This window comes from Chiloscyllium plagiosum, unplaced genomic scaffold (genome assembly GCF_037043375.1).
Source record: "Chiloscyllium plagiosum isolate Xiang-an unplaced genomic scaffold, Cpla_swu_hap1 HiC_scaffold_26, whole genome shotgun sequence".
Lineage (NCBI taxonomy): Eukaryota > Metazoa > Chordata > Chondrichthyes > Orectolobiformes > Hemiscylliidae > Chiloscyllium > Chiloscyllium plagiosum.
The window spans coordinates 6,159,749-6,436,498 of record NW_028270164.1 but is presented as its reverse complement, the minus strand read 5'-3'; the positions used below and the strand labels follow the sequence as shown (position 1 = coordinate 6,436,498).

The window sequence follows — 276,750 nt, the reverse complement described above, 5'->3', positions numbered from 1 at the left end:
GCTGGTGGATTTGGAAGCCTCCTGACCTATATTGCTCATGGAGCCTCTGCCTAGTTAGATTAGATTCCCTACAGTATGGGAACAGGCCCTTCGGTCCAACAAATCCACACTGACCCTCTGAAGAGCAACCCACCTAGACTCCATTCCCCCACCGGACATTTACCCCAACTAATGCACCTAACACTATGGGCAATTCATCCTAACCTGCACGTCTTTGGAGTGTGGGAGGAAATCAGAGCACCCAAAGGAAACTCACGCAGACACAGGGAGAATGTGTAAACTCCACACAGACAGTCGCCTGAGGCAGGTCCCTGGCGCTGTGAGGCAGCAGAGCTATCCACAAAGCCGCCGTGCTGCCCACAGGGTTCAAGGGGAAAATGTAGTAGCTGAGCCTTGTCACCAAAGTCGGGAATGCCAGAATCAAAAAGTAATGAGTTTTATTGATTCTTAATAGTCAATAATACCGAAACGAGTACACAGACACCCATACTTGACCTCTAACTATAGCTGCCCCTTCCCACACCATCACTGTGGGGCTGTGGTAACTATTTTCAGTTGTCAGCTGTGACTTCATGGTAATGTCTCTCAGCTCTGCATTACTTCAAGAGATTCAAGCATAAAAACTAGGCTGACACTCCTAAGAGAGTGCTACACTGTTAGATATGCCATTGTTTTGACAAGGCACTAGACCTACATTAAACTGGGCTGCATGATAGTACAGTGGCTAGCACAGTACCAGGAACATGGGTTCGATTCCACTGTCTATGTGGAGTTTTCACATTCTCCCCTTGACTGCATGGGTTTCCTCCGGGTGCTCTGGTTTCCTCCCACAGTCCAAAGATGCGAAGGTTAGGTGGATTGGCCATGGGAATTGCAAGGATAGGGTAGGAGGGTGGGTCTGGGTGGGATGCTGTTCAGAGGGTTGGTGTGGACTTGATGGGCCGAATTGCCTGCTTACAAACTGTTGGGATTCTATGAAGATATTGTCTATATCTCAAAAGTACTGCATTGAATCTCAAGTGATTTGGGATATCCTGAGGCTGTGGGTCATGTGACGGAAGTACAAGTGTTTCTTTGTACTGGCATTCTGACACGGGAGTGCCGCCAAAATCAAATACAAGTGTGTATCTGTGTGTGTGATACAGAGACCGAGAGGATTTGGCTGCGTGTGTTATTGGGTGAGGATTGAGTCTTCTGCCTGATGTAGTTTGTATCTCTCAGTGTGTGCCTGAATTGCTCTCACTGATCCCGAGCCAAGGAATGCTTGGTCTTGACTCCTGGCATTTGCCAACCTGGCTGTGACCTCTGAAGTGTTGTCATGCACATGGGGAGTGCAGGAGGATGATTTAAATAGTGCTTCTGTGAGATGCAGCAGGAGCACTGTACACTCCTTGTTCCCCTTCCAGCATATGGCGACAATGTGGGTGAAATGCCACCCACTATACTGGACACCATTAGAATCATAAAACAGCCATAGCGCCAACTAATTTCCAGGCTCCACAAATAAGAAGGTAGCTGCATTCCTGAATATGAATCATATGTACAAAGGAGGCCATTCAGCCCTGTTCTACCATTTCCTGATGCACAGTGATAGTAGTATGTTCCATTCACAAGATACATGACAGTCCTTTGGCCTCACCTCCAAACCCACAACCCCTACCACCCAGAGAAACAAGGTGAATGATGGTGAATACTATCACTTGCAACTTACACATCATTCTTGATTTGCAACAGTGTAAATGCTTATTCATTTTTTTTTAAAGAATCCCTACAGTGTGGAAACAGGCCCTTTGGCCCAACAAGTCCATACCAACCCTCTAAAGAGTAACGCACCCAGACCCATTTCCGCTACCCTACATTTACCTCTGACTAATGCACCTAACCTATACATCTCTAAACACTATGGGCAATTTAGCATAGAGTCATAGAGATGTACAGCATGGAAACAGACCCTTCGGTCCAACTAGTCCATGCCAACCAGATATCCCAACCCAATCTAGTCCTACCTGCCAGCACCTGGCCCACATCCCTCCAAACCCTTCCTATTCATATACCCATCCAAATGCCTCTTAAATGTTGCAATTGAACCTGTCTCCACCACTTTCTCTGGCAGCTCATTCCATACACGTACCACCCTCTGCATGAAAAAGTTGTCCCGTAGATCTCTTTTATATCTTTCCCCTTTCACCCTAAACCTATGCCCTCTAGTTCTGGACTCCCCCACCCGAAGGAAAAGACTTTGCCTATTTACCCAATCCATGCCCCTCGTAATTTTGTAAACCTCTATAAGGTCACCCCTCAGCCTCCGACGCTCCAGGGAAAACAGCCCCAGCCTGTTCAGCCTCTCCCTATAGTTCAAATCCTCCAACCCTGGCAACATCCTTGTAAATCTTTTCTGAACCCTCTCAAGTTTCACAACATCTTTCCGATAGGAAGGAGACCAGAATTGCACACAATATTCCAACAGTGGTCTAACTAATGTCCTGTACAGCCGCAACATGACCTCCCATGACCAATTCACCTGACCTGCACACCTTTAGATTGTGGGAGGTAACCAGAGCACCCAGAGGAAACCCACACAGACACAGGGAGATTGTGCAAACTCCACACAGACAGATGCCCAAGGCTAGAATCGAACCCAGGTCCTGGTGCTGTAAGGCAGCAGTGCGAACCACTGAGCCACCATGCCATTGCTGTGTCACAGCCTGAAACTCCCTCCCTAATAGCCATAGGACATCCCTACACGACATGTAATAGTTCTTGAGGCCAACTAGGGATAGCCAAGAAATGCTGGCCTGAACAGTGATGCCCACATCCATTTTGAAAGTGCCTGACTACTATTGGAACTATCAAACTATACCTTCATGTCCAAATTGCCAATCCATCCAAACTGTACATCTTTTGACTGTGAGAGGAAACCAGAAGAAACCCGCACAGACACGGGGTGGATGTGCAAGCTCCACACACAGTTGCCCAAGGCTGGAATCGAACCCAGGTCTCTGGTGCTGTGAGGCAGCAGTGCTAACCACTGAGAGGCAGTAGTGTTAAGTATTGAGCCACCATGCCACCCCATTTCTGCCTGGCACAAATCTATCGATCTAACTTTGAAATATATTATTGAACACCTCCCATCCAGCCTCAACAGCTTTTTCGGGGACAGGAACTCCAGATTATCACTGACTTGGTGGGTCAAGACCCAAAAGGAAGATGAAGAAGCCTTGAGGTCTCTTGTGGTGCAGTGGTAGTATCCCTACCTCTAGACCAGGAACTTGGGTTCAAGAGTTCTGAGGCAGGGTCACTCCACCTTAACTGTGAACTCTAGCCTCTCTCCACAGATGCTGCCAGACCTGCTGAGCTTTTCCAGCAATTTCTGTGTCTGTCTCTGATTTGCAGCATCCGCATTTCTTTTGGTTTTTATTGACTGGGGTTCAATGCCCACCTTTTCCAGAGGTGTGTCATTTTTAACTTTGTCCACCTCAGTCCAACATCGGCACCGCCACATTGTGGAAACAGATTGATTGGAAAGTATCTGGGCGGCACGTTGCCACAGTGGTTAGCACTGCTGCATCACAGCGCCAGGGACCCGGGTTCAATTCCCGCCTCAGGCGACTGGCTGTGTGGAGTTTGCACGTTCTCCCCGTGTCTGCGTGGGTTTCCTCCGGGTGCTTCGGTTTCCTCCCACAGTCCAAAGATGTGCAGGGTCAGGTGAATTGGCCATACTAAATTGCCCGTAGTGTTAGGTAAGGGGTAAATGTAGGAGTATGGGTGGGTTGCGCTTCGGTGGGGCAGTGTGGACTTGTTGGGCCGAAGGGCCTGTTTCCACACTGTAAATAATCTAATCTAATCTAATCTGTGAAGAGGACCAGCAGAAAGGTAACTGTCTGGGGACTGGACCTAAAACTGTAGAATGTATTTGATAACGATCAGAGAGAATAGGATTACTGCCAGGAATAGGAGGAAATGATGGGAAATGGACGTAGGTATAAGCTTCTGGTCAGTGCTGAAAGTGGGGTAATGTGATAGCTAATCGAGCAAACACTTACACTGTACAGGCTCGACCAGACATCACTGAATCTCTGAAAGCCAACCTTCTCACTAACATTCCAGCCCTCCCCTCCGCTTCTTTTATCCAGCTTGAAGACATTCAGAATAGAGAAGGGAAGCTTTCTCCTCCTCATGGACACGTGTAGTGTGTTCAATTATTTCGGTGTTAGATTTTTAACCGTCTAACTTTTCTTTTTGCTCTGTTGAGCCTCCTGCAGTTAAAATAAAAAGGATCATGGAGCACAGCCTGCGCCGTTTGAAGCTGGAGTTGGTGAGATGTGTTTTATTTCATTTCATTTCGAGCTCTGTGTGTGTGTGTGTTTTGTAATAGTGGGTGAAGTTATCAACCGATGGCACTGAGCCCCTATTTTACTCCCGAATATGTGGTTATTCACGTCCCCCGCGCCGCCTCCCGAAATGGAGTTATTTAGGAGCGAGAGAGTTGCGCTTCCGTAATGTGTGTGTTTTGTTGATGTGGCGGACGGGATATTGATACGACACTTTCTCTCTCTCCACCACCCCCCCCCCCCCCCCTGCCCCCGTCCTCCCCACCCCCCCCGCCCCCGTCCTCCCCACCCCCCCCGCCCCCGTCCTCCCCTTCTCTTTCTCTTCCCCGTTCTCATTCCCCTCTCTCTCCCCTGTCCACCTTCTTCTCCCCCTCTCCGTCCTGTCCTTCCCCTCACTCCCCTGTCTCCCCCCTTTCTCTCCCCATGTCCTCTCCCCGTCCTCCCCTCTCCCCCTCACTCCCCTGTCCTCCCCTTTCTCTCCCCATGTCCTCTCCCCGTCCTCCCCTCTCCCCCTCACTCCCCTGTCCTCCCCTTTCTCTCCCCATGTCCTCTCCCCGTTCTCTCCTCTCCCTCTCACTCCACTCTCCCCTTTCTCTTCCCATGTCCTCTCCCCCGTCCCCCGTCCTCCCCTCTCTCCCTCTTTCCCCCGTTCTCCCCTCTCCCCCTCTCTCCCCTCTCCTCCCCTCTCCCCTCTCCTCCCCTCCTCTTCCCTGTCCTCCCCCTCTCTTCCTTATCGTCCCCTCCTCCCCCTCTCTTCCCTGTCCTCCCCCTCTCCCCCATTCCCCCCCTCCTCCACCCTCCCTTTGCTTCTCTCCCTCCCTCTCCCCCTCACCCCCTTCCCCACCCCACTCCCCCTCCCCCCTCTCTTCCCCCGTCCTCCCCTTCTCTCTCTCTCCCCATCCTCCCCCTCCCTCTCCCCCTCACTCCCCTGTCCTTCCCCCTCTTTGCCTCTCCCCCCCTTCTCCTGTGACCTCCCTTCTCTCTCCCCTCCCCCCCACCCCACCCCACCCCCACCCCCACCGTCCTCCTCATCCCCCTTCCCCCTGCATCCTCCAGTCTCCCCGTCCTTCCCCCATCCCGTCCTCCTCCCAATGTACCCCACTCCCCTCCCATCCTCTCCCGTCCTCCACTTTCTCTCTCTGTACTCTTGTCTCCCCTGTCCTGCCCCTGTCTCTCCTCCCCATCCTCCCCTGCCTCATCCACTCCCATCCTCTCCCCTCTCTCCCACCCTCCATTCTATCCCCTCTCATAAGAGTTTTTAGGACCACACCCAAAAAACACAGAGGGCCACTCGAGGATAATGAATACTGCTCAGTTCGACAGCCTGACCAGACTCTCTTCAGTTGCAAATAATCCTAAGATTTGGAAGATCGGGGTCCCTACATTACAACAGCATAAATCTTTTTTTTGAAAAGGCAAAGGATTCCAAAATTATTACCAGTGCGGTAGAAACTGTGCCAAATTTTATTTCAGGGAAATTAAGCTGCCCTCTTGAAAGTGATTTTTTTTGTAACGAGAAAGCATTGGCGTGTAAACATTTTCAGCTCCCTGTCTCATCTGTTTTCATTCCCAGCTGCTGACTTTGAATGGCACTGTGTTCAAATGGAACAAGAGAAAAAAGCACACAGACAGGCACAGAGACAATTAAGCTAGCAAACCGTCTTCGAGTTTAAACAAGAAAAAAGTTCATATCCAACCCAGTGATTGTTTTTTCTCTCTCATGTTTAGTTCTGCAGTTATGGTAACCAGACAAAATATACCAGCACAGTCCTTCAGACTTATCAGGAGCAGTCAAAGCTTTTGGGAAATTTTAATAAGCATTTATTTTGGATTGATATAGACTCCAACCGGCCTCAGTGAAATATTAATGCTTATTAGAACCTTGTCAGTTGTCTTAGTGTTCTGGGTTTAAAAAGCAGACAGAGCACACTTTGAGCTGCTGATTAACTGGATCAGCCGTGTGTCAATGATTCAGAATTTGGCCACTCTTTGATGGCCTTGTATTTGTCACCAGATTCCTTGTCAATCAGCAGTCCCTTGATTAATAAAACGCAGCTCTTTTTACTTGGTCCCACTGTGGGATGGGACTCTGCTTGTATAAGACAAAAATGATGTCTCAGACCAGATATGTTGTCAATTCCACCAGAGATTAAGACTATAATGTTACTGTTTATATTTAATAAAAAAATTCTTTAGTTCTGGATTTGTTGAATTGTAAAGTGAATCTGTGGACAGGGATAATCAAACTTGTGCTGGTGAGGCTAGTGTGTGAGACTGGATTACTGAGAGGAACAGCAAGTGCTGGGAGATATATAGGTGGCAATGCATTTCAGAGAGATATATTTAAACTATTACTTATAATGGGGTTCAATTGTAATTTTTTTACTTAATTTGGGGTGGCACTGTGGCTCAGGGGTTAGTACTGCTACCTCATAACACCTGGGTTCAATTCCAGCTTTGGGTAACTGTCTCTGTGGAATTTGTATATTCACCCTGTATTTGTATATTCACCCTGTGTATGTGTGGGTTTCCTCCAACAATCCAAACACCGGCAGGTCAGGTGAACTGGCTATGCTAAACATTGCCTATAGTGTTCAGGGATGTGTAGGTTAGGTGCATGAGTCAGGGGTAAATATAGGTAGGAGAATGGGTCTGGGTGGGTTACTCTTTGGAAAGTCAGTGTGGACTTGTGGGGCGAAAGGGCCTGTTTCCACACTGTAGGGATTCTATGATATTTTGCTTTTATTCTGAAATGTTGCTGGAGTGAATGCATTGATCGGATTTATGATACAGCCAGAGATATTTTTCATCTGAGGATTTCCATCAGATTTTGGGGGATTTCTATAGGGATGGTGAGGTGGGAACACTTGCAGCTTTAACTTGACAGTTCACTCTCAATGAACCCACTTGAGATGGATCTGAAGCAGAATCAGATTGCAAACAAAGCAACTGCTTTCCCAGAAAAGAACCCAAAATGACTCACTTTCCCTCCCTCAGTATCTTGACAGCTTAAATGCTTTGGAAAGTCTTATATCGTTGGGAAACTGTTTTCATGTATAGAAACATGTCTTAACTTAATATTCAGTGATGTCAGTGCTTTGCACAAATTGTCTCCTGCACAAGGGAGAATTTACTTTTGTTTCAATTTAGGGTTTTATTGGTTTTGTTTAGACAGATCAAAAATGATTTTTTTAAAGTAAATACTTGAGGAAAGGAAAGAGAGGGAAAATGCTGAAAAGTGGTGAGCAAGCTGTTCTCTGTAAATGATGAATAGCTTATTAGTAGATGGGGATGACAATGAGATGCTTTCAATGTTTACTGGTAATGCAATGCCACCGTGCTAATGGTGTAAAATGTCCATTGACAGCAATCTATGAAGGAAGCTGGAGACGGACTGCAGGACCAGATGAATTGTATGATGGGTGCACTCCAGGAGCTGAAACTTCTCCAAGTGCAGACAGCTTTGGAGCAGTTGGAGATCTCAGGGTTCCAGGGCCAAGCCTCATCCATCACTCAGTGTCAGCCGTGGCTGAGAAACGGGAAGAGCAGCGAGAGCTGGCCAGGCACCAGGCTGGAAACAGACAGCTGCAAACCTAGTGGCAGCAAATTCCACACACCAAGTCCTGCAACTTTTCCAGGCCAGGCAGAGAAACCTCTGGGCTCACACCTAAGAGAATATCTGAAGGACACTCCTTGTGAGGAGATGCAGCCTTCGGAGCTGTTATCCAGGTCTCTTGATCCTCTCAATACTCTGTCACCAGTTTCATCTCGACATCTTGACAAGCAGACCCAGGCAGCTGCCTCTGCAAAGGTACATCAGCCCCCCACGCCGAGCAAGTTGGGCAAGAAGACGATGCAAGATTGCAATGCCTCCAATGACTGGACCTCCTCTCTGCTCTCCCAAAGTAGAAACAGGCAGCCCCTCATTCTGGGTGATAACATCTTCGCGGACTTGGTGGGCAATTGGTTGGACTTGCCTGAGTTGGAAAAGAAGCCCCCTCCAGCAACTGAGGATGGAAGATCTGGACATGACCATGGCCCCTTGCTCAGCAGATCTCAAGAATTCCAGAAGAAATTGAACCTGACGGCCAACATCTTCAAGAAGCTGCTGAGAAGTGTTCGGCCTGACAAAGGCAAGCTGGTGAAGGAGAAATGCAGCAAGGTACCGATGGGTAATCCTGGAGATGCTGTAGCCAAGCGATCCAGCAAGGCATCCAAGCAGAAGGTCACTTTTTACTTTGAACTGCGGGGAAACAACAGTCAGAACAAGAAAGTGCAGGATGACTGTGGAACCTTACTGGATAAAAAGGATCTCAGATCCAACAGCTGTGCAAATAAACTGATCCAGTCAGTAACAGAGAAACAGTCCCCATTTGACTATAACTCTGTAGTTTGGGTCTGATTTAAAATATGAAAACCCTTGAAAGAAAAATTAATTGCACTTAATTTCATTTATATCCTACAGTGGTCCCAAAGACAATGGGATCAATATTGTTTACAGTAGTGTTTTTTTCCAAACACTTTCTTTTTGAATATTTGATTGCGAAACATGTCAAGATTATTTAAAAGGACATCGTCAGACAGAACATCTTCAAATTATTTTTATCCCTCGGTTTGCCATATTTCACATTGAGACAAACCTGCGTGGAACTATGTCTCTTTGCAAATTGCTTACGAGGTTACCACAATCCAATAGATCGACTCCTCTCATCTGCTCTCTGTCATTAGTAAGTGAGGTCATTCCTCGTTAATACACTCCCTGTGTTCCCTTGCTCACCTTCTGAAACAGCTGGCTTTGTCTTTAGACCTGAGCATTGAAGCCCTCTAGTTCATCTATTTTGTTCTTCACATACAGGGTTTCACTGAACTTGATATTTGATCCCAGGATTGGCCATTTGCTGTATCCTGATTGCTACTTGGCATAAGTGATGAATCATGAGAGTCATGACAATGTACCACAGACTGATGTTTCCCTTCCCAGAATGCCTCACCTCCAAGTTCCCCTGTGAGCCACTCACCATCCTGACTTAGAAATAATAGCGCTGTTCTTTCAGTGTCACTGGGTCAAAATCCTGGAACCCCCTTCCTCAGGGTCTACCTACACATGGACTGCAGTGGTTCAAGAAGGCAGCTCACCCCCATCTTCTCAAGGAGCATCTAGCGACTGGCAAAAAATACTGGCCCAGCCAGCGACACCCACAACCTATGATGTTATTTCTAAAAACCCAAGACCAGCTGAATCCAGACTAAACTGGAAAATGAGATCTTCCTGTACTGTAGTTCTCAATGTCACAAAGAGCAGTATATTTAATGATGGATTTGAATATGAGATCTTTGCCTCTGTATCTCTGGTGTTATTATTTTCCTGTGTTTAAGGAGGCCATCTCCTTTTTTAGCCTTCTTAGTAAGTTCAAATGGACAAATTCTTCATGCCTGTAAGGATGATAGGATAGATTCACCAAATGAGTGTGAATTTCCTGTGGTCTGTGAACGAGTGAGATGAAGCATAAAAACTTTGTTTGAGTTTAGAATCTGATTTGCTTGTTAGTATTTGGGAGGATGTTGTAGAATAGGGAGATACTGTTCACTGCCTAATGAAGAAGTTTGAGTTGAGTGTGGGAACATAGAGCTAAGAGACTTAATAAATAATGGCAGTATCCACATTGAAACGAGGCTGGCTGATTTTTAAAACCTTCCAGGTAAAAACAGTGACTGCAGATGCTGGAAACCAGATTCTGGAATCGTGGTGCTGGAAGAGTACAGCAGTTCAGGCAGCATCCAATACTCCTTGGATGCTGCCTGAACTGCTGTGCTCTTCCAGCACCACTAATCCAGAATTTAAAATCTTCCATCTGAGTCTTTTCTCAAGGATAATGTGAGTCTTTGCTGACTGAGATTATTTTTAAAATTGTTTAATTTCTGGCGCTCGGCAATTTTTGGCTCCCAACCCAGCAATACCTTGATTTTCTTTTTAAATTTGAAATTCTCATCCTGATATTCAGTGAATATGGGAGAGGGAGTAGTCTATTTCATCCTTCAAGCCTAATCAATCCAATCCAGCTGATCTGATTGTAGTCCTTGGCTTCATTTTCCTGTCCACCTTCCATAACTCTTAACTTCCTGGACAAACAAAAATCAATCAGACTCAACCTTGAATGAATTTAAAGATCCAACCTCTACTAATTTCTAGGGTAAAGGGTTCCGCACTGAGAGAAAAAAATTCAGATCTCTCGATTGACTCTCATTTACCAATCTCTGCAATTTCTTCAAGGGCATGTCTTCAGCTGCTTTGATCTAAACTCTGTAATTTCTTCCCTATTCCTTTGCTATTTTAAGGCAGTCGTTTCTGATCAAGCCTTTCGATTCTTGCCCCAATATATCCTTCTATGGCTCCGTGTCAATTTTTGGCTGATTGGGTTTCATTGCAGGGTCAAAGGCAAGATAATGTTGTTTTGTTGGAAACTCAGAAGAGACGATCGCTGATAGTCTTGTCCTGTTCCCCCTGACCTTGCAAACTGCTCTGTGATTGAAACGGCAGTACACAAAAATCTACTAAAATCAATCTGAAGACTATAAATAAATCACAAAACTCACAGTCTGGGAGATGAAGCTGACTCTGAAATTCTTTCTATAGCTAAAATATCACTGGCCAAAAATGTCTCTTAGAGAACATGAAGGAGAGTTTGAGGAGAGAAAGATCTTGCAGTTATACAAGACAAATGCAGAAAAGGTTTAATGATGTTGAAAACTTTGGGATGGTTTCGATAAGGCAATACTAATTCCATTATTACTGTCAGCAACCCAAAGAGAAAGTAGTTTTCAAAGTGAACTTGTTGTATGTTTGAAAATAAAAGCTGCAGTACCAAAGAATGGAATAGTGGGCCTAATTGGGTAGCTCTATCAAAGAGCTATCATAGGCATGATCAGCTGAATGGCCTCCACACATGTCTGCTGTTTTGGCAGCATCATTTATCATTGGTCAATTGCACAGAAAATAGACTTCAAATTTTCCAATATATGTAATTAGGACATAAAGTAAGAACAATTCTCCGCCTGATACACCAATGTCCTTTAGGGAAGAAAATGTGCCATCCCCACCTGGTCTGGCCTACATGTGACTCCAGACCCACAGCGATGTAGTTGACTCTTAACTGCCCTCTGGGCAATTATGGAGAGGCAACAAATGCTGGCCTAACCTACAATGCTTAAATTCCACAAATGAATAAAAAAAATGAAAAAGTCACAAAGGGTATGAAATGGGTACGTGTATGGAATGAACTGCCAGAGGATGTGGTGGAGGCTGGTACAATTACAACATTTAAAAGGCATCTGGATGGGTATATCAATAGGAAGGGTTTAGAGGGATATGGGCCAAGTGCTGGCAGGTAGGACTAGATTAGATTGGGATATCTGGTTGGCATGGACGAGTTGGACCAAGGGTCTGTTTCCATGTTGTATATCTCTATGACTATGTGATGGGGCAGTAATGTGGTGGGGAAGGGCAGGGAGACTGTCACCATGATCCACAATAATCAATACCTGAACTGCCTGGATAACACAGCTTTGTTTTCTTTGGCCTACGTTTGTTTACTATAATTTAAATAGACCTGGAGTTTTAGAAAGAGTCATTCTAAGCATCTCTACCTCTATGGTTGACTCCTCAATCAGAACACCAACTTGAGAGGAATGCAAGTCAGTGGAATTATAGATTGAAAGTGTGTATGAGGTCAGTGTTGCCAACACTGGTTGGGTAGGTCTCTGGAGGTTTCATCACATGACCACCGGGCTCAATGCATGTCCCACCATTGGTCCATCCCCAAAGTGACCCTACCTTTCCACAGCCAATTGGAAAGCGAATAAAGTCTTTACTAACCCTGTTGGTTTAAGAATGAGAGAAGATTACAGCTCTGAAGGACGCCATTCAGCCTATTGTGTCTACCCTGTTAAAGATGATTCTCCTCGATCTTTCTCAGCCTGGAAGGCTTTATTTTGCACCTTTCCCTCCAACAGTGAAGCAGTCTTTGTTTTTCTAGCTGCGGTATGTTTATTGCTGCCTTCTCAAGGGCAATTAGGGATAGCCAATAAATGCTGGTCTTCCTTACAATATCCCCCATCACATGAGCAAACATGGAAAAACAAATCCTGTACAATGTTAGCAGGGAAAAAAAACCATAATTTTGTCTAATGCTTTTTCTCCCAGAGCTGCTTGCAGCTGTGTACTGAAGATTAACCTTTCAGCTTCCCAGAGGATTGGTAACTCTATATGATGCACACAGTATGGTCTACAAGGCTCCATTAATGTGGAAGCTTTGGTTTCTTGGCAGTATAAACCTTTGTGGCACTAACAGAAAACTGAAAAGTAAGTGCTAGTTGCCTAAAGCAGTGTTACACTTGGCGAAGTCAGGGCAAAATCGAGATTCCAACAGCCTGTCTCTATATATTATATCAGCCCCTAGAGCACAGCTGTTGAAATAATTCAAGCTATTGGTAAACTGAATCCCTCACATGTTCACCAGCTGGCTCTTATCTTCAAAACAATGTTAAGAGTGTGTGACTAAATCTGAAACCGTAGGGCAGAGAGTGAGAATGAACTTACGCATGAATGTACAAAATAAGATCAGAAGTCCTTTCAGGCCTTACTCTGCCCTTCAATAAGATCATGGCTGATCTGTTTGTGTTTCAAATTCCTTACTTTCATTTACTCCCCAGTAACGTTTGACTCTGTTACCTAATGAGAATCTACCTCTGCCTTAAAATATTCAATGACTTCACCTCCACCACTGAAACAGAGTTCAAAGCTCACACAACCCTCAGAGAGGAGATGCCTGATGAAGGGCTCCTGCCCGATAGATCGATTTTCCTGCTTCTCGGATGCTGCCTGACCTGCTGTGCTTTTCCAGCACCACTCTAATCTTGCCTCAAAGAGGAGAGATTGATCCTCCTCTCTGTCCTGAAAGAGTGACCCCTTATTTCAAAACAGTGGGCGGCACGGTGGCACTGCAGCTGCACAGCGCTAGAGACCCGGGTTCAATTCCCGCCTCAGGCGACTCTCTGTGTGGAGTTTGCACATTCTCCCCATGTCTGCGTGGGTTTCCTCCGGGTGCTCCGGTTTCCTCCCACAGTCCAAACAAAAATGTGCAGGTTAGGTGAATTGGCCAAGTTAAATTGCCCATAGTGTTAGGTGAAAGGGTAAATGTAGAGGAATGGGTTCTGGGTGGGTTGCGCTTCGGCGGGTTGGTGTGGACTTGTTGAGCCGAAGGGCCTGTTTCCACACTGTAAGTAATCTAATAGTGCCCCTTAGTTTTCACAGAATCTCTACAGTATGGAAGCAGGCCATTCGACCCATTGAGTCCACACCAACCCTCCGAAGAGCATTCCATTCAGACCCACCCCCGTTTACTCTAACCTTGCATTTCCTATGGCTAATCCACTTAGCCTGCACATCTTTAGATTATAGGAGCAAACTGGAATACCTGGAGGAAATCCACGTAGACACATGGAGAATGTGCAAACTCCATACAGTCACCTGAGGCTGGAATCGAGCCTGGGTCCCTGGTGCTGTGAGGCAGCTGTGCTAACCACTGAGCCACCACACCCTGCCCTCTCTCACCCCCGTTCTGGACTGACGCACAAGAGGAAACATCACTTCTACATCCACTGTGCCAGGATCATTCAGGATCTGAGACACTTCAATCAGGTCATCCATCTTCTAAAGTCCAATGGAAACAAACCCAGTGGAGAAAGTGAGGTCTGCAGATGCTGGAGATCAAAGTTGAAACTTTATTGCTGGAACAGCACAGCAGGTCAGGCAGCATCCAGGGAACAGGAGATTCGACGTTTCGGGCACAGGCCCTTCTTCAGGAATGACTTCTTCATTCCTGAAGAAGGGCCTGTGCCCGAAACGTCGAATCTCCTGTTCCCTGGATGCTGCCTGACCTGCTGTGCTGTTCCAGCAATAAAGTTTCAAACAAACCCAGTGCCCAGCCTATCCTCATAAGGCAGCCCGGTATCAATCCTCTGGTATCAATCTAGGACACATTGTCTGAACAGCTAAACATACTGTGATAGGACATAGTCCTGGTCTTGCATTTCCGAATGTCCGTACAGTGTGTCCCTCCCTCTTCCAACTTAATTGTAAAGATTTTTTGAAGAAAACGCTATTTCGTTAACACTTCCTCCCATGAATTCGTTTCTCCTGGGTTTCGCTCACAACACCATTTCGGAGATGGCTGCTGTAAGTGATAGACTGCATGGCTATTGCCTTTTGTGATCCTGGGTATGCCGGAGATCGCAGCCTGAGGAAATCCTGCCCCACCAACCTGCCACATGAAATGAATTCTCAATGCTTAGGCCCCTCGATAATGAGAGACTTAAGAGGGTTGGGGAAGGAGGAGGAGGCAAGGTGGGAGGGGAGAGTGGTCAACTCTCTCTGTATTTTCCCACAAAATGAGCCCCCTCCAACACCCAGGATGTCATTAAAATGCTACCTTATGAAATGCATGAGAAAAAAGCTGAAGGATACATTGTATTAGTAAGGAAGCACATTAAGGCAATAGACAATTCTTTCTTTTAGAGTCAGAAAGTCATGGGTTCAAAATGCTTCAGTCATTGAAGTGCTTTTTGAAGTGTTTTGCACTGGGAGGAAAATTTCCTACTCAGCCAAATCCCAGAAACAGCAATCCGATAATGATCAGGGTGTTTCTCGGTAATGTTGGTTAGGGGATAAATATTAGCCAGTAGACCAATAAGAACTGTTCTACTCTTCAAAAGAGGGCCCTGAGACTTTTGGACCGTCTGAGAGGGCGCACTCAGTTTAAATTCTTGTTGGAAAAGCATCATTCCCTCAGTACTCCCACTGGGAGTCTCAGCCTGGATTATATGATCAAATCTCTAGATTGGGACTTAAACCCATGACCTTCAGATGCAGAGGTGAGTGTACAATCATCTAATATTCAAAGTATTATCTGTTGATAATCAGCATTAGGGAGTAGGTTTCCTGCACAATGACAGTATATAAAATTTTAGCAAGCCAGTTGTCAGGGGGTTGGTTAGCTTAGTTGATGGGACAGCTGGTTAGTGATACAAACAGCCTGGGTTCAATTCCTGCACTGGCAGAGGTCACTGCGAAGGGCTCTGTCTTTCAGTTGTCTCTTCATCTAAAGGTATAGTGACATCCAGGTTAAACCACCACCAGACATCTCTCACTCTGGGACTACAGTGACTTTAACCTTAAATCTGTTGTGGGAAATAAACTATGCCTTTCCCATGCTAGACTCTGCAGTTTCGAGGGTAAGTCAATCAGGCGACTGCCTGATTACTCCACAAGCCTCTCCTATTCCAGAGACACAGCTGTCCTCTCGGCTCACATTCCATTTTTGAAGAAGCTTGAGCAGAAAAGCCGAGCAGGATCATCCCGTGGGAACACAATCTCTCGGAGCAGGCATACTAACAGCTGGCTGACGCAAGCTTCATTTTGCAAAAGGTCCTGCATCTCCTCACTGCCCCAGTGAATACTCTATCCATCATGCACCACACGGAAAATCCGATTATCCGAGAGTTATTGGTCTGATACATTCAAATTGACTGTTGTACTTCTTAGGTTACAATTTAATTGCCTTTAAAACGCTTCGGGAAATTCAGAGGCACTATGTAAATGCAAGTCTGTCTGTCCTTTCTGACTTGAAAGGAAGTAACCATTCTGAAGTTCAGAAGAAGGGTCACTCACCCAACCATTAACTCTGATTTCTCTCCAGAAAAGATGCCAGACCTACCAGATTCTCCAACAATTTCTGTTTTTGTTTCAGATTTCCAGCATCTGCATTTCTTTTGTTTTTGTTAGGAGGTAACCAGATAGATTTTTGAACAGTTAAGGAATTAAGGGTTATGGTCAGTGGTTGGGTAAGTGGAGCTGAGTCTATGAACAGATCAGCCATGATCCTATTGAATAGTGGAGCGGGCTCGAGGGGCCAGACGGCCTACACCTGCTCCTGGTTCTTTTGTTAATTGTCTGGGAATGAAAAGTGATTAGGAATTCATGCCAATTTTAATCAAATTAATAAATGTTGGAGCATTGAATGGACTTTTATTATGTATGACTGAGAACAGGAGGCAGGTCAAGATAGTAAGGACGAGCAGGATTTTGGGGAGACCTGGAAGAGTTGGAGATGTCTTTCTTCAGAGAAGGAGGGAACGTGCAGGAATCTACACCAGCTTATGTTTTCCTCCACCCACTACTGAGGGAGTGTTGCACTGTCGGAGGGTCAGTGCTGAGGGAGTATTGCACTGTCGGAGGGTCAGTGCTGCGGGAGTGTTGTACTGCCGTAGGGTCAGTGCTGAGGGAGTGCAGCCCTGTTGGAGGGTCAGTGCTGAGGGAGCACCGCACTGTCAGACAGTCAATACTCAGGGAGTGCCGCACTGTCAGAGGATCAGTGCTGAGGGAGTGCTGCACTGTCAAAGGGTCAGTACTCAGGGAGCGCCGCACTGTCAGAGGATCAGTGCTGAGGGAGTGCTGCACTGTCAGAGGGTCAGTACTCAGGGAGTGCCGCACTGTCAGAAGGTCAGTGCTGAGGGAGTGCTGCACTGTCGGTGAGTCAGCAACTGTCAGAGGTTAAAAATCACACAACACCAGGTTACAGCCCAACAGGTTTAATTGGAAGCACACTAGCGTTTGGAGAGACGCTTCTTCATCAGGAGACGATCACTTGAAGAAGGAGTGGCGCTCCGAAAGCTAGTGTGCTTCCAATTAAATCTGTTGGACTATAACCTGGTGTTGTGTGATTTTTAACATTGGAAACAAGGTCCAACACTGGCATCTCCAAATCATAACTGTCAGAGGGTCAGTGCTGTGGGAGTGCTGCACTGTGAGAAGGTCAGTGCTGAGGGAGTGCTGCACTGTCACAGGGTCAGTACGAAGGGAATGCTGCACTGTCAGGGGGTCAGTATTGAGCGAGATTTGCGCTGTCAGGGAGTCAATACTGAGTGAGCACCGCACTGTCAGGGGGTCAGTACTGTGGGAGTGCTGCACTGTCGTTGGGTCAGTGCTGTGGGAGTGCTGCACTGTCACGGGGTCAGTACTGAGGGAGTGCTGCACTGTCGTTGGGTCAGTGCTGTGGGAGTGCTGCACTGTCGAAGGGTCAGTACTGAGGGAGTGCTGCACTGTCAGTGGATCAGTAATGATGGAGTGCTGCACTGTCACAGTGTCCGTACTGAGGGAGTGCTGCACTGTCAGAGGGTCAGTACTGAGGCAGTGTTGCACTGTCGAAGGATCAGTACTGAGGGAGTGCCGCACTGTGAGGGGGTCAGTGCTGAGCAAGTGCTGCACTGTCGTTGGGTCAGTGCTGTGGGAGTGCTGCACTGTTGAAGCGTCAGTACTGAGGGAGTGCTGCACTGTCAGGTGGTCAGTACTGAGGGAGTGCTGCACTGTCAGGGGGTCAGTACTGAGGGAGCGCTGCACTGTCAGAGGGTCAGTACTGAGGGAGTGCTGCACTGTCAGGGGATCAGTACTGAGGGAATGCTGCACTGTCAGGTGGTCAGTATTGTGGGAGTGCTGCACTGTCAGGTGGTCAGTACATAGGGAATGCTGCACTGTCGGAGGGTCAGTACTGAGGGAGTGCTGTACTATCAGGGGGTCAGTGTTGAGGGAGTGTTGCACTGTCTAAGGATCAGTACTGAGGGACTGCTGCACTGTCACGGGGTCAGTACTGAGGGAGTGCCGCACTGTCAGAGAGTGAGTACTGAGGGAGTACTGCATTGTCAGAGGGTCAGCGCTGAGGGAGTGCTGCACTGTTGCAGGCTCAGTACTGAGGGATTGCTGCACTGTCACAGGGTCAGTGCTGAGGGAGTGCTGCACTGTCGAAGGTTCAGTACTGAAGGAGTGCTGCACTGTGAGTGGGTCAGTACTGAGGGAGCGCTGCACTGTCAGAGGGTCAGTACTGAGGGAGTGCTGCACTGTCAGGGGGTCAGTACTGAGAGGGTGCTGCACTGTCAGGGGGTCAGTGCTGAGGGAGTACTGCACTCTCAGGGAGTCAGTACTGTGGGAGTGCAGCACTGTCGTTGGGTCAGTGGTGTGGGAGTGCTGCACTGTAGAAGGGGCAGTACTGAGGGTGTGCTGCACTGTGAGGGGGTCAGTACTGAGGGTGTGCTGCACTGTCACGGGGTCAGTACGGAGGGAGTGCTGCACTGTTGTTAGGTCAGTGCTGTGGGAGTGCTGCACTATCAGGGGGTCAGTGCTGAGGGACTGCTGCACGAAAAGGGGGTCAGTACATAGGGAATGCTGCACTGTCGGAGGGTCAGTGCTGAGGGAGTGCTGCGCTGTCAGGGTGTCAGTGCTGAGGGAGTGCTGCACTATCAGGGAGTCAGTACAGAGGGAGTGCTGCACTGTCGAAGGGTCGGTACTGAGGCAGTGCTGCACTGTCAGGGGGTCAGTGCTGAGGGAGTGCTGCACTATCAGGGGGTCAGTACTGAGGGAGTGCCGCAGTGTCGTTGGGTGAGTGCTGTGGGAGGGCTGCACTGTCAAAGGATCAGTACTGAGGGCGTGCTGCACTGTGAGGGGGTCAGTACTGTGGGAGCGCTGCACTGTCAGAGGGTCAGTACTGAGGGAGTGCTGCACTGTCGGAGGGTCAGTAATGAGGGAGAGCTGCACTGTCGTAGGGTCAGTACTGAGGGAGTGCTGCACTGTCACGGGGTCAGTACTGAGGGAGTGCTGCACTGTCGTTGGGTCAGTGCTGTGGGACTGCTACACTGTCGAGTGTTGTGGGACCAGTGCTGTGGGACTGCTACACTGTTGGGTCAGTACTGAGGGACTGCTACACTGCACTCCCTCAGTACTGACCTCCTCATAGTGCAGCACTCCCTCAGTACTGACGCTTCGACAGTGCAGCACTCCCACAGCACTGACCCAACGACAGTGCAGCACTCCCTCAGTACTGACCCCGTGACAGTGCTGCACTCCCTCAGTACTGACCTCCTCAGAGTGCAGCACTCCCTCAGTGCTGAGGGAGTGCTGCACTATCAGGGAGTCAGTACTGAGGGAGTGCCGCAGTGTCGTTGGGTGAGTGCTGTGGGAGTGCTGCACTGTCAAAGGATCAGTACTGAGGGAGTGCTGCACTGTGAGGGGGTCAGTACTGAGGGAGCGCTGCACTGTCAGAGGGTCAGTTCTGAGGGAGTGCTGCACTGTCAGGGGGTCAGTGCTGAGGGAGTACTGCACTCTCAGGGAGTCAGTACTGTGGAAGTGCTGCACTGTCAGGGGGTCAGTACATAGGGAATGCTGCACTGTCGGAGGGTCAGTACTGAGGGAGTGCTGCACTATCAGGGGGTCAGTGTTGAGGGAGTGCTGCACTATCAGGGGGTCAGTACTGAGGGAGTGCCGCAGTGTCGTTGGGTGAGTGCTGTGGGAGGGCTGCACTGTCAAAGGATCAGTACTGAGGGCGTGCTGCACTGTGAGGGGGTCAGTACTGTGGGAGCGCTGCACTGTCAGAGGGTCAGTACTGAGGGAGTGCTGCACTGTCGGAGGGTCAGTAATGAGGGAGAGCTGCACTGTCGTAGGGTCAGTACTGAGGGAGTGCTGCACTGTCACGGGGTCAGTACTGAGGGAGTGCTGCACTGTCGTTGGGTCAGTGCTGTGGGACTGCTACACTGTCGAGTGTTGTGGGACCAGTGCTGTGGGACTGCTACACTGTTGGGTCAGTACTGAGGGACTGCTACACTGCACTCCCTCAGTACTGACCTCCTCATAGTGCAGCACTCCCTCAGTACTGACGCTTCGACAGTGCAGCACTCCCACAGCACTGACCCAACGACAGTGCAGCACTCCCTCAGTACTGACCCCGTGACAGTGCTGCACTCCCTCAGTACTGACCTCCTCAGAGTGCAGCACTCCCTCAGTGCTGAGGGAGTGCTGCACTATCAGGGAGTCAGTACTGAGGGAGTGCCGCAGTGTCGTTGGGTGAGTGCTGTGGGAGTGCTGCACTGTCAAAGGATCAGTACTGAGGGAGTGCTGCACTGTGAGGGGGTCAGTACTGAGGGAGCGCTGCACTGTCAGAGGGTCGGTTCTGAGGGAGTGCTGCACTGTCAGGGGGTCAGTACTGAGAGGGTGCTGCACTGTCAGGGGGTCAGTGCTGAGGGAGTACTGCACTCTCAGGGAGTCAGTACTGTGGAAGTGCTGCACTGTCAGGGGGTCAGTACATAGGGAATGCTGCACTGTCGGAGGGTCAGTACTGAGGGAGTGCTGCACTATCAGGGGGTCAGTGTTGAGGGAGTGCTGCACTGTAGAAGGGGCAGTACTGAGGGATTGCTGCACTGTCAGAGGGTCAGTACTGAGGGAGTGCTGCACTGTTGCAGGCTCAGTACTGAGGGATTGCTGCACTGTCACAGGGTCAGTGCTGAGGGAGTGCTGCACTGTCGAAGGTTCAGTACTGAAGGAGTGCTGCACTGTGAGTGGGTCAGTACTGAGGGAGCGCTGCACTGTCAGAGGGTCAGTACTGAGGGAGTGCTGCACTGTCAGGGGGTCAGTACTGAGAGGGTGCTGCACTGTCAGGGGGTCATTGCTGAGGGAGTACTGCACTCTCAGGGAGTCAGTACTGTGGGAGTGCAGCACTGTCGTTGGGTCAGTGGTGTGGGAGTGCTGCACTGTAGAAGGGGCAGTACTGAGGGTGTGCTGCACTGTGAGAGGGTCAGTACTGAGGGTGTGCTGCACTGTCACGGGGTCAGTACTGAGGGAGTGCTGCACTGTTGTTGGGTCAGTGCTGTGGGAGTGCTGCACTATCAGGGGGTCAGTGCTGAGGGACTGCTGCACGAAAAGGGGGTCAGTACATAGGGAATGCTGCACTGTCAGAGGGTCAGTGCTGAGGGAGTGCTGCGCTGTCAGGGTGTCAGTGCTGAGGGAGTGCTGCACTATCAGGGAGTCAGTACAGAGGGAGTGCTGCACTGTCGAAGGGTCGGTACTGAGGCAGTGCTGCACTGTCAGGGGGTCAGTATTCAGGAAGAGCTGCACTGTCGAAGGGTCAGTACTGTGGGAGTGCTGCACTGTCCAAGGGTCACTACTGAGGGAGTGCTGCACTGTCGAAGGGTCAGTACTGAGGGAGTGCTGCACTGTCAGGGGGACAGTACTGAGGGAGCGCTGCACTGTCGGAGAGTCAGTACTGAGGGAGCGCCGCAGTGTCGTTGGGTGAGTGCTGTGGGAGTGCTGCTCTGTCGAAGGATCAGTACTGAGGGAGTGCTGCACTGTGAGGGGGTCAGTACTGTGGGAGCGCTGCACTGTCAGAGGGTCAGTACTGAGGGAGTGCTGCACTGTCGGAGGGTCAGTACTGAGGGAGTGCTGCACTGTCAGGGGATCAGTACTGAGGGAATGCTGCACTGTCAGGGGGTCAGTATTGTGGGAGTGCTGCACTGTCAGGGGGTCAGTACATAGGGAATACTGCACTGTCGGAGGGTCAGTACTGAGGGAGTGCTGCACTATCAGGGGGTCAGTGTTGAGGGAGTGCTGCACTGTCTAAGGATCAGTACTGAGGGACTGCTGCACTGTCACGGGGTCAGTACTGAGGGAGTGCCGCACTGTCAGAGAGTGAGTACTGAGGGAGTACTGCATCGTCAGAGGGTCAGCGCTGAGGGAGTGCTGCACTGTTGGAGGCTCAGTACTGAGGGATTGCTGCACTGGCACAGGGTCATTGCTGAGGGAGTGCTGCACTGTCGAAGGTTCAGTACTGAAGGAGTGCTGCACTGTAAGTGGGTCAGTACTGAGGGAGCACTGCACTGTCAGAGGGTCAGTACTGAGGGAGTGCTGCACTGTCAGGGGGTCAGAACTGAGAGGGTGCTGCACTGTCAGGGGGTCATTGCTGAGGGAGTACTGCACTCTCAGGGAGTCAGTACTGTGGGAGTGCTGCACTGTCGTTGGGTCAGTGGTGTGGGAGTGCTGCACTGTAGAAGGGGCAGTACTGAGGGTGTGCTGCACTGTGAGGGGGTCAGTACTGAGGGTGTGCTGCACTGTCACGGGGTCAGTACTGAGGGAGTGCTGCACTGTTGTTGGGTCAGTGCTGTGGGAGTGCTGCACTATCAGGGGGTCAGTGCTGAGGGACTGCTGCACTGTCAGGGGGTCAGTACTGAGGGAGCGCTGCACTGTCAGGGTGTCAGTGCTGAGGGAGTGCTGCACTATCAGGGAGTCAGTACAGAGGGAGTGCTGCACTGTCGAAGGGTCGGTACTGAGGCAGTGCTGCATTGTCAGGGGGTCAGTGCTGAGGGAGTGCTGCACTATCAGGGAGTCAGTACTGAGGGAGTGCCGCAGTGTCGTTGGGTGAGTGCTGTGGGAGTGCTGCACTGTCGAAGGATCAGTACTGAGGGAGTGCTGCACTGTGAGGGGGTCAGTACTGTGGGAGCGCGGCACTGTCAGAGGGTCAGTACTGAGGGAGTGCTGCACTGTCGGAGGGTCAGTAATGAGGGAGAGCTGCACTGTCGTAGGGTCAGTACTGAGGGAGTGCTGCACTGTCACGGGGTCAGTACTGAGGGAGTGCTGCATTGTCGTTGGGTCAGTGCTGTGGGACTGCTACACTGTCGAAGGTTCAGTACTGAGGGAGTGCTGCACTCTGAGGAGGTCAGTACAGAGGGAGTGCAGAACTGTCACGGGGTCAGTACTGAGGGAGTGCTGCACTGTCGTTGGGTCAGTGCTGTGGGAGTTCTGCACTGTCAAAGCGTCAGTACTGAGGGAGTGCTGCACTATGAGGGGGTCAGCACTGAGGGAGTGCTGCACTGTCACAGGATCCGTACTGAGGGAGTGCTGCACTGTCAGAGCGTCCGTACTGAGGGAGTGCTGCACTGTCAGGGGTCAGTATTAAGGAAGAGCTGCACTGTCAGAGGGTCAGTACTGTGGGAGTGCTGCACTGTCCAAGGGTCACTACTGAGGGAGTGCTGCACTGTCGAAGGGTCAGTACTGAGGGAGTGCTGCACTGTCAGGGGGTCAGTACTGAGGGAGCGCTGCACTGTCGGAGGGTCAGTAATGAGGGAGAGCTGCACTGTCGGAGGGTCAGTAATGAGGGAGAGCTGCACTGTCGGAGGGTCAGTACTGTGGGAGTGCTGCACTGTGAGAGGGTCAGTACTGAGGGAGTGCTGCACTGTCGTTGGGTCAGTACTGATGGAGTGCTGCACTGTGAGGGGGTCAGTACTGAGGGGGTGCTGCACTGTCAGAGGGTCAGTACTGAGGGAGTGCTGCACTGTCGGAGGGTCAGTACTGAGGGAGTGTTGCACTGTCAGGGGGTCAGTACTGAGGGAGCGCTGCACTGTCAGAGGGTCAGTACTGAGGGAGTGCTGCACTGTCGGAGGGTCAGGACTGAGGGAGAGCTGCACTGTCAGAGGGTCAGTCCTGAGGGAGTGCTGCACTGTGAGGGGGTCCGTACTGAGGGAGTGCTGCACTCTCAAGGAGTCAGCACTGAGGGAGTGCTGCACTGTTGGGCGGTCAGTGCTGAGGGAGTGCTACACTGTCAAAGGGTCAGTACTGATGGGAGTGCTGCACTGTGAGGGTGTCAGTACTGAGGGAGAGCTGCACTGTCAGAGGGTCAGTACTGAGGGAGTGCTGCATTGTCGGAGGGTCAGTAATGAGGGAGAGCTGCACTGTCGGAGCGTCAGTACTGAGGGAGTGCTGCACTGTCAGGTGGTCAGTACTGAGGGAGTGCTGCACTGTCGTTGGGTCAGTGCTGTGGGAGTGCTGCACTGTCGAAGGGTCAGTACTGAGGGAGTGCTGCACTGTCACGGGGTCAGTACTGAGGGAGTGCTGCACTGTCGGAGGGTCAGGACTGAGGGAGTGCTGCACTGTCGTTCGGTCAGTGCTGTGGGAGTGCTGCACTGTCGAAGGGTCAGTGCTGTGGGAGTGCTGCACTGTGAGGGGGTCAGTACTGAGGGAGTGCTGCACTGTCAGGTGGTCAGTACTGAGGGAGTGCTGCACTGTCAGGGGGACAGTACTGAGGGAGTGCTGCACTGTCAGAGAGTCAGTACTGATGGATTGCTGCATTGTCAAGGGGTCAGTACTGAGGGAGTGCTGAACTGTTAGGTGGTCAGTACTGAGGGAGTGCTGCACTGTCATGGGGTCAGGACTGAGGGAGTGCTGCACTGTCGAAGGGTCAGTACTGAGGGTGTGCTGCACTGTCACAGGGTCAATACTGAGCGAGTGCTGCACTGTCAGAGGGTACGTACTGAGTGAGCACCGCAGTGTCAGGAGGTCAGGACTGAGGGCTTGTTGCATTGTCGAAGGATCAGTACTGAGGGAGTGCTGCACTGTCAGAGGATCAGGACTGTGGGAGAGCTGCACTGTCAGGGGGTCAGTACTGAGTGAGCGCTGCACTGTCAGAGGGTCAGTACTGAGGGAGTGCTGCACTGTCGGAGGATCAGTACTGAGGGAGTGCCGCACTGTCATAGAGTCAGGACTGAGAGAGTGCTGCACTGTCGGAGGCTCAGTGCTGAGGGAATGCTGCACTGTCAGGGGGTCAGCACTGAGGGAGTGCTGCACTGTCAGGGGATCAGTACTGAGCGGGTGCTGCACTGTCAGAGCATCAGTACTGAGGGAGTGCTGCGCTCTCAAGGGGTCAGCACTGAGAGAGTGCTGCACTGTCAGGGTGTCAGTACTGAGGGAGTGCTGCACTGTCAGGGGGTCAGTACTGAGGGAGTGCTGCACTGTCTGGGGGTCAGCACTGAGCGAGTGCTGCACTGTCCGGGTGTCAGTACTGAGGGAGTGCTGCACTGTCGGAGGGTCAGTACTGAGGGAGTGCTGCATTGTCGGAGGGTCAGTAATGAGGGAGAGCTGCACTGTTGGAGTGTCAGTACTGAGGGAGTGCTGCACTGTGAGGGGATCAGTACTGAGGGTGTGCTGCACTGTCACGGGGTCAGTACTAAGGGAGTGCTGCACTGTCGGAGGGTCAGGACTGAGGGAGAGCTGCACTGTCAGAGGGTCAGTACTGAGGGAGTGCTGCACTGTCACAGTGTCAGTACTGAGGGAGTGCTGCACTGTGAGGGGATCAGTACTGAGGGTGTGCTGCACTGTCGTTGGGTCAGTGCTGTTGGAGTGCTGCACTGTCGAAGGGTCAGTACTGAGGGCGTGCTGCTCTGTGAGGGGGTCAGTACTGAGGGTGTACTGCACTGTCACGGGGACAGTACTGAGGGAGTGCTGCACTGTGAGGGGGTCAGTACTGAGGGAGCTCTGCACTGTCAGAGGGTCAGTACTGAGGGAGCGCTGCACTGTGAGTGGGTCAGTACTGATGGGGTGCTGTACTGTCCAAGGGTCAGTACTGAGGGAGTGCTGCACTATCATGGGTCAGTGCTGTGGGAGTGCTGCACTGTCATTGGGTCAGTGCTGAGGGAGTGCTGCACTGTCACGGGGTCAGTACTGAGGCAGTGATGCACTGTCGTTGGGTCAGTACTGTGGGAGTGCTGCACTGTCGTTGGGTCAGTGCTGTGGGAGTGCTGCACTGTCAGGGTGTCAGTACTGAGGGAGTGCTGCACTGTCAGGGGGTCCGTGCTGAAGAGTGCTGCACGATCAGGGGGTCAGTGCTGAGGGAGAGCTGCACTATCAGGGAGTCAGTACAGAGGGAGTGCTGCACTGTCGAAGGGTCGGTACTGAGGGAGTGCTGCACTGTCAGGGGGTCAGTGCTGAGGGAGTGCTGCACTATCAGGGAGTCAGTACTGAGGGAGTGCTGCACTGTCGTTGGGTTAGTGCTGTGGGAGTGCTGCACTGTCGTTGGGTTTGTGCTGTGGGAGTGCTGCACTGTCGGAGGGTCAGTACTGAGGGAGTGCTGCACTGTCACGGGGTCAGTACTGAGGCAGTGCTGCACTGTCGTTGGGTCAGTACTGTGGGAGTGCTGCACTGTCGTTGGGTCAGTACTGTGGGAGTGCTGCACTGTCAGGGGGTCCGTGCTGAAGAGTGCTGCACAATCAGGGGGTCAGTGCTGAAGGAGTTCTGCACTGTCAGGGGGTCAGTGCTGAGGGAGAGCTGCACTATCAGGGAGTCAGTACAGAGGGTGTGCTGCACTGTCGAAGGGTCGGTACTGAGGGAGTGCTGCACTGTCAGGGGGTCAGTGCTGAGGGAGTGCTGCACTATCAGGGAGTCAGTACTGAGGGAGTGCTGCACTGTCGTTGGGTTAGTGCTGTGGGAGTGCTGCACTGTCGTTGGGTTTGTGCTGTGGGAGTGCTGCACTGTCGGAGGGTCAGTACTGAGGGAGTGCTGCACTGTGAGGGGGTCAGTACTGAGGGAGCTCTGCACTGTCAAAGGGTCAGTACTGAGGGAGTGCTGCATTGTCGGAGGGTCAGTACTGAGGGAGTGCGGCACTCTGAGGGGGTCAGTACTGAGGGAGTGCTGCACTGTCACGGGGTCAGTACTGAGCGAGTGCTGCACTGTCGTTGGCTCAGTGCTGTACTGAGGGAGTGCTGCACTGTCAGAGGGTCAGAACTGAGGGAGTGCTGCACTGTCCAAAGGTCAGTACTGAGGGAGTGCTGCACTGTCAGGGGATCAGTACTGAGGGAGTGCTGCACTGTGAGGGGGTCAGTACTGAGGGAGCGCTGCACTGTCAGAGGGTCAGTACTGAGAGAGTGCGGCACTGTCGGAGGGTCAGTAATGAGGGAGAGCTGCACTTTCGAAGGGTCAGTACTGAGGGAGTGCTGCACTGTGAGGGGGTCAGTACTGAGGGAGCGCTGAACTGTCAGAGGGTCAGTACTGTGGGAGTGCAGCACTGTTGGAGGGTCAGTACTGAGGGAGTGCTGCACTGTCAGGGGGTCAGTGCTGAGGGAGTGCTGCACTGTCAAAGGGTCAATACTGAGGGAGTGCAGCACTGTTATGGGGTCAGTGCTGAGGGAGTGCTGCACTATCAGGGAGTCAGTACTGAGGGAGTGCTGCACTGTCGTTGGGTCAGTGCTAAGGGAGTGCTGCACTGTCAGGGGATCAGTACTGAGGGGGTGCTGCACTGTCAGGGGGTCAGTACAGAGGGAGTGCTCTGCTCTCAGGGGGTCAGTACTGAGGGGGTGCTGCACTGTCAGTGTGTCAGTACTGAGGGAGTGCTGCACTGTCAGGGGGTCAGTACTGAGGGAGTCCTGCACTGTCTGGGGGTCAGGGCTGAGGGAGTGCTGCACTGTCGAAGGGTCAGTACTTATGGGAATGCTGCACTGTGAGGGGGTCAGTACTGAGGGAGCGCTGCACTGTCAGAGGGTCAGTACTGAGGGAGTGCTGCATTGTCGGAGGGTCAGTAGTGAGGGAGAGCTGCACTATCGGAGGGTCAGTACTGAGGGAGTGCTGCACTGTCACGGGGTCTGTACTGGGGGAGTGCTGCACTGTTGTTGGGTCAGTGCTGTGGGAGTGCTGCACTGTCGAAGGGTCAGTACTGAGGGAGCGCTGCACTGTCTGGGGGTCAGTACTGATGGAGTGCTGCACTGTCAGGTGGTCAGTACTGAGGGAGTGCTGCACTGTCAGGGGGTCAGTACTGAGGGAGTGCTGCACATTCAGAGAGTCAGTACTGAGGGAGTGCTGCATTGTCAGGGGGTCAGCACTGAGGGAGGGCTGCACTGTCAGGGGGTCAGTGCTGAGGGAGTGCTGCACTCTCAGGGGGTCAGCACTGAGAGAGTGCTGCACTGTCAGGGTGTCAGTACTGATGGAGCGCTGCACTGTCAGGGGGTCAGCACTGAGGGAGTGCTGCACTGTCAGGGGGTCAGTGCTGAGGGAGTACTGCACTCTCAGGGAGTCAGTACTGAGGGAGTGCTGCACTGTCGGGGGGTCAGTGCTGAGGGAGTGCTGCACAGTCAGAGGGTCAGTACTGAGGGAGTGCTAAACTGTCACGGGGTCAGTACTGAGGGAGTGCTGCACTGTCGTTGTGTCACTGCTGTGGGAGTGCTGCACTGTCGAAGGGTCAGTGCTGAGGGAGTGCTGCACTGTGAGGGGGTCAGTGCTGAGGGTGTGCTGCACTGTCACGGGGTCAGTACTGAGGGAGTGCTGCACTGTCGTTGGGTCAGTGCTGTGGGAATGTTACACTGTCGTTGGGTCAGTGCTGTGGGAGTGCTGCACTGTCACGGGGTCAGTACTGAGGGAGTGCTGCACTGTCGTTGGGTCAGTGCTAAGGGAGTGCTGGACTGTCAAAGGGTCAATACTGAGGTACTGCAGCACTGTTATGGGGTCAGTACAGAGGGAGTGCTGCACTGTCAGAGAGTCAGTACAGAGGGAGTGCTGCATTGTCAAGGGGTCAGCACTGAGGGAGTGCTGAACTGTGGGGGGGTCAGTACTGAGGGATTGCTGCACTGTCAGGGGGTCAGTGCTGAGGGAGTGCTGCACTGTCAGGGGGTCAGTGCTGATGAGTGCTGCACTATCAGGGGGTCAGTGCTGAGGGAGTAGTGCACTGTCAGGGGGTCAGTGCTGAGGGAGAGCTGCACTATCAGGGAGTCAGCACAGAGGGCGTGCTGCACTGTCGAAGGGTCGGTACTGAGGGAGTGCTGCACTGTCAGGGGGTCAGTGCTGAGGGAGTGCTGCACTATCAGGGAGTCAGTACTGAGGGAGTGCTGCACTGTCGTTGGGTCAGTGCTAAGGGAGTGCTGCACTGTCAGGGGAGCAGTACTGAGGGAGTGCTGCACTGTCAGGGGGTCAGGACTGAGGGAGTGCTGCGCTCTCAGGGGGTCAGTACTGAGGGAGTGCTGCACTGTCAGGGTGTCAGTACTGAGGGAGTGCTGCGCTGTCAGAGGGTCAGTACTGTGGGAGTGCTGCACTGTCCAAGGGTCACTACTGAGGGAGTGCTGCACTGTCGAAGAGTCAGTACTGAGGGAGTGCTGCACTGTCAGGTGGTCAGTACTGAGGGAGCGCTGCACTGTCGGAGGGTCAGTAATGAGGGAGAGCTGCACTGTCGGAGGGTCAGTAATGAGGGAGAGCTGCACTGTCGGAGGGTCAGTACTGTGGGAGTGCTGCACTGTGAGGGGGTCAGTACTGAGGGAGTGCTGCACTGTCGTTGGGTCAGAACTGAGGGAGTGCTGCACTGTGAGGGGGTCAGTACTGAGGGAGTGCTGCACTGTCGGAGGGTCAGTACTGAGGGAGTGTTGCACTGTCAGGGGGTCAGTACTGAGGGAGCGCTGCACTGTCAGAGGGTCAGTACTGAGGGAGTGCTGCACTGTCGGAGGGTCAGGACTGAGGGAGAGCTGCACTGTAAGAGGGTCAGTCCTGAGGGAGTGCTGCACTGTGAGGGGGTCCGTACTGAGGGAGTGCTGCACTCTCAGGGAGTCAGTACTGAGGGAGTGCTGCACTGTTGGGGGGTCATTGCTGAGGGAGTGCTACACTGTCAAAGGGTCAGTACTGATGGGAGTGCTGCACTGTGAGGGTGTCAGTACTGAGGGAGAGCTGCACTGTCAGAGGGTCAGTACTGAGGGAGTGCTGCATTGTCGGAGGGTCAGTAATGAGGGAGAGCTGCACTGTCGGAGCGTCAGTACTGAGGGAGTGCTGCACTGTCAGGTGGTCAGTACTGAGGGAGTGCTGCACTGTCGTTGGGTCAGTGCTGTGGGAGTGCTACACTGTCGAAGGGTCAGTACTGAGGGAGTGCTGCACTGTCACGGGGTCAGTACTGAGGGAGTGCCGCACTGTCATAGAGTCAGTACTGAGAGAGTGCTGCACTGTCGGAGGCTCAGTGCTGAGGGAATGCTGCACTGTCAGGGGGTCAGCACTGAGGGAGTGCTGCACTGTCAGGGGATCAGTACTGAGCAGGTGCTGCACTGTCAGAGCATCAGTACTGAGGGAGTGCTGCGCTCTCAAGGGGTCAGCACTGAGAGAGTGCTGCGCTGTCAGGGTGTCAGTACTGAGGGAGTGCTGCACTGTCAGGGGGTCAGTCCTGAGGGAGTGCTGCACTGTCCGGGTGTCAGTACTGAGGGAGTGCTGCACTGTCGGAGGGTCAGTACTGAGGGAGTGCTGCATTATCGGGGGGTCAGTAATGAGGGAGAGCTGCACTGTTGGAGTGTCAGTACTGAGGGTGTGCTGCACTGTCAGGGGGTCAGTGCTGAGGGAGTACTGCACTCTCAGGGAGTCAGTACTGAGGGAGTGCTGCACTGTCGGGGGGTCAGTGCTGAGGGAGTGCTGCACAGTCAGAGGGTCAGTACTGAGGGAGTGCTAAACTGTCACGGGGTCAGTACTGAGGGAGTGCTGCACTGTCGTTGTGTCACTGCTGTGGGAGTGCTGCACTGTCGAAGGGTCAGTGCTGAGGGAGTGCTGCACTGTGAGGGGGTCAGTGCTGAGGGTGTGCTGCACTGTCACAGGGTCAGTACTGAGGGAGTGCTGCACTGTCGTTGGGTCAGTGCTGTGGGAGTGCTACACTGTCGTTGGGTCAGTGCTGTGGGAGTGCTGCACTGTCACGGGGTCAGTACTGAGGGAGTGCTGCACTGTCGTTGGGTCAGTGCTAAGGGAGTGCTGGACTGTCAGAGAGTCAGTACAGAGGGAGTGCTGCATTGTCAAGGGGTCAGCACTGAGGGAGTGCTGCACTGTCAGGGGGTCAGTGCTGAGGGAGTGCTGCACTATCAGGGTGTCAGTACTGAGAGAGTGCTGCACTGTCGTTGGGTCAGTGCTAAGGGAGTGCTGCACTGTCAGGGGAGCAGTACTGAGGGAGTGCTGCACTGTCAGGGGGTCAGGACTGAGGTAGTGCTGCGCTCTCAGGGGGTCAGTACTGAGGGAGTGCTGCACTGTCAGGGTGTCAGTACTGAGGGAGTGCTGCACTATCAGGGAATCAGCACAGAGGGCGTGCTGCACTGTCGAAGGGTCGGTACTGATGGCGTGCTGCACTGTCAGGGGGTCAGTGCTGAGGGAGTGCTGCACTATCAGGGTGTCAGTACTGAGAGAGTGCTGCACTGTCGTTGGGTCAGTGCTAAGGGAGTGCTGCACTGTCAGGGGAGCAGTACTGAGGGAGTGCTGCACTGTCAGGGGGTCAGGACTGAGGTAGTGCTGCGCTCTCAGGGGGTCAGTACTGAGGGAGTGCTGCACTGTCAGGGTGTCAGTACTGAGGGAGTGCTGCACTGTCAGAGGGTCAGTACTGTGGGAGTGCTGCACTGTCCAAGGGTCACTACTGAGGGAGTGCTGCACTGTCGAAGAGTCAGTACTGAGGGAGTGCTGCACTGTCAGGTGGTCAGTACTGAGGGAGCGCTGCACTGTCGGAGGGTCAGTAATGAGGGAGAGCTGCACTGTCGGAGGGTCAGTAATGAGGGAGAGCTGCACTTTCGGAGGGTCAGTACTGTGGGAGTGCTGCACTGTGAGGGGGTCAGTACTGAGGGAGTGCTGCACTGTCAGAGGGTCAGTACTGAGGGAGTGCTGCACTGTCGGAGGGTCAGTACTGAGGGAGTGTTGCACTGTCAGGGGGTCAGTACTGAGGGAGTGCTGCACTGTCAGAGGGTCAGTACTGAGGGAGTGCTGCACTGTCGGAGGGTCAGGACTGAGGGAGAGCTGCACTGTCAGAGGGTCAGTCCTGAGGGAGTGCTGCACTGTGCGGGGGTCAGTACTGAGGGAGTGCTGCACTCTCAGGGAGTCAGTACTGAGGGAGTGCAGCACTGTTGGGGGGTCAGTTCTGAGGGAGTGCTACACTGTCAAAGGGTCAGTACTGATGGGAGTGCTGCACTGTGAGGGTGTCAGTACTGAGGGAGAGCTGCACTGTCAGAGGGTCAGTACTGAGGGAGTGCTGCATTGTCGGAGGGTCAGTAATGAGGGAGAGCTGCACTGTCGGAGCGTCAGTACTGAGGGAGTGCTGCACTGTCAGGTGGTCAGTACTGAGGGAGTGCTGCACTGTCGTTGGGTCAGTGCTGTGGGAGTGCTGCACTGTCGAAGGGTCAGTACTGAGGGAGTGCTGCACTGTCACGGGGTCAGTACTGAGGGAGTGCTGCACTGTCGTAGGGTCAGGACTGAGAGAGTGCTGCACTGTCACGGGGTCAGTACTGAGGGAGTGCAGCACTGTCGTTCGGCCAGTGCTGTGGGAGTGCTGCACTGTCGAAGGGTCAGTGCTGTGGGAGTGCTGCACTGTGAGGGGGTCTGTACTGAGGGAGTGCTGCACTGTCAGGTGGTCAGTACTGAGGGAGTGCTGCACTGTCAGAGAGTCAGTACTGAGGGATTGCTGCATTGTCAAGGGGTCAGTACTTAGGGAGTGCTGAACTGTTAGGTGGTCAGTACTGAAGGAGTGCTGCACTGTCACGGGGTCAGGACTGAGGGAGTGCTGCACTGTCGAAGGGTCAGTACTGAGGGTGTGCTGCACTGTCACAGGGTCAGTACTGAGCGAGTGCTGCACTGTCAGAGGGTACGTACTGAGTGAGCACCGCACTGTCAGGGGGTCAGTACTGAGGGCTTGTTGCATTGTCGAAGGATCAGTACTGAGGGAGTGCTGCACTGTCAGGGGATCAGTACTCTGGGAGAGCTGCACTGTCAGGGGGTCAGTACTGAGTGAGCGCTGCACTGTCAGAGGGTCAGTACTGAGGGAGTGCTGCACTGTCGGAGGATCAGTACTGAGGGAGTGCCGCACTGTCATAGAGTCAGTACTGAGAGAGTGCTGCACTGTCGGAGGCTCAGTGCTGAGGGAATGCTGCACTGTCAGGGGGTCAGCACTGAGGGAGTGCTGCACTGTCAGGGGATCAGTGCTGCGGGAGAGCTGCACTATCAGGGAGTCAGTACAGAGGGAGTGCTGCACTGTCACGGGGTCAGTACTAAGGGAGTGCTGCACTGTCGGAGGGTCAGGACTGAGGGAGAGCTGCACTGTCAGAGGGTCAGTACTGAGGGAGTGCTGCACTGTCACAGTGTCAGTACTGAGGGAGTGCTGCACTGTGAGGGGATCAGTACTGAGGGTGTGCTGCACTGTCACGGGGTCAGTACTAAGGGAGTGCTGCACTGTCAGGGGGTCAGTGCTGAGGGAGTGCTGCACTCTCAGGGAGTCAGTACTGAGGGAGTGTTGCACTGTCGGGGGGTCAGCTGAGGTAGTGCTGCACTGTCAGAGGGTCAGTACTGAGGGAGTGCTAAACTGTCACGGGGTCAGTACTGAGGGAGTGCTGCACTGTCGTTGGGTCAGTGCTGTTGGAGTGCTGCACTGTCGAAGGGTCAGTACTGAGGGCGTGCTGCACTGTGAGGGGGTCAGTACTGAGGGTGTGCAGCACTGTCACGGAGACAGTACTGAGGGAGTGCTGCACTGTGAGGGGGTCAGTACTGAGGCAGTGCTGCACTGTCAGAGGGTCAGTACTGAGGGAGTGCTGCACTGTGAGTGGGTCAGTACTGATGGCGTGCTGTACTGTCCAAGGGTCAGTACTGAGGGAGTGCTGCACTGTCATTGGGTCAGTGCTGTGGGAGTGCTGCACTGTGAGGGGGTCAGTACTGAGGGAGTGCTGCACTGTCACGGGGTCAGTACTGAGGCAGTGCTGCACTGTCGTTGGGTCAGTACTGTGGGAGTGCTGCACTGTCGCTGGGTCAGTGCTGTGGGAGTGCTGCACTGTCAGGGGGTCCGTGCTGAAGAGTGCTGCACGATCAGGGGGTCAGTGCTGAAGGAGTTCTGCACTGTCAGGGGGTCAGTGCTGAGGGAGAGCTGCACTATCAGGGAGTTAGTACAGAGGGAGTGCTGCACTGTCACGGGGTCAGTACTAAGGGAGTGCTGCACTGTCGGAGGGTCAGGACTGAGGGAGAGCTGCACTGTCAGAGGGTCAGTACTGAGGGAGTGCTGCACTGTCACAGTGTCAGTACTGAGGGAGTGCTGCACTGTGAGGGGATCAGTACTGAGGGTGTGCTGCACTGTCACGGGGTCAGTACTAAGAGAGTGCTGCACTGTCAGGGGGTCAGTGCTGAGGGAGTGCTGCACTCTCAGGGAGTCAGTACTGAGGGAGTGTTGCACTGTCGGGGGGTCAGCTGAAGTAGTGCTGCACTGTCAGAGGGTCAGTACTGAGGGAGTGCTGCACTGTCGTTGGGTCAGTACTGAGGGAGTGCTGCACTGTCGTTGGGTCAGTGCTGTTGGAGTGCTGCACTGTCGAAGGGTCAGTACTGAGGGCGTGCTGCACTGTGAGGGGGTCAGTACTGAGGGTGTGCTGCACTGTCACGGGGACAGTACTGAGGGAGTGCTGCACTGTGAGGGGGTCAGTACTGAGGCAGTGCTGCACTGTCAGAGGGTCAGTACTGAGGGAGTGCTGCACTGTGAGTGGGTCAGTACTGATGGCATGCTGTACTGTCCAAGGGTCAGTACTGAGGGAGTGCTGCACTGTCATTGGGTCAGTGCTGTGGGAGTGCTGCACTGTGAGGGGGTCAGTACTGAGGGAGTGCTGCACTGTCACGGGGTCAGTACTGAGGCAGTGCTGCACTGTCGTTGGGTCAGTACTGTGGGAGTGCTGCACTGTCGCTGGGTCAGTCCTGTGGGAGTGCTGCACTCTCAGGGGGTCCGTGCTGAAGAGTGCTGCACGATCAGGGGGTCAGTGCTGAAGGAGTTCTGCACTGTCAGGGGGTCAGTGCTGAGGGAGAGCTGCACTATCAGGGAGTCAGTACAGAGGGAGTGCTGCACTGTCGAAGGGTCGGTACTGAGGGAGTGCTGCACTGTCAGGGGGTCAGTGCTGAGGGAGTGCTGCACTATCAGGGAGTCAGTACTGAGGGAGTGCTGCATTGTCGTTGGGTTTGTGCTGTGGGAGTGCTGCACTGTCGTTGGGTTTGTGCTGTGGGAGTGCTGCACTGTCGGAGGGTCAGTACTGAGGGAGTGCTGCACTGTGAGGGGGTCAGTACTGAGGGAGTGCTGCACTGTCACGGGGTCAGTACTGAGGGAGTGCTGCATTGTCGGAGGGTCAGTACTGAGGGAGTGCGGCACTCTGAGGGGGTCAGTACTGAGGGAGTGCTGCACTGTCACGGGGTCAGTACTGAGCGAGTGCTGCACTGTCGTTGGCTCAGTGCTGTACTGAGGGAGTGCTGCACTGTCAGAGGGTCAGAACTGAGGGAGTGCTGCACTGTCCAAAGGTCAGTACTGAGGGAGTGCTGCACTGTCAGGGGATCAGTACTGAGGGAGTGCTGCACTGTGAGGGGGTCAGTACTGAGGGAGTGCTGCACTGTGAGGGGGTCAGTACTGAGGGAGCGCTGCACTGTCAGAGGGTCAATACTGAGGGAGTGCTGCACTGTCGGAGGGTCAGTAATGAGGGAGAGCTCCACTGTCGAAGGGTCAGTACTGAAGGAGTGCTGCACTGTGAGGGGGTCAGTACTGAGGGAGCGCTGAACTGTCAGAGGGTCAGTACTGAGGGAGTGCTGCACTGTCAGGGGGTCAGTGCTGAGGGAGTGCTGCACTGTCAAAGGGTCAATACTGAGGGAGTGCTGCACTGTCAGAGAGTCAGTACAGAGGGAGTGCTGCATTGTCAAGGGGTCAGCACTGAGGGAGTGCTGAACTGTGAGGGGGTCAGTACTGAGGGATTGCTGCACTGTCAGGGGATCAGTACTGAGGGGGTGCTGCACTGTCAGGGGGTCAGTACAGAGGGAGTGCTGCACTGTCAGGGGGTCAGTACTGAGGGGGTCCTGCACTGTCTGGGGGTCAGGGCTGAGGGAGTGCTGCACTGTCGAAGGGTCAGTACTTATTGGAATGCTGCACTGTGAGGGGGTCAGTACTGAGGGAGCGCTGCACGATCAGAGGGTCAGTACTGAGGGAGTGCTGCATTGTCGGAGGGTCAGTAATGAGGGAGTGCTGCATTGTCACGGGGTCAGTACTGGGGGAGTGCTGCACTGTTGTTGGGTCAGTGCTGTGGGAGTGCTGTACTGTCGAAGGGTCAGTACTGAGGGAGCGCTGCACTGTCTGGGGGTCAGTACTGATGGAGTGCTGCACTGTCAGGTGGTCAGTACTGAGGTAGTGCTGCACTGTCAGGGGGTCAGTACTGAGGGAGTGCTGCACATTCAGAGAGTCAGTACTGAGGGAGTGCTGCATTGTCAGGGGGTCAGCACTGAGGGAGGGCTGCACTGTCAGGGGGTCAGTGCTGAGGGAGTGCTGCACTCTCAGGGGGTCAGCACTGAGAGAGTGCTGCACTGTCAGAGTGTCACTACTGATGGAGCGCTGCACTGTCAGGGGGTCAGCACTGAGGGAGTGCTGCACTGTCAGGGGGTCAGTGCTGAGGGAGTACTGCACTCTCAGGGGGTCAGCACTGAGAGAGTGCTGCACTGTCAGAGTGTCACTACTGATGGAGCGCTGCACTGTCAGGGGGTCAGCACTGAGGGAGTGCTGCACTGTCAGGGGGTCAGCACTGAGGGAGTGCTGCACTGTCGGGGGGTCAGTGCTGAGGGAGTGCTGCACAGTCAGAGGGTCAGTACTGAGGGAGTGCTAAACTGTCACGGGGTCAGTACTGAGGGAGTGCTGCACTGTCGTTGTGTCACTACTGTGGGAGTGCTGCACTGTCGAAGGGTCAGTGCTGAGGGAGTGCTGCACTGTGAGTGGGTCAGTACTGATGGCATGCTGTACTGTCCAAGGGTCAGTACTGAGGGAGTGCTGCACTGTCATTGGGTCAGTGCTGTGGGAGTGCTGCACTGTGAGGGGGTCAGTACTGAGGGAGTGCTGCACTGTCACGGGGTCAGTACTGAGGCAGTGCTGCACTGTCGTTGGGTCAGTATTGTGGGAGTGCTGCACTGTCGCTGGGTCAGTCCTATGGGAGTGCTGCACTGTCAGAGGGTCAGTACTGAGGGAGTGCTGCACTGTGAGTGGGTCAGTACTGATGGCATGCTGTACTGTCCAAGGGTCAGTACTGAGGGAGTGCTGCACTGTCATTGGGTCAGTGCTGTGGGAGTGCTGCACTGTGAGGGGGTCAGTACTGAGGGAGTGCTGCACTGTCACGGGGTCAGTACTGAGGCAGTGCTGCACTGTCGTTGGGTCAGTACTGTGGGAGTGCTGCACTGTCGCTGGGTCAGTCCTGTGGGAGTGCTGCACTGTCAGGGGGTCCGTGCTGAAGAGTGCTGCATGATCAGGGGGTCAGTGCTGAAGGAGTTCTGCACTGTCAGGGGGTCAGTGCTGAGGGAGAGCTGCACTATCAGGGAGTCAGTACAGAGGGAGTGCTGCACTGTCGAAGGGTCGGTACTGAGGGAGTGCTGCACTGTCAGGGGGTCAGTGCTGAGGGAGTGCTGCACTATCAGGGAGTCAGTACTGAGGGAGTGCTGCATTGTCGTTGGGTTGTGCTGTGGGAGTGCTGCACTGTCGTTGGGTTTGTGCTGTGGGAGTGCTGCACTGTCGGAGGGTCAGTACTGAGGGAGTGCTGCACTGTGAGGGGGTCAGTACTGAGGGAGTGCTGCACTGTCACGGGGTCAGTACTGAGGTGTGCTGCATTGTCGGAGGGTCAGTACTGAGGGAGTGCGGCACTCTGAGGGGGTCAGTACTGAGGGAGTGCTGCACTGTCACGCGGTCAGTACTGAGCGAGTGCTGCACTGTCGTTGGCTCAGTGCTGTACTGAGGGAGTGCTGCACTGTCAGAGGGTCAGAACTGAGGGAGTGCTGCACTGTCCAAAGGTCAGTACTGAGGGAGTGCTGCACTGTCAGGGGATCAGTACTGAGGGAGTGCTGCACTGTGAGGGGGTCAGTACTGAGGGAGCGCTGCACTGTCAGAGGGTCAATACTGAGAGAGTGCGGCACTGTCGGAGGGTCAGTAATGAGGGAGAGCTGCACTGTCGAAGGGTCAGTACTGAAGGAGTGCTGCACTGTGAGGGGGTCAGTACTGAGGGAGCGCTGAACTGTCAGAGGGTCAGTACTGAGGGAGTGCTGCACTGTCAGGGGGTCAGTGCTGAGGGAGTGCTGCACTGTCAAAGGGTCAATACTGAGGGAGTGCTGCACTGTCAGAGAGTCAGTACAGAGAGAGTGCTGCATTGTCAAGGGGTCAGCACTGAGGGAGTGCTGAACTGTGAGGGGGTCAGTACTGAGGGATTGCTGCACTGTCAGGGGATCAGTACTGAGGGGGTGCTGCACTGTCAGGGGGTCAGTACAGAGGGAGTGCTCCGCTCTCAGGGGGTCAGTACTGAGAGGGTGCTGCACTGTCAGTGTGTCAGTACTGAGGGAGTGCTGCACTGTCAGGGGGTCAGTACTGAGGGAGTCCTGCACTGTCTGGGGGTCAGGGCTGAGGGAGTGCTGCACTGTCGAAGGGTCAGTACTTATGGGAATGCTGCATTGTCAAGGGGTCAGTACTGAGGGAGCGCTGCACGATCAGAGGGTCAGTACTGAGGGAGTGCTGCATTGTCGGAGGGTCAGTAATGAGGGAGAGCTGCACTATTGGAGGGTCAGTACTGAGGGAGTGCTGCATTGTCACGGGGTCAGTACTGGGGGAGTGCTGCACTGTTGTTGGGTCAGTGCTGTGGGAGTGCTGCACTGTCGAAGGGTCAGTACTGAGGGAGCGCTGCACTGTCTGGGGGTCAGTACTGATGGAGTGCTGCACTGTCAGGTGGTCAGTACTGAGGGAGTGCTGCACTGTCAGGGGGTCAGTACTGAGGGAGTGCTGCACATTCAGAGAGTCAGTACTGAGGGAGTGCTGCATTGTCAGGGGGTCAGCACTGAGGGAGGGCTGCACTGTCAGGGGGTCAGTGCTGAGGGAGTGCTGCACTCTCAGGGGGTCAGCACTGAGAGAGTGCTGCACTGTCAGAGTGTCAGTACTGAGGGAGTGCTAAACTGTCACGGGGTCAGAACTGAGGGAGTGCTGCACTGTCGTTGTGTCACTACTGTGGGAGTGCTGCACTGTCGAAGGGTCAGTGCTGAGGGAGTGCTGCACTGTGAGGGGGTCAGTACTGAGGGTGTGCTGCACTGTCACGGGGTCAGTACTGAGGGAGTGCTGCACTGTCGTTGGGTCAGTGCTGTGGGAGTGCTACACTGTCGTTGGGTCAGTGCTGTGGGAGTGCTGCACTGTCACGGGGTCAGTACTGAAGGAGTGCTGCACTGTCGTTGGGTCAGTGCTAAGGGAGTGCTGGACTGTCAAAGGGTCAATACTGAGGGACTGCAGCACTGTTATGGGGTCAGTACAGAGGGAGTGCTGCACTGTCAGAGAGTCAGTACAGATGGAGTGCTGCATTGTCAAGTGGTCAGCACTGAGGGAGTGCTCAACTGTGAGGGGGTCAGTACTGAGGGATTGCTGCATTGTCACAGGGTCAGTACTGAGGGAGTGCTGCACTGTCAGGGGGTCAGTGCTGAAGAGTGCTGCACTGTCAGAGGGTCGGTACTGAGGGAGTGCTGCACTGTCAGGGGGTCAGTGCTGAGGGAGTGCTGCACTATCAGGGAGTCAGTACTGAGGGAGTGCTGCACTGTCGTTGGGTCAGTGCTAAGGGAGTGCTGCACTGTCAGGGGAGCAGTACTGAGGGAGTGCTGCACTGTCAGGAGGTCAGGACTGAGGGAGTGCTGCGCGCTCAGGGGGTCAGTACTGAGGGAGTGCTGCACTGTCGTTGTGTCTGTGCTGTGGGAGTGCTGCACTGTTGTTGGGTCAGTGCTGTGGGAGTGCTGCACTGTCGTTGGGTCAGTGCTGTGGCAGTGCTGCACTGTTGGAATGTCAGTGCTGAGGGAGTGCTACACTGTGAGGGGGTCAGTACTGAGGGTGTGCTGCACTGTCACGGGGTCAGTACTGAGGGAGTGCTGCACTGTCGTTGGGTCAGTGCTGTTGGAGTGCTGCACTGTCGTTGGGTCAGTGCTGTGGGAGTGCTGCACTGTCACGGGGTCAGTATTGAGGGAGTGCTGCACTGTCATTGGGTCAGTGCTAAGGGAGTGCTGCACTGTCGGAGGGTCAGTACTGAGGGAGTGCTGCACTGTCAGGGGTTCAGTGCTGAGGGAGTGCTGGACTGTCACGGGGTCAGTACTGAGGGAGTGCTGCACTGTCGTTGGGTCAGTGCTGTGGGAGTGCTACACTGTCGTTGGGTCAGTGCTGTGGGAGTGCTGCACTGTCACGGGGTCAGTACTGAGGGAGTGCTGCACTGTCGTTGGGTCAGTGCTAAGGGAGTGCTGGACTGTCAAAGGATCAATACTGAGGTACTGCAGCACTGTTATGGGGTCAGTACAGAGGGAGTGCTGCACTGTCAGAGAGTCAGTACAGAGGGAGTGCTGCATTGTCAAGGGGTCAGCACTGAGGGAGTGCTGAACTGTGAGGGGGTCAGTACTGAGGGATTGCTGCACTGTCAGGGGGTCAGTGCTGAGGGAGTGCTGCACTGTCAGGGGGTCAGTGCTGAAGACTGCTGCACTATCAGGGGGTCAGTGCTGAGGGAGTAGTGCACTGTCAGGGGGTCAGTGCTGAGGGAGAGCTGCACTATCAGGGAGTCAGCACAGAGGGCGTGCTGCACTGTCAAAGGGTCGGTACTGAGGGGGTGCTGCACTGTCAGGGGGTCAGTGCTGAGGGAGTGCTGCACTATCAGGGGAGCAGTACTGAGGGAGTGCTGCACTATCAGGGCGTCAGGACTGAGGGAGTGCTGCACTGTGAGGGGGTCAGTACTGAGGGTGTGCTGCACTGTCACGGGGTCAGTACTGAGGGAGTGCTGCACTGTCGTTGTGTCAGTGCTGTGGGAGTGCTGCACTGTTGTTGGGTCAGTGCTGTGGGAGTGCTGCACTGTCGTTGGGTCATTGCTGTGGCAGTGCTGCACTGTCGGAATGTCAGTGCTGAGGGAGTGCTGCACTGTGAGGGGGTCAGTACTGAGGGTGTGCTGCACTGTCATGGGGTCAGTACTGAGGGAGTGCTGCACTTTCGTTGGGTCAGTGCTGTGGGAGTGCTGCACTGTCGTTGGGTCAGTGCTGTGGGAGTGCTGCACTGTCACGGGGTCAGTACTGAGGGAGTGCTGCACTGTCGTTGGGTCAGTGCTAAGGGAGTGCTGCACTGTCGGAGGGTCAGTACTGAGGGAGTGCTGCACTGTCAGGGGGTCAGTGCTGAGGGAGTGCTGGACTGTCAAAGTGTCAATACTGAGGGACTGCAGCACTGTTATGGGGTCAGTACATAGGGAGTGCTGCACTGTCAGAAAGTCAGTACAGAGGGAGTGCTGCATTGTCAAGGGGTCAGCACTGAGGGAGTGCTGAACTGTGAGGGGGTCAGTACTGAGGGATTGCTGCACTGTCACAGGGTCAGTACTGAGGGAGTGCTGCACTGTCAGGGGGTCAGTGCTGAAGAGTGCTGCACTGTCAGAGGGTCGGTACTGAGGGAGTGCTGCACTGTCAGGGGGTCAGTGCTGAGGGAGTGCTGCACTATCAGGGAGTCAGTACTGAGGGAGTGCTGCACTGTCGTTGGGTCAGTGCTAAGGGAGTGCTGCACTGTCAGGGGAGCAGTACTGAGGGAGTGCTGCACTGTCAGGAGGTCAGGACTGAGGGAGTGCTGCGCGCTCAGGGGGTCAGTACTGAGGGAGTGCTGCACTGTCGTTGTGTCTGTGCTGTGGGAGTGCTGCACTGTTGTTGGGTCAGTGCTGTGGGAGTGCTGCACTGTCGTTGGGTCAGTGCTGTGGCAGTGCTGCACTGTTGGAATGTCAGTGCTGAGGGAGTGCTACACTGTGAGGGGGTCAGTACTGAGGGTGTGCTGCACTGTCACGGGGTCAGTACTGAGGGAGTGCTGCACTGTCGTTGGGTCAGTGCTGTTGGAGTGCTGCACTGTCGTTGGGTCAGTGCTGTGGGAGTGCTGCACTGTCACGGGGTCAGTATTGAGGGAGTGCTGCACTGTCATTGGGTCAGTGCTAAGGGAGTGCTGCACTGTCGGAGGGTCAGTACTGAGGGAGTGCTGCACTGTCAGGGGTTCAGTGCTGAGGGAGTGCTGGACTGTCACGGGGTCAGTACTGAGGGAGTGCTGCACTGTCGTTGGGTCAGTGCTGTGGGAGTGCTACACTGTCGTTGGGTCAGTGCTGTGGGAGTGCTGCACTGTCACGGGGTCAGTACTGAGGGAGTGCTGCACTGTCGTTGGGTCAGTGCTAAGGGAGTGCTGGACTGTCAAAGGATCAATACTGAGGTACTGCAGCACTGTTATGGGGTCAGTACAGAGGGAGTGCTGCACTGTCAGAGAGTCAGTACAGAGGGAGTGCTGCATTGTCAAGGGGTCAGCACTGAGGGAGTGCTGAACTGTGAGGGGGTCAGTACTGAGGGATTGCTGCACTGTCAGGGGGTCAGTGCTGAGGGAGTGCTGCACTGTCAGGGGGTCAGTGCTGAAGACTGCTGCACTATCAGGGGGTCAGTGCTGAGGGAGTAGTGCACTGTCAGGGGGTCAGTGCTGAGGGAGAGCTGCACTATCAGGGAGTCAGCACAGAGGGCGTGCTGCACTGTCAAAGGGTCGGTACTGAGGGGGTGCTGCACTGTCAGGGGGTCAGTGCTGAGGGAGTGCTGCACTATCAGGGGAGCAGTACTGAGGGAGTGCTGCACTATCAGGGCGTCAGGACTGAGGGAGTGCTGCACTGTGAGGGGGTCAGTACTGAGGGTGTGCTGCACTGTCACGGGGTCAGTACTGAGGGAGTGCTGCACTGTCGTTGTGTCAGTGCTGTGGGAGTGCTGCACTGTTGTTGGGTCAGTGCTGTGGGAGTGCTGCACTGTCGTTGGGTCATTGCTGTGGCAGTGCTGCACTGTCGGAATGTCAGTGCTGAGGGAGTGCTGCACTGTGAGGGGGTCAGTACTGAGGGTGTGCTGCACTGTCATGGGGTCAGTACTGAGGGAGTGCTGCACTTTCGTTGGGTCAGTGCTGTGGGAGTGCTGCACTGTCGTTGGGTCAGTGCTGTGGGAGTGCTGCACTGTCACGGGGTCAGTACTGAGGGAGTGCTGCACTGTCGTTGGGTCAGTGCTAAGGGAGTGCTGCACTGTCGGAGGGTCAGTACTGAGGGAGTGCTGCACTGTCAGGGGGTCAGTGCTGAGGGAGTGCTGGACTGTCAAAGTGTCAATACTGAGGGACTGCAGCACTGTTATGGGGTCAGTACATAGGGAGTGCTGCACTGTCAGAAAGTCAGTACAGAGGGAGTGCTGCATTGTCAAGGGGTCAGCACTGAGGGAGTGCTGAACTGTGAGGGGGTCAGTACTGAGGGATTGCTGCACTGTCACAGGGTCAGTACTGAGGGAGTGCTGCACTGTCAGGGGGTCAGTGCTGAAGAGTGCTGCACTATCAGGGGGTCAGTGCTGAGGGAGTAGTGCACTGTCAGGAGGTCAGTGCTGAGGGAGAGCTGCACTATCAGGGAGTCAGCACAGAGGGCGTGCTGCACTGTCAAAGGGTCGGTACTGAGGGAGTGTTGCACTATCAGGGAGTCAGTACTGAGGGAGTGCTGCACTGTCGTTGGGTCAGTGCTAAGGGAGTGCTGCACTGTCAGGGGAGCAGTACTGAGGGAGTTCTGCACTGTCAGGGGGTCAGGACTGAGGGAGTGCTGCGCTCTCAGGGGGTCAATACTGAGGGAGTGCTGCACTGTCAGGGTGTCAGTACTGAGGCAGTGCTGCACTCTGAGGGGGTCAGTACTGAGGGTGTGCTGCACTATCACGGGGTCAGTACTGAGGGAGTGCTGCACTGTCGTTGTGTCAGTGCTGTGGGAGTGCTGCACTGTCGTTGGGTCAGTGCTGTGGGAGTGCTGCACTGTCGTTGGGTCAGTGCTGTGGCAGTGCTGCACTGTCGGAGTGTTCTTACTGAGGGAGTGCTGCACTGTCACGGGGTCAGTACTGAGGGAGTGCTGCACTGTCGTGGGTCAGTGCTGTGGGAGTGCTGCACTGTCGATGGGTCAGTCCTGAGGGAGTGCTGCCCTGTGAGGGGGTCAGTACTGAGGGTGTGCTGAACTGTCACGGGTCAGCCCTGAGGGAGTGCTGCAGTGTGGTTGGGTCAGTGCTGTGGGACTGCTGCACTGTCAAGGGGTCAGTGCTGAAGAGTGCTGCACTATCAGGGGGTCAGTGCTGAGGGAGAGCTGCACTATCAGGGAGTCAGTACAGAGGGAGTGCTGCACTGTCGAAGGGTCAGTACTGAGGGAGTGCTGCACTGTCAGGGGGTCAGTGCTGAGGGAGTGCTGCATGATCAGGGAGTCAGTACTGAGGGAGTGCTGCACTGTCGTTGGGTTAGTGCTGTGGGATTGCTGCACTGTTGTTGGGTTAGTGCTGTGGGAGTGCTGGACTGTCGGAGGGTCAGTACTGAGGGAGTGCTGAACTGTGAGGGGGTCAGTACTGAGGGATTGCTGCACTGTCAGGGGATCAGTACTGAGGGAGTGCTGCACTGTCATTGGGTCAGTGCTGTGGGAGTGCTGCACTGTGAGGGGGTCAGTAATGAGGGAGTGCTGCACTGTCACGGGGTCAGTACTGAGGCAGTGCTGCACTGTCGTTGGGTCAGTGCTGTGGGAGTGCTGCACTGTCAGGGGGTCCGTGCTGAAGAGTGCTGCACGATCAGGGGGTCAGAGCTGAAGGAGTTCTGCGCTGTCAGGGGGTCAGTGCTGAGGGAGAGCTGCACTATCAGGGAGTCAGTACTGAGGGAGTGCTGCACTCTCGTTGGGTTTGTGCTGTGGGAGTGCTGCACTGTCGTTGGGTTTGTGCTGTGGGAGTGCTGCACTGTCGGAGGGTCAGTACTGAGGGAGTGCTGCACTGTGAGGGGGTCAGTACTGAGGGAGCTCTGCACTGTCAGAGGGTCAGTACTGAGGGAGTGCTGCATTGTCGGAGGGTCAGTACTGAGGGATTGCGGCATTCTGAGGGGGTCAGTACTGAGGGAGTGCTGCACTGTCACGCGGTCAGTACTGAGCGAGTGCTGCACTGTCGTTGGCTCAGTGCTGTACTGAGGGAGTGCTGCACTGTCAGAGGGTCAGAACTGAGGGAGTGCTGCGCTGTCCAAAGGTCAGTACTGAGGGAATGCTGCACTGTCAGGTGATCAGTACTGAGGGAGTGATGCACTGTGAGGGGGTCAGTACTAAGGGAGCGCTGCACTGTCGGAGGGTCAGTAATGAGGGAGAGCTGCACTGTCGAAGGGTCAGTACTGAGGGAGCGCTGCACTGTCAGTGTGTCAGTACTGAGTGAGTGCTGCACTGTCAGGGGGTCAGTACTGAGGGAGTGCGGCCCTGTCGAAGGGTCAGTACTTATGGGAATGCTGCACTGTGAGGGGGTCAGTACTGAGGGAGCGCTGCACTGTCAGAGGGTCAGTACTGAGGGAGTGCTGCATTGTCGGAGGGTCAGTAATGAGGGAGAGCTGCACTATCGGAGGGTCAGTACTGAGGGAGTGCTGCACTGTCACGGGGTCAGTACTGGGGGAGTGCTGCACTGTTGTTGGGTCAGTGCGGTGGGAGTGCTGCACTGTCGAAGGGTCAGTACTGAGGGAGCGCTGCACTGTCTGGGGGTCAGTACTGATGGAGTGCTGCACTGTCAGGTGGTCAGTACTGAGGGAGTGCTGCACTGTCAGGGGGTCAGTACTGAGGGAGTGCTGCACATTCAGAGAGTCAGTACTGAGGGAGTGCTGCATTGTCAGGGGGTCAGCACTGAGGGAGGGCTGCACTGTCAGGGGGTCAGTGCTGAGGGAGTGCTGCACTCTCAGGGGGTCAGCACTGAGAGAGTGCTGCACTGTCAAGGTGTCAGTACTGATGGAGCACTGCACTGTCAGGGGGTCAGCACTGAGGGAGTGCTGCACTGTCAGGGGGTCAGTGCTGAGGGAGTACTGCACTCTCAGGGAGTCAGTACTGAGGGAGTGCTGCACTGTCGGGGGGTCAGTGCTGAGGGAGTGCTGCACAGTCAGAGGGTCAGTACTGAGGGCGTGCTAAACTGTCACGGGGTCAGTACTGAGGGAGTGCTGCACTGTCGTTGTGTCACTGCTGTGGGAGTGCTGCACTGTCGAAGGGTCAGTGCTGAGGGAGTGCTGCACTGTGAGGGGGTCAGTGCTGAGGGTGTGCTGCACTGTCACGGGGTCAGTACTGAGGGAGTGCTGCACTGTCGTTGGGTCAGTGCTGTGGGAGTGCTACACTGTCGTTGGGTCATTGCTGTGGGAGAACTGCACTGTCGTTGGGTCAGTGCTAAGAGAGTGCTGGACTGTCAAAGGGTCAATACTGAGGTACTGCAGCACTGTTATGGGGTCAGTACAGAGGGAGTGCTGCACTGTCAGAGAGTCAGTACAGAGGGAGTGCTGCATTGTCAAGGGGTCAGCACTGAGGGAGTGCTGCACTGTCACAGGGTCAGTACTGAGGGAGTGCTGCACTGTCAGGGGGGTCAGTGCTGAAGAGTGCTGCACTATCAGGGGGTCAGTGCTGAGGGAGTAGTGCACTGTCAGGGGGTCAGTGCTGAGGGAGTGCTGCACTATCAGGGAGTCAGTACTGAGGGAGTGCTGCACTGTCGTTGGGTCAGTGCTAAGGGAGTGCTGCACTGTCAGGGGAGCAGTACTGAGGGAGTGCTGCACTGTGAGGGGGTCAGTACTGAGGGAGCGCTGCACTGTCAGAGGGTCAGTACTGAGGGAGTGCTGCATTGTCGGAGGGTCAGTAATGAGGGAGAGCTGCACTATCGGAGGGTCAGTACTGAGGGAGTGCTGCACTGTCACGGGGTCAGTACTGGGGGAGTGCTGCACTGTTGTTGGGTCAGTGCGGTGGGAGTGCTGCACTGTCGAAGGGTCAGTACTGAGGGAGCGCTGCACTGTCTGGGGGTCAGTACTGATGGAGTGCTGCACTGTCAGGTGGTTAGTACTGAGGGAGTGCTGCACTGTCAGGGGGTCAGTACTGAGGGAGTGCTGCACATTCAGAGAGTCAGTACTGAGGGAGTGCTGCATTGTCAGGGGGTCAGCACTGAGGGAGGGCTGCACTGTCAGGGTGTCAGTACTGATGGAGCGCTGCACTGTCAGGGGGTCAGCACTGAGGGAGTGCTGCACTGTCAGGGGGTCAGTGCTGAGGGAGTACTGCACTCTCAGGGAGTCAGTACTGAGGGAGTGCTGCACTGTCGGGGGGTCAGTGCTGAGGGAGTGCTGCACAGTCAGAGGGTCAGTACTGAGGGCGTGCTAAACTGTCACGGGGTCAGTACTGAGGGAGTGCTGCACTGTCGTTGTGTCACTGCTGTGGGAGTGCTGCACTGTCGAAGGGTCAGTGCTGAGGGAGTGCTGCACTGTGAGGGGGTCAGTGCTGAGGGTGTGCTGCACTGTCACGGGGTCAGTACTGAGGGAGTGCTGCACTGTCGTTGGGTCAGTGCTGTGGGAGTGCTACACTGTCGTTGGGTCATTGCTGTGGGAGAACTGCACTGTCGTTGGGTCAGTGCTAAGAGAGTGCTGGACTGTCAAAGGGTCAATACTGAGGTACTGCAGCACTGTTATGGGGTCAGTACAGAGGGAGTGCTGCACTGTCAGAGAGTCAGTACAGAGGGAGTGCTGCATTGTCAAGGGGTCAGCACTGAGGGAGTGCTGCACTGTCACAGGGTCAGTACTGAGGGAGTGCTGCACTGTCAGGGGGGTCAGTGCTGAAGAGTGCTGCACTATCAGGGGGTCAGTGCTGAGGGAGTAGTGCACTGTCAGGGGGTCAGTGCTGAGGGAGTGCTGCACTATCAGGGAGTCAGTACTGAGGGAGTGCTGCACTGTCGTTGGGTCAGTGCTAAGGGAGTGCTGCACTGTCAGGGGAGCAGTACTGAGGGAGTGCTGCACTGTGAGGGGGTCAGTACTGAGGGAGCGCTGCACTGTCAGAGGGTCAGTACTGAGGGAGTGCTGCATTGTCGGAGGGTCAGTAATGAGGGAGAGCTGCACTATCGGAGGGTCAGTACTGAGGGAGTGCTGCACTGTCACGGGGTCAGTACTGGGGGAGTGCTGCACTGTTGTTGGGTCAGTGCGGTGGGAGTGCTGCACTGTCGAAGGGTCAGTACTGAGGGAGCGCTGCACTGTCTGGGGGTCAGTACTGATGGAGTGCTGCACTGTCAGGTGGTTAGTACTGAGGGAGTGCTGCACTGTCAGGGGGTCAGTACTGAGGGAGTGCTGCACATTCAGAGAGTCAGTACTGAGGGAGTGCTGCATTGTCAGGGGGTCAGCACTGAGGGAGGGCTGCACTGTCAGGGTGTCAGTACTGATGGAGCGCTGCACTGTCAGGGGGTCAGCACTGAGGGAGTGCTGCACTGTCAGGGGGTCAGTGCTGAGGGAGTACTGCACTCTCAGGGAGTCAGTACTGAGGGAGTGCTGCACTGTCGGGGGGTCAGTGCTGAGGGAGTGCTGCACAGTCAGAGGGTCAGTACTGAGGGCGTGCTAAACTGTCACGGGGTCAGTACTGAGGGAGTGCTGCACTGTCGTTGTGTCACTGCTGTGGGAGTGCTGCACTGTCGAAGGGTCAGTGCTGAGGGAGTGCTGCACTGTGAGGGGGTCAGTGCTGAGGGTGTGCTGCACTGTCACGGGGTCAGTACTGAGGGAGTGCTGCACTGTCGTTGGGTCAGTGCTGTGGGAGTGCTACACTGTCGTTGGGTCATTGCTGTGGGAGAACTGCACTGTCGTTGGGTCAGTGCTAAGAGAGTGCTGGACTGTCAAAGGGTCAATACTGAGGTACTGCAGCACTGTTATGGGGTCAGTACAGAGGGAGTGCTGCACTGTCAGAGAGTCAGTACAGAGGGAGTGCTGCATTGTCAAGGGGTCAGCACTGAGGGAGTGCTGCACTGTCACAGGGTCAGTACTGAGGGAGTGCTGCACTGTCAGGGGGGTCAGTGCTGAAGAGTGCTGCACTATCAGGGGGTCAGTGCTGAGGGAGTAGTGCACTGTCAGGGGGTCAGTGCTGAGGGAGTGCTGCACTATCAGGGAGTCAGTACTGAGGGAGTGCTGCACTGTCGTTGGGTCAGTGCTAAGGGAGTGCTGCACTGTCAGGGGAGCAGTACTGAGGGAGTGCTGCACTGTCAGGGGGTCAGGACTGAGGGAGTGCTGCGCTCTCAGGGGGTCAGTACTGAGGGAGTGCTGCACTGTCAGGGTGTCAGTACTGAGGGAGTGCTGCACTGTCCGGGTGTTAGTACTGAGGGAGTGCTGCACTGTCACGGGGTCAGTACTGAGGGAGTGCTGCACTGTCGTTGTGTCAGTGCTGTGGGAGTGCTGCACTGTCGTTGGGTCAGTGCTTTGGGAGTGCTGCACTGTCGTTGGGTCAGTGCTGTGGCAGTGCTGCACTGTCGGAATGTCTCTGCTGAGGGAGTGCTGCACTGTGAGGGGGTCAGTACTGAGGGTGTGCTGCACTGTCGTTGGGTCAGTGCTGTGGGAGTGCTACACTGTCGTTGGGTCATTGCTGTGGGAGTGCTGCACTGTCACGGGGTCAGTACTGAAGGAGTGCTGCACTGTCGTTGGGTCAGTGCTAAGGGAGTGCTGCACTGTCGGAGGGTCAGTACTGAGGGAGTGCTGCACTGTCAGGGGGTCAGTGCTGAGGGAGTGCTGGACTGTCAAAGGGTCAATACTGAGGGACTGCAGCACTGTTATGGGGTCAGTACTGAGGGAGTGCTGCACTGTCAGAGAGTCAGTACAGAGGGAGTGCTGCATTGTCAAGGGGTCAGCACTGAGGGAGTGCTGAACTGTGAGGGGGTCAGTACTGAGGGATTGCTGCACTGTCACAGGGTCAGTACTGAGGGAGTGCTGCACTGTCAGGGGGTCAGTGCTGAAGAGTGTTGCACTATCAGGGGGTCAGTGCTGAGGGAGTAGTGCACTGTCAGGAGGTCAGTGCTGAGGGAGAGCTGCACTATCAGGGAGTCAGCACAGAGGGTGTGCTGCACTGTCGAAGGGTCGGTACTGAGGGAGTGCTGCACTGTCAGGGGGTCAGTGCTGAGGGAGTGCTGCACTGTCGTTGGGTCAGTGCTAAGGGAGTGCTGCACTGTCAGGGGAGCAGTACTGAGGGAGTGCTGCACTGTCAGGGGGTCAGGACTGAGGGAGTGCTGCACTGTGAGGGGGTCAGTACTGAGGGAGTGCTGCACTGTCGTTGTGTCAGTGCTGTGGGAGTGCTGCACTGTCGTTGGGTCAGTGCTGTGGGAGTGCTGCACTGTCGTTGGGTCAGTGCTGTGGCAGTGCTGCACTGTCGGAGGTTCAGTACTGAGGGAGTGCTGCACTGTCACGGGGTCAGTACTGAGGGAGTGCTACACTGTCGTTGGGTCAGTGCTGTTGGAGTGCTGCACTGTCGATGGGTCAGTACTGAGGGAGTGCTGCACTGTGAGGGGGTCAGTACTGAGGGTGTGCTGCACTGTCACGGGGACAGTACTGAGGGAGTGCTGCACTGTCGTTGGGTCAGTGCTGTGGGAGTGCTACACTGTCGTTGGGTCAGTGCTGTGGGAGTGCTGCACTGTCACGGGGTCAGTACTGAAGGAGTGCTGCACTGTCGTTGGGTCAGTGCTAAGGGAGTGCTGCACTGTCGGAGGGTCAGTACTGAGGGAGTACTGCACTGTGAGGGGGTCAGTACTGAGGGTGTGCTGCACTGTCACGGGGTCAGCACTGAGGGAGTGCTGCACTTTCGTTGGGTCAGTACTGAGGGAGTGCTGCACTGTCGTTGGGTCAGTGCTGTGGGAGTGCTGCACTGTCAGGGGGTCAGTGCTGAAGAGTGCTGCACTCTCAGGGGGTCAGCACTGAGGGAGTTGTGCTCTGTCAGGGTGTCAGTACTGATGGAACGCTGCACTGTCAGGGGGTCAGCACTGAGGGAGTGCTGCACTGTCAGGGGGTCAGTGCTGAGGGAGTACTGCACTCTCAGGGAGTCAGTACTGAGGGAGTGCTGCACTGTCGTTGGGTCAGTGCTGTGGGAGTGCTACACTGTCGTTGGGTCAGTGCTGTGGGAGTGCTGCACTGTCGTTGGGTCAGTGCTAAGGGAGTGCTGGACTGTCAAAGGGTCAATACTAAGGGACTGCAGCACTGTTATGGGGTCAGTACAGAGGGAGTGCTGCACTGTCAGAGAGTCAGTACAGAGGGAGTGTTGCATTGTGAAGGGGTCAGCACTGAGGGAGTGCTGCACTGTCACAGGGTCAGTATTGAGGGAGTGCTGCACTGTCAGGGGGTCAGTGCTGAAGAGTGCTGCACTATCAGGGGGTCAGTGCTAAGGGAGTAGTGCACTGTCAAGGGGTCAGTGCTGAGGGAGAGCTGCACTATTAGGGAGACAGCACAGAGGGCGTGCTGCACTGTCGAAGGGTCGGTACTGAGGGAGTGCTGCACTGTCAGGGGGTCAGTGCTGAGGGAGTGCTGCACTATCAGGGAGTCAGTACTGAGGGAGTGCTGCACTGTCGTTGGGTCAGTGCTAAGGGAGTGCTGCACTGTCAGGGGAGCAGTACTGAGGGAGTGCTGCACTGTCTGGGGGTCAGGACTGAGGGAGTGCTGCGCTCTCAGGGGGTCAGTACTGAGGGAGTGCTGCACTGTCAGGGTGTCAGTACTGAGGGAGTACTGCACTGTCAGGGTGTTAGTACTGAGGGAGTGCTGCACTGTCACGGGGTCAGTACTGAGGGAGTGCTGCACTGTCGTTGTGTCAGTGCTGTGGGAGTGCTGCACTGTCGTTGGGTCAGTGCTGTGGGAGTGCTGCACTGTCGTTGGGTCAGTGCTGTGGCAGTGCTGCACTGTCGGAATGTCAGTGCTGAGGGAGTGCTGCACTGTGAGGGGGTCAGTACTGAGGGTGTGCTGCACTGTCACGGGGTCAGTACTGAGGGAGTGCTGCACTGTCGTTGGGTCAGTGCTGTGGGAGTGCTACACTGTCGTTGGGTCAGTGCTGTGGGAGTGCTGCACTGTCACGGGGTCAGTACTGAGGGAGTGTGCACTGTCGTTGGGTCAGTGCTAAGGGAGTGCTGCACTGTCGGAGGGTCAGTACAGAGGAGTGCTGCACTGTCAGGGGGTCAGTGCTGAGGGAGTGCTGGACTGTCAAAGGGTCAATACTGAGGGACTGCAGCACTTTTATGGGGTCAGTACAGAGGGAGTGCTGCACTGTCAGAGAGTCAGTACAGACGGAGTGCTGCATTGTCAAGGGGTCAGCACTGAGGGAGTGCTGAACTGTGAGGGGGTCAGTACTGAGGGATTGCTGCACTGTCACAGGGTCAGTACTGAGGGAGTGCTGCACTGTCAGGGGTCAGTGCTGAAGAGTGCTGCACTATCAGGGGGTCAGTGCTGAGGGAGTAGTGCACTGTCAGGAGGTCAGTGCTGAGGGAGAGCTGCACTATCAGGGAGTCAGCACAGAGGGTGTGCTGCACTGTCGAAGGGTCGGTACTGAGGGAGTGCTGCACTGTCAGGGGGTCAGTGCTGAGGGAGTGCTGCACTATCAGGGAGTCAGTACTGAGGGAGTGCTGCACTGTCGTTGGGTCAGTGCTAAGGGAGTGCTGCACTGTCAGGGGAGCAGTACTGAGGGAGTGCTGCACTGTCAGGGTGTCAGTACTGAGGGAGTGCTGCACTGTGAGGGGGTCAGTACTGAGGGAGTGCTGCACTGTCGTTGTGTCAGTGCTGTGGGAGTGCTGCACTGTCGTTGGGTCAGTGCTGTGGGAGTGCTGCACTGTCGTTGGGTCAGTGCTGTGGCAGTGCTGCACTGTCGGAGGTTCAGTACTGAGGCAGTGCTGCACTGTCACGGGGTCAGTACTGAGGGAGTGCTGCACTGTCGTTGGGTCAGTGCTGTGGGAGTGCTGCACTGTCGATGGGTCAGTACTGAGGGAGTGCTGTACTGTGAGGGGGTCAGTGCTGAAGAGTGCTGCACTATCAGGGGGTCAGTGCTGAAGAGTGCTGCACTATCAGGGGGTCAGTGCTGAGGGAGAGCTGCACTATCAGGGAGTCAGTACTGAGGGAGTGCTGCACTATCGTTGGGTCAGTGCTAAGGGAGTGCTGCACTGTCAGGGGGTCAGGGCTGAGGGAGTGCTGCACTGTTGAAGGGTCAGTACTGATGGGAGTGCTGCACTGTGAGGGTGTCAGTACTGAGGGAGAGCTGCACTGTCAGAGGGTCAGTACTGAGGGAGTGCTGCATTGTCGGAGGGTCAGTAATGAGGGAGAGCTGCACTATCGTAGGGTCAGTACTGAGGGAGTGCTGCACTGTCAGGGGGTCAGTGCTGAGGGAGAGCTGCACTATCTGGGAGTCAGTACTGAGGGAGTGCTGCACTGTCGTTGGGTCAGTGCTAAGGGAGTCCTGCACTGTCAGGGGGTCAGGGCTGAGGGAGTGCTGCACTGTCAAAGGGTCAATACTGAGGGACTGCAGCACTGTTATGGGGTCAGTACAGAGAGAGTGCTGCACTGTCAGAGAGAGAGTACAGAGGGAGTGCTGCATTGTCAAGGGGTCAGCACTGAGGGTGTGCTGAACTGTGAGGGGGTCAGTACTGAGGGATTGCTGCACTGTCACAGGGTCAGTACTGAGGGAGTGCTGCACTTTCAGGGGGTCAGTGCTGAAGAGTGCTGCACTATCAGGGGGTCAGTGCTGAGGGAGTTGTGCTCTGTCAGGGTGTCAGTGCTGAGGGAGAGCTGCACTATCAGGAGTCAGTACTGAGGGCGTGCTGCACTGTCGTTGGGTCAGTGCTAAAGGAGTGCTGCACTGTCAGGGAAGCAGTACTGAGGGAGTGCTGCACTGTCGGGGGGTCAGGACTGAGGGAGTGCTGCGCTCTCAGGGGGTCAGTACTGAGGGAGTGTTGCACTGTCAGGGTGTCAGTACTGAGGGAGTGCTGCACTGTCTGGGTGTCAGGGCTGAGGGAGTGCTGCACTGTTGAAGGGTCAGTACTGATGGGAGTGCTGCACTGTGAGGGTGTCAGTACTGAGGGAGAGCTGCACTGTCAGAGGGTCAGTACTGAGGGAGTGCTGCATTGTCGGAGGGTCAGTAATGAGGGAGAGCTGCACTATCGTAGGGTCAGTACTGAGGGAGTGCTGCACTGTCACGGGGTCAGTACTGGGGGAGTGCTGCACTGTCGTTGGGTCAGTGCTAAGGGTGTGCAGCACTGTGAGGGGATCAGTACTGAGGGTGTGCTGCACTGTCACGGGGTCAGTACTGAGGGAGTGCTGCACTGTCGTTGGGTCAGTGCTGTGGGAGTGCTGCACTGTGGTTGGGTCAGTGCTGTGGGAGTGCTGCACTGTCAGGGGGTCAGTGCTGAGGGAGTGCTGCACTGTCGGAGGGTCAGTACTGAGGGAATGCTGCACTGTCGTTGGGTTAGTACTGTGGGACTGCTGCACTGTCAGGGGGTGAGCGCTGGCGGAGTGCTGCACTGTCGGAGGGTCAGTGCTAAGGGAGTGCTGCACTGTGAGGGGGTCAGTACTGAGGGAGTGCTGCACTGTCAGGTGGTCAGTACTGAGGGAGCGCTGCACTGTGGTTGGGTCAGTACTGAGGGAGTGCTGCTATTTCGGAGGGTCAGGACTGAGGGAGAGCTGCACTGTTGGAGGGTCAGTACTGAGGGAGTGCTGCACTGATATGGGGTCAGTACTGAGGGAGTGCAGCACTCTCGTTGGGTCAGTCCAGTGGGAGTGCTGCACTTTCGAAGGATCAGTACTGAGGGAGTGCTGCACTGTGAGGGGGTCAGTACTGAGGGAGTGCTGCACTGTCAGGTGGTCAGTACTGAGGGAGTGCTGCACTGTCAGGGGGTCAGTACTGAGGGAGTGCTGCACTGTCAGGTGGTCAGTACTGAGGGAGCGCTGCACTGTGGTTGGGTCAGTACTGAGGGAGTGCTGCTATTTCGGAGGGTCAGGACTGAGGGAGAGCTGCACTGTTGGAGGGTCAGTACTGAGGGAGTGCAGCACTCTCGTTGGGTCAGTCCAGTGGGAGTGCTGCACTTTCGAAGGGTCAGTACTGAGGGAGTGCTGAACAGTGAGGGGGTCAGTACTGAGGGATTGCTGCACTGTCACAGGGTCAGTACTGAGGGAGTGCTGCACTGTCAGGGGTCAGTGCTGAAGAGTGCTGCACTATCAGGGGGTCAGTGCTGAGGGAGTAGTGCACTGTCAAGGGGTCAGTGCTGAGGGAGAGCTGCACTATCAGGGAGACAGCACAGAGGGCGTGCTGCACTGTCGAAGGGTCGGTACTGAGGGAGTGCTGCACTGTCAGGGGGTCAGTGCTGAGGGAGTGCTGCACTATCAGGGAGTCAGTACTGAGGGAGTGCTGCACTGTCGTTGGGTCAGTGCTAAGGGAGTGCTGCACTGTCAGGGGAGCAGTACTGAGGGAGTGCTGCACTGTCGGGGTCAGTACTGAGGGAGTGCTGCGTTCTCAGGGGGTCAGTACTGAGGGAGTGCTGCACTGTCAGGGTGTCAGTACTGAGGGAGTACTGCACTGTCAGGGTGTTAGTACTGAGGGAGTGCTGCACTGTCACGGGGTCAGTACTGAGGGAGTGCTGCACTGTCGTTGTGTCAGTGCTGTGGGAGTGCTGCACTGTCGTTGGGTCAGTGCTGTGGGAGTGCTGCACTGTCGGAATGTCAGTGCTGAGGGAGTGCTGCACTGTGAGGGGGTCAGTACTGAGGGTGTGCTGCACTGTCACGGGGTCAGTACTGAGGGAGTGCTGCACTGTCGTTGGGTCAGTGCTGTGGGAGTGCTACACTGTCGTTGGGTCAGTGCTGTGGGAGTGCTGCACTGTCACGGGGTCAGTACTGAGGGAGTGTGCACTGTCGTTGGGTCAGTGCTAAGGGAGTGCTGCACTGTCGGAGGGTCAGTACAGAGGAGTGCTGCACTGTCAGGGGGTCAGTGCTGAGGGAGTGCTGGACTGTCAAAGGGTCAATACTGAGGGACTGCAGCACTTTTATGGGGTCAGTACAGAGGGAGTGCTGCACTGTCAGAGAGTCAGTACAGACGGAGTGCTGCATTGTCAAGGGGTCAGCACTGAGGGAGTGCTGAACTGTGAGGGGGTCAGTACTGAGGGATTGCTGCACTGTCACAGGGTCAGTACTGAGGGAGTGCTGCACTGTCAGGGGTCAGTGCTGAAGAGTGCTGCACTATCAGGGGGTCAGTGCTGAGGGAGTAGTGCACTGTCAGGAGGTCAGTGCTGAGGGAGAGCTGCACTATCAGGGAGTCAGCACAGAGGGTGTGCTGCACTGTCGAAGGGTCGGTACTGAGGGAGTGCTGCACTGTCAGGGGGTCAGTGCTGAGGGAGTGCTGCACTATCAGGGAGTCAGTACTGAGGGAGTGCTGCACTGTCGTTGGGTCAGTGCTAAGGGAGTGCTGCACTGTCAGGGGAGCAGTACTGAGGGAGTGCTGCACTGTCAGGGTGTCAGTACTGAGGGAGTGCTGCACTGTGAGGGGGTCAGTACTGAGGGAGTGCTGCACTGTCGTTGTGTCAGTGCTGTGGGAGTGCTGCACTGTCGTTGGGTCAGTGCTGTGGGAGTGCTGCACTGTCGTTGGGTCAGTGCTGTGGCAGTGCTGCACTGTCGGAGGTTCAGTACTGAGGCAGTGCTGCACTGTCACGGGGTCAGTACTGAGGGAGTGCTGCACTGTCGTTGGGTCAGTGCTGTGGGAGTGCTGCACTGTCGATGGGTCAGTACTGAGGGAGTGCTGTACTGTGAGGGGGTCAGTGCTGAAGAGTGCTGCACTATCAGGGGGTCAGTGCTGAAGAGTGCTGCACTATCAGGGGGTCAGTGCTGAGGGAGAGCTGCACTATCAGGGAGTCAGTACTGAGGGAGTGCTGCACTATCGTTGGGTCAGTGCTAAGGGAGTGCTGCACTGTCAGGGGGTCAGGGCTGAGGGAGTGCTGCACTGTTGAAGGGTCAGTACTGATGGGAGTGCTGCACTGTGAGGGTGTCAGTACTGAGGGAGAGCTGCACTGTCAGAGGGTCAGTACTGAGGGAGTGCTGCATTGTCGGAGGGTCAGTAATGAGGGAGAGCTGCACTATCGTAGGGTCAGTACTGAGGGAGTGCTGCACTGTCAGGGGGTCAGTGCTGAGGGAGAGCTGCACTATCTGGGAGTCAGTACTGAGGGAGTGCTGCACTGTCGTTGGGTCAGTGCTAAGGGAGTCCTGCACTGTCAGGGGGTCAGGGCTGAGGGAGTGCTGCACTGTCAAAGGGTCAATACTGAGGGACTGCAGCACTGTTATGGGGTCAGTACAGAGAGAGTGCTGCACTGTCAGAGAGAGAGTACAGAGGGAGTGCTGCATTGTCAAGGGGTCAGCACTGAGGGTGTGCTGAACTGTGAGGGGGTCAGTACTGAGGGATTGCTGCACTGTCACAGGGTCAGTACTGAGGGAGTGCTGCACTTTCAGGGGGTCAGTGCTGAAGAGTGCTGCACTATCAGGGGGTCAGTGCTGAGGGAGTTGTGCTCTGTCAGGGTGTCAGTGCTGAGGGAGAGCTGCACTATCAGGAGTCAGTACTGAGGGCGTGCTGCACTGTCGTTGGGTCAGTGCTAAAGGAGTGCTGCACTGTCAGGGAAGCAGTACTGAGGGAGTGCTGCACTGTCGGGGGGTCAGGACTGAGGGAGTGCTGCGCTCTCAGGGGGTCAGTACTGAGGGAGTGTTGCACTGTCAGGGTGTCAGTACTGAGGGAGTGCTGCACTGTCTGGGTGTCAGGGCTGAGGGAGTGCTGCACTGTTGAAGGGTCAGTACTGATGGGAGTGCTGCACTGTGAGGGTGTCAGTACTGAGGGAGAGCTGCACTGTCAGAGGGTCAGTACTGAGGGAGTGCTGCATTGTCGGAGGGTCAGTAATGAGGGAGAGCTGCACTATCGTAGGGTCAGTACTGAGGGAGTGCTGCACTGTCACGGGGTCAGTACTGGGGGAGTGCTGCACTGTCGTTGGGTCAGTGCTAAGGGTGTGCAGCACTGTGAGGGGATCAGTACTGAGGGTGTGCTGCACTGTCACGGGGTCAGTACTGAGGGAGTGCTGCACTGTCGTTGGGTCAGTGCTGTGGGAGTGCTGCACTGTGGTTGGGTCAGTGCTGTGGGAGTGCTGCACTGTCAGGGGGTCAGTGCTGAGGGAGTGCTGCACTGTCGGAGGGTCAGTACTGAGGGAATGCTGCACTGTCGTTGGGTTAGTACTGTGGGACTGCTGCACTGTCAGGGGGTGAGCGCTGGCGGAGTGCTGCACTGTCGGAGGGTCAGTGCTAAGGGAGTGCTGCACTGTGAGGGGGTCAGTACTGAGGGAGTGCTGCACTGTCAGGTGGTCAGTACTGAGGGAGCGCTGCACTGTGGTTGGGTCAGTACTGAGGGAGTGCTGCTATTTCGGAGGGTCAGGACTGAGGGAGAGCTGCACTGTTGGAGGGTCAGTACTGAGGGAGTGCTGCACTGATATGGGGTCAGTACTGAGGGAGTGCAGCACTCTCGTTGGGTCAGTCCAGTGGGAGTGCTGCACTTTCGAAGGATCAGTACTGAGGGAGTGCTGCACTGTGAGGGGGTCAGTACTGAGGGAGTGCTGCACTGTCAGGTGGTCAGTACTGAGGGAGTGCTGCACTGTCAGGGGGTCAGTACTGAGGGAGTGCTGCACTGTCAGGTGGTCAGTACTGAGGGAGCGCTGCACTGTGGTTGGGTCAGAACTGAGGGAGTGCTGCTATTTCGGAGGGTCAGGACTGAGGGAGAGCTGCACTGTTGGAGGGTCAGTACTGAGGGAGTGCAGCACTCTCGTTGGGTCAGTCCAGTGGGAATGCTGCACTTTCGAAGGGTCAGTACTGAGGGAGTGCTGCACTGTGAGGGGGTCAGTACTGAGGGAGTGCTGCACTGTCAGGTGGTCAGTACTGAGGGAGTGCTGCACTGTCAGGGGGTCAGTACTGAGGAAGTGCTGCACTGTCAGAGGGTCAGTACTGAGGGAGTGCTGCACTGTCATGCGGTCAGTACTGAGGGAGTGCTGCATTGTAGGAGGGTCAGTACTGAGGGAGTGCTGCACTGTCAGGAGGTCAGTAATGAGGGAGCGCTGCACTGTCAGAGGGTCAGTACTGAGGGAGTGTTGCACTGTCATGGGGTCAGTACTGAGGGAGTGCTGCATTGTTGGAGGGTCAGTACTGAGGGAGCGCTGCACTGTCAGAGGGTCAGTACTGAGGGAGTGCTGCACTGTTGTTGGGTCAGTGCTGTGGGAGTGCTGCACTGTAGAAGCGTCAGTACTGAGGGAGTGCTGCACTGTGAGGGGGTCAGTACTGAGGGAGTGCTGCACTGTCACAGGGTCCGTACTGAGGGAGTGCTGCACTGTCAGTGGGTCCGTATTGAGGGATTGCTGCACTGTCAGGGGGTCAGTACTGAGGGAGCGCTGCACTGTCAGAGGGTCAGTATTGTGGGAGTGCTGCACTGTCCAAGGGTCAGTACTGAGGGAGTGCTGCACTGTCAGGGGATCAGTACTGAGGGAGTGCTGCACTGTCAGGGGGTCAGTACTGAGGGAGCGCTGCATTGTCAGTGGGTCAGTACTGAGGGAGTGTTGCACTGTCGGAGGGTGAGTAATGAGGGAGAGCTGCACGTCGCAGGGTCAGTACTGAGGGAGTGCTGCACTGTCAGGAGATCAGTACTGAGGGAGTGCTGCACTGTCGGGGTCAGTACTGAGAGAGTGCTGCACTGTGAGGGGGTCAGTAAAGAGGGAGTTCTGCACTGTCAGGCGATCAGTACTGACGGAATGCTGCACTGTCGTTGGGTCAGTGCTGAGGGAATGCTGCACTGTCGAAGGGTCAGTACTGAGGGAGTGATGCACTGTCAGGGGGTCAGTACTGAGAGTCTGCTGCACTGTCAGGGCACCAGTACTGAGAGAGTGCTGCACTGTCAGGGGCTCAGCGCTGAGGGAGTGCTGCACTGTCGGAGGGTCAGTGCTAAGGGAGTGCTGCACTGTCAGAGAGTCGGTTCTGAGGGAGTGCTGCACTGTCAAAGGGTCAGCACTGAGGGAGTCCTGCATTGTCGGAGGGTCAGTAATGAGGGAGAGCTGCACTATCGGAGGGTCAGTACTGAGGGAGTGCTGCACTGTCACGGGGTCAGTACTGGGGGAGTGCTGCACTGACGTTGTGTCAGTGCTGTGGGAGTGCTGCACTGTCGTTGGGTCAGTGCTGTGGGAGTGCTGCACTGTCGTTGGGTCAGTGCTGTGGCAGTGCTGCACTGTCGGAATGTCTGTGCTGAGGGAGTGCTGCACTGTGAGGGGGTCAGTACTGAGGGTGTGCTGCACTGTCGTTGGGCCAGTGCTGTGGGAGTGCTACACTGTCGTTGGGTCATTGCTGTGGGAGTGCTGCACTGTCACGGGGTCAGTACTGAAGGAGTGCTGCACTGTCGTTGGGTCAGTGCTAAGGGAGTGCTGCACTGTCCGAGGGTCAGTCCTGAGGGAGTGCTGCACTGTCAGGGGGTCAGTGCTGAGGGAGTGCTGGACTGTCAAAGGGTCAATACTGAGGGACTGCAGCACTGTTATGGGGTCAGTACAGAGGGAGTGCTGCACTGTCAGAGAGTCAGTACAGAGGGAGTGCTGCATTGTCAAGGGGTCAGCACTGAGGGAGTGCTGAACTGTGAGGGGGTCAGTACTGAGGGATTGCTGCACTGTCACAGGGTCAGTACTGAGGGAGTGTTGCACTATCAGGGGGTCAGTGCTGAGGGAGTAGTGCACTGTCAGGAGGTCAGTGCTGAGGGAGAGGTGCACTATCAGGGAGTCAGCACAGAGGGTGTGCTGCACTGTCGAAGGGTCAGTACTGAGGGAGTGCTGCACTGTCAGGGGGTCAGTGCTGAGGGAGTGCTGCACTGTCAGGGGAGCAGTACTGAGGGAGTGCTGCACTGTCAGGGGGTCAGGACTGAGGGAGTGCTGCACTGTGAGGGGGTCAGTACTGAGGGAGTGCTGCACTGTCGTTCTGTCAGTGCTGTGGGAGTGCTGCACTGTCGTTGGGTCAGTGCTGTGGGAGTGCTGCACTGTCGTTGGGTCAGTGCTGTGGGAGTGCTGCACTGTCGTTGGGTCAGTACTGAGGCAGTGCTGCACTGTCACGGGGTCAGTACTGAGGGAGTGCTACACTGTCGTTGGGTCAGTGCTGTTGGAGTGCTGCACTGTCGATGGGTCAGTACTGAGGGAGTGCTGTACTGTGAGGGGGTCAGTACTGAGGGTGTGCTGCGCTGTCACGGGGTCAGCACTGAGGGAGTGCTGCACTTTCGTTGGGTCAGTACTGTGGGAGTGCTGCACTGTCGTTGGGTCAGTGCTGTGGGAGTGCTGCACTGTCAGGGGGTCAGTGCTGAAGAGTGCTGCACTATCAGGGGGTCAGTGCTGAGGGAGAGCTGCACTATCAGGGAGCCATGTGCTGAGGGAGTGCTGCACTATCGTTGGGTCACTGCTAAGGGAGTGCTGCACTGTCAGGGGGTCAGGGCTGAGGGAGTGCTGCACTGTTGAAGGGTCAGTACTGATGGGAGTGCTGCACTGTGAGGGTGTCAGTACTGAGGGAGAGCTGCACTGTCAGAGGGTCAGTACTGAGGGAGTGCTGCATTGTCGGAGGGTCAGTAATGAGGGAGAGCTGCACTATCGTAGGGTCAGTACTGAGGGAGTGCTGCATTGTCAGGGGGTCAGTGCTGAGGGAGAGCTGCACTATCTGGGAGTCAGTACTGAGGGAGTGCTGCACTGTCGTTGGGTCAGTGCTAAGGGAGTCCTGCACTGTCAGGGGGTCAGGGCTGAGGGAGTGCTGGACTGTCAAAGGGTCAATACTGAGGGACTGCAGCACTGTTATGGGGTCAGTAAAGAGAGAGTGCTGCACTGTCAGAGAGAGAGTACAGAGGGAGTGCTGCATTGTCAAGGGGTCAGCACTGAGGGTGTGCTGAACTGTGAGGGGGTCAGTACTGAGGGATTGCTGCACTGTCACAGTGTCAGTACTGAGGGAGTGCTGCACTTTCAGGGGGTCAGTGCTGAAGAGTGCTGCACTATCAGGGGGTCAGTGCTGAGGGAGTTGTGCTCTGTCAGGGTGTCAGTGCTGAGGGAGAGCTGCACTATCAGGAGTCAGTACTGAGGGTGTGCTGCACTGTCGTTGGGTCAGTGCTAAAGGAGTGCTGCACTGTCAGGGGAGCAGTACTGAGGGAGTGCTGCACTGTCGGGGGGTCAGGACTGAGGGAGTGCTGCGCTCTCAGGGGGTCAGTACTGAGGGAGTGTTGCACTGTCAGGGTGTCAGTACTGAGGGAGTGCTGCACTGTCTGGGTGTCAGGGCTGAGGGAGTGCTGCACTGTTGAAGGGTCAGTACTGATGGGAGTGCTGCACTGTGAGGGTGTCAGTACTGAGGGAGAGCTGCACTGTCAGAGGGTCAGTACTGAGGGATTGCTGCATTGTCGGAGGGTCAGTAATGAGGGAGAGCTGCACTATCGTAGGGTCAGTACTGAGGGAGTGCTGCACTGTCACGGGGTCAGTACTGGGGGAGTGCTGCACTGTCGTTGGGTCAGTGCTGAGGGAGTGCAGCACTGTGAGGGGATCAGCACTGAGGGTGTGCTGCACTGTCACGGGGTCAGTACTGAGGGAGTGCTGCACTGTCGTTGGGTCAGTGCTGTGGGAGTGCTGCACTGTGGTTGGGTCAGTGCTGTGGGAGTGCTGCACTGTCAGGGGGTCAGTGCTGAAGAGTGCTGCACTATCAGGGGGTCAGTGCTGAGGGAGTGCTGCACTGTCGGAGGGTCAGTACTGAGGGAATGCTGCACTGTCGTTGGGTTAGTACTGTGGGACTGCTGCACTGTCAGGGGGTGAGCGCTGGCGGAGTGCTGCACTGTCGGAGGGTCAGTGCTAAGGGAGTGCTGCACTGTCACGGGGTCAGTACTGAGGGAGTGCTGCACTGTCGAAGGGACAGTACTGAGGGAGTGCTGCACTGTGAGGGGGTCAGTACTGAGGGAGTGCTGCACTGATATGGGGTCAGTACTGAGGGAGTGCAGCACTCTCGTTGGGTCAGTCCAGTGGGAGTGCTGCACTTTCGAAGGGTCAGTACTGAGGGAGTGCTGCACTGTGAGGGGGTCAGTACTGAGGGAGTGCTACACTGTCAGGTGGTCAGTACTGAGGGAGTGCTGCACTGTCAGGGGGTCAGTACTGAGGGAGTGCTGCACTGTCAGACGGTCAGTCCTGAGGGAGTGCGGCACTGTCGGAGTGTGAGGGCTGAGGGAATGCTGCACTGTCGGAGAAGCAGTACTGAGGGAGTGCTGCACTGACAGAAGTTCAGTACCGAGGGAATGCTGCACTGTCAAAGGGTCAGTACTGAGGGAGTGCTGCACTGTGAGGGGATCAGTACTGAGGGAATGCTGCACTGTCTTTGGGTCAGTTCTGAGGGAGTGCTGCACTGTCGAAGGGTCAGTACTGAGGGAGTGGTGCACTGTCAGGGGGTCAGTACTGAGGGTGTGCTGCACTGTCAGGGCATCAGTACTGAGGAAGTGCTGCACTGTCAGAGGGTCAGTACTGAGGGAGTGCTGCACTGTCATGCGGTCAGTACTGAGGGAGTGCTGCATTGTAGGAGGGTCAGTACTGAGGGAGTGCTGCACTGTCAGGAGGTCAGTACTGAGGGAGCGCTGCACTGTCAGAGGGTCAGTACTGAGGGAGTGTTGCACTGTCATGGGGTCAGTACTGAGGGAGTGCTGCATTGTTGGAGGGTCAGTACTGAGGGAGCGCTGCACTGTCAGAGGGTCAGTACTGAGGGAGTGCTGCACTGTTGTTGGGTCAGTGCTGTGGGAGTGCTGCAATGTAGAAGCGTCAGTACTGAGGGAGTGCTGCACTGTGAGGGGGTCAGTACTGAGGGAGTGCTGCACTGTCACAGGGTCCGTACTGAGGGAGTGCTGCACTGTCAGTGGGTCCGTATTGAGGGATTGCTGCACTGTCAGGGGGTCAGTACTGAGGGAGTGCTGCACTGTCAGAGGGTCAGTATTGTGGGAGTGCTGCACTGTCCAAGGGTCAGTACTGAGGGAGTGCTGCACTGTCAGGGGATCAGTACTGAGGGAGTGCTGCACTGTCAGGGGGTCAGTACTGAGGGAGCGCTGCATTGTCAGTGGGTCAGTACTGAGGGAGTGTTGCACTGTCGGAGGGTGAGTAATGAGGGAGAGCTGCACGTCGGAGGGTCAGTACTGAGGGAGTGCTGCACTGTCAGGAGATCAGTACTGAGGGAGTGCTGCACTGTCGGGGTCAGTACTGAGAGAGTGCTGCACTGTGAGGGGGTCAGTAAAGAGGGAGTTCTGCACTGTCAGGCGATCAGTACTGAGGGAATGCTGCACTGTCGTTGGGTCAGTGCTGAGGGAATGCTGCACTGTCGAAGGGTCAGTACTGAGGGAGTGATGCACTGTCAGGGGGTCAGTACTGAGGGTCTGCTGCACTGTCAGGGCACCAGTACTGAGAGAGTGCTGCACTGTCAGGGGCTCAGCGCTGAGGGAGTGCTGCACCGTCGGAGGGTCAGTGCTAAGGGAGTGCTGCACTGTCAGAGGGTCGGTTCTGAGGGAGTGCTGCACTGTCAAAGGGTCAGCACTGAGGGAGTCCTGCATTGTCGGAGGGTCAGTAATGAGGGAGAGCTGCACTATCGGAGGGTCAGTACTGAGGGAGTGCTGCACTGTCACGGGGTCAGTACTGGGGGAGTGCTGCACTGACGTTGGGTCAGTGCTGTGGGAGTGCTGCACTGTCGAAGGGTCAATACTGAGGGAGTGCAGCACTGTGAGGGGGTCAGTACTGAGGGTGTGCTGCACTGTCACAGGGTCAGTACTGAGGGAGTGCTGCACTGGTCAGAGAGTCAGAAAAGAGGGAGTGCTGCATTGTCAAGGGGTCAGCACTGAGGGAGTGCTGAACTGTGAGGGGGTCAGTACTGAGGGATTGCTGCACTGTCACAGGGTCAGTACTAAGGGAGTGCTGCACTGTCAGGGGGTCAGCACTGAGGGAGTGCTGCACTGTCAGGGGAGCAGTACTGAGGGAGTGCTGCACTGTGAGGGGGTCAGTACTGAGGGAGTGCTGCACTGTCAGGTGGTCAGTACTGAGGGAGCGCTGCACTGTCAGGACAGCAGTACTGTCGGAGGGTCAGTGCTAAGGGAGTGCTGCACTGTCAGGTGGTCAGTACTGAGGGAGTGCTGCACTGTCAGGGGGTCAGTACTGAGGAAGTGCTGCACTGTCAGAGGGTCAGTACTGAGGGAGTGCTGCACTGTCATGCGGTCAGTACTGAGGGAGTGCTGCATTGTAGGAGGGTCAGTACTGAGGGAGTGCTGCACTGTCAGGAGGTCAGTAATGAGGGAGCGCTGCACTGTCAGAGGGTCAGTACTGAGGGAGTGTTGCACTGTCATGGGGTCAGTACTGAGGGAGTGCTGCATTGTTGGAGGGTCAGTACTGAGGGAGCGCTGCACTGTCAGAGGGTCAGTACTGAGGGAGTGCTGCACTGTTGTTGGGTCAGTGCTGTGGGAGTGCTGCACTGTAGAAGCGTCAGTACTGAGGGAGTGCTGCACTGTGAGGGGGTCAGTACTGAGGGAGTGCTGCACTGTCACAGGGTCCGTACTGAGGGAGTGCTGCACTGTCAGTGGGTCCGTATTGAGGGATTGCTGCACTGTCAGGGGGTCAGTACTGAGGGAGCGCTGCACTGTCAGAGGGTCAGTATTGTGGGAGTGCTGCACTGTCCAAGGGTCAGTACTGAGGGAGTGCTGCACTGTCAGGGGATCAGTACTGAGGGAGTGCTGCACTGTCAGGGGGTCAGTACTGAGGGAGCGCTGCATTGTCAGTGGGTCAGTACTGAGGGAGTGTTGCACTGTCGGAGGGTGAGTAATGAGGGAGAGCTGCACGTCGGAGGGTCAGTACTGAGGGAGTGCTGCACTGTCAGGAGATCAGTACTGAGGGAGTGCTGCACTGTCGGGGTCAGTACTGAGAGAGTGCTGCACTGTGAGGGGGTCAGTAAAGAGGGAGTTCTGCACTGTCAGGCGATCAGTACTGACGGAATGCTGCACTGTCGTTGGGTCAGTGCTGAGGGAATGCTGCACTGTCGAAGGGTCAGTACTGAGGGAGTGATGCACTGTCAGGGGGTCAGTACTGAGGGTCTGCTGCACTGTCAGGGCACCAGTACTGAGAGAGTGCTGCACTGTCAGGGGCTCAGCGCTGAGGGAGTGCTGCACTGTCGGAGAGTCAGTGCTAAGGGAGTGCTGCACTGTCAGAGAGTCGGTTCTGAGGGAGTGCTGCACTGTCAAAGGGTCAGCACTGAGGGAGTCCTGCATTGTCGGAGGGTCAGTAATGAGGGAGAGCTGCACTATCGGAGGGTCAGTACTGAGGGAGTGCTGCACTGTCACGGGGTCAGTACTGGGGGAGTGCTGCACTGACGTTGTGTCAGTGCTGTGGGAGTGCTGCACTGTCGTTGGGTCAGTGCTGTGGGAGTGCTGCACTGTCGTTGGGTCAGTGCTGTGGCAGTGCTGCACTGTCGGAATGTCTGTGCTGAGGGAGTGCTGCACTGTGAGGGGGTCAGTACTGAGGGTGTGCTGCACTGTCGTTGGGCCAGTGCTGTGGGAGTGCTACACTGTCGTTGGGTCATTGCTGTGGGAGTGCTGCACTGTCACGGGGTCAGTACTGAAGGAGTGCTGCACTGTCGTTGGGTCAGTGCTAAGGGAGTGCTGCACTGTCCGAGGGTCAGTCCTGAGGGAGTGCTGCACTGTCAGGGGGTCAGTGCTGAGGGAGTGCTGGACTGTCAAAGGGTCAATACTGAGGGACTGCAGCACTGTTATGGGGTCAGTACAGAGGGAGTGCTGCACTGTCAGAGAGTCAGTACAGAGGGAGTGCTGCATTGTCAAGGGGTCAGCACTGAGGGAGTGCTGAACTGTGAGGGGGTCAGTACTGAGGGATTGCTGCACTGTCACAGGGTCAGTACTGAGGGAGTGTTGCACTATCAGGGGGTCAGTGCTGAGGGAGTAGTGCACTGTCAGGAGGTCAGTGCTGAGGGAGAGGTGCACTATCAGGGAGTCAGCACAGAGGGTGTGCTGCACTGTCGAAGGGTCAGTACTGAGGGAGTGCTGCACTGTCAGGGGGTCAGTGCTGAGGGAGTGCTGCACTGTCAGGGGAGCAGTACTGAGGGAGTGCTGCACTGTCAGGGGGTCAGGACTGAGGGAGTGCTGCACTGTGAGGGGGTCAGTACTGAGGGAGTGCTGCACTGTCGTTCTGTCAGTGCTGTGGGAGTGCTGCACTGTCGTTGGGTCAGTGCTGTGGGAGTGCTGCACTGTCGTTGGGTCAGTGCTGTGGGAGTGCTGCACTGTCGTTGGGTCAGTACTGAGGCAGTGCTGCACTGTCACGGGGTCAGTACTGAGGGAGTGCTACACTGTCGTTGGGTCAGTGCTGTTGGAGTGCTGCACTGTCGATGGGTCAGTACTGAGGGAGTGCTGTACTGTGAGGGGGTCAGTACTGAGGGTGTGCTGCGCTGTCACGGGGTCAGCACTGAGGGAGTGCTGCACTTTCGTTGGGTCAGTACTGTGGGAGTGCTGCACTGTCGTTGGGTCAGTGCTGTGGGAGTGCTGCACTGTCAGGGGGTCAGTGCTGAAGAGTGCTGCACTATCAGGGGGTCAGTGCTGAGGGAGAGCTGCACTATCAGGGAGCCATGTGCTGAGGGAGTGCTGCACTATCGTTGGGTCACTGCTAAGGGAGTGCTGCACTGTCAGGGGGTCAGGGCTGAGGGAGTGCTGCACTGTTGAAGGGTCAGTACTGATGGGAGTGCTGCACTGTGAGGGTGTCAGTACTGAGGGAGAGCTGCACTGTCAGAGGGTCAGTACTGAGGGAGTGCTGCATTGTCGGAGGGTCAGTAATGAGGGAGAGCTGCACTATCGTAGGGTCAGTACTGAGGGAGTGCTGCATTGTCAGGGGGTCAGTGCTGAGGGAGAGCTGCACTATCTGGGAGTCAGTACTGAGGGAGTGCTGCACTGTCGTTGGGTCAGTGCTAAGGGAGTCCTGCACTGTCAGGGGGTCAGGGCTGAGGGAGTGCTGGACTGTCAAAGGGTCAATACTGAGGGACTGCAGCACTGTTATGGGGTCAGTAAAGAGAGAGTGCTGCACTGTCAGAGAGAGAGTACAGAGGGAGTGCTGCATTGTCAAGGGGTCAGCACTGAGGGTGTGCTGAACTGTGAGGGGGTCAGTACTGAGGGATTGCTGCACTGTCACAGTGTCAGTACTGAGGGAGTGCTGCACTTTCAGGGGGTCAGTGCTGAAGAGTGCTGCACTATCAGGGGGTCAGTGCTGAGGGAGTTGTGCTCTGTCAGGGTGTCAGTGCTGAGGGAGAGCTGCACTATCAGGAGTCAGTACTGAGGGTGTGCTGCACTGTCGTTGGGTCAGTGCTAAAGGAGTGCTGCACTGTCAGGGGAGCAGTACTGAGGGAGTGCTGCACTGTCGGGGGGTCAGGACTGAGGGAGTGCTGCGCTCTCAGGGGGTCAGTACTGAGGGAGTGTTGCACTGTCAGGGTGTCAGTACTGAGGGAGTGCTGCACTGTCTGGGTGTCAGGGCTGAGGGAGTGCTGCACTGTTGAAGGGTCAGTACTGATGGGAGTGCTGCACTGTGAGGGTGTCAGTACTGAGGGAGAGCTGCACTGTCAGAGGGTCAGTACTGAGGGATTGCTGCATTGTCGGAGGGTCAGTAATGAGGGAGAGCTGCACTATCGTAGGGTCAGTACTGAGGGAGTGCTGCACTGTCACGGGGTCAGTACTGGGGGAGTGCTGCACTGTCGTTGGGTCAGTGCTGAGGGAGTGCAGCACTGTGAGGGGATCAGCACTGAGGGTGTGCTGCACTGTCACGGGGTCAGTACTGAGGGAGTGCTGCACTGTCGTTGGGTCAGTGCTGTGGGAGTGCTGCACTGTGGTTGGGTCAGTGCTGTGGGAGTGCTGCACTGTCAGGGGGTCAGTGCTGAAGAGTGCTGCACTATCAGGGGGTCAGTGCTGAGGGAGTGCTGCACTGTCGGAGGGTCAGTACTGAGGGAATGCTGCACTGTCGTTGGGTTAGTACTGTGGGACTGCTGCACTGTCAGGGGGTGAGCGCTGGCGGAGTGCTGCACTGTCGGAGGGTCAGTGCTAAGGGAGTGCTGCACTGTCACGGGGTCAGTACTGAGGGAGTGCTGCACTGTCGAAGGGACAGTACTGAGGGAGTGCTGCACTGTGAGGGGGTCAGTACTGAGGGAGTGCTGCACTGATATGGGGTCAGTACTGAGGGAGTGCAGCACTCTCGTTGGGTCAGTCCAGTGGGAGTGCTGCACTTTCGAAGGGTCAGTACTGAGGGAGTGCTGCACTGTGAGGGGGTCAGTACTGAGGGAGTGCTACACTGTCAGGTGGTCAGTACTGAGGGAGTGCTGCACTGTCAGGGGGTCAGTACTGAGGGAGTGCTGCACTGTCAGACGGTCAGTCCTGAGGGAGTGCGGCACTGTCGGAGTGTGAGGGCTGAGGGAATGCTGCACTGTCGGAGAAGCAGTACTGAGGGAGTGCTGCACTGACAGAAGTTCAGTACCGAGGGAATGCTGCACTGTCAAAGGGTCAGTACTGAGGGAGTGCTGCACTGTGAGGGGATCAGTACTGAGGGAATGCTGCACTGTCTTTGGGTCAGTTCTGAGGGAGTGCTGCACTGTCGAAGGGTCAGTACTGAGGGAGTGGTGCACTGTCAGGGGGTCAGTACTGAGGGTGTGCTGCACTGTCAGGGCATCAGTACTGAGGAAGTGCTGCACTGTCAGAGGGTCAGTACTGAGGGAGTGCTGCACTGTCATGCGGTCAGTACTGAGGGAGTGCTGCATTGTAGGAGGGTCAGTACTGAGGGAGTGCTGCACTGTCAGGAGGTCAGTACTGAGGGAGCGCTGCACTGTCAGAGGGTCAGTACTGAGGGAGTGTTGCACTGTCATGGGGTCAGTACTGAGGGAGTGCTGCATTGTTGGAGGGTCAGTACTGAGGGAGTGCTGCACTGTCAGAGGGTCAGTACTGAGGGAGTGCTGCACTGTTGTTGGGTCAGTGCTGTGGGAGTGCTGCAATGTAGAAGCGTCAGTACTGAGGGAGTGCTGCACTGTGAGGGGGTCAGTACTGAGGGAGTGCTGCACTGTCACAGGGTCCGTACTGAGGGAGTGCTGCACTGTCAGTGGGTCCGTATTGAGGGATTGCTGCACTGTCAGGGGGTCAGTACTGAGGGAGCGCTGCACTGTCAGAGGGTCAGTATTGTGGGAGTGCTGCACTGTCCAAGGGTCAGTACTGAGGGAGTGCTGCACTGTCAGGGGATCAGTACTGAGGGAGTGCTGCACTGTCAGGGGGTCAGTACTGAGGGAGCGCTGCATTGTCAGTGGGTCAGTACTGAGGGAGTGTTGCACTGTCGGAGGGTGAGTAATGAGGGAGAGCTGCACGTCGGAGGGTCAGTACTGAGGGAGTGCTGCACTGTCAGGAGATCAGTACTGAGGGAGTGCTGCACTGTCGGGGTCAGTACTGAGAGAGTGCTGCACTGTGAGGGGGTCAGTAAAGAGGGAGTTCTGCACTGTCAGGCGATCAGTACTGACGGAATGCTGCACTGTCGTTGGGTCAGTGCTGAGGGAATGCTGCACTGTCGAAGGGTCAGTACTGAGGGAGTGATGCACTGTCAGGGGGTCAGTACTGAGGGTCTGCTGCACTGTCAGGGCACCAGTACTGAGAGAGTGCTGCACTGTCAGGGGCTCAGCGCTGAGGGAGTGCTGCACTGTCGGAGGGTCAGTGCTAAGGGAGTGCTGCACTGTCAGAGGGTCGGTTCTGAGGGTGTGCTGCACTGTCAAAGGGTCAGCACTGAGGGAGTCCTGCATTGTCGGAGGGTCAGTAATGAGGGAGAGCTGCACTATCGGAGGGTCAGTACTGAGGGAGTGCTGCACTGTCACGGGGTCAGTACTGGGGGAGTGCTGCACTGACGTTGGGTCAGTGCTGTGGGAGTGCTGCACTGTCGAAGGGTCAATACTGAGGGAGTGCAGCACTGTGAGGGGGTCAGTACTGAGGGTGTGCTGCACTGTCACGGGGTCAGTACTGAGGGAGTGCTGCACTGGTCAGAGAGTCAGAAAAGAGGGAGTGCTGCATTGTCAAGGGGTCAGCACTGAGGGAGTGCTGAACTGTGAGGGGGTCAGTACTGAGGGATTGCTGCACTGTCACAGGGTCAGTACTAAGGGAGTGCTGCACTGTCAGGGGGTCAGCACTGAGGGAGTGCTGCACTGTCAGGGGAGCAGTACTGAGGGAGTGCTGCACTGTGAGGGGGTCAGTACTGAGGGAGTGCTGCACTGTCAGGTGGTCAGTACTGAGGGAGCGCTGCACTGTCAGGACAGCAGTACTGTCGGAGGGTCAGTGCTAAGGGAGTGCTGCACTTTCACGGGGTCAGTACTGAGGGAGTGCTGCACTGTCAGTGGGTCAGTGCTGAGGGAGTGCTACTCTGTCAAGACGCAGTTCTTCGGGATGGCTGCACTGTCAGGAGGTCAGTGCTAAGAGCGTGCTGCACTGTCAGAGGGTCAGTACTGAGGGAGTGCAGCACTGTCATGCGGTCAGTACTGAGGGAGTGCTGCACTGTTAGGAGGTCAGTACTGAGGGAGTGTTGCACTGTCATGGGGTCAGTACTGAGGGAGTGCTGCATTGTTGGAGGGTCAGTACTGAGGGAGCGCTGCACTGTCAGAGGGTCAGTACTGAGGGAGTGCTGCACTGTTGTTGGGTCAGTGCTGTGGGAGTGCTGCACTGTAGAAGCGTCAGTACTGAGGGAGTGCTGCACTGTGAGGGGGTCAGTACTGAGGAGTGCTGCACTGTCACAGGGTCCTTACTGAGGGAGTGCTGCACTGTCAGAGGGTCAGTACTGAGGGAGCGCTGCACTGTCAGGGGGTCAGTACTGAGGGAGCGCTGCACTGTCAGAGGGTCAGTACTGTGGGAGTGCCGCACTGTCCAAGGGTCAGTACTGAGGGAGTGCTGCACTGTCACGGGATCAGTACTGAGGGAGTGCTGCACTGTCAGGGGGTCAGTACTGAGGGAGCGCTGCACTGTCAGTGGGTCAGTACTGAGGGAGTGTTGCACTGTCGGAGGGTCAGTACTGAGGGAGTGGTTGTCGTTCTGACAGACGTTAACCCCATCTGTCCTCTCAAGTGGATATAAAATCCAAGGTGACTATTTTGAGGAAGATAAGCTGAGTCATCATTTCAGGTCAATAACTGTTGTGAAGAAAGGCCATTGACCTGAAACTTTAACACTGTTTGTCTTCACGGATGCTGCCTGATGTATTAGTTTTTCCAGTCTGTTTATTTTAGTCTTGTTTCAAATTTGTAGCATCTAACTTTTTTTTAGAGGAAGAATTCTCCCTTGGTGTCCAGGTAAATATTTATCCCTCAACCAAATTAACTTGAAAAACATTTGTCTGTTCATTTTGGTTGCTGTTGACGGGATCTTGCTGTGCATAAATTGGTTACATTTCACTGCAACAGTGGCCACTGTTTCAAACGTCCACTTCATTGGCTTTGAAACGCTTTGAGACGTCCTTCGGATATGAAACATGCCATATCAATGTAAGTTATTTTTCCTCCTTGAAGGTGGAATTGGAGGTAGACGATGAGGTTCCTGAGTGTAAATTTGGGTCTGATTTTCTGCAAGTCCTAGCAGAAAAATGTTCAAATCCTTACCCAATTTCCTGGTGCCGGGTTACAGAATGGTGGAAGATGGTCGTTTGATGCCTCTGCCTCTGGATAAAATGACATAAAGAGAGGCAACAACTTCTGCAAAGGATTCCTGTAAATTTTGTCCAGCTGATTTTATTAGTGATACCACATTCCATTCACCCATGACTCCCAGTTAACAATATTCTCATCCCTATGTTCAAATCTCTCCATTGCCTCACCTGTTTGTGCGAGGTGCTTCGACCCCAACAACCCTTTGAGATCTCTGCTCTGAATTTGGCCACTTGAGCATCCCTGATGTTATTCCCTCCACATCTACTCTCCATGCCTTCAGTTGTGAGCACCATTCACTCTAGAATTCCCTCCCTCTCCTGTTTCCTAATTCTGCCACCGTCTCCTCTAAGATCCTTCTTCAAACTTGTTTTTGATCAAACCTTTTTGGTTATCTGTCCCTAATACTCTTTATGGAGCTTGATGTCAATTTTATTCATTCTTGGGACAGGGGCGTCGCTGGCTGGGTCAGCATTTATTGCCCGTCCCTAATTGCCCCTTGAGAAGGTGATGGTGAGCTGCGTTCTGGAACTGCTGCAGTCCATGTACTGTTGGTGGACCCACAATGCCATTAGGGAGGGAGATCCAGGATCGTGACCCTAAGCAACAGCAATAGATTTCCAAGTCAGGATGAGGTGGGCTTGGAGGGTGACCTTGCATGAGGCAGTGTACACGTGTGTCTGTGTTTGTGTTTGATAATGTGGTTATGAAGAGTCCTGGGATGCTTTACTGCATTAAAGGCAATATAAATACAAGTTTTTGTTGTAGTGACTAATCTCCAGTGCCATGCAAATCAGGAGTATTGCACATTGTGATGGTACGGTGGGTCAGTGGCTAGCACTGCTGCCTCACAATGCCAGGCACCCGGGTTCGGTTCCACCCTTAGGCAACTGTGGGTTTCCTCTGGGTACTCAGGTTTCCTCCCACAGCCCAAAGATGTGCAGGTTCGGGTGGATTGGCCATGGGAAACTGCCTAAGGAATCCAAGAATGTGCAGGCCAGGCTGTTTAGACATGGAAAATGCAGGGTTACAGAGATGAGTCTAGGTGGGATGTTCTTTGGAGGGCCAGTGTGGACTCAATGGGCCGAATGGCCTGCTTCCACACTTGGGATTCTCCTAGTTGGTCATAGATTGGAGCAGGAGAAAGTGAGGACTGCAGATGCTGGAGAGTCAGAATCAGACAGTGTGGCACTGGAAAAGCACAGCAGGTCAGGCAGCATCCGAGGAGCAGGAGAATCGACGTTTCAGGCATTCCTGATGAAGAGCTCATGCTCAAAATATCATCTCTCCTGCTCCTCGGATGCTGCCTGACCGGCTGTGCTTTTCCAGCACCACACTTTATGACATAGATTGGACCAGTTGAGTCCGTTCTCCTTGGAGGTGAGATGGCTCAGAGGAGATCTGATGGAGACATTGAAAACCATGAGGGGCGTGGACGGGATAGAGAGGGAAAAACTGTTCCCACTCATGAAAGGATCAAGAATGAGAGGGCACAGACTTACAAAAAAGATGCAAAAGCAACACATGCAAAAGCTTTTTCATGTAGTGACTGTTCAGGGTCTGGAATGCATAGCTTGTGAATGTGGAGGGAGCTGCTCAATGCATTCAAAAAGAAGTTAGACTCTTACTTGGAGATACAGTCGACCGAATAGCCTCCCTCTGTGTTGTCTTAACTCCATGATTCAGTGTTCTGCAGGGGATTAGTGTTTCCAGGCTTGGGGTGGGAAAAGGCTTGAGAGGTTATCAGATTGTGACCAGTATCACAGAGTGGTTACTGAGCAGAAGGAGACCTTTTGGCCCATCATGTCTGCACCCTCTCTCTGATCACATTAGCTTAGTGTCATTGACCTGCCATTCCTCCATAAGTCTGCACATCATTTCTGTTTAATTAACTATCCAATGCCCCTCTTGAATGCCTCAATTGAACCTGCTACCACCACTTTTCCAGGCAGTGCATTCCAGACCTTAGCTGCTCGCTGAATGACAATTTGTCTTGCTTTGCGGTCACCTCTTTTCTAATACATTTTATAACAGCATCCTCTGCTCTTCGATCCTCTGACAAAAACGGCAGCATTTTCCAATAGTGGACAGTGACAAACAGGAAAGGACTAACTCATCCTGACTGTTTACACAAAGTATGACAGCTAAAGGCCTTTTGTTCTTCTGTCCTCAGTCTCCTGTGATCTCCTACTTAGGCAACAAATAACATCCAGAGGTAAATTCAAATCCGCGAATGTGGCCATTGAAGAAAAAATGGATTCAAATATAATTCGCACACTGCAGTGTGACCACCGCAATGAGATGTACAAGAGACTAAATTAGCCCCAGATCTTGGCTTCAATCCAGAATCAATTCACTGGGAAAAAAATCTGATACTGCAAAACCCTTTTTAAACTCTGGAGTTCCTGCCTTTCTTGATGATCTCAGCCCTGTGTGAGAAACAGGAGACGGAATTTTTAAAACAACAGCTCACAGCTGTGAAGTCTTCTTGAGAGAAAAAGTTTTTTTTATATATCTATCAGACGGTTGCATTGATCTCAACATGGAATAATGCATATTTATCAGAAACTTGCAACGTGAGCCTTTGCTGTGTGTCCAGAGCAGATCTTTTGAGTTTTTGCCTCAGTGACTGCAGGAAGCTAATATAATCAGCAGTACTTTGTTACAAAGGAGAGATGGAGCTTTTTATGTTCCCTGTCTGATAATTCAATGCTGTCAGAGCCCAGTCATTAAGCACCCAATTAATATTACACTGACACCATAGTAATTATTTGCTTTTAATGGAATGAGTGGCAGAATCAGAAGGGGGTTCCCCAAGAGGGGAGTAACCAGGACAATGTCAATGTAAGGGGGACAGACAGACAGCTGATTAACTGAGCTATACGTCAAGCTGTGTTAAGGCACTGAGCTTTGAACCCGTGGATCTCAAATTATTACAACAAAAGCAGTAACATTTATTTTCTCAACTGCCTGGATGCACACAGATACAGGCAAAGACACTGACACAGACACAGACACCCACAGACTGGGGCACAGACAGATCAACAGATAGATACACATACAGACTCATACACAGATAAATGCACAGACACATACATACAGACCCACACACACAGAAAGACACACAGAGACATAGCAAGGTACAAACGCATACACAACCATGCACAAACAGACACACATAGATACAAACATAAGCAAGTAGAAACACTAACACAGACACAGAGTAATTTCAGATGTGATTCCTAGTAAGTCCAAATTTCTATTTACAGGTTTGAATCTTGGGATTGCTACCAATGCTTTAGGAATATAGGAACAGGAGTAGGCCAGTCAGCCCATTGAACTTAATTTGCCATTCAATTAGATTGTGTCTGAACATCTACATCAACATCACTTTCCTGTTCTATTTCCTTATTCCTCAATGTCATTAGTCTCCAAAACACTAATGATCTCAGTCTTGAACATACTCACCGACTGAGCTTTCACAATCCTCTGGGATACAGAGTACCAAAGATTCACAACTCTCTACGTGAGGAAATTCCTCCTCATCCCAGCCTTGAATATTGACCCCATATTCTGAGACTGTGTCTCCTAATTTGAAACTCCCCCAGCCAAGGGAAATCTCTCCACCTATCCAGGCACACCCTGTAAGGATTTTCAAACTTACAGTGAGAGCTCCTCTCATTTTTTGAAACCGCAGAGTCTCCTCAATCCCTTCTCCTTCCCGATGAAGGGCTTAAGCCCGAAACATCGATTCTCTTGCTCCTCGGATGCTGCCTGACCTGCTGTGCTTTTCCAGCTCCACACTCTCTTGACTCTGATCTCCAGCATCTGCAGTCCTCACCTTTTCCCTTCCATAAGACGATCCCACAATCCCAAGGATGAGTCAGGTAAACCTATTTTGCATTAGGTCTATGGGGGGGTGGGGGTGGTGTTGTGGAGGGGCTGAAGGTGGGGGTACTTTCTTAAACAAGGAAAGCAAAACTATACATGATACTCTAGATACAATCTCACCAAGGCTCTATACTACTGCAGCGAGCCAGCTTTACTTCTGTACTCAATTCCCTACGTGATTAACACCAACATACCATTGTCTGTGTGTCTGTATGTGTGTGTGTGTGTGTCTGTATGTGTGTGTGTGTGTGTGTGTCCGTGTGTGTTTGTGTCTGTATGTGAGTATATGAGAGTGTGTGTACATGTGTGTAAAACACAAAAGATACCAGTGGGGGTATTGTGTGGACACAATGAACAAAAGTTGCCCACTCTTCGGTGCCAGCTCGCCTTCACCAACCCCCTCGCCATTCTGAGTCCTCCATGGACCTCACTGACACAGACATCACCAATTTGCCAGGTACTGCACTGGCCCAAATCCTCACAACGGGTCTGTTTCAGGCCCATCTCACCGAAGCAGCCACTGCTGGTGCTGTTACATCTCACACTGGGCCTAAACTCACTGCCACTGCCGCTTCCATTGATCTGCACCTGATGCAGACACCGCCAAGAACCCAAACTCACCTCAACAGCAGCCATGAGTCTGCACTGGGCCTATTCGAACCTATTCAGATCCGTGCTGGGCTTACTCAGGTCTGTGCTCAGTCCACTTGGGTCTGTGCTGAGCTTAGTCAGGTCTGCACTGGGCCTAGTCAGGTCCATGCACAGCCCACTTGGGTCCACGCTGAGGCCACTTGGTTTCGTGTTGGGCTTACTCGAGTAAGGGACTACGCGGGTCCATTCTGGATATACTCAGGTCCGTGCTGGGCCCACTTTGGTCCTTGCTGGGCCTATTCAGGTCTGTGCTGGGGTTTCTCTGGTCTGTGCTGTGCTTATTTGGGTCCATGCTTAGCTCACTCAGGTTCATGCTGAGCCCACTCAGGTTTGTGAAGGGCCTTCTCAGGTCCTTGCCGGGCCCACTCGTGTCTGTGCTGGGCCTACTTGCATCCATGCGGGGCCTACTCGAGTCTGCACTGGGCCCACTCAAGTCCATACTGGACCCACTCAGATCCATGCTGGGCCTACTCTGGTCTGTGATGGGCCTACTCATGACTGTGCTGGGCTAACTTCGGTCTGTGCTGGGCCTACTCGAGCCTGCACTGGGCTTACTCAGATCCATGCTGGACCCACTCAGGTCCATACTGGGCCTACTCTGGTCCGTGCTGGGCCTATTCAGGTCTGTGATGTACCCACTCAAGTCCATGCTGGGCCTACTCAGGTCCGTGCTGGGCCGACTTGAGTCTGCACTGAACCTAATCTGATCCGTGCTGGACATACTCAGATCTGTGCTGGGCCCACTCGAGTCCACGCTGGGCCACTCAGGTCCGTGCTGGGCCTAATCTGGTCTGTGTTGGGCCTATTCTGGTCCATACTAGGCCTATTTGGATCTGTGCTGTGCCTATTCAGGTTCACACTGGGTCTACTCTGGTTCATGCTGGGCCTAATCAGGTCTGTGCTGTGCCCACTCTAGTCTGTGCTGGGCCTACTAAGGTCCGAGCTGGGCCTACTCTGGTCCGTGCTGGGCCTATTCAGGTCTGTGCTGTACCCACTCAAGTCCATGCTGGGCCTACTCAGGTCCGTGCTGGGCCGACTTGAGTCTGCACTGAACCTAATCTGATCTGATCCGTGCTGGACGTACTCAGGCCTGTGCTGGGCCCATTCGAGTCCATGTTGGGCCACTCAGGTCCGTGCTGGGCTAAATCTGGTCTGTGTTGGGCCTATTCTGGTCCATGCTAGGCCTACTTGGATCCGTGCTGTGCCTATTCAGGTTCACACTGGGCCTACTCTGGTTCATGATGGGCCTAATCAGGTCTGTGCTGTGCCCACTCTAGTCTGTGCTGGGCCTACTAAGGTCCGAGCTGGGCCTACTCTGGTCCATGCTAGGCCTACTTGGATCTGTGCTGGACCCACTCGCATCTGTACTGGGCCCACTCAGGTCCATGCTAGGCCTAAATAGGTCTGTGCTGGGCCTACTCAGGTCTGTGCTGGGCCCACTAAAGTCCATGCTGGGCTTACCTAAGTCCATGGGTGTTAGCAGGATGGCTGATTCTCAACAAACTCTAAGACCCTAGTAAAGCTGGGAGATCCAATCTGCATCTCTGTGTTCTCTCTCTCTCTTCCTTATCGTTAGCCAATGAGGGGAGTCCTCAGAGACACGGTGATTATGTAAGGACTTGGTCAACAATCTCTGTCGAGAATCAGCCTTGGGAGTGATTTCTCTGCAGTTCAATAGCCTCTTGGCACTCTCTGTCTAGGCTTGTTCTTGAAGAATGAGGAACTCAGCTGAGGAGCAGTCAGTGCAACAGGACTGAGCCATCCTTCCCCCTGGCACTGGTGAGGGTATTGAGGAGAGGAATTGGAAATGGAACGGGGAGAGAGGCAAACACAAAGAGGTCTTCCTTCAGCAGGAGTAGGGAGCAGAGAGAGCTGATGCTGGTGTGCCACATATGTAGCAGGCTGTCAACAGCGGGAGATAAGTTTAATGTGTCGACAGGAGATGGGTACAGCAGCTGCTCACGTTTGGCTCTGTTGATCCCCAAAGCTTTTTCCAGCACAACCATCCTTTTCGGAACAGCAGCTGCGATATAATTGACTCTTTGATATCACTCGGGGCTCGATGCCAGATTTTCCCTGACACGCTGAGGGCTCCGCAATGCTTGCCTTTTAAAACCAGTTCTGAAAATGACTCACTTCCCGTGATCAGAATTGACTTCAATGTTGTATTCCTCCCTGTGGAAGCCGCTACTAATCCCCTCCCCACCCCCCACAAGAAACCTAATAAAACATCTTGTCCGCACAATTTCCATATTACATTTATCAGAGTCGAAATGTGAGGTGCTGGAAAAGCACAGCAGGTTAGGCAGGAAAATCGCACTTCGGGCATAAGCCCTTCAGTGGGAATAATGTTTGTGGACCAAGGGGGCTGAGAGATGAATGGGAGAGGGGTGGGGCTGGGGGAAGGTAGCTGGGAGTGCGATGAAGGTGGGGTGGAAAATGATAGGTCGAACATGAGGGTGGAGCAGATAGGGGTTGGCAGGTAGGACAGTTCAAGAGACCCATGCCAAGTTGGAAGGTTGGAACTGGGATAAGGCGGGGGGAGGGGAAATGAGGAAACTGGTGAAGTTCACTTTGATCCCAGTCCTAAACTTCCAACTCGCTCCACCCTCTTGACCTGTGAATCCTCCTTCCCACCTATCTGCTCCACCCTCCTCTCCGACCTATCACCTTTACCCCCACCTCCATCGGCCTATCGCACTCCCAGCTACCCGGGCCACACCTTCTCCCATTCATCTGTCATACCCCCAGCCCACAAGCCTCAGTCCTGGTGAAGGGCTTATTCTTGAAATGTCGAGTTCCCTGCTCTTCAGTTGCTGCCTGACCTGCTGTGCTTTTCCAGCACCACACACTCAACTCTGATCTCCAACATCTGCATTTTCTCCTTTGTTACATTTATCAGCCCTGGTGTGGACTGCACAGGTAATACACTGAGTTAAGTAGAACTTCTTCAAAAGTCATTCAGAGGATGTTGGCGTCACTGGCTGGGCCAACATTTGTTACACGTCCCTAGTTGCCCCTTGAGAAGGTGGGGATGAGCTGCCTCTTGAGCCTCTGCAGTCCATTTGCTGTAGGTTTACCCACAATGCCTTTAGGGAGGGAATTCCAGGATTCTGACCCAGTGACACTGAAGAAACAACAATATATTTCCAAGTCAGAATGGTGAGTGGCTCGGAGAGGAACTTGCAGGGCTGGTGTTCCCATGTACCTGCTGCCCTTGTCCTTGTAGATGGAAGTGGTCATGGGTTTGGAAGGTGCTTTCTAAGAATCTTTGGTGAATTTCTGCAGTACATCTTGTAGATGGTACATACTGCTACTACAGAGCATTGCTGGTGGAGGGTATGGATCCTTGTGCTGCTTTGACCTTCTTGAGTATTGTTGGACTTGCCCCCATCCAGGCAAAGTTGGGTGTATACCATCACACTCCTGACTTGTGCCTTGTAGATGGTGGACAGGCTTTGGGGAGTCAGGAGGTGAGTTATTCACCACAAGATTCCAAGCCTCTAACTTTTGTTATGTGTTCAGTTTGCTGTCCTAGGATGCTGATTGTGGGTGATTCAATCATGGTGATGCCATTAAATGATTAGGGTTGATCCTTCGATTCTCTCTTGTTCAGGATGGTCATTTCCTGGAACTGGAGTTGAGAATCTTACTTGCCACTTGTCAACCCAAGGCTAGATATTGTCCAGATCTTGCTGCATTTGGGCATCTACAGCGCAGAAACAAGCCATTCTCTGCTATTGTCTTGTACCAGTGTTTATTCTTGACAGGAGCTTCTTCTGACCTTACTCTATCTCACCCACCACTACATCCTCCTCATCACTGCTACCTTCAGCATTTTTGTCCTCCTCTTAAACAGATCATTTTATTGATCTCAATTGTTCAATGCTTCCCATTTTCACCAAAGGAACATGCCACAGCTTATCGGATTTTCCCAAGAACATACAGGTTATGAAGTATACTGAGAGTGTGGTTGCCATTGAAATGCAGAAAGTGGCGCAGCAACTTGCACACAGCGAGTTCCTGCATCAACACAGTGATAATGACCAGACAATCTGTTTATTTTGCTGAGTGATAATAATCCCATGGCAGCTGGGATAACTCTCTTGAACTTCTTCCAGATGTGCAAGGAATATTTTATAAAACCTACCTTTGCAGATGGAGATCATCTTAATATCTCTTCTGAATGGTCACGCTTTCAGCTATGTAGTACTTCACTGGAGTACCAGCCTTTACTTTCGTGTTTAAGTCCAGGAGTAGGAATTGAACTCACAGTCAACAATACTACCAACAGAACCTCAGCCATCATCACTCTCTGGATAAGCTTGTATCTGCAGAATTCTTTAACAGCACCTTCCAAACACATGTCCTCTAAAGTAAAATCACCATAGCTGCACCAGATCACGGGTCTACATTCCCATTGTTGGGAAATGACTGGTGGTATTTAACCTGAGAGTAACCACGTCTCAGACAAGGGGAGAGGCTGAGATAGGGATTCCTTCATGGTACCTCAGCTGGTGTGAGAATTGAACCCACACTGTTGGCATCACGCTGCATTATACACCAGCCATCCAACCAATTAAGCCTAACGTCAGACGATGAAAACACCGCCCCCCTCCACTCACCATCCTGACTTGGAAATATATCGCCATTCCTTCACTGTCACTGGGTCAAAATCATTGAATTCCCTTCCCAAGGACATTGCGGGTCTACCTACAGCACTAACAAAGAGGATTGATGAGGGCACAGCGGTAGGCATGAACTGTATGGACTTCAGTAAGGCGTTCGACAAGGTTCCCCATGGAAGACTGGTGAGCAAGGTTAGATCACATGGAATACAGGGAGAACTAGCCATTTGGATACAGAACTGGCTCAAAGGTAGAAGACAGAGGGTGGTGGTGGAGGGTTGTTTTTCAGACTGGAGGCCTGTGACCAGTGGAGTGCCACAAGGATCGGTGCTGGGTCCTCTACTTTTTGTCATTTACATAAATGATTTGGATGCGAGCATGAGAGGTACAGTTAGTAAGTTTGCAGATGACACCAAAATTGGAGGTGTAGTGGACAGCGAAGAAGGTTACCTCAGATTACAACAGGATCTTGACCAGATGGGCCAATGGGCTGAGAAGTGGCAGATACAGTTTAATTTAGATAAATGCGAGGTGCTGCATTTTGGGAAAGCAAATCTTAGCAGGACTTATACACTTAATGGTAATATCCTAGGGAGTGTTGCTGAACAAAGAGACCTTGGAGTGCTGGTCCTCAGCTCCTTGAAAGTAGAGTTACGGGTAGCTAGGATAGTGAAGAAGGTGTTTGGTATGCTTTCCTTTATTGGTCAGAGTATTGAGTACAGGAGTTGGGAGGTCATATTGCGGCTGTACAGGATATTGGTTAGGCCACTGTTGGAATATTGTGTGCAATTCTGGTTTCCTTCCTATCAGAAAGATGTTGTGGAACTTGAAAGGGTTCAGAAAAGATTTACAAGGATGATGCCAGGGTTGGAGGATTTGAGCTATAGGGAGAGGCTGAACAGGCTGGGGCTGTTTTCCCTGGAGCATCGGAGGCTGAGGGGTGACTTTAAAGATGTTTATAAAATCATTAACGGCATGGATAGGATAAATAGACAAAGTATTTTCCCTGGGGTGGGGGAGTCCAGAACTAGAGGGCATAGGTTTAGGGTGAGAGGGGAAAGATATAAAAGTGACCTAAGGGGCAACTTTTTCACACAGAGGGTGGTACATGTATGGAATGCGCTGCTAGAGGATGTGGTGGAGGCTGGTACAATTGCAACATTTAAAAGGCATCTGGATGGATATATGAATAGGAGAGGTTTGGAGGGATATGGGCCGGGTGCTGGTGGGTGGGACTAGATTAGGTTGGAATATCTGGTCAGCGTGGATGAGTGTGGACTGAAGGGTGTGTTTCCATGCTGTATATCTCCATGATTCTATGAACTGCCGCAGTTCAAGATAACAGCTCACCACCACCTTCTGAAGGGGCAACTACAGACGGGCAATAAATACCTGTCTCTTCTTCAATACCCACATTCCATGGACAAATAAAACAAAATATTATTGGTTATATTTGTGGCCATCTTGTCTTTACGGTCTCTAGTATTGGACTGATCGTAAGTGGAAATATTTCTTTCCTAACCAGCTTTTGTAATTGTGGTCTCCCCTCAGCTTTCTCTTGCCTATTGTAATGGACCTCAGTTCTCATTTAAACTCAAAACAGAAAGGCTGGTTATACTCAGCAGGTCAGGCAGAATCTGGGGGGAAGGGGAAAGGGAGTTTCATGTTGAAGAGCTTTCAACCAGAGTGGAAAATGTTAGTGAGGATCTGGTATTTCGTATCATACAAATGATGATCATATCTGAGAAAGGACAAGCAATTAGAACCTGAAGCATCTATAAATGTTTGGCAGCTTTGGGAGTTTTCACCGTGGCTACAGGAATTTGTAGGAAGGGAGGTTTCCTGCAGGGTATTGGTCCCACACAGTCAGTAGATCTAGTGTTAATACTGTGTGTAACAGTTATATCTCAAGCCGTCAGCATTATCTATATCGAAATGGTAGTGTACTATGGCACAGGGATGGGTAGAAAGACAGCTCTGATTAGTTAATTCAAGGATCAAAGCCAGGCTATAACAGAAGTAAGAAAGAACTAGTATTGTTGGAACTTATCAGAGATGCTGTCCTCTGGATGTGGAATAAAAATGAAGACTTGTTTCTTATCTCTCCGGTGTATAAAGATGGCAGGGGTGTTCTCTCCTGTGTCCTGGCTAATTGTCATCATCAATCAACATCATCAAAGACCAGTTTTTCAGACATTTACTTCGTTGCTGTCCTCATGCATGTTGACTGTCAGCGTTTCTGAAAGCAGGTGACTACATTTTTAGTGTTTTAGGATTTCCTGAAGTTATATAAATGCAAATAGTCTTTATTTCTTGCTTTAGAAGAGAAGAACCTGTGGTTGCACCATCCCTTTCAGGACCCCTGGACCTTCTGTAAGGAACAGTAAGGTTTTGGTCTCTTTACTTAAGAAAAACATTACTTCATTGGAGGCAGTTCAGAGAAGGTTCACTGGGATGATCCCTGGGATGGAGGGATTGGTTTCTGAGCAATGGCTAAACAGGTTGGCACTCTGCTTACTGGAGTTCAGAAGATTGGAAGGTGAACACATTGAAACATACAGGATTTTTAAGGGGTTTAACAGGAGTAATGCTGAGAGAATGTTTCCCCTCATGGGAAAGTCCAGGACCAGAAGGCATAGTCTCACAATAAAGAGGCACCAGTTTATGAGATGAGGAGGAACTTCTTCTCTCAGAAGGTTGTGAGTCTTTAGAATTCTGTGCCACAGAGAGCTGTGGGGGCAGAGTCCTTGGGTATATTTAAGGCTGAGATGGATTCTTGATCAGTCGGGGAATCAAGGGTTACAGGGAAAGGGCAAGAAAGTGGATGTGAGGAATGTCGGATCAGACGTGATTCTATTGAATGGCAGAGCAAGCTCGAGGGGCTGAATGGCCTACACCTGTGGCTAGTTTGTCTTATGGTCTATCATAGTCACATCGAAATGCTTATGGCCATCACTTGAATTTGAACTCCCATGGTTCCTGGTTTCTGCTGTGGGGATTAAAGCAACGCTGTACTGTAATTCATCAAAGGAGACACCAGTCAATGAAAAAAGATGTGTTTTATAACAAGTGGAGAGGACGCATGGAGTTTTGATGAAGGGTCACTGGATTCGAAATGTTAGCTCTACTTTTCCCTTTTCAGATGCTGCCAGATTGTCTGAGTTTCAGCAGGACTTTCTATCATTGTTTCAGATTTCCAGCATCCTCAGTTCTTCTCTTTATAAAGCCTGAGGATGCCGGTTAAGAACCAAAATAACTTTGAAACGGTTGCCAAGAGTCAAGAGAAGAGAACTTTGACCCGTCATTGCATGCTGGGTGAATTTCTAACGGCCCCTAGCCCTTTCAGAAACAGGAAGCTCCTGTCCTGTGTAAAAGCCAACAGCCAATTGGAACAAGGAACTGCTATCGATGCGTCAAACAACAATGACAGCCAGGAAAGTGAGTGTGTGAGAGAGAGAGTGAGAGAGAGAGAGAGAGAGAGAGAGAGAGTAGTGTGGCTCACAGCAGGGGGTTAGAGAGGGAGTCAGACAAGGTGGGACAGAGTTAAGTGGGGAAGCTGGCCATTTGGAAAGACATTTGTTGCAAGGGAACTTAACAGTTTCAGAAACATTATTCACAGAAAAGAAAGGAGAGGAGTATACCAACAGAGCAGATTGAGAATCGGGTGCTCCCATTGGAAACTGACACCGAACATGGTCTTCTCCTTCCCCATCTCTGTCCTAATGACACTCCAGTTCATAAGGCTCTAGTCAAGTCACTCTCTGAATTAAATGTTCTTAGCATCAGATCATAGGACAGATGTTAGGGGTAGGTTCTTTACTCAGCGAGTCGTGAGTTCATGGAATGCCCTGCCAGTAGCAGTGGTGGACTCTCCCTCATTATGGGCATTTAAGCGGGCATTGGATAGGCATATGGAGGATAGTGGGCTAGTGTAGGTTAGGTGGGCTTGGATCGGCGCAACATCGAGGGCCGAAGGGCCTGTACTGCGCTGTATTCTTCTATGTTCTATGTTCTATGATCACAGCAAGGATAGATTGACCAGGGAGAGGAGGGGGTGTGAGGGTAGCACAGATTTACCAGAATTGTATTGGGACTGACGGGGTTAAATATCCGCAGTTCAGAAGAAGAGTCAAGCTGAACTTGAAAGGTTAACTCTGTTTCTCTTTTCCAAAGATGTTGCCAGACCTACTCCCTCCCAGTCAACATTGTACCTACAGCAAATGGACTGCAGCAGTTCATGAAGGCAGCTCGCCCCCCACCTTCTCAAGCGGCAACTAGGGATGGGCAATAAATACTGACACCCATGTTCCACAAGTAAATAACCAAAAAGACTTGCAGAGATTCTCCACCACTTTCTGTCTTCATTACAAACAATGACAAGTTGGATTCTCTGTCCAGAAAATGAAGTGATATCATTTATTTTTAAATACACGCAATGACAGGGTAGATACAACTTCCTCCCAGAAAAGGCCAAGTTGAACAATGGGCCGAACTCTAAAATTAGAACAAGGCTTCTCAGGATGTTAGGAAACACCTCATCACGCAAAGGAAATTTGGAATATTTTCCCCAAAAAAGTGTTTAAAACTGAATTTGGTACATTCTTGGTTGGAAGGATTATCCAACTTTACCGAACCGAGGAGGGTAAAGAAACAATTTTACCGTAATCTAATTTTCAAAAATTCAGTCAGGGGCTGCTGGTTGGGTCAGTATTTACTGCCCGTCCCTAGTTGCCCCATGAGAAGGTGGTCATGAGCTGTCTTCTTGAACGGATACAGTCCACATCATGCTGGTTCACCCTGAGTGCTGTTCGGGAGGAAATTTCACGATTCTGATCCAGTGACAGTGAAGGAACAGCAATATTTCCAAGTCAGGATGCTGAGTGGCATGGAGAAGAACTTCCAGGGGGTGGTATTCCCATGTATCTGCTGCCCTTATCCTTCTAGATGGAAGCAGTCGTGGGTTTGGAAGGTGCTGTCTGAGGACCCTTGGTGAATTCTGCAGTGCATCTTGTAGATAGTACAACTGCAGCTATTGAGCGTCAGTGGTGAAGAGAGTGGATGCTTGTGGATGTGATGCCAATCTATCAGGCTGCTTTGTCCTGGATGGTGTCAAGCTTCTTGAGTGTTATTGGAGCTGCCCCCATCCAGGCAAGGGGGGGAGTATTCCATCCCACTCCCGACTTGTGCCTTGTAGATGGTGGACAGGCTGTGGGAAGTCAGGAGTTGAGAAGACAAGAGACAACAGTTCCTAAAAAACAAGAAAGCTTAGTGCATCATAGCAACAGATACAACTACATTTGGTCAGGAATAATGGCTAGGACTTTATGGAGCTGATCCAGGTTCATCTGCTCCCCTCCAAAAGCTCGAATAGAACCTGCTTATCTCCACACATGGACTGTGTATGACAGCAATGGTATGAGTGGGGCCAATGTAAGAATGTGCATTAGGAACCATTCACTTATACAATACTTTTCAGCTCAAATACTGGATCTTCTTCTCATTCTTTTAGATTAGATTAGATTAGATTCTTTTTAGATTACTTACAGTGTGGAAACAGGCCCTTTGGCCCAACAAGTCCACACCGCCCCACCGAAGCGCAACCCACCCATACCCCTACATTTACCCCTTACCTAACACTACGGGCAATTTAGCACGGCCAATTCACCTGACCTGCACATCTTTGGACTGTGGGAGGAAACCGGAGCACCCGGAGGAAACCCACGCAGACACGGGGAGAACGTGCAAACTCCACACAGTCAGTCGCCTGAGGCGGGAATTGAACCCGGGTCTCTGGCGCTGTGAGGCAGCAGTGCTAACCACTGTGCCACCGTGCCGCCCACAATTTTCCTTCACAATGGATGTTTACATAACTAAATATTTTGGAAGAATTGAGACAAGGGTCAGTGATAAAAGAGTTTTGGCTTTCTGGTGGCTGGCGCCTGAGATGTGGTCAATTATTTGTCATTGCATGAAGATACAAAGGGAACAATTATTGTCTATGGTGATCCCGAGATAGGGAGAGGAGAATTCATCCAGACCTTCTGTTCACTGCAATGCAGCAGGAGGGCGAGAGAATGGTAACTGAAGAGATAGAGGCATGACACCAGCCCTCTCAAAACCCCTCGGTCCAACAGCACCATTACCACCCAAGTCCCAACATGACCATCCTGCAGGACTGTGAGGGCTGGAAATCCTAGAAACAGGATGAAAGGTCAGTCATGTCAGACTGAGATAAGGAACATCTTCACTCAGAGGGTGGTGAATCTTTGGATCTTGCTCCCCCAGAAAGCTGTGGAAACTCCATTATTGAGAATTTTAAAATCTGAGCCAGTTCAGAAGAAATTGATTCCAGAGATAAGGGGCTTGTCTTATGAACAAATTGAGCAGTTTAGGCCAATATTCTCTAGAGTTTAGAAGAATTAGAGGAGATCTAACTGAGGTATATAGGTGTTAGAGGATATTGACAAAGTAGATGTAGAGAGGATGTTTGTCCTTGTCGAATAATCTAGAACAAGTGGTCCCAGTTTTAGGTTAAGGGGTGGCAGATTTAAAACAGAGATGAGTAGGAATTACTTCTCACAAAGAGTCATGAATCTGTAGAATTCTCTCTCCCAGTGTGCTGGGACATTGAGTAAGTTCAAGGAGGAGATAGACAGACTTTTAATTAGTAAGAGGTTGAATGATTATGGGGAGTGTGCAGGAAGGTAGAGTTGAGGCTAAGATGAGATCAGCCATGATTGTATTAAATGGCAGAATAGACTTAAGGGGCTGAATGGCCTCCTCCTGCTCCCAGTTCAATGTTTATGCGATTGTTCATTTTGCTTCTGAGAGAGTTAAGAGAGTGAGCGTGAAAGTAGGGTTGAGGATAGAAGTCAGCCATGATGTGTTGTAGGGTTAGCAGCCTGAAGGAGCTGAATGGGCCTAATCCTGCTTCTGTCAGTGATCCTTGGAACTGAACATCAGTGAAGGACAAGAATTGACACTTTCAGATGTAAGAATGGGGAGGCTTCCAGGAAATTTGCTGATTACCAACATCAGAAAACTGCACTGATGTGAGCATGATTGCATGGAATATTGACGTAACATGCAAATCAGGATGAGCCGGAAAAGTGGAGGTGAGAGATCCGGGTTCAGAGCAAAGGCAGGATTTAAGATGGAGGTCTGCTTGAATGGTTCCACAAATCTAGGGGCTGAATGGCCTCTACTACTCTGATTTTTTGTATCTCAATGCATCGACAATGACAGCAACTGCTCCATCAAATTCCGAGTGAGAGAAACCACATAGATTCCCTAAAGTGCAGAAAGATACCATTCAGCCCATTGAGTTAACACTGACCCTTTGAAAGGCATCCCACCCAGACCCACCCCATCCCTGTAACACTGCATTTTCCATGACTAACCAATCTAACCTGCACAACTTTGGACTGTGGGAGGAAACCAGAGCACCCGGAGGAAATCCACGCAGACACGGGGAGAATGTGCAAACTTCACACAGACAGTTACCCAAGGATGGAATCCAACCTGGGTCCCAAGCACTGTGAGGCAGAAGTGCTAACCACTGAGCCACCATCTGATCCAGTCCCACACATTTAAGGGGCTGAATGGCCTCTTCTGCTTTTAAGGCTGTTTTATCTCGATGCATCAGAAATGACATGGACTGGTCCATCACATTCAGAGTGAAAGCAATTACATGGTAACTTCCAGGCCAACAAAAACTTGCATTTGTATGTCGCTTTTAATGTAATAAAACTTCATGTCATTTGAAAGCAAAACATTGCAGATGCTGGAAATATGAAAAATGTCAGAGAACACTGGAGAAACTCAGCAGGTTGGGCAGCATCTGTGGAGACAGAAAGCGAGTTAACACTTTGAATCCAAAATGACTACCCTTCAAAAAGGTGTTGGAAAATGTTTTTCTTGGTATTTTTGACAGACACCCACTGCAAAAGACAAAGGAAGGGGAAAAAGATACTGTGGGTATAACTGAAGGTGGGAAAGGGAGAGGATTGGTCCTTTCTACAAAGTGGGTAAAAGTGAGGACTGCAGATGCTGGAAACCAGAGCAGAGATCAGTGTGGTGCTGGAAAAGCACAACAGGTCAGGCAACATCTGAGGAGCAGGAAAATCAACATTTCGGGCAAAAGCCCTTCATCATCTACAAAGTGCACATTAATCAAGGCACAAGCAAGTGAATTCACTGTTTCTTGCCAATCTATTCCTTTTTACTCTGTAACAACACTTGTTTTTTATTCTGTAAGATTTGTACTTAGGTACTTGTACCTAAGATGGGCAGCACGGTGGCAGTGGGCGGCACAGTGGTTAGCACTGCTGCCTCACAGCGCCAGAGACCTGGGTTCAATTCCTGCTTCAGGCAACTCTCTGTGTGGAGTTTGCACATTCTCCCTGTGTCTGCGTGGGTTTCCTCCAGTTTCCTCCCACAGTCCAAAAATGTGCAGGTTTGGTAAATTGCCCATAGTGTAAGGTGAAGGGGTAAATGTAGGGAATGGGTCTGGATAGGTGGTGGGTCGGTGTGGACTTGTTGGGCCGAAGGGCCTGTTTCTACACTGTAAGTAATCTAATCTAAAAGATGGTGCCATTAAAGGCAGCATTGTAAACACTTTTCACTGTATTCCTGTACCTGGAGTATATATAGCAATAAAAGATATTCTATTCTATTCTAAACATGGGCAGGAGAATGAAGAAGACAGAGTTTAGAGCCCAAGCAGCTAAAGGTAGAGCTACTAACAGTGGATCGAGGAATTAAAGATTTTTTTTGTTTTAAAAATAGCAATGAAAATGCAGTTCTATGTCTAAAATGGTTTTGTAAAAATAACATCTACACAAATCCCTAAAGCTGAAAGCACTTTCAGGAAGCTTAAAAGAACAAAATATGTGAAGTGACAGGAAAGGGTAATTCCCTGGTGTGATTTTCCTCTGAGTTCTGCTCCCAGAAGGTTAGTCCCTAACGCCGGTGACCCCTGGAGAACCGCGAAGGACGTGCTCCTCTGCTCAGGATCAGAGATCTGCAGCAGGGGCAAAACTGCCACCTTGGATTGGAAACGGCCCTGGTGGGGGTAGTGGGGATGGTGTGGGGTAGTGGGGATGGTGGGGGGTATTGGGGATGGTGGGGAGTAGTGGGGGTGGTGGGGGGTAGTGGGGATGGTGGGGGGGTAGTGGGCATGGTGGGGGGTAGTGGCGGTGGTGGGGGGTAGCGGGGGTGGTGGGGTGTAGTAGTGGTGGTGGGGGTAGCAGGGATGGTGGGGGGTAGCGGGGGTGGTGCGGGTAGTGGGGATGGTGGGGGGTGGTGCAGGGGTGGTGGGGGTAGCGGGGATGGTGGGGGGTAGTGGGGATGGTGGGGGGTAGTGGGGGTAGTGTGGGGTAGTGGGGGTGGTGGGGGGTAGCGGGGATGGTGGGGGTAGTGGGGATGGTGGGGGGTAATGGGGATGTTGGGGGGTAGTGGGGATGTTGGGGCGTAGTGGGGATGGTGGGGTGTGGTGCGGAGGTGGTGGAGGTAGTGGGGATGGTGGGGGTAGTGGGGATGGTGGGGGGTAGTGGGGATGGTGGGGGCTAGTGGGGGTGGTGGGGGGTAGTAGGGATGGTGTGGGGTAGTGGAGGTGGTGGGGGGTAGTGGGGATGGTGGGGGGTAGTGGGGGTGGTGGGGGGTAGTGGGGATGGTGGGGGTAGCGGGGTGGTGGAGGGTTGTGGGGATGGTGGGGGGTAGTGGGGGTGGTGGGAGGTAGTAAGGGTGGTGAGGGTAGCGGGGATGGTGGGGGGAAAGCGGGGATGGTGGAGGGTAGTGAGGATGGTGGGGGGTAATGGGGATGGTGGGGGGTAGCGGGGATGGTGGGGTTAGTGGGGATGGTGGGGGTAGCAGGGATGGTGGGGGGTAGTGGGTTTGGTTCGGGGATGGTGTGGGGGTAGTGGGGGTGGGGGGGTGATGCAGGGATGGTGGGGGGTAGTGGGGATGGTACGGGAAAGCGGGGATGGTGGGGGATAATGGGGATGGTGGGGGGCAGCGGGGGTAGTGGGGGGTAGCGGGGATGGTGGGGGGTAGTGGGGATGGTGGGGGGTAGTGGGGATGGTAGGGGAAAGCGGGGACGGTGGGGGATAGTGGGGATGGTGGGGGGCAGCGGGCGTGGTGGGGGGTAGCGGGGATGGTGGGGGTTAGTGGGGTTAGTACGGGGATGGTGGGGTAGTGGGGGTGGTGGGGGGTGGTGCGGGGTGGTGGGGAGTGGTGTGGGATGGTGGGGGTGTTTGGGTTGGTACGGGGATGGTGTGGGGGTAGTGGGGTATGGTGGAGGCTGGTGGGGAGTGATGCGGGATGGTGGGGGGTAGTGGGGTTGGTACGGGGATAGTGGAGTAGTGGAGGTGGTGGGGGGTGATGTGGGATGGTGGGGGCTGTTGGGGTTGGTATGGGGATGGTGTGGGGGTAGTGGGGGTGGTGGGGGGGGTTGTGGGGGTTGGTGGGGAGTGGTGCAGGGTTGATGTGGGGGTGGTGAGGGATGTGGTGGTAGTGCAGAGGTGGGGGGGTGATGTGGGATGGTGGGGGGTGTTGGGGTTGGTACAGGGATGGAGTGGGGGTAGTGGGGGTGGTGGGGGGGTGATGTGGAGTAGTAAGGGGACAGGTTTGTTTTCGGGAGGGGAGGGGGTTCTCCCAAGTATGTGGATGTTGAAATTCACACCTGCCTGTTTCAGCTGGATTTCCGGGTATTATTTCGTAACATAACATGATGCCTTCCTAATTACGTTTAATTAAAGAGCACAAGCACATTGATCAGCGGTTGCTCAGAATGGCAGATGGGATCTGAATCATCTCGTCATACCAACAGCATGGTACGCACAGAAGTGTCTGCTGTCTGTCACCAGCTCTACCAGATGGCTGGCACATTCTGCCAGTTTGAGGGGTCTGATTCTGATCATTTATTTCTCTCTGTGTTGCTGCAATTTGTCAGATTGGGTCGTCATTATTTTAATTTCATTTTCAAGAGGGTTTCTTGTTTTGAACACAGCTGTATTTTCCGTCGCCTCCGACCTCCATTGTTGACTAATTTATCAGCTCATTTTCCTGGTTTTCCTTTCCCCGGTGGTCAAATCTCTCCCAATACAGGCTCAGGGCATAGACTGGTCACACAGACCACGGGCTTCACCCAAGAGGCACCTTCAGGCTGGTCCAGAATCAGACACAGACAGACAGACACACACACACACACACACATTCTCTCTCTCTCTCACACTCACACATACTCTCACATACACAGAGACACACACACACACTCTCACATACACACACTCTCTCACATACACATACGCAGACACACATTCTCTCTCACACTCACAAACATACTCTCTCTCACACACACACTCTCTCATATACACACACACATACATACAGACTCTCACACACACACTCAGACAGACACACACAGACACACAAACAGACACACACATGCACACACACACAGAGATTGACACATACACAGACATACACACACAGAGACACACACACACACACAAAGACAGACACACACATAGAGAGATATGCACACACAGACACAAGCACACACACACAGAGACACACACACAAACACACACAGGTATACACACATAGAAACACACACACTCTCACACAGGGGCACACAGACATATTCATGCACACACACAAACACACACACTCACAGACCTACACACACAGACACACACACACAGACACACACAAATGCGCACTCACAAACACACACACACACACACACATAAACAGATACACACACAGAGACACACACACCTGACACACACAGAGACAATGACATGCACACAGACGCACACTGACACACACACACTCACACATATACACACAAAGCGACAGACACACACACGCAGAGACAGGCAGACACAAAACAATACACACACACAGCTACAGACATACACATGCACGCATACAAGCACGCACTGACACACACACAGAAATACACACACAGAAACACACACACTCACAACACACATGCGCACACAGACATACACACACGCGCACACACAGACACACACAGACACGCACACACTCACACTGACACACACATGCACACACACATAGAGGCTGACACACACACACAAATAGACAGACACACACACACATATAACACACAAAGACAAACACACACACACACAGAGTTTGTGAGAAGATTTGTAGCTCGGGTGCTCGTTGTTGTGGTTCTGTTCGCCGAGCTGGGAATTTGTGTTGCAGACTTTTCATCCCCTGTCTAGGTGACATCCTCAGTGCTTGGGAGCCTCCTGTGAAGCGGTTCTGTGATGTTTCCTCCGGCATTTATAGTGGTTTGTCTCTGCTGCTTCCGGTTGTCAGTTCCAGCTGTCCGCTGCAGTGGCCGGTATATTGGGTCCAGGTCGATGTGCTTGCTGTAGAATCTGTGGATGGGCTCACCCATCTCTGGACTCATAGCAGAAGCTGTAATGCAAAGATTAGAACAAACAGTCTTACCGCATATTCAACCCAAACTCTGGGTCAGATATGTGGATGATACCTTTGTAATCATTAAAAATACAGAAATAGAAAACACACACCGGATCATCAACGCCACACTCACAGGAATCCGATTCACTAGAGAGGAAGAAAAGGATAGCCAACTCCCATTCCTAGACGTGATGGTACAGAGAACACCGAACGGAGAATTCACCACAAAGGTATACAGGAAAGCCACACACACAGACCAAGTCCTGAACTATGAAAGCAACCACCCCAATACACACAAAAGAAGTTGCATCAAGACACTATTCAAAAGGGCCACAACACACTGCAGTACACCAGAACTGCAAAAAGAGGAAGAAGAACACCTCTACAATGTATTCGCCAAAAACGGATACACCCGCAATTTCATCAACAGATGCCCAAGGGAAAGACAACGGAATGAGGACATTCCACAGCCCAAAGGACTAGCCACACTACCATACATCCAGAGCATTTCCAAACTGACAGCCAGACTACTGCGACCACTAGGACTCATAACAGCACACAAACCAACAGTCACTCTCAGACAACAACTCACCAGGACAAAGGACCTGATACCCAGCATGAGCAAAACCAATGTAGTGTACAAAATCCCATGCAAGGACTGTACAAAACACTATATAGGACAAACAGGAAGACAGCTAACGATCCGCATCCATGAACACCAACTAGCCACGAAACGACACGACCAGCTATCCTTAGTAGCCACACACGCAGATGACAAGCAACATGAGTTCGACTGGGACAACACTACTATTATAGGACAAGCCAGACAGAGAACAGCCAGGGAATTCCTAGAGGCATGGCACTAATCCACAGATTCAACCAATAAGCACATCGACCTGGACCCAATATACCGGCCACTGCAGCGGACAGCTGGAACTTACAACCGGAAGCGGCAGAGACAAACCACTATAAATGCCGGAGGAAACATCACAGAAGCTCTTCACAGGAGGCTCCCAAGCACTGAGGATGTCACCTAGACAGGGGACGAAACGTCTGCTACACAAATTCCCAGCTCGGCGAACAGAACCACAACACACACACACAGACACACACACATACATACACATACTCTCACACACTCAGACCCACAGACACAGACACACACACAAACACACACACACAGAAACACACATACTCACAGACACACACACACACACACACACTCTCACATAGGCACACACAGACACACACACACTCTCACACAGGCACACACACACTCACAGACATACACACATGCAAACACACATATACACACGCAAACACACAGGCACACTCACACACACACACAGACGCATACACACAGACACACATTAACAGACAGATACATACACACAGAGACGCGCACACTGACACAGACACACATACACTCACAAATACACAGAGGCACTGACACACACACAAAGACACACTGACACACACAGACACACACGCACATTGACACACACACAAACACAGACACACTAACACACAGACACACACACAAACACGCACACACAAATACACACATACACAGATACACTTATGCAGACATACTGACACACTCACTCAGGCACACTGACACACATATTCAGATACGGACATACATATTCACTCAGACAGACACACTCATTCAGACAGACACCCACTCAGATACACTCACACAGACACAAACAGACAGACTCACTCAGACATACTGACACACATACACTCAGATACAGATATACTCACTCACTCAGACACACACACACTTGGACACACACACAGACTCACTCAGACACACACAGACCCACTCAGACACATTGACACATGTACACTCTGATACAGACATACACACGCATATACACATAGACACATACATACACACACACATTAAGACATAGAAACACATTCACAGACTCACTCAGACACACTGACATACACACATACATAAAACTAGACATACAAACACTCAAACAGACACACACACAGTTACAAAAGCAGCCAGACACACAGTCAGACACAGACACACACATATGCACAGACATACACATACACAAACTCAGACAGACAGAAACACAAATACATACAGATACATGCACTGATAGAGACTCACAGGTAAACAGGCACACTTACACAGACTCCATCTATCCATGTTAACCCATTATTCAAGATCAATTCCAGCCCTGAATCCCCATCTCCTTCAGATCTTCATCTCATTCTCCCTTATGGATAGAACAGTCCCCATCTTGAGCATGAAATAACTCCCCAGAGGCTGGTATCCTGTCACCAAGTCCCCCTTTTATTTACACAGAGAGAGTCCTTGTCACTGATCCGGCTCCCTTCGAGCTAGCTCTCAGAGTGAACAGAACCTCTGACACTAGTGTTCATATCTGTCAGACAGGGCTCCCTGATTGGAACAGGTTAACAGCCCCAATCAGGGAACTCAGATTCCATGAGGTCCCCCGGCTGACCGCATTACACTCACCGCAGTCCACTCCCTGAGGTGTAAGCATCCCATTAGAGTTTAACATTCCTGTTTGTCACCCTGTGAGCTCACTCTCTTCATGTTACTTGAAGTTTTTGAGGTCACAAGCTCTGATTCCTTAATTTGAATGATTATACAAACACACAAAGGAGGCCATTCAACCCCTTGGCCTCACACCACCATCTAATACATTCATGGCTGCTCGGATTGTGGTCTCGACTCTATCTTCCTGACCACTTTTGGAACGACTGACTGCCCAATGAGGAATCTATCTAACTCAGCCTTACAAATATTTAACGCCATAGAATCCCTACAGTCTGGTAACACGCCATTCTGGTAACACCAATCCTCCGAAGATAATTTTATCCAGATTCACTCCATGGCCGATCCACCCGGACCTGCAAATCTTTGGACTGTGGGAGAAAATCGGAGCACACGCATGCAGGCACAGGGAGAACGTGCAAACTCCACACAGACAGTCACCCGAGGGTAGGATTGAACCTGGGTCCCTGACGTTCTGAGACAGCAGTGCTAGCCATTGAGCTACTGTGCTGTCCAAGGATGATACCACCCAATGTCTCAGCCTCCACTGTTCTCGGGGGAAGAATATCCCATAGATAAACAAACCTTTGAAGAAAACAAACTCTCCTCATTGGTTATAACTGAGACTGGAAGAGAGCACCGTCACCCCAGCCCCATAACTCCATGGGTTACAACACAAAACAAATATACCTTTTCCAAGGTGATCCAGGTTTGAAACAAAAGCTGTTGACCAGGTTCCTTAATAAATTCAACCATGAGTGCATTATTGAAACCAGATGTATTCAATGAAGCGGCAAAAATTAGTCATCATACACAGTCAGTAAGGTAGAAATTTATATCTTTACCTTCCAAACCCATGAGCACTTCCATCTCGAAGGTCAACGCAGCAGATATGTGGGAACGCCATCCCTTGCACATTCTCCTCCAAGCCACTCACCATCCTGACTTGGAAATATATCGCAGTTCCTTCACTGTCGCTACGTCAAAATCCTGGAATTCCATGATATTGTGGGTCTACCCACAGCACATGGACTGCAACGGTTCAAAAAGGCAACTCACCCCCACCTTCTCAAGGGGAATTAGGGCTGGGTAATAAATGCTGGGCCTACCCAGAGGTGCCCACATCCCATGAGTGAATTAAAAAGAAGCTTTTTCTTTCCATACTTTCCTCCAAGTCAGCTTCCTCTGAACAGGCGCCCTCAGAATGAACCAAAAGCACAAGCACAAGTCAAACTAGTCACTGATCAAAACAGAGTGTCTACAACAAAGATAGCAATCATCATGGGATCTGCAGGAGACTTGTTAAAAATAAAATCTCCAATGTTCGCAGTGAACTTTCAATGACCTCTTTTAAAGAAAGTACTCAAACTTCAAACAAATTCTTTTTTCCAAGTCCTACGAAGTATTTCATAGAAACCCTGTAGTGTGGAAACAGGCTCACACAGACCCTCCAAAGAGCATCCCACCCAGACCCAATCCAATACTCTACATTTCCCCTGACTTTTCCACCTCACCTACACATCCCTGAACACTATGGGTAATTTAGCACAGCCAGTTCACCCTAACCTGCACATCTTTGGACTGTGGAAGGAAACCCACACAGACATGGGGAGAATGTGTTAGCACCACACAGGCAGTCACCCGAGGCTGGAATCGAACATGGGTGCCTGACACTGTGAGGCAGCAGTGCTCGTCACTCAGCCACCATGCTGCCCTAAATCTTCCTTGTAATTTTGCTTTCCAACTCATTTTGGTCTCATCAGCAAATTTAAAAGCCAAATGTTCAATTCCTTCACTCAAGTCATTCATACAGATCACACATGGTTGACATTTATTCCTTGTCTCTTTATTCCTTCTGTCACTAGACCCTTAATACTTTCTAACCTAAAAAAAGACTCAGTGAAATCTCCTTTAGCCTCCACTGCTCTGGTGGGGATGGTTCCAACATGTAAAGATTCTCATGTAAAGGTTAGATCTCATGGAATACAGGGAGAACTAGCCATTTGGATACAGAACTGGCTCAAAGGTAGAAGACAGAGAGTGGTGGTGGAGGGTTGTTTTTCAGACTGGAGGCCTGTGACCAGTGGAGTGTCACAAGGATCGGTGCTGGGTCCTCTACTTTTTGTCATTTACATAAATGATTTGGATGCGAGCATAAGAGGCACAGTTAGTAAGTTTGCAGATGACACCAAAATTGGAGGTGTAGTGGACAGCGAAGAAGGTTACCTCAGATTACAACAGGATCTTGACCAGATGGGCCAAAGGGCTGAGAAGTGGCAGATGGAGTTTAATTCAGATAAATGTGAGGTGCTGCATTTTGGGAAAGCAAATCTTAGCAGGATTTATACACTTAATGGTAAGGTCCTAGGGAGTGTTGCTGAACAAAGAGACCTTGGAGTGCAGGTTTATAGCTCCTTGAAAGTGGAGTCACAGGTAGATGGGATAGTGAAGAAGGCGTTTGGTCTGCTTTCCTTTTTTGGTCAGAGTATTGAATACAGGAGTTGGGAGGTCATGTTGCAGCTGTACAGGACATTGGTTAGGCCACTGTTGGTATATTGTGAGCAATTCTGGTCTCCCTCCTATCGGAAAGATGTTGTGAAACTTGAAAGGGTTCAGAAAAGATCTACAAGGGTTGGAGGATTTGAGCTATAGGGAGAGGCTGGGGCTGTTTTCACTGGAGCGTCGGACGCTGAGAGGTGACCTTATAGAGGTTTACAAAATTATGAGGGGCATGGATAGGGTAAATAGGCAAAGTTTTTTCCCTGGGGTGGGGGAGTCCAGAACTAGAGGGCATGGGCTTAGGATGAGAGGGGAAAGATATAAAAGAGACCTAAGGGGCAACGTTTTCATGCAGAGGGTGGTACGTGTATGGAATGAGCTGCCAAAGGATGTGGTGGAGGCTGGTACAGTTACATTTAAGAAGCATTTGGATGGGTATATGAATAGGAAGGGTTTGGAGGGATATGGGCCGGGTGCTGGCAGGTGGGACTAGATTGGATTGGGATACCTGGTCGGCATGGACGGGTTAGACCAAAGGGTCTGTTTCCATGCTGTACATCTCTATGACTCTATGACTCTATGACTCTAAAGACTGCTATCCCTCAGCATGTGTTCTAGTGTTGAGATAGGAAACAGTGATACTCCTGTCTGGGAACTGGAACTCACTGTGTGAAAGGGTTATAGAGTCAGAAACTCACACCACATTAACGTTTTAAGATTGGCATAAGTACTGGTGCAATAAGAACAGAAAATGCTGGAGATCTGAAACATAAACAGAAATTGCTGGCGAAAATTAGCAAGTCTGGCACCATCTGGCAGAAAGCAGATAATGTTTTGAGTCCAGTGACTGTTCATCAGAACTGAAAGCAGTTATGAGGAGAGACTGGACAAGCTGCGTTTGTTTCCCTTGGCACAGGGGATGCTGATCTGACTGAGGTATACAGATATGAAAAGACTGAAGGTAGACATATCCAAAACCATGGACACAAGGCAAAAGGTTAAGGTAAGGAGCCAATGGCTTAGAGGGGATCTGAGAGGCTGGTAGAAATATGGAACATGTTGCCTGAGAGGGTGGGGGGGGAAGGAACTCTCGTAACATTTATGAAGCACCTGGATGAGCACTTAAAATGTCAGGGCATAGTGGGTTATTGACCAAGTGCAGGAAAATGGGATTAGTGCAGGTTGGTGTTTGTTGATCAGTATAGACATGGTGGGCCATAGAGCCTGTTTCTATGCTGGATGACTCTATGAATGTCTATGACCCTGTGACTCTTAACAATGGATTTGTTAGCCAGGGCTCCATTTCAGGAGACAAGAGGTGATTGCAGGTAGCTGTTTTACAACGCAATGGTTGTGTTCTTGTGAAACTCCGCATTATCAAAAAATTGAGCTTTAGAAACAACGCTTAAATATTGGTGATGTAATTGCATGACACACATTTTAAAAGTTCGCGCTTTAGAAACAGTATCCCAAATTTGTAAGTCACGTTAACGGAATGCGCATTAAAGCAGAGCGATCTGTACTGCCACTTCCACAAGTATAATCAGCTTAATTTACTATACCACAGGTCAAAAACCATTGCACATTGTAAGAAATAAATGGTGGTCCATTAGCTCCCTTTCAGGCGTAATTGGTTCGATTGCTCCCTTTGTTTACTGCACCCTGCCAGGGAGACATTTCGCTCAGTGTCCTTCTGTGTGTGCTGACTGCAAGGTCCAAACAATACAAGGATGTGAGATTCCAGGACAATGCATTTAAGTTCTGACCTGGTATCAGCTGATGGAACTTCCCAGAAATTGTAGTCAACTTGCACCACAAAATCAGTGGTGGCCACAGTTTGATCCAGTCCAGTCGATTTTACAATTAAACAATTTACGGTCTCTGTCGGGTCTTGTATTTTACTTGCTGCTTTGCTTTCACCGGTCTGTTCAGGACACAGATCTGCACGGTTTATTTAAAATCAATCTCTGTTGGCAGCAGTGTTCAGCTCCTGTAGTATGTATATCATTACAGCCACAGATCTCTCACATCTAGGCTAATGTGTCTGGAGAGAATGGTGTGATTTATTATTTATGGGCTGCAGATTTATGGCTGTTTCTGCAGAGCTTTGTGTTTTAATGCTAATGCTGACTGTTCTTGGAACTATCTTACACAAAACCATGTGAATTTCTTTACTAACACTCTAGTAGCCTCCTAGGACTAGAAAGAAGGATTGTATTCAACCACATCCTACAGTAGTCGTACAGTCTTTGATCTCCTTATTTAACACATGATATCATTGCGTTAAAATAGAACAAAACAACCTGAAGAAAGATGACTGGACTCAAAACATTAGCTTTTTCTCTCTCTGGATGTAGGTTTGCTCGCTGAGCTGGAAGGTTTGTTTTCAGATGTTTCGTCACCATATGAGGTAACATCATCAGTCAGCCTCTGATGAATTACTGGTGGCATGGTCTGCTTTTTATTTATGTGTTTAGAGTTCCTTGGGTTGGTGATGTCATTTCCTGCGATAATGTTATTTCCTGTAGTGATGTCATTTCCTGTTCTTTTTCTCAGCGGGTGGTAAATGGGATCCAAGTCAATGTGTTTGTTGATAGAGTTCCAGTTGGAATGCCATGCTTCTAGGAATTCTCGTGCCTGTCTCTGTTTGGCTTGTCCGATGATGGATGTGTTGCCTCAGTCTGTTTCTCTCTGCGCAGGTGCTGCCAAACCTGCTGAGCTTCTCCAGAATTTTCTGTTTTTATTCATTAGTTATATTTCAAAGAAAGTTCACTTGACTGATACCTGGGGTGAAGGGGAATGAATTGGCTGGGCCTGTACCCACTGGAGTTCAGGATTTGATGTGACTTGAGGGGACTTGACAGGGTGAATGCTAAACTGATGCTTCCCCTTGTGACAGAGATTAGAACGAGGGGCAAGGTTTAATAATCCAGGGCCACCCATTCGAAATGGAGATGAGGAGAATTTCTATCTCCCAGACGGACATTCTGATAGTGGCAAATGGATCATTGGGTATTTTGAAGACTGAGGTAGAGAAGATCTTTAACAGAGTTGGGGGGGAGTGGTAAGAGACTTTAAGGGATAAAGAAAAAAGTAGGAACCCCGAACTGATCAGTCGTGATCTTATTGAACAGTGGAACAGCCCCAACAGGTCGAATAGCCTCCTGCTCTTAACCCATTAGTTGTTTGTTCGCATTTTCCTGGCTACCCTCACCCCTTAATGAGGTAAAATATGAAATAGTGAAGAGTTGTGAGAGACAGACAGCTATGTTTCTTTATAATAAAACAAAGGAATGCAGACGCTGAAGACCTGCAACAGAAATGGCTCATGTTTCGGGTCCAGTGACCTGAATAATGTTCTGAGAAAGGTCACTGAATCCAAAAATTTACTCCATTTCTCTCTCCACAGATGCTGCCAGACCTGCTGAGTTTCTCCAGGAATTTCTGTTTTTGTTTGAATTATATTCCTTTCTACACTAGTGTCTACACTTGTACTCCCTAAGAACTGCGCAAACATCAAGGGTAACCTTGCTGCAGGCTCTGTCTGGGAATGAAGGTGACTGCACCACTCTGAACTGGGATGATCCTAACTCTGCACAGAGCAGGGACTAGAGCTGAGATCTGCAGATCACCCTGGCCCAGTGGGTGAATTGCTTGTAATCAGCTCATTTTCCTTTCACAGGCTGGTGCAGCTGTGTATGAACTTCATTATGAGACGAGACATTTCACATTCTCCCACTAACTGCTTCAGTTCTGATAAGCAAGTGTTCCATTAATGCTTTTCCAATGTTGTGTTAGCTTAGTCTGCTATCATTTTCACATCTAATTCGAATGGGTGTTGGGTCAGGGTCAGGAATATCATCAAAAACAACATGACATTCTCTTGTCTATGTCGTTACAATCCACAGCAAATTGGGAACTACATTTAAAGGTTTAATGCCATATGTACCTTAATATTTGGAAATACCTCAAGCTGCTCATACTAACTCAGAGTTAGATATAGTTCTTGAGGCTAAAAGAATCAAAGACTATGGGGAGAAAGCAGGAACAGGTGACTGAGTCAGATGGTCAGCCATGATCAAATTCAACGGTGGAACAGACATGAAAAGCCAAATGGCCTATTCCTGCTCCAATTGTCTGTTTTTTTTACCAGATCTTGGTATTCTGAATTAGTACGTAATCACCCAATGAGTGTCAGGATTAAAACTGTCAAAATTATCAGCTGTGTCTCATTGGGTGGCTCTCTTTGTGCCTGGTTTAGAAGGTTCAAGTCTTACTACTGTTGGTGTGAAAAACTGCACTCAGTAAATATTTGGATAAAAAGCTAGTCCAATGATGACCATGTAACCATTGTCGGTTATCATAAAAACCCTTCTAATGTCCTTTAGAGAAGGAAATCTGCCATTCTTACCTGCTCTGGCTTATATGTATTTCTAGGCCCAGAGCAATGTGGTCAATCTTTAACAGACCCTCTCGAACAAGCAGTAAGCACTGTCCTACCCAGTGACGGCCACATGCCGTGAATACACATAAAAGGAAGTTCCAACGAGAAATTTGACGTAAGGTTCAGGCTGATGCTCCTGTGCAGTCTGCAGGAAGTGCTGCACTGTCAGCAACTCCATCTATTGGGGAAGACATTAACTCCAGGTCCTGTTTGACCACTTGGATAGTTGAGCTGGAACTTTCAGTGCTGTGCATGGGATGCAAGAGAAAGCTCTCGGGTCAATCCTTTGTCTTCCACCAAAAACAGAGCGTCCAGTCAGTACCTCATTGCTGCTGTAGGACGTTCACTGTGTCCAAGTTGCCAGTGAAATGTTGTACCTTTGCTGAAAAAGTTACCACAGGAAAGCATATTTCCTTTGTATCTGCAGGAATTCAGATTTCAAAATTTTCCAACTGGCCAGGGCATCAATGTGAAGTATCGGTCAGATTGTCTGTTGTGCCCTGTCAAAATATTGGTCCCAGGCATGACATAGCTTCAGTGGACATTTTTGATGCAGACAAACAGCAGCAATGAGGAACCCCTGCATTGTCACGGCTGGGATACATCTCAGCATCAATATCCCACAAGCTGCCAATTCAAATGAATCCCAGATGTCCTACTGAACCATTTAGAGGAGGAGACGGCCAAGTGATAAGATCACTCGACTGTTAATCCAGAGACGTGCTAATGTTCTGGGGACCTGGGTTGGACTCCTTGCCACAGCAGATGGTGGAATTGAATTCAATAAATATCTGGAATTAGGAGTCTCATGGTGACCGTGAAACCATTGTCAATTGCCAGAAAAACCCATCTGGTTCCCTCATGATTTTGAACGTGTAAATCATGTTATCTTAAAATCTCTTTTCCAAAACAAACTCCCCAACTTCCTAAACCTTGGCTAAAACATAAGCATTCCTGATGAAGAGCTCATGCCCAAAAACATAGATTCTCCTGCTCCTCAGACGCTGCCCCCAGGGAAGGAAAGTGCCATCCTTACCTGGTCTGGCCTACATGTGACTCCAGACCCACAGCAATGGGGTTGACTCTTAACTACCCTCTGGGCAATTAGAAATAGACAATAAATGCTGGGCCCAAACAGTGAAGCGTGAATGAATAAAAAGAACAGTTGAGTTTTCCTGATGTCTGCATCAATGTTTCTTCCTCAACCATGAAAACCACACCCTGAACAAATGAAATCTCACAGCACTATGGACTCTTATAAATGTACACACACACAAGCTGTACTATCAATCATTCCAAGGGAAGAGTTCAGAATGCTCCACAGAAGTACAAGGAAGACAATAACTAAGTAGAATTTCGTTCTTACAGGGATGGTTTTGGAAAGTTGGAGATTAGGATCTGAGGGGAAGGTGAGGACTGCAGATGCTGGAGATTAGAGTCAAGATTAGAGTGGTGCTGGAAAAGCACAGCAGGTCAGGCAGCATCCAAGGAGCAGGAGAATCAATGTTTCGGGCATAAGCCCTTCATTCGGAATGATTAGGATCTGAGCCAAGGTTTAGGAAGTTGGGGAGTTTGTTTTGGAAAAGAGATTTTAAGATAACACAATTAACACATTCAAAATCATGAGAAAAACAGGTTAAATTAATCCAAGCAAATTGGTTAACAAAGTGGCAAGATAAAAGTCTAAGAAATGTAAACAGGCAGCATGGTGGTTAAGCGGTTAGCACTGCTGCCTCACAACGCCAGCGACCTACGTTTGATTCTAGCCTTGGACGACTGTCTGTGTGGAGTTTGCACATTCTCCCCATGTCTGTGTGGGTTTCCTCCAGGTGTTTCTTCCTACAGTGCAAAGATGTGCAGGTCAGGTGGACTGGCCATGCTAAATTGCCCATGCAGGCTAGGTGAATTAGCGATGGGAAATGCAGGGTTATAAGGATAGGGGGGAGGATCTGGGTGGGATGCTCATCAGAGGGTCGGTGTGGACCCGATGTGCCAAATGGCCTGTTCCCACACTGTATGGAATCTAGGATTCTGAATTTTATATCAGGGAGTAGGTCAGACCACATGACCCTCTGCCAGAAACACATAGAGAGTCAGTGTGTCATAGCCAGACCATTACAAACTTGAATATCACAGTCATGTTGTTGCACACTCTGGGGCTTGTTCAATCATTGAAGTCCTGTGTTCTCTAACTCAATGGGCTTTGGACGTTTATGAACTGTGTTGGCTGCCGTGACACAGAATCAGTTTTAGCTTCTCAATGACACCATTGTCAACGGAATCATTTCCCAGGCTGATATACCACCTCACAGCAGCATATTCTCACTAAGAAAATCAAAATCAATACGAAAGAAATATCTGGGCCATTTTGCTGCTATTAGGCAGGGTACTGTAAACAAAACAAAACTCAACCGGTCTTCTGGCTCAGAAGAAACTTCCTGTCCCAAGCTCTGCACTAAACCCATTCAGGATCGGTGTGACAAAACTGGTTTAGTAACTAAGCAATTAAGCTTTATGTCAGAGATCCCTGGATCATTCCAGTGACATACCCAGGCAATCACCTGTTTCTCACACCAAGTTGTGAATGTTCAGATCCCTGAACCCCAGGGAATGTTGGGAACTGGGTAACTGAAGGCAGGATGACCAGGTGAGAAGGTGATGATAAATGAGGGGTGGAGAGAGTGCGATTATGAGGGTGTGGGGGAGGGGAGAGTGAAGGTGGGAGTGGAGAGACTGTGGGGGGTGGGCGTGTGGGGGTGGGAAGAGTGAGCTGGGGGACAGTGAGACTGGGGGGGTAGTAGAGGTTGGGAATAGTGGGGGTGACCATGAAACCATTGTCATTTGCCAGAAAACCCCCATCTGGTTCACTAATGCCCTTCAGGGAAGGAAACTGCCATCCTTACCTGGCCTGGCCGACATGTGACTCCAGACCCACAGCAATGTGGTTAACTCTTAACTTCCCTCTGGGTAATTAGGAATGGGCGATAAATGCTGGCCCAGCATTCACTCATCCCCTGAGTGAATAAAGGAAAACAAAAGCAACAATATATTCACAGGACATATTACATACTTATCCAGTATATTTAAGGCTGTGATTGAGAGATTCTTGGACATGAAGGGAATTGTGGATATGTGGATATGGTGAGATCAAAGTGCAAGCTAAGAAATACAAATTAGAATATTGCATTAATTTTCAAAACAAATGCAGAAAATGAAACAGAATGGATTGGATAGATTGGATTAAGGGAGAGAGATAAAAGACACAGAAGAATGAGTACAATATAATTTTTCTTCCACTTTTTTATTGTTTTCTAATCTCTAACAACAATTAAAATTTAAAAGAATGAGACCCACATTTAGAAAACCAAATTTTCAGGGCTAGGGAGGTTGTTTGGTAATAATTAAGACTTGTCACACTGTTTGAAAATTGTTTACACTTGAATGGACCAACCTTATCTTGTTCTGGTGTGTTCAGTCAGTATCTAATCTGCCTCTTGTTAGACTGGATTGTTCAGTTCTACAACAGTGAAGATTATGGACGAACAGGGAAAATCAGGCAAATAATTGCGGCTTTCCACATTTCACAGCAAAGGTGCAGAATCTGTAAGTTGCAGTCCAACTTTCTCTGTAAAGCTGGTGAGCACAGGTCACCTCACTGTGAGTTGAAACACAAAGTTGAGGCCAGCATAAGATCAAACCCACCTTGTACTGCTGTACGCCACGTGTGATGAAAACATATCATCCTCTATTTTCTCTAAGTCTCTCACTCATGAACCTTTCCATCTCATTGCATGCTGTGCTTGTGATGATTTTTTTCAGAATGACGAATCACACCATCACAATGCAGACAATTCCGACCTCACCAGAATAATGGCACCTTAACACCAACATTTTGCATTCGAGTTTATAATGGGAGGCAAATTAATTATTAAGCCAATTGTAAAGTTTTTAAAGTAATGAGACTTCCAAGCACTATGAAGCTTGTTTGAGAAATTGTCTCAGTGTTGCTATGGAGACAGTGAGAGCTTTAAGCGATGAATGCGCATTAACTCATCAGACAGCTGCTTCATTCAGGACAGCCTATCCACCATTCAATCATAATCCAGGAATGTGATGGAATTCTCTATACTTGGATCATTGCAATTCCAACAACTTTCAAATCCACCTTGGACAAAGCAGCTCACTTGATTGACAGCCTGTCCACCACCTGTAACATCCACTCCCTCCTCCAACTACGCTCAGTAGCAGCAGTCACACCATCTACAAGACGCACTGCAAAATTTCACAAAGGCTGCTTAGACAGCACCTTCCAAACCCACAACCATTTCCATCTAGAAGGACAAGGACAGAGATATACCATCCCCTGCAAGTTCCCCTCCAAGTCACTCACCATCCTGACTTGGAAATATATCACCATTCCTTCTGTGTCACTGGGTCAAAATCCTGGAATTCCTTCCCTAAGGGCATTGTGGGTCAACCCCCAGCACTGCCTTCTCCAGGGAAATTAGAGATGGGCAATAAATGTTGGCCTTTCACACACACTGGTGCACACTGTTCCAATGTACCTTAGCCGTGCAGGGAGTAGATGTTTGTGAATGTGGTGCCAATCAAGCAGCTGCTGTGTCCTGGATGGTGTTGAGCTTCTTCAGTGTTGTTGGAGCTGCCCCCATCCAGGCAAGTGGGGAGCATTCCATCACATTCCTGAATTTTGCTTTGTAGATGTGGACAGGCTTTGAGGAGTCAAGAGGTGTGTTACTCGCTGCGGGATTCATAGAACATAGAACAGTACAGCACAGTACAGGCCCTTCGGCCCTCCATGTCCTGCTGGCCTGTTATCCTACTCTAAGATCAGACTAACCTGCATACTCTTCATTTTACTGCCGTCCATGTGCTTGTCCAGCAGTTGCTTAAATGTCCCTAATGTCTCTGACTCTACTCCCACTGCTGGCAGTGCATTCCATGCACCCACCACTCTCTGGGAAAGAACCTACGTCTGACATCTCCCCTAAACTTTCCTCCAATCACCTTAAAATTATGCCCCCTCATGATAGCCATTTCCGCCCCGGGAAAAGGTCTCTGGCTATTCACTCTATCAATGCTCGCATCATCTTGTAGACCTCTCATCCTTCTTCACTCCAATGAGAAAAGCCTGATCTCCCTCAACCTTTCTTCATAAGACATACCCTCCAGTCCAGGCAGCATCTTGGTAAATCTCCTCTGCACCCTCTCTAAAGCTTCCACATCCTTCCTATAATGAGGCGACCAGAACTGAATACAATATTCCAAGTGTGGTCTAACCAAGGCTTTATAGAGCTGCAGCATAACCTCGTGGCTCTTAAACTTAATTCCCTGCTAATGAAAGGCAATACACCAAAAGCCTTCTTAACAACCCTATCAACTTGGGTGGCAACCTTAAGGGATTTATGGGCATGGACCCCAAGATCCCTCTGTTCCTCCACACTGCCAAGAATCCTGTCTTTAGCCCTGTATTCTTCATTCAAATTCAACCTTCCAAAATGAATCACTTTGCATTTATCCAGGCTGAACTCCATCTGCCACTTATCAGCCCAGCTCTGCACCCTGTCAATGTCCCGTTGCAACCTACAACAGCTCTCCACACTATCTACAACTCCACCAACCTTTGTGTCATAGTAAACTTACTAACCCACCCTTCCACTTCTTCATTCAAGTCATTTATAAAAATCACAAGGAGCAGAGGTCCCAGAACTGATGCCTGAGGATTCCTCACCTTACTGTCAGAGGTGAAGGTTAGACTCTCTCTTCTTTGAATAGCTGCTGAACAGTAGGCTGCTGAATGAGATAAGAGCCCATATTGTTAGGGATAAGGTCCTAGCCTGGATAGAGGATTGACAGGCTGGCAGAAGGCAGAAACTGAGGAGAAAGGGATCTTTTTCAGGATGGCAGCCAGTGACTAGTGGAGTTCCACAGGGGACCAGTGTTGGGACTATAACTATTTGCATTATGCATTAACGATCTGGACCAACTAACTGAAGGCACTGTTGCTATGTTTTCAGATGACACAAAGATAGGTGGAGGGACAGGTAGCAGCAGGGAGGCTGCAGAAGGACTTGGACAGGCTAGGAGAGGGGTTAGAGAAGTGGTAGATGGACTACATTGTAGGAAAGTGTGAGGGTATGCACTTTGGTAGGAAGAAAAGAGGCATAGACTATTTCCTAAAAGGAGAAACGTACAGAATACAGAGAGTCCTGGGTAGAGTGGACATGGAGAAGATGTTTCCACCAGGAGAAGAGATGAAGACCTGAGGGCACAGCCTCAGAGTGAAGGAACAACCCTTTGGAACTGAGATGAGGAGGAATTTCTTCAGCCTGAGGGGGGTGAATCTGTGGAACTCATTGCCGCAGAGGGCTGTGGAGCCCTAGTCATTAAGTGTATTTAAGACAGAGGTAGATAGGCTCTTGTTTGGTAACAGGATCAATGGTTACAGGGAGAAGGCAGGAGAATGGAATTACAGAATCACAGAGTCATAGAGATGTACATCACGGAAATAGACCCTCAGGTCCAACTCATCCAGGCCGACCAGATACCTTAACCTAATCTACTCCCATTTGCCAGCATTTGGCCATATCCCTCTAAACCCTTCCTATTCATATACCCATTCAGATGCCTTTTAAATGTTGCAATTGTACCAGCCTCCACCACTTCCTCTGGCAGCTCATTCCATACACGTACCACCCTCTGCGTGAAAAATTTGCCTCTTAGGTCCCATTTAAATCTTTCCCCTCTTACGCCAAACCTATGCCCTCTAGTTCTGCACTCCCCCACCCCAGGGAAAAGAGTTTGTCTATTTATCCTATCCATGTCCCTCATAATTTTAGCAACAGGTTTAGGTCTGTGTTGGTGTGTGGGATATGCAATTATACATGTGCATGCTTTTCAAACACTATTTCTACATTACATTGTGTGTAGTTTAAAGAACGATCTGATGATTCTCTGATAATCTCAGACACTTGGACAGTCGGAAACACAGTGAGTAACTGAGGATGGAGGAGCCTGGTGGGGACTGAACAGAAACGAATGTGACTGATTGAATCTACCCATGAATGCATCACTGGCAGTGAGTGTGGCTCAGCTTTTCCCATCTCAGGTCCATCTGCTCAGGTGACACAGATTCGGATGATGGACCATAAACAGTTGACGATGTGTATTAATCATTTCACCGCTGAGAAATTCAATGATTGATGCATTAATTCTGGGCCTAAAGGCTATCTCGATCTGTCGCCTCTTCGTTGCTCATAATCATCTGCAGACAAACAAGATGCTCTTAAAAAAGGAACTGCATTATGCCTAGCAATACAACGAGCAGTGGGAGTATGAAACTATGTTGACCCTCAGAGCTACTCAAGGAACTCAGACCAAGCTTCTTGCAGGAAGCAGAACATTCTCACTAGCCCCTGTTACAGTGGGGTGGCACGGTGGCTCAGTGGTTAGCACTGCTGCCTCACAACACCAGGATCCCAGTTTGATTCCAGCCTCGGGCAACTGTCTGTGTGGAATTTGCATATTCTCCCCATGTCTGTGTGGGTTTCTTCCGGGTGCTCCAGTTTCCTCCCACAGTCCAAAGATGTGCAGGTCAGGTGAGTTGGCCATGCTAAATTGCCCATAGTGTTAGGTGTATTAGTCAGAGGGAGATCTGTCTGGATGGGTTACTCTTTAGAGGGTCGGTGTGGACTGGTTGGGCAGAAGGACCTGTATCTGCACTGTATGGAAAACCTAATCTAATTATAGATTCCTGTCCTTACTCCTGTTGTAATATGACTGGACATCAGTTGGCTAAGCCTTTGTTATCTCTACCTTTGATGGTTCTGATGGTCTGTAGGCTATGCCCTAAGCTGCAGCAAGTCTCATTGCCTGTGTTCACACAGCGACCTTGGGTTCTGGTCTGGCGTTGCCGCCTCCTTTTCAGAATCGTGTCATTATTACCAGCCATGCCTTCAGCTGCCTGATTGCTCAGGGTTGGATATTCCCTGTTAAACATGCAGAACTTAAACCTTTTCACCCTCGTCCAACAGCCCTGAAAAACCCACCTACCCTGAACATTCCGGGTCAACTTTAACCTTCCTGTGAAATGTCTTGGCCTGTGTTACTCTACAGAAGGTGCCATAGAAACCCAAGTTGTGCCTGTTTCTTTAGTTCTGGATCAATGAAACAGCTTCCTTTTTCCAAAGGTCAAATGTGGATTTTTATGATGTCCATCTTGTACATTGATGGCACATCAGAGCTAAAACATTTTAATTTTGTATAAAAACACAATCCCACAAAGACAGAAATTCTCACTCAGAGCAGGGTTAGAGTCAATCTTAAACCATAAACCTATCACTTTACTCAACTGCCCCATTGGCTCAATTTGAAAATGTGTTGCACACACAGGAGGGCAGAGGAAGATCCCATATTAGGGCTGAGCCAGTGAGGATTTGATGGGATGAGATTGAGTGGGACGAGATTGAGTGGGACTGTGATGATTCCCTCACTCAGTGGCATGACCATATTGGTAAGAGCGACCACTGCACCGTCATTGTAGGGACGAAGTCCTGCCTTTACATAGCATCACACAACAGGATGGAAGGCATTAACACTGCGTGAAATGGGATAGACTTTGAACAGATCTAGCAACTGAAGACTGGGATCCGTGACGTGCTGTAGGTCATCAGCATGGTCTGGCATATTCCCACTCTATCCTTACCATCAAACTAGAAGATTAACCTGGGTTCAATGCAGAGTGCAGAAGGGTATGCCTAAAAAACGAGGGGTCAACAGAAATACTTATGAGCCTGACAGCATAAGCAGCAAGTGATGGTTATCTACAAGTGATTCACTGGGGTGGACAAGAATGGTTGGTGATACACCAATGGAATAAGTTTAACTGGTTTTATTAGTTAAAGGCCAGGAAGCTGTTTGCCTGGGCTGCAGATTCTGGAACAAGTGCTCCCAATTCAAAATAATGAGTCAGCTGTTTTGGACTGAGATGGGACATGAATCTTTGGAAATCTGTATTGCTGTGAATGTCCAAGCATCAAGTATGTCCAGGATATTGATAGATAGATTTTGGTTAGTAAGGGTACTAATGGATAGTGAATATTGACTCAAGGTATAGTTACAGATAGATCAGCCTTTCTGATAAGAGGAACGTATTTCTGTTCTTAGTCCTTATGTTCTCAAGAGGACATCACCTTCGTCAAGAATTGAGGGTCATTTAAGAGTGATATCAGGAAGCATTGCTTCACACAACATTGGAGCAGAAGTCACCAATAAACTTCACAAACGTTCCCCACATCCAAACCATTTTGATAGATGAATGAGCATTTGTGGATGCAGCACTGGTCCATTGGATTCCCCCTACTAACAGTGCACCATCCTGAGAATAATACTGCTCTCATTTTCTATCTGTTAACCAATTCTCCATCTATGGCAATATGTTATTTCCAATCCCACACGCTGTCATTTCGTTCACTGACCTCCTGTGAGGGACCTTCAGTAATCTTCTGAAATTCCAAAATTCACCCATCCAGTGGCTCTTCTTTACAAACAACTTCATCCAAAAACTCCAATAGGTTTGCTGAACATGATCAAAATCAGAAATTGCTAGAAAAGCTCAGCAGGTCTGGCAGCATCTTGGAGAGAAAGCAGAGTGCAGCCATCCTTCTCTATCACTGGACCTGAAACCTGATTTCTCTTCACAGATGCTGCCAGACCTGCTGATCTTTTCCAGCAATTTCTGATTTCCACCATCTGGAATTCTTTGGATTTTTAGCTAAACATGACATCCCTTTCCTAAGTCCGTGTTGACTCTACCCAATCACATTATTAATTTTCAGTTATGACATCCTTTATAATAAATTCTAACATTTTCCCCCACTACTGACATCGAACTAACATATCTGTAGTTCTCCATCCTCTCTCCTTACCTTCCTAAATGCTGGGTTTGCCTTTGTTATTTGCCACTGTGATGGAGCCTTTCCAGATCTATAGAATTGGAAAGATTCATCCACTACCTTCAATATTCTGGAATGCAGCTTTATACTAATTATTTTTTAGGTTTAGATTTAATTGTCACTTGTACACAGATACAGAAACAACGTCAAAAGTGCACAAAGTCACTATCCTCCAGTTTTATTATTATTAATTTCCTTCAGATCTTTGTTTTCACAAGAATCTTGGCTCCTTTGTATTTCTGGAAGATATTCTGTACCCTCCCCCATGAAGACAGGCACAAAGGAAATGTTTAATTGTCCCGTTTCTGCCTGTAAAGAACCATCCATCCTAATCTTCTCCATTTCACCTTCTTAAAGAAGCTTCTACAGTCCTCTTTTGTGTTACTCGCTAAGGAATGGAAAATGTGGAATTCGTCCCCAAAAATCTGTGGACCAATTGATGCTTTCAACGTCAAGTTGATTTGAATGACAAGGAGCTAAGCCAGATAAGTGGATTGAAGTAACAAATTGGTCATGATCTAATTAAATGGTAAAACAGATTCAAGGCTTTCCTGATTTATCTGTTCTCTCCTGCCTTTGCAAATTTAGTGCTGACCTGTACTGTGCGCTTTAACATGAAGGTCATGCATAATGGCTGTTTATAGGGTTAATCTGCTTATAATCACTGCACACTCAAAGGCAGACAGTCAACCAGGGACAATTATCAACTAAGAAAAGCTTTCAGTGGTAAAAGAAAAGTCATCAGAAAATAAATTGTAATCTATTCAGAGAGAGGAGGGAAAGGGTTCATAAGTTGGTCATAACCTTTTGTGCCAGGTTAGAAAAGAATAGTTTTTTTTAATTGCCACTTGTATTTTTAACAAAAGAAAATAAAGTGAACAGTTTGTCAGCAAACCATGGGGCCTTTATTATTGATAGAAAGTCCAGATGAGAAAAAAAAATTAAGACAAAGTCTATCTTAGTTCAATTCCCCAGTCCCAGGGTTCGGGAAGAACACCATTCCAGCACGCTGGAATACCGGGTTGCTAGGATCAATCTCATCACCGATCCCAGAAAGGAAGACGTCGCAAAAGCTGTCCAAAGGAAATCCCGGGTCACTGAGCTGTCCGATAGAATTGCCAGCTGTGCCACCAAAGTAGGCCATCACCAGATGCTTAAACATAATCCACAATAAATGCTGCAGATGGGTCACATGGCTGCCTTGGAGTACCAACTCCAGTGCGTGTCAATATTCCCTAAGCTGCTTTCTCTCTGGACAGTCAGTGGGTCTCTGCCTTTAGTCATACAAGTGTCCTCAGAGGGTCCAAGAAAATATAACTCCCTACTGGGACCTTACTGGTATAACTGCAGGGTGGGATTTACTGTCATGAGATCAGAACAATCAATAGTGAGGAAGCACTGCTCTGTGCAGAGATAGAGGCGTCACAGCTGGCTTTGGGTGGACACTGAGGCTTGGCTGCAGTTTAAAACCTTCGGTAAAATGCAATTACCTAAGCTCCCTGCTAAACCTGGACTTGGTTACACACTGAGGAAAGAAGTTACATCTGGAATCCTGAACTCCACCAAACCTCACCCAGCAACTTGACTGTCACTCAGGGGTAGGTGCTCATTAGCAGTTTAATAAAACTAGTCATGCTCCCTTGGTCTTTGAGACACCCAATCAGATCAACTGAAACATGGACAGGCCAGTCTTATCACAGCTCCCACCATTAATATTCCCTACAGAAAACCAGGGGTTTGTTCAACTGTTACTTGGAGAACTAGCCTTTCCAAGAAACATAGGAGTTGGGCCATTATGTTGAGGTTGTACATGATGTTGGGGAGGCCTCTTCCGGAATACTGTGTCCAATTCTGGTCACCCAGTTATAGGAAGGATATTATTAAGCTGGAGAGGGTTCAGAAGAGTTTTACCAGGATGTTGCCAGGAATGGAGGGTTTGAGGTATAAAAATAGGCTGGGAATTTTCTTTTTAAATGGAATGTAGGAGGTTGAGGAGTGACCTTATAGAGGTTTATAAAATCATGACAGGCATAGAAAAGGTGAATGACAAAAAAAAAACTGCAGGTGCTAGAATCCAAAGTAGACAGGCAGGAGGCTGGAAGAACACAGCAAGGCAGGCAGCATCAGGAGGGGGAGGGACACAGCAAGGCAGGCAGCATCAGGAGAGAGAGGGACACAGCAAGGCAGGCAGCATCAGGAGAGGTGGGACACAGCAAGGCAGGCAGCATCAGGAGGGGGAGGGACACAGCAAGGCAGGCAGCATCAGGAGAGAGAGGGACACAGCAAGGCAGGCAGCATCAGGAGAGAGAGGGACACAGCAAGGCAGGCAGCATCAGGAGGGGGAGGGACACAGCAAGGCAGGCAGTATCAGGAGGGAGAGGAACACAGCAAGGCAGGCAGCATCAGGAGACTGGGGGAACCCAGCAAGGCAGGCAGCATCAGGAGAGAGAGGGACATAGCAAGGCAGGCAGCATCAGGAGGGAGAGGGACATAGCAAGGCAGGCAGCATCAGGAGACAGGGGGAACCCAGCAAGGCAGGCAGCATCAGGAGACAGGGGGAACCCAGCAAGGCAGGCAGCATCAGGAGACAGGGGGAACCCAGCAAGGCAGGCAGCATCAGGAGGGAGAGGGACACAGCAAGGCAGGCAGCATCAGGAAGGGGGGGAACACAGCAAGGCAGGCAGCATCAGGAGGGAGAGGGACACAGCAAGGCAGGCAGCATCAGGAGGGAGGGGAACACAGCAAGGCAGGCAGCATCAGGAGGGAGAGGGACATAGCAAGGCAGGCAGCATCAGGAGGGAGGGGAACACAGCAAGGCAGGCAGTATCAGGAGGTGCAGAAGTCAATGTTTCGGGTGTAACATCCTGAAGAAGGGTTATACCTGAAACGTCAACTTCTCCACCTCCTGGTAGAAAAGGTGAATGGCAGGTGTCTTTTCCTACGGGGGGATTTCAAGACAAGAAAGCATATTTTTTAAGGTGAGAAAAGAAAGATTTATAAAAGGAAGTGAGGGGCAATTCTTTTTTTTTATAAAAGTGTGGCTCGTGTGTGGAATGAACTGCCAGAGGAAGTGGTGGATGTGGGTACAGTTACGTTGAAAAGACATTTGGATAAATGCATGAATTAGAAATGTTTGGAGAGATATGGGCCAAGTGCAGGCAGACAGGTCTGGTTTAGTTTGGGATTATGGTTGGTGTGGACTATTTCCATGCTGTATGATTCTGTGACTATGAGTCAAATGAATCTTCATTAAGACCTTACTGGGACCTTGTTCTCGTTTGCACTTTCTTGTACTACCTTCGGGCAACCGTGTGGAGTTTGCACATTCTCCCCGTGTCTGCATGGGTTTCCCCGGGTGCTCCGGTTTCCTCCCACAATCTAAAGACATGCAGGTTAGGTGAATTGGCTGTGCTAAACAGCCCATAGTGTTCAGAGATGTGTAGGTTAGGTATACTTATCAGGGGTAAAATGTAGGAATAACGCAGGGGAATGGGTCTGGGTTACTCTTTCAAAGATCAGTCTGGATTTGTTGGCCAAATGGCCTGCTTCCACATGGTAGAGATTCTATGATTCTCTGAACAGCTGACCATAGAGCACCATGTTCTCTATTGTAACAATGTGAAATGGTGCCCTCAAGTGGCAAAACAGCAGATTGCACAGTACACTATAATTTAATGCTCACAATCTGCCTCCCTCTTACTCATCTGTTCCAATGCAGACTCGTCCATCTGCCTGCTCATTACATCAATGTCAACTTTGTCTCAATTGTAGGCAATTACAAGGTCAAAGGTTCAAGCTGCACTCCACAGAATTCAGAATCCTGGAACAACAGAAGTGTCACAGTGTGAAAGGAGGTCACTGTGCCTGCACCAGCTCGCTCTTCTGCATTACGACTTGGTGCCAATAAAGCCTTTTCTCTGTACATTGAATAGGCAAGTGTTCCTTTTCGAATTGGCACCCAATGCCTTCTTGAATACTTTGACCTTGCCTCCACCACACTTCTATGGAGTTCATTTCAGGACACTGTGCTGTAAGATTAACTGCTAAATTTACAAATCACGTCAAATCTGCGCCCACCCATTGCCAATCCTTTTTGAGAAGGGGCAGACCTTCCCCCGTCCACTCTATCAGATCTCCTTTCAACCTTCTCTCCAAAAGACAGCTGCCCCAACCTTTTCAATCTACCCTCAAGTGAAGTTCCTTATCCCTAGAACCATTTTTGAAAACCTCTTTGCATTCTATCCTTATAAATGTGGCACCCACAACTGTACAAAATACTCCAGCCGAGGTCTAACAAGTGTCTTATACAAATCATGTCCTTGCTCTTGTGCTCTGTCGCTATTAACAAAGCCAAGGACATTGTATGCTTTATTAACAGCTCTACCACTTTTAATGACAAATGCATTCCACACAGGGGTCTTTCCGCTCCTGTAAATTCATTAGATTATGCTGTTTCTGTGGATTCTTCTTACCAAAACGCATCACATCCTATTTGTCCATATTGGATTGCATTTTATGAATTCATTCATGGATATGAGCCGATCTATTGCCCATTACTGGCGACCCTTTAGAAGCTGGTGGGGAGCTGCCTACTTGAAACGCTGCAGTCCACATGGTGCAGACAAACCCACAATGTCATTAGGGAAGAAATTACAGGACTCTGACCCAGGGGCAGTAAAGGAATGGCAATATATTTCCAAGTCAGGAGGCTGAGTGGCTTGAAGGGGAACTTGCAGTGGGTGGTGCTCCCATGTATTTGCTGTCTTTGTACTAGGTGGAAGTGGTTGTGTCTAAGGGGCCTTAGTGAATTTCTGCACTTCACCTTGGGGATAGTACATACTGTCGCTGAGTATGGATAGAGGAGGGAGTGAATGTTTGTCAAACCAGCTGCTTTGTCCTGGATGATACTGTTAGAGCTACACTCACCCTGTCAAGTTTGGAGAATTCTATCACACTCCTGATTTGCGCCTTGGCGATAGTACACAGGCTTGGTGAGATTTTTGGTGGTTGGTTGGGGGGCGGGGGTTGCAGGATTCCCAGCCTCTGAAAAGTTGGAGGAGTGATCTCAATTGCCTTTCAAAGTTAGACACCATTCTCCTCAGTTTACAGTTCTCCCAAGCTTGGTGTCACCAGCAACATTCAAAATTATCCCTAGCATACCATAATCTTGATCATGTAACGGTCCTGATACTGGCCCTGAGGAACTCCACAACACACCACCTTCCAGCCCTAAAATTACAGTTTCTGAACCGTCAATTCTGATGTGCTTTTCGTTCTAATTCCTTTACAGGATCCATTATATTTCTCAAGTCTGTCTTCTGGAAATCTACATACATTACATTAAACTTCACCTCAACAGCTCTTTGTTCCCTCTTCAGAAAAAAAAACTCCCAAGTTACAGACAGAATTTTCCATTAAATTTCATGGATCTTCCCAATCATTCTATGATGATTTCAAACAAATGATCAAAATTGCTCAAAGTAAACAAACAGCTTAAAATTTCACATGACATGAAGCAGTTTCCAATAAATCTGGAGTTGGTTCCCTAACCCAGTCTGATTGTATGCTATCCCATTCCTGGTAACTCCAACATTGACCAGAATGCAAACTAGCCTTCAAAGGATTAAACAATGAGGCTACACCATGTAAAATGAGTTTTGTATTCCCCATATGTAGAAAGCTATAAAGCATTTATCAATGTTTTCAAGATACTTGGGATATACAAGGTGGCTGGAGATTAACTAAATATTTCAAAGAGTGGTAGGACTTAGGAGCTCACTTCCATAAAACGTCACTTGATGCTTTGTCATTTGTTAATCTCAGATAGATTGCATAACTCAAACCCAAAAAGATATTCAGGGATAAGGGAGAGGAGTTGATAAACAGAGCTGGATGGGTCACAGATCAGACAGTGTCTTATAATGAAAGAACAAGTTCAAGACCCTAAATTTAATGCTTTGTATATACTCCAAGCCTAAGGGCCTCTAATATCCCAACTTATAGATTCCAAAAACAGTAAAAAGAAACAGGTTTTAATTCTGAGAAAGACAACCTTGCCATTAAAACGCAGCAGCTGCTGAAATAATCTGAGCTATATGCAATTTGTCTGAAGGAAGAGGCTGGGACTCAGCTCACTGGTGCCACCTTGTGGGAAGGATCAATGAGACTCAATGAAATGTTTGAAGCATGATTTGGAGGTGCCAGTGTTGGACTGGGCAACCACCTGATGAAGCAGCGCTCCGAAAGTTAGTGCTTCCAAATAAACCTGTTGGACCATAAACTTCATGCCATGACTATTTTTAAGAAAAATTCTTCAAAGTATCAATGGGGTCTAAACTTGTGAAGACACAGGATTATCAGTGAACCCACCTATGGGTAGTGTGCAACTCAATGTGCTTTTTGGTTATTCTCTTGCTTGTTCTCTCACTGAATAGTTCCTCCTCCAAAATAAAAAAGTGTAGCTATGGATACCTGCTCTAATTCATAGAATTAGACAATACAAGAGGCCATTCAACCCGTGTCCACACTGGCAACCAAAAGAGCTATCTAGCTAGACCCACCAGAGTCCAGATGAATTCCATCACTAGGGCTGTGGACAGGGCTTTAAAATAAATGCCGCTTTTTTGGGGTGGGAGAAGAGGGGTTTGGGTTTTAGCTTAAAGTTTCCACAACAATAGGACACAGTATGGGGAGGGTGGGTAAACATCATGCACAGTATGTAAGGGGCCACCTAAGAGAGAGATCAGGGTTGGGAGCTAAACATCCAAGGATACGCATCCAATTGAAAGGAGACACAAATGGGCGGGGGGGGGGCGAAAAGTTACCTTGGTTAATAAGGAACTAAATCAAATCTATAGCAAGAAGCGATACAGAGTCAGAAGGTAGAGATGAGAAGTTGCAAAGGAAAGGTAGAGCCTGATAGGTGTGTACAGACCTTCTAGCATTGCCTAGGATATGGGAAAGAAAAATCAATTAGGAGATAGAAACAGTTACATTAAAAGGCACTATGACAATAGCCATGGCCGGAGGGGGGGGGGGGGGGGGAAAGAGGGGAGAGAGAGAGAGAAAGAGAGCAGGGTTCAACATGCAGGTGAATTGGGGAAAAAAAATTAGCACAGCCCAAGGAATTTGTCGAATATCTGAGATGCTTTTTTTTCCCGAACAGTTTCTGGTAGACACCATTAGGAAACAGGCAATTCTGGATCTGATGAGATGTAATAAGGCAGACTTGATTAGGGAGCTGAAAGTGAAGGAATCTCTATGGGATAGTGACTATACGATGATAGAATTCATCCTGCAGCATGGAGGAGAAGATCGAATCAGATGTAATGGAAAATTGAGTGAAAAGCTAACAAAGACACGAGGGAGGAGCTGGCCAGAGTTGCTTGGAAGGGGAGCCTAACCGGGAAACCCAATAGGGAAAACAGAAGAGCAGCAGGAACAGCTGGAGCTTCTGGGGTAACTTGGGACAGACAGACAGCAGAGATTTATCCAAAGGTGGGTACAGTCTCCATCTATTTACCTCACTCCTTTCTCCCTGCCCCATCATTAGCATAAATACCATTTCCAGATGCTTTCCATTCTGACAAAGGGTCATGGGACTCAAAACAGTTGGTCCAGGGCTCACCCACCTCCAACTCCAACTCCCCCACCCCACCCTTTTTACTCTTGATCTTTTTCTTTCCTTTAAGAAACCTATTCAAGATGGGAGAGCACACATGTGGGGAAAGAGCACTGAGGAGAGTGCGAGCCCAGCTACTCAAGATGGTGGAACTGGCACAGAAAGCCTGTTCACTCCAGGTCTGTTGCATTCTTTTCTCCAACCTCCCCACTTTGTCTCGTGTCTTTTATAGTTTTCTTCATCTTCATGTTGCAGGGAGCACTGTGCCGGTGACCAGAACGGGGACTCCAGACCGTGGTAGACCCAGAGTGCAGACCATACATAAGGCTAGTAGTGGAGTTTAGGAACCTGGTGAAGATAGCTAGTTAGCTTTTATTCTTTTGTACCTTAAGTGACACCAGAACACTTCATTATATCCAGGGAAATACATGCCAATAAATCATTTATATTCATTTTTATCTCCAAAAGACACTGCAGATCAGAGTTTCTCCAGCACTTTGTTGCCCATTCCAGTAAACCTAAATGGTTTCCAATGCATTCAGGTGTTTTAAATAAAGAGACCATTATACCAAGTAAATTAAATAGTCTAATAATGCTCTGTATAACTGAAGTATAATGTACCTACTTTTGTATTCAATTCTCCCTTAAACATTTTATTTCTTTATTATTTGTTAAAATTGTTTGGGATATGCCCGAGGTTCCAGATTGGAAATCAAGCCTCAATTCCTGAAGTTCTCACAAGAATTAACAATTTTAACTAGTACTAAAATTCCCCAATTTACCAGATCTAAGACGCAGGTTGATAGAAAGAACAGATCAGGTTCCTGTACTTTATTTAATCTCTTTGCCCCCCCCCCAAAAAAAGTAATTTAAGGTAAACAGTGAACATGTAACTCTACTAACCTGATCCCCTTACATTCAGACAGGAAAACAAAGCATGGTGTTATGGGCAGATGGAAGGACTGAGAAGGTAACTCTGTAGCCCCTGTACAGAGGGTCTAGTGAGATAATGTGTGATCAAAATGCTCTTTCTTGACCTTCCTTCTCCAGGAGACACAGACTGACTGGCTCATACATACAAAAGTCTGATTTAATAATCAGAAGTTATATCAACTGAAGGAAAACAAACTGGCTTTCTTCAGATTTAAAGTGATTTCATCTTGAGAGAACAGATTGAACCTGAGCTTGCGCAATAGGATTAGGGTTAGGGTTTTGGCTTGCCCCAGACCCAAGCTACATGAGTGAAATCAAACTAGTCACTAATCCACAGACCAAATCAGTACCGTACTGTTGGCTGAATCCCCATTTAGAGGGTCATGGAGATGTACAGAAACATACCCTTCGGTTCAACTCATCCATGCCAACTGGATATCCTAAATTTACATCCCTTGGTTTTAGCTCATCTGCAAAACACATTCCAACTGCTGCTTAAACAAACAGCTGGGTAAAGTGGCTTTACAATGAGTGTCAAGTTACTTGCTTTCCAAAAAGTGAAACAATTTTTGGTTCTTGAAAAGTTTTTAATTTCAGTTCATAATCAGTCTGGAAGATATTATATATGCAATTACATGTCAGTAATTGAGTCATTAGCACTGGCTCAGTTGGTAAATCAGAAGGTTCTGGATCCACTCCAGGAATTGTTTCTTTTACGTTGTGTGCTGAAAGTTGACACTCCAGCACAGTCATAAGCGAGTGTTGCTCTGCTGGCAGTGCAGTCTTTCAGGTAAGACATTAAATAAAAGCACCACAAACAGATGTTAATAATCCATGGTACTTGTTCAAATGAGAGCAGGGATCCTGGCCAATATTCATCCCTCAACCAACATCACAAAAGGAACATGTCAGCCCATTGTTACATTACTGATGTGCAAACTCATTCTATAAACTGGGTGCTATGATACCTACATTACAATTATTCTGCACAGATATACCTTAATTCTGGATTAACAAGAATCCATTGTTCAGATTTAAAATCTAAAGACTTCAACTAGCCCTTATTGGTGACTGCAGAAGACAGCACCAGTCTCACAGCTCATTAGTGTTCAGAATTCCTTACCATACTTGAGTCACAGATCAACTAGGAACTCTTCAAAAAAATGACTGCAGGAGTACAAGGGTTGTGGCCATTGATGCACTCAAACCTGCATTATGAATAACTTTAAAAATAAAAGGTGTGTGGCTAAGTGGCATGGCTCCTGTGTATTCATTATCCAAGAAAAGGTTGCTCTGATTAGAAAACATAATTCATACCAGCTGCTATGTTCATGTGCTGTGAAAAAGAAAAATAACTTGGCCAGATTTGAATTAAGTGCGTGCTCTACCTGCCAGCAGAGGTGTATGCACAGGCTCAGAGCCCACATGAATAGCCAGCTCCAGTCAAAACAGTACCACTGTCACATGCCTGGGGTTATGCTATTGCAGAGAGATCTGCCAATCTACTAACATCCAGATTGTTTATCTAAGTGATGACGCTACACCAACAGAATAAAATATTATACAGAAGATGCATCTCAGGAATAAATCTTCAGTCTCACTGGTTCATGCTGTTTATATCTCAAACCTTCTTCCACCCACCACCTCACCCCATCAGAATATCCTCCTATTCCTTTTCTGGTCAGGCTTTCCTCAAAATCCATGCCTTTGAGCTCAGTTATTCCACATGGTAGAAAGTCTCTGTAAAAAGTCTCTAAATAGCTTTTATTTCTTCACCTTAGAAGCTAGAAATGTAGAGCACAGGTACAGGCCCAAACAATGCCAAACTGTGATAACATGCAAACATATGTTAAATTAAACTAATCCTTGCTTGCCTGTGGTCCATATCTTGCATATTCATGTGCTTTTCTAAAAGCCCTTTAAGTGCCCCTATCACCACCCCAACAGCACATGCCAGAAACTGACTAGTGTAAAACAAAATCTCTCCCTCACCTTAAATGTGTGCTACCTAGTATTAGGCATTTCAACACTGGGGAAGATTCTGACTGTCAATCCCAATCTATGCATCTTAATTTTTCTAGACTTCTATTAAGTCTCCCCTCAGCCTCCACCACTCCAGAGAAAACAACTCTAGGTTTTTCTAGCCTCTCCATATAGCTTATTTTCTCTAATCCAGGCAGCATCCTGATAAGCCTCTTCTATATCTTCACCAAAGCCTCCACATCCTTCCTGCAACGTGGCAATCAGAAGTGAATGCAATATGCCACATGTGGCCTAACCAAAATCTTATAAAAGCTGCAACATGACATTCTGCCTCTTGTACTCCATGCCCTGACCAATAAAGGCAAGCATGCCATATGCCTCCTTTACCATGCTATCTACTTGTGGGGCCACTTTCAGTGAGCTATGTACTTGAACCCCAAGATGTTCCCCCCCCCCAATCAGTCAAAGCTCTTCAGAGTCCTGCCACTGATTGTATACTTTTCCTTAATATCTGACCCCCCCCCACCCCCCGACAAAAACTGCAGCACCTCACTTATCCGAATTATAGTCCATCTGCCATTTCTCTGCCCATCTGCAACTGTCCCTTTTGGACATTCCAAAAAGCAGAAACTTCTGCTCCACGTCAGCCTAAACCCTGACACAATTTGGCCCAACTATCAAAGGGTTTAATAAAGATTAAGTGGACATTTGCTGATAGAATGCACAATTCTTTTCTGACGAAGGGCCATTGAACTTGAAAGGGGAACGGTTTTGCCTCTACAGATGCCTCAGACCTGCTGAATGTCTCCAGCACTATCAGATCTCCAGCATCGGCAATTCTTGGCTAAAATAAAAGTCTCAATCTAGAACATTAACCCAATTGGAATAAAGAGTCAAGAACGTACCCATTTTACTTGAATTCACAAGCAACCGTCAATCCAATTAGAAACTATTCAAAAGTTTAAACCAGATACCCAGAGTGATATTACAACTAGAAATGGGTGATGTCAAGATAATTAGTTCTCAAAAAAAAAATTCAGTCAGTCCAGCATTGATGTGAGTGATAACATGCAACATAAATAATTTGATAAATACAACTTCTGCTTCTTTTGGACCTAAGCCCCATACTGGATTCATAAGGTGACACAGGAGGTTTAAAGAAAATTGCACTTCAAAATAATTAAATAAAGTCTATTCCTATTAGTTCACTTCCAACAAATGTTTGCAACCACAAATGCTAACATGCTGTTTCAACTTAAGAGAACTCACCCCGGACAAAACAATCTAAAGGGTCAAAATCTATAACGGTACGGGTCCTCACATTTCTTAAGTTTTCAATGTGGAAATTTCAGACGATGAACATTTTGGTGTTAACCTGGCCTAGGATTCAGAAATTCTTTTTAAGCTGCTGGCTCTCAAGAAGTCATCCATTAGAAGGGGATTAAGATAGGCTGGAAGAGAACAGACAGAAACAGACTAATATCTGGAACTGCAAGAGGTCTATATCAGAGAAGGGAATATTCTGTCATACCTACAGTGCAACAATCTGATGCACAATATAGTATTCAAAAACCAGATTGGAAAATAAAATAGACCAAAGAAACTAGTTTAGAGTTGGTTTAGTATAATATATTTCAGCTTTGAGAGAGACATAGAAATCAGCTTTCCACAGTTTTCCTATAAAAGACCCATTTTTCCAAAGCATTATGCACAAAACATTTTAATTAGAATACAATTGTATAGTGAAAGTAAAAGTGATCTTGTAACTTCCCAATATAAAACGGAGCCACAATGACCAAAAGTAGATGTTAACTGTTGGGAGAAGTCCATTAGGGAACAATATGGACTAAAAATGTCAAAAACTATCCGTGAACTATTAGTGCTCGATAGGGAGAAGAGGTGCGATGATAAAAGGCCAATATGTAATCAACTCTTAATTTCACTTGCAACATCTACAACATTGGAAATGTGTCCATGCTTTTTTTTTGTATAATCATACAACTAAACTCATCATTAAATCCACATTGGCTATAACCACTATGCAAAAAGGTGAAAATACTGTCTGTTCAAGCGATGCACATGGCAAATTTCAGGAACAGTATGTGCAAACTGTCTTCTGGAGATCTCTTTTTAAATTGAAGATATAAAAACGGGTGAAGCCTCTTCAGATATGTTAATTTTTTTTGAAATTGGAATGCTGGCACTTTCCAATTAGGCAACAGTTCTTCATACCTGTAAACAGCAATGGGGAAAAAAAAAAGTCTCAGAACAAGATATACATCGAATGCAAAATTACAAATACAAGTCAACACCATCTCCTTTGGTAATAAATCAAACAGTCCTGTAAGCTTCAAAGCTGAAGTTTCTAAATGAAACTAAAGTGGGAAGAGGGGCTTCCATAAAACATTTAAATATATCTCCAGTGTCCAGGACAAATCACATTCAACATTGCCATAGATCCCAGTGAAAAATTCAACTGTTGAAAAAAAAAAAGCAGACCCAGACTTCTAATGGGAATCTATCAAACCACAGGCTGACACAGTTAGTGGTTGAAGGCCATACAGTACGATGAACAGAGGAGCTGGCACATATTTGGTAGAGAAAAATATCTAAGGAATGTGCATGGGTAGGAGTATAGAATTAGAGAAGTTGGGGATTGAACAAGACTGCAACATTTCCCTGACCTTGTACATTCCCATACAAAAACTAATTCAGGGAAGCTCCTGTTAGCCAAAGTGCTCAATGCCAGTCACCATATTATAAGATTGAAATGGCACTGGAGAGGAAAATAAAAAGATTTAAAATGACAGCAGAAACACAAGGATTAGCTATCAAGTAAGAGTATACAGCCAGGTCTGGAAGCGACTTGAAAAAAGTCACTTAAAATTATGAAGGTTTAGATAGAATGGATGCCGAAAGAATGTTTCCACTTGCAGGGAAGACCACAACCAAGGGCACGAAAATACGACAAGTCATCAACAACTTTAAAAAAAGTTAGAGGGATTCACAAGTGATTTTACACAGGAGGTACTAAGAATGTGAAACTGCTATCAAATAGAGTGGTTGAAACTTTAAATAAAATACAGATGCAATTAAAGAGGGTCCAGATAAACATACAAAAAGGCAAACAAGAAATGCTCTGATTTAGGTTGAAAGATGATTGGATTACAGCATAAACACTGGGTCACAGTATCTGGGTTGACCAACTTGCTATATATATATATCATATTCTATGATGCTTTTCTTTCCAATGGGAGTGCTGGTAAACATGAGTCAGTTGTGGTGGGAGGAATGACAACCAAAATTCACTTTGCTCCTCACAATAACTAAGATACAGGATACGATCAGGGTGTTTACAAATTGTAGCATGTCGAAACAGATCTGTCTAATCGGTCACTGGATCACCAGATCAAACAAACTGACAGACAATCAGATAATACACAAGAATTAAAACTGCAAAAAAAAAGAAAGCAAATTAGTTAAGTACCAAAATTCCAGTCATTAGAAATTTATAAGTAGTACTTCACCAGAATGTGATAAGTGATTATTATTTAAATTTCTATTTTTTCCTATTATTCATGCATTTACCAAGGTTCTCAAAGATGTCTCTGGAAGTGACCAAAGGAAAAGGGTGCTGCATCATATGAAGAGTTGACTACTCTTTAAATTGTATTGCACTAAATTTTAGTCAAAGCACTAACTTAGTTATAGCTAAAAGTCTCAAGCTATGCAAAAGAAAGGAAACATTCAGCACAGAGGACAGAACATGACTCAGATAGATTAAAAATACACATATTACCATTCTATATTAGCCCCACCATATTAGGATCTCTGCAATCTGAAGGCTGCAAGGTCAAAACTTGAATGGATGACTAGCAAGCATTGTGCAAGTGTTGTTCAGTCACTTTGGGCGGGTTGTTAAACTGCAATCCCCCATTCATGCAGTCTAGTGGATCACAACATTGAAGCAGAGCAGTTCAACCAACAGCAAGGAATTAATTTCAAATTGCTTGTGGGGTATGTAGATAAATAACAAGTCATTCAGTTTGCAATGCAGTGACTATATTACAAACCATTCCATGTACATGAAACGATGCACATCCCTATGACTCTAGAATTTGAACACAAGTTAAAAAAATGTGCCATTGAGCCTGCTCTTCCATTTAAAACAACCCTGGTTCATCTTGGGCTTCAACTTAAATTTCAGTCTACTGCTCATTTGCTTAAATTCCTTAGACACCAAAGATCTGAACACATTTTAAGCATGTGATAGACAATGGAGTGTCTCAACCTGGAGTTAAAAAATTCTGTGGATTAGTGAGCCTTGAATGAAGCAATTCTTTCTCAGTCTTAAATGATTGGCCCCTCACCCCAAAGATGCATTCATGTTTAGATTCGCCAATCACAGAAACAAGTTCTCAGCATCTATCCAGTAAAGCCCTTTCAGAAACTTGTACACCTCAATGAGATCATCCCTCATGCGATCCTCAGAATAGAAGCCTAATTTACATGACCAATTGGGACTAATTTATTGAACCTCCTGCTATACCATCTCAAAAGCAGGTATACCCTCTATAGACAAGACGAAAATTGTACTTAGCCTTGATCTCATCATAAACCTGCACAATTTTACCAAGACCTGTCTACTTCTGCACTTCAATCCTTTGGAAAAAAGGCCAACATGCAATTTACCATCTTAACTGCTTGTCAAAGCATTTCTGGCAGATGCAAGATAAATCTGCCCTTTGGTACTTGAACAGAATTACAAATTTGAGATTTTTTGTCACAATTTGCCTGCATAAAAATTGAAGTGGCATCTCTAAGCCTCTTGTGTACTACCTTTAATCCAGAAAAAAAAAGTGTTTGTGCCGGCAGAAAATATTGAACACCGTACTTGTGTGAAATAGTACTTGCCCCTTTAAAGCCTCTTAATCTCCATCACTGACAATTAAAGAAAGAACATGGAAACATACATCAAGCTAATCAGTACCTGGAAACCAGATTACAATTCAAGGGAAGGGGGTTCCCTTCAGTCGAACTGGTCAGGTGCATTTTCAGAAGACAACTTTTCATTGCACTGGGTAGGAGTAAACTTAGACCATAGCTGTTTATTCTGACTGTGGGACCCAAGGCTCAACTGTGGCAGAGTCAGCACAGGCCAGATCAAAAAAAAAGTAATTACAGCCAAAGCAGGAACCCAAAAGGTGGCACTGCCATATTTAAGCAGCAGGTGGCATTTCTACAGAAATCCCTTCAATGTTGAACAAACTCCTCAATATCTTACCTGGCTCAGACCTGCTGCATAGCAGACATTTAAAGCAGCATACATTGGGATTTCTTCTTTTTACACTTTTCCACTGGTGCTTTCCTATTGATCTGTCTGACCAGGTCATAAAAGATCTGCAGAAGGAAAAGAATAACATTTTTGATCGCAAAAAATTAGGATGAGACATTTTACTCACAGCACTAATGGGGAAAATGTTGTTGCACATCAACTTGTTACATAAAAGGGATGTCGTGGTAGATGCACTTTGTCTGACAAAATAATAATAATTACAACTTTAAGTACTTAATTAGATTTGAAGTGCTTGGAACAGAGAAAAGCTGCATCAATGCAAGTCTCTTTGGATTAGTTCACTGAAGATTTTAAGACAAGTGAATGGAAACTTTAATCACCTCTTTGCTTCTGCAAAGTAGTATGGTTTGGAGTAGTTTAGACCCACCTTGCCTATTCACTTGGTGAAAATTCAACCATATTCAATGTACTGACAATCCAGACACTGCTAAAGCATACACTTTCAAGGTAGTTAGCTGAAAAGTAAGTGCTCTTGTCAGGTTGAACTCTCACTAGCATTGGCCCACACAAAGACCATCAAGCTGTCCCGATGTCAGTGGAAAGGTTAGAAAGACATTCCCTCAAGGAGGTGGTGTATGAAAGGGGATTGGAGGGATACTAATGATAGTGAGAACAACTAATCTGGAGTGTCTTTTAATTTAAAACTGTCGGGTCAGAGAAAGAGACAAATGTTCAAAGGGGAGGAGTTAAATTGAGGATGAGCATCTAGAAAGGAGATGGCAAAAATTGACTTTGCTGACGTGAAACTGTCCTAGAATAGCAACTGCAATCGCAAAGCCAGGTTTCTTACCAGGGCATGCCACTCAAATGCTTCATCAAACGTCATGCCAATTTATTTTATCCCATGTTACATCATCCCATGAATAAAAAAACACGGCATTACTTTTCCAAGGCTCCAAAGTCCTGTTATCTGTCAGGGACTTGTTCACCTCAATATTGTGCAAAACATCATGACCTTAAATTGGTTTCAGTGAATTTTTCTTTTTGCATGGTTATAACAAAGCATTCAAGAGAAACCACCAGTAGGGAATGGAACACTGTCCATTGTTCATTCAAAATGCTGTAAGCACTCTGAAGGTTAGGTATTGCATGGTTAAACAGTGAAACTACCCAGTCTCTATTTCATGTGACTCAACTCAAACAAGTGGGAGTGACAATTTTCCATTTCTCTTCCCTTTCCTCTTTAAGGAGATGATCCTAAGGTAGTTTTCTGGGCCATGATCAAGTCGAAGGTGAACAGGAAACAGCACCCAAGAGAATATCTAGCCATACCTCATTAACGTTGATCTTTGACTTTGCAGAAGACTCTAAAAAGGCACAGTTGTTCCATTGTCTTGCTAGGTTCTGGCCCTGTTCTTTGCCCACTACTCGTTCATCTTCCAAGTCACATTTATTGCCAACCAGAATCATTGGAACCTGGGAAAAAACAGAAGCAGCAGTGCAAGGCTGTTATTAGTGACAGACTCGGATGTTCTAAATTTTACATTGATTTCTGATTGTACAATTTTGCCTTAAAGGGCTTGGTCAATCAGTAAAATGAAAAGATGCTATTTCTATTGTAATAATCTGATCCAGATGCCAGCCTTCAGTCAATTCAATTCATTCCACATCATGTCAAGAAATAACTGGAGAAATAACTATAACTGCCATGGTTATAGCCAATGACAAACTCCAGCAACAGTACCGAAGACTTTGCTCCAGAACTTGCTACTTCCTTGGTCAAATGAATCCAGTATGGTCATAACACTGGCATTTACCTGACGATATGGAAAATTGCCTATGTCCTGTACACAAAAAGCAGAACAAGTCCAACCTGATATCACCCGAGAACATGCATACAGTACATACTCATGTGACTGTCAACATTGTCTACCTCATATGCTGCAGGAAAGGATGCCCTGAGGCATGGTATATCAGTGAGACCATGCAGGCACTATGACAATAGACAAATAGACACCATGCAATGATTGTCAGGCAGCAGTGTTCCCTCCCAGTCAGGGAGCACTTGAGCTGTTAAGGTCATTCAGCTTCTGATATTCATGAGTGTCCAAGGCAGTCTTTGAGATATATGACAATGCAGAAGCAATGTGCAGAACCTGATAATCAAGTTCCACTCATGAGGCTGGCCTCAACCACAATCTTGGGTTCATGTCGTGTGACATGTAACACCACTATACTTTTCAGTATCTATAAAACCCTCACTTCTGTTCTGACACCATTACCCTATTTGTTGTTCTCTCTACCTTAGTTTGTACAGTTTTGGATTACTTGTTACTTTGGATAGACCCTGGTCATGTGTCTGATACCTACTCATGTTATTCCAGCCACTTAGTTTGTCTCTAGCACCTTTCTGATTTGTAATTATCCTTCTGTCTTCATCTGTTCACAGGACAACTCTGCACTTGTTATTCAGCTGTTGACGCTTTACTCTATTTGTAAATATCTGTTGACACTTAATTACTTGGAATTATCTTGCCCATTATTTCTCCCCCTATATATTCTGTGTCTATGCACTTTGCTCCACTTCACCAGACAAAGGAGCAGTGCTCCAAAAAGCTTGCGATTTCAAAAATCTGTTGGACTATAACCTGATGCCATGTGGCTTCTGACCTTGTCCACATCAGTTCAACACTAGCATCCCCACATCAGTGGAAGATGGTTGTGATTGATGGAGGCCAGTCATCTCATCACCAGGGCATCTCTGCACGAGTTCCAAAGGAAAGATTTATTTGCTAAATCAACCTGGTTAGAGATGCTACAACACTCCTCTGGAAAAGGTAGGACTCAAACCAAGGTCTTCTGGTTCAGAGGTAGAAGCACTACCACTGTGCCAGAGTCCTTGAGTTCCTCAGGATAGTCTCCTAGGCTCAACCAGCTTCAGCTGCTTCATTGATAACCTTTCCTCCATCATTTGGGGGGAGGGGGAAAGAAGGAAGAAGTGGGGATGTTCAATGATTGCGCAATATTCGGCATTATTCACGAACTCATGCTAAAGCAGTTCATCTTCAAATGCAACAACATCTGAACAATATCTAGGCTTGTGCTGACAAGTGGCAAGTAACATACATGTCACAAATGCCAGGCAATATCATCCCCAATAAGATGGAGTCTAACCACTGCCCCTCAACAGTTTGTCAATGGCATTACCATGGCTGAATCCTCATATCATCCTGGGGTTTACCATTGACGAAAAGCTCAACTGCACTCACTGTAGAAGTACAGTGGATATTAGAGCAGGTCAGAGACTAGAGCTACTCACAGGATTCCATCTCCTGGCTCCCCAAAGCCTGCCCACCAACAAGGTACAAGTCAGCAGTGTGATGGAATACTTCCCACTTGTCTGAATGGGCACAGCACCAACAAGCTGCTTATCATCCAAGCCAAAGCAGTCCACTTGATTGGCACCACAGCCACTAACATCCACTTCTTACAGCACCAGACTCAGTGGCAGTGTGCGCTAATTACAAGATACACAGCAGAAATTCAGACAGATCTTTAAACAGCATCTTTCAAACCATTGACCACTTCCATCTACGCAAGGGCAACAGATATCTGGGAATACCACCACCTGCAAGCTTCACTCCAAGCCATTCACCGCCCTGACTTGGAAATATATCGCCATTCCTTCAGAGTCATTGGATCAAAATCCTGAAATGCCTCCCAAGAACTGTGGAACTACATACAGCACAGACTGCAACAAAGGTGGCAACTCATCACCTAAAGGGCAACTAGGGGCATGCAACAAACACTAATTGGAATCGCACACAGTGAATAAAAAAATCTTGCCTGAATTAGACTGAAGTGAAAAGGGACAAAAAAGTAGCAGAGATTCAAAGCTATGGAGGGTGCCTAAATGATTCTTAATAGACTCAGTATCTATTACAATGTCAATTAAATCTCTCTTTTTAATTGCACATTATGAAACCTAAAGAGTAGCAGCACTTATATTACCAACTGAAAGCTAGCTCACTTCAAGCTTTTCAGAGCCACCTGATACCCAGCTACCACATAACCCAATAAGTAATACACCAGGGGTGTACAGCACAGATTTTTCAATTTTGCACAAGTCAGCTGTACTGGCTGGAGTTTAAGGAATCCCATTACTAGCATGATGGACATAGCTGAGATTTAATAAATCCCAGGGCAGACAACAATTCTTAAGAATTCCCGATCAATCGCCTAATTTGGAATCAGTTAAAAATTATGAAAAAAGTTGGATTTCTTAAAAAGTACTTCATGATTAACTCTTGGACACAGCCAGATAAACAACACTGCATTTATCAATCTTTCAATTCCCAGAGGCGGTAATGGTGGTTCTCTGAACTGGCAATGACAACCCAATGATAGCCATTGAGTATTTCCATTTCAACTCAGTTCTGTAGTGATTGATTTAGTGAATTGAAGCTTGCTCAACATGAATAGTCAAAGAAATTGCTTAATATAGGATGAAGCCATTGCCCTTCAAGCCTGCTCTGCTGGTGAATGTAATCTTGGCTGATCTATTCCACTTTCCTACACTATACCCATAGTGAGCTTAGTGTGCAGGTATTCAGACGTGTGTCAAGCCTTCCCCTAAACAGGTTCGTTGAAATTCCAACTCAGCAAGAGTCAAGCAATGTAAATAAGGTTACTCCTGGAGTACAGCATTCAGACACCTGCAAGACCTTAAATATAAAAAGACAGGTACACAACATGTTTTAGCAACTAGCATGTAATTACAGGAACATGACAAATATAGTAATTATTTTCAGCATTGCATAGCCTGAAAACTTACATAACCAGTCAAGCTGGTGATGGCCTAAGACACACAAGGTTTTAAAATAGCTTACAACTCAAAATTAAGAATGTCCTTTTTGTTGCTGTACTTAAATTCCAAAAGACTATTTGAACAGGTATTAGTTAAAATGTAGGGTAGGGAAATGGGTCTTGGTAGGTTACTCTTCAGACGATCAGCATGGACTTGTTGGGCTGAAGGGCCTTTTTCCATACTGTAGGTAATCTAATCTAAAAACAGATGGTGCTTTGTGCACATTTCCCCAAAAGTGGTCAATGGAATTGATCCAATGACATCTTAAAAACATAATAACTTGAAAAAGATTACTTTGTAAGATATGGTAAAGTTGGACAAAGAGGAGAGTTTGGATTTTAAATTAATGGCAAATGGGTGTCGGCTTACTTTTGCGAAGGTGCTTAAAAGAAACAGATCGGTCTTTCCAGAATAATTTTCAATCAGTATGTCTCAGATTAGGTTTGAAACCTAAAGCAGCAAATGCTTAGTGATATTATTGCTAGACAAGTAATCCAGAGATCCAGTCATCTTCCAGGGACCCAGGTTTGAATACTGCCATGGGAGATGGTGCAATTTGAATAATGTTTTTTCCAAAATCTGGAACCAAATGAGTTTAGCAGAAAAAGGCAAAATAGATAAAAGCAGCTATCTCCACTGCTGGGATTCTAGAACTAGGATGTACACAGTCTAAAAATAGTCTAGGATCAAACTGCTCTAGCAATGGATGGTGGATCATGCCACTTGAAATCCAAGATAGATAAATTTTTGTTAAGCTGAAGATATTAAACAGGGACCTGGGCCAAATACAGGTACACAGTCGTTCTGATAAAACATGATAGTTCAGTTCTCATGCAATCCCACGTTACAAGAAAATTGTGCAATAGCCGCACCATTTCAACTAATGTGGCTGGATTCGCAAAATAGCCAATATAGGTTAAGAAAGTTCGTGCTCTAAATTTTTCATATGCGATAAAGCCAATTCGTGTTAAAGAAATGTGTTATAGCAAAACCAACTGTATATGGAGATTGGGCACAGATTAGCCACGATATCACTGAACTGCCTTCTCTTGTTCCTATGACAAATAATGATGACCACGAAACCAGTGTCAATCACTGGGGGAAAAAAATCTGGTTTACTAACATTCTTTTAGGTGACTCCAGACCCACAGCAACGCAGTTGACTCAACTCAGGGCAACTGCAGATGGGCAATACTGGTTTAGCCAGTGTTGCCCACCTCCCATGAACAAATAAAAAGCTTCTTGGAGTGCTGATGGAAGTTTGTCTTTGTGGAATTTATGACCAGAGACAGAAAACTTTAAGCCATTAGTTTAGCAGTATCAAGTATGAACAAAGTTTTGGGGGTTCAGTTTGAAAACCTGATTGAAATTAGAAATAGTCTCTCCTAGAAAAAGGAGATTGAGAAAATATATGTCTTTTACTGTTCAGTTAAAGTGTAGTGATGATACTTCCAGACCAGGAGTGTTTGCTTACAAATATGCATTTGCAGCTTTGGATAGCCAAAGTCTACTGTTTTCAAAAAGATTTTCAAAAGAAACCAAGACTTCACAGCTCAGGACAGGAACCGAGCAATTAAGTCAAACCTATAGATCAGACAGGAAAGGAAAAGTCTTTGTAGTTCAATTAACTTAATTGATAATGTTGGGAAGTCAATAGGATTTTGTTTTGCTTTGTTTTTCATTGTTAAACCCAAATCTACAGCCATGCATGACAACGCTTCAACGAAAGATGGCCACATTAAAAACCAAAAAGGATTGACAATGCAAGATTTCATTCTGGGATCAGATTTTTTCCAATAGTAACATTGGTTAGAATCATAGTGCTCTCAAAAATCTGCCACATGCCAGATTTAAGGGCTGCCTGTATTGAAACAATGTCTTATGTTGGAGCCCTTCTTCCATTTAAACGATATCCTTCATAAAACAGGTACACAATTTCATTTCAATTGCATTGTGGAAGAATCACTCCTCCCTCCACTCTTAAGTGCAGCTATTAAAAAAGCTCACTTTCTACTCCCTACCCTCCTTAACAGACAAACATTGTCAAGTTATGATGCTGAAAGTAAATTCAAATCATTGGGCAGTCTCCTCATCCAGTGACAGCCCGAGTCCAATCATTGCAATGCTTCCTGTTCAGTGACAAAAATCAGACTTGTTAAAGACATTAATTACAATCTGTACCATTTCAGATTCTGATGCAGAATGAAGTGTTTACTGTACCAGCTAAACATTTTTAATGTTTATTCAAAATTTGAAGTGAATTACCCCATACTCTAGCATAAACTTTGACTTGTGGATAATATACATAGCCTGGCAGAAATACAAATTGTGATTGGAAGATGGTATTTTAGACTAGGCTTCTAGAATTCCGACCCAATCATCCAAACAGCAACAGGGTAAGATGACAAGTAAACCTGTGAATGAGGCCTATGTCAGGAAAAAGCCTACACTAAAACACACTTTCAATCCATACAACACAACTTACAAATATTCCAAATAAAGCATGTCAATTAAAATTGCCTCTTAAGCCTGTCTGAAACATTCTAAGTTAAATGAAGTGTTTATTATTTTTAAATAAGTATTTCAAACAGGTGTGTGCATGGGCCTACACAACTTCAAATAAACGAGTGCCAGAGATATAATCTGCCAAGATTGCTTCAGTTCTTGGAAAGTCTCATCTATTAAGAGAGCCATATTGACATCATGGTTCAGAGAACTTTGGGGAGTGAGTTAAGTTTTACACATCACTGCCAGTGATATATGCAGGTTTTCGTAGAATTTCCACCACAAACTCACCAGATGATTCACATAATGAACATTTTCTCTAATTTAAAAATTGTGTACACATTGTCATGTCCACATACAGAAATTGCCTTTGTACACTTATCACAGCATCTCAGAACTGGCAGCTGCAGTACTGTACAGGAGAGACTGATTAAAACACACAAAAGTTTGCACCGTCATACTCCATTGTTGAAGTGGGTACACAACATAGCAATTTAAAATGGCATTGAACTATATCAGCAAGCTCTGCATACAAATTTAGATCTGTCCAGCAATCCTATGTTTCATCTGAATTAGTGCATGTTGATTTACTACATAACCGCTACAGAAGAGTGGCTTCTTGAAGAAAATTGGCTTCACAGTTTTACATATGTCTAATAACATCAGCTGAAGCGGTTTGCAGTATTTGATCTAGTTGCAGTGGATTCAAGTTAAACTCTACACAGACTCAAAGCCAAAATGTAGGTTGACACTAGTATAAAGCTGCTTAGGTGTAGTATTTACAGCGTTTGTCTAGGACAGTAAACGGAGACTCATCAGCCCTCAGGTGGAACATAAAAGATACATGGTACTACTTCAAAGAGCAAATCAGATTACCAAGGTATCCTGGCCAACATCTTATTGCTTAATGATTAAAGCAGATCAGAATGTTATCACCATACTTTGGTTGCAATGCTTAGCTCTGTGCAGATTAAGAGTTTATATTACAATAGCAACTGCACTTTAAAATACTTAGAGCTTTACACTGTCCAGAGGTCACAATCATTTACACAGAGTCAGAGATGAACAGCATAGAAACCATTTGGTCTAACCTGTCCATGCCGATCAGATATCCCAACCCAATCTAGTCCCACCTGCCAGCACCCAGCCCATATCCTTCCAAACCCTTCCTATTCATATACTCATCCAAATGCCTCTTAAACGTTGCATTTATACCAGTCTTCATTTCCTCTGGCAGCTCATTCCATACCCTATCACCCAGTGTGAAAAGGTTGCCCCTTAGGTCTCATATCTTTCCCCTCACTCTAAACCTATGCCCTCTAGTTCTGGACGCTCTGACCCCAGCGAAAAGACTTTGCCAATTTACCCGTCAATTTTATAAACCTCTAAGGTCGCCCCTCAGCCTCTGACGGTCCAGGGAAAACAGCCCTAGCCTGTTCAGCCTTTCCCTACAGCTCAAATCCTTCAACCCTGGCAACATCCTCGTAAATCTCTTCTGAACCCTTTCAGGTTTCACAACATCTTTTATGATAGGAAGGAGACCAGAATTGCATGAAATATTCCAACAGCGGCCTAACCAATGCTCTATACAGCCGCAACATGACCTCCCAACTCCTCTACTCAATACTCTGACCAATAAAGGAAAGTATCCCAAACGCCTTCTTCACTATCCTATCTACCTGCGACTCCACTTTCAAGGAGCTATGAACCTGCACTCCAAGGTCTCTTTGTTCAGCAACACTCCCTAGGACCTTACCATTAAGTGTATAAATCCTGCTAAGATTTGCTTTCCCAAAGTGCAGCACCGCAGCACTTATCGGAATTAAACTCCATCTGCCACTTCTCAGCCTATTGGCCCATTTGATCAAGATCCTACTGTAGTCTGAGGTAACTCTCTTCACTGTCCACTACATCTCCAATTTTGGTGTCATCTGCAAACTTACTAACTGTACCTCTTGAACTCACATCCAAATCATTTATGTAAATGACAAAACGTAGAGGACCCAGCACTGATCCTTATGGCACTCCACTGGTCACAGGCCTCCAGTCTGAAAAACAACCCACCGTCTACCTTTGAGACAGTTCTGTATCCAAAATGGCTAGTTCTCCCTGTATTCAGTGAGATCTAACCTTGCTAATCAGTCTCCCATGGGGAGCCTTGTCGAACACCTTACTGAAGCTCATGTTGGTCACATCCACTGCTCTGCCCTCAATCCTCTTTGTTACTTCCTCAAAAAACCCAATCAAGTTTGTGAGACATGATTTCCCACACACAAAGCCATACTGACTATCCCTAATCAGTCCTTGCCTTTCCAAATACATGTACATCCTGTCCCTCAGGATTCCCTCCAAAACCTTACCCACCCCAGACATCAGGCTCACTGGCCTATAGTTCCCTGGCTTGTCCTTACCACCCTTAAATAGTGGCACCATGTTAGCCAACCTCCAGTCTTCCAGCACCTCACCTGTGACCAATGATACAAATATCTCAGTAAGTCACATGCAAGTCTTTAAATTTGTAGCTGGAGGTATTCAACCAGTGTGCTGTACTGCTATCGTTTACTATACTTCAATTGCTAGATCAACAGCATTAGTGCAAAGTTGCCCATTTCACTGCTGCATACAAAACATGCTTCATAGACCTGGCCTTGTTATGCTATGACTGCATTTACAGATTGCTTGCAGCACACATGCAATTTTAAGCTGACCCTGAGATTAAATGGAAAAGTTTGAAATTCGTATAGATAACTGGTCCCAGTGATGTGCACCATAATGGGTTGGCAGGTTTGAAAGCAGAGATGCTAGCCTGAGCTCACTCCAGCATTTACTTACATCCCAAAAGGCAATAAAATCTATAATATTAAAATAAATCAAATCAAAAGCAATCAAATCAAAATATTAACTTTCTCCACAATTACCAGGCCTGCTGGCCATTTTCAACACTTATTCACCTCATTTGTACGTGGCTTTGGAGCATGGTAATCACTCAAGTTAAATAAAAATCAGGGAGATAAGTACAAAGTAGAATCAACCAGTACATGAGACAGATCCTGATCCATTTCCTTTTTGGACAAAAATCTACACAAACTTTTCAGCAAAACTGGAGGAAGAAATGAACCAGTTTGCCTTTATCTGGCAGGCCACCGTCTGCCAGTGGGTCTTTACACTGTAAAGTAACAAACAATAAGAACTCTAGTCACCTCTTAGATTTGGCAAACAGTAGTCTCTATTCAACTTTGTCTCTCTATAAGCTTTGAAACAAAGGGAAAAATAGTGAATGGGGGAAACTCAGGAATCTTGAACCAGACCATACAGATCTCAGCAGTCATGGATCTGAGCCACCTCTGACAACTCTTGCCTCACCTAGCAACATGCCATTAAAAGATTGGTATTTGCAGAAGCCATCCAGCTAGGTCATCTGCCCAATGCCAAGAAATGTAGAAGCTAGTGATAAAAACAGTTCAAAATTAAATCCATGCAGGGGAAAAAAATAAAAAGTATTTTAGTATTGCAGAGCCTTTGGCTTTGATCTTTGTCATCATTTTCTACAGGAATAGTTCCAGAAGACTGCAAATATTGCCCCTTTGTTCAAAAAAGGGAGTAAAGACAACCCGAGCAATTATAAACGAGTGAGTCTTACTTCGGTTGTGGGTAAAGTGTTGGAAAAAGGTTATAAGAGATAGGATTCATTATCTAGAGTGAAATAAGTTGATTATGGGTCGTCAACACTTTTCTGAAGGGTAGGTGGTGCATCACAAACCTAGAGTTCTTTGACGTGCTGACTGAGGGAAAATCCGTTGATGTGGTGGATATGGATTTCAGTAAGACGTGATAAGGTTCTTCACAGTAGGCTATTGCACAAAATACGAAGGCATGGGATGGAGGGGGATATAGCAGTTTGGATCAGAAATTGGCGAGCTGCAAGATGACAGAAGCTGGTGGTTGATGGGGAAATATTCATCTTGGAGTTCAGTTACACGTGGTGTACTGCAAGGATCTGTTTTGGGGCCGCTACTGTTTGTTATTTTTATAAATGAGCTGGATGAGGGCGTGGAAGCATGCGTTAGCAAATTTGTAGATGATACTAATGTCGGTGGAGTTGTGGATAGTGACGAAAGATGTTGTAGGTTACAGAGGGACATAGATAAGCTGCAGAGCTGGCAAATGGAATTTAATGTTGAAAAGTGAGTGGTGATTCACTTTGAATGGAGCAAGAAGAATGCAGAGTACCGGGCTAATGGTAAGATTATTGGTAATGTAGATGAACACAGATTTGTGTCCATGTACATGGATCCCAGAAAATTGCCACCCTGGTTGATAGGGTTAAGGCAGCATAGAGTGTGTTGGCTTTTATTGCTAGAGGGATGGAGTTTCAGTGCCACGAGGTCATGCGGCAGCTGTACAAAATTCTGGTCCGACCGCACCTGAAGTATTGCATATACTTCTGGTCACCGCATTATTGGAAGGATGTGGAAGCTTTGGAAAGGGTGGAGGAGATTTACTGGGATGTTGCCTGGTATGGAGGAAAGGTCTTATCAGGAAAGGCTGAGGAACTGGAAGATGTTTTCGTTAGAGAGAAGGCTGAGAGGTGACTTCATTGAGACTTAAGGTAATTAGGGGATCTGATAACACCGACAGCGAGAGCCTTTTTCCTCAGATAGTGATGACTAGCACGAGGGAAGATAGCTATAAATTGAGGGGTGATAATATAGGATAGATTTCAAAGGTAGTTTTTTTTTAAAAACAGTAGTAGAGGCATGAACGCACTGCTGCAACAGTATTGGACTCACCAACTTTAAGGGCATTTAAATGGTCATTGGATAAACATATGGATGAAAATGGAAGAGTGTAGGATAGATGGGCTTCAGATTGCGCTGACCTGTGGAAACAAAGGCCGAATGGCCTGTACTGTGCTGTAATGTTTTATTCTCAGTAGAAAGCTTTATTAGAACACAAGTCAGGCTTTGGAGCTGAACTAAGTTGAATATGAGCTTTGCTAACAAACTGGTCCCACACGGGCAACTACTAAACCATAAAATGATCATCTGAAATGAAACAATTCTTGACACAACATTAAAGGACCAATACCATGATTAAATTTGCATATACTGTCGCTACGTTTATTAACATTTATCCACAATGTAATTCCCAGAACAGCTCGTCCACTTCTCGTACTTAACTGGCCATAAACTACTTTCAGGGGCCATGTAAGACTCCAGATAAAAATTTAAATCTTAATGCATGCTACTCCAAAATAATCCTTTTAAGATATCTGGACAACGTAAATCAGTGATGACTGACCATTCTAAGTCATCAATCTGGAGGTATCATGGACACAAACCAGTTTGAAAAGCGTGGTGCTGGAAAAGCATAGGTCAGGCAGATAGCACCACACTTTTGACTGACCTCCAGTATCTGCAGTCCTTACTTTCTCCTAGTCACAATAATCAGCTATCAAGGACTGACAGCACCACCTTGATGCTGCAACTTGCAGATAGGACTTTTGCTTTTGCACTGTTGAGAAGGCATTGAATATTCAAGCTTAATTTTTAAAAAATCATACATTAGTAACAAGGCCAGGGAAGTGTTTACATATTTGACGCAATGAGGCTTTAAAAAAGTTAAATTTGTTCTTTTGGACAACTCGAGTGAAAAGTAGGACATTGAGAACCTCTCCAAACGAGCATAATTTCAGAAAGGAATAGAATGCTTTCGGTCATAAAATTCTGCAGAACAAAACAAGATTCCAAGCACACATTTTTTGAAAGATGCTCACTGAGATACAGGCATCAGGAAACATGATCTATTCCAGTGAAGCATTTCTCATCTTAATGCTTGTGAAAGTGTGGAATACAATTGGCAAGCTAACTCTCCATCTCTGTCAAAACTAAGTATTTAGACAGGGGCACTGCATGTAAGGAGTGTCGAAATTTTTGTATAAACATAGCACCAGTACCCTTTACAAACCAGACAATAATCTGATCTCAATTTACTGTATGCAGAGCAAGATCACTTCCAGGTACAACATAAAGCCTTTCAAAATTTTAGAATTATTGCAGAGTTCTGTACATATTGAACAAGTGTAAAACAAAGGCATTCACATTAAACTCAATCTTTTAGCATGCCCACATATGGCATTAGACTCTGGAGTCTTACTGTATTTGGAATAAATGGTGTGGCCTCCGCTCCTACAAAATGTTACGACAGCATAGGTCATAAACTGAAGATAAGTACTGCCTGCTTTATATCCATCAGCACTGCAGTATGACATTCAAATTAAAATGATACTAAAAATGGAGATTTAATAACATTGTAACATCTTATTTTGCTCATGGACTCAACACAAAAATTACTGCCCTTTATTCACTTTTGCAGGTAATTCTTCTGAAACGTGATGGCTGCATTGTTGTGCAACTCCACATTATAGGGGAATTGCACCGAAAGTGTTGGCGATGTAATCACGTTATAGCCAACACATTTCAAAAGTTTGCCTTTTAGAAATTTGCCCCCAATTTGTCAATGTTACAGCTAAAGCATGTTAACAAAATGTATATCATAGAAAAAGAGACTCTTACATTCACATTCAACATCACCATTTGAAACCAGCAAATTAGGGCAGTACAGTGGCTCAGTAATAAGCACAGCTGCCTCAGTGCCAGAGACCTGGGTTTGATTACACCCTCTGGCAACTGTCTGGGCAGAGTTTGCACGTTCTCCCCATGTGTGCGTGCATTTCCGTCAGGTGCCCTGGTTTCCTCCCACAGTCCAAAAGATATGCAGGTTAGGGAAATTGGCCATGCTAAATTGCAGAGTTCATTCAGCAATGTGTAGGTTAGGTGTGGTAGCTATTGGAAATGCAAGATTACAGGGATAGGGTAGGGGGATGAGTCTGGGTGTAATTCTCAATGTCGGTGTGGAATCCGGCCGAATGGCTCATTCCGACACTGCAGGAATTCTATGGAATATACCACTAACACTTGATCAAAGCCTTCCACTTTGAATTTATAAATCTTTTAAAATAGAAACTCTTGTACTGAGATTGAGATGTAAAACCAGTTAACCCACTATTTTCAACAAACATTCAGCCAGAAAAGGCTGATTGCAAGTTCCTAAAAAATAGGATGCTTATCTCAATAGCGAAGAGTGGTCAGTACAGTGCACTAACATGAATAATTATTTTAGCACCACCTTGATAGGATTAGCTTAACTTCCATTTGAATCCTATTTGTAGGGCTACACCAGAGAAAGAAAAAACAGCTTCGGGGTCAAACGAACCCAGCAGAGACCGGACTGAATGCTTGCTTCAAATGTTACAATAGATGAACATGCCTTTAAATGGTCTAGGAGCTTGGCACTGAAATGCATTCTCTACATGTCACTGCCCCTCTCTCTTCCATGAAATGACTCAAAAATCACCTCTAACTAAGCCTTTATTCATCAGTTTAAGAACAGTACACAGATTTGTAACTTTACTTCACTCCACATAATGCTGCCAGACTGGAGTTTCTCCAGCATTGTGATTAAACCCAATGTTGGTATGCAGCTCATTTTCTGTTGTAACATTTTTGATGTGCCCTTGGAGCATTGCAGACATTAAAAGTTGTTGTTGAGCTCTACTAACTAGTTAACTATAGCACTTTCCAAGTTCTGTTCTACAGTGTGACCAAATGGTTAGGATCTAAATGGAATGCATTGCCAGAGATGGAAATATGTTCAATTGAGACATTCAAGAGGGAATTGGAATATTTAAAAATGGAATATGTGCAATACTACAGGCAGAAGTTTGGAAAGTAGCTCCAGATGACTTGGTCATTTGGAGAGTTGGCACAGACAGGATGGGCTGAACTATTGCCTCCTTTGATGTAATTATTGATTCCATGCCTTGTTAACTCTAACATCAGAATTTACTGACTTTCATTAGGGGTTGAACTGCGAGGATATTTTAGCATGGAACAACTGGACCCTGCAAATTCTGCAGTAGGATGCAAAATCAGGAGGGAGTCTGAAAATTCTCAGCATCTAGAAGATCCAATTTTAATGGCTTTATGCCATTAAAGAATGGCATTTTTACAAATTCATTCATGGAAAGTGGATGTCACTAACTAATGCTGTATTAATCACCTATCCCCAATCACTTGACACATGTAGCAGAATGCAACTCCTGAAACTGATTTCAAAAGAAATAGACCATTTTCTTGAAAAAGATTTTCCAAGGCAGGTGCCATTGCCTAAACAAAGAAAACCAACACAACTTGTTGCCACTTGCAGCATTCTAAAGTTCCAGCTCATCCTGCAAGTTTGAGAATTTGAAAGCTTTTTAAAAATAACTCGAGACTAAAACAGCAATAGTTTGTCCACGATAAAGTTTGTTACACATTCTAGAATGCTTCTCTCCATGAGAAAGCATTAGATTTAAACTATATGGGCTTAAGCACATTTTCTAGATGCATGTATCAGGGCTACAGCAAATCCATCACAGGGTAGTATTCTGGGGTTAAAGTGACACCTCCCCACAAAGCAGAAATCACAGTAGTCAAAAGGGCCATCATTCTCAAGACGAAGTTTTCTTTCATAGGCTGCAAGAATCACTGAAAAGGCCAGCATTTGTTGTCTACCTCTAATTGCCCTTGAACAGTGGCTTACTAGGACCATCTCAGCAGTTAAGAGACAACACACTATGGAGGATCTGGATGCCCTTCACTAAAGAGGGAAACTTTGCATTAGTGAACCAGATAGGTTTTAACAATGGTATACTTAGGAGGTCCCTATTACCAAGATTAGCTTTCAATTCCACATATCAATTTAAGTTCCACCAGCAGCCAGAGTCAGATTTGAACCCAACTCCCATAGCATGAGCCTGGGCCTCTGGATTACCAGCCCAATAACATTACCACTCGGCCACTATCTCCCACAACACAACTGGATTTCCATGGCAAACACTTTTCACCATTATAGCACAACAGCTTGACATTCATTGCACATTAAGTGATACAGCATGAAACAATGACCAATAAAACAGCATTAAAAAGGTTTTAAGTTAGCATGCAACAGGACAGCTGAGCAGGTTGGGAACAAAAATGTACCATGTATTTCAAAAGGCAGCAACTTTACATTAGAAAATATAGACAAAAATACACTGGCACAAAGAGGGATGCATGAATTAGAACAAATCTTGCAATCTCAATCATAGTACACAATCTCAACTCTTTCAAATGGTTACCTAACTAATCTCAATTCTCTGCTTTGTCCATATATCTGAAATTTTTGCTTCCGAATGTTAACCCAATTTCTTCTTGGAATGTTACTATCAAATCAGCTTCCACCTTTCAGGCAGCACATTCCAAATGCCATTTACTATGTAAAAAGTTATCTTACTCTGGTTCTTTTGTTAACTAAAATCTGCATCCTTCAGTTATCAACACATCAGGAAATTACATCACGTTTAAATCAGCACAGTACAGGCCCTTCAGACCTTTTATCCAGCCTCGGGCAACTATTTATGTGGAATTTGCACACACTCAGTATCTGCGTGGGTTTCCTCTGGGTGCTCCAGTCTCCTCCTACAGTCCAAAGATGTGCAGGTTAGGTGAATCGGCCATGCTAAGTTGCCCATAGTGTTAGGTGAAGGGGTAAATGTAGGGCAATGGGTCTGGGTGGGTTGCTCTTCGGAGGGTCGGTGTGGACTTGTTGGGCCGAAGGGCCTGATTCCACACTAAGTAATCTAACCTAATTCAATCCAACTCTAAAGATCAGACTAACCTACATACCCTTCATTTTACTATCTTCCATGTGCCTACGTGTCCCTAATGCATCTGACTCTACCACCACTGGCAGTGCATTTCATGCACCCACCGTGTGAAGAACCTACCTCTGACATCTCCCCAAACTTTCCTCCAATCACCTTAAAATTATGTCCCCCTACCATGGGGAACAAAAAAGGGTCTGGCTACCACTATACTGCTCAACATCTTGTACACCTCTAAATTAGTCACCGCTCATTCCTTGCTCCAGTGAGAAAAACCTAGCTCCCTCAACCTTTAAGACATACGCTCAAGTCAAGGCAGCATCCTGGTAAATCCCCTCTGCACCTTCTCTAAAGCTTCCACATCCTTCCTATAATGAGGCAACCAGAACTGAACACAATATTCAAAGTGTGATCTTACCAGGGCTCTACAGAGCTGCAGCATAACCTCGCAGCTCTTAAACTCAATCCCTCTGCTAATGAAAGCCAACACACCATACGCCTGAACAACTATCAACTCTGGTGGCAACTTTAAGTTGATAGACCCCAACACTGTCAAGAATCTTGTCATTAACCCTGTAATCTACATTCAAATTTGGCCTTCCAAAGTGAATCACTTCACACTTTTCCAGGTTGAACTCCATCTGCCACCTCAGCCCAGCTCTGCATCCTGTCAATGTCCCGTTGGAACCTTCAACAGCCCTCCACACTACGCACAACTCTACCAACCTTCGTGTAATTGGCAAACTTACTAACCCACCCTTCTACTTCCTCATACAAGTCTTTTATAAAAATCACAAACAATAGAGATCCCAGAACAGATCCCTGCAGAAACCCACTGGTCACAGAGCTCCAGGCTAAATACTTTCCATCTACAACCACCCTCTGTCTATGAGCCCAATCAAAATTCTCAAATCTTAATTTTCCTCTTGACTTTTGCAATGGAGTTAAAAATCACAACACCAGGTTTACAGTCCAACAGGTTTATTTGGAAGTACAAGCTTTTGGAGCACTGCTCCAACATCCAGGTAGCTAGTGCAGCAGGATCATAGGACACAATTTTAGTAAGAGATCAAAGATTCCACATATCCTGAGTGCAACCTCAAAGAGAAAAAGTTCCTCAGGCATGCAACATTCTGGATGAATCGGTTACCTGCCCCTCTCCAAGGCACTTAGTCTTTTTGCAAATTCGATATAGTTCCCCATTTGCTGTTACCCTAACATCCAAGGAAACACAGTTTTGCCTAAGAATCCAACATATGTTAGTGATCTCCTCGGTGTCTCTGATCAATGGACTAGGGTAAAATGGTGAATTAGTAAACTATTAGGGTCCTGGAAACAGTAAGAGATAAGAGGTCAACCAACATGAGACAGCCAAACACAATGCTAAATGCAAGTTGAATTTATAACTATATACACAATACCAGTTAACCAGCCCAGCCCCAATACACATTCCAGCTCCAAGCCAGTTCTCCCAAAATTTGCATCCTGTAGTTTCAAAACAAAGAATAAGCTGAATCAGTTACACAGGATCATGGTTAATCTCCTACAGATGTGAAGCCACTATCTCCTTCACAAATCAGAAGCAGCAACTGGAAACAGAGTTTGAAGGGACAGGTGAGAGAGATGGGAAGAGTCTTATTTTGCACATGGTAACATTTCCATTCATGATTAAAAAGTTGGAATAGCTTGCACATGCAGCCACAACAGATGTCAGCAACATGAAGCACCAGCAATCAAGATCAGAGTCCACAACTGCTTCCAACTAAAAGTTGAAATATCCATCTCAAATCATAGCGTTCGAGTCAGAGATGCACAGCATGGAAATAGACCCTTCAGTCCAACCCGTCTATGCCGACCAGATATCCCAACCCAATCTAGTCCCACCTGTCAGCGCCCGGCCCATATCCCTCCAAACCCTTCCTATTCATATACCCGTACAAATGCCTCTTAAAAGTTACAATTGTACCAGCCTCCACCACATCCTTTGGCATCTGCCTTTTTAAAAAGGATGTGTCAGGTGAAGATTCCATAATTTTACAGGAACAAAGTAACACCTAGGAGAACAGGCATCATGATGCAATTTAAAGTTTCAAAAGCATTTAAAATTGATTTGCTTTATTTTACTTTTAGAAAGTAATTTAAACATTATAAAAATTTGGAAGGTGCTTTACCTTTTTCACTTGAACAGTTTTGCTGAATAATACTGTTAAATAGCCTTTAATAAAAAGGAATCAACCCACTATAATCAGAGAACAGTCCACTCAACAGTTTTGAACAAAATATGTATGTTGCAGTTAGGGTTGCCTGGCTAGTGCTAGATTGATGTTTCAATAGGTTTAAAAGCAAGTTCAAAACTGGGAGAGGTGGAAAGGAGAACAGTTTTTAAGCAAACAAGCTCCTTAAATCAATTGTGCATGCAAAAATAAGGCCGAATTTGATTAATATCAGCAATGCTATACACAATGGGAAAGACTTGCGAATTCTTCAGATTCTTCTAGGTTTGCTCAACCAAACATGCTTTCGCTGTTTCATAAAAACCCATGAAACACACGTTTCATCTGTCACAGATATACTGAACAAGTTCACAGGGCCAAATTTCACAGGTTAATGCAGCTATTCATTTTCCACAATTGCATGGATAGACTCATACAGATGTTCAAAGCTTCAACAGTCCTCCTCATTCATTACAAGATGGGGGTGGGAAAAAAAAACTTAACAGGATAGGGAACAGGATCAGGTGTGGGCTGAGTGGATAGACTCATCGAGTGTTAATACAGCAAGCAGAGTTTCCAGACCTAAATCCAGAGACATAAGCACAAGTCAGGCTGGTATTAGAGTACAGTAGTAAAAATGCTATGTTGCAAGCTGGCTCCTTTAGGTGAGAGATTAAATCAAGACTTCATGAATCCCCAACCCTTACACAGACGAATCTCTGGGCAAATATTTAAGAATACGGAAGTGATAACGTCCAGACTGAGCTTTATATGACGGACAGACAATCTCATCAATGTGTTGTTTTTGGAAGCTTGCTATGTTTCCAAATAATACATCTTCAAAAATAGATCATTGTCTGTAAAATGTTTTACAATGTTGGTCAGGAAAGATGCTTTAGAAGTAATTTGTTCAAAGTTGCATCTTTGAAGATATGTATACTACGTTAAGCAGGCCACAAACTGCCCAATCTAGACTATAGAGTATAATGAAGCTGAAGGAAAGCACATCAACATCTGAACATAAAACAATGAACTAATGCAGAAAAATGCATTTGAACATTAATATCATAGCAAGTAATGAGAAGAACCAATATAAAATCTTCAAATGAGAGGATAATTGAATATAAAAATAGGAAGGTTATGTTTTAATTACACCAGAGACACAACATCTGGAGTCTGGTGCAAAGTATCGATCTATTCAAGGAATATAAATGCAGATACAATCCAGACAGAATTATAAAACAGATAGAATTAGGCCAGTGATCCCACCACCAAGGATATATTTCCCTCCTCCATCAGCGTTCCGAAAAGACCACTCCCTCGTCAGATCCCCCCCCCCACCAATCCAACCTCCACTCCCGGCACCTTCCCCTGCAACCGCAAGAAATGCAAAACTTGCGCCCTCACCTCCCCCCTTACTTCCCTCCAAGGCCCCAAGGGATCCTTCCATATCCGCCACAAATTCACCTGCACCTCCACACATTTATTGCATCCGCTGCACCCAATGTGGCCTCCTCTATATTGGAGACAGGCTGCCTACTTGCGGAACGTTTCAGAGAACACCTCTGGGACACCCGCACCAACCAACCCAACCACCCCGTGGCTCAACACTTCAACTCCCCCTCCCACTCCACCAAGGACATGCAGGTCCTTGGACTCCTCCATCGCCAGACCATAGCATCACGACGGCTGGAGGAAGAGCGCCTTATCTTCTGCCTAGGAACCCTCCAACCACAAGGGATGAACTCCGACTTCTCCAGTTTCCTCATTTCCCCTCCCCCCTTGTCTCAGTCAAATCCCTCGAACTCAGCACCACCTTCCTAACCTGCAATCTTCTTCCTGACCTCTCCACCCCCACCCTGGCCTATCACCCTCACCTTGACCTCCTTCCACCTATCACATTTCCAACACCCCTCCCCCAAGTCCCTCCTCCCTACCTTTTATCTTAGCCTGCTGGACACACTTTCCTCATTCCTGAAGGGCTCATGCCCAAAACGTCAATTCTCCTGTTCCTTGGATGCTGCCTGACCTGCTGTGCTTTTCAAGCAACACATTTTCAGCTCTGATCTCCAGCATCTGCAGTCCTCACTTTCTCCTCTAGGATAAATAGACAGCATTTATGAAAGCACTCATTTTGTTGTCACAAAAGATGATAGTGCCAACATTAATGACCCATCCTTCCACTCCACGCAATGCTCTCCTACAACCTCTGTCAGTCAGAAGATACAGAAGCTTTAATACACCAGCAGGATCAAGACCAGCTTTTTCCTTGCCATTAGACTGATGAATGGACTAACTTCAAATAATGCTGATCTTGCCTAGCACATGCCCTGTGCAGTGTAACTTTTATACATTATTCTGTCCAAGTGTTTTCTCACCCTATGCTTAATGATTTGCCTGTTTTGCTCACAAAAAGCTTGTCACTGTACTTCGGTACAGATGACAATAAATCAAATCACATCACACTGGGTCTAAATTGCCTGTAAATCCATGATAAATGCAAGTCTATTTATTCCAAAAACAAATATAAATTTTCAAATCCCTCAAACATTATCTGGCCTTTTTCAATCTGTACATAACTAGGGGATGGATGCTGCATCATTCCCACATGGTTCAATTTCTAAGTATTGAAAACTAAGCTCAATAGTAGTCATTTTACACAGAAAACATTTGGAACTTTCTACAACTACTTTCAAAAAGGAGATGAATGCCAAGCAATGTTTAGCCATCTTCTAAAAGGACTCCACAATTCAGAGTACTGAGCAGTGACAGTGCAAGGTGAGCCAGGACAACTGTTTATATAATATACTGGCAGTATAAAACAAACTTTGCAACCCCACCCATTTTAACCTGACATACACAGTATTAATAAAGTCTAACTTTCCAACTCCTTACATTCATCTATCAAGTTATTCGTGCAGATTAAAGTTAAAATTGCAAAGGCTATTTGTCTGCAACAAGTTTCAAGCTCTTTCCTCATCAGCATGTCTTAACAATCAGGGCCAAGAAATGCCAGTCAAGAGAATGGTTTGAAAAACTGAAAGCAATGACACCAACATTAAACTGCTGATGCATTTTGAGATTACATATTGTATATCTATAATTATACTGATTTAAGTGCCAAAGTGCTGCTCCTGGAATGCCCTCCAACACTTCACTGAAGTAGGGTTCATCTCCTTGCATGATGGTAATGGTAAAGTGGGGATATACCAGAACATGAAGCTGCAGATTGCACTGAGTGTATAATTCAGTTGGCCCCGTCTCTCTTGGATGCCCAGTCGAGTTGATAGATCTGCTCAAAGTGTATCCCATTCAGCATGGTGTCAGTGTAACACCATATGATCCATGGCATTCTCAATGCAAAGACAGGACTTTATGTCCACAAGGACTGTGCTTTGGTCACTTGTACCAACTCTGATATATTCACCTGTGGCAAGCAGGGTGTCAAAGATGAGGTCAAGTATTCTTATCCCCTCATTCCTTCACCACTTACTGCAGATCCAGTCTAACATTAATGCCCTTTAGAATTTGACCAGCTCGAGCAAGAGTGCTGCAACCAAGCCATTCTTGGTAATGGATGTGGAGTTCCCTGACTCAAAGTACATTCTGCACTCTTGCCATCCTCTGTGCTTCCACCAAGTGTTGTTCAACCAATGGAGGAAAGTCTGCAGTACAGTTACTTCTGCTATAATGCACAGTCAACGTGAATTTGCTATAACGCAACTGACGAATAGGAGATGCAAAATTTGCAATGCTACCTGAACTTTGGTTTCCGAGGCGGGGGGGGGGGGGAAAGAGGGAAAGAGGCAAATGCTTTGAAGACACTTTCAGATTAGTCTCAAACTACAGCCCACTGCTGCATCCTGCAGCCATTTCATAATGCTGACATTCTCAAATCAAACCATAAGCATGCTTAATAATTTTAAATTTAAAAGTTTTTGAAAGCTTATACTGCCATTTCATTTTACTTCAAAATTAAGTGGAAGTGAGTACCTGGAAGCATTTTATTCCATCGAATTAAGAGACTAGAGTGTAGAATTGGAGCTTTTGACAAAGATGCACTCAATGCAAGCAGACTTAAAGCAGCTTGTCAAAATTATCCAGTTAAAATTAAACTGTTCATCTTATCAGATCCATCTTTGATATCACTACATCAGGCAGTGATATTTTTAGAAATCAACTAGGTCAACATTCCCTTCTATATAAGATGAGCTACCCTGAACAAGGACTCTTCTCTCTACTTAACGGACAGCCGGACTGATCAGTTTGTAGTGGTGTAGCACCTCAAATGCATTTTGGCACACTGCAGCATCCTAAACAACTTACACATGTAGCACCTTTAGTATAAGAAAATTTCAAGGTAGTCCATAGGACTGTCATAAATTTGACACCAAGTGACAGTATCTGGCCAATTTGTTGTTAAAGGTAGAATTTACTGAGTACCTCAAATGAGGAAGAGTGAGATGGTGAGATTATGAGAAGGAAATGCAGAGCTTTAGGGCCTGGGCAGCTGCAGGTACAGATCAATTCTAATTTGGAATTCATGGGGCAAGAATAGAATCAAGGACGGTATTGGGGCTGGGCTGGAGGAGATTAAAGATCTGGAGGGATGAAGTCAGAGGGTTCAAAAGACATGAAAAGTTTAAATAGAATCACTGTTTATTAGGATCTAAATGTAGATTAGCAAGCATAGGGATATTGGCTGAACAGAATTTGATGCAAGTTTGACAATGGGCAAAATTCTAAATTCCCACAGGTTTATGGAGAGCAACTGCATGAAGGCTGGCCAGGTAGACACATGAGGCAGCAAGTCCAGAAGTAAAAGTTCAGTTGAAAACCTCACTCAAAATAGAGGGAGATGGGGCATCAAATAATGTTAAAATTGGACTTTGTTATGGAGACAAAAAACTAACAGTTCAGCATCAACTTTAATGCTAAAGGTGCAGAGTAACTGCGTAGTCAAAGAAGAAAATACAAGTTTAGAATTATAATGAAATGATTGAACCAGCTCCAGAAAAGATCTGGGTGGTTTATGCATACCATTCCCACGCCTATACACGGACAAAATTCCAAACCAAGGAAGCCAAAAATCATTAGAAAGATTTAGCTCAGTCATTTAGTTTATATTCTACATACTCAACACCTTAAATTTCCAGTTTAAGGTATCTTCAATTTTTAACTGCATAAATTGTCAAAAGTAAAATTTGATATTAAAAAAAGCTTCCAAGTTTAGTTCCAAAGTTCCTGGGCCAGAAACTTATGGAATACATTTTATTTAGTTTCTGAAATTCAGCTGCACTCCAGGGCCAAATTAAAATAAAGTTTACTTACATCTTCAGTGTCCTTGACTCGTAGGATCTGCTCTCTCAGGTCCTGTAAGTCATTAAACGTTGACTGTGCAGTTATAGAATATACTAGTGCAAACCCCTGTCCATTCTTCATATACAGATCTCGCATCGCCGTAAATTGCTCCTATAAATGGACAAGGTACAAATTCAAAACTGATCATTTGCAGGAACATGCATATAAATTTTATGACATACTGTCAACAACATAGCAACACCTAGATTAAAAAATAGTTAAAGGATGAAGATAATTTGGAACAAGTGGAATTTGTCGTCCTTGTTGCCTCAGTCAATGAATCATTTTGGCCACAGCCATTACTACACAGTTTTTAGTTCCATACAGCGTGGGTTTTGAGAGTTTCCACACACCATACAAATAAATACCTCATGGGACAACAAACTGGAGTTTGGAGCTGAGGCATCCAAACTTCACTCAGTGCTCTCATAGGCTTCATGACTTCTACTACAGATTACCAGGTGAGAATGCTGCTTCTGAGACAAAGGCTGCCTTTGTGACTGGAGTGAATATGAGCAACTATTGGTACAGAGCTGAAGGCATAGTTTTACATTTTCCTAAAAGCAGGTTTAAAGTTTTAAATTAAAAATACTCAAAACTAATGTCAAAAGTTAGCTGGGCACAAACATCTACAGTTTTCAACCCTGGTTCACTGTCAATTCTCAGATATACTATCAAATAGGAGCTTATCACCCATTCAGAAAATCACAGAACCTTAGTGCAGGTAGAGGTCATTTGACCCAGAGTCCATACTAACTTTCTGAAGCGCATCCCACGCCTCTCCCTATCATCTTGACTCCATATTTACTATGGCTCGGGGGGCCACTGAACACAGGATTTACCATACTTAACTGGGAATGAGAGATCAATGAAGATACTTCAGAAAAATCTTTCATACCTTAAGCTTTAGAATAATCCTTTAACAGAATGGAAATCTTTGACTATTAAGTGTCACTACTATTCTAAGACTGCTCAGCAGCTTTGCGCCAGGTTGGGCTACTAAATGATTTCAGAGCATAGTAACTGAACCACATCCAATAATCTCAAAACAAAAAGCTTTACAGTCTCTACAAAATACTGAAATTATAGATATGACAGCTGCATGGTTAATAAGCAGCTTGTGGATTTATTGATTAGTGGGAAATGGCTCTAAATGTATTTAAATTGATTAAACAAATTCACATTTTTACTGCTTTCATTTGATCAAGGGAGTGTGGTCATTGCTGTTAGGGGGATGACTTATTGCTCATTTTTAGTTGTTCTCCAGAAAGAGCCATTGATATCTGTGCTGTAGCAACATTTAAATTGCTGTTAGGGAGGGCTTTCCAAGATTTCAATGACAGTGAATCAGATAGTTCCAGGTTAGGATGGTGTTTGACTTGTAGGGCAGCTAGTGATGTCCCCCATGCATCTGTTACCCTTGTCCTTGTAGACAGTGTTGACTCCGAAGCCTTGGGAAATTCCTGTAGTGTATCTTGTAGATAGCAGCAGCACTGTGTACTAAGTGGTGGAGAAAGTGGATGTGGTGCCAATCAAGCCTGCTTTGTCCAGATGGTGGCAAGTTTGTTTTGTTGGAGCTGCATTTGTCCTGGCAAGTGGAGTGCTCCATCACATTCTTGACTTTTGCCTTGTAGATAGTGGATATGCTTCAGGAAGTCAGGTTAGTCACTCGCTGCAGTATTCCTAGCCTGGACAAAATCTTGCAGCCATTATATTTACATGGCTAGACCACAGCAATTTCCGGTCAACAGTAATGCTCAGGGATATTGATTGAATCCTGCACTACGATGGTAACACCATTGAGTGACAACAAGCAGGTGGATAGATTTCAGAGGATATAGTAATTCCCTGGCAAGGGGGGGTGCAAGAGTTATTTGCCACTTGTTATTCAGGCCTCGATATTAACCAAATCCTGCTGCATTTGAAAATGGACTGCTTCAATAGAGTCAAGAATACGAACATTGTACAATCAGCAAACTTTCCCTCTTCTGACGTTATGATGGAGGGAAGGTCTTTGATAAAACCACCAAAGATGGTTAGGCCTAAGGCATTAGGCTGAGGAACACCTGCAGAGATGCCCAGAGACAACTGACATCCAATAACCATAACCATTGCAGAGGAATCGATCTGAAGGACAAAGGCAGGGAGTATTTCCATTCGGTTAATCGAATGCCAGATAATAGTTTAGCCAACCATCAGGACCTTGTGATCTTGCCAGATAATTGAATGCCAGATAGAGGTTCCTCCATATATGGTGCCAGGTATGACAAAGCTGTGGGGGCTGCTTGCCGCATCACTTTTGATCCCTATTGACTCCAACTTAGTTAGAATTCTTGATGCCTCACAATCACAGCCTTTATTTGAATGGTAGTCACACTTACCTCTTGTGGAATTCAGCTCTTTTGCCCATATTTGAACCAAGGCTGCAAGATGGTGTTACCATCGAGTTGAGCAGCCTTGATAAAACCCAATATGTCAGCAACCAGGTTCTTGATAAGTAGATGCTGCTTTATAGCATTGTTGATAACATCTTCCAATTTACTGGTAAAAAATCCGGAGGAAACAGAGCAATAATTGGCCAAGTTGGATTTGTCTTGCTTTGTGCACGCAGTACATCTGGGCAACTTTCAACATCAAGTAGATGTCATTTTCATAGCTGTACTGGAATAGCTTGGCTAGGGGTGCACAGAGTTCCAGAGCACCCCTTCAGTTCTTTGGCCAAAATGTTGTCAGGATGTGTAGCCTTTGCAGTATCTGGTACCTGCAGCCATTTCTTGCTATCACATGGAGCGAATCAAATTGGCTATAGACTGGTATTTATGATGCTGGGCACTTCTGGCGGTGGCCAAGACAAATGTGGCAGACTGCAGAGTTTGCAATCATTTGTCATAGGATCACTTGTGAATAATTACTTGCTGCTAAGCTGTCTGGGTCACAAGTATTTCTGTTGACATTTCATTTAGGCACTCCTTTGTACACTACATTGAACCAGGGTTGATCCTCTAGCTTGATGGTAACAGAATATGCCAGACAATGATGACCTACAACACCTCATGTATCCCACTCTTCAGTTACTAAATTGGTTCAAAGTCTATCCCATTTCAGTGTTAATAGAATCACCCTTCAGGCTGGAAGGTATGTAAAAGACAGGACTTCATCTTCACAACGGAGGTTTAGATTAGAGTGGTGCTGGAAAAGCACAGGTCAGGCAGCATCCAAGGAGCATGAAAATCGACGTTTTGGGCAAAAGCCCTTCATCAGGAATAGAAGGGATGGCATTTTTGCAGGGTGGGAAGAGATGTAATCCAGGTAGCTATGGGAGTTGGTGGGTTTGTAAAAAAGTGCCAGGTGTCAAGTCGGTTGTCATTAATGGAGATGGAAGGGTCCAGGAAGGAGAGGGAGGTGTCAGACGGCCCAGGTGAATTTAAGGTTGGGGTGGAATGCGTTGAAGTTCATCTTCACAACGGCAATGCAGTAGTCACTCTTGCAGTCATGGACAGATGCATCTGCAGCAGCCAAGATGGTGAGGTGATGGTCAAGAATGTTTTGTTGGTTCCCTTACCACCTGCCTTAATCCCAGTCTATGTCCTTTAGGACTTTACCAACTCAAAATTAGTGTTACTGTCAAGCCACTCTTCATGGTGGACATTGAAACCCCTCAGACTAAATTCTGCGCCCTTGCCATGGTCAGTGCTTCCTCCAGGTGTTATTCAACTAAGAACAGTAAATGGTAAATCAAAAGGTCTCCTTTCCCACATTTGACCTGATGTCAGAGATTTCATAGTGTGCAGATTAATGTTGAGGACTCCCATGGCAATTCTATCTCCTACTGTGATACCTCTGCTGGCCCTGCCCCACCAGTGGGACAGGACATATCAGAGATAGTGTTGGTGGTGTTTGGGACAGTCAGTCTCAAAAAAAAAGTGTCATTAATCTGCAAGACAACTTTCCAATTTTGGCACTATGATAGTACAAAGGACATTGCAGGATGGATAGGGTTGTTTTCACATTGACCCAGTTGCTGAAAACAATGTCACGTGGTCAATCCAGTTTATTTTATTTCAGAAATTGTAGCAACTGTTACAACTGAATGGCTTGCAGAGTCAATGATATTGCTATGGGTTAGAATTCACATGTAGACGAGACCAGGTAAGATGGACAGCAGTAAACAAGATGGACTTTTCCAGCAATGGTTTCATAATCATTAGCCTCTTAACTACAGATTCCTTTTTAAATGGAATTCAAATTCCAGAGATTCAAACCCAGCTCCTAGAACATTGCCTGCGTTTTGGATTAATGATATAGCGGTAATACCTCTTGACCACCACCACCTCATGGCAAGTTGCCACTGCATTTAGTTTAAAGTAGCACGCCTTTGAGCTGAGAAAAGTTGGAGAAACGTACTGCTTTGTTCTTTTGTTTTCATTTGAAAAATAAAACCTCAAGTTGGAATGATATTGCCTGGTTTAACACCAGAGGGAGCACCAGAGTTTGAAGCTTTGAAGAGAAATCCTGTGTTGAACACATCTTTGCGAGTGTTCAGATAAGTGTCTTAAAGTATACGTTCCTTGAGTTATCCACTAATTCAGAACAGAAATCAAGGCAGGCTGCATCTTTAACTGCTATGTAGAACTCAGGGTTCTAGTGAACTTGGGATTGTGTACAAGCTGCAGAAAAATAAACAGCACTCTACAATTTTCAGGAACAAGTCAGATAGGCCATGGCTTTTGCTGGCTTGCAGTTCTTTGCTCTATTTGAATTAAATTGGATTTTGACCTTCATTGGCACTTGGAAGGAACCCAAAACATTTACCACTTTTCATTAAATCGACCACCATCTTGGTCTTTCCATTATGTAGATAATTGAAATTCTGACATTTAAGAACAAAACTCTTAGGAAGTAAATCCATATGCAAAACCTGGAACCAAGAATTCAACAGAAAGTTCATTAAAATAAATCTCAAACACTAAAAATTGTCAACTAATAAGTTTTGGATTTAAACCTAGATAGATAAATTCAGAATTATAATTGATGTATCACAAACTTTGCTTTAACGGACACTTCATAAATGGACAAAAATATATAACAAATACTGTATTATCACAATGTCTGTGTCGTCACCTGTGGGTGCTCATGACATGGCTCTCTGCTGGCAAGTTTTATTTAATGCAAAGTTGTATAAAGTGATTTATACTACAAATAAAGTAGCACAGTGTTGTGTATGCCCCCTGCATTTCATTTCCATTATTTGGTATTTTCACATGGATTGTGAGACCTCGATCAACCAGAATATATCAACCAGCACACTCTTGGTCGCATTGGTGCCAGTTAAAAAGTTTCTTGTATTTGGAAATACTATATGATTCACTGAGGCAAAGATTGCTCCAACAATAAAAGTTCCACAGAACTGAAACAAGACTTACTCTGAACTCTGTCAGGGTTTTAATGATCGCTTTGAAGGTATTTTAACTATGTTGCAACAAAATGACTATATGCATCACATTATTTACAGTCAGACTGCTTGGCTTCATGCAGATCTCTTCATTAAGCTCTTTTATGGCAGAATATCTATTATATAACTGATTAAACAATAATCAGCCATACATACATATGAATCAACCACACAAGTGAATACTACATAATAAATAGACACCAGAGTAGTGGCTAGAAGCAGTCTCCAGTATTGTTTAGAGTTCCCAAATCACTTGCATAGCTGCATTCAAGGACTGTAGGGCAATATTTCGCTAACTCACTGCAAAGCTTCACTTGGTCTTAGACCTTTAGTACTCTTTTCTGGAGACTCAATTTGGTAAAAATACCAATAATTCATTTTAATCTAAGGGTCTACTTCATGGTTGTTTAGGAGGACAAGGTTTACCCAAGGTTCTGTGCAAGGCAGCATTTTGACAGCAAAGCAACAGATAATGTTTGCACAGGGAAGAACTATACTAAAAATTCAATGGCTCAGGTAGAATAGCATGGGTGTTTTGATACTGGACAAGTAATTCACATCAACTTTAAATCTCACCATGGGAGTTTATGAAATTGAATTCAACACCAATGATTTAAGGAAAAGTTTCACAAATTATTGGACTGTTTCAAGAACTCAGTTGATGAATGTCCTTAAAAAGGATCTTACACTCTTGCCCATCACTGCATTCTCATTTTTTGTACATCTTAAGAATAACAGTTAATTATAGCTGATGATACAACCACCAATGAGGGTATTAATCAGTTGTTCCAGAGACAGCTCTGAAAAGGTGCAACCTATCTTGGACAGGGTAAACCTTGCTGTATAGAAGTGGAAAGTTGTCAAGTGTGGGGTGCTGGAAAAGCACAGCTGGTCAGGCAGCTTCCAAGGAACAGGAGATGTGACATCGAGTGCAAGCCCTTCATCAGGAATGGAACAGAAGCGAAAAGTTGCTCAATATTTGAAAGGCTAGATCATGTTTCCAGGTACTAATGGAACAGTTTCTCTCAAACATGTTCTACTTTCATACCTATTCATATTATTTGAAATAAGCTGCATTTTAAAAGGCAGCATTGGTGAGACTGTACCTGGTGCACTGTTTGCAGTTTCCACTGTTTGAGGAAAGGTATAGTGACATTGGAGGCAGTTCAGAGGAGGTTCATTAGATTGAACCCAGAAGCTGAGGGGTTTGAGAGAGATTGAACAGTTTAAGCCTGTATTCTGGAATTTAGAACAAGGGAGATCAAAATTGAGATGACAAAAAGTGTGGATAAGATAAATGTGGAGTGGATGCTTCCTCTTCTGGGGCATTCTAGGTAGAGAGGTCACAGTCTTTGGATAAGGGATAGCAAATTTAAAACAATTGACTACTTCTCCCAAAAAGGGTCGCGAATCAGCAGAACATGCTACCCCAAAGTGCAGTGCATGCTAGGACAGTGAGTAAATTTAAGCAAGAGTTGGACAGATTTTTAAATTGGTAATGGATTGAAGTAGTATGGAGAGAAGGTAGGATATTGGGGGTGAGGTGCACACCAGTCATGATCAAAATGCAGAACAGACTATGGGCTGAATGGCCTAATTCTGCTCCTATATTTTATGAATGTATGAAGGATGAGGAGAGGAGAATGGAAAGTAGTTTTAACATTTTAACTCTGATCAAGTTTGTCAACTGACCAGCTCTACAAAGCCCCTGCTACAGAGCCTCTAATGCTATAACTTTTTTGCTAGAAAATGCTTAATTTGTACAAAATAATTTCTTACCGTCCCTGCTGTGTCAAGGATTTCAAGCATACATTGTTGGCAGTCTACTTCAACTTGCTGCAAAAACAAAACAGTGCACCTTAAATCAAACCTGCCCACATAGAAATAACCCATAAAGAATATTAACTGTACCCTTTATGCATTCATAACCAAATGCTCAATAATATTTCATTAGCACTTGTAGAAAGATAGAAACAGGAGCAAATCATTCTTTTGAGACTTCTCAACCAACCAGTTCATAGCTGATGTGCATTAATCCCACTAAATTACCTTTGTTTCTTAATGCTTAGATACTCTTGCCTATTCAACATCTGATCTCAAACTTGGAAAATTAAAACCGACACAGCATTAGATCTTTAGGATGGTAGTGTCTTCTGTACAACCTAGGATGAAGGTTTGCTTGTTGAGCAGGAAGGCTCAGTTTCTGATGTTTTATCACCATACTAGGTACCTAGATGTTGCCTAGTACGGTGATGAAAAGTCTTAAATTGAATCTTCCAGCTCAGTGAGCAAACCTACATCTAGAACCTCAACCTGAACTACAAGTCTTAAAACACAGTACAACCCTAGTTGAAACTTGAACAAATTATTTGATGACTATGTCCCTCTCTTTTGAAATGTTCAGAGCAAAAAATAAACCTTTTGTAAGACTCCAATCCTTCTGTCACTTTAAGCCCTTGATCAGACTTTTAAAAAAATTGAAATTTTTAAGTGAGCTGTCTGGACTTAAGAAACAGACTCTTTAGAAAGGAAAAACCCCTTCCCTTCTGTATTTACTGCTGCTTAATAACAGAGCCAGCATGTACAATGGTCAATTGAAGTAATGAATCATGAATTTATGCCATTGACTGGGAAAAAAAGAAAAAGATAAAAGAGAAGAGAAGGGGGCACAAATTCAGAAACTGTTCAATGCAAGACCTTTAAGCTATGCAGGCAAATCCTTTGTTTTAATCTGGTTACATTGTGAACACTCACTTTGCATCTGCACTTTAAATATGAGCCAAAACTAGGTCTTGCCATTTCAAATCTGGAGGTTAACCTTCCAATCATATCTGGCTAATAAATTAGGTGAACCTTGACCTGGTCACATCCAATTCTTATGCAAAAGATCAGAAAACAAATTTGTTTTTCCAGCATTAATCACATTCCTGCTTTCTGAGCACTGAACACTTGATTTTGAAAAACCTTAGCAATTGTTTGACATACAAGATGAAGTATATTGACCCTCAAAAACAGAACAATGTTCATTTGAGCACCTGGTATCAGTTGTGTACTTCAGTTAATTACACTGTTTGGTAAATGCATAACTTTTGGAAAAGCACCCTCTACTGCAATGACTTTTCATATGCCCCACACTAGCCATCTTGTGGTCTGAATGAGATTGCTAACAAACTAAATTACGCAGGAGAGCATGCTGTGCAGAAATATCTGGAATAATTCTGCTAAATTTACTGTCAGTTATGTAATTAGAATAACATGAAATTATACTGCAGAGTTATTCCAGTTACAATAAAGACATTGAGCTCAGCTGGTTAGATCTATTATTGGTTTAATCAAAATTTATTCAAACTATTTTCACTTCTGCACAGTAAATCAGAAGTGAAAATAATGTATCCCTCCAAAAGTCCCAGATGACGACAAAATGGGAAGTCTCAAGATAGTCTAATGTGTTTGATTTATTTCAATGCAAATTCAACAGAAAAAAAGTTTGTTCAGGAAATAAGTTCATGAAAACTCAATTAGTGCCAAACGTCTGATTCTTTTGAAAAGAAAACTGGTAAGGCAAAGTTGAATGTTTATAGGAGATCTACGATTCTAATATTCCAACTTTTAAAGTCAGCAGGATCAAAAAAACGTCTGCTGACACACGCCTCACTTGGAAATGCCGATGTGAGCTGGAATACAATCCCTAAAAGCTTCAATGACCTTCTGGCCCTTCAGTGTGTGAAGCATCAACTAATATAGACATCAGATTTCAGGAGGCTTTTGGCCAAAGTGGAAATCACTGCAAAGGCAGATCCCTCCCCACTAAATTTAAGTGTCAGATAACAGCGAGAAACAGGAACTAAATTCAAGTCAATCAACTCAAAATAAAGTTGTTGGCCAATTATTAGTATTGCTTCAAGCAGGAAGGTCTCCATTTGGCACCATTATTACATATAATAGTACAATAAAATTAAATGGAATCAGTTCACAAGCAAAAAACACTCCAAGGTTCAACAAGTCATCGCTTGTTTTGTCTATTTGAAAAATGATAGAAGACATTCAAGCACCATTCTCACTTTCCCAACATTAATTATGGAAACAATGAACACTCATTTAACCGCATACAATTGCGCCCTGAAAAGCATTTGCCAAGGAATTCAAGTATACGGGAAGGAGGATTTGAAGGTTATGTTGAAAAAGGTAGATGTTAGGTGGAAGGTACCTGGGCTGGTGCATATACAACAGCATCAACTAGCTTGCAGAATGGCCTATTTGTGCCCTGTAAATTGCATATGATTATGTATAATGAGAAGAGACTGAAAAGTTATAGGGCAAGTCCATTTGCTCAAATGACACCATAAATGCATTTAAAAATCATGCAAATCCTATATTTTTCAAGCCTCTGTCCCAGTGGTGTAGCAGAACTTCAGGATGACAAATTACAGTGCAAATTCAAATCAAACTTAAAATTAGGGAAACAAATTATATTCTTATGTTGGAATGTTATTGCTCTGAGATAGGGTAATTTCAAATCATACTGAGCTGCTGCTCACCTCATAGCTTGGAACTGAATTTTCACTGAATACACCCGATCAGAACACCTTTAAAACACCACTAAATGAGGTAGTTCTGACCTGTACTAGTTCAAGGCAGCATCTCACTAACACCTTCTCAAAGGTGACTAGGGGAGGGCAATAGATGTGAGCCCAATGATGAACACATCACAAGTTAATAAAAAGATCAAATGAAAAGTTTCAAAATTGCAACCGATACATATTCATTAGTTTCCTTTTTAGTTATAAATTTGATTCACCCCTTGTGCTGCCTCTTGACTGATCATACTGAAAGGATAATCTTTCAAAGACAAGAATTTTTCACCCTCAAGTAATTGGCCAGCTGTCAATTTATACAGCTTACACCACCTTTTCAAACGAAGTTCGAGATCCTGACAACCGTGTAAAAAAAATCTAATTTCCCCTCCTAAACAATTTGAATCTTTAGCCTCTAAGTTAATGACTCACTTCCCAGGAGGATTTATTTTTCACTACATGGTCTATCAAAACCTGGCATCATCATAAAACCCTCCAGTCACCCCACAAGTGTTCTCCAAGGAAAATAATTGAAAACTTTAACTGCTCAACACAAAGCTCTGTCTTCCCTGGTTAAAAACTCAGTAAAATTCCTGATTCCTTTCCAAGGCTTTTACTTCTTTCATGAAGTCTGTTGAGCAGAATTGTCTGCAGTACTCCAGCCAAAGCCCAACTCGAGATGTAGAAAATTTTTAACACTCTCAGATTTGCATCCTGCTTCTTCATTCACACGCTTTCTTTTTGAAACCACCTTGATTTTGGTTACTGTTATGGATCCACATATGGATATCAAGGTCTTCATCCTTCCCCATATTTACCAAGCCGTGCTATTTCAACTTCAGTGATATTTGTGAAATAAGGCTTAAGTTATCAAAATGCATTAAGCATAAGCTTTCATGATGAAAAATCCTTATACACACACAGGATAATTAACATTTTAAAATTTGAAAGTTGGCATCTTAGTGCCAAACACAAGCTATATTTTTTTTTTAAAAAAAAAAGGGTTACTGATAGGTCACACTTACTTGTGGGTCTAGATTAATAGGAAAGCAAGCCACGACAGTGCTGCTGGGGTAAGAGAATAAACTAGTATGGAGACTTCGGATTAGGAGATACAGGTTAAAGTTGGGTCATGTTGCCAGGGTTGGAGGATTTGAGCTGTAGGGGGAAAGAGGCTGTGGCTATTTACTCTGGAGTGTTGGAGACCGAGGAGTGACGTTATAGAGGTTTACAAAATTGAAGGGCAATGATAGGGTAAATAGGCAAAGCATTTTCCCTAGGGTCAGGGAGTCCAGAACTAGACGGCATAGGTTTAGGGTGAGAGGGCAAAGATATAAAAGAGACCTACGGGGCAACTTTTTCACACTGGGTGGCATGGGTATGGAATGAGCTGCCAGAGAAAATGAAGGCTGGTGTAATTGCAACATTTAAAAAGGTATTTGGATGGGTGTATGAATAGGAAGGGTTGGGAGGGCTATGGGCTGGATGCTGGCAGGTGGGACTAGGTTGGGATATCTGGTTGGCATGGACGGGTTGGAGCAAAGGGTCTGTTTCTATGCTGTACATCTGACTAATGGGGAATCTCTGTGCACTTTATCCATTGGCCAAGAGTTGAAAATATTAAGCTAAACATTTAACTGCACTAATTTGGTTGCACGCATGTGCACGTTGGGTGCAATTGTTGTCAGAGTTACGTGCAAAGGTGCATTAAAAAAGGAGCATACTAGTCAGGATTTTGCACTTGTCACAGGACATTCTGGGGATCATTTGTCTGGAATTAGGAGTGGGCACTTGAAAGCTTACATAAGACACTGCCAATCAAAAGATCTGTCACAGATCAAGGATTGCCAAAAGAACGCAGTACGGAATAAACATTCAAAGTCATAGCATGGAAACAGCCCCTTTTGCCCAACGCATCCAAGCTGGCCACATTTTCCAAGCTAAACTAATCCATTTGTTTGCATTTGGCCCTTTGCCTTCTAAAGCTTTCCTTTTCATGCACCTATCCAAATGCAACTCTATCTGCATCTACTAGTTTAGAATACTGAATGGCCTGGACAATGTGGATGTTGGGAAAGTCTTTCCATAGGTAGCAGAGACTAGGACCCAAGGGCACAGCCTTCGAGTAAAGAAAAGGCCTTTTAGAACACAGAGATAAAGAGAAACATCTTCAGCCAAAGAGTGATGAACCTACAGATTTCACTGCCACAGAAGGCAGTAGAGGCCAGGTCATTAAGTATACTTAAGATGGAGATAGACCAGTTCTTGATTATAAAAGGAAATCAAGGGTTAAGGGGAGAAAGCAGCTGAACAGGGTTGAGAAACTTAGTCATGATTGAATTGATGGGCTGCATGGCCAAATTCCTGCTCATATGCATGGTCTTCCTCTTGCAGTTCATTACACATACAAACCATCTTCTGAAAAAAGTTGCCTTGTAAATCTCTCCGTCACCTTAAACCTATGCCCTCTAATATTGAGCTGCCCTGCCCTAGAAAAAGCATCTATACTCCACAATGCCACCCCTCATGCTCCAGTTAGGAATGTCCCAACCTATCTAGTTTCTCCATATAACTCAAACCCTCCAGTTCTAGAGATATCCTTGTAAATCTTCTCTACACACACTAATTTAATATCCTTCCTATAGCAGGGTGATCAGAAGTGCATGCTTTTGAGGAGAGAGGGGGGGAGAGAGAGAGGGGGGGAGAGAGAGGGGGGGAGAGAGAGAGGGGGGGAGAGAGAGAGGGGGGGAGAGAGAGAGGGGGGGAGAGAGAGAGGGGGGGAGAGAGAGGGGGGGAGAGAGAGAGGGGGGGAGAGAGAGAGGGGGGGAGAGAGAGAGGGGGGGAGAGAGAGAGGGGGGGAGAGAGAGAGGGGGGGAGAGAGAGAGGGGGGGAGAGAGAGAGGGGGGGAGAGAGAGAGGGGGGGAGAGAGAGGGGGGGAGAGAGAGGGGGGGAGAGAGAGAGGGGGGGAGAGAGAGAGGGGGGGAGAGAGAGAGGGGGGAGAGAGAGAGGGGGGGAGAGAGAGAGGGGGGGGAGAGAGAGGGGGGGGAGAGAGAGGGGGGGAGAGAGAGGGGGGGGAGAGAGAGGGGGGGGAGAGAGGGGGGGGGAGAGAGGGGGGGGAGAGAGAGGGGGGGAGAGAGAGAGGGGGGGGAGAGAGAGAGGGGGGGAGAGAGAGAGAGGGGGAGAGAGAGAGAGGGGGGGAGAGAGAGAGGGGGGGAGAGAGAGAGGGGGGGAGAGAGAGAGGGGGGGAGAGAGAGAGGGGGGGAGAGAGAGAGGGGGGGAGAGAGAGAGAGGGGGGGAGAGAGAGAGAGGGGGGGGGAGAGAGAGAGGGGGGGGGAGAGAGAGAGGAGAGGGAGAGAGAGAGGGGGGGAGAGAGAGGGGGGGGGGGAGAGGGGGGGGAGAGAGAGAGGAGAGGGAGAGAGAGAGGAGAGGGAGAGGGAGAGGAGAGGGAGAGGGAGAGGAGAGGGAGGGGGGGGGAGGGGGGGGGGGGGGGAGAGGGAGAGGGAGAGGGGTGGGGGAAGAACTTAGCAGCAGGCAGCTGCGAACAATGGAGTATTAGTTAATAGACTGGAAAGTTATGGGATAGAACAGATCCATTGCAATTATTTTTTCAGCCACAGGGATTTGTACATATACTAAAGATGAAACTGACCAGGCTAAAACCTAAAGGGCACCAAGGGACCAAGTTCAGATAAACAATACAGATCCCGGATACAACAAACCTGTTGAACCTATGTATTACACTATGAAATATTTAAATCTTCATTGTCCAATAAATATTAGTTTGCAGGCCAAAAATCAGTGATTAGCAAAAAGAATTCTGCTATTATTCCATGAATCTTCTTAATTTGGGATCTCTTATCAATCCAAATCCCTACAGTAGCTTAGTTTTTCCTTTAGTCCAAAGTTTATCAACTTCACACTATTCTAAATTGAACCCCATCTGCACATTTCACCTGAAGCCTTAAACTTGGTAGTAGATACTGATATTAAGAGTAAATTTAAAAGCTTTCGATGTTGTTCTGCACTATACTCAAGTCTGTGATCAAAGGTCACAGAGCAAATGACAACAGATAGTGGAAAGATCAGCCATTATCTATCAAATGGAGGGACAGACCTGCATGGTTGAATACAGTACCAATCCCCTTGTTCATGACAATCAGCTTTTTATATAGATACAGTCATGGATGTGGTTAACTGGTTCAATAAAATTGCTCTGCATTTGTTACAATCATTATTGTGGGCATTGAGTGCAACTAAGTTTCATTTGTTTTTCTGAAGCTAAACGGAACTGATAAGAATGGGCAATGGAAACAATCCTAATCTACACAAACTTTAGACTATTCCCATTTTGAAGCAGGAAAACTGGAGCAGCAAGAAGATTATTACAGATTAGAGGTTACCACAACTTTTAACTGATACCTCAACAGAATTCTAACAAAAGCAAAATAACAGATTCTGCTATTAAAACAGGAAATGCTGAAAATACTAAATCCTATTGAAATTGTGTTACATCTCAATGTTTTCAATTCCAAAGAAACAGTGACCTGAAACAAACTGGCATCTCTCCATATAAGCTGCCCGCCTCACTGATTTTCTTTAGCAGAGTGTTTTTAATGCAAGTCTGCAGCAGGTTTAAATGTGCACTTACTGCAGATGGATTGTAATGGGGAAATGGAATCAACGTTTTGAGCATTCTTGAAGAGGTGCTTATGTTCAAAACAGACTCCCCTGCTCCTTGAATGGTGCCTGACCAGCTGCACTTTTCCTGCACTACACTTTTTGACTCAAAATTGCCTAGATTTAAACTTAATTGAAATTAGCATCACTTCAGGAAGAAAATTCCAAATTCCATTACTTTGTACTATAGGTGCTTTCTAACATTTCTCTTGAATGACCTGGCCCTAATCTTTAGACTATGCCCTCAAATCTTCAACTAGTGGAAAGAGTATCTACCCAGTCTTTCCTTATTAATACCCTGAAGATCTTGGTTAGATCTACTCTCAACCTTTTAAATTTTACAAAAAAGGCCTCATTTATCTACTAACTCATACTTCAAGGGATAACTGTAGCATCCGTGTAAATGTGTTGAACTCCTTCCAGGGCCAAAACACCTTTCCTAAAGTTTGGTGCCCAGATGTCCTCTTGGAACTGAGCACAGTCTAACCATGTTTTGCATAGTTGCACCATAACATTTTCATCCCTATACTTCAGTCCTATAGATAGGAAGGCCAGCATTCCACTAGCCTTTAACTATTTTCTACACTCACTAGCTGGATTTTAAGGAGCTATGCACCTGAAGCCCCAAATCTCATTGGACATCACTGCATTTAACTTTGTACCTTCCTAAAAATGTACCTTGATCTATCCTTTGTCTGAAATCAAAAACCCTACACTTGCTTACATTAAAATCCACCTGCCACAGCTTTGCCCATTCAGCTAAAATATCCTGCTGCAACTTTATGCTGTTGTCAACACTAAAATGCTGCCCAGTTGTATCAAATTTGGATATTTGATTTTTAATACCAAGTTTTTAGTGAATGCTGAATAACTGAGGCCCTAACAGATTCCTGTGCTATACCATTAGTCATGTCCTGTTGATTCAAACACTTACCTATCAAATCCAAAAGTTTTTTTGCCACTCAATTTCCTGTCAGTAATTTGCCTTCATTCCTGTGGGCTTCCACCTTAGGTAAGGGACAGTGTATGGGACTTTATAAGAAAGCCTTCTCAAAGTCCACATAGACAACATTCAAATACCTCTGCCCACTACCTTTGTCACCTCTTTAAAAAGAAAGGTTTGTCAGGCATGAATTCATGCTGACTCTCACTGAACAGCAAATTGAGGTGATCAGTTATTCTATCCTTGATTACAGACTTCAACAATTTCCTTATCAGATGTCTAATGTCATCATTTCCATCCTTAAAGATGGAGTGACATGAGCAAATTTCCAATCTAGAGGTACAGCTCCTGAATGCAGGAAACTCAAGATTATGGTGAGGGCATTAGCAATGTACTCTTTCTCCTAATCATGGATGAGAAGGCAGATCCTGATGATTTGTCACTTTGGTTCCATTAATTTCCTCACAACTGATGATTTACTTTAGCTAAATTTTACTTAGACTGTGTCCCCGATTATTATTTCTTTGGGTCTTCCAGCAAGCTAGCCTCCTTTTCTACTATGAATACTGAAGCAAAATCATTCAGCATGTCAGCCATTTCCATTAACAATATCCCCCCTACTCAGCCTTCAGAGACAATAGTACTCCTAAACCAGCCCCATTCACTTCATACAGGTATAAAACCTTATTGTTTTATGTCCCTTTGCAATCCTTTTCAGCCACTCAAGCTCATGTTATTTTTACCTCCTTCCATGTCCGTACTTGTCTTTTTTTAAAAAAGGTGCAGTTTTTCCTTCTCATGGATAAAAGCAGCTTCTGAATATCAAACATCTGAACACTGTTCACTCTTTCCCCCCTCATTTTACCTATTAGCTGAGCTACCCATCCCATCAAATTCTATCCTAAATTTAAAATTTCTAGTATCCAATGTTTGCTCATCTCTTGCAAATGCTACATAAAACTCAATGTTATGATCACCATTTGACAAACACTTACGACCAACAGGGTCACTAATTAAAATTAGACTCATTCCTAGATCCAATATTTATTGTCCCCTTGTCACATCCAATACATTGCCATAAACTATCCTGCACATAAGAAATTCACAACCTTTCTAGCAAGTGTTTGTCGGTCTCTCCCAGCCTAAGTTAAAATTAAAATCCCCATTAATACTAAAATCGACCTTTGCTACAGTTGCTAATTTTAGAATTTCTACAATCTAGCACTTGTGAGCTGCTACCAAGTGGTCTATAAACCTATTGTAGTTTTAGTTTCTTTAAGGCTTCTCCTCATAAGGTCTTGACTGGGTGATTCCTCATTACATCCTCCTTCACCAGAGAACATATTCTGTTTCTAGTCAGTAATGCTATTCCATCCCTTTATCATTTTCTCTTCTGTAAACCTTAACCTGGTAGGTGTAGTTTCCAATCCTGACCATTTTGCAGCCATGTATCCATAATGGCTACTATAGCCATTTCTAATTTGAAACTGTACCTGCAACTTAGTTTGCTCCTTAAATTTTGTGCATTTGTATGAAAACTAATTTTGGTAGTACATGCTATCCTCTTTCAGCACATTATTTCATCCTCTTACTACAGACATTTTTATATCCCTGCCTTGTTCGTTCTATTAACCTCATCTTCTCTTCATGCTGACCTGTGCTCTGGTTCCCACTCCCCTGCCATATTAGTTGAAACCCTCCTGAGCAACTCAAAGCCTTGAGACATATTTGTCACCATGGAAAGGTCAAGTACGTGTACTATCCTTTGCTTTTCTCTCCAACACCACTAAGCACACACATTTAGTCTCACCTTTCTGTAGGAGTCTTCTATTGTTGGATCATACTTTTCAACAAATATCCCCTGGACAAACTGTACAGTCTGAAAAGGAAAGAAAACATGTCAGCAAAGGCCTATTGAAATAAACTACATTACACTAGTTCTGGCATTTGTTCCATCTCACATGCTCCCCCTCAGGGGAGAGGTGACAACTGCTTTATGTAGTATGGGCAGTTTAATTGATTAACAACCTAATCAAAGTTTGCTCTTAAACATGGACCAGTAGCTCAGCAAGGCAGACAGACAGCTGTATTGCACTGTGTCCAAGGGTGAAGCAGAAAGTGGCAGCATAGATTTAAAAGTTGGTTGGGTAACAGCGAAAAACCATGTAGCACGAGGTTTTTTTAAAAACAAGATGACTTTACGAGGGGTCCGCAGTGGCCAATACCAAGACCACTGCTTTTCATGCCATTTATAACAGATTCAGGTATGTTTAGTACAATTTCAAGATTCAAAGAATACAAAACTTGCAAGTATGGAGTATATAGACAGATTTCAAAACAACTTGGTGGAAGCAGTGCACTAGCAAAGTAGTTTAATGGAGAGAAGTGTGACAATATGCTCTGCACTGGAGACACAAGGAGATTTCTCAGGATGTTGCCTGAGCAAGGGAGGTTCAATTATGAAGAGTGATTGGATAGTCTGGCATGGTTTCCTTGGAGAAAAATGAGGAGAGCACATGATTGCAATGCATGAAATTATGAAGGGTATAGATAGGATAGATGAGAAGGAACTTCCTCTTGAAGAATGAGTCAATGGCATAGATTTAGAGGTAAGAGGCTAAAGGGGATGCAAGGAAACTTTTCTTCACCAAGACATAGTCAAATTCTGGACCTCAACATAAAGACTGGCAGAGGCAGAAACTAACATTTAGTATTTAAATGTACACTTGTGATGTCAAAACAAAGACCAAAAAGCACCAATTGTTGAATAACGGGATTTGAACAGAGGAGTGCTTGAATTTGACTGATGCAGAATCAGTGGGGTGAAGTGCCTTTTTCTACACTGCAGACTTCTGCAATTCTACAGGTCAAGAAACATCAAAGTCCAATGTGAAAAAAGATGGTGAAAGAATCAACTTGATACAAGGAACAAAGCAGCATTTAGAATGCACCACCTTAACAGTATAATGTAGGAAGATTATGCTTCAGTACCAGATATACAACTGAACAGAAAAAGACAGGATGGTTAGTAGAGTAGTTTTTACAGAGAACTGTCCCATCATACCCATCCCTTCTATGCTGTAACCATTTTATATTCTGTACGGTGCCTTTTTTCTAGGTCACTGTAGAGTTGCCCCATTTCCTGCAGCAATAAGTCCTGCACAAGTGACAAAACCAGCACACACAAACTAAGCAACTAAATATGCAGAAATTAGACCTTACAATGTCAAGACTGCTTGCAGTTTCAATACCTCAGCACAATGCAAATAAAATTATTGCAAATAGGTAAAACAGTGCATTCACTCAATCAGGAAATGCTTCAGAATTCAATGTCGAATGCATTTAAAAAAGGCCAGAGACTTTTTTTTTCCCCAGTATATGGCCTTTTAATGCAAGAGAAGAGCCAATAGGATCAGTATGGTCAAGCCAACCAAGGATATGCAATACAGTTTTAGTGAATTGTAAGAGACCAAATACTGGAACATTTAGTTCACTTCCATTTCATCAGCAGCACTAGAGATAAACAAGCTAGTCACAATATTTAGAGTACAGCTGTCAACAAATGCAAGATTGTTCTTGTTCAATTTGATGCTCAAGATATAAATGTTAAAACAATGCACATCAGGCACTAAGACTGTTAGGCAAATTGAGTTGATCTTTAAAGGCGTGATTCACACTTTCAAGAAAAGACTGTTGACACTTAGAAGCTGATACCCGACCAGCTGTTGACGCAAACAGTAGAAAACTGAACACAACCACCAGCCACTGCATAGATGCTCTCAGCAACCTAATTTACAACAACATTCTAGGTGGAGTGCAAGGGGAAATGCATGTGGGAGGAGGGAAGAGAGGGTGCCCATAACCAGGGAACCAAAAAAAACACCTACAGTATGAAAGCAGGCTATTCAGTCCATACATTCTCTCCAAAGATCGTCCCACCCAGACCAAACTCCTACCATAGCTCCCTAACTCCACATCTCTCCATGGCTAATCCATTTAACCGGCACATCTTTGGGCTGTGGAAGGAAATCAAAAGCACAGAGGAAATGGCAGTCTGTTATTTCAACCAAATGAAAACTTATTTCAGGGTAATTATTGAGGTATGACTATATAGCTTGCTGTTTTATGTTAAGCATTCAGGCCTATACCTCAAGTGCAGTTTAAAGTTTGTTTTTTTTTAATTTAAAAAGCACATAGCTCATTAACCCAACGAGTAATTACACTTAAGAATTAACCAACTCACATTTATGGAGCATTTTATTAAATTATTCAAAGCACTTTACATTGAATGGATTAAATTTTTGAATTACTCAAAAAAGGAAATAGCAACAAACAACTGCTATATAAAGATCAACAAACAGCAGTTAGATAAATGGTCAATCCACTCTGCTTTGCTTAAAAGGGCATTGAGACAACTCCTTTCTCCAATAAGATTCATCCCAAGACAAAAAAAAGTTATATAAAACTTCTACAAGGCTCCTGATGCAAACTCCAAACTGTTCATGTGCAAGAAGAACGTCAAAATTCAAGTTAGCCACAATAGCTCTTTGAAGTCACTTGCTATGTAAGAATATTGCCTTATGAATGCATTGTTCCAGTTGAGGCATTAAAAGACATTGACAGTAGTTACAAAACTATTAGATCAGTATATTTGTCAAGATTGACAGGGCAGAAATTTGATTTGGGACTTGGTACAAACAAGTGATATTGGATTAGCTGCCAACATTTAAAAAAATCAACCTGCTCGAATACATTATGACACCTCTGAAGAAGGTGCATTTGAAGCTGGGCCTCACCTGCCCTTCTATTCACTAGTTAACTGCAGTGGAGCAGAATTACGTTTTTATATAATTGGCAGTCAAAACAATGCCACTGTCTAAGACCAAGTGTGGTGTAACCATTCCTCTGAACCATAGGCCTAGATTCAAATCTCACCTGCTCTAAAGCTGTCAGAACACAATCTGAAAGACAGATTTGAAAAACTAATTTTCATATTATAAGAGATGCTATATAAATTGCACTTAATGTCAAAAGAGCACAAGACTCTTCACTGAAGCATTAAAATTTGTCAAATGGTTTATTAGAAATGGTAAAAGCCTTAGACAAACACATTAAGGGAGGGTAAAAATGGTGGGCAAAAATGGTGGGCATTCTAGAAACCACAGCTAGCAAAGTTCAAATTGGTGTATCAATCTCAGCTAGTTATACAGATGAAGAGGTCAGCATTTGAAACAATAACTAAACAAAAGTTGCTGGAAAAACTCAGGTCTGAGGAGGGAGGGGAAAAAAAAGTTAATGTGGAGTCCAATATGCCACTCTGAACTCTGCTGAAAAAAATAGGAGCCAGTCCTGAAAGGTTACACCCAAAATGTCAACTTCTCCACCTCCTGATGCTGCCTGGCCTGCTGTGTTCTTTCAGCTACTGCTGGTCTACCTTGGATTTCAGCATCTGCAGTTTTTTGTCTCTAAAAGAAGAGCCAATGTCAGTCAGCAAGCACATGGTAAATGGCACTTTATTCAAGATACAGGCAGCAAAATTTTGAATTCTTAATGTTGAGAAAGTGAAAAGTGGGAGTTAACAAAAGTCATGGGATGACAGTTTCAGCAGAGCAGATAAGGGAAGAGACAAGATATTATGTTGAATTGTGAGATCTTAGGTGATGGAGAAGGCAGAGGTACCACTCAAGACCTTGGATCACAACCACTGATTTGAAGTTGGTGAATAAAACCTAGTTTTTGTTCAAAGTAATGTCGTCTAACCAACCAAAAATGTTACAGCTTTCCCAATTCTTCTACTTATATGGGCTGGAGTAAAGTGCAACCGAAAATGGAAGAACTGGACTACTGCAATGTTTTTAAATTGGTGCTTACCAGTGCAGACTTCCCCACACCTCCTGAACCAAGGACGACCAGTTTGTATTCGCGCATCCTGTGACGTTCTTGAATGGCGTCACTATCTGCAAGTGAAAAAAGTACACAGTCTATTTAGAAACAAAAATGAACGCAATTTATAAAAATATTTCACTTATGGAAATCATCCATCCTTGCCAACCTTACAAAAATTGTATATGCAACCTCAGATTTATTTTGATCTCTAGTTAACCCCATAAGAATCATGGTTTTAAAAAAAAAAATCTGCTCACTAATTTCAATACACAATCAAAAATTACATTCCACATCTTTAAGAAAAAGAATTGCCTACAGAGACAATGCAGTTTCTACCAGAAGTTATATTTGTGTCTTCATATGGGAGAGATTACAGATACTGCTACAGTGTCTAGCAGAACAGCAGGCTAGATAAAATGGAGGCCATTGCAACAAACTGCCAAGACATCAATAGATGAGACACTGGAGTGATGACAGGCTACTTCTGAACACAAATCAGAACATCGATGTCACTTACTAGATTGCTGAATCAGCCATGCTCATACCACATTTAATATTCAGCACTGCTGCAAAATGACTAGCCATTTTTAACAGAAGACTGTTTGCGAAGTTAACTCTGAAGTGCATTTTACTGGAATGAAAATCAGGTCAGTGAAAAGTTGAAGAATTCACCCAAAATAGTTAAATCTCTGCGAAAAAAAAAACAGGATAACACCTACAAGACTTAAATATTTCATACCCTACAACCAGATGACTATTTGTACCTGGCAGTGTCAAATCACAACAGCTCACGTTAATTTTTATGTTTAAATTCTACATCCCAACTGGGATGTATGGTCAGTAAAAAGAATGGAAAGAAAATTGTTCACAGACACCTCAGAGCAGCATTTTGTGCATTACATGCTATACTGGAGCAACTCTCTCAGTAGAACCTACTTCCTGTCACCTGACAGCACACTGATCATATGCTGTTTAAAATCCTTTCCTAACCTAATCTGGAGTTCACATCAATAGCTGATACCAAAGTATAAAAACAAAAGTGCTCTTCACAGTTGCTCAGAATAATAAATCCTCCCCATTAAAAGGCTTTAAATTAAGTCCCGAGTCCACACATATTGGTGGCAACAATCAGAAATACTTAATACAACACACTAGAAGGAAGATTTAGAAAAAATGTGCTGTGTGAAAGGAGGGAGGCAGAACCAAGAGTAATTTTCAAGAGAACGGTATAAACATAAGGAAATATTTGCAGGGTTTGAAAAAAACTGTCTACTTAGATACCTCTTTCAAAAAGTGCCAAATGGCCTCTTTCCCAGCTTTATAATTCTGCTCTAATGTCATGTAGTATTCAGCCAGTCAACTCAAACATCACCTACTACCAGTGATTGATTAGCAATCCTTAGTGGTGCACTACAGAAAATACTCGAGAAAGCTCTAGCTGGAAGAAAAAAAATTATACATGCTTTTGTCAAATGTTACCTTCAAAAATGGAAATGGCAAAGATATCAGACACACCCATTATACTGTAGTACAATTCTAATGAAACACCAAGGGGATGTTTAAATCAGTAAAAGTGAGAATGTGTTGCTCTGTTACAGAAAGCAATTAAAGTAGGTCATTTCTCAAACATGTCCTATTTATAAAATGGAGGCTTCATCATACTAAAATTTACTGTCTCAATAGTCATCAGCACTCAGTATCAACTTGCTTGTGAGGCAAATCATTTCGCAAAGTTCAGAGGTGAAACTTAACCTCCAGGAAAGATCGTTGAAAATAGCAAACCATTGCCAGCAAAGTAGATACTCATGCTAGAACAACATGCCCAACGTAAGACAGTGATGGCAAAAACTTTGCATTGGAATCCCTTTGTGTTGCTATTGCTATGAGAATCTTTAAATCTGAAACCACATATGTAAACAGATGCTCTCAAATAGATCTACTTGCATTCCAGATGGTGTAAATATCTGGTTCTTGGTATTCTGCACATTAAGTAATGAAGTTTTATTTCAACAAATGATATTTCATAGAATTTATTTTCACATGCTCAAAAATCATACCTCATGGAACGAACAAAATTTGGTGTCAACCCATATAATGTGCTGCACCACAGGTTTTCTAGTCGCAATCTTCATGGCATGGCAATTAAAACACCTCTGCTTATACAAATTCTTCACAATTAGAATTTCAAATGCAAATGAGCTATTAGTTTTAGGTTGGCTAAACAGATGAACATTGAAACTGGAGGCAAGTCAAAGTCAAAAGACTTTGTAAAACTTCAATTCTAGTGAATCTTGAGGAGAGCTGGTCTCATTAAAAAAACTTGAATAATGCCTCTTCCATTTTATTGTTGTGTAATCCCCCCACAAAAGACTGTTTTTCCACACCCCTCAGCTTCTTGAATACTAAAGTCAATTTGAAAATGGCTTCCTCCATCCAGCCCAAATCATTAAGTGTGGCACGGTGGCTCAGTGGTTAGTACTGCTGCCTCATTGCGTCAGGGACCCAGGTTCAATTCCAGCCTCGGGTGACTGTGTGGAGTTCACACATTCTCCCCACGTCTACATGGGTTTCCTCCAGGTGCTCCAGTTTCCTCCCACAGTCCAAACTATGTGCATGTCAGGTGAACTGGCTATACTAAATTGCCTATAGCGTTATGTGCATTAGTCAGGATTAAACATAGGATAGGGGAAAGGGTGTGAATGGGTTACTTTTTGGAGGGTCAGTGTGAACTTGTTGGGCTGAAGGGCCTGTTTCCATACTGTGGGGAATCTAATCATTAAAGTCTTCACCTCCACTATATCCATACGATCTGTATTCCTGAATCAACACACCTACAACCCCCTAGCATCATGTTTGCTGATACAAGTTGCGTCCATTACTGTCTGATCTTTTCAAAAAGCCCACTTTTGAGACTTCCTCCTCTTCCCAACTATAACTGCATCAATGTCCTCATTTTTGCCAAGGTCCATGGCCACTTTCACAGCGTTCTACACGCCTCTTATCACTATTTGTTTAACTCTATTCTAGCTCTCACCCAAATCTCACTAGCATAAAAGACCATGCTGGTCAAAGTAAGATTGCTCATAGTCCCTCTTCACCTTGCTGCACACATCCACTGCTGTAGTTAACCATGCTTGAATCTCTTTTGACCCATATTTGTACTGACTTCACTTGGTTTGTTTTGGTTTTCAGGTTAGTTGGACTACAGCATTTGTCAAGAGAAGGATTGGGTGCAGCAATCTTTTTGGGGGGGGGGGGGTGATGATGATGTGTAAAAGGCAAGCTAGGGGAGAGGCAAGTCTGTAAAATTATGAGACATCTAGACTGGATAGGATGGTCCTATTATTCTTTGTTGAGGGATTCATAACCAGGGATTATTATTTTAGCCTAAGTGGTAACAGGTTTGGAGGGAATTTGAGGAATAAATATTTTCACCCAAAGGGCAGCAGGTTTCTAGAACTCAATGATAGAGAGGTATATACAAAACATTTCAGACATACTTGGATACACACTTGAAGTGCCAAAAACTAAAAGGCTAAGGCGATAAACCAGAAGTGATATTAGGCTGGATAGTTCATCACTTTGTACAGACAATAGGATGTATGTTCTGGGCTATAAAACTTTTGACAGTGGTTCAACAATATAGTGATTTAATCTAAATCCCTAAAAAGGGATTATTTTTGGTTTGCTAAAAAATATTTGCAGAAATGTATGCTTTTTTCCCTAAAAATGTGAATACAGTGGCAGCACAATAGTAAATCGCAATGGAATACCCTGCAAAATCTTACATGAAAGCAGCATTATACGGTTTTCCCAATTGGGGCAATTGCTAGTCCTTTCTGGAATCTGCAACAAAATTCATTTACTATTTAAACTTCTGCTTCACAAGTATATAAAACCTGCAATAACAAAAAAAAATTGTTTAGGTCTGTCATTTAAAATTCAACCAAATCAGTATTTGGTTTCTAGGGCAGTGCTTTAAGCTATTTGCACATCAAATCTGGAGCCGAAAATTAACCAGCAATTTCAGTTATTTTTAATTAAAAAGTTACAATTTAAGATCAGAAAATCCAAGGGGGAAAAAGATCTTTCGTGTATTTTGTTGATTCACTGCTAAGCATGCAGCTCAAAACTTGAAATCTGAAAGTAGGCGGTGGACCAGGTGATAATTGCACAAGTCATTATAAAATAAATCAGGGAACATGAAGTCAAATAAAAAAGCCGATGCAATGTCACAAATGAATACCAACTGCAAATCCTGGTTGTACTGCTTCACCAACAGAAAATTGCAAATATTGCCAATTACTTGGAGTAGATTGCGAATTTTCTGTTGAAAGGTCACCAAATGTATGAGAGAAAGGAGGGAGGTAAAGCGAGGAAGAATCACAGATTAAATTTGTAATAAATGGTCTTCAAATCCACAGCTCGTGGAAACATTTTAAAGATGTCAAAACTGGTTAAGCTTTCACTGCAGCATTTGGATTCTATCCTGTTCTGTTATTGCAATTCCCCTCTCTGCACTGCATTGCAGAATACTTCGTTCCGCTTCTGGCCATTTCCTCCCATACTGCAGATTTTTTGTCCCCAAAAAATGCCTTTTTATGGAAGTGCATCTCCTGACTCAATTTCAAGCAGCTAAGAATCCTCCACAGGGAGTAACCAAGAATTTGTGTTCGAAAGCCACTGGAAAAACAATTCAGCTGATGTAGTTAGGAGTAAACACTGAATTGCATGTTTACATTTTAAAAGCTGAATCTTGGCTAACCCGATGAACAGATCTGCTCAAAGGCAGAATGACATTACTCACCAATTATCTTTTGTAGAACTGCCTCTGAGCAAATCTTCCTTTCCATGTAAGGAAAATACAAAAACTGATGAAACCAGGATGATGAGTAGTAAAGAATACAATTACTTTGCCATGTTGAGGATCTCACACAAGTTTAGACTATCAGCTAATGAAATCAAGATGCAGAGGGCATATTTTGACCACTCAGATGCACCTCAGACCTTTTAATTCACCCAATCTGTTCATATTTCTTTTATCCATTAGAAATTCCTATGGCTGCATTTCAAGCAGAAGCTTGGAAAAATGGAGATAGCAAGCAAAAGAAACAGAAGATGAGGAGATCAGAGAAAGTGTGCACAGGAGAAAAAGAAATAAGCAGGAAAAAAAAGGGAGGGGCTGGAGGACATAAAAGGAAAGTGCCTCTATTGAGAGGGGGGGGGGGGGGGGGGGGGGGGGGGGGAGGAGAAGGAGATGGGGAGGTGAGGTGGAGAGAGATGCAAGTAGCTCCGAACCCTTCCCATTTGGATTCAGGTCTTTGAGGGGGGGGGGGGGGGGCGCAGTTCTTCTACCTACTACTTCCTCCAGACAGTAGCTTTAACTTTTCCTTCCTGGTTAAGTTTTACATCTGATGGGAGACTCTGATCACTATCACATTACATGTGGGAAAGGCATTTCTTTTTCAGAAAAACTACCAGCTACTCTTAAAATGAGAAACCACATGAAGTAGGGCTGCACTGACCACTGAAAATTCCAACAATGTTTTACTGCAATGGAATAAACCAATGAATGGCCCATAGCTGGCATAACAGTTTTACCTCGAATCAGGGAAAACAAACAATGGTGTGCACAAAGTTTAATTGAACTAAACTGAATTATTCAGGCCAAAAGGGGATGACTAAAGCCAACAAGCAAAATGCACCCAAGGACAACAGTAGGGCACTTGTCCTTTCAAACCTACGGCTCATCTTATTTTTATCTCTACATTCCTGCATACCTCAATAATCTTGGACATGGCCACATTGAGAAGATACAGCATGTTTTGTTATGTCAGAAATGGAACTTGATTAAGGCTTTCTAGATGCTGCTGAATTACTCAGGTACAAAAACCCTCCTCCTGAGAGGATATTAGCTGGCATTTTATTCTGAGCCACTTACAGGGTATAACTATTACTACAGAAAATTTTGCAATGGAGTGAGAGACAGGAATTTAATTGAAATGGCCTACTGTATTTGAATCCACTTAGCTTTGGAGGACATTACACATTTAAACAAAATACTGAATTCTGGATAATTGTAAAAATTCTAAAATGGTTCTAATGACAATGCTTTTTTTACTACCATGTTGCATGCAAGTTTCATTGGAATCCACCACGTTTTCAAACAATACCGTAGTAATTGTAGGCAAGAATGCCACCTTTCACCTCAGATGCTTTCCAACATTCTTTGATGGTAATTTTAAAATGACTACAATTCATGTGTTTAAGATTTGCATTTAAAGGACATGAAGTGATGCCCATTATTTTTAGTTGTTTTTCAGTACATTTGAAATTCTTAAATTGCAAGATGCAAACCTACACGCTACAACACATTCTTTGCAAACCCCATTTAAGTTACAATTAAGGCAAAAAAATCATAATTCAAGCAGCAAAATATTGCAAGTACTTGAAGGAAGTGTAATTGAGCAGTTTTCATATAGGAATGGTCAAATTTAACCTGATCTGCAATGCTACACTTAATCTGTTCCTTAAATTTTAAAAATCACCGAATTATAGCACACATCCATGACCATTGAGGTGGCACTTCAGGCCCAAAAAGGAGGGGGACATTACCACCAGACTCTACAAATGTGAAGTAACAGAAACTTTGACAGCAGTGGGATTCAAAAACATAGTTCAGAACCAGAATCCAGTGCCTTCGACTACTTGGTTCATTGCATGGCACTATAAAGCATGTGACCAAATTCAAAGCCAAATAATGCTGACATCCAGTGATGCGATGTTAAGTGTGAAAAGGAAGGTGCAGGGTTAGAGGATTTGAGCTATAGGGAAAGGCTAAACAGGCTGGGGCTGTTTTCCCTGGAGCGTTGGAGGCTGGGGGGTGACCTTAGAAGTTTACAAAAATTATGAGGGACATGGATAGGGTATATAGGCAAAGTTTTTTCCCTGGGGTCAGGAAGTCCAGAACTAGGAGGCATAGGTTTAGGGTGAGAGGGGAAAGATTTAAAAAGGGATCTGAGGAGTAACCTTTTCACACAGAGGGTGGTATTTGTATGGTATGAGCTGCCAGAGGAAGTGGTGGAGGCTGGTACAATTGCAACATACCCATCCAAATGCCTCAAATAGGATTAGGAAGGGTTTTGAGGGATATGGGCTCAGTGCTGACAGGTGGGACTAGATTGGGTTGGAACATCTGGTCGGCATGGTCGAGTTGGACCGAAGGGTCTATTTCCATGCTGTACATCTCTATGACGATCAAGTATATACAGAGCAATGAGCTCACTGACCAAAACAGTTCAATAGCTGTGCCAGTGAACTGAAACATCAGCCCTAATAAAACCTAATGACATGCTTCCTTAGGCTTCTATAACTATTTCCAACTATCTAACATCCCCTATCAGCTGTTAGATCTACAAAGTTGGATTTTAAAACATTCCAATGGGGTTGACACACAAGGTGAAGCCTATCAACATGCTATATTTGGGATTGAGAACGAATCGGACAAAGATTGACACCAAAAGGTTACCACACAAGGTCCAGGGGTTAAATTAGCTAAATGAATTCTCCATCCAATCTAAGAGGGAACAGCAGTCAGGTCACATTTGGCAACTGAAAATGACAAGTGTCACCAGAATCAGCATTGGGGACTCCATTAGTACAAATTCTTGTCAATTACTTGGATGAAGGCACAACACGTATGGTTACTACATTTGATAATTTCAGAGAGCAAGGTAGTCTGCATACGGCTATGACACATCTTAAGTACTGTGTACAATTTTGGTTTCTATAATTAACGAACGAAATGAGTTAGCAACTTTGAAGGTTTACTCAACTGATTCTAGAATGCGGGGAGAGGCATCTTATAGAAGGAAAGGTTGGACCAATATAAATTGAGTTGAGAAGAATTGGAGGTGACATTGTTGAAAACAAGAGCTTAATGGGACTTTACAAGCTGGGTGAAAGGACTTTTCCTCTCAAACATCAAAACCAGCTGACAAGATTAAAAATAATGGGTCATCCATTTAAGAGGAAGAGGAGAAAGAATGTTCTTAGGATTTTTTTTTAGGACACTCCACTGCAGTGAAGGCAGGGCCAAATGAATACTTTTAAGGCAGGAAGTAAATAGATCATTGGCTAACATGGGAAGCAAAAACAAAAATTAGGTTAGGTCAAAATGTGGAGTGCAGCCACAGTCTCACCAGCCATTACCTTACTGCATGGTTCAACAGGCAAGGGGCCAACAAACAGAAAATTGAGACAGTATACTCCTGGATTGCAATTCTTGTCATTTATGTAAAAATGGCATAAGTTGTTAGTCTCATCATTTCCAGCAATGAGTAGAGAATGCTCACTTGTTTCCCCACATATCACAAAATGCAGCTTCTAAAATAAACTTCAAAAAAAAAAGCAAGCAGACAAAAATAGCTGCTGTGTTTTAACAAGCTTCACTACATACATGAAAGCTTAGTGTAAGGTTGCTGCAGTTGGGAGGAGTTATTCACACTGCAAGAACATTAGGCAATATGGTGTAGCATCCCTAATGACTAGTACTCAAGATATTTAAGTCATAATACACGGATGCTACTGAAATGCTTTGCTATACTTATTTTCAAATTTTACATTAGTGTTATATTTTCAACATTTAGCTCTTTAAAAGAGCCATTAACAGTATACAGATCATAAATGACCCAATACATTGCACAACATCCTCAGGTTATGCAAACTAATTTGCATTATTCTACACTCCAAATGACTGACACCATCGACTGTGTGTGGAGTTTGCACATTCTCCCCGTGTCTGCGTGGGTTTCCTCCGGGTGGTCCGGTTTCCTCCCACAATCCAAAAATGTGCAGGTTAGGTGAATTGGCCATGCTAAATTGCCCGTAGTGTTAGGTGAAGAGGTAAATGTAGAGGAATGGGTCTGGGTGGGTTGCGCTTCGGAGGGTCGGTGTGGACTTGTTGGGCCGAAGGGCCTGTTTCCACACTGTAATCTAATCTAATCTAATCATTTTGCCTACTTCATGCTCATGAAGTTACTGCTCACCAATGCACAGACATTATGCAGAACTAAGCAGCTAAACATTTAACACACTCATTCTAGGTCAAATAATGTACTTTTAAGCTGTCTTCAGTGGAAGAGCACAAGGTGGTCAAGTTTAGCCAAGATTAAAGAATTCAGAGATGGAGGAAAGGGAAATGGTAAAATGCATCCACCCACATAGGAAAAACATCACTATAAATTACAATTCAGAATATGGAATCTCAAATTTTACAGGACGCTCAAAGACTGCACTGTTTTAAAATATTGGAGTGAAAACTATTTTTGTATGATTTACTTAAAACAATCTGCAACATTCCTAGAGCTCAGGAAACCAGGTGTTGGACAGGAAAAGACTGAAGAGAGAAGTAAAAGAGAGTAGCACAGGTGATGCTCGGCTTAGAATGTAAGATGCCTGTAAAGTTGTGCTTGCCCTTGTCAAAACGACACCAGAGTACAGAGTGTGACGCTGGAACAATGCAGCGGCGGCGGAGGATCGACGTTTTGGGTATATGCCCTTCATCAGATGACAACAGCAAGTTCCTGATTTCATTTTGTTCTCATTACTGCAGGTAGTACACGATAGCAAACTTCAAAGCAGATTCCTGAATTTGGAAGGCAGAGTTACAAGACTACTCACCCTTTAACTCAACTCACTGGATAAATGGGAGATTTATTAGAACTGCAACTTTGTAAGGGAAATTGGCTGCATAGCATTTACACCCAAAGGCTCTGCACAAACAATAGATGAATACCAAAAGAAAAAAGGAATGATAGAATACCCAAGGGCACAATAGCAACTTACGCCTTCTCTTCAGAGATTGGTTACACAAGCAGCTGCACCTTAAAATCGGAGCAAGAGATTAAATGGACCAATGGTCTTGGAGAACAGAACATTAGTGCAGTACATGCCCTTCGGTCCTCGATGTTGCACCAACCTGAAGCCGATCAAACCTACTCTATTCCAATCTCGCCCATATGTCTATCCAATGACCATTTAAATCCCTGTAAAGTTGGTGAGTCTACTACTGTTGCAGACAGTGCATTCCACGCCCTGACTACCGAGTAAAGTAGCTACCTCTGACATTGAGGAGTGATAGATGTGGGACCAACGTAAAGCTATGCCCCCTCGTGCTAGCCATCACCAGAGGAAAAAGGCTCTCACTGTCCAACCTATCTAACCCTGCGATTATTTTGTCTCAAGTCACCTCTCAAACTTCTCTAACGAAAACAGCCTCCAGTCCGTTAACCTTTGCTCATAAGGCCTTCCCTCCATGCGAGGCAACATCCAAGTCTCCTCTGAACCCTTTCCAAAGCTTCCACATCCTTCCGATAATGCGGTGATCAGAACTGTACGCAATGCTCCAAGTGCGGCCGCACCAGAATTTGTACAACTGCAACAGGACCTCTGTTCCAAAACAGAATCTCTCTTCCAAAAAAAAACTAACACACTGTATGCCACCTTAACCTATCAACTTAGATGGCAACCTTCAAGGATCTATGTACATGGAGACAGATCTCTGTTCATCTATACTACCAAGAAACTTACCATTAGCCCAGTGCTCTGCATTCCTGTTACTCCTTCCAAAATGAATCACCTCACTTTTCCATATTAATCTCCATTTGCCACCTCTGCAGCTCATCTATGGTCCTTCTAACCTACAACATCCTTCATCACCATGCACAACCCCACTGACCGGTCTCATCTTCAAATTTACTAACCCATTCCATGTCACTTTCCACAAATGACCTGGATGAGGGCAAACAGCAGTGGCCCCAAAACAGATCCTTGCGGTATACCACTAGTAACTGAACTCCAGGATGAATATTTCCCCATTAACAACACCCTGTCTTCTTACAAATAGCCAAGTTCTCATCCAAACCGCTAAATCACCCACATGCCTCTGTATTTTGTACAACAGTCTACCATGGGAAACCTTATCAAATGACTTACTGGAATCCATGTACACCACATCAACCACTTTACCCACATCCACCTGTTTGGTCACCTTCTCAAAAGAACAAAGTTTACATTACATTACAGTGTGGAAACAGGCCCTTCGGCCTAACAAGTCCACAACGACCCGCCGAAGCGTAACCCACCCATACCCTTACATTTACCCCTTACCTAACACTACAGGCAATTTAGCATGGCCAATTCACCTGACCTGCACATCTTTGGACAGTGGGAGGAAACCGGAGCACCCGGAGGAAACCCAGGCAGACACGGGGAGAACGTGCAAACTCCACACAGTCAGTCGCCTGAGGTGGGAATTGAACCCAGGTTCTGGCGCTGTGAGGCAGCAGTACTAACCACTGTGCCACCGTGCCACCCACCGTTTGTGAGGCATGACCTACTTTCCACAAAACCATGTTGACTATCCAGAATCAACTTACTCCTCTCTAGAGGATTATAAATCCTCTCTAATAACCTTTTCCGACACTTTACCCACAATCAAAATAAGACTCACTGCTCTATAATTACCAGGGTTGTCTCTACTCCCCTACTTGAATAAGGGACCAACAATATTTGCTATCCTCCAGTCTTCTGTTGTCATTGTCTATGGGAATAGTGACAAAGACTCAGCAACCTCCTCCCTGGTTTCCCCAGAGAATCCTAGAATAAATCCCATCCAGCCCAGGGGACTTATTTTCACTTTCCAGAATTGCTAACACCTCGCCCTTATGAAACTCCATCTAATCTAGTCCAAGAGCCTATATCTCAATATTCTCCTTAATAAGAGTCAGTATTCACACTAGAAAAAGACAAAATATTAATTTAGATTAGATTACTTACAGTGTGGAAACAGGCCCTTCGGCCCAACAAGTCCACACCGACCCGCCGAAGCGCAACCCACCCATACCCCTACATTTACCCCTTTAACCTAACACTACGGGCAATTTAGCATGGCCAATTCACCTGACCCGCACATTTTTGGATTGTGGGAGGAAACCGGAGCACCCGGAGGAAACCCACGCAGACACGAGGAGAACGTGCAAACTCCACACAGTCAGTCAGTTGCCTGAGTCGGGAATTGAACCCGGGTCTCTGGCGCTGTGAGGCAGCAGTGCTAACCACTGTGCCACCGTGCCGCCCACATTTAGTGCTTACCCGATCTCCCGGCACCACACACAACATTCCAATTCCAATCCTTAATTGGCCCCAATTTTACGCTAGTGATTCTTTTATTCAAGATACCTACAGAAATCTTTACGGTTTTCCATGATCCTACCTGCCAACAACTTATGTCCCCTCCTGGCTCCTCTTGGCTCTCTTTAGATCTTTCTGGCTAACATTTAACTCAAGCACGTTAGCTGAGCCATCACATCCTCATCCTTATATAAGCCATTATCTTCCTCCAGAGATATTCAACTTTCTTAATAAACCACAACTCCTGCGCTCAATTTTCTCCCTGCCTGACAGGTACATACTTATTCAGAAGAACTATTGCGAATCCTTGAATAAGCTCCACATTTCAACTGTGTCCGTCTCCTGCAGTTTCCTTCCCCATCCCACGCATCCTAAACCTTGCCTAAATCACGTCATAATTGCCTTTCCCCAGCAATAAATCTTCCTGTGCAGTATATACTTAGCCCTTTCCATCACTAAAGTAAACATAATCAAATTGTGACCACTATCACCAAAGTGCTCACCTATCTCCAAATCTCACCTGGCCAGGCTCATTACAGAGTACCAAATTCAATGTGGCCGTGTCCCTTTTTGACCTGTCTACATACTGTGTCCTGAAGAAGGGCCTGTGCCCGAAACGTCGAATCTCCTGTTCCCTGGATGCTGCCTGACCTGCTGTGCTGTTCCAGCAATAAAGTTTCAACTACATACTGTGTCAGAAAACCCTCCTGCACACATTAGAAAAAACTTACCATCTAAGTACTTGAATAAAGTACTAACTTTCCAAATATTGGCTGGAAGTGTCCCCTAGAATTATCCTGTTACTCTCACTATCGAGGATCATCTTTGCTATCCTATCCTTTACATCTCGAACGACTGAGGCCTATAGAAAACTCCAGAGTGACCACTCCTTTTCTGTCTCTCACCACAATCCATTGTATCTCAGTGGATGAGTCCTCAAACGTCTTTTCTGTAATCGTAATACTTTTCTTGACTAACCATGTCATACCATCTTCTGTTTTTACTGAAAGACCCAAATCCCAGAACCTGCAATAACCATTCCTGCCCCTGCTCTACCCATATCTCTGAAATGGCTGCAAGCTCACCCACCTGATTCTGGATGCTCCTAGTGTTGAAGTTGACACTTCATACCACCTTCTTGCTTGCCAGTGCCTTCTTGAGACCTTGAAACCTCACTACTCAACATGCTGTATACTCTACAGTAGGTTCCATCCCCCCGCTGAATTAGTTTAAACCCACCAGAACAGCATTAGCAAGAACCTCCCCACCCCCATGTTAAATTCTTCTCTCCCTATTTCTTACCTTGCTAGCACGTGGCATGGGCAACAAACCAGAAATAACAACTGTTTATTCTAAGCTTCCACCCTAGCTCCCTGAATTGCTGCCTTAAATCCCCATCTCTCTCTCTCTCTCTGCCTATGTGGATACAACTTAGGGCTGTTCCCCCTCAAGAATACTGAAAACTCAAGACTGCATGAACCCTGACACCTGGGAGGCAACGCCCTGACCGTGAGTGTCTCATTCCACAGAACCTCCCATCTGTCTCCCTAACTTGAACCCCCAATGACTAATGCCTCTGCATTGTCCTTTTTGTTCATAAGTGACAAGGAAAAGTCAGGTGTAAATATGGGATTTAAAGAAAGCAGCCTACGATACCACAATATCAATATTGGGTCATGGTCCCAAAATGAAGGGAAAATGGGTGGAGTTTATCTTGGAGACAGCAGAGATTACCTGCATGCTCAAAATCCTGCTACAGTTTTGCATTGGTTCCTTTATTATTCAAGTACTATAAAGGAAATTTAATGATCACCAATTAACCCCATTCTCAACAATAACAGAATTGATAAAGCAGTTGAAATTACTGGACAGAAAGCTACTCTAAGAACTTGCGCAGCTTCCAACTAGGGCTACAATGAAGTGTCTCCAAAAATCCACAAATCAGTACCTTACACTCACTAGGATTTCTTGATGCCACACTGAGCCAAACGTCATTTTGGTTTCAGCGCAGCCACTCCCTACCTTAAGGTTTCAGCTTACATAATGATGAGGTGCGAAGCTGAACATCCAGTCAAGTACTGAAAAGGCGAACAGGAAAGAAGTGGATTTGAGACTAGACAGATGCCAGAGTGGTACATGAGCTTTCTCGGAAAAAGGATAAGTTTAAACAATGGACAAAAGTTCAAGTAGAAATCTGGAAGTTGGAAAGTACTTTGGATGATACGATAATGAAAGTTTTCTTGACACAATACAAAAGCTCACCTGAGCAATTGAACAGGTAAAGGATATGCGGATGCCATAGCCAAGAGTGTGCAACTGTTTGTTGGACGCCTGAGTTTTAGTTTCTCAATTTCAAAGTCACCAACAATAAAATGAGAGATCACCAAGAACTTTAGGCAGTGAGTTTATTAATAGCTTAGAGGAGGAAGTCAATAGGAGGCATCAACTACAGATGTTGGAATAATTTGAGAGGACAGTAGAAGTAGACTATTCTCATTTGACCTGCTGTGCTAATGAGATTATGGCTGATCTGATCACCCTCATCTACACTACCTTTTCCTGAGACCTCAATTCCCTCACGGATTAGAAATCTCACTTGAATATACTTATGCCAGCCTTGGCAGCCCTATGCAGTAAACTATTCCACAGATTCACCTCCCTCTGAAGAAATTCCTCATGTTTTATATGAAAAATTCTGTACTCATGCCTTCTAGATCTAGGCTCTCCCAGAAAGGAAACAACCTTGCCACATTTAGCCTGTCAAGCCCAAGAAGTTTGCATGTTTCAATATGGTCTCTTATGGAGTGTTCAGAAGATATAGCCTGAAATACTCAACCTCTCAATAAAATCCCTTCATATTCAGAATCAACTTTGGTGAATCTTCTCTGGATATATGGTCTGACTGATTACTTATAGTTGAAGGAGCTGGCGTTGAACTGGAGCGGACAAAGTTAAAAATCAATGTCAAGTTACATCCTGGCATGCCAGCATTTTCCCAATGACATCAAGCTAACTCGCCTGTAGTTACTTTTGTCTCCCTCCCTTTGAACTATATTATATTGGCAGTTTTCCAATTCTGAAACTTTTCCAGAATCAAAAGGATTCTTAGATTTCTACAATTGTGTCTAATACCTCAAATATCCTAGGATGCATGTCTAGGGGGACTTCAGCCTTTAGCCCCATAGTTCTTGCATTTATCTCCTTCCCCACCTTCTGCCTCTATTTGCTATTTTGGAAGATACTGCCATCCAAAGGTTAATGACAAGTATTTATCCAACTTCTCTGCCATTGCCCAGTTCCCCAGCCTTATTCACTGGGGGCCTCTGTTCACTAGGGCCACTTTCTACCCATTTAAAATTCTTAAATGTCTTTGTATTATAGGAGAAAGTGAGGACTGCAGATACTGGAGATCAGAGCTGAAAATGTGTTGCTGGAGAAGTGCAGATCAGGCAGCATCTAAGGAGCAAGAGAATCGACGTTTCGGGCATGAGCCCTTCTTCGGGAATGAGGAAAAAAAAAGTGCGCCAAGCAGGCCTTGTAGGAGGGAGGAAGAGAGCTTCAAGGAAGGCATCCTTGCATACCCTCATTTTTACATTAGGTGAGTTTTAAAAATAAAATACTATCCTGAATTTCAGCTTTTGTTAATGATGGTCAGTTCCCTTCCTAGAATTATCCATCCTCACTGGGATATAATCTGTGTGCATTATGAATTATTTACTTGAATATAGGCCATTGGTTCTCAACCATTTTGTTGTTAAGCTCCTTTCCTAGTCCAGACCAACTCACTCTAACCTCATTCCTTTGATTTACCCTTAAAGTTTTTCACTCATAACTGAATGCTAGATTCTACCATGTTATGGCACTGTACTTTGCTGGTGTCAGACAGTATTTTGAACACGTTCAATCAAAAATATTTAACAGAACCTTAGACACATGTAGTCTAGCCCTGGAATGATCATGGCAAAAGCAACTTTAAAATCATGGGTTAGGCCTAAACCTTAAAAGGTGGAAAATGTCAGTGTCAACAAATTCCATAACTAAGGAAAGTAACAAACCAAGAGCACTCAGGCAGTGATTTGAGGAGGAGGAGTGAAAATAATCTCAGGAAATGCAAACAAATTTCCAAAGACAGCAAGATCATGAAAAAGATTACAGCAATGATGCAGACAAGAACTTTTTTTTACTTAAATACTTACTATGCCAAAAAACTGAAATACAATGTGCAATTTTTCACATTTATCAGCAATCAGAACATAAATGAATAGGTTTTAATAAAGTAGACTACGAAGTACGACCCTTTCCATTTACACTATCTTTATGTCAATTTGCCCTTAAGCACACAATGTATCAGCTGATCACCAAATGCCTATAAGAATACAAATTTAATCTTTGTGTTTACAATTGCAATTCCCTGCCAAATTGTTCAATTTGTATTACAGTCACACTCAGCAACTGCTTTTTCACAAACTAGTTTCCAAACAAAAAGAGGTGTTGCTTCGCTAGAACAAAACTAAATTAGGTTATGGCTGTAATCTGTGACTATATCTATTGTTACGTTTAAAACGTGGCTAAAAATGTATATTTGATCCACAAATTTATCAAAATAGTTATTTGATTTCAGAAATTTTAAAATAAGCCAATGCATGGAAGAGAAAGCTGTGGGAACTGTTCAGGAGTGGTAAAATGATCTTAATTTTAGGGAATGTTATATGAAGTGTTAAAATACAAATCTGGGGAAGAGCAAAGAAATGCCAGTGATTTTCCCTAGCAACTGAAAATTATAAAAATTTACATGGTGGCCACATTTTAAACGGAGGTTTCTAACCGGTCAAAATATTTAATACAAAACATTCAATTCTGCCAGAGTCTGATTACAGTACGCATCGATTTCCTCATGCTTTTGTCCTACGTATAAACAGTTAGAGGTATCTGTTTATCTCACTGCAAATTAAAACCAGACAAAAGTTTTGAGAAGCCCTACTTAAGGCCCCTAGTGCAGGTGACCATAACCCTGCATGATAGAACAATTGTTCACTGGAAATTAACTGAAGTTATGCCTATTTCACCATGGTTTTAAGCAAACCCATTAATTTTACTGGAAAATATCTGAACACCGTACAGGTAAGGAAATGTGCCTATATGACAGTTAAGTGCACACTATTCAACAAGCCACTCCACCACCTACAAACAATTCAAAAGCATGACAGTATGCTTAATGGGTGTAGCTACACAACAGGCCTAACACCTTCCAGATCAAAGCAGTAATTTGAGGCTAGAGAATGGTCATCACCCCTTAGCAAGGAGAGAGTGGGCTTATGGAGGGGTCCATGCTGTTGGAGAGAGCACAGTTGTTATAACTTTATTGGCGCTCCATAGGCCATTGCTGCCTCAGAGCTCAAGGTCCCTCTTTGGGGTGCCCTGTTCTACAGGATACACTGCCAAAGCTTTCTGAAACACTTCCCCCAAATTTGATTAAAAATACTGGAATACTAATACTCTGTTTTGGTTGCAAGTTCAGCCAGGTGGACTTTGCAATAAGAGTTCCCTGATTGGGGCTGTTAACCTGGGTTCAATCAGGGAGCCCTGGCAGACACATACAAACAGGAGTGCCAGAGACTCTGCTCACTCACCTGGCCCAGAAGAATTTGGAAGAGTGCCAAGAGCAACACACATGTAAATAAAGGTGACTTTGTGACAAGATACCAGCCTCTAGATTTATTTCAGGTTTCCTTCAAGTAGCAGACTATACAGAATTGAAATGAAAACAAAGCTCAGCTAGTCTGGCAGCATCTGCAAAGAGAAATCAGAGTTAACATTTCAGGTCCTGTGACCCTTTCTCAGAATTGGCTGAATTGATGTTGTTCTTTCATTCTCACTAGCTCAACATCACTACTGTAGTACTTTCATTAAATGGATTGAACAGTCAAAAGGGCAGCTGGGGACAGCAATAAAGATCAGCAAAATCCATACCCCAAGCTTAACAATTTAATAACCATTGAGGTAAAGCATTCAATGGGCAAGTATACACTTGTGCAACTTTTTGCCCCACCATTTTAAACTAAAAACACATTGAAATAAAGACATGCCCCAATGCAAATTTATATATTGCTGTTACCTGCATAGTCATATTCATGTTTTATTTAGTAATCAAAATATAATGCACCACATTTAGATTCCCAATCAAGTTACATGGTGAGACACTAATGTATCGATTAACACTGGAATATGCAATCATGAAGGGGGGGGGGGGGCGCGCACACAGTGGCTCAGTGGTTAGCACTGCTGCCTCACAGGGTCCTGGGTTCGATTCCAGCCTGGGTTATCTGTCTGTGTGGAGTTTGCACATTCTCCCCATGTTTGCGTGGGTTTCCTCCCAGAGTCCAAAGATGTGCAGGGCAGGTGAATTAGCCATGCTAAGTTGCCCATAGTGCTCAGTGCATTAGTCAGAGGGAAATGGGTCTGGGTGGGTTACTCTTCAGGAGGGTCGGTGTGGACTGGTTGGGGCCAAAGGGCCTGTTTCCACACTGCAGGGAAACAAAAATCTAATCTGTAGTAACTGCCAATGTGTTGCCATAGTTGTGGGTACGTTCGCTGAGCTGGAAAGTTGATTTGCAGACGTTTCATCTAGTCTAGGTGACATCTTCAGTGCTTTGGAGCCTCCTGTGAAGGTTTCACAGGAGGCTCTACAGGACAGAAGTTACCTAGACAGGGGACCAAATGCCAGCAAATCAACTTTCCAGCTCTGAACACAATCACAACTATGGCAACCGGCACCCAAGCTACAAATCTTTATGCAACCCTTGAATGCCAACACATCTATATCATAGATAAGTTACAGACTATAACATCCAACAGTGGCATACATTTGATTTGCATTTGATTGCTATTTACTAGTATGTTTATTTAACAGCTATGGCAATGTTTCAAGCCAACATATTTAAAACCCTGCCTCAACAAAACAATCTGGCAAAATGGAATGGACGCAAGACATCCTGAAGCAGTTCATTTCCTACTGCTCACATGGCTTAAAATAATTCTACTGTACACTTAAATTTCCATTACGTCCACATCAACTTACTGTGCCATTTTCAAAGACTTTGCAAAAAATTTCAATTTTGAAAATAAATATTCACTATTTATGACAATGTCACTTTCAGTGAAGAGGATCATGGGAAATATTGCAATGATTAGGAGCCAAGCATACACAATGTTAAAAATCTTCAAATACAAATAACATTTACAACAGAAACAGCTAAAATTTTAAGCCTATAGATTTCTTAAATCTACATGTAGAAAAACAGCTTACCTCAGATTACAACAGGATCTTGATCAGATGGGCCAATGGGATGAGGAGTGGCAGGTGGAGTTTAATTTAGATAAATGAGAGATGTTGCATTTTGGGAAATCAAATCTTAGCAGGACTTATACACTTCATGGTAAGGTCCTAGGGAGTGTTGCTGAACAAAGACCTTGGAGTGCAGGTTCATAGCTCCTTGAAAGTGGAGTCACAGGACGATAGGATAGTGAAGGCGATGTTTGGGTATGCTTTCCTTTATTGGTCAGAGCATGGAGTACAGGAGTTGGGGAGGTCATGTTGCAGCCATACAGGACATTGGTTAGACCACTGTTGGAATATTGCATGCAATTCTGGTCTCCTTCCTATCGGAAAGATGTTGTGAAACTTGAAAGGGTTCAGAAAAGATTTACAAGGATGTTGCCAGGGTTGGAGGATTTGAGCTATAGGGAGAGGCTGAACAGGCTGGGCTGTTTTCCCTGGAGCGTTGGAGACTGAGGGGTGACCTTAGAGGCTTACAAAATCATGGAGGGGCTTGGATAGGATAAATAGACAGCCTTTTCCCTGGGGTGGGGGTCCAGAACTAGATGGCATAGGTTTAGGGTGAGAGAGGGGAAAGATATAAGAGACCTAAGGGGCAACTGTTTCACGCAGAGGGTGGTACGTGTATGGAATGAGCTGCCAGAGGATGTGGTGGAGGCTAGTACAACTGCAACATTTAAAAAGGCATCTGGATGGGTATATGAATAGGAAGGGTTAGGAGGGATATGGGCCAGGTGCTGGCAGGTGGGAATAGATTGGGTTGGGATATCTGGTTGGCATGGACAAGTTGGACCATCTCGGATTCTATTTATATAGTGAGTTGCACAATGCTAATAGCCCAAGGATAGAAGTTAAGTGTAAAATCACTTGCGATTTTGTCACCTGTCACTTTATGCACCTCACTGGTCACCTCATGCAGCCACGATTTGTTAGTTACCTTTGGGTCTCCATTCATGACAATGGGATGCTGGCCAAACTGAAATTTGATCTAGAATCACTTTCTAGTTCCCATAGTTGGCGAGCAGAATATCAAGAAACTGCTGTCCCAGTTCCCACAAAAGAAAACTGATCCCATTTATTTTCACTTCACAGCAAGCAATAATCAGGGCAGCCCCTTTAAAATTACTAGCCTGCTGTATGGGAATTGCTAAATACTGATCCACACTCCAGCAGTGGTGCAAAATGGTGCAACAGCTCCAGCTATGACTTCTGGCGCGATTTCAGAAGATGTCAATTGTTCTCAAATCTCTCAATGAGGCAAAAATAAAGCCCAATATAGTCATTACAGATTGTTCTTTTGATCTCATGTCAAGGCAGGCTTTAGACCATATTAAAAGGTGACAGATGCACAGAAAGGTAAATATTTATAGCTAGTGTAATATACAACATGCAAAATAGATATAATAGCCCTTCCAATAATATGACACTGACTATAGCAAAGGAAATCAGAACATGAATTCTTGCAGTTTCTGTAAAATTGTAATTGGACTCAATTTGTATGTAAATGTTTTTTGTACATTGGATATTGCTGCCAAACTTAATCTCCCTGGAATTCCATGCTTGGCAATCACAAATTCCTCTACCTTTCTCCACCACACCCACAAGAAACTAAGGCTAAATAATGACAATGCACCAAACCCATACAAATGAACAAATTTGCAATAGCTACAATTATTCAAAAGAAAGCAAGCTTGCCTACAAGGCAAAAGGAGACAGATGCTATGGTAGTGGCAGGCCTTTGAAATTAGCATAAATTTTGCTTATATTTCAAAAATTCAACCAAATGTAACTGCAGGGAACAGTATAATCTAGCCTCGAGGATCAAATGAGGCCATTGCGCCTGCACTGAACGAGCTATGGAATTAATCCCATTCCCTCGGAAGCCCAGATTTATGACTGCCATATTCTGCAAAACAACTTAATTGGGTAATAATGAATCTCTTTGCATTAGGACCACAGTTAATCTAGCACATTGAAAGACTTTACCTTAAAATTACTATTCCCATACTTAAAACATTCCTGATGCAAATGCCAAAAGCATTGCCGGAAACTGCGGGCAACATCTGTGAAGGGAAAACAGGGTTAACATTTCAGGTCACTGGACCTGAAAACATTAACTACTTTCTCTTCACATGCTTCCAGACATGCTAAGCCTTTCCAGCAATTTGATTTTATTTGATTTATAACATTGCAGTTCTTCAGCTTTTTTGCCACAAGTATTGTCTGGCTGGCAAATACAAGCTACAAAGCGAACAGTGGGCAAAGGGTGAACGATTAGCAGAGTTAAAAGTTTCTGGCAACCTGAATGGAAGCTCAGCAAGCAGCAAATATTTAAGTATTGCACACTAAGTGTCCTACAGTTAAAATTTTAGATTCCTGCTATATGGCAAATAGATAATCTGAGCAAATTACTTCAAATGTTCGATTTGCATCTAAGAAATGATGCATTATTTGGTTTCAGGAACTGCAGGCAACAAATGGGCAGCAGCACTTCTAACCAGAACAATCCTCATGGAGGTGGTGGGAAGTAGGAGGGTCAACTAAAAAACAGTTACAAGGAAAGAATTTTAAAAAAAGGTACTAGGAATGATTTTTGAAATTATGCTTAGCAAGTGTGAATGAATTTTAGGGGCATCAGGAAGGAGAATTGCAGGACAAGTGAAAAAATTTAAGACTTGTAGCTCGGGTGCTCGTTGTTGTGGTTCTGTTTGCCGAGTTGGGAAAGTGTTGCAGAAGTTTCATCCCCTGTCTAGGTGACATCCTCAGTGCTTGGGAGCCTCCTGTGAAGCGCTTCTGTGTTGTTTCCTCTGGCATTTAGTGGTTTGTCTCTGCCGCTTCCGGTTGTCAGTTCTAGCTGATAGCTGCAGTGGCTGGTATATTGGGTCCAGGTCGATGCGTTTGTTGATAGAATCTGTGGATGAGTGCCATGCCTCTAGGAATTCCCTGGCTGTTCTGTTTGGCTTGTCCTATAACAGTAGTGTTGTCCCAGTCGAACTCCTGCTGCCTGACATCTGTGTGGGGCTACTAAGGATAGCCGGTCGTGTCGTTTTGTGGCTAGTTGGTGTTCATGGATACGGATCGTTAGCCATCTTCCCATTTGTCCTATATATAGTGTTTGTGCAGTCCTTGCATGGGATTTTGTACACTACGTTGGTTTTGCTCATCCTGTGTCCTGGTGAGTTGTCAGAGAGTGGCTGTTGGTTTGTGTGCTGTTATGAGTCCTAGTGGTCACAGTAGTCTGGCTGTCAGTTCAGAAATGTTCTTGATGTATGGTAACGTGGCTAGTCCTCATTCCATTGTCTTTCCCTTAGGCATCTGTTAATGAAATCGCAGGGGTATCTGTTTTTGGCAAATACGTTGTATAGGTGTTCTTCTTCCTCTTTTTGCAGTTCTGGTGTATTGTGGCCCTTCTGAAGTGTCTTGATGCAACTTGAGAGAGTTGGGGTGGTTGCTTTCGTAGTTCAGGACTTGGTCTGTGTGTGTGGCTTTCCTGTATACCTTTGTGGTGAATTCTCTGTACCATCACGTCGAGGAATGGGAGTTGGTTGTCCTTTTCTTCCTCTAGTGAATCAGATTCCGAGAGTGTGGCGTTGATGATCCAGTGTGTGTTTTCTATTTGTGTTTTTAATGATTACAAAAGGTGAAATCCACATATCTGACCCAGAGTTTGGGTTGAATTTGCAGTAAGACTGTTTGTTCTAATCTTTGCATTACAGTTTCTGCTAGGAGTCCAGAGATGGGTGAGCCCATGGTGTGCCGTTGATTTGTTCATATATTTCATCTCATCACAAGATTAAGAACTATATAGCTGAATCAGGTCCAGCTTAAAAATAAAGATCGAGATTGCAGGCTCATATTTTAGGATCCACTGTGCATCATTATGTACCACTGCTCTCATATCCAGCTGACTGCAGAGATGCCAACTGACAAATGGTCTCAAAAACAAAAGCAATGTGCACTGCAGATGAACACCATTACAACACTCCAAACAATGTTTCTTCCATTTAAAGGAAAAACAATAGTTGACAGATAGGTGCCAAAGACCTGAGAATTTCAAAATATAGTTTCACATACACTTCTGCAAGAAACTTTAGTTAAAAGACTAATTGTGAAACTGAAGACGAACAGCAGGGAAGTTCTCCCATATCCATATAATTTCTCTTTCAACCAACATCATGAAAACAGAGAACTTGATTGAATGTCAATTATGACATGGTTGCTTTTAAAACAGCACAGAAACAGACCCTTCAGACCAACTTGTCCATGCCGACCAGATATCCCAACCCAATCTAGCTCCACCTGCTAGCACCTGGCCCATATCCCTCAACCCTTCCTAATCACATACCATCCAGGTGCCTTTTAAATGTTGCAATTATACCAGCATCCACTATTTCCTCTGGCAACTCATTCCATACACATACCACCCTCTGCGTGAAAACATTGCCCCTTAGGTCTCATGTTTCTCTTACCCTGAACTTACGCCATCTAGTTCTGGACTCCCTCCACCCCAGGGAAAAGACTATATTTATCCTATCCATGCCCCTCTATTTTATAAACCTCTCAGGTCACCCCTCAGCCTCCAATGCTCCAGGGAAAACAGCCCTAGCCTATTCAACCTCTCCCTATAGCCTGCTTAACTGGCTCCACATCTACAAACAATATTCATTCTCTACATCACTACTGATCTATCTTGAGCACATGCAATGCTTGAGCCACCACAGCTCAGGGGTAGAGCGTTCCATAGACTCACCTTCGAGTGGAGAAGTTCCTTATCTCAGTCTTAAATGGCTGACTCTTATGTCCCCTGGTGTTAACTGGATGCTTTGATATGTATTCATGGGCTAGATGTTTCCAGGACTAGAGGGTTTGAACAGGCTGGGGCTATTTTCCATGGAGCAGAGGCTGAGAGCGGCCCTTATACAAGCTTATAAAAGGTCATCAGGGGCATGGATAGGGGAAATAGACAAGGCCTATTCCCTGGGTGGGGAAGTCCTGAACTAGAGGGCATAGGTTTAGGGTGAGGTGGGGAAAGATTTAAAAAGGGACCCAACATGCAATCTTTTCCAGAGTGGTGAGTGTAGAGTGGAGTGTGAACAAGCTAGCTGAGGAAGTGGAGGCAGCTGGTACAAATACAGCATTTAAAAGGCATCCAATGGGTACATGAATAGGAAGGCTTTAGAGGTATTACGGGTCAAATGCTGGCCAATGGAACTGGATTAGGTTCGGATATCTGGCTGTCAAGGACAAGTTGGACCAAAGTACGTGCATGTGCAGGATATGGCATTCAGTCACTTGCAGCTGAGACATGAAGTAGTACTAGTCAGATGAACAAAGGATAATGTGGTAGAGCTAATTCGAGACAAAAACAATGATTTTAGATGGCAAAGTTGAAGGTGGGCTCCAGAGATTGATGACTCAGGGCCAAAGTTTAGCCAGTTGCATTTGAAAGCACACTTAAGCAACATGTCAGAAAGGATTTAAAAAGAGATCTTATGAGTTGCAAAGTGTCACATCACAGAACTAAAACTGAAGCCCAGAGACTGGCTCATTACTTCAAATCTGGGCAGCAAGTAGGTCAGTTATTAATAATGTGTGCTGGAAATAAAATTCCACATCCACAGTTCATTGTTACCACAACTACTCTGATCCAAGGTCAAAAAGATAAGTACCTAGAGGTCTGATTGATTTATTGTCACGTGTACCAAAGTTCATGAGCAGTACAGGCAGATCATAGTAAGCAAGGAGGTAAGAGGTTTAAGACAACTTTGGTTACACATTGCACAGGACTAGCATTAGGCACGATCAGCATTATGAGGCTAGGGAGCCCAAGTTGAATGACTATCATCCAACCAATGATCTGGATACTTTCACAACTGGAGTAATTTTTTTTTTTAAAAACTATTTTGTTGATTGAATGTAGGCATTGCTGACAAGGCCAACATTTCTCATTCTTGCTGAACTGGACTAAAGGAGTGAGCCACATTAAGCTGCTGCCATTCCATGTGGTGCATACAAATCCACTATCAGGAAGAAGTTTAGCCCAGTGTAATGGAAAGAACAGCAATATATTCAAGTCAAAAAGCTAGAATCCAAATTTCAGTGGTAAATGGAATGCTGCTCTTTATTTCAAAAGAGAATAGAGTATAAAAATAAGCAGCCAAGGTATTAGTCTGACCACAACTGAAATACTGAACTGTTCTAGGCAGTTTATTTAAAAATAAAAGATATAGTGGCATTGGAGACAGTCCAGAGAAGGTTCACAAGGCTGATACCAGGAATGGAGGGTCTGTCTTGAGAGGGTGACTAGATTGGAACTCAACATACTCATTGAAATTTAGGAGAAGGGTGCTTGCATTAATACAAAGATTCTTAACAGCCTGACAGGATAGATGCAGAAAATGCAGAAGTGTAGGAGCAAGGGGTATAATCTCACTTAGGGGGTCATACATTTAAACTGAGTTAAGAAATTTCTTCATTTAGTAGTGATTCTGTGGAATTCTTTACTGCCCAGCGCTGTTGAGACTTAAGTATATTCAATGCAGAAACGTAATGTTAAAAGATTAAAAATAGGAATCTCTGGACATTAATGTAATATTAAAGGGTTAAACTACACTGTCTTTGGCTGGGGGTGACAATCATGAAAGACTGCAGATGATCTTTGTAATTTACACTTCATTTAGACAGTCATTTGCTATTACCCCCCTGCTATTGTAAAGTTATACTAGAATTCAATCTCTTCCATCCAGAAACACGTTCTGGCCAGAAATACGTCGCACCTGCTTTGTCTTAGTTATGCAGATGATCTCCTGGCTCAGTGATTCCCTATCCCCCAATATTGGGAATTAGCAATTGCATATGCTCAGAGGATGCGCTCATTCCACCACAGTACCTGGACTAACTTGCGACTAAATAACTGGGGGTTGTCTCGAGTGGCATTTGACTGTGGGAGAGTGGCCAGAATATCTGTAAGCATTGCCAACTGACTTATATAAAGGGGATTTGTTTTATTTGTTCAGGGCCTCACTGACTCTACTCCGCACACCTGTGAAGGCAGCTAAGGAGGGGGTGGGGGGTGGTGGTGGCACCCAGCTTGTACTAACTTTAGTAAACTTTAAATGTTTGCAGAATTTGGTGTGTGTAAATTGCATCTTGAGAGAAACCTCAGGAAGAGAACCAAACAGAGATACATAACTTTAAAATCAGTGGTGGAAATAGTGGGTTAGTGGGAAAGGCAATAAAGTGGAGTTGAGGGTTCAGATCAGCCAGGATTGCTGCACAGTAACTCAATGTGCTGAATCGCCTTCTGATGATTGAAGGGTTTACTGTCACACGCATTTACACTAAACAACACAGAGGGAGAAAAGCTTCAATCCAGCACCATTGAATAGTCTGAGTAAAAAGAATGAAAAATTAATTGCTATGTCATGTGGTATGCACTGCTGACAATGCATCAGCCAATTTGGTCAGAATGGCAGTTATAGAGACGTACAGCACAGAAACAGACCCTTCAATTGAACTTGTCCATGCTGACCATAGATCCTAACTTTATCCAGTCCCATTTGTTAGCACTAGGCCCATATCCCTGCAAACCCTTCCTATTCATATACCCATCCAGATGCCTTTTAAATGTTGCAATTCTACCAGCCTCCACCACTTCCTCTGGCAGCTCATCCCATTCACACACCACCCTCTGAAAAAAATCTATCCTTTAGGTCCCTTATATATCTTTCCCCTCTCACCTTGAACCTATGCCCTTAGTTCTGGGTTCCCCACGCTAGGGAAAAGACCCTGGCTATTTACCCTATCCAAGTCCCTCATGATTTTATAGACCTCTAAAGGTCACCCCTCAGCTGACACTCCAGGGAAAACTGCACCCAGCCTATTCAGGCTCTCCTGTAGTTCAAATCATCCAACCCTGGCAACATCCTTGTAAATCTTTTCTGAACCCTTTCAAGTTTCACAACAACCTTCAGATAGGAGGGAAGATCAAAATTACACAGTATTCCAAGAGTGGCCTAACCAATGTCCTGGACAGCCGGAACATGACCTCCCTATACTCAAAGATTTCCAATAAAGGAAAGCATACAAAATGCTTCTATCCTATCTACCTGTAACTGCACCTTCAAGGAACTATGAACCTGCACTCCAAAGGTCTCTGTTCAGCAACACTCCTCCCTACCCTTCAATCTTACCATTAAATGTAATAGTCCTGCTCAGATTTGCCTATCCAAAATACAGAACCTCAAATTTGAGAGTGTGGGGTGCTGGAAAAGCACAGGTCAGGCAGCATCCGAGCAGAAAAATGGACATTTCAGGCATAAGCCCTCCATCAGGTAAGAGGCTTGTGGGCCGGGGCTGAGGGGAGGTAGCTGGGAAAGTGATAGGTGGATCAAAGTGAGGGAGAAGGCAATAGGTCAGAGGGGGCAGTGATGGACGGTCCCAGAGAGCAGTGCTGAGTTGGGAAGCTTGTGACTGGGATAATCTTGTGGGGGAAGAGAAGAAAAAGATATCAAGTAGTAACAGTTTGGTGGTGGAGCTAGTCAAGGACCTGTATGCCCTTGAGTGGAGGAGTGTCCAGCCAAGGGGCGGTAGGGTTGGTGGGTGTGGGTGTCCCAGAGATATTCCCCTAAAAACGACCCGTAAGGTGGCATCCTGTCTCCCTGATGTAGAGAAGACCACACCAAATACAACAGATGCAGTAGATGACATAGGTAGTGGTGCTGGTGAATTTCTGACTGATGTAGAAGGACCACCTGGGGCAGTGGATAGAGGTGAGTTGAGTGTTTGGGTGCAGGTTTTGCATTTCCTGCTGTGGCAGGGAAAGGCATCAGGAATGGGGTGTGTAACTCCATCGCCCCATGGCTGAACATTTCAACTCCCCCTCCCACTCAAGGACATGCAGGTCCTGGGCCTCCAAACTGTTATCACCCAATACCTTGAGGAACACTACTTCATTCCACCTCAGGACCCTGCAACCACATGGGATAATGTGGATTTTAATAGCTTCCTATTTCCCCTCCCCCCACATTATCCCAGTTCTAAGCCTCCACCTCAGCACCACCCTCCAGACCAGTCCATCACTGCCCCTTCTGACCGATCACCTTCTCCCACCTCTTTCCCAGTTACCTCCCATTTATCTCAACACTGGCCCACAAGCCTCATTCCTCTTGAAGAGCTATGCCTGAAACGTTGATTCTCCTGCTCCTCGGGTGCTGTCTGACCTGTGCTTTGAGCACCACATTCAACTGACCTCCAGCATCTCTAGTCCTCACTTTCTCCTAGCACCTCACATTTATCTAGATTAAACTCCATCTGCCACATTGCTGGTCACAGGCCTCAAGTCTGAAAATCAACCCTCCAGCAACACCCTCTGTCTGTCTTCGACCTTTGAGCCAGTTCTATATCCAAATGGCCAACTCTGTCTTGAGATCCAACCTTGTTAACCAGTCTACTGTGAGGAACCTTGTCAAATGCCTTACTGAAGTCTATATGATCACAGCCACTGCTCTGCCCTCAATCCTCTTACTACTTCAAAAAAAAACTCAAATCAAGTTTGAGACATGATTTCCCACACGACTCTGGCTATCCCACATCAGTCCTCGCCTTTCCAAAAGGCAAATAAATCCTGTCCTCAGGATTCCTTCCAACTTGCATACCACTGACATCAGGCTCACTGGTCTATAGTTCCCTGGCTTTTTTGTATCCCCTAAGTGACACCACGTTAGCAAACCTCCAGTCTTCCAGCACCTCACCTGTGACCAGCGATGATCCAAATATCCCAGCAAGGGCCAAGCAATCACTTCTCTTGCTTCCCAGAGTTCTAGGGTACACCTAATCAGGTCCTGAGAATTTCAGTTTTAAGCTATCTGAAGTTATATTGGATTAGAAACATCCAGGCTTCTCTGCAAATGCTACCAGATTTGCTGAGTTTGTAGAGGACTGTTTATTATGGAACAAGCTACACCTTTTGGAGCTGCAGAAATCAACCTATTTTTCTAATAAACCTATTTAGGGATGTTATTACACATCTCTCAAGCAAGCGGGGCTTAAACCCACACCACCTGGTCCGGAGCATGGACACTACTGCTGCACCACAAGACAGACCTAGCTGCAGACATCAATACAAATAAGAAAATATTCCAAACACTTGGCTTGCGCCTTAGTTGATGGGCAAACTTGAGTCAAGCATGCTGCTTAGACCATAAAACATGGGACCTGAAATTAGGGCATTCAGCCCAGAGTCTGCACCACCATTCAAATCATGGCTAATAATCATGGCTAAAAACCCCATTCTCAGCTTTCTCCCCATAACCCTTGATACCCAATAACCCTATTTAACTCAGCTTTAAATATACTCTATCTGGCCTCCACAGCTTTCTTTGGAATGGATTCCATAGATTCACCTCTCTGGCAGAAGTTTCTCCTTATCTCCATTTTACAAGGTCTTCCTTTACTCTTAAGCCTGTGCCCTCAGGTCTTTGTTTCCATTGCTAGTAGAGACTTTGTCCCAAAATCTACTGTCTTGACTACTTAGTTTTCTGTATGTTTTAATTTACACCAGATTTACATGGTCACTGGATTCAGAACGTGATGCCCTCAACTTAGTATTGCAACAGTTACTATGAAAAGAACCAAGCTAAAAGTGCTGGCAAACTGCACTCAAATTTAGTTTGCCAAATTACTACTGACCACAAAAGAAACTATTCCAAAAGTCCAACATTGATCTATCCTTGCAAAACAAAGTTTGATGTTGACCATTTCAACATATCACTAACAAAAAGTCATATTGGCAGGAGTGAGCAAGTGTTACAAAACAATCAAAAATGATTCGTAAAAATTACTTTAGTTTTTGACCCACAATTCCAAATTTAGCTCACTTTCAGCAACCTTGTATTAGTCATTTGAAGCATGAATGTGCAACTGTCTAAATTTTAAGTCGTCTTAATTTAGCATAGTGTTTTGAGTCTCAAGTTAGCATTAAAGTGCATAATCTAATTTACTGATATTACTTTCACAATTTAGCTAAATTGTTGCACTTAACTCTTTACCAAGACACTATAGGAAGGATGTCACAAAAGATTGGACTGAGCACATGAGATTTACAAAAACAGCTCCAAAAATTAGAAACTTCAGTTGAGAGAATAGATTGGACAGGTTGGGTAGCCAGAGAAAGACCTGGGAGAATTTCAAAATTATGGAGTCTGGATAGAGTAGATAAGAGGAAGCTGGTCCTTTTCATAAACAAGGATTCAAATGAGATTTAATGTGATTTGATTAAATATATAGCAGTGGAAAAACAAAACCTTTGCACAAGTAGTCTGATCTGGTCCAAAATGCACTGCTGTCACCACACATCCAGATGGAGTCAACCAATGCATTCAAAAAGGTCAAATGACTGACTATCTGAATATGAACAGCATGAAAAGGGTATGAAAGGGGAGCAGACAAATGTCATTAAAATGTCCCAAATGGACCAGATAATCAAGGTGATAATGGGAGGAAAGGTTGTTAGTCTCTATCAGGAGTGACAAAAACAGCAGGACATTAAAAAAAACATAATGCAATCAGTTAACATGGCTGGGGGCAGGAGAAAAATCACATTTGACAAAGTTGCACAAGCTCAAGAGGATATTACAAGGCAAACTTGTAGTTGCAGTTTCAATTGGATTTCCAAAAGGCCCCACATAAAGGTGACTGCAGAAAATAGAAGCTTAGTATTGGAGGTAGTGTTTTGCATGGAATGAAAATTGCTTAACACAAGATGGAGAATCAGGAATTATGGTTCCTTTTCAGTGAAAAGATGCAACCAGTGGAGTGCCACAAGGATCAGTCCTAAGATCGCAATTATTTAAGATATTAACCTGGAAGAGGGAGGGGAGTAGAGTACTCAAAATTTGATTATACAAAAATAGGTGGGAGGCCATGTTGTGATGAAGACATAATGAACCTACAAGAGGATATAAATAACTTGAGTGAGATGGTAATTTCTTGGCAAGAGTTTAAAGTAGGTAAGTGAGGTATGCACTTTGGTAGAAACAAAGGGAGCAAGGGAGGTAGACTTTGTTCAAAATGGAGTCTCCAAAACATGCGACACAGTGGGATTGAGGTGTCAGTGTTCAGGAAACAATGTCAGCTAATGGATGCAGCAAGCAATTAAGGCAGTGAAATTTTGGCCATCATCATTAGGGGGTTAGAGTTTAAAAACAGACACGTCTTGCTATAACTGGTAGGGTATTGGTTAGGCCACATCTGGAGTACCATGTAGTTTTGGTCCTCATTTAAGGCAGCATATAATGGCATTATTCCCGATAAGGGCTTTTGCCCAAAACATCAATTTTCCTGCTCCTCTGATGCTGCCTGACCTGCTGTGCTTTTCCAGCACCACTAATCTAGATAATGGCATGGGAGGCTGTTCAAGACTGACTCCTGGAATAAAGGGATTAATTTAATTTATCAGGAACAGCTAAGCAGGTAAATCCTTTATTCATGAGTTTAGAAGAGTGAAGCATGACCTTGAGACATTAGATTAAAGGAGGCTTTACAGAGTAAAAAGAAATCAGAGTTGGGGAACTTTACAGAATAGGGTGACATTTAAAATGGAGGTGCAAAAGAATGTCTTAGGTGGTAGCAAGTGTCTTATCTCCAGAGTTGTGGAGATTAGGTCAGAGGAGTTGAAGGCTTTGAACAGCAGGCATGAAACAAATTGAGACCTTGAGCAGATCAGCCATGATCTTATTGAATGATATGCAGTCCCAAGGAGCTGAACACAATACTCCTCTTTCTTAGCTCGTCTCCTTCTACAGTAGAAGGTGGAGATCAATGACCCTTGAGTTCTGTGGAGTTTCTCCAGCACTTCATTTCAAATTTCCAGCAACTGTTTTTATGTTCTTTTGCTCAATCCATAATGCACATTGAACAGCTGGTGGAGATAAGCCAAATGTCCTCTTCCAGCATCGCAACAATTCTTAGTTTTATGTCTGATTTATCCCATCGGAGACTAAAGAGGAAGATGGTATGTAAAAGAAAAGTTGGATGGAGGTACATGGAGCTGCACAACTACTTCTGACAATTATCCTCTTAGCTTGGATCAGACAGGAAAAATTCATTGTTTTTAATAACTTATAAAGTAGTAATTGAAGTTGTTCCATTACCATTTGGATGATAAAAATATATTCATGTAAATTAAGTCAACTTCAAATAGTTCCACAAGATTTCTACAGGCTCTAATTTAAAAGTGAAAGCAATTGGTTTCAGGTAATCAGGAAAGTGCTGGAACCGATTAAAGCAGCAGCAGCAGGGCTCTTAGCTTGGTTTCATGGAAGGGAAAAAAAGTGTTTAATCTCAGACTTGTTAGTTGTACCTGTGTTTAAAACAAAGTAGATAAAATAGAAACAGTATATTTGAAGCGATGCCACATGCAAGCTTGTTATAACAATGTGGTTCAGTTTTACATTACATGGAGAGAATTGCTTAAAAAGAATGAAGTCATTTTCAGGTTGACAGACTTGCAAGAGGGGTACCCAGTCAGTGCAGGAGTTTGGTCATTTATAATTGAGTAATTTCAAATAGGGGAAGGGAGGACTGCAGATGCTGGAGATCAAAGCGGAGTGTGGGATATGGACAAGCTCAGCAGTCAGGCAGCAGAGAAGCAGGACAATAGACGTTTTGGGATTATGCCCAAAACATCAATTCTCCTACTCCTCGAATGCTGCCTGACCTGCTGTGCTTTTCCAGCACCACACTCGACTGACTTCTAATAAGAGAGACAGGATAAGGTTCTCAGATTTACCAATAACAAAAGTAGGAAATTAAGGCGACAAATGGAGTATGCGACGTGGAGGTGTAATTGGGAAATTTGCAGAGGACACAAACTTGCCAGGAAATCAAAAGTGAAAAGTATAGCAGGCAACTATAGCAAGATAATGATTTTGTTGATTGGCAGACAAGTGGCAACTGGGATTGATGTCAGGAAAGTAGAGGGTGAGCTTTTGGAGAGATCAAAGCAAAGGAAGACAAACAGGGATATGGAGAAGTAAAGTCAGTGAGACACCTTGGATTGCATGTCCATAGGTCCCTGAAGGTAGCAACAAGTACATAAGATGGTAAAGGCAACATATGGGATAGAATGACAGTGGTAATGTGGTGGACTAGTAATCAATTGACCAGGCTAATATTTATATAGGCTTCAAACCAAATTAACTTCCAATGACATACTGAAATTTAAATTAAAATTGGAATTTTAAAGTTAGTCTGATGGCAATTACACAACTATTGTTAGTCATAAAACATACCTGGTGAACTAATCGGAAAGAAAGTCTGTCAGGTCTGGTCTGACCTGTGATTCGAGACCACAAACGTGCTCATCTCTTGTCTAACCAGTGACTCCCAAATTCCCATGAAGTAATAAAACAAATTGGGTGAGTTAACAACAGGAATGTGATGGCTGGAACTAAAAACTCAAAAGGTCACATTACAGGAAGGCCATAAATCTCCTTTTCAGAATGTAATTAAATGTCGTCAGAACTTCAATTATAGTTGAGGAAAGATTGGAAAGGGGCTGTTTTTCTTAGCATAGAGGAAGCTGAGGGGTGATAATAATAGAGTTGTATAAAATAATGAATGACTTGTATACAGCAGACAGGGAAGCCCTACCATCCCCTAGTGAAGAGGTCAATTACTAGAGCACAGATGTAAGGTGATCGGTACAGGGATAGTAGGACAGGACAGAAAACCTTGCACCCAGGTGATTGGCCTCTGGAAATCACTGCCCAGTTTGTTGATTAGTCAAACTCTCAAATAATTTTTAAAAAGTCTGAAGCAGTGCGATCTGCAAGGCTCTTTACCAGATGCTGATAAACAGGGATTAGAACGTACAGCTTTTATCTTCGCTGGCTGAATCCAAGTTCATTGTGCTCATTCGTTTATTACTCAGCCTTCAATACGGTCAATATTTTAGACTCCAAGGGAACTGACAGCATGATCTTATCAATGATGAGGCAGGCTTGACCAGTATGTATTCTACCCTGCTAATATGTTACGTTGTGATAGTTTGTAACAAAAATGTTCCATTGTATTAATGGCCATAACTAATAGACTGTACACTAAAGTTATACAGTCCACATCTACGTTGCAAGTCATTCAACAACTGTCAAGTTAATTTCTACTGCTGACAGATTCAGGAGAGAAAAAAAACCACTAGCTATTTGATCACAGCAACAATTGGAGTCAGAGATATTGGTTTCTCTTCAAAGGTTTTATGGCATACACTTATCAATTGCTGACATTAAAAAGTTAAATGTGGATTTATCCCATCAAATTTCCCCTGCCCCAATACTGTAACTTTTTCACTGCATTTAATTATTTTATATATTCCCAATAATCTTTTTATACCCTGTTAGAAACCAAGTAGATTGTCTTCTCTCCTTTCCCTAGTTCTGATCTAAATTTAGATGTTTCCATTTAGGTCTCCAGTCCTACTTTTGTCTGTCTTTGAAAACTTAGGTTAACCTTATCGTTACTGTTGAATATAATTACAATGTAATAACTCAGACAAGTACATGCTAGAAACAGATAAGTATACCTCTTCCGAAACTTAACTTCCTGGTAATTACATCAATTTGCATTGTTAAAAATCACCCTAGTTAGCGAAGAAGATAGCCCATTAATCTGTTCTGAAAGTTGTTCATTTTGATTCATTTTAGGAGTGGGACAGAGGTATAGCCGGATGTCAAAGGGTACATTTTTAAATGTATGGTCACCTGTAGGGAAAAAAAACATTACTTTTTGGTGTCAGCTGCCAACAAAGTTAAAGCTTTTCTCTAGGCGGTGGTGATCTTGTATAAACTTCATTTACCAAGCGACACTTATTTTCAAGTTAATTCTGAAGGGAAGTGGATTTAAAATGTGAAATTTATTTCTACACTAATGAGGTGTGGGGAATTCCACAAACAATCTTCAACCCAAACAAATCTGAACCTTATTTTCCCTTTAATGTTAACAAAGTTGAAACCCAATGCACCTATCCCCAGTGTTTTAAAACGATGAGTATCGAAAATAGAAAAGAATGATTTGTCACGAGTTTGTTTTGCAAACGTAGTTAATTTGAGACTAATGAATTTTTTTACAGGTTAAAATATAAGATACTTAAGCAAATAAGGGGGAGAAGAGGTTTATTACAAGGAAGGAGGAGACACCAAGTGGAGCATAAATATTGCTATGAACTGGTGTTAAATGGCCCGTTTGCACGCAAGAATGTCAATTTAGGCTGGGCAATGCCACCATTTGGTACAGCAAAATATTCTTGGAATATTGCTTCAGATGTGATGTATAAATAACTACAACACCGTCCCCAATAAAGAAATCAAGAATATGATTGATCACTCATTTCTGGTAAATTCAAAGAAAAAATGTCCAATATCATCCAAAGTAGCTATAATTGAATAGCAATGGCTGAGGCATTAGAAACACTGGAATCTAAATCTGAATGTGACCCCAAGTTACAGAAACAAAAAGATATGCTTGACCATGTTTTCATCTTAGAAAAAGAAAGATTGTGTTACAGGTGCAACTTTACATGAATAGATGGATCATGGCAGTACTGTTTGCAATTCAGAGATATCGCAAACTATTGTCATCTTAGAAATATGCAACTATAAACAATCACATCCTCATGAAAACTTGTTGAAACTACTCTCTTCCAACATTGATAAAAAGGCTTCTCTTTTGCATGACTCCCAGTCTGGTGACATTCTTCCTAATGCAAGGCACCTAAAAATGGGCTTGTAAAAGTATACCTCAGTCCTCACTGCTAAGAACTGAAGTCATATCACTTAAAATATTAACTATTTCTAACCACACATGCTGCCAGACCAAAAGTTCCTCCAGTATTCTGTTAAATTCATAAATCAAGAACAGTATTAAAAAGGAGTTTTAACAGCTACATAGTCACATTGAATTGTAGAAGATATTATTCAACCTTCTACAATCTTCTGATCTATTGTTCAGACTGGAAATATTTAGTCTATTTCCTTTCTTAAAACAAAAATTAATATCTGAGAACATTGTGTAACAAAATATTCCCAAGAGTCTTCGCTCTCATTCATAGTAGAAAGAGAACCTGAATATCAGCAAGGTCACTGATTTGCAATTTTCACAAAGGAATTTTTTTTTTTTTAAAAAGTCAGCAAACATACTAAAGAATGAAACGACTGACTTATTCTAATCTGAATAGGAGTGCACAGCTGAGCACAAGATTAACATCCTTTAAAAAGTTACACCACATTTGCAATGTTGCTGAACCAGCCAATGGTTATTCAAAGAAAATGGAAAAAAGCAGTGAACATTATCGTTACAATCCTGACTGTGGCATTGTCCAAGCTTGCACTTCTTTTGGACAGCCATTACAAATGTAATATTACTCCAAATTCCACTATGCTGTATATGGGAACTCTGGAGAAATTGCTGCCAAGACACCACTTCATAGAAGCATTGCTTGTACTTGGAATCATGTGGACATGATGCAAAATGTTAACATTTGCTGGATGATAACTTTAAAAGCATAGTCTTGGCAAGGGGATGTTTGGATGATGGGTTAAGATTTTAGAACTGATACACATGTTAAGGCCAAATAGCCAAATCAACTGAAGCCAGGTCAATAGCTGGAACATAAATGGCCCCTACTCTTCTAGTCTATTATCTTCATTATTCTTGCCAGAATGGGAACACTCAACAGAAAAGGTTTTAAAGGAAATGGATTAAAATACACAGTGGAGTAAATCTGCAGGGAAATAGTGGATAAATCCATAGATTAGATTCCCTAGTGTGAAAACAGGCCCTTCAGCCCAACAAGTCCACACCAACCTTCCGAAGAGCAACCCATCCAAACCCATTTCCCTCTGACAGATGCACCTAACAATATGGGAAATTTAGAATGGCCAATTTACCTGACCCACATGTCTTTGGGCTGTGGGAAGAAACCTGAACACCCGAAGGAAACCCACACAGACACGGGAGCATGTGTAAACTCCACACAGATGCCCAAGGCTGGAATCGAACTTGGGTCCTTGGCACAGAGGGAGGCAGTGCTAACCACTGAGCTGCCCCATAAACCCATAGAAGCCAAAGTTTGTTTGTTTTTTAAATAGGTATATTTAGCATAACAGTCAAGAGATAATGACCAGTATGTAAAAAACAAGGTCAAAAGGACGAGAGTGCACAAGTGTAAGGACCCCATGAGATAAGCATTGAATTGCGCAGGCAACTGATAATAAGGATGGAAACCATAGTCCTAGTAGCTACAGTCTTGCAACTATCTCTATTAGAAGAGACATCAAGATGGATATTAAAATTATGAAAGCACTTTAAAAAATTTTTAATTCTCTCATTTGAAAGAAGTTTTGAAGGCAGAGTGAGGACTACTTTCTTTGGTGTACAATTCAAGGTCACGAATTTAAAAAACTGGTGAGGAAAATCAGGAAAGTTGGAAGGCACTGCTATAATGAGACAATGCAGATGATATGTTTATGAACCAGAATGCTTGTAGGAATGTGTTTATGCTGAAAAACAAAGAACAAAAATGGACTCCTGAAGATTTAAGAATCAAGGAGTTATCAAGGGAGACCTTCCTCATGATCATACCTAGGAAACTCTGGTCAAGTGGAAGGACACTTGAAATCGTAACCTAGGACAATGTGAAATGAGCCAAAGATGCAAATTTTTCTTTTTAAAATGGCACAACTTCTAGGAGTGTGGGACACAAGAGGTTGCAAGGCATTTTGATCGTTCTAGTCACTGCAAAAGTACTTTTTCTTTAAGGGTTTTAGTTGCTTGTTAAATGAAGTTTGTATTTTTACTGTAGCAAGATAAAGTTTTAACATGAAATACTGCCCTTTACTTATTACAGCTGTTGGTTGGGGAAATCAAAAACCAATGTCTGTTGGGATCTTAAAGGGGACAGAAATAAGCAAACTAACCATGAGAGGAAAAAAAAACAGGGGAACTAAATGGAGCAGAAGACAGATTCGTCCCTGGACCTGATAAAATGCATCCTAGGCCATTTTAGAAAGTAGCTACGGACAGTACATCAATGACATTCAGATTCTGGAAAAGTCTGAAGACTGGAAAACTGCCAATTAACACCCTCATTCAAGGAAAGTGAAGGAGGAGACAAAGTGGTACTTATAGACCATTTAGCTTATCATCTGTCATTGGGAAAATGTAGAGTCTATTGAAAAAGGATAGACTAGCAGAGCATTCGTAATATATAAAAAGCAAGCAGAGTCATCATGGTTTTCTGAAATGGACACCATGCCTGACAAAGTTATTAGAATTCTAAGAAGCAAGAAGGGGAGATGAAGGGACAATGGATTTCCCAAAGGCATTTGATAAAAAAGATACATGTGCATAAGGCTACTTAAGAGTCCAGTGTTAAGGATCGTATATTTGCAATGTAAAAAAATCACAACAGTTGGAGTAAATGGGACAATTTCAGGATGGCAACCTGTAACTAGGAATGCCAGTGCAATCAGGGCTGGGGCCACAATTACTTACGTCTTAATGATTTGGATAAAGGTAGCAAAATGTTAGATCACCAGATTTGCAGGTGACAAAAATGGGTGGGAAGGAAAGAATGAGGAAGACAAGAGGACCTAAGAGAAGGATACAGACAGATGAAGTGAATGGGAAATGGAAGTTATGCACTTTGGCAGTTGTAGAAAAGCAGATTAAAATGGGGAAAGAAACTGGAAGAAAGCTGCAGAAGGGCCCTCATGGTGCAGTGCTAGTGTCCCCACCCCTGGGCCAGTAGGCCCAGGTCCAAGTCTCACCTGTTCCAGAGGTCTGTAATAACATCTCAGAACAGGTCGATTAGAAAAACATTAATGAAACAACAAGAGAAAGATGCAGAGTGGCTTGGGGTCCTTGTTCATGAATTAAAATCTAGCAACTAGATTATGTAATAAGGCAGGCAAATGGAATTAGTTCAAAGCAAAATAAACCCATTTAGAATAGGAGGTCTTGCTTAAACTATACCATACACCAAACTACAACTGAAATACTGAACAGCTTTGGGCCTTCATCCAAGTACCAATGGCATGGAAGGCAGTCCAGAAAATGGCTCACTGGGTTGATTCCCAGTATACGAGTAGGTTGCACTTGCATTTGGAAGAACAAGGATGCGACCTTAATCAAAGATTTAAGTTCTGAAAGACGTTCAGAGCTCTGGAGGGTCACTGAACCTGATATGTTAACTCTACTTTCTCTCCAGATGCTGCTACTTCAGAGATTTTCCAACAATTTCTGATTTTCTTGAAGATTGAGCGCCAATAGGTTGTGGGAGAGAGCACCTCTGCCTTCTGTTCAGAGTCTCAAAGTAGGGAGTCACCAATTTAAAACAGATTTAGGGAATTTTGAAGCTGTTGAGTCTGTACAAGCATACTGTAGGGACTGCAGATACAGGCATTGTTGAACATAAATATGTCATTCAGCCTTTCAAGCAGATTCTACCATTCAATACCATCATGGCTGATTATTAATTCAGTACCCTGCTCCCACCTTCACTGACAACTTTGGTCACAAAGAACTAAACTATTTTGAACAGATTAGATTACTTAGTGTGGAAACAGGCCCTTCGGCCCAACAAGTCCACACCGACCCTCCGAAGCGCAACCCACCCATACCCCTACATTTACCTCTTCACCTAACACTACGGGCAATTTAGCATGGCCAATTCACCTGACCTGCACATCTTTGGACTGTGAGAGGAAACCAGAGCACCCGGAGGAAACCCACGCAGACACGGGGAGAACGTGCAAACTCCACACAGTCAGTCGCCTGAGGCGGGAATTAAACCCGGGTCTCTGGCGCTGTGAGGCAGCAGTGCTAACCACTGGTGCCACCGTGCCAAACACTTCTGGATTCATCCATTCTCTGGGGGCAGAGAATTCCACAGACTCACCACTCTGGGACAAGAAATTTCTCCACACCACAGTCCTATGTTGTGACCAGTGGTTCTGGATTGCTCGATCAGGAATGTACTTCCTACATTTACCTGGTCTAAACTGGTTCGGATTTTAATAGGTTCCTTGGACTGCCGCACCATTGTGTATTCAAGCAACAGATGGCCAGATTTTAATCAAGGATTATGGGGATAAACTAAGAAAGGGGAGTGGAAGATTATCAGTTACCACATCTTAAGTGGCAGTGTGGACTCAACAGGCCAAAACAGCCTGCATCTTTAACAAGGGACTATAGAAAGTAGAGCAATAATGACCTGTCCAAAACCAAGAATCAGCACAGCCAGTAAAATGAAGTGTTCTGCAGAACAGTAAAACACAGTCAGCTGTCACAGTCAAGTTATCTGCCAACACAAACGCAGTGGCTTTCAAAGGATGGCTTGTTCAAATATTGAAGTGCTGACACCCATGGAGTCATACATCAATTGAACTAGATGTCACTAGCAGCGGAGAACTAAGAAATAAAGTTGCAATTGTTAAGGATATCATGGCTGTCACCATTATGTCACACATTTGCTGCAATTACAAAACATCAGCTAGATGATTTTTAAAGAGTGGGATTAGGAGTGGAGTGTGACCTTGCTTCCTTGTGAGCGCACTTAAGTCAACCATTTACTTTAGCTAAATTAAGCAGCACATTCTAACTTAAAAGTGGCAATGGACTCCACACTGCCCGATTCTACCTCTTCCCAAGATCCACAAGCCTGCCCACCCTGGCCGACCCATTGTCTCAGCCTGCTTCTGCCCCACCGAACTCATCTCCACCTACCTTGACACTGTCCTATCCCCCCTAGTCCAGGAACTCCCGACATACGTTCGAGATACCACCCACGCCCTCCACCTCCTCCAAGACTTCCATTTCCCTGGCCCCCAATGCCTCATCTCCACCATGGATATCCAATGCCTCTACTTCTCCATCCACGATGACCAGGGCCTCCAAGCGCTCAGTTTCTTCCTCTCCCGACGTCCCCAACAGTACCCTTCCACCAACACACATTAGCTTGGCTGAACTTGCCTGCACCCTTAATTTCTCCTTCGAATCCTCCCACTTCCTCCAGACCAAAGGGGCAGCCATGGGCACTGTTATGGGACCCAGCTATGCCTGTCTCTTTGTTGGCTAAGTAGAACAGTCCATCTTCTGTAGTTACACCGGCATCATTCCCCACCTCTTCCTCCGCTACATTGATGACTGCATTGGCGCCACCTCACGCTCCCGCGAGGAGGTTGAGCAATCAACTTCACCAATACATTCCACCCGGACCTTAAATTCACCTGGACCATCTGACACCTCCCTCCCCTTCCTGGACCTCTCCATCTCCATTAATGACAACCGACTTGACAGACTTTATTAAAAAAACAAACCCACTGACTCCTACAACTACCTGGATTATACCACTTCCCACCCTACCTCCTGCAAAAATGCCATCCGGTATTCCCAATTCCTCCACCTCTGCTCCTAGGAGGACCAGTTCCACCACAGAACACACCAGATGGCCTCCTTCTTTAGAGACTGCAATTTCCCTTCCCACGTGGTTAAAGATGCCCTCCAATGCATCTCATCCACATCCTGCCCCCAAACCCCACCCGTCAAACCGTAACAAGGACAGACCCCCCCCCCCCCCCCCGATACTCACCTTCCACCCTTCTCAAACCACATCATCCGATGACATTTCCGCCATCTCCAAATGGACCCCACCACCAGGGATATATTTCCCCTCCCTACCCATTTCCGCTTTCTGCAAAGACCGTTCCCTCTGACTACCTGGTCAGGTTCACACCTCCCAACAACCCACCCTCCCCTGCCACTGCAGGAATTGCGAAACCTGCATCCACACCTCCTCCCTCACCTCCATCCAAGGCTCCAAAGGAGCCTTCCAAACCCATCCAAGTTTTACCTGCATATCCACTAATATAATTTATTGTATCCGTTGCTCCCAATGCGGTCTCCTCTACATTGGGGAGACTGGACACCTCCTAGCAGAGCGCTTTAGGGAACATCTCCGGGACAACTGCAATAATCAACCCCAACGCCCTGTGGCCCAACATTTTAACTCCCCTTCCCACTCTGCAGAGGACATGCAGATCCTGGGCCTCCTCCACCGCCGCTCCCTCACCACCTGACGCCTGGAGGAAGAACGCCTCATCTTCCACCTCGGAACACTTCAACTCCAGGACATCTGTGGATTTCACCAGTTTCCTCATTTCCCCTTCCCCCACCTCACCCCAGCTCCAGCCTTCCAGCTCAGCACCACCCTCATGACCTGTCCATCTTCCTTTCCACCTATCCACTCCACCCTCTGACCCATCATCTTCATCCCCACCCACCCATTGTACTCTTTGCTACCTTCCCCCACCCTCATTTATCTCTCAACTCTGCAGACTCCTTGCCTCTATTCCTGAAGGGCTTTTGCCCAAAATGTTGATTTTCCTGCTCCTTGGATGCTGCTTGACCTGATGTGCTTTTCCAGCACCACTAATCCAGTGTGTGGTTTCCAGCATCTGCTGTCCTTGTTTTTACCCAGAAGATCATGCCTAACAGATGTTAGAATTTTTTAAAGATGTGATCAAGTGTGGGGACGAAGGAAGTTCTGTTGATGTCATTTATATGGATTTTAGTAAAGCTTTTGACAAGGTCCAACATGGGAGACTGATTGAATGGAGGGAAACTTGGCAAGGTGGATCAGAAACTGGCTTAATATAGGGCACACAAAGGTTAGTAGTAGAAGGCTGTTTGAGTGCACCACAAGGATCAGTACTGGGACTCTTTGTTATCTGCATAAGTGATCTAGATATAAATGTGTGTGTGTGGGGGGGGGGGGAAGAAGAGGTATGTTAAGCAAATTTGCAGACACCCAAGACTGGCAAGGTGACTAATAGCAAAGTGATAGTAGGTTACAGGAAGATATAGATGGGTCAGATGGACAGACACCATTTAACCTTGCTAAGTGAGAATGATGCAGTTCGGAAGAAACAAGATGAGAGTGTACTTAATGAATAGCAGAACACAGGGTAGCTTAGACGAACAGGAATCTCAGTAATTATTCACAGATCCCTGAAGTTACCAGGAGTATGGGAATAGGATAGTTAAGGCATCATATGGGACACTTGCTTTCAGCCATGATAGAGTAAAAGAGTAAGGATGTAATGTTGGAATTGTGCAAAGCACTGGTCAGGTCACAACTGGAGCACTAATGTTCAGTTCTGGTTACTTCACTACAGGAAGGGTCCGATAGCACTATACATACAGAAGTAATTCACCAGAGTTTCTCCATCCCAGGCAACGCTGAGCTATAAAGGAGACTAGATAGTCTTGGATTATTTTCTTCAGGCATATAGATTAGAAGGGATATGGAGAAGGTCCAGGGAGAGCAACTGTTTCCCCTTGGTTTAGCGATCAATCACAAGGGGGCATGGTTTTAGGGTAAGGAGCAGGAGATTCAGAGGAAATTTGGGGGATAAACTTTCAACAGGTAATGGGAATCTGGAATGCACTGCCTGGGAAGGTAGTGGAGATTGGAAACCTTACAACCATCAAAAAAAAAATTTGGATGAGTACTTCAAATATCATAATATTCAAGGATTTGGGACAACTAAGAAATTGGAATCAGTGCACTTTTAGGTGGTGACTATGTCAGTGCAGACTCGAGTCTTTTCTGTGCTGTATGAATCTATAAACTTAAGACTCAACACAGCACTTGGTGAGAATAATCCTACTTAAAAAGCACTAAAATGCAGCATGTTTGCTCCAAGAAAGTAAATTGGTGAATGTCATGTTGAACGGAAAATAGCCAAATTACAAAATAAGACTGGAGACATTTTACAAATTACATTAATGCAAGCATGATTCTTTTAGATAAAGTGTAAAAAAAACAGCCAAACTGCAACTTTACATTATCTAAACAACCTGCTCAGCAATATTACCCACCACTGGATCATGAGAGACTCGAACCTAGGCCTCCTCACCCAAAAAGTTAGGAATTCCACATCTACCAGTTTCAACTGTTGATGATGCACACAGGTGGAAAATTATTCCCAGTGACCAATCTGGTTTAAAATATAGTCTACAAATAGTCTACACAATTCTGACTATAAAGGCTATCCATCAACAATGAGTAACAAATGGTCAGTAAAATCTTGGTTTGTCAAGAGATTACTTACCTCTTTGGTTGCAAAGGATTGGAGTTCAGATGTCAGCAAATTCTTTAAAAAACAGAATAGTTCCACTTAATTTTAATGGGTAGAGTTCTATAATTAAAAAAGCAAAAAAGTATGTCAAAATTGCTGGGTTGCATGATTTTTTGCACTTTGAATGGAACATTCATGTCTCAACCTACAAGTGTATCACGTAACTACTAATAATATAAGTTATGAATATAGTCTCGCACATCCAAGAACATTCAGGGTTCTCCCTTCCTGTACCATTTGTCTTTACATACAAATGAAGTGTCCAAATATACAAAAGAATTAGAGACTTCTAGAAGGTCCTCCATTGCACCATTCTGACCAGCCACAGACATAACTTCCCACTGCTGAGTTGATATGCCAACCGCATTGCGAACACACGAGCACAGCAACTACACCTTCACCTGTGCAAAATTCCAGTCAATTACCACAGACTACATGACTCATCCAGCAGACTGTGGTTTTAGTAGGAATTCTGTAAACAGGAAGGGAGCACAATTACACCAAACATTTGCATCTATGACATGCAAAGTTCATGATGGTTCTGACACGGATCCCAAATTTAGCTTGGAGGAAGGGACTGGGGACAGATGCTCCATTGACTTGTGTTAAAACATTCCAATCAAACCACCCCAGTAAAGTACTTCAGGTGGCAGGTTTCAAAAGATTAGATTGCTGACAAAACGTCCACCACTAAGAAGTGGAAAAGTGTCCAAAGCAATGTTTTTACAGTTGAGATTTTTCTTCCAGGAAAATACTCAGTAAAATAACAGGATAGAAACAAATAATAAAACAGCCAAGAATTTATTAACATGGAATACTCAAATGAATATTTACAAATATTGTTAATGCTCTTACACAATTATAGTCCAAATGACCCTAATAAAATTCAATATCCAAATGAATTAGAGTCTTGCGGCACAGCAGTGTCCATATATGTTAGACCTGAATTCAATTTGAAGGAGGAGGAGTGCCAGAACATGTCTAAGCATGTAGACTAAAATAACTACAACCAAAAAATTGCAATAAATTTGCTATTTTGGGAAGGGGCAAATAGAGATGAGCCCTTGGTTACCTCTTACTTCAAGGGAGGTAACCAAGGGTTCCTGGATTGCTTTTGCTTTGTAATAAAGCAAAGTATATTAAAAGCCAGGGGCAGCCTCCATGACTCATCCTCTCATTCAAATAGGCAGGTAAACCGATCATACTTGCCAATTGCATGGAATTTCTTTGTATTTTTGCTTGCTGAATAAACTAAGTGAGAACAAAAAATAAACCAAATATTTAGATACACGTGGCAAATTTATCCAGCTTCAGACTAACTTACTGCAGTAGTGCCTCTACACTACTATAGAGATCAGCTGGTTTTTGGTCAGCACTCATTTCACTCAGGATCTGAAGACTGTCACCAGGCTGGGGAAAGTGACACCACCTATTACAAATGCAGGGATGCCTTGGTATATAGTACTCCAGATATAGTCTCACCAGAGTAGAGTTTGCAGTATTGGTCTCCGTATTTGAAAGGTACGAGCATTCTGGCTATGGAGGGAGGGCAACAAAGACTTACCAGACCAATTCCTGGGATGCATGACTGACATACAAAGAGACTGAATTGCTTAGGATAATATTTACTGGAGTCAAGGATGAACAGATCTCAGAAACCTATAAAACCTAACAGGACTGGACAGGGTAAATATAGTATTTTTTTTCTAGTGACAACACGCTCACGCTCACTTCATAGATGTAGAGATATTGTGAAACATTTGTTTCATCACTTTTCAATCAGTATCACAAAGTAGATATTTTTGCTGAATAAATACCTGAATTGGTCACAAGCCAGGAAAAGTCAGTAATTCCAACAAACCAGCCAAACTGACTCAAAGCATGGTAAAGAGCACATGCCAACTTATAAAAATGACAACACTTCTTGCGCAATTCCTGTCATGATTCACAGTATCATAACATCCACCCAATATTACATACATTTGACTGTTTCTTTCTGGAGTCATCCGCATTTCAAAACAAACAAAACTCAACAACAATAGCAATTTTCATTTCTAATAGTCAACAGAAATTAGTTCTTTAAACTTAAGATTTGTTGGTTATCATTTGGTATTAATGATTTCTAGGCTTGCTTTTCCTCAAGTGAAGCGCTTTATCTAAGAAAGGGGCCTACCCTTTAAAGTTTATAGTATCTTTATTTTCTTTGGCAGGGATTCCATTAGTTCTCCTACTAATGAACAGTGAACAGACTAATCTAAAAAGATCCCTGGACAAGTCAATCTCCCTTCAATGTTTTGCATTAGTAACCACTAGCCCTTCGTACTACACATTTCCAAATGTAATTGATCTCATCTCTAGTTTCTTAAAATATGGATGAAATCCATCTGGTTAGTGTCTTTACCAGAAGGTTTTATTTCATGTAAAACTTATTCCCTTTTTGAGCAGATTATTTCCAATCTCTAGTCTCACATCTATCTTGCCTCTGATAAATACTTATGTAATATTTGTCATGTCATTATCATTGCAAGACTATTCCAAAATGCCCCTTCACGGCCTCATTTCCATTATGGACTTCTTCACATTTGAGCTTGTAGAAAGTCACATTTTATGCATCTGATAATTTAAAGTTCCACATTATTTAAATTCTTCAGTCTCCATCATGCTAACTACAAGTGCTCATTTTATTCACAGCATCTGTGCTTCGATGGCTCATTTTCTTTAGAAAAGCAAAATACTTTCTTTGGTCCCTGTCAAATACTTAGTTGCTTACAATGGATGTACTGCATCATTGTTTTGTTTTTCTAGAGTTGTATTCAGTCTCAAAGTCAGCCACAGTTTATTACATTAGCCTTAGTCATATTTAAAGTCCTCTATTTAAAACACACGACATGTTATGGTCACTTGTCTCAATGCTTCCTTGCATTCAGTTTTCATATACATCATAGATCCAGCAGCTAAGGGCATGAGGGATAATCACAACTTCAAACTAACTCTCCAAAAAGATGCTGACTGATGAGTACATCCAGCATTTTATTTTCAGATTCCCAACATCTGCATTGCTTTACTTGTAATAGCAAATTCTCCAAAGCCACTATTTAGGATCACAAATTCTCAATACATTTGAAAATATATTTCCCCCTTCTCAGGGTAGCTGAAGACTATCCTTACTAGGGTAATTAATCCTTTATTTTGTTCCTCTGATCCTCCTTCTTACTGACATCTGTTCTTTACAGCAAAAAAAAGTCAGACCATATAATATTTACTTTTAAAATCATGTCCTTGCAATTTTTGCTTCATCTTAGTGTATTATTGCCTCCAGGTTTTTTTTCCACAATGCATGCTGTGCCCATTAAAAGGTAAAGTTCATAGTACTTCCCTGCATTTGTTTTTAACCATCTTTTTATACTTTAACTAGTCTGATGCTCATTCCTTTCTCACTCATTCAGCCTTGTATTGCTGTTACAAACTTTACCATCTCATGTAACCTTTCCATAAAAGGACATTGGGGTCTCATTGTTTCAGTGGAACCCCTCCAATTAATGCAACTTTCTTGCCCCAAAGCCAGAGCCCCAAGATGGTGGGTAGGAGAAAAGGGTGGAGACAATGCGGTATTTATCAGGTCACTCAAGATCAATGTTTTTCTTCATAACTCAAATGTCAAATGTAACTAGTTAGCAATTAAGTGATTTTTACAGCCACTCTGATGAAAATTTTCCATCGCAAAAGATATTCCCTTAAAAAAAAAGTGTAATAAATCAGATGGTAGAAAATTATCCCTTAAACACTTGCATATGAATAACTGGCTAGTTGTCTGTAGCTTGTTAACCAAAGATCCAAATGATGATTCAGTGGTTAGAGGCAATTCATATTTTTAAAAATCAGGGTTCAGCCCTGAACACTCAGCCAGTTACAAGCTTAGGGCAATAAGGAAAAAACTATTTTTAAACATAGACATATTTTAAGCTACAAAGAGTGCCACCTGAGAAGCTATACCGTGCAGTATATGAGCAAACTGTATCAGAGTTAAGGGGACGAGAGACATTTCTGCCTTCCACTAGTAAAAAAAGTGATTGCTTTCTCTTCACAGATAACAATCAAAGTTAATATTTCAGGTCCAGTGACCTTCCTGCTCTGTTTTTATGTAAGCCTAAAAACTAACATTTATAGTGCATTTGAGATATACAAAACTAATTTACTTAGAATTATTTGTTAGCGACATGGTACTTTGCACAAATGCTACAATAAAAACTCAACTGCAAACCAATTTTCAAAACAAATTGAAATGCAGACTTTTCAAAGTTTAGTGGACATTACTAAAAAATTCAAGTATTTAGAGACTTATGGAATTCACCAGAACCTCCATTCAGTAACTGGTGCCAGTCTATCAAAAAACTTTTGAACCAAGTGCGCGCACAAACACTAACTACGTCAGCTGCCTCATTTCTAAACCCAACCAGCTCTTTAACACACTTAAATGTACTTTGATCAACCTCCTCCAATATTTGGATGGTGTCAAATGATGATTAGATTAGATTCCCTACAGTGTGGAAACAGGCCCTTCGGCCCAACATGTCCACACTGACCCTCTAAAGGGTAACCCACAGCCCGAGACACAGCCCCTAGAGGCTGGAATTGAACCTGGGACTCTGGTGCTGTGAGGCAGCAATGCTAACCACTGAGTCACTGTGCCACCCCCAATGTGCAGAAACTGCATGCCCTATCAGCATTCAATGACAGGAACAATTCTGCTAACCAAAAGCCTCTTAATATCCGAACTCAATCCAGAAAGTTTATAGAAAAACAAAGCATCTAAACAACTACATTTAAAGATATTACAGCATGCAGTTTCCTTTGCATTTGAAAGGCTACAAACAAAAACCTGCCACCTGTTTTAAACAATTAGCATAATTATACAGGATCAGAAATAACTTTGCTAGATAGAAATCAGGGACCAATTATTCCTCGACAACTCTACTCTCCATGCTGCTTTCCTTACTGGGCAAGAAAGTCTTCTTTCTCTAATAGTGATCCAAATAATCTGAAAAGCCACATTTCATGGCACCTTGTGTATATTTGGCATGTGAACAATGCAAGTACTCTTGCAATCTGATCTTGACTCGTTTTCTTACCAACATAATTACTTAATGACCAACTGTATGTCCCAACTTAGAAAAACTTGGTCAAAATGCTTTGAAGAGCAAATACAATTCAATGCCAAGACATCAGAAAGGATGTCAAAGATCTGTTACTCCATTATTGCATAAAACAGATTATACCATGTGCAGGTTCATTAGCTATTGGTATACAGTAAAAAAACGACTAGTCCATCTTGTCTGCTACACCATTCAAAGATCGTACTTATCCTTGACCAGCCCAACTTCACATTTCCACCTACTCCTACCTAGGTTAACTCCATTGCTCGGCGTTTTTCCCAGACCCTTCAAACTACTTCATAGCCCTACTACATTTTAAAATGATACCAAATACCAAGGAGTATTTACTAATGACATTAAAATTACATAAGAATCTAAGGTCTATGCACCTTTTTGCAAGCAGAAAGTTGGAGGAAACATTGCATAACTTATTACATACAATTCACAGCACGTTATTGCTTAACTAGTGAGAAACCATCTTGCAATCATGTTGGACAGTACAGCCAATATAGAGGAAACCATACGTCAACCAATTAGAGAAACAAATTAATACTGGGTTTCGAACAGAAAGTGCTGAAATGCTAATTCCTGAGAAATAATGCTTGGTTAGACAAAGAAATGAACAAAAGTCTCAATTTATTCAATGCTGAACACAACTACAATAAAAGTGCACTCCGATCCTGTGCAGACCAGCCGGCAGGGTATATGCTGACATCTTTAACCTGATCTTGCAATCTGAAGTCCCCACCTGCAAGATGGCCACCATCATGCCACTAAAGAAAACACATGTAGGTGTGCTGAACTACCACCCAGTGACTTATATCCATAATTATGCACTTCAAGAGTTTAATCACTGCTCACAACTCTAGCCTCCCTGCCTACCTCAATCCCTTGAGATCTGCCTACCAGCACAACAGGTCCATAGCAAATGCCACTTCCCTAGCACTACAGACATCCCTGGAATTTGGATAATAAGGATACCAAAGTCAAACTTTTACTTAGAGTACAACTCCATCTTAAACATAATCCCAAACAAACTAATCACCAAACTGAGACCTAGGTCTCTGCTCCACCCACTGCAACTGGATTATTTACTGTAGTCCGTGTCAGGAAGTTAAGACAGACAACACCTCCTCTATGATAATACTTCATACTGGCACCCTGCAAGACTTTGTACTCCGCTCCCTACTGTATTCCCTTTACACATGACTGTGGCACCAAGTTTCTCCTGAACACCATCTACAAGTTCACTGCTAACACCAGTATAGGCCTGATATCAAAGTGATAGGTCAGAATGCAGCATGGAGATAGAATGTTTGGTGTCGTGGTGCAAAGATAATCTCACTCAATGTCAATGAAACTAAAGAGTTGATTGACTTCAAGAAGATGGGACACACCCCCTCCCTACATCACAGCAGAAGTGGAGTGGTTCAAGAGCAGCACGTTTCCAGGAGTGACAATCAAACTGTCCTGGTCCTCCCACACAGATGCGAAAATCAAGGGACCACAACACTGGCTCTTATGCCTCAGGAGGATAAGGAAATTCGCTATATCCATAAGAACCTTCACCTTTTACAGATGCACTACCAAAAGAATTCCATCTGGATGCATATGGTTTGGTACAGCAACTACTTTCCAGGACTAAGGAACTACAGACTGGTGAACACAGCCCAGAAAATCACATAAGCCAACTTTAGATCCATGGACTCCATTTACACTTCTCTTTGGAAAGCCAGCCAAGATTTCCCCCACCCTAAATTATACTTTCTTCCAAATTGGTCAGGCAGAAGATAAGCTTTAAACACATGTACCAACAGGTTTAAGAACAGCTTCTTCCCCACTGTTATGAGCCAGCTGAATGGATCCCTCTAATTTAGAATATGATCTTTCTTTTGTGCAACTCCTGTGCAGCTGTAACCTTTTACACCTTGCTCTATTTAAACACCTGTGATTTGCCTGTACTGCATGCAAAACAAAAAAAACTTTTCACTGTACTCGTACAAAATGATAAATCAAACCAAACTTAATAGGACCCTTCGACAAAACAAAGCAATGGGAATGCTGCTGATCCAATGCATTACTCCTGTGAGGTCAAGTTTTGAAAGAGATTCTACAAATGGTCCAAGTACTGAAGGATGCTATACTAACAGATGTTTATTTTAAAATGGGGAAACAATCTAGAATTACACATTTAAAATGGGACTATTTGAATAGCGCTAAGGGCAATATTCCTGTCCCTCAAACAGTTAGGTCATTGAGGCTTCCAGGCTTCAATGTGCAAAAGAAACCTCTCAAACTACTTTAGAACTCAAAATGCAAATTAAAACATGCAAGTATAACAGGACGGTTTAGAAATAATTAAGTTATTTACTCCCCTCTTCCTCCCCTCACAAAAAAGGCTTTCCTTATGATAACCTGATCAATGCCAAAAAAATACATTCAAAAGAAGATACCCAAAATATAGCTTAAAGGCAGTATCCAAACAGGATATTTTTCTACGCCCCAGTTTTCCAGATTAAATTAAGAACTTGAAGTCATGTAGGAGATGGACCATCCTGATGTTGGATCAAATTTCTTGAGTTAGATCAATGCACATTCATGGCTAAGTTGGTGTACATCCATTTAAACTGAAAAATGCTGGAGAAATTCAGTTTCAGAAGGGTCACACTGGACTTAAAACACTGTTTACCCTTAAACACTTCAAACATCCATTGACGCCACAAGACCTACTCCATTTCGACAGCATTATCTGTTTCAGATTTCCAGTATCCACATTTTCAGTCTGCTCCGAGATAATGTAGTTGTTGCATTCTTGTGCAACCATGTGTTATAGTAAGTCACACAACAGAAATAACAGCCTATGGGAAAAACAAGGTTGGGAACACCAAGAATACCAGTAAAAATCAAAACAAAAATAGTTAGACTCTGCTATAGTTTGTTAGGCTAAGTAAATGTTAAAATGATATTTTAATGAAATAATAAGTTTAACCCTTTAAAAGGGGTTGAGTTTGCTGAGTTACAGTACTGAACTGTATTAAGACAGGGGTAGAGGGTCATCTTTAGCTCTACTTTCAGATGCAGTTCTGGATGCAGGGTTACAACAAAAGTTTAGTCCAGAAGTGTGGTCCATTGTCCTTGGACTGTTTCTTGGGCAGTGGCTTGAAGACAGTATTTGCTGCTTTGCCATCTATCATGAAGCTGTTCATATGCTGGCACATAAGACTTTCTGCCACAAACTATCTTGCTGCATTCTGCACTGTAATCATGGTCTTCCTAGAGCTGCAAACTGCTTCAACTTCCCTCAGTGTAGAAGACAAAGGGGAAGGGGAAGTTCTCGTGGTGTTGTATGCAGGACTTCACCTTCATTGCTAGCTTCAATTCCCCCACAGCAACAGTTTGTTTAGATCAGTCTCCACTACTTCAAATTCACTTGTGGTGCTCTTGCAAAGCAATGTTCTTGGATTGCTGGAAGCTCCTCGTTTTCATGCTGTATATCTCTATGACTTTATGGTTCAACACCTTGAAAATCATGAAAATCTGAGAGAAGCTTCTACCAAACCACATGCAAACAGTCCTTACAGACATCATCCCATGCTTCCACAATGAAGTCTATAGTATTTTTAATGTTAAAGCTCTTCCAAAATTGAAGAGCACTGCAGCTGAGGGGGATAATGAGGACAATCAGCTTCCTGAATGTGTGCCTTAAATCAACTTTAAAAGCTGCACTTGCACATTCATTCTATGTTCAGAGGTAGAAATAGCAGTTTAATGTTTTCAGAAAGCTCAATAGGAGGAGGATGACTTGGTGTGTTGACAGAATGAGGAGAATCTTGAAATCTAAATCTTTTCCTGCAAAAACATCCTCAAACAACAAATGTCAAAAAAAGTTTGCCTAGTCAAGCCATCTCTTATTTGACCTGAAGCAAGCACCTACAGTAGTGTTAAGGTAGCTAGGAATGGAATTGCATAACAGCCAAAGGAATTCATGTTTTGAAAAAAGTTACACCTTTAAGAATTATTCCAGTTCCTTTCTTACACAAAAAGATAAATCAATTTATACTGCCATAGATCTGTGCAATTGTTCCTAGATGTTTTACATTACAAAATGATCAGTTAAATTCAGTGGAGATTCAAGAGCTGAACAGACTTTTTCCAAAAAAAGATTCACAGAACATGTGTCACCAGCCAGGTCTGTATTTATTACCCATCCCTAATTGCCCAGAGAACAGTCAAGTCAACCACAATGCTTGGGTCTGAAGTCACATGTTGGCTAGGCATGGGTGACATTTTCTTTCCCCACAGGATATTAGTGAACCAGATGGGTTTTCCTCCTGCCAACCATCTATCAATTGTTTTAAGGGTCTAACAATCACCCTAATTCTAGATTCTTTATTGAACCCAATCTCCACAAACTGCCATGGTAGGATTCAAACTAGAGTCCCCAAAGCACTACCCAGGTTTCTGGATTAGTGGTTAGTGACAATACCACTAGATAACCTATCTGCATGGTTCTGTTCCACAAATGCTTTACCATAAGCAAAAGGAGTCAAGATCATTTCACAACCAGGAAAGAATGCGAAAAATACTTGCTTCCTTCAAGTATATGCTGCAGATTCAAATCATCTGATGAAATTTTAATTTGGAGATACCAGCCTTGGACAAGGTGTACAAAGTTAAAAATCACAACACCAGGTTATAGTCCAACAGGTTTAATTGGAAGCACACTAGCTTTTGGAGTGCTGCCCCTTCATCAGGTCACAGTGGAGGACACCATTCTAAGGCACCAAATTTATAGCAAAAATTTACAGTGTGATGTAACTGAAATTATACATTGAAAAATACCTTCATTGTCTGTTGAGTCTTTCATCTGTTCGAATACCATGATGGTTTCACTTTTCATGTGTAAATCAAAAACTTTTTTTTTTTAAAAAGTTGCATTCTCAGGTTAGCTGTCATTGCCTAGCAAACATTGTCTAGCAAAACCTGTTGGACTATAACCTGGTGCTGTATGATTTTTAACTATGAAATTAAGTTATTTATTGAGTTGATAAGTTGACTGTATCAAAGAATTTGGAAGATACTTAGTAGGCACTGGTTTTTCCAACTGAAGACAGAAACTGGATCCTCCATAAGTCAATAAAATGGTTACAAAACAAGTCAACTCACTTAAATGTTCCTTACACATGTAGATTAAATGCTACCAAAAAAAAACTATTGACTCCAAATCTACAGGGCCGCTGATAGGGTTTTTAAACTTGCAGGGGGGGGGGGGGGGAAGAGATTCAGTTATGGGGGAAATTAGAAAACCCAAATTAAAAAATGGGCGTGGTAAGAGTGCAGAACTCAGGAGCGGTTACTCAAATAGGACACTGGAAAAAAGGTTAGCAATCAAACCTGAAGCACACTGGACAAATGAATGACAGTGAAAGAGGGTCGGTTAATACAGGACTGAATGTGTTAGATCAGAATGCGCTCAGTATAACTAAAGGCAAATGAGCTCGTAGCACAGATCAAAATGGCAGGTGACACGTTAGACAGAGACATGACTGCATGGGGATCAGGATTAGGAGGTGAATATTCAAGGATATACATTCTCTTGAAAAGATAGGTAGATAGGCAAAGGCAAAGTTGCCTTTGCGTAAGAAATGGAATCAATTTAAGAAATCAAGTAGGGTTATAGATGGTGTAGAATGTGTAGAATTGAGGAACTACAAAAAAAGGTTATAAAAATGTTATGTACAGGCCTCCAAAAAGCAGTCAGGAGCTAGGGTGCAAGGTGCACTAGGAAATGGCAAAGATGTGTAGGAAAGGCAAAGTTAGTGACCGTGGAGGGATTTCGATATGCAGGTGGACTGGGATAAATCAGATTAGTGAGGGATTGCAAGAAAAGGAATTTTCTGGAATGTCTAGGATATGGCTTTTTGGAGCAGCTTGTGGTGGAGCTCATTAAATCTAGTATTGCTTGTTCCCTAATGTTATGCAATGAGGCAGACTGGATAAGGGAGCATAAGGTGAAGGAACTCTTCAGAGACAATGATTACATTTACCCTGCAATTTGAGGGGGGAGAAGATAGAATCAGAAGTAACAGTATTACAGCTGAATGAAGGCAACTACAGAATCACAAGGGAGAAACTGGTTAGAATTGACTGGGGAAGGAGTCTAGCAGGAAAGAGTGGAACAGCAATGGCAAGAATTTCTGCGAATAATTCAGGAGACAGATTCATCCAGAGGAAAAAGCAGCATGGCATAGGGAGGATGAGGCAACCATGGCCAACAAAGGAAGTCAGGGATAACGACAGCAAAAAAAAAAGCATATACAGTAATGAGACAAACAGTAGTGGGAAACCAGGAGATTGGGAAGCTTAAAGATCAGAAGCCAAAAAAAGGGGAGAAGATAGAGTGTAAGCTAGCCAGTAGAGAAAGACTAAGTTTCTTTAGATATATAAAAAGGACAAAATGAGAGGCAAGAGGACACTGGGCTCCTGGAAGATGATAGCGGAGAGAATATCAGGGAACAAGGAAATGGTTAAGGAACTGAATAATTACCTTGTGTCAGTCTTCACAGTGGAAGAACACTAGTAATATCCCAAAAATTCAAAAAAGTATGAAGGGGCAGAGGCTATCAGATACATTGAGAACACTGCTTACAGGTTCCTCTCCAACCCACTCACTGTCCTGACTTAAAATATATAGTCAATCCCTCACATCCATTGGGTTAAAATCCTGGAATTCCCTTAAAAAGCATTTATATAACCATCACCACCAACTCTGCAATGATGCCAACATCTCTCAGGGGAAATTACATGCTGATAATAAATGCGACCTTGTCATCAACACCCGCATCACATGAAAGTATATGAACCTCAACCAGTGTCAGCAGCATCTAGCATACTTAATTGGCTTCCAGCAATGAGCTACCAATGAATAGGATCCAAGTAACAAGTCAATTAATGACAAGCTGTTAAGATTCACAAAAGGCAGGCCAAAAGGAGATCATTCTCATTATGCCTAATCTTTTTAGGCCAACAATTGCTGTAACAAAATCTTGCATGATGTAATGTCTTTTGCATTTTGGAAGTAAACAGTACTAGCATAACTAAACAGCACATATGCAAGCTACTGGGATTTGCTTTGTAGCCTGTTTATAAATACCACCTATAGTACTGGAGAAATGATACAGCGCACAGTTAGGCAAATCTAACTACAAGCTTACTGGACTCATTCACCATTCCTACCTAGATGCACCACAGCATGATTTGGCAAGTGCTCTTCTGAAGATCACAAGAAACTACAGTCAGGAACACATGCACATCATGCAAACCAACCTTCCATATGTTCACTTCATCTATACTTCTCCCTGCCTCAGGAATGCAACAAACAAGAACCCTCCCACCCCAGTTATAGTTTTCCATCATCAGAAAATATAAAATTTGAATACATGAATAGATTTAAGGACAGCTGCTTCCCCAGTTAATACTTTTGAACACCTCTATGTTAACTCTGATCTCTGCACCTGTAAACTGTATTATGCACTGTTCTATTATCCTGATGAGGTTTGTATGGTATAATCTGCTTGTATAGCATGATATCTCAGTACATGACAATTACTTATGGGCAGCACAGTGGCTCAATGGTTAGCACAGCTGCCTCAGGGTCCCAGGTTCGAATCCAGACTTTGGCTGGATGGCGTTTGCACATTTTCCCAGTGTCTGGGTGGGCTTCCTCCCACGATCCAAAGATGTGCAGGTCAGGTGAATTGGCCATGCTAAATTGCCCATAGCGTTGGGTGCATTAGTCAGCGGGAAATAGATCTGGGTGGGTTACTTTTCAGAGGGTCAGTGTGGACTGGTTGGGCTGAAGGGCCTGTTTCCACACTATAGGGAATCAACTAATCACCAAGAGTCATCTCATGCTGATATATTAGATACCAGGTAGAACCACAACACATACCCAGCAACTCAAATCAACAAATATGGCTCTTCAATACAGCTGAAGCACTGCTTTAAAACATCCCAGGTGCAGTCAATGGAAAGCATGTAGCTGCTGCTGGAGGCTCTTGTGGTGCAGTGGTAGTGCCTCTGCTTCTGAGCTAGGAGGCCTGGGCTCAAGTTCCACTTATGTTTATATCTCTGAACACGGATTAGAAAATACCTGCAGGAGCTGATGACTAGATTTTAATAATCTGAAGCCCCTTGAAAATATTGTGCAGCAGAATACCTGCAATTGCACTAAGCACTTGATGTGCAAGGGGAAAATCTTTCATCACTTAAAATTCCCAAAAATCTTAGTATTTCTAAAACATCTGACAGTAATTCAAATGCTACATTGATCAAGGATTTGAAAATCCAAGACAGAGCTTTGAGATTTTAGTTGGAAGCACACAAAACACAAGTATTATCAGACAATCATACTTTTCTGGATCTACTGAGGTATTACCTTGTACAAATAGGTTTTGCATCTTCCAGCTAAAAGAAATTTTGCAGGAGTAACTTTCCAATAAAGCTTGGATATTATTGACGCAGTTACTACACAGTACTTGCAGAAAGTTTCAGCTGTGAAGCGCTCCCAAGTATGCAAAAGATATCCAAATACAACTTTTCTAATGCTATTCAGGTTACTGCAGCTCAAGTTAGCAAGTTAATATATACTTCTACTTAACTCCTGTCCCCATCCCCAGAAAGATTACCTATTGCTTCTAAATGGCGGATTTAAATTTAGTGAACAGAAAATACCAACTATATTACAAGCAATCCTTCAGTACACACCATGCAAACACAAGTGGATTGAATGCATAGTCAGGAGTGGGGCTGAAGCAAAGCTTCCAGGGTAAATTCCAATAGGGAAGCTTTTCAAGAAAGTTGCATTGCTGTTCTAGTCACATCACACACTGCTGGCATGGCCTAGGAATCTGCGCTCATAATACAGCATTATAAAGAATTGAGCATTATATGAAAAGCTTGTGTACCCCTGGGATTGGTTCCAGTCAGTATTGATATTTAGGTGTATTAATGGTGCCTATGGCACTGCTGTCAACAAGTGGTAAGATTTTTCCTACTGCCTTACTACTAGAAGTTCAATTGATGTGGGTTATCTGGTAAGCAGAAGATTTCATAAATATGCTATTGGCCTATTAATAAAGTCAGGAACATATGCAAGCCTATGATGGATAAGGAAATGATGCACTTGCATCACTTTTCAGTGGAGGAAGAGGATAACACAGTGGTACAAGAGAACCCAAAAATAGTCACAGGGAGGGACCCTGTGGACCTACATAAGGAAATGGCAATGGAGGAAATAATGGAGGGCGATCCTTCAAAGCTGGAAGGTTTCCAATTTAGGATATTAAAAGTAACAAGATGATACTTTTAAAGTCTAGCTTTCTAAAATTCACTAGATTTAGGAACCTCACCCTTGGATTAAGAATTTGTATATGTCACTATCTTTTAGGGAGAAAGGCAGGAGAAACCAAGTATCGAATTAACTGCAGAGAAACTACTGGAATCTCCGAAAACAAACTGGATCCAGTGGATCAAAGAGAAATAGCATGGATTTGTGAAGGGCTGTAAATAGGCTGATGACATAATGAACGATTCTTTTGAGCTAGTCATAAGCATGGAGGGAAAGTGGAAGTATTTTATAAAAATGTTGTACAAGTTCTTCTAGAGAAATTATTACACACAATTAGTAACATTAAAAAAGGTGCACAGAACTGGAACTCTTTCACTATTACAATTCAAGTCATCAAAAAGAGAGATAGATAAATAGATAGATAGAAAGAACAGTACAGCATATAACAGGCCCTTCAGCCCACAATGTTGTGCCGACCATGGATCCTCATGCAAGATAAACCTAATGTACGAACCCTCAAATTTCTGTGACCATATGCATATGCAGCAGTCTCAAATACCCCCAATCACCTCGCTTCACCAAAAAAAAGTGTAAAGAACCCACCTCTGACATCTCCTCTATACTTTCCGCCAAACAGCTTAAAACTATGACCCCCTCATGTTAACAATTTCTGCCCTGGGAAAAAGTCTCTGGCTATCAACTTTATCTACGCCTCTCATTATCTTTATAATCAAATTTTTTTCCACGATCAGAGATGCAACAGGTGATGCTCTGAAGGATGTGAAGGTTTCAGCTTGAAGTTTAAAAAAAAAGATAAAATGAAGGAATTATATCCAAATGTAAAGTCAACTGTATAAAAGGTAAAACTGAAATCAAACTAGGTATATCATTTGGCTGTGTGCATATACAGCCGTAAAATCACAACTCAAAAAAAAGGTGCAAGAGCAGATGTAAGCCATTTCAGACCATCAGGCAGAAGTGGGTACTGCAGATGCTGGAGATCAGTCAAGATTACAGTGGTGCTGGTAAAACACTGGTCAGGCAGCATCAGAGCAGAAAAAACAGAAAACGACATTTTGGGCAAAAGCCCTCCATCAGGGATTTCAGACCATCAGTTTGCTCCACCATTCAATCAGTTTACAGAACAAATCAGATGATGGAGGAAGAGGCCATCAACTACAGATGGAAGGCCATTAGATATGTACAAGATAAGGAACCAGAAATAGGCCACTCAACCCATTAACAAAGGAGATCATGGCTGATCTGATCACTCATTTCCACTTACCTGGCTGTCCCACAACCCTCTTTTTCCATTAATAAAAGGAAATAGAGGTTTTTAAATATACTTAACCACCCAGCCTCTACAGAGAATTCCAGACTCACTCCCTCAAATAATTCAAAATTATATACTCTGGTCTTGGACTGTCCCACAAGGGAGAAACAACTTTTTTTGCATCTGGCATTAAGGTCATGACTGATCTGTTTTGAATTCTATATTTCCATCTACCCCGAAAAACCTTCAGTTCTTTTACCAAAAGAATATCCAGATAGTCTTAATAAACCCCTTCCACCATTTGAGTGTTAGTTTCAAACAAAACCATCCCTCACTTGACTCCTGTGGAAAGTTGTTGAATCTTTGGGGGTGGGGGAGGGGGGGGGGTTGGAAAACACCGAGGAGCAGGAGAATCAGCGTTTTGTGCAAAAGCACTTCAGAAACAGTTCCTGATTAAGGGCTTTTGCCCAAATGTCGACTCTCCAGTACTTGGAATGGCGTCTGACCTGTGCTTTTCCAGCACCTCAACTCTAATCTCCAGCATCTGCAGTCCTCCCTCTCGTCCAGTGGAAAGAAGCCCAATTCCATTCAAAATCTCAATATAATAGCATAATTCTCAAATGAATTGATAATAGCACAAGAGGAGAAAAGACCTTTTAAAAAAAGTTTAACTACTAATCCAATTACTCGCCACAAAAAAAACGAAACCTTTCAATCACATTCTAAGTGAGACAAATGAGTGAGGTGACAATAGGACAAGACAACAGGAAGCAATTTAAAATGATATACTGAACAAAATTGTCAGATCTAAACCTCATACTAGTAAAATCATTGAGACTAATGCTCAGGAGGTTCAAGCTGCTACCCATCCTTAAAGTAAAAATCACCCTGTAATTACTGCAAGAGTTAGGGTACTTTCACCAACCAGCACTGATAAGCTTTGTGGAAGAAAGCTAGAGGGACATTAAAAACAGAGGTTGGAAAGGATACAAGAGAGGATACAATTCAACTAATGAACTTATAGAGTCAGTCTCATCCTGGAAACAAACCCTTCAGTCCAACTCATCCATCAGATACTCTAATCGGACCAAGTCCTACTTGCCAGCATTTCCTCCAAATATCCCTCTAAACCCTTCCTATTCATATACCCATCTATATGCCTTTTAAAAAATGTTTAACTGCACTTATCTCTACCACTTCCTCTGACTGCTCACTCCATACACACACCACCATCTGTGTGATAAAGCCACCCCTCAGGTCCTTTTTGTATCTTTCTCCGCTCACTTTAAACCTATGCCCTCTAGTTTTGGACTCCACCACTCTAGGAAGAGAGTTTAGCTATTCACCCTATTTATGCCCCTCATGATTTTACAAACCTCTCAGCCTCCCATGCTCCAGGGAGGACAGTCCCAGCCTCTCCCTGTAACTCAAACCCTACAGTCACTTCTTTATATAGAAGTCTTCCATCAGTAACAATCATGACAATTCCATACATAATTCAACTGTTACATTTACTGCCTTCCCCACATATTGGGTATTATCTCATCTGGTAACTTAAGGCTTTGTGAGATTCCAAGGTATTCACAAATTTACAGCTTTACATCTGAAAAATTAAAACTCATTGCCACCCATTATCTACAGCATCCCACTACACAAAGTTAGAACAAAGTTACTGTTTCTAAAACACTGCATTCCTTCAAAGCCAGATGGAAATTAAAATTGCTATCTCAGATTCAGAATTTTACAACATTTTACAGAAGAGATAAGTTTGTTAATACTGCAAAATTGATACAACTTTAACATTTTCCAGAGGGCAGATAATTAAGTTGCCAATTCCCATTTTTTATTATATTCAGTGTCCAAGATGCTATTTTAGGTCAAATTACAGTATATATTTTGTTGTATTTTGGAAATGCTTGGAAAGCTTGATAAACTTACTGTCATAGAAGTTTTGCAGATAATGCACACAACCAATACTTTAGCATTTTCAACATGGTTCCTGTCAATTTGATAGAATTCATTGTACAGAACCCAACTTTCTGACAGTTTCGGGCTTCAAAACAACTTCAGGAAATTACAGAAGCAATCCCTCACTGTAATCATTAGTGAAAGAGGGCATAATTATTTATTATGATTCCTCCATGCCCAGATACAGTTATCGAAAAAAAGGAGGTGCATTCTAGTAGTTGCGAAACCCTTCTTAGAGTTTGTAATAAAATGAGAAAACCTAAATCACTTAACTACTTTACAGATGACCCATTCTTAGCTTCTTGCGAAATATATCACAGGCCAGGAATGATACCAAACAATGGCAAACAGTTAGAGCTAAACCTACTCCCATCAATAGTGCTACTTGTAACATGGATCATCCAAGAGGTAGGCCATATTATTTTAAGTACATTTACTTTAAATGCGCATTTTTAATGCTGAACAACAAAAAAAACCCAGGATGCAGGTTCTGCCACAAAAGTGTCACATAGGAAATGTTTATCTGACATTGCTGGTTTTAGTGTTAACATTTGTTGCTATGCCATTGATGACGATTGCAGACATGATGATTTGGCTTACCAAAGTCACTATTTTTCAATTGTTGGTTCACATCTCCCAGTTACAAATGTAAGTTCTTAGGATCTTATGTCACAATTGCAACTTTCGTTGACTTTATCAGCCTACAACTCTTCAATGTTACACAGCACAGAACACACCCGCAGTCCAACCAGTCTAAAACACAATCAAAAACAGTGAAGTATTTGGTCTGTGTTTTTCTGTAGATGCTGTTATGAAGCTCCCATCTATCCAACCCAAACTTTGGGTCTGCTATGGAGATGACACCTTAGTCATCAGAAAACAGAACAAATTAGAGGAAAAATATACCATCAATTTCCTGACAGGCATAAAATTCACAAGAGGAGAATGACAACAAACTCTAGCCGCAGACATGACAGTTGAACATACAGTTAAGAGCTTCAAAACAGCTTCTACAGAACATACGGACCAAACATTTAACTTCAGAAGCAATCATCCCAACACCCACAAGTGAAGCTGCATCAAGACATTTTAACAAGCTACATCACACTGCAGCACCCAAGAACTACAAAAAGCAGAAGAAAAATATTCATGCAACTTTTAAAAATGGGTACCCAATAAACACAATCCACCAATTCCTCAGAAACAAACCCAAACAAGCAGACAGTGCAACCAAAAACTACAGCTACATTACCTTACACCAAAGGCATATCAGAAATGACTTCTAGACTACACAGACCCCTTGACATCATGAGAGCACACAAATCTACCACAAACACTTAAACAGCGACTAATGAACCTAAAGGATCCAACAGATACCACCAGTAAAACTAATGTCATTTACAAGGTACCAAGTAAGAACCAAAAAGAAAAACACTACATCAGACAAACTAGCAGGAAGCTTCCCACCAGGATACATGATCAATTGGCCACCAAAAGATACGACCCATTATCACTAATTGCTACATATACAAAGAACACCACTGACTGGGACAACACATCCTAGGACAGGCAAAACAAAGACATGCATGAGAAGAATTCTTAATTAGACCAAAATCTCAGGTAATTTTGTGCATGTGGATTCAAGTTCCACCATCTGTCATGGCAGAATCTGAATTCAAAAATCTGGAATTAGAAATCTGATAATGGAGGATAACCATGAAACCATTGACGACTATCAGGAAAGACTCATCTTGTTCACTAATCACATTTAAGGAAGTGGCCATCCCTACCTAGTTTGGCTTACATGTAACATTCTAAACTGCCCTCTGGGAAATAAAGAGCTGAAAATGTGTTGCTGGAAAAGCGCAGGTCAGGCAGCATCCAAGGAGCAGGAGAATCGACGTTTCGGGCATGAGCCCTTCTTCAGGAAAGGCTCATGCGCGAAACGTCGATTCTCCTGCTCCTTGGATGCTGCTTGACCTGCTGTGCTTTTCCAGCAACATTTTCTCAGTTCTGATCTCCAGCATCTGCAGTCCTCACTTACTCTGGGAAATAAATACAGTCCTACCCAGAAACACTCAGATCTCAAACTAATTTTTAAAAAGTCAAACACCAAGGCATGTGTAGCAGCTCTACTCTTGTTCTGTTCATTCTTTCCATTCTTTCCAGTGATTCTACACCTGCCATTTGACCCCAACTCCCAAAAGTAGTGTAATGAGGAACATTTAAAAATTGGTTGAAACCTCACTAGTCAATTACTATGCCAGCTCAGAACACCATTTCCCATGAGTTCCACCTCCTGACTCATGGTAGTGCTTCGCCCACTGATGGGTACAACTGAAACCAAACCCCTTCATCCTGGAGCTGCAGGATGACAAGCTTCAACTATCTTGGCTCTCAATCTGCACTCCCAATATTCCTGACCAAGTGCCATGAGTGAATTGGTTCAGATTAATGGATGGATTGGGAAGTAACATTTTACCATACTTTCCTCAAACATTTCATTTTTATGCTGTAACATTTCTATACACAATTAAAGTTTTTGTACAGCACTTCACAATGCTGCTTTGTCAGTGTGTTTTGGGTTCAAGCAATAAAATAGGGTATTATTGCCAGAATTCAGGAAGCCTTGGTTTAGGATATCCTGGAATTTTAAAAGATTCAACGCAAACCCTTGACGCAATATAACACTTGTGTTTAGTTTATTCTGTGGTGGTCCACACTTTCTTCAATTTAAACATAGTAACTTACTTGCCTTTTCCACTCCCACAATTTACTTTTCTAAAAACAAAATGGTCATACAAAACAATGGTCAAATCACCCCTGCTGAAAAATCAAAATTGTTAATTTTCTGTACCATTATCCATCTTAAAGCACAGAACTAATACCTTGTGTAAAAAAGTAATTTCCCTTTCCAATCAGCAATAGCACCAGATCTCTCCCAAAATTTGATACATGAAGAATGCCTGTACTGCATCACCTAATACAACCGTTCTCTCTGCAGTGAGAAATAAGTCTTCATTTCAATTTAATTCTGCAATATAGATAAGTGCATGTGGGCATCAAAAGACAACTAAAGACCAACCTGCCTGAACATGTAGTCTTCACTTTAACCAGTTTTCAACTACAAAAACAAAGTTTAATACAAACGCAAATCTGCATCATGTGGTTACTTCCCATGAGGTAACAGAAGGAAGATAGATTCTCCTTTACTCAATGGCCATTACAAATCTAGTCTTCATTTAAAAACAGTAGGGAAGCTTGCAAATTAAAATGTATGCTCATGCAAAGACTGAACTCCTGAGGACAAAAAACATTCCTAGAGCTTACCATCTACAGTCACCTCAAACTGAAAGAAAAAAAAAATGTAGAAAGGTGATTGTAATGCCAAATTTTTGACTGAATCCACCCACCCACAGCTAAGTTCCTGGAAACAACAGAAAATAAAAACAAATTATGAACTAACTAGAAGCCTCCGAAATTCTGTGTTAAATCAGATGTCAAAGTAGAACTTGGCTTGTCTCAAGGTCCTGGAACTCCAGTGAGCCCAATAGAAAACGAGGTAGAGAATGACAGCTTCCATCTTTGGCTGGACTAACATCTGTCAACTTTTTAAAATCCAAACATGAGCAAAATAGCACAAACAAGTTCTTTAAAGACAATTTAAAGTATTAGTGCTTTGGATTACAGATTAAATTGGATATTTAACACTTCACCACATTAAATATATGACACTTGAAGTATTCTAAAAAATTCATTCTCCCACAATTTTCTTTGGCACAGGATAGAAGCTGACCATTCTTACATAGCCCAGAGGATCCGAAGACCCACCAAATTCAGAATTTTTTAAAAAATCACAATCAAGCCAAGTAGTGGAGTTTCATTCTCCCACATTACACAAACGTGGCTGCAGTGCTACAAGAGGGCAAGTGGCCAACTAGTAAAAGCTAGCAAGCTAGATCACAAAGCAATATTTTGATTCCATAGTAACCAAGGTAAAAGGGTGAATCCATGTTCTTTTCAGGGAAAAACTCTGGAGAAAATTAAGGATTCTCCCCACTCCCAATGGTGCCAGGCAGCCAAAATCTCCAGATCCAAGAATGGCTCACATGTAGAGTAAAATTGCTTTTCCGCATTACAAGAGCGACTTGCTACTTGGGAGGAACCTGCTAATCAAGATGGCAACTTGTTCATCAAACAGCATCATGCTTTGAATTCAAACAATAGGGGGAAACAGAAGTATAAAGAAAAGGAACAAATTCTGCACTCTGGATCAGACCAGATTGAACATCCTGCCTCATGTCTAAAGATCGGAGTTGAGAACTGAACTATTCAAACCAGAGGGTGGCCTACAGCAGAGATTCACAGGCTTGAGTAAATGTTATTCTTGAATCGAAGGAGAGCCAATATTTGCCACAATCTCAACTCTTTACTAAACCATTAAAATTATAACCAAAATCAGTCACAAGGAAGAGTAAACATGCACACAATATTGGTGTCAGTCTGTTGCAAAAAAGTAGAGGAAGGACAAACATCATTTCAAGTCCTCCAATTACAAGATAATGGAGTTGCCCCATATGTAAGAAACAAAAATAAAAACTTATTCAAACTATAGACCTATGCAACTAGAATGCAGGAATGTCAAGCTCCAAGTCAACAGTAATCAGACAAAAATATTTAAGTGACTCACAGGAGTATTTTATTGTCCATCCTTAGTTGGCCTTCAAAAGGCAGCGACGAGCTCCCTTCTTGGATCGCTGCAGTCCACATGCTGCAGGTGGACTCACACTGCCGTAAGGGAGAGAATTCCAAGATCTTGACCCAGCAACACAGAAGGAATGGCAGTATATTTCCAGGTCAGGATGGTGACTGGCTTGGAGGGGAACTTGAAGGGGTGGTGTTCCTATGTACGAGGGGAGACCCCTCAGATAAAAGACGAGGTGTTGGTTGGAGGAAGTAGAGGATCAACTCCGGTGCCGTCTAGAATCGGCTGATTGGGACATGTTCAAACAGTCCAAAAGGTACCTTGAATGAGTATGCCACCACCACAGACTTTATTAGCAACCGTGCGGAGGACTGCATACCAAGGAAGTCAATCCAGGTGTTTCCCAACAGGAAACCCGGGACGAATCAGGACATACAGAATCTGCTAAAGCCAGGTGAGGGGCCTTCAGATCAGGAGACTCACTCAAATATAAAAGGAACCCAAGTATGACCTTCGCAGAGCTATTAAGACAGCCAAGGACCAATACCAAGCCAAACTAGAGACCCAAACAGACACCCGGCGATGATGGCAAGGACTGAATGACATCACTGGTTCTAATAAAGACGTGCAAGATAGCAGACGATGACACAGCCCTCCCAGATCATCTCAATGCCTTCTATGTTCACTGAGCAGAACTTTGGCAGAGTAACACCTATCCTGACAAGTCCTGACAAACCTCGCCCAACAGTCACTGCAGATGTCAGTTCAGTTTTCCTTCATGTGAATTCAAGGAAAGCAGTGGGACAGACGAAGTACCAGGCCGTGCATTCAGAATGCGCAGATCAACTGACAGAGGTCTTCTCGGACATTTTTAACTTCTCCCTGCAGCAGGCCACAGTCCCTGCCTGTTTCAGGAGGGCCAACATCATCCCTGTGCCTAAGAAGGCTCATGAAGCATGTCTCCACGACTACCGCCCAGTGGCCCTAACCTCAGTGGTCATGGTATTAATCAACTCCAACCTCCCTGTTACTCTTGACTAACTCCACTTTGCCTATTGGATCAACAGATCCACGTCAATGCCATATCACTTGCCCTTCACTCCACCCTAGAACATCTTGACACCAAGAACAGCTACGTAAGAATCCTACTCATTGAAGGGTGAACCGTAGTCAACACTATCTCCTCAAAACTGATTACTAAACTGAGTAATCTCGGACTATGCCCTGCTCTCTGCAACTGGATCCTCACTTTCCTGACCCACAGGCCTCAGGTGATGATTGGGGACAATATTTCATCCACACTAACAACAATGGAGCCCCCCAGGGGCATACACTCAGTCCCCTACTGTACTCACTGTATACCCATGACTACATCACCAAATACCAGTTAGAGAGTGGTATCTCGTCCTGGACAATAACTAAGGCCAACCTCCCATCTATAGAATCAGTCTACCAGACCCACTATTAAGGAAAGGCCGCCAGCGTTCTCAAAGATCCATCCCACCCCGGTAATGCTTTTCTACAACCTCTATCGGGACGAAGGTACAGAAACCTGAACACGCACCAGCCAGTTTCGAAACAGTTTCTGCCCTACCGTTGTTAGAATATAATTGGATTCTTTTCGCATTTGCCTGTACCTGTGTTTTTGTTTTGCTGCCATTTACTTATACACTGATCCTTTTGCAGGTGGCATGGTGGCTCAGTGGTTAGCACTGCTGCCTCATAGCACCAAGGGCCCAGGTTCTATTCCAGCCTCAGATGACTGTGTGGAGTTTGCACATTCTCCCGGTGTGTGTGGGTTTCCTCCCACAGTCCAAAGGTGTGCAGATCAGGTGAGTTGTCCATGCTAAATTGCCCATAGTGTTAGGTGCATTAATCAGAGGGAAATGGGACTGGGTGGGTTACTCTTCGGAGGGTCGGTGTGGACTGGTTGGGCCAAAGGGCCTGTTTCCACAATGTAGGGAATCTAATCGAGTCTACATATCTATACTACTTAACTATGTGATCTGCCTGTATTGCTTGGAAGACAAAGCTTTTCACTGTGCCTCAGTACACGTGAGGAATTCAATTCAATCTCTGTTGCCCTTGTCCTTCGAGATGGGTTCATGGATTTGGAAGGTGCTAGCTGAGGATTTCTGGTGAATATTTGTAGATGGTATACACTGCTGCTATTGAGGGACGGTGTGGGTGATGAGTGTTTGTGGACACTATGCCAATCAAGCAGTCTTAATCCAGATAGTATGAAACCTCTTCCATGTTGTCAGAGCTGCACTAATCCAGAAAAGTGCAGTGCGCCTCATCACACTTCTGAAGTGAGCCTTTAGATGGCAGGCAGGCTTTAGGGAGTCAGTCATACAATATGGAAACAGACCCTTCAGCTCAACACATCAGCACCAACCAGATATCCCAATGTGAACTAGCTCCATTTGCCAACATTGGCCCTGATCACACTAAACCCTTTCTGTTCACATACCCATCCAGATGTCTTTTACATGTTACTTGTGCATGCCTCCACAACTTTCTCTTGCAGATTGTTCCATACACATTAGGATCTTTTGCATGAAAAGTTATCCCTCAGATCCTCCTTAAATCTTTGCCCTCTCATCTTAAACCTATGCCGTCTAATTCGTGAGGCCTCTTCTGGAGTATGGTATTCAATTCTGGCTGTCCTGTTATATGAAGGATACTAAGCTGAAGAGGATTCAGAAAAACATTTACCACAATGTTGCCAGGAATGGAAGGTTTGAGATATAAAAATAGACAGGAAAGACTGACATTTCACTGAAACCTAGTAGGTTGAGGGATGCCAAGATGACAAGAGTCTTTTACCTAGGATGGGGAATTCAAAACTAGGGGGCATTTTAAGGAGAAAGGAGTAAGATTTTTTGAAAAGGACGGAGGGGTAATATTGTTTTTTATAAAATGATTTGTGTGTGGAATGAACTGCCAAGAGAAAGTGGTACAGTAATGTTTAAGAGACATTTGGATAAGTTCAGGTGCAGGAAGGGTTTGGAGGGATATGGGCCGAGCACAAGCAGATGGGACTAGTCAAATTTGGGAATGTAGTCAGCATGGACTGGTTGGACCAAACAGCCCATTTCCATGCTGTATGAAAGCATGAAGGTAACTCAGCAATGACTGACTCTAAGTGAATTACTCACCACAGTATTCCTAAACTGTGACATTACAGCTAATCCTAATCATCCTGACGATAGGTTGAAAATACCTAGCAAAGTATCCTAACAATTCCAATCATGCAACACCTCATCACATCAAAACATCAAAATGTTTTCTATAATTATGCTGCAGCCCCAGCCATGCTGCACAAAGCTCTACAAACAGCAATGAGATGAATAGCCAGCTAACTGTGGCACTGGTTGTGAAAAGAATGTCAGAAGATAGCACATCATGTTCAAAGAGCATCACGGTCTTTATCAGCCACCTGAACGTTAGAGGATCATTATTTGCAATGAGTTGCACCACTCAGTAAGCAAAAAACAATTAAGCACTTCCATCAACACTGGAAGCCATAACCTTCACAGTTAAAATCTTAGTAGCACCTTTGCCACCTTTGTTTAATATTGGCCTCTCAGAAGTGTGGAAGATCCTACCACATTACTGTGAAACATCAGCTTGATTTCCAACATACCAAAAACTAAGTTTTTTTTTTAAAAAATGTAAAATTTCTTTTTCTGAAAAAACACTTGGGAGTTTTAAATTTTAAGGTCATTATAAATATACAAAGACTTTACATATGGTGTGCAAACATTTTGTACAGGAAAGTTACTATTTTGAAAGGGGGTGGAACAATTTTATATACACAGCTGAGCTGAAGAAAGTGTTGATCTAATGTTTCAGCTGTACTGACAAATTTGGAATTCCACTGGTTTTGTATGAAATCCAATGAACACAACAGAGTCCTCACTTAAGAGTTATATATTCTGAACAGAAGCACACATTGCTGGTGATATTCTAGTTATCAATAAGATAATCCTCAAACTGTTCTATAATTGAATACAAAAAACTTCAGAGCTAACTTCAGAATTAAAACAGATGGATACAAATTAGATATAGAATGAGCAAAAACAGAGGTGCTGCCTTTGTACACCCCATGATATCTGCTTTGTGCACAATGCAGTTTTACATTTATTCCATGCATGTCCTTTATGGCATAGTCCTCAGTAGCAGGAATTTTGATCCTCATTTTGTATCAAACATACACAACTAGTCTGCAAAGCTCAAATGCAGTTTAATTGCACGTAATTTAAATGATGTTTGTTATTTTCTCCAGAAGTTGGGCTTGAGGATAAGGGGATGGAGAATAATCAAAACATGCAGCACAAATGAACAAGGGTCAGAGTGTGGTGCTGGAAAAGCACAGCAGGTCAGACATCATAGGAGCAGGACAGTAGATGTTTTGAACAAAAGCCCTTCATCAAGAATATAGCTGAGCCTCGAAGGAATGGTGAGATAAATGGGGCCTATCCACTCAAATATCAAGCATCTGCAGTCTTCACTTTCACCACAAAATGAATAACCATGGCCAAAGGAGCTTCAATAGTCCAATGACTGTCATCAAATTAAAGTAAATGTATTTAAGAATCAGCCTCCAGGAAAGTCTCAGTTTCCTTCTCGCATTATAAAGTTGGTAAGCAAATTCCATCAGTAGAGGGGGCACCTCTTGAAATTTCACCCAATCCCTGTGAACAGCAGCCATTTATCAGCAACTTTCATTTTCATAATTAGAACCTCTGGACTACACAACTTTAGCAGGAGAAAAATCACCCCAAATTCCCCTGTCTCCAAATTAACAACATCTTCAGCAAAAGAAAATGGAAAAGATTTTAAAAATAGAAATTCTGGCCTCACTACTTTTTGCTCAAAATCTCTGCCCCATGTTCTCAGTTATTCAACTTAACACTCTAGCTGAAGACCACTAACTCAATTCAGTGTTTGAATAAAATCGAGGGCCTTTTGATTATTCCTAACATATCTAAAGGATGTGGAATGTCCTTAAAGCATCAATAACAGCAACAGGAAATGGAATTCTGCCAAATGTAGCATTAAATAAAATATATTTTGTATGCAGGAACAATTAAACAAAAAGAAATGCAACACTGCTACAAATGCAGTCACTTCTACAAGCCCAGCAGTTTCTCACCTCCACTGGGATTTCAGAAAGATTAAATTGATCTAGACTCAATGAGTTGAGGTTTGCAGACGCTGTACCATGTATTGTACAATTAAATCAGGAGGATCTTTTAATGCTCTATATAAATTTAGTTAAAACCTTCCTAAAAACTTCCATTAATTTTTAATGGATTCAGTGGTAACTAAAAAGGTACTATGTAAAGTCCCGCAAACATTACTTAGCAAGGACAATGCAAGAAAAACATTTGTAGACTGAAGTTACAGTGCAGAATTTGAAAAGGGACAAGAGAACAGAAGAATTGACAGTTGATGGCTCAGACTAGTGTAGAGGTAGGAAGAGGAATGCACAGGAGACCTAGCTTGGCAGACAAAGGTCACAGGTTTAAAAGGAAGCTGCAGAGGTAGACTCAAGAAAAGCTGCAGTGAGATTTGTAAAGCAGGACAAGGACTTTAAATTCAAACACCTGGGGTCCAAACTGGGACAGAGCACACAGATAAAGGGAAAGCAGCATCTTAGAAAAGGGCATTAATAGATCCAGACAAGCTGAAGCATGTGTATGATCGAGTTCGGAGAAAAGCACAGAAGAAAATCGTCTGATGGTAAGAGGTGTGAACGAGAGTTTTGCTGACAATGGGAAAGAATGAGAGATAAAAAAAGGTGGAAGATGAAAGCACTGTCAAGAAAAGGATTGGGAAAAAACACCAAAGCTTGCACAGGACCTTGCACCAAACAATTACTTTGAGTTGTGTTTCAATTCTAACACTTAAAAATGCTTTTAAACCACTTTATACGTACACAAGGGTTTTTGGGAACAAAAAAGTTGGACAAGACAGATAATATACAGCCGTATATTCATTCCAATTTTAAGACTTAAGCTTCATTCCCCTCACACCCCGCCAAATATAGTTAACAAGCACAGGAAGTGCGCACTTATCACAATTTAGACAAACCCACTGTTAATCACCTCTCAGGTTAGGACCACATCCAACAACTGTCAGTTATGTAATACCAGTATCCACCAACCAGCATATTCCATACTCAATTTGCCAATACAGTAAAAATCATGTACAACAATTCAAGCAAAAGATGTTCATCTGGCAAGGAGAGAAATTGCTTTTAAAGTACAAATTACGGTCTAACCATACACGCACCCACAGGACAAAGACTTCCCTAGTTTTCTTTTTAATTTTTTCAGATGACGTAGATGTTTCTCTGTACAGCAACAGCATTCTTCCATTTGAAGAAAAGCTACTGGTTCATAGCAGTGACAAATTTACATATTTAGTTTTCGAGAGGAAGTACCAGAAGTCATCAGTCCTTGCAGTTCACATCTACTTGTCAGTGCTTGACTGCCTTCTATAAGACCAACCCAGTTTTCTACACCACATTAAAAAGTTTAAGCAAATTTTTATCTTTTTACACTGGCAACACTGCACTAACTAATGTCATAAAAATTACTACAAAGTGACTTTCCAAGTAAAGAGTTGATACCGGTTAACCTGCACTATACAGGCATTTTGAACCCAAACACATTTGAATCCAACATTTTGCTCAGACCCTTAAAAGGAGACTCAAACTTCATTACAAGTTAATGAGGCAGAGATTGTTGAATTCAAATAATATTAGCTTAAAAATGTGTTGCTGGAAAAGCGTAGGTCAGGCAGCATCCAAGGTGAAGGAGATTCCTGAAGGGCTTATGCCCGAAACGTCGATTCTCCTTCTCCTTGGATGCTGCCTGACCTGCTGCGCTTTTCCAGCGACACATTTTTAAGCTCTGATCTCCAACATCTGCAGTCCTCATTTTCTCCTAGTTCAAATAATATTAAACAATTACAGCAGAGTATCAAGAGTCCTGCATACTACTGCAAGGTAAAATAGACTGAAAACAATACAAATGAAGATTCAATTGAGAAGTGTTAAATACTACATATCACCAGTACTTCAGCCTAAACATTCAAAAAAGCAGAATTAGACTACACGGCCAATTGAGTCTGCTCTGCCATTCGATCATGGTCAATATGCTCCTCACCCCCATTTTCCTGCTTTCTCTCCATATCCTTTTAACCCATTACCAATTAAAAATTTGAAACTCAATTTACTCACTGATCCAGCATCCACCACACTTTGCAGTAGCAAATTCTACAGATTCACAACCCTTTGAGAACCGGTTTCTCACCTCGTAGATTTGCTACCCCTTACCCTAAGGCTATTGCCTCTTGTCTCACAATGCCCCACAAGAGGAAGCATCCACTCCACATCTATATTATCCACACTTTTTATCATTATGAATACCTCAATTTGATCTGCTCTCATTTCTTCTAAATTCCAGAGAGTAAAGGCCTAAACTGGGACACACTTCTATAAGTTCCTTGTACACAAAGACAAAATGTTTAGTCATTTGCCAGATAATGTCCAAGTTCAGGTCCACATCAAAGATTTCACTCACCATAACCCTTACTGAAATCCTACAACATAACCAAGAACTAAAACATGTTTTCTCCCCACTTCTAAAATTCAAAATTTCTACTGTTCACCTCAAGAAGGGAGCCATGTTTTACAAAGGACTAAAGGGAAACTTCTATCACAAGGGGATCCTAAAAAACATTACAGAACAAGGAAGGAGAGTCAAGAACCAATCAGCAAACACTTACCACAGGTAAGAGCAACTGTTTATAACAAGCCACACCTTTTAAAGGATCTAATTCTGTAATCTGTTGTGCTGAGCTCTTATTATAAATGTAATGGGGAATACCAGTAAGAACATCAGCTATAAAATTCTTGCTCCAAATGCTGTGGCTTTCAGAAATCAAAGGAGGGTTGGAAAGATCACAAACCAAGCAGGTGCTTGCAAGTCCAAAGTTCATTTCTGGTAGATTTCAGTATTTTACTAACTTTGTAGGTCCCATCTATTTCAGGTTTTCAGACTTTATATTTATCTATGCCCTATCGCCAAGTAGCACAAGTTGAAGTCTCCCGTCACATTGACTGGGCAGTTAATAAAATACAGACTTCAAATTTACCGAGGGCACAACTTTCCCTTCATGTAAATAATGGAAGTTGTCTATACATCTCTGGATTCATTTCTGCAGTAATGGTAGTGGTCTGCATTCAAGAGGCCCATTTGATTAACTAATTGTATCAATTAAAACAAGTACTTTAGATACATTGAAAGAATTTAAAAGCAGAATAAAACAGAGCAATAAAACATGTTACTTTTACAAAAACAAAATCAGAAGCAAATACCCTGAAAAACAAATCTGAAAAGCAAAAGAACAGAATTGAACCTTGGAAGTAGGGGGATGTAAAGAGTTTTAGTGATTAGTTCTGATGAACAGGGCCTCCTGAACACTAACTCAAGTGCCTCTCTGTCAAATTATTTCCATAATTTGCTGTCTATCATTAACTTCACTAAGCCCGTCAGCCACACTTAAAATAGATTTGCATGCTGTGGCAATTTACACCAGGTTGCTTCGACGCCCATGAAGGTTGGATTCCCAGTGACGAGTGTGCAAGAATCATTTATGCCACTCAGCACTAGAAAGGTGGATCTACAATGGAAAAGAAAACTGGATCATCAAGTGTACTGCCCAGATGAGAGTTGCATTTGGTGTAAATGGCAGGGGGGGGGGGGAAAGAAAGCTGGTAACTTTTCAACTGAGCCTAACCAAACATGCCAGTATGAAATCAATTTGAATCAAACACCCACCACCGTGTCCCATCTTACTCCACCCAGTGCACAGCTTGGCTTTTTTTTAAACACTTTAAGCAGACACAGGGAGAAAGTTATACAGGTTCACCATTTGATTATTCAGTTTCTACACTGAAATTGAACAGATTCTGACGCGGATTTTACTGTTGCTGCCTAACACAACCCACACTCAGGCTGCTGTCAGCCCAGCCACAGCAGGGAGCCCTGGGGCCCTCAGCTCCAGCCCAGATATACTCTCAGCCTGGGGACGAGGGGCCTAGTTCCCTCCAGGCCCGGGGAGGGGAGGCTAGGCAGCTCGAACAGCGCACACACACCCGCTACCCAGGGGCTGGGGGGAAGTGGAGGCTCCGCACTGCTCCCCGCCCTGAGCCGCAAGGGCCTGCGGCTGGGGACGGGCCTCGGCGTCTCCGGGAAAGGGCCGCTCCCCTCCCCTCCCCTCCCCTCCCCTCACTGCCCCCTTCACCCCCTCCCTCAGGTGTCTCCCCAGACCCTTTTACCCTCACCCCAACATGCCGCACCCCCCTCACCATCTCCCCTCCCCCCCGTCCCTCATCTCCCTCACTCCTTCCCCTCGCCTCACTCCCTTCCTTCCTCTCTCTTCCCCCGCCATTCACTCTCTCCCTCACTCACTCACTCCTTTCCTCCCTCACTCACCCTCCGTTCCGTTCCCCCTCTCCCTGTCGGTCTCGCTCTCCCTCCGGGTCTCTCCGCCGCCGCCGCTCCGCCTGAAACCGCTCGAGCTGCTCCCTCCAACGTCACGGGCGGCCTCGCTCTGGCGCCTTAAAAAGGAAACACCTCTTAAAGGGGCGACGGCCGCGACTGCGGGCCCACCGGCACCGCCCCCACACCCAGCCCCAGAAGGCCAGAGCGCCTCGAAATGCCGAGAACCCCCCCCCCCCCCCCCCCAAAAAAAAGACTGACGCACCATCCCCCTCACTACCCCCGCCACCCCAGGTATAGCGATACTCAAATATACTGTAGCACCACCCAAAATACTGACATGGCTCCAACAGATGGCCCCCCAAAGTGCAGCCACATCCCAAAATACTTCAATACCTCCACTAAATGCACTCATAGGCAGTCATAGCACAGAAGGAGACCATTCAGCCCATTGTGTCTGCACCAATCAAAAAATGTTGGGACTAGGTTAGGTTAGGATATCTGGTCAGTATGGACGAATTGGACCGAAGTGTCTGTTTCCATGCTGTACATCTCTATGATTCTATGACTCTATGCCTACACTAATCTCATTTTCCTGTAAACTATGATCCATAGAGTCATAGAGTGGTACAGCACCTTTCGGTCTAACTCATAGCCCCATTTGGCAGCATTTGGCCCATATCCCTCTAAACCCTTCATATTCATGTAAAAGTACACATGACAATAAACTTCTATAAATATTCATGTGCCCATCCAGATGCCTTTTAAATGTTGTAATTGTACCAGCCTCCACCACTGAGTTCCACAATTCCACCACCCACTATGTCAGAAAAATTCTACTCAACTCTCCTCTTAGCCTTTTACCGATTACATCTATGCCCCTTGGTTATTGTCCCAACATCTATCTGAAAAGTTACCTTCCTGTCCCTATGCCCCTGTGCATTGCCTATGTCCCTGATAATCTTATATACCTCTATCAGGTTCCCTCTCAACCTTTGCTGCTCTGAAGAAAAGCCTTTCCAATCTTTCCTCATAGTTCAGACCCTCTAGCTTAGTCAGCACCCTAGTAAATCTCCCCCGTACCCTCACACATGCAATCACTTCCTTCCTATAATGCGGTAATCAGAACTGCACATAGTACTCCAGCTGCATTTTATGCAGTTCCTTGTTCCTGCATTCAATGCCTCAACTAATGAAGAAAAATAGCCCATTATGCCTCTCAGACACCTTATCTACTTGTCCCGACATCTTCAGGGATGTGTGAATATGCAAGGCAAGGCTGCTGTGATCTTTAATATTTTCAAGGGTTACTAACCTTGCATTGTTAACCCTCCCCAAATGCACTCGCTCACACTTTTCCTCATTGAATTTCATTAGCCACTGCTCTGTCCACCTGACCCAGTCCATCAATATCCTCCTGCAGTTTACAACTTGCGTCCTCATTGTTTACAATCTTAATAACTTTCATTACAAACCTCTTGATCATTAATTCAAATCATTAATGTACCCCACAAACAACAAGGGTCCCAGCACTGAGTCCTTTGGAAGCTCACTGGAAACTGGTTTCCAGTCACAGAAACATCCATGTACCATCACCCTCTACTTCCTGATGCTCAGCCAGCTCTCAATCCAATGTGTCACCATGTCTCTGATCCCATGGGCTCTTACTTTCTTGACAGGGCTCCTAATAGGGACCTTCTCAAAAGTCTTGCTAAAGTCCATATAGACCGCATCAAATGCATTACCTTCATCAACACCCCAGAAAATTCAATTATGTTTGTCAACAGAACCTTCCCTTAACAGATCCATGCTGACTATTCTTGACTAATCCATGTCTCTCAAAGTGCAGATAAATTCCATCCTTCACAATTCTTTGTAATAACTGCCCCACCACCATGATGAGAGTGAATGGCCTGTAGTCTCCTGGTTTGTCCCTTCCTCCCTTTTCAGTACTGGGACAATATTAGCAGTTCTCCAGTCCTCTAGTACCTCATCTGTGGCCAACAAGGATATGAAAATTACTCTCAGGGCCCTGATATCTGTTACCTTTGATCCCTCGACAGCTTGGGATCTGTTTCAAATAGACTTGAGAATGTATCTATCCGCAAAGCTACTAAATGTGTCAGTACTTCCTCTCACTCTTCCTCTCTTCTCTTAAATTTTTTCTAATACTTCAAAATCCTTCACTCTGATGTCTACACCTGTATCATCCTTTTCCATTGTGAAGATTGATGCAAAGAATTCACCAAAGACTGTGCCCACATCTTCCAAGACCACACTCAGATTACCTCCTCACAATGGACCATACTCTTTACTTATTTTCTGTCTATAAAACCATGAGAAATAGGAACAGGAGTAGGCCATTCAGCCCCTCAAGCCTTCACTGCCATTCAATCAGATCATGGCTAATCCAGCATTCATCACGTCCACTTTCCAACGTTTTCCCCAAAACCCTAGATTCTCTTGCTGTTGCTATTTATATATTTTTTAAAAAGCCCTTTAGATTTTCCTTTATTCTAACTGCCAGTGCTTTCTCATTAATTCTCTTTGCTCCCCTCATTTCCTTTGTAAGAACCCCCCCTGCACATTTTAATATCCTCCAGGTATCCTGCCGTATTGAGCCCAGGGCACCTGCTACACGCTTCACTTTTTTTTCATAATCCTAAACTTTATGACTCTTCTTACCCAGGGTTCTCCAGTTTTAGTCCCACACTTTCTCTTTACAAGCCCTGTACTTCTGCTGTTTGAATATCTTCCACCGCTCTAACAGTTTTACCTGTAAATGGCTGCTGTCAGTCGACTTGGGCCCAGTTGTATCTTATCTCAGTAAACTTAGCTTTATCCAGTTTATAAGTTTCCTTCTTGATCCATCCTTCTCCTTTTCCAAAAGTATCATACATGTAACTAAATTATTTCCAAAAGTTCCCCAGGTTGATGAGCCTTCCACTCACGCCCACAATATTAGGTCCTTTTCCTTGTTGGGCTACCTTGTACTGTTTAGAAAAGTAATCCTGGATACAGTGTAAGAATTTTATTCCCTCCCTGCCTTGAATACTGAAACCATACAGACCTCTTTATAAAATACCTTGCGCTGCTCTCAATCTGCTACATGTTGCTGAAGCTCTCAGGCTTGGCCATTGTAAAGCACACACTGAATTGGATTAAGTGCATCTACAAGCTGACATCAGGGATGAGAGCTGACACCAAGTTAACACTTTACACAATCACCAGCACCACATGTTCACAGCTATATTAATCTAGCTCCTGATGTTAACGTGGTTTACATAGTGACTTACAGATAATCAGCCTGGTAAGGGATTGCAAGTGGAAGAACTGAAAGGTTAGCACATGAACAATGTGTGTGTGTAGACGACTGTGCAGTTATTTGTTCTGTCTGGTGGAAGATAAGGACCATATAATACAATGCACAGAAGAGGGAAATTATTCCTTGGTACCTGGCCCTCAAACTAATAAAATCAAAAACAAATGTCATCTTTCACTTTTACTGTTCTGGTGAGCTTCCTATCTACAATATGTTGCTGTTCATTACATAAAGTTCATAAGAAGTAGGAAAGGGAGTAGGCCATTCAACCCCTCAAGCCTGCTTCACCATTCAATAGGATCATAGCTGATCCTTGCATCCACTTTCCTGCCCTTTCCCTGTAACCCTTGATTCCCCAACTGATCAAGAATCTATCTGTCACAGCCTTAAACATACACAAGGACTCTTTTCCACAGCTCTGAAAGGCAAGGAGTTCCTAAGACTCACAATCACCCTCACCTCAGTCTTATACTGGCATTACTTTGTGACCACAATTGAAAAATGGGGTTGCAAAGGGCTTTAGGAGGTCTTTCATTCTTACTTCGTTTTTGGAATGTGAACAACATTGGGTGAGTCGCCATTTATTGCCCATCCCTCATTGCCCTTGAGACAATTATAATGCAACACTGTCTTCAACCACTGAAGTCCATGCAGTTTAGGTATAGATGTATTCACTTATAAGTACATTTTCCTGCAGCACTTTGATACAAATGGTTGCTGTCTCTGCCATCTCAGACAGCAATCAAGTATAAGTTGCATTGCTGTAGTCCTTACCAGGTAAGGATAGCAGATTTCTTTCCTTAGAGGTCAAAGTTGATCCAGAAAAACTGTACGAGAAACCAATAAATTCATGATCATTATTACGTAGTCTGCTCGTTTATCCCAAACTAGTTAATAAGTTGAATTTGAATTCCCTCCATTTACCATGATGGAATTTGAATTCCCTCCATTTACCATGATGGAATTTGAATTCATGTTGACAGAGTCTTTGTCAGGCTGTTGGATTACGAAGCCAGTAATATTTACAAATAAATTAACTGAATTGGATGACAGCAGTGCTTGCTCGAAATGGAAAGCATTCTACTATCCACTTTTTCCCTCATTCTTTCATGAGATGTCAACTTTGCTTGCTCAGCCATTTCAGAGGATAGTTAGGGGTCAAATACACTGCTAGTAAACTGGAATCACATGTAGGCCAGATCAGGTGAGAACGGGAGATTTCTTTTTGAAAATCCATTAGTGAAGCAGATGGAATTTGAAAACTGGCAGTCTCTAGTACTGAGATGGCAGCAGTTTAGAATTCTGTTGATCACACTTTCCTTATGTTTCTTTACTTGTCTCATTGGATCTTGCATATGAAATATTTTGTAACTTAATTTATTCTTCCATCTATCCTATTGAAAATTTTCACTTCCCACCCTCACTATTTAACTTTAGACCCCATGAAATTAGGCTGTTTGGCCTGGCAAGCCTGCTCCACCATTCAATAAGATCAGGGCTGATCCAACATTCTTCATGTCCACTCTCTGGCATTTCCTTCATAACCTTAACTATCTCAAAACTTACTTTATCTCCAATCCTGGTTCTGATGGAAGTTCACAGAACCGCAAAATCAATCTTGTTTCTCTCTTCACTGTGCTGTCTGACCTGCTGAGTCTATGCAACATTTTTTGTTTTATTCTTTCCTTAGACAAAAAAAAAACACATTAGGCTGTGCACTTGGTGTGGTCTTATTACCATTCTTTACAATTGTAGTCACATTACTTTATTCTTACACATGCACTTCTTAGGGCTCAGAGACTCAGTTATGAAGTACAGGATTTTAATGTCTTGTTAAGACCCTGTCCAGGTATTAAATTTGGTGCCACTTGGTGATGTGAATCATAGAATCTTTACGATGTGGAAACAGGCCATTCCACCTAACCCAGATAACCCTGGAAACTGTGGGCAAGTTAACATGGCCGATCCATCTAACCTGCACATCTTTGGACTGTGGGAAGAAACCGGAACACTCGAAGGAAATCCACATGGAAACAGGGAGAATGTACAAACTCCACACCAATAGTTACTCAAGGGTGGAATTTAAACTGGGTTGCTGGTGCCATGAGGCAGCAGTGCTAACCACTGAGCCACCATGCTGCTGTGTGGTGGTGGCTATACTCTAGACCAGAACATTTAGATTCAAGCCTCACCTGCCACAGAGAGTGTCATGAAGGGTTTGTGTAAAAAAACAACGTTCTTTATACATTTCAATCCCTTGGGAACAAAAACAGATTACCATTTGCCATTTCTCTCTCCACAGATGCAACCCAACCAGCTGGGAGTTTGCAGCATCATTTGCCTTTCTAGTTGGATCTGCTCGCTAGCTTGCTGTGATTCATGTGTACAGCCACACAGATCTGTCAGAATACAGCTTCCGCTCCTGGGCATTAGTACCAGGTCCAACACAGATGAAGCTCATTCTATCAGCAAAACATGCCCAGTCTCAGAACGTGTTCAAAAACCCTAGGAATCCTCTTAGCTACACTTTGGTACTTTGCTTCTCCCTAACTCGTGGTGTCTTTAGTATCAGACATTATTGTGAGTTGACTACCCTCCAGGTCTCATCCTTTAATCTAGAATGTAAATCCTCAAGCTTCCTTGCAAGAGTTCTATCTTGCACCTTCCTGCCATTGATCACTATGTACCATAATTCCCAGCATACATTTTGCTATCTGCACCACTATGTCTCTTTAACCTGGCATCTGGGAGACAATAAATCATTTGGGACTGCCAGCCGCAGCTGCTAGAGTAGACTGCATATTCTCCTAATTATAGAATCTGTCACAATTTCCATGCTCCTAATTCCGTGGCTTGTCTCTCTTTACCTTTTCTTCGTTCATAACTCTTTGCTATAAAATGCTATGGTTTTAATCCTGCATAATTTGTAAAATTGCAATTCTGCTGCCTGTATCCTAACTTGATCCAAGGCCATCAGTGAGTGCTTGCAGAATGACATTTACCACCTGGTCCAGTTACACCTTGACTTTAATGCTGTAATGCTGCTCAGCCATGATCTAATTGACAGAATTACAAGTAATAATTAAGTTAGAAATGTGTAGATTTGCAGACCTGGGATGGATTTATATATATATATATATATATATACTCCATAGGGAACAGATTGAAGTCAGTACTGTAGTAAGAGAGATCTGGTTGTGTTATAGTGCACTACTGCCCAAGGTTGACTATTAATACTGCGAGTCTATAGCTAAAACAACCAAGGGTTCAGATTGTATCTCCTGGAACAATATTGATCACGTAAATGAGCCAGAGATAATTTTTATGTTCCACCTTTGTAACAGGTTTGAGGGTCTACTTTTATCCCTGTATTCCTATCCATGCTGTAGTATTCTTGCCTCTGAGACAGAAAAGAGTGGATTCAAGTCCCAGTCCAGATGTTAAGCATAGAACACCAGCAACACCGAAGCAGGCTGTACTGCTGAAGGTGTTATCTCTTGGATCAGATCTTTAACTGAAGCACCACCATGTCCCCTTTGGTGATATAAACAATGACATAACAACATTTTTGAAAAAGAGTAGGAGAGGATGGCCTGGTCAACACTTATCTTTCAAATAACATCTCGAAAACATATTACCACATTGCTATTTCTGTGAGCTTGCTGTCACACTTCCTACATTATCACAGTGACTACATTAAACTTGGCTATATAGCGCCTTTTGACACCCTGTGGTCATGAAAGGTGCTTAAAAATCAAGTTTTTCTTTTCCTTTAGTGTAGATGGCAGATAAGATCAATCTCATTGTGATGTTCTCCATGGTGAACTATTTATTTTCATATGGAACATGGACATTGCTGTCCACGCAGTCAATTGTTGACTGTCCACTGTTTCCCATGAACTAATTGGCTCCCTAGGCCATTTCAGAGTACAGGTAAGAGTCATTCACATGTTGTGGGTCTGGAGTCACACTTAGGTAAGATTTTCTTCCCTAAAGGACATCAGTGAACTGGATGAACTTCTGCAACATGATCACCATTTGATCACCACCTTCAGGATGGTAGGATTTGAACCCATCTTCCCAGAACACTAGCTCTCACTTTAAGATTACTAGGCCAATGGCATTAGCACTACAGCATTGCTTCCTCACAATAAATGACATGATAACATAATAAATAACAAATAACACAACCTAGCGGCATTTACTGCGGTCTCTAGGAAATTAATGCTTTCCTTGTGTGTAGTGGCATAAAGTTTACTGGAACAGTGAGGATTATTGGGGATATTGATGAATTCTACTGATTCTGATTCTGTGTCAGTCAGATACAGAACAAGAGAAGGTGAGGATTGCAGATGCTGGAGGTCAGAGTCGAGAGTGTGGTGCTGGAAAATCGATGTTTCGAACATAAGCCCTTCATCAGGAATGTGGGGGTGAGTAGTGGGGTCTTATGTCCAAAATGTCGATTCCCCTGCTCCTCAGATGCTACCTGACCTGCTGTGCTTTTCTAGTATCACACGTCTCGACACAAATGCAGAACATATTGTGAATAAGTGACTGCATCACTAAATGAAGCAGTTGGTGAGATGGAAGAATGAGTCTTCAAAAACAAAAAATAACCTCTAAAATTTGGGAAAACTGACGAGGAGTTCTTTGGAGATAACAAGTATATTGTAAAGAGTTAAAAATCACACAACACCAGGTTATAGTCCAACAGGTTTAATTGGAAGCACACTAGCTTTCGGAGCTTCCAATTAAATCTGTTGGACTATAACCTGGTGTTGTGTGATTTTTAACTTTGTACACCCCAGTCCAACACCGGCATCTCCAAATCAAGTGTATTGTAAGCCCTGATTCGTTGTCTCTAGGCTCACAGTAGTAATAGAATTTAGGTTAGGTAGATATTTGTGAAACTACCAGCCAGACTTGAGTCACAACCATTAGAAAGTAAGTGGAGAGAATTGTGAGTTAGCTAATGGTTGCCTTCTGTCAGACTGAAATGGCTGCAGGCTGATGATCCTTGAATAATAACATGGAGATAGAAGCCAAATGGCAAACATCCCCTTTCAAATATCTTTCTTGTTCATATTTATATCAAATCAAACAGATGTTCTGGAAAGACTGGAGTGGGAGGAAGTTGGTAGAGATCACCGATCAGCAGAAACCAATCTAAGAGAAGCATGCAGTAACCACAGAGCATATCCTGGCAAAGAAAATATCACATTTTTAGACACAGCGAAGAGACATTTCAGAAGCAACTTCAAAATGTATGTCAGGGGATGGGGACGGGGAATGAGGGGGGAACAGGAGAAATCAGGCTGGATGATGCAACTTGTCAGCTGCGGGCAGATCACTTTTAGGGTCACACTTTGAAAACAGATGCTGTTAATCGGAAAATATTCCTTTTATCAGTTAGTTGTAAGATTTCTTCATCAATTGCGTTTGGGGACTTTTTGTAGCAATCGCGCCACCCATAGCAAACAGAAAACTGTCTCCAATTCATGGAAATTCCACTATGAAAGACCACAGGATACCAGGGCAGTGAGATGGTTTGGTAAATGACACTCTGATGCAATCATGGGTGTTCCCTCGAGCTTCTAGCAGAATGCATTGTTGAGAATTCTCCCAGCTGGCCTGGGAGCACTTGGTGATGATTTGAAACCAAAATGAAACCACATTCATACTTCACCCGACAAAACGAGAAAGAAATCCGCAGCACAGCAGCACTATCCTTGATTAGGACAGAGTTTGGCTCCCCCATTCCTCACAGGGTTGTGAAATATGGGAGGTGACTATCCCCTGTTCAGATTCACACTTGATGAATGAAACTGTAAAGATCTTCTCTATGCTTTTCCCTTCCCCCATCAAAATGCAAATAGCCAGGTGAGGTGTTTAAGTTTGGCTTCCAAATACAACTCATCCTCTGCCCCGCAACTGATGTATAGGCATTTGCAATTTGATAAGAACAGGAAGTAAGCCATCTGTCCAAGTTAAGTGGATAAGCACTCAACACATTTCTTTTAACAAGAGTTGTCTGTCAACGTGTACTACTTCTCTGATACAATTAGAGAATGTTACAAATTGAGTAGGGAGCTGTCAAAGCAAAGGTTAAAAAAACCACACATTCATTGCTGTCCAAATTCTCTAATCCTTGAAAACCATAAAAAGAGCAATGCTAATATGACAAAGTATCATCTGTCAAATGCATTTAAGACCCCTGAAATGCACACAGGACAAGCTTAAGTCCAAACTCTGGTCAATATCAGAAGTGAATTATAAATAATATTCACAAATTCTCAGAGTACAATTGAGGTGATGGTGATGAGATCATAAAGTAAATGGGTGAACCAGTGTTATGATGGTAATACTAGTGGTTGATCACAGAATAAAATCTGACTTTGTAGACCACAAGTTTTAATTTTCAAGATATTAACAGAAAGAGACAAGGCCGATAAAGACAAACTGTTTCCACTGTTTGGGGATTCTACAGCTAGTGGGCAAAGACTAAATTTTAGGGCCAGACCATTCAGGAGACATGTTAGGAAGCAATCCTACATACAACAGGTAGTTGAGGTTTAAACCTCTCTTCCATAAACAACGGTAGATGCTGAATCACTTGTTAATTTTAAATCTAAGACAAATAAAAGCAGATATAGAGTTAGGCCACAGACCAGCCATGTTCTCATTGAATGAGACAAACATACTGCAATTACTGGGATCCAAGGTAGATAAGCGGGAGACTAGGAGGACATAGCAAGCCAGGTAGCCTCAGGAGGTGTTCTTTACATTGGAGAGACTGGACGCCTTCTCGCAGAGTGCTTTAGGGAACATCTCCGGGACACCCGCACCAATCAACCACACTGCAACATGGCCCAACATTTCAACCCCCCTTCCTCTCTGCTGAGGACATTCAGGTCCTGGGCCTCCTCCATTGCCACTCCCTCATCACCCGACGCCTTGAGGAAGAACGTCTCATCTTCCGCCTCAGAACACTTCAACCCCACTTCAATGCAGACTTCACCAGTTCCCTCATTTCCCCTCCCCCCACCTTACCCCAGTTCAAACCTTCCAGCTCAGCACCATCCTCATGACCTGCCCTACCTGCCAATCTTCCTTCCCACCTATCCGTTCCACTCTACTCCCTGACCTATCACCTTTATCTCCACCTCCATTCACCTACTGCACTCTTAGCTACTTTCTCCCCAGCCCCACCACCCTTCCATTTATCTCTCCACCCCAGAGGTTCATCCTGATGAAAGGCTCCTGCCCGAAACGTCAATTTTCCTGCTCCTCAGATGCTGCCAGACCTGCTGTGCTTTTCCAGCACCACTCTAATGTTGACTCTGATTCGAGCATCTGCAGTACCCACTTTCACCTCAGGAGGTGGAGAAGTCAACATTTCAGGTGTAATCGTTCTTCAGGAATGGGGGTGGGCATAAGGGGAGCTCCAGATTAAGGGGGAGTGGGGGAGGGTTTTGGGTGGGAAGAGGGGCGGGGTGGTGAGGTAGGGATAGGTAAACATGGGTAGAGGGTACAACCTGGTGCATCAATGGGAGAAATGAATCTGTTTGGTGGCTGGTGGGAAGAGTTGGTCAGAGGGATGGAAGGGAGGAGACGGAGCTAGAAAGGGAGTTGTGGGATAGGAAGGGAGATTATCTGAAATTGGAGAACTCAGTGTTGAGTCCTCCAGGCTCTAGGCTGCTCAGGCAGAAGATGAGGTGTTATTCCATAAATTTGCGGACTGATTTGCTGTGGCAATGGAGGAGGCCAAGGATGGTCATGTCGGAAAGTGAGTGGGAAGGGGAATTAAAATGGACACTAACTGGGAGGGCCGATCAGCCTCTGCGGGCCTAACTGAGATGCTCAGCGAAACGAGGAAATATTTGTCAGGTCTAGACAGGATAGATCGAGTGAATCCTTAGAAGTCTATAAAAGCAGTAGGAGTATACTTAAGAAAGAAATCAGGAGAGCAAAAAGGGCACATGAGATTGCTTTGGCAAATAGAGTTAAGGAGAATCCAAAGGGTTTTTACAAATACATTAAGGACAAAAGGGCAACTTGGGAGAGAATAGGTTCCCTCAAAGATCAGCAAGGCAGCCTTTGTGTGGAGCCACAGCAGATGAGGCAGGTAATAAACAAGTATTTTGCATCAGTATTTACTGTGGAAAAGGACATGGAAGATATAGAATGTAGGGAAATAGATGGTGACATCTTGAAAAATGTCCATATTGCAGAGGAGGAAGTGCTGGATGTCTTGAAACGCATAAAGGTGAATAAATCCCCAGGACCTGATCAGGTGTACCCTAGAACTCTGTGGGAAGCTAGGGGAATGATTGCTGGACCTCTTCCTGAGATATTTGTATCCTCGATAGTCACAGGTGAGGTGCTGGAAGACTGGAGATTGGCTAACGTGGTGCCACTGTTTAAGAAGGGTGGTAAGGACAAACCAGGGAATTATAGCCCAGTGAGCCTGACCTCCGTGGTGGGCAAGTTGTTGGAGGGAATTCTGAGGGACAGGATGTGCATGTATTTGGTAACGCAAGGAGTGATTAGGGATAATCAACATGGCTTTATGTGTGGGAAATCATGTCTCACAAACTTGATTGAGTTTTTTGAAGAAGTAACAAGGAGGATCGATGAGGGCAGCATGGTAGATGTGATCTATATGGACTTCAGTAAGGTGTTCAACAAGGTTCCCCATGGGAGACTGATTAGCAAGGTTAGATTTCATGGAATACAGGAAGAACTAGCCATTTGGATACAGAACAGGCTCAAAGGTAGAAGACAGAGGGTGGTGGTGGAGGGTTGTTTTTCAGACTGGAGGCCTGTGACCAGTGGAGTGCCACAAGGATCGGTGCTGGGTCCACTGATTTTTGTCATTTATATAAATGATTTGGATGTGAGCATAGCAGGTATAGTTAGTAAGTTTGTAGATGACACCAAAATTGAAGGTGTAGTGGACAGTGAAGAAGGTTACCTCAGATTACAACGGGATCTTGATCAGATGGGCCAATGGGCTGAGAAGTGGCAGATGGAGTTTAATTTAGACAAATGTGAGGTGCTGTATTTTGGAAACGCAAATCTTAGCAGGATTTATACCCTTTCTAGTAAGGTTCTGGGGACTGTTGCTGAACAAAGAGACCTTGGAGTGCAGGTTCATAGCTCCTTGAAAGTTGAGTCGCAGGTAGATAGGATAGTGAAGGCAGTGTTTGGTATGCTTTCCTTTATCAGTCAGAGTATTGAGTACAGGAGTTGGGAGGTCATGCTGCAGCTGTACAGGACACTGGTTAGGCCACTGTTGGAATATTGCATGCAATTCTGGTCTCCTTAGGGTTCAGAAAAGATTTACAAGGATGTTGCCAGCGTTGGAGGATTTGAGCTACAGGGAGAGACTGAACAGGCTGGGGCTGTTTTCCCTGGAGTGTCGGAGGCTGAGGGGTGACCTTATAGAGGTTTACAAAATTATGAGGGGCATGGATAGGATAAATAGACAAAGTCTTTCCCTGGGGTCGGGGAGTCCTGAACTAGAGGGCATAGGTTTAGGGTGAGAGGGGAAAGATATAAAAGAGACCTAAGGGGCAACTTTTTCATTTAGAGGGTAGTACGTCTATGGAATGAGCTGCCAGAGGAAGTGGCGGAGGCTGGTACAACTGCAACATTTAAAAGGCATCTGGATGGGTATATGAGTAGGAAGGGTTTGGAGGGATATGGGCCAGGTGCTGGCAGGTGGGACTAGATTGGGTAGGGATATCTGGCCGGCATGGATGATTTGGACCGAAGGGTCTGTTTCCGTACTGTCCATCTGTATGACTCTATGACTCTATGCCCTGAGTTTACATTTCGTCTTACCAATGTCGTGAACACCACATTGGGAGCACCGGATACAGAAAACTGGGTTGGAGAAGAGGCAGGTGATCCTCTGTCTCACCTGAAAGGACTGTTTGGGGTCCTGAATGGAGGTGGGGGAGGGATGTGCCAGCAAGTTTTGCATGTTTCCCGGTTGCAGGGGAAGGTACCATGAGATTTGAGGGTGTTGGTGGGGAGCGTAGAGTGAACCAAGAATTGTCAATGGGAACAATCCTTGCGGAAGGCAGAGAGGGGTGAGGAGGAGAAGATATCTTTGGTGCTGGGGTCTAGTTCGAGTTGGCAGAAGTGTTTAAGGATGATGCATTGGATGCAGAGACTGGTTGGGTGGTAGGTGAGGACAAGGGGGACCCTGTCTTTATTGGGATCAGAAGTGGGGGATGTCTGGAGCAGTGGAACGGGGAATGGAGGTGGTGACGAGGAGGGCTGTCTGGATGACAGACGGAGGGAAAGCACGTTGTTCAAAATAGGTGGAAATGTGGGATACTTGGGAGTGGAATGTCCAAGCAGATACAGCAGAGAGCGGCACAGTGGCACAGTGGTTAATACTGCTGCCTCACAGTGCCAGAGACCTGGGTTCAATTCCTGCCTCATGCGACTGACTGTGTGGAGTTTGCACATTCTCCTTGTGTCTGTGTGGGTTTCCCCCGGGTGCTCCGGTTTCCTCCCACAGTCCAAAAGCGTGCAGGTTAGGTGAATTGGCCATGCTAAATTGCCCGTAGTGTTAGGGGCAGGGGTAAATGTAGGGGAATGGGTCTGGGTGGGTGCACTTCGGTGGGTCGGTGTGGACTTGTTGGGCCGAAGGGCCTGTTTCCACACTGTAAGTAATCTAGTAATCTAGATTTTTTTTTATTTCAAAAATATACTTTATTCATATATATTTAATCTATACAATTGGACATGTCATCATTCTGTAAACATTCCATTTCTTTGCGTGTCAAAACAGGGTGATCATTCCTATTCACAGGTTGGTGTGATTACATTGAGCTGAGGCGTCAGCAGAGCCCGAATGACTGCGCGGGCCCCCTGTTCTTTTTAGGCAGGCAGATGTTAGACGGTGGTCTTTCCCCACCGCGCCTTGGCGGCAGCTGCCCCAAGCTTCAGCGCGTCCCTCAACACGTAGTCCTGGACCTTGGAATGTGCCAGTCTGCAACACTCAGTCGGGGTCAACTCCTTCAGCTGGAAGATCAACAGGTTTCGGACCACCCAGAGAGCGTCCTTCACCGAGTTGATGATCCTCCAGGCGCAGTTGATGTTCGTCTCGGTGTGCGTCCCGGGGAACAGGCCGTAGAGCACGGAGTCCCGTGTCACGGCGCTGCTCGGGACGAACCTCGACAGACACCACTGCATTCCTCTCCAGACTTCCTCTGCATAGGCACATTCCAGAAGGAGGTGTGTGACAGTCTCGTCCCCCCCGCAGCCGCTTCGAGGGCAGCGTGCAGTGCGGCAGAGAGTCCGGGCATGCATAAATGATCTCACAGGCAGAGCCCTTCTCACCACCAGCCAAGCCCTGTCTTGGTGCTTGTTGGAGAGTTCTGGCGATGAGGCATTCTGCCAAATGGCTTTGAGAGTCTGCTCAGGGAACCGCTCGCCAGGATCCGCCCTCTCCTTTTCCCGAAGGGACTCAAGGACACTATGTGCTGACCACTTCCTGATGGACTTGTGTGGAGGAATTGGGAGAACGGGGCGGAGTTCTTGCAGGATACTGGGTGGGAGGTGGTGTAGTCCAGGTAGTTATGGGAGTCTGTCACTTTACAGTAAAGGTCTGTCTGGAGATTGTTGCCGGAGATGGAAATAGAGAGGTCAAGAAAGGGGAGGGAGGTGTTTGAGATGGATCAAGTGAATTTGAGGGCAGGGTTGAAGTTGTGGACAAAGTTGATGAACTTCTCCAGTTCAGCCTGGCGCAGGACGCTGCACCAATGCAGTCATTGATGTAACGGCAGAAGAGTTAGGGCACAGTGCTTGTGTAGGTACTGAAGAGGGACTGTCTGATCTATCCAACAAAGAGGCAGGTGTACCTGGAGCCCATCCAGGTGCCCTTGGCCACTCCCTGGATTTGGAAGAAATGGGAGGAGTTAAAGGAAAAGCTGTTGAGGGTGAGGACCAGTTCAGCGAACCAGAGGAGGGTATTGGTGGAGGGGGGCGCTGAATGGGTCTGTTGGAGAGGAGGAAGCAAAGAGCCTGGAGGCCATCTTTGTGGACTATGGACGTGTATAAGAACTGCATGTCCATAGTGAAAATAAAAGCACTGGAAGTTACTGAAGAGGTGGACGGCATGGTTGGTGCCGCGGATGTAGATGAGAAGTGCCTGAACCAATGGGGAGAGGCTGGTTATGAAAAATAAGTTTGGAGAGGTAGGAGCATGCGGAGATGATGTGTCAGCCGAGATAGATGAGGTTGTGGATCTTGGGGAGCAAGTGGAACTGGGCAATGCGGGGCTGGAGGACTATGAGTCTGGAGACGGTGGAGGGGAGATCACTGGAGGCAATGAGGGCATGGACAGTACAAGTGATTTGGCCTGATGGGTCGTGCAAGAGGAAGGTAGGGCCTGGTGTCGGAAAGTTGGCGTTTGGCTTCTGCGACATAGAGGTCCGTCCTCCAAATTACCACCATCCCTCCTTTGTCAGTAAACCGGGACTTGGTGTAGAGTGTAGAGTGCTGCACGTCGGAAGGGGGTGAAGTTGGAGTGGGTGAGGGGAATGGAGAAATTGAGGTGGCTGAAGAGATGTGTAGGAGCAAAGACCATAGTTTGGAAAACTTTTGGTTATAGTTCACCGAGGTCCTTGTAGAAGTTAGATATACAAAACAATTTCTCCTGAAGAAAGTGTAGTGTTTAGAACAAAGGCCAGGTGGATCTCAGCAAGTATGTGATCCCTTATTGGTCTAGGTTACCAGTCCCAATCAGGGATCTCATATTCAATGAGATTCACCTGACCCTTGTTACAATCACTACAAAAGGGAATAGTCTGCAACACAAATTCCCAGCTCGGCGAACAGAACCACAACAATGAGCACCTAAGCTACAAATCTTCTCACAAACTTTGAAGGCAATAGTTTAGGCTGTTGGAAAATGAGTTAACTTGATTAAAGGATTAAGTTTGAAAATTCCAGACAGGAAATGTTTGGTTCGAAGCCTTAAGTGGTTATTTGAAGCTGAGAAAATCTAAGCTCAGCTGTATGACAAATCAAGAAAATATTTATCAAACTCACAAGGCCTAGAATTGCTAGAAACATTGATACCTATAGATGTGATAGATAAAGAATTCTGTCTCATCTTTGAGTCCTGGAATGTTCTAGTGTTTAGGTAAATGGGGTTAAATTTCAACGAAGTGTTTCACATGACAATATGTATAAAAGTAGAATAGACTAAGCTATTTAATCTTTTCTTTTGCAAAATAAAGTTCTATTTTATTATTAAAACAGATCTGTAGCATTGAGTGCTTGAGTTTCAGTGAAAGACCACCTCATTTAATTTTAAAAAGTCTATCATGCCTGGGATTTCAGTCTGGGATCCAACCTGTCCATTTGAGATCATGTATCAGCTAAAAATTAATTGAATGTTAGGAACAGGCTCAAAGGAGCCAAATGGCTTCCTCCTATTCTGAGAATAAAAGACATAGGATGTTTGAACTTTTATTAGTTGTTTAGGTACTTTAGTGCTTCTCCAGTCTGAGAAGGTAATGGGGCCCCTGTTGATGTTCAGTCTGAGGACTGTTTGAAACAGATGCAATCTCCACCATTGCTAACCATCTGAAAACATCAAGCATCCCTCATTGTAAGAATGATTGGCAAATGACAGAACTCCAGTTATGACTAGGTGAATGTACTTAGAGGATGGAGATAATAACTTCAGAAAGGAGCTCTTGTGACTCAGACATAGAGTCCCAAACCCTGAACCAGGAGGCCTGGGTTCGAGGCTTGGGTTCAAGACCTGAGAAGCAGAGCAGGTCAGGCAGCGTCCAAGGAGCAGGAGAATCGACGTTTCAGGCAGAAACCCTTCTTCAGGAATGAAGCTGCCCGAAACCTCGATTCTCCTGCTCCTCGGATGCTGCCTGACCCACTGTGCTTTTCCAGCACCACTCTCTCGACTCTGATCTCTAGCATCTGCAGTCCTCACATTCTGCTACTCCAGAGGTGTCTATAATAACATTAGGTTCGCTGCTCTCTGGGTGAGGAGGTTTCTCCTCATTTCAGTCCTAGGTGGTTTCCCTAGGACAGTGGTGCCTGTTTTCTGGACTCCCTCACCATCAGGGGCACTCTTCCTACATCTGCCCTGTCTTAAATCTGATAGAATTTTGTGAGTTTTCTTCTGTGAGATCCTCCGTCATTTTTATGAACTTCTATACATATGCATAAAATTTTATCATGAGCAGCATAGATAAAGTGAATAGCAAAGGTCTTTTCACTAGAGTGGGCAAGTTTCACACTGGAGGGCATATTTTTAAGGTGAGAGGAGAAAGATTTAAAAGGGACCTGAGGGGCAACTTTATCACACAGAGGGTGGCTTATGGTGAATGAGCTACCAGAGGAAGTAATAGATGCAGATACAATTACAACATTTAAAAAACATTTGAACAGGTGCATGAATAGGAAAGGTTTAGAGGGATGTGAGTCAAGGAGAGGCAAATGGGACTAGTTTAGTTTGGGAGAGTTAGTCAGCATGGACAAGTTGGACTGAAGGGTCTGTTTCTGTGCTGTATAACTCGATGACAACATGACTCTATCTCTGAACAGGTTGACTAGAAAAGTAAGTTAAAGAAGAAATGCTTCAGTTAAAATTTAAATGAACCCTTCCAAAACAAAAGTTTTCAAAGTCCTTGGAGGGATCTGCGATATGGGAGTGCCAATGTTGGACTGGGGAGGACAAAGTCAGAAGCCACACGACACCCGGTTATAGCTCCAGCTTTCGAAGCGCTGCCCCTTTGTCAGATGGAGTGACTTCACCTGATGAAAGGGCAGCGCTCTGAAAGCTTGTGATTTCAAATAAATCTGTTGGACTATAAGCTGCTGTTGTGTGACTTCTGGCCTTGGAAGATTTGTTTCAGGTGGGGTGAATGAAGGGAGGGGTGATGATGGATGGTGGAGGGAGTAGTACAGTATCAGGGGTGCCAGCCCTATTTTTGAAGGAATTTGGCTGTGGCCCAGACCAGGCTCATCTCTGATGCCTTCCATGTTCACACAGTTTGCCAACATCAAACTGGCAAAGTTGAAATGGTATCCTGCTGTTTCAGGAGACTGATGTCAAAAACCCTCTTATCTAGCACAAAAGCTCAGTCACCCTCTTCTCTCTGCTTTCCATTGGCCATTCCTTCATCAGCAGCTTGATTTTAAAATTGTAATTTTTCTGTTCAGATTCCTCCATGTCATCATCTTTTCTTTTTAAACTCCTGCAGCTCAAGAACCTTCCAAAATCATTATGCTGCTTCACCTCCAGACTGAAGTGCATCTTAAGTGAGTCTCATGATCATCATTGACAGTCCTTTGCAGATGAGGATGACTCTCTTCCACTCTCGGGGTGAGTCCATTGGCGGCTTTACAGATCGATGGGGCTACCACAGACTCTGTTACACTTGGAGCTGGAGGTGGTCACTGGAAGGGTTAGGTAGAGCATTCTCATGACTGGAGGCCATGTCTTCAGCTCTGGAACTCCCTCTCTATAGATCTGTCTCTTTCCTTTAAGATATTCCTCAAAATGTACTCTTCTGCCAAAATGTCTGGCCAGCTTCTGTGGCTCTGTGTCAAATCTACATCTTATACTGCTCCTGTGACATGCCCAAAGGGGATTTTTCCTAATGGCATCACAGAAAAATTCAAGTTGACCAGAGGAGGAAATTGATAGGGGTTTGATTAAAAATAAAATTCTGCATTGTGGCTCATTAACACAGGTCTGTTGAATGAAGAGACTATAGTTACATATAAGAAGCTAACACATGAGAAATACTCCTAGAGACTTACCATTATATTGAGGTCCCTGTAATACTCAGTCCTATATTTGTTGAACCATTTAGAGTTACATGCAGACTGGGTTTGTGGGCGTTTTGCACAGAATCATCCGTTCCCACATCCCAGGGTTATGAGCTGGTGGAGACTGAGGTACAGCACGTGGATGGTGTTCTGCAAATTAACAAACACAGTATCTTGGAAGGTCTAGTGATTAAGTGGATGTCACCTCACACCTCTGGTTGCTTCGTGACCATGCAGCCTGTCTGTTGCCAAATGGAAGAAACATCTTGTTGAAACAGTCAGATTATTAACTTTGCTGTTTGAATCACCTCAGGATTGTGTTTGGGGTAGATTTGATTCCCTACAGTATGGAAACAGACCCTTCAGTCCTACAAGTCCACACCGATCCTCTGAAGAGTAACCCACCCTGACCCATTCCTCTACATTTAGCCCTAACTAATGCAGCTAACACCATGGGCATTTTAGCATGGCCAATTCATCTGGCCTGCACACCTTTGGATTGTGGGAAGAAACTGGAGCACCGGAGGAAACCCACGCAGACACGGGGAGAATGTGCAAATTCCACACAGACAGTTGTCTGAGACTGGAATCAAACCCAGGTCCCTGGCGCTGTGAGGAAGCAGTGCTAACCACTGAGCCACCATGCTGCCCAAGATAGATGGTTAGTTAACTCTTAAAACAACAATTCAGTGAATTAAACATTACTCTGCTTCTTCTCTACATTCTGTTAGAATCCCTATAGTATGGAAGCAGGCCATTTGGCCCATCGAGTCCACACTGACCCTCTGAAAAGCATCCCACCCAGACCCAACCCATCCCTGCACACTATGGACAGTTTAACATGGCCAACACACTTAATTTGCACATCTTTAGGCTGTGGGAGGAAATTGGAGCACCTAGAGGTAACCCATACAGACACAAGGAGGGGGTGGGGGTGATGAAACTGTGCAAACTCTACACAGACAATCACCCGAGGGTGGAATCGAACCTGACACCGGGTTCCTGGCACTGTGATCATCCGTCGTCATTTCCGCCTCCTCCAAACAGACCCCACCACCAGGGATATATTTCCCTCCCCTCCCCTATCAGCGTTCCGAAAAGACCACTCCCTCCATGACTCCCTCGTCAGGTCCACACCCCCCACCAACCCAACCTCCACTTCCGGCACCTTCCCCTGCAACCGCAAAAAATGCAAACCTTGCGCCCACACCTCCCCCCTCACTTCCCTCCAAGGCTCCAAAGGAAACTTCCATATCCACCACAAATTCACCTGCACCTCCACACACATCATTTACTGCATCCGCTGCACCTGATGTGGCCTCCTCTATACTGGGGAGACAGGCTGCCTACTTGCGGAACGTTTCAGAGAATGCCTCTGGGACACCCGGACCAACCAACCCAACAACCCCGTGGCTCAACACTTCAACTCCCCCTCCCACTCCACCAAGGACATGCAGGTCCTTGGACTCCTCCATCGCCAGACCATAGCAACACGATGGCTGGAGGAAGAGTGACTCATCTTCCGCCTAGGAACTCTCCAACCACAAGGGATGAACTCAGATTTCTCCAGTTTCCTCATTTCCCCTCCCCCCACCTTGTCTCAGTCCCAACCCTCGAACTCAGCACCACCTTCCTAACCTGCAATCTTCTTCCTGACCTCTCCGCCCCTACTCCCACTCCGGCCTATCACCCTCACCTTATCACCCTCACCTTAACCTCCTTCCACCTATCGCATTTCCAACACCTCTCCCCCAAGTCCCTCCTCCCTACCTTTTATCTTAGCCTGCTTGGCACACTTTCCTCATTCCTGAAGAAGGGCTTATGCCCGAAACGTCGATTCTCCTGCTCCTTGGATGCTGTCTGACCTGCTGCGCTTTTCCAGCAACACATTTTCAACTGTGAGGCAACGGTGCTAACCACTGAGCCACCATACCATCCCTTACTTTCCCTTTTTTGTCTGAGGCCACTGGTACAGATCAATGGATACCAAGTGTTATCAGAAATCTATGCAAATTACCCTCCTTCACACTGCATGCTGAGATTAAATGCTTTGACTATGGAAAAGTGTTAGGGAAGAGTTTAATAGAATTATTTTATTCTTTTCCTCTTCTATCTATCAACAGAATTGTTATTTTTATTTTTCCTATTTCTTTTTCCATTCAAGACAGGCTCAGATGAGACCCCCGACACCCCCCAAGACCTCCACTGTTTATGAAATCCAGTTTAAAACTGATCTCCAGACTCTTTAGGATTGAAACAGAGGCATGGCTCGGGGGAGTGTCATATCGTGGAATCCCTACAGTATGGAAACAGGCCCTTCAGCTCAAAAGGTCCACACCGACCCTCTGAAGAGTAATTCACCCAGACCCATTCCCGCTACCCTATATTTACCCCTGATGAATGCACCTAACCTACATATTCCTGAACACTATAGACAATTTCCCATGGCCAATTCACCTGGCCTGCACATCTTTGGATTGTGGGAAGAAACCGGAGCACCCGGAGGAAACCCATGCAAACACGGGGAGAATGTGCAAACTCCACACAGACAGTCACCCAAGTTTGGAATCCAATCTAGGTCCCTGGCAGTGTGAGACAACAGTGCTAACCACTGAGCCACCGTGTCACAAAACGTGTGGTGGTATAGTGAAAATGTCACTAGACTAGTATTCCAGAACTAGGAGAAAATAAGGACTACAGATGCTGGAGATCAGAGTTGAGAGTGTGGTGCTGGAAAAGTACAACAGGCCAGGCAGTATCCAAGGAGCAGGAAAGTTGACATTTCGGGCAAAAGTCCTTCATGAGGAATGATGAAGGGCTTTTGCCTAAAATGTTGAATTTCCTGCTCCTTGGATGCTGCCTGACCTGCTGCGCTTTTCCAGCACAACTCTAATCTTGACTCTAATCCCCAGCATCTGTAGTACCTATTTCCGCCCAACTGCTGATTAGACTCCTTCCAGAAATTGAGGTCAACTTACAGACATGACAGAAGGTAATACAGCCAACTGTTAGTAAAGGCATTACACTATAAATCAATAGGTAGCAAGTTAAAATCCTACAATGGCATGTTATGACATTCCATTGAATAAGGTTGGTGATTTGAATGTTGGTATGAGAAAAACATAACCATGAAAATGGCACAATGTAATCCAGTTCTAACTGTTTCACCCTTATTCAGTGTAACTTCTATCCTACTCCAACTTCACATTTTGTGGTTGACACTTAATGTTCTTTGAAATGACCTAATTAATTAGTGCAATTGTTATACTGGGGCAAAAAGGGATGAACGTTGGATTGTGGCCTGCCATCATTGGTCATGTTGCCGAAGTACCTAAATCTGCTCTCATTGCTCTCCTGCACACTCCAGGCAGGTTACCAGGTAATAAACATTAGTAGGGATCCCAGTTAATTTCTCCCTTTCTTATCCCAGTATTAAAGTAATTGTAGCGTCCCAATGATTGTCTTAGCTGAGATGAGCTACCTGAGTACAGACTGATATTCAAACTTAAGGACCTTGAAATTACCAACAGTGAAAGACAAAAGCCTTTTGACATCCTGGTACTTGCAACTATTATGGAGTTGGTGGTTAATCACAGTGATCAACATGATCAATGCATCAGCAATAGGTCCAGACATAAGATGAGAAAAATCCCCAATGAGGAAGCTTTGGGAACGACAGATCCAAATGTACCTGTTCCCAATCAACATGTTCAACCCACCACATCTCATGCCTCAAATACACATACACTGGGACACTGAAGACCAATTTTCCAAGATAATTACAATCAATTCACATTTGAATGAATCAATATGAATGAGTTCCACCACTTAACTAAGGAGCTTGATTGAGAAATTGGTTACTAATTGCCATGGCGATCAGATTTGAAATGATGCCTTTCAAAAGCAAGCTGTACCCTTTGGTTCTACTGTCCTATTCTTTTCACTTGTTCATGGAATGTGGCCATCACTGTCTAAGCCAACATTTATTGTCCATCCCTAATTGTTCTTGAGAAGGTGGTGTCAAGCTTCCTCCTTCAACTACTGCAGTTGTTGGAATGTAGGGACACCCACAGTGCTATTACGAAGGGAGTTCCAGGAGTTTGACACAGTGATAGTGAAGGAACGGTGATATATTTCCAAGTCAGGACAGTGTGTGTCTGGAAGGGGAACTTGCAGCTGGTGGTGTTCCAATGTATCTGCTTCCCTTGTCCTTCCAGGTCGTATTGGTTGCAAGTTTGAAAGGTACTGTCGAAGGAGCCTTGCTGAATTACTGCAGTGTACTTTGTGAGTGGTGTTTGCTGTTGCTATTGAGCCTCGGTGGTGATGGGATTGAATGTTAAAGGTGGTGGATGAGCCGCCAATCAAGTACACTGCTTTATCCTGGATGATTCCTGAAGAAGGGCTTATGCCCGAAACGTCGATTCTCCTGTTCCTTGGATGCTGCCTGACCTGCTGCGCTTTTCCAGCAACACATTTTCAGCTCTTATCCTGGATGATGTCAAGCTTCCCAAGTGTTGTTGGAGCTGCCCCCATCCAGGCAAGTGGGGAGTATTCCATCACACTCCTGACTTGTAAATGGTGGACAGATGTTAAGGAGTCCGAGTTTTTATAGAATGCTTAATCTCTTACCTGCCTCTGTAACTAAAATATTTATGTGGCTAGTCCAGCACAGTTTCTGGCCAATGGTTGCAAACAGTGGGACATTTGCTGATGGTAATTATATTGAGTATTAAGGGACTCAATGTACTATTCAACTGATTTTGTAAGAGGTGTTGTTTCCTTGAGAACTCCGGAAAGCATTAAGGAAATGTATGGCACAAATGAAGGTCCTTTGCACCATTAGTTGGGATTTTCGGACAGGGGATGGGGAGGTAGGGGGGGGGGGGGTGGTGGATGAGGTGGGGGGAGCAATGCCACAATGTAGAAGACAAGACCCTACCATTGCTAACAAATCCCCAGATTGATGGCCAATTAGGCAGAAGATGGCAGACACCTCATTGTCATTGGACTGCAACAGGGCATGAGACTGTTCATTGGGTGGGGGCAGCGATAGTGGGGTGGAGTTTGTGGGGAGATGAAATCAGGGAATCAAAAGCAGGAGGGTGGCTTTCAGTGGTCACCTCATTGTCCCCCAAATATCTCACTGCAGTCACCCCGTTTTAAGTCAGGTTGAGGTCTCCCACCCCATCACACATTCATACGCCCTCACCTGGCAGATCAGCCACTGTGTTTCAGCC

At 45.7% G+C, this 276,750-nt stretch overlaps 2 protein-coding genes across 5 annotated transcripts; one reads left to right on the top strand and one right to left on the bottom strand.

The window, feature by feature from the left end:
- Positions 1–4,099: 4,099 nt before the first annotated feature.
- On the top strand, positions 4,100–11,813 carry inka2 (inka box actin regulator 2). 2 transcript variants are annotated; one of them, XR_015750878.1, is made up of 3 exons: positions 4,100–4,315; positions 7,699–10,030; positions 10,153–11,813. XR_015750878.1 is itself a non-coding variant. In XM_043716265.2 (2 exons), exons 1-2 carry the CDS (start codon positions 4,280–4,282, stop codon positions 8,731–8,733), a joined length of 1,071 nt encoding a protein of 356 aa, XP_043572200.2. In that variant the 5' UTR covers positions 4,100–4,279; the 3' UTR covers positions 8,734–10,065. The 2 variants fall into 2 exon arrangements, 1 of the variants encoding a protein (XP_043572200.2); XM_043716265.2 differs by lacking the exon at positions 10,153–11,813 and having other exon boundaries at positions 7,699–10,065.
- Positions 11,814–125,761: 113,948 nt separating this feature from the next.
- On the bottom strand, positions 125,762–252,472 carry rap1aa (RAP1A, member of RAS oncogene family a). Of its 3 annotated transcripts, XM_087973446.1 has the most exons (9): positions 252,361–252,472; positions 220,371–220,457; positions 175,659–175,744; positions 171,598–171,666; positions 161,373–161,429; positions 154,112–154,252; positions 130,783–130,926; positions 129,439–129,554; positions 125,762–126,386 (listed from the first exon to the last, which is right to left on the bottom strand). In XM_087973446.1, exons 3-8 carry the CDS (start codon positions 175,713–175,715, stop codon positions 129,468–129,470), a joined length of 555 nt encoding a protein of 184 aa, XP_087829572.1. In that variant the 5' UTR covers positions 175,716–175,744; positions 220,371–220,457; positions 252,361–252,472; the 3' UTR covers positions 125,762–126,386; positions 129,439–129,467. The 3 variants fall into 3 exon arrangements, with proteins under 3 accessions (XP_087829572.1, XP_087829573.1, XP_087829571.1); XM_087973447.1 differs by lacking the exon at positions 220,371–220,457 and having other exon boundaries at positions 252,361–252,422; XM_087973445.1 differs by lacking the exons at positions 220,371–220,457; positions 252,361–252,472 and adding an exon at positions 193,496–193,517.
- Positions 252,473–276,750: the final 24,278 nt, after the last annotated feature.

Coding starts and splice junctions, on each gene's coding strand:
- inka2 (XM_043716265.2), top strand. CDS start 4,280: ATGGAGCACAGCCTGCGCCGTTTGAAGCTGGAGTTG. Junction 4,316..7,698: donor GCCGTTTGAAGCTGGAGTTG/GTGAGATGTGTT, acceptor GTCCATTGACAG/CAATCTATGAAGGAAGCTGG.
- rap1aa (XM_087973446.1), bottom strand. CDS start 175,715: ATGCGCGAATACAAACTGGTCGTCCTTGGTTCAGGAGGTGTGGGGAAG. Junction 161,430..171,597: donor TAGAAGACTCCTACAGAAAG/GTGAGACTAAAT, acceptor TTGTTTTTGCAG/CAAGTTGAAGTAGACTGCCA. Junction 154,253..161,372: donor TCCTTGACACAGCAGGGACG/GTAAGAAATTAT, acceptor GTCCATTTATAG/GAGCAATTTACGGCGATGCG.